The sequence below is a fragment of the Buteo buteo genome, chromosome 12, assembly GCF_964188355.1.
Source record: "Buteo buteo chromosome 12, bButBut1.hap1.1, whole genome shotgun sequence".
Taxonomy (NCBI): Eukaryota; Metazoa; Chordata; class Aves; order Accipitriformes; family Accipitridae; genus Buteo; species Buteo buteo.
Window position 1 is genome coordinate 42,844,499 of NC_134182.1, and position 243,918 is coordinate 43,088,416.

General features: G+C 45.4%; 6 protein-coding genes across 35 annotated transcripts; 2 read left to right on the forward strand and 4 right to left on the reverse strand.

The window, feature by feature from the left end:
* Positions 1-10,930: 10,930 nt before the first annotated feature.
* Positions 10,931-60,072, reverse strand: GFPT1 (glutamine--fructose-6-phosphate transaminase 1). 3 transcript variants are annotated; one of them, XM_075043701.1, is made up of 19 exons: positions 58,410-60,072; positions 44,637-44,744; positions 44,108-44,215; positions 42,612-42,737; positions 41,744-41,802; positions 38,788-38,922; positions 37,759-37,820; positions 36,894-36,973; positions 33,022-33,127; positions 31,591-31,754; positions 30,903-30,998; positions 30,492-30,589; positions 29,213-29,333; positions 27,117-27,274; positions 25,049-25,163; positions 24,628-24,755; positions 23,742-23,909; positions 23,260-23,421; positions 10,931-11,315 (listed from the first exon to the last, which is right to left on the reverse strand). In XM_075043701.1, the coding sequence occupies exons 1-19, from the start codon at positions 58,471-58,473 to the stop codon at positions 11,286-11,288; spliced, it is 2,088 nt and encodes a 695-aa protein (XP_074899802.1). In that variant the 5' UTR covers positions 58,474-60,072; the 3' UTR covers positions 10,931-11,285. The 3 variants fall into 3 exon arrangements, with proteins under 3 accessions (XP_074899802.1, XP_074899801.1, XP_074899803.1); XM_075043700.1 differs by lacking the exon at positions 10,931-11,315 and adding an exon at positions 18,315-22,625; XM_075043702.1 differs by lacking the exons at positions 10,931-11,315; positions 58,410-60,072 and adding exons at positions 18,315-22,625; positions 55,392-55,467.
* A 230-nt stretch (positions 60,073-60,302) lies between these two features.
* On the reverse strand, positions 60,303-74,535 carry NFU1 (NFU1 iron-sulfur cluster scaffold). Of its 2 annotated transcripts, XM_075043704.1 has the most exons (8): positions 74,437-74,535; positions 72,196-72,302; positions 68,636-68,771; positions 66,008-66,074; positions 65,039-65,153; positions 63,775-63,838; positions 61,288-61,462; positions 60,303-60,507 (listed from the first exon to the last, which is right to left on the reverse strand). In XM_075043704.1, exons 1-8 carry the CDS (start codon positions 74,481-74,483, stop codon positions 60,460-60,462), a joined length of 759 nt encoding a protein of 252 aa, XP_074899805.1. In that variant the 5' UTR covers positions 74,484-74,535; the 3' UTR covers positions 60,303-60,459. The 2 variants fall into 2 exon arrangements, with proteins under 2 accessions (XP_074899805.1, XP_074899806.1); XM_075043705.1 differs by lacking the exons at positions 68,636-68,771; positions 74,437-74,535 and having other exon boundaries at positions 72,196-72,289.
* A 1,332-nt stretch (positions 74,536-75,867) lies between these two features.
* AAK1 (AP2 associated kinase 1) lies at positions 75,868-162,729 on the reverse strand. Of its 16 annotated transcripts, XM_075043710.1 has the most exons (21): positions 162,474-162,728; positions 162,030-162,365; positions 135,407-135,525; positions 133,213-133,321; positions 130,841-130,983; positions 125,147-125,268; positions 123,588-123,669; positions 121,508-121,640; positions 120,372-120,475; positions 119,264-119,343; positions 117,597-117,751; positions 117,207-117,487; positions 116,186-116,404; positions 112,999-113,228; positions 112,181-112,338; positions 111,662-111,778; positions 109,751-109,849; positions 98,533-98,634; positions 96,786-96,887; positions 92,286-92,390; positions 84,483-90,699 (listed from the first exon to the last, which is right to left on the reverse strand). In XM_075043710.1, exons 2-21 carry the CDS (start codon positions 162,190-162,192, stop codon positions 90,605-90,607), a joined length of 2,718 nt encoding a protein of 905 aa, XP_074899811.1. In that variant the 5' UTR covers positions 162,193-162,365; positions 162,474-162,728; the 3' UTR covers positions 84,483-90,604. The 16 variants fall into 16 exon arrangements, 15 of the variants coding, with proteins under 15 accessions (XP_074899808.1, XP_074899807.1, XP_074899810.1 ...); XM_075043713.1 differs by lacking the exons at positions 92,286-92,390; positions 96,786-96,887; positions 98,533-98,634 and adding exons at positions 103,721-103,798; positions 109,605-109,670 and having other exon boundaries at positions 82,151-84,533; positions 162,474-162,726; XM_075043712.1 differs by lacking the exons at positions 92,286-92,390; positions 96,786-96,887; positions 98,533-98,634 and adding exons at positions 103,721-103,798; positions 109,605-109,670 and having other exon boundaries at positions 82,151-84,583; positions 162,474-162,726.
* An 8,480-nt stretch (positions 162,730-171,209) lies between these two features.
* ANXA4 (annexin A4) lies at positions 171,210-183,238 on the forward strand. 2 transcript variants are annotated; one of them, XM_075043724.1, is made up of 14 exons: positions 171,210-171,442; positions 171,545-171,640; positions 175,546-175,602; positions 176,539-176,614; positions 177,033-177,127; positions 177,395-177,508; positions 177,685-177,775; positions 178,885-178,964; positions 179,333-179,389; positions 179,851-179,944; positions 180,461-180,556; positions 181,004-181,062; positions 181,409-181,531; positions 181,799-183,238. In XM_075043724.1, the coding sequence occupies exons 3-14, from the start codon at positions 175,600-175,602 to the stop codon at positions 181,856-181,858; spliced, it is 948 nt and encodes a 315-aa protein (XP_074899825.1). In that variant the 5' UTR covers positions 171,210-171,442; positions 171,545-171,640; positions 175,546-175,599; the 3' UTR covers positions 181,859-183,238. The 2 variants fall into 2 exon arrangements, with proteins under 2 accessions (XP_074899825.1, XP_074899824.1); XM_075043723.1 differs by lacking the exons at positions 171,210-171,442; positions 171,545-171,640 and adding an exon at positions 171,794-172,154.
* A 726-nt stretch (positions 183,239-183,964) lies between these two features.
* GMCL1 (germ cell-less 1, spermatogenesis associated) lies at positions 183,965-204,708 on the forward strand. Of its 8 annotated transcripts, none has more exons than XM_075043759.1 (16): positions 183,965-184,288; positions 184,901-185,024; positions 187,876-187,972; positions 188,240-188,332; positions 188,801-188,898; positions 189,385-189,497; positions 190,219-190,284; positions 190,473-190,557; positions 190,789-190,879; positions 191,362-191,502; positions 193,460-193,564; positions 196,003-196,072; positions 200,804-200,879; positions 201,772-201,917; positions 202,129-202,216; positions 203,341-204,708. In XM_075043759.1, the coding sequence occupies exons 1-16, from the start codon at positions 184,107-184,109 to the stop codon at positions 203,467-203,469; spliced, it is 1,704 nt and encodes a 567-aa protein (XP_074899860.1). In that variant the 5' UTR covers positions 183,965-184,106; the 3' UTR covers positions 203,470-204,708. The 8 variants fall into 8 exon arrangements, 7 of the variants coding, with proteins under 7 accessions (XP_074899860.1, XP_074899861.1, XP_074899863.1 ...); XM_075043760.1 differs by having other exon boundaries at positions 193,463-193,564; XR_012652566.1 differs by lacking the exon at positions 203,341-204,708 and having other exon boundaries at positions 193,460-193,524; positions 202,129-202,214.
* A 5,211-nt stretch (positions 204,709-209,919) lies between these two features.
* On the reverse strand, positions 209,920-237,100 carry LOC142038357 (hexokinase-2). Of its 4 annotated transcripts, none has more exons than XM_075043755.1 (18): positions 236,924-237,100; positions 228,074-228,236; positions 220,814-220,962; positions 220,300-220,419; positions 218,752-218,847; positions 218,520-218,619; positions 218,090-218,273; positions 217,326-217,481; positions 216,921-217,154; positions 216,392-216,696; positions 215,720-215,868; positions 214,824-214,943; positions 214,370-214,465; positions 213,775-213,874; positions 213,433-213,616; positions 211,710-211,865; positions 210,980-211,213; positions 209,920-210,151 (listed from the first exon to the last, which is right to left on the reverse strand). In XM_075043755.1, exons 1-18 carry the CDS (start codon positions 237,083-237,085, stop codon positions 210,007-210,009), a joined length of 2,853 nt encoding a protein of 950 aa, XP_074899856.1. In that variant the 5' UTR covers positions 237,086-237,100; the 3' UTR covers positions 209,920-210,006. The 4 variants fall into 4 exon arrangements, with proteins under 4 accessions (XP_074899856.1, XP_074899859.1, XP_074899857.1 ...); XM_075043758.1 differs by lacking the exon at positions 236,924-237,100 and adding an exon at positions 229,952-229,970; XM_075043756.1 differs by lacking the exon at positions 236,924-237,100 and adding an exon at positions 229,392-229,886.
* Positions 237,101-243,918: the final 6,818 nt, after the last annotated feature.

Consider the following 243,918-nt stretch of genomic DNA (forward strand, 5'->3'; position numbering starts at 1 on the left):
TTGCAAGCCTAGGCTCAGTCTGGATTTTTCTTGGTGCGTTTTATTTAAACCCAACTTGTATCTAGTAAATGCAAAGAGGGAAGCCACAGTACTCAACAGGTCCTGCTCTCTTGCTCAGACAAAAGGTGCTTTTTAAATGGAGACTATCAAAGAAAATCATAGTTGCTCTTCTCAGAAGATGACAGTTGAAAAAAACCACAAGGAAAGTTAAACCTCAGCATAGCCCAAACTCAGAAGATATGATGCAAACCTGCCAAGCCTTGATGGTAGCTCTGGGTCTTTCAGGGCATGCATTTACACAGAAGTGGCTGCACAACTAGACTTTGCATAAAGTCCCATCACTACACTGAGGAGAAAACTGAGAAAACACGGTAGTGACACCCAGTCGGGCTTGTTTGTCCATTGAGTCAGCTGCTAGCCCCACTGCCTCAGGAAACTCTCAGCTCCCTGAGAGTGTTCCCTGCTCAGGGAACTGCATTGTGCTACCATCGTGGTAGACAACTTCGTGGTCTTCGTCGTCTTCTTCTTCACCATCATCACCACCACGCCGCACACACCCCCACCCCAGACAACATTTCCCCAGACAGAACGGGGGGGGGGGGGGGGGGGGGGGGAAGCAAAACTGCTCCAAAGCAAGAACATGTAGAGGCAAGGCTGCTAAATAGGCCTGAGCATGTGGCTACCCCCAATCTTGGGCTGGCTCCTAATTAGCCACCTGTCTCCCTCAACAAGCCTCACCTGTGAGCAGGTCTGGGCTCCAGAGCCTGGGCTGCTGAGGGAGGGAATGGGTGGCTTTGTGGCTGCATGAGGTGATCTTGGAGTGGTTGGTGATAGAGTGCCTTGGGAGCCAGCTTGTCTACAGAGTGGGGAAGTAAAGGAGGCCAGGATGGCACCTGCAGCAGCTGGAAGAAGCCAAAATGGTGAGTCCTAGCTGGGCCATTTCCAGCAATTTCTTTTACTTTTCTGTTGAGGCTGTAAGGGAGAGAGACTGCTTTCTCCTGGGCTTTGCAGCTCTGTCTAGAGGCTGTGTCGGCATAGACGGTGGTCAGCAATACCTGCCTTAGCACACAGGTACACAAGTGGGGTGCAGGGAGCAGCCCCTTTCCTGAACAGTGGTTGTGCTTGTGCGAGGGGTCTGCTCACAGGGCTCTCCTTGCAGATGAACCCTGCTTGTTCCTCCAAAGGCTCACCTGGCTTTGGGCAGCTGAGGAGTTCCTCGCTTGGCAGGGAAAGAAATTACTGTTTTCTCAAATTGTGGCAGAGAAAGTCCCTTCTGAATCATAGATAAGGCTTTTGTATGGGTGCTGATGGAAACACCAGTGAGACTCAAAGCGTAGTAGGATCCTCTTTTTGTTGTTAGTGTTGCTGGAGAGTGTAATGCACTTTTCTGAAGAAACAGCCATAAAATAACTTGGAAAAGTAACATGAGATACAGAATAAATCACATCAGACACATACAGAGGCTGAAAGTCTGTAGCACATTGCCAGAACAAACTTCTTAAGATTATTTAAATACCTTTTTAATATTTAAATGCTTTCAAAGGTCCTTTTTGCTAGCAGGGGAAGGCAAAGTATCTTTGAAAGGTCCAGAGCACCAGGGAAGGTGTTTTCTTATGTCACTAGGTCAGTGTGGATGTCGCCCAAATGTGTCCCTGATAGCGAAGGACTGTCCCCTCCACTGAGGAAATTTCCCGGCTCATGCTGGCTGTGGCCTGGCGCTGTAACCTGTGCTGTGCTGCCTTCAGCTGCGATCTCATATGATCTCACGAGCTAACCATGCTGCAGCCCAAATAAGAATTTTTCTAGTTCTTCACAGACATTAAATCGTGGGGCCTTTTCCAGAGCTGGAGGAATTAATAGGGATGGAGAAACTATAGCATGCAAAAATACCACAGAGAGTGGAAAACTGAACCTAGCAGATGAGGTAACTTTTACTTGCAAGAAAGCTGGGGATTTCCATATTCCACTTTCCATTCCCGTTTAAAATCCTTCCTGGCATATCCTTGAGGCCTGCTGCTCCGTGCCTCTGGGTGTGTATGTCTTTAGCTGCTTCTAGAAGATGCTTAGTGCTTATTTTTTCTTGCATATGAGATCTTGTCTCTGTACATCCAGGGCTCACTAGTAGATGACTGGGAATGGGGGTGTCAGGATCCTTTTTCTAAGTATTTCTTACTCAACGGAAAGTCTCTGTGAAAGTAAAAGCCAGGCAGAAATAGAGTATGTCTGCATTCCTTAAATCTGTTTTTGGTCATGGGTGATGTGAAATGTGAGCATCTTTGGCCTTAGAAAGGTTTGTCTGCCTGTCAGCATTGCCATGTAATATCCTATCTTGCCGTTACTGTGACCTGCGTAGGCAAACCTTGAACTGTTTTAAAGAAAAGCTGGAAAAAATCCTCTGGGAAAGTGAGATTTTTTTTTTTTTTGACTCATCTTGGCTCTGCAGTGCCTGAGTTCAGATAAACTCAAAATTTCTGTACATTGCAAATGGTCCAGACTGGACTGAAGTGGTATGGCTGAAGAGAATGCTGGTTTTGTTTCCCAGGCTTTAGTTAAGGTAGGGCTCACAAGTGCCCTGATGGGCTGCGATATTGTGATTTTCAAATGAAAATCAGGAATCAATGTTCCTTCCACTCAGTTGCTTGCATCCTAGTTTGGCCCCAATGTTCAAAAGTTTACCCATGCTGTTAGCATGGGGTGGGGATCAGAGCTGTGGGGCAGAGCTGGGGAGTCACCAGCAGCAGGGTCAGGGATCAAGGTATGCGTCAGCAAAGGGGTGTTTCTTGGGGACAGCAAAGGGGCAGTGGCTGCTGGTTTGGGAAGAGCCCCTGCAGCTAATGGAGCCTGATTCCAGGTTTGCCTCTGCTCCTGGGAAACCATAGCAAATCCTGCCTGTGCTCAGAGGAGCTGCTGGGAGTGTTTCACAGGGTGCATTTGATAGAGAGATTGTGCTTCTGGACGGTTCCTTCACCATTCATGGCTGTGCAGAGTGCCTCACTCTCCCTGTTCAGAATGGCATGGCAGGCTCTCTGGTAACTACAGCAACGACAGCTGTGGAAAAAATACTAGGAATGGATCAAAGGTATTTTTAGCTGTCTCTAATGCAGTGCAGCAGCAGGAAGCCAAGGCAGTCAGCATGGGATATATGGGCAGCATTTCCATTGACTGCCAGAAAAGAGCCCATAGGGCAGAACTTGGGAATTTCTTTTTTCATGTGATACAGTGTGAATTTGATGGTAGTTACTGGGGGGGGGGGGGGGGGGTAAGAGTAGTGCCTTGTGTGTTTGTGAGGTACAGTGTTGGCTTAAAGTAATAGTGATTACAGATGCCTACTTCACAGGCTGTCATGGAAACTGGAGAGATTTGCAGTTGCTAAAAATGTATTGAAATAACAGTAGTAGCATCAGACAGTTTTTGGTTTGTTTTTTTAACAGTCCAGCTCAGAAGGTCAGATTCTGAAGTCATTCTCCCTTGTCTGTCTCTGACTCTGTTCCTGTCTGGGTAGGGATGTGAATGGCTTAGTCCAGACTGCTCCCCCAGCCTGCTTGAGATAATCTGGTGAAAATAATTGGCTCAGAGTGGCTTGCAAAATAAAGATTGGGGGTTTTGTTAGAGAAGGATGTGGACATAAATAACGTGTCAAGGATGAAAGAGGTAGTTGTTGGCAGAGCTATTACTTGCATCCTAGGTGCTTAGATTCCTATGACAACAGCCTGTCCTCAAAACATGACAGCAAACTATTGTTTTCTTCTTTTCAGTTGTAGGAGATTTTATAAGCTGCTTTTTTAGGACACTGAGTCATTTGCATTGACCCAAATAATGCAGTGTGTTAGAAATGCGGTTTTAATTCTTGACCGTGACACTGGGTTAACTGAGAGTACACATGGCACTGTCAGTCTTCAGAGGCAACAAAACCAGACAAAGTCCTCAATTTTTTTTCCCAGTCCCTCTGGCTTTACAGAGCAATAGGGCTTCCCTGGCTGAGGTCACTGATGGTATAAAATCAGGTTCCTGTGCAGTTTCTTTCCCTGTGTACAAACCAGTCTGGAGGTGCGTCCGCAGCGAGAGAAACCATTTCTATCCAATGAGTGGTGAAGCCACCTGTTACGTGGACAGCAGCAATCTGTGTGACACCAAGGGGCAGCCCCACATGGATAGGAGCATCCCCTGGGTTTGGGAAAAGCCAGATTTAGAGGATATAGGGAGGAAGGTCCTGGAGCAGAGTTGCTGGTGGCACTCGTTGCTCCAGAAATAAAATTGGAGCTCAGGTGATGGGAATAACGGGTTACAATGAAAGCCTTGGTTTTTTTAATAGTTAAAGCCTGGCCATTTGCTACCTCACAAGCTGTTTCCAGCTGGTGTGCACATTCCTTCAGCATTTATGGTTAACGACTCAAACCAGGTGTTGCACATGTACACTCAAGTCATTTGTGCTTCTGACCCCAGGTCTGGTGCTGGCTTTGTGAAAGAGCCTGGTCATCCCTCATGGTGCTCATGTCCTTCAGCCTTACAGTAGTGCCATCCCCTATACCTTGATCTCAGTTCCGTTGCTGTTCTGTTAGGGCCAGCACAACTGCATAGTTTTGGGGGCTTTTTGAAAAAGAAACCCAGGATTAGTTCCTGTTAAGAGATTGCTGGTTCTTTAAATATCCAAACATTCTCTGTAGCAGGCAGGGGAAAGTTTAGGTAATGCTGCAAGTATGGAGGTAACTCTATCTAGTTATCTGACGCCAAATTGGCAAGGTTTTAAAGAGTGCCCATTATAAATGGAAGACATCAGAGATAGTGACTAAGAAAGCCCTGCTCTGGCTGCTAATCGTGACTGGATGCTATCAGTACCCCATCCCGTCTTGTTTCCATGCAAAGGCCAAGCAGACAAAGGAGTTCCCTGTGTGGGGCTGTTCTGTCTGACATGTGGGAATATATGAAAGGCAAATGTTAAAGGGGGGCAAGGGCTTGGGTTTTATTCCCAAAGCCAAAAGCTTTTCAGACATTCCTGAGAAGCATCTCGAAAATGAGAGGACTAGCACCAGTAACTGTATCCTATGATCTGAAGGTCCTCTGCAAACCATGAAAACTCCCCAAACTTCTTGTTAGTCTGAAACACAGTGTGAAGTGATGGTACAAACATATCTTGATGCATGCGCATGTAATGTAGCTAATTGAGTCTCATTTCACTGTACACCATTGCAGGCCACGGGCATGCTGTTTCCTGTGGCAGTGCAAGTAGGAGAGGCCACAGCAGCACTCGGAGCTTTGCAGAGGTGCTGTTTGTCCTCCAGGTAGCATAGATGTATGTTTGGGAGGTTGGTACAGTAGGACTTGGGCCAAGACAAGCACTCCAGGATTTAGACCTTGATCTATAGGAAGCCTTAGAAGGGAATCTGGCTCCCCTCGCAAAACAACTTTTGATTTTTTTCTCTTGGCAAGAGCTTCCCTTTGTCTCCAGATATATTGATCTCATGCCTGTTCCAGCTGTGACTCCATAGCCATGCTTAGAGCCTTCCAAGCCTGGCCTTCAATAACGAACTTCCTCATAAAACAGAAGGGCCTCATGTGTCATATATACCAGACAGCTGAGAGAAGCATGCGCGTGAATGCCAGAGAAATGCCACGTTTGCTTTGTGCTGTCCATCTTTTACAAAGGAGCTGCTACAAGCAGGTTATAAGCACCAACAGTGCAATTTTGTGCCTAGTGTTTCTCTCCTATGCTTGCAGCAATGGGTGGCTGTTGACCTCTGGAGTGAGAGGGTTTTCTCCCTGCTGTTTAGACAGTCAAAATGCACCAGGGAAATACAGAGGGGCTCCACCTGGCCTGTGCTATCACCCTGTTGGGAGATGTGTTTGCAGATCCCTCCTATCTGTTGTGGTGCAGTAGAATACAGTATCATCACACATATGTTCCTCTAGCCTATGGTATTAGGGCTAAGTACCCCTCAGTAGTTGGGTGGCATAAATCAGAGGGGTCCTGTGTCGTTGTCTGTGCCTTTCTCTAGCACAGATTTTCCTGTTTCCTTAATTTGTGCATCCCCACCTCTAGTTACGTGACTCCTGACTGTGGAGGTAGTTTGTCCCATGCTGACACAGGTGTCTGTGTTGCAGTGAGCTGGAGAAGGGTCTTGTGTCTGGAGAAAGCTGCCAGTGCCGTAAGTGCTGGGGCATCCTGCCCCTCACTGGTCTGCAGGGATTTTTGCCTGAATAAGGACTGTAGGATTTAGCATTTGCTTTATACCTCTTCAAAATGATTTCTTACTGAAACAATTTGGCTGAAACAGACACCAGCTGAGGCCAAGTGCTGGACCACCCAGGCCACTGGCCTAATCCACTGTGGCACATTTTTACATTCCCACAACATAAAATTAAATAAATAAGAAACAGACCAGAATGTGAGAAACAAAAAAGAAGGCACGAACTGCTGGAAACTTGCCAGAGAATCTATTGATTCAGTAGGATAAATGCAGATCTTGATTGGAACGGTAGGTAGGGATCCCATTAGCTTATGGGGTCCTTTAATACTTTGGTGTTAGCAGGCGAAGGTCATGAGAACATAATAATCTAGATTTAGAGAAAGAACCGTACTGTTGCAAATCCTGATGCCTCTGAGCATCAGCAGCAGAACAGCTCTGAAAGCAGGAAGAGGGGAAATCAGTTAAAACAAATTGCTGTCTAGGATTGCCAAGAAGGAAGCAAAACTTCCCTGTGGCTCCAAAGGTCAGCAGTGAGCTGGGGACCGTGCTCCCAGAGCAGAGCACGCGTGGGAGACGGGGCGGCAATTCTGCGGGGCACAAGGACATGAAGTGGAGCTGCAAAACCCGCTGGCGGCAACCACGGATATTTTGCAGGGTAGAGCCGTCTGCACAGAGGCAGGATTTTTTTTCTTGAACATCTTCTTTACTTGTCTGTGTTTACTGCAGTATTGAGGGGGGAGGGGAATGCTGATGAAAAGCCCAAGGGAAATGTTTTCATTTCCCTAAAAAGTAATTAAGATTTGAGCTTTAACAAGCGAGCTTTATTTGTTTTATTTGTTTTAAAACAACAAAACCAAATTATTTATCTGAAAAAGAATATTTACCGAAAACTGTGGTGTGGCCAAAAATGAAGAAGAAACCTCCCCCCCCCTTTTTTTTTCTCCCCCTCTTTTTACTAGGGGCCTTTTTTAAGGTTGAATGTATTTTTAACCTGACGAATGTTACTGTAGGCTCTAATGCACATCTAAAACATGTCAAACTTGGCAGAGCCAAGTAATTTTCATGCAGCCTGATCAATCCCTTCTCTAGAAGGCTCATCTGATGGGTGCTTGTGGCTGGTGGCTGTGGGATAGTTTCTCTGAGTGGTTCCCCCCACACACCAGTTAGGCCAGTGACAACTGGGGACAACTGTGTCACACAATGGTGTGCTCCTCCTGCAATGGAGATGGGAACTTTGCTGCCACCACGCGTGGTCCTGGTCCTTGAGTCATCCCTGCCTGAAAATGAAATCAGTTCAGGAACTAAGTAAATTTAGTGCAATCCTCTTAAATAATTCTGAGCTAAAACAAACACAGAATTGTTTTTAAGTTCATTTGGATTGTTTTAATCGCAGGAAGCATGTTCATGTGCAGAAGACCTTGCCTGTAAGAGGAAAGGCTATAGTGAATTATGTGGGGAGGTTCCTTTTCCTGCACTCCCAGCCTTGTTCCGAGGAACATGCACATGCCTGCAGAAATGCGATGTGGATTCAAGTAATGCCAACTCCTTCCGGGCTTGCAGCTCAGCTGAGCTTGCACAGACCTCGGTGAGAGAGGGATTTCATCACCATCAGGAGAGGAGTCTGTGGCAGTGGGGGACAGCGGCCCCCAGCTCCCAGCAGGTACCTGCCCCTGTGGCAATAAAGTCCTGCCCCAGACTGCTGTAGAAGGCAGAAGCTAGGCAGCAGAGAGCAGTAAACAGGTCACGTCTTTCACACTTGATATGCCACCCCTGTTTAATCCTTCCCCACCTCTTCCCACGTATTTCCTGTCCAAAACTTCCTGACTTCTTTTTTCTTCCCTTTCTGCCATTGTTGGAATATGATTTAATCACAGCTAACTCCACTGGGGAGACAGGCAGAACTCATTTGCAATGGTGATGTACGGCTGTCTGTTAGCAGCCAACTCGGTGATAAATAGCTTCACTGGATGCTCAGGATGTTGGTTTGGTTTTGGGGTTGTTGGTGGGGTTTTTTTCCCCCTTCCCCTCCATTTCTGTAGAAGAAAAGACATGAAAGAGATGAGCTGCGCTGAAAGCCATTTCCACGGTCACCCCTGCTCCTCTGAAGGGTTTGCAGCTGGGGGTGGGATACTCTTGTGTGCTGGTGAGTTCAAAATGCTGCAGTTTGCTAATGCATAAATACTGCAGGATTTCCCAGTTGCTTTCCATGCTCCAGGGCAGATGGGAACATATTCAGGCTGTTAGAGGCGTTCAGAGGATCTTTAGGCCATGAAAGAGGGGGGATGTTGTCTCAAGTAGCAATTTCTTGCACAGCTGCACAGGTTTGCAGCAGGAGTGGATCTGCTGGTTATGCTGTTCAGTGGCAGATGAACTGGAGTGGGAGGGACTCAAGCAGCCTTTGGACACACTTCTGCACAGTTGGGTCTTAAGTTTTGTGGGGAAGCATCGAGTTTTTTTCCAGCTTTGCCTTCTCAGTCTAATTTAGGCTGGAAACATTTTTGCTCTATATTAATTTTTTTAAATGTATTTCAATCAGAGGAGCTGATTTGTGCTAGATTTGGCCCATGGTGCCTGTGAACATCTTGCGCAACAGTGACCGATGCAAGTACGCAGAGTGCAGTTCAGCTTGGTTATTTAGGCCTGTGTGCAACGCTTTTGAAAACAGTGCAAGGAGGAGAGGACAAATTTGCTTTCACATGCACACAACTGTCCTTTGTTATTCTAAAATGTGGTTCTGGCAAACAGCAGCCACGCTCTTGTTCAGATGGCAGGAAAAGTGAGGATATTCCAGGGCTGACATGGAACAGTGCCCAAGCAGGAGCATACTGTCCTGGTTTAGGAGTAAGCATTTGACTTGAGGGTGGGATTAGGTGTCATGGTGATGCTGGGTTTAGAGGCATGAGATCTCTTCCAGTCCTGCATCTCCCCTGCACAGCCTGATCCAAAGCTTGCTGAAGCAACTGGAAAGATTTCCCCCTTACTGCAATGTCTTGCATCAGACCCTAAGCATCTGTGCTGCCACTGGGTGCCTGTGCAAATTAGCGTTATGAGTCAGGCAGAAAACTCATCCACTGTCTTCAGTAGATTTACCTCTGCAATGCTGCTGTAATTAATATTTCCTCCTGTTTGCAACAGGCTGCCCTTTGCTAAAGAATGAGCTTTGTCTGCATGTCTTTTATCATGTGCCCTTGATCTGGAGGCACAACTGCCTGTGCAGTTTCCTAGCCCAGGCCAGCTGAAATGGTTTGGGTTAGCTACAACATTAGAAGTTGTATTTTGGTGTGGTCATTTGTTGTATTTTAGGTGGGTGGTTTTTTTCCCACATTCTAGGTCATATTGACTGAATTGGGATAAGGACTGATTTATAACTTAAATGGACCATGTGCCAGGGGTTTTCCATACTCTCCAGAGAACTGGTGTTGCTGGACTTCACGTAGCTGAGCATGATGGGGGACTGATAGGCAGGCTGTGCGCTCCGTGCTTTGGTGCCCCGAGGAAAATGGGGACCCTGGTAAACCTGCTGTCAACAGATTGCAAGTGCTTTGGGGGTGGTGGCAGGTCCTGTGTAGGTGTGTGGACAGCCTTGGGCACAACCGTGCCACCCACCTCTCTCTCATGGCATTATCGCAAGTCTGTTAAAGCTTTGGTGCCTAGAGGTGTGTGACTGAGCATCTTGGGTTGTATTTAAAAATAGCAAAGCTTGATCTTTCACTCCAAAAAGATGCGAGCAGAGGGAGGCATATGAAGGCTCCCAAACTTACTGCCTTTGAAATCTTGTAGTTGTATAAGCCAGCCTTAACTATTGCCTTGTATCACACCAGCCTCCTTCACTTCCTTGCCAAGATCTGTGTTCTCAAAGCTCAAAGCACTTTGCAAGAGAGTATCAGTCCTGAACAGCACCCGTGTGAACACTGCATGTGCAAAATGCTGGTAATTGTCACAGCTAAATAGTCTGGGTGAATCCTGGTTGTTTCTGGGATAGTAACTACCAGATAGTGATGATCTCTGACCTGTGACCAGGGACCAAGTGGGATCTGGGTTTATTCAGGCTGGCTTGGTCCTTGATATCTTCAGGAATTCATAATCCGCTGGGTTTATAGCAGTGGGAGCTTTAGGCCTCTGCAAGTCAGACCCCTCGGCTCTTCCTAGCTGTGTCCTCAGCCTGTCTGTGACAATGGTCACTGTAAGCAATGTTCCCCACTGGGCCAAGAGGCATTTCTTGTCATCCCAGCCCCACAGTGTTAACACCAAGCTACCACTCCTCTGTGTTTCATACTGGTTTTGTAGTTTTCTAATCTAATCATATGGAAGGCGATGGTTTTTCTCCACTCCTGGGAGCTTGCCATAGACATTTCAGCAGGTTTTTGGGTCAGGGTTTTTTTTGGCTAGCTGTTCTCATCTGCATGGGACTGGTGGGTTATACAAAACGAGGTGCAGGACTATCCAGCCAGGCTCTTGACAAAACCATCACAAGGTCTAAAGGTCCAACCTTCACGTGCTGTCTGTATAAGACGCATCGTCACCATGCTAGCATGCAGGCTAGAAATTCAAGTCAAAGCAACGTAGGCTTAAGCCATCAAAACTGTCATTGAACAAGGAAAGGGGGAGCAGGGGGGAGTCATGAACTTGGTGTTGTTTCTTGGGCTGCAGAAGCCAAGAAGGGAAGAAACCATCCAAGAAAAGACAAACTGGCATCTCTAAAGCAGAACGCTCTGATTTTGGCATTTGCTTTAAAAATCAAGACATCTTTGGAGACTTTTATTGTTTAAAACCTAAAAACAAGGCAAGAACTGCAGTGCAAAATGCAACCAGCAAGTAATCTGTGACTGTCTGTCACTTATCTAGGGGGGTTTTTTATGCCTTAATCAGTGCAAAACACTCAAATCTGGGGCTGCCAGCCTGTGCTGCACAGAGCAGATGGGACCTGACTGATGCTCGTTGCTGCCACGGAGGGCCCTCAGGTGTGGGCAGAGAAGGTGGCAGCCCAGGCACGTTGTTTTGGCTGCCGGCAGCTCACCCCTCTTGCTTGTTCTCCTCGAGGCTCTCGGACAGCTGCATGGAAGGCGAGTTGCTCACACAACGGCGAAGCGGCAATGGTGTTCAATCTCTGGAGGCGGCAATGCGGTCCACCTGCAAAAAGGACAGGCAGCCATAAAAAGAACAGCCCTTTGAGCAGGGAGGTGCGGCCGTGCTTTGACACCAGCTGTGGTAAGGAGTGCTGATCTGGCACCCAGAAACGGGGGCACTGTTGTGGACAGCCGGTGGCTCAGCCCAGTCAACCACAGGAAAAGTAGCATGGGGTTTGAAAAACCCTGGAGATAAGGGTATCTGCTTTCTGTGGTGTTAATTCTGGGCTTAAACAAAGGAGGACTTTGTGCGTGCAGGATAACAATCCAGACAATGGGATTACTCACTGTAACTGAGATACTACAGGAAAAACTCAGCATGATGGGGGGGTTAATCCTTGCTCTCCAGGGACATGTGATGTAGCGTAGCTCCACTGCTTTTTCTTGCCTATCTGTTAACGACTACGGAGACTAGTGCTACCTCCTCTGCACTCTTGGGACCATGGTGGGAGCTTGCAAATAGCTGTGCAGCCCTAGGGGGGAGTCAGGTGTTTGTGAATTGGAGATGGTATTTTTGGGACACTGAGATACAGTTACTGTTGAAACATGCTGGGCAGGCTGGAAACCGGGTCATTTGCTCCAAGTCCAGCACTGAAACTGGCCTGGTCTTGGCTGCTGTTTCTCTGAGAAGCAACTTTGCAGTGCACCTCTGGTAGAGCTGTGGCTCTGAAGGGACCAAGACTCTGGGGCATGAACTCCCAAACTCATTGGGGGGAACGCAGATGTTGACAGTGTAATTAGCAGTGTCAGCTACAGGCTCTGTGCCAGGTTGGGTGCTGCTTTGAAACTACCTGGGGGTCACGCTGGACCTCTCGCTTTGGGCTTTTCTACCTGTTTCCATTCTGGGAAGCAGCATCCACCCAGGCTACGGGGTCTTAGGAGCAGCTGTAGTTCTTCCTCTATTTTTTCCAGCTATAGAATAATGGCAGATATTTCCCTTTGGAACGGGACTTTATATAGTGCTTTCCATAGTCACTGAAACAAGCAGAAAATGTCAAAGAACACAGCATTCCCAGGCTGGTGAGCCCTTGTCCCAGCTGAACGTTTCCCTGCTTGTTCCTACTGATGAGAAAAGTGTTTTCTAGCTGAAGTTTCCATGGTGTTAAAGCCCACGTCTTGCTGCAGTTCTCTTTTTTCCTATGCTAATAGCAACCACCCACATCTACTCAAGAACAGTTTTTCTCGGAGCTGTGACCAGTGTACCTCCAGTTATCCACAACCCCCTGGCTGCTGGCCTGCTACAAACCAGCTGGTTGCATCCAGCTGGTGCATTAAATTGAAGACAGCTACAAATAAATTACTTGCTTTATTGCTTTTCCATGTAGGCATTGGCCACAATGCCACTTGGACACGTGGTAACCCAAACGGGAGGGGTAAAGTGTTGAGATACAGAACGCTTCTTAGAGAGATGAGACAGATTTTAAGCTGCAATGGATTTAGGAGCAGGTTTGAGCTCTTGCTTTGTCTCACCTGCTGACCAGGAGCCATGCCTTCCTTTCAGTGGCACCTTACACTGCACAAAGTGGCATCTAGTGACTGAACAACAACCTTCAAATCTAGATTAGGAGGGGAAAGGACAGGTGTCCTTTTCTGGATCCAGCAGTGCCGGGAGGAGAGACGATTGCCCCCAGGCCTCTGCCTCCTTTCCCCTTCAGGGGGTACAGTCCTCCAGCCTCACCAAGGTGAGACGCAGCCTGCAGGCACTCCCTAAACCCATTCCTGCCCTCTCTCAGCTAGGCTAGCAAAGCCCAGGATGAAGCTTGGGACTGTGACAAGCCCTTGTTCCTGGCTGGCAGTGCCTGGAGGGGGATGAGGGGCAGATGGCTTCAGTCCCTGCTGATCCCTACCCCAACTCTTGTGTCCGGCAGCAAAAATTCCTTCCTAATCCCAGCTGCTCTGCTTGCAAGCAGGTGCCTTTCTGGGTTAGCTCATGTCGGCCTCAAGACCCACTTGGCCCCTGACTTACTTGGATGCGGTCCTGCAGGGACAGTCCTCGAAGCAATTAATTCATCCTACATTTTAAGCCCTGTCATGAGCCCTTCCTAAAGGCCATCTGCCAGTTATGCTAAGGGAGGTGATGTGGCTGTTCTGTAGGCTCCAGCCCGACCTGTAGAGAGGAAGGGGATGAGGACTACCGTTTTCCTTTAGCAACAGGATCAGCGAGGGTGTAATACACATTCACCAGGTCACAGAAACCTGTGACTCCTCACGGTGTGGCTCTGTGGGAGTTTTTCCTGTGTGCGTAATTCCCAGCTTTGTGCAACTCTGAAATGTGCCCTAAATTCCAACTGGCAATGGCTGGTGGCACAGGCTGGATGTTACATTACCAGGGAGGTCGCCCTCTGAATATGAATGTCCTGTCTTAGCATGGGGCATGTGTGTCTTGAGTTTTCCCAAGGAGGACCAGTTGGGACTGTTTGGTTAGAAGATAATTTTAATTTTCAGCAGTGTTTCTGGCTGGGCTTGGAAAAGCATGTCTTCTGGAGGATAGGAGATGCTGCAAAAAATGCAAGAAGGAATGTAAATCCCTGCCACAGTTTACAGCAGAGCGGTCCAGCTGGTGACTGCAGGGGCCATTCAGTCTGTTCTGGTAGTGCTCTTGCACCGGTCTCGTGGTGGGGCTGCAGGTGCTGGAGAGGATGTTTTGTAGCTCAGGCTGGGTTTTCCCAGTGCAGGTGTGCCAGTAGCCATATGCTGATAGCCCCGAAGGGTGGTTTTGGTTATGAAACCAACTTCCAGGCACATCCTCAGGGTTTGCCAATGCGACATGAGTCATCCTGTGCAGGCAGGCAGTGTCTTGCCCAGTACTGGGTGCTAGAAGGCACCTGCTTGTGAGCTTGAGGAAGGCTTGTTCAAGTGGCAACTGGCATCAGAAGGGAGGAGAGGCAGTGTCTCCTTCCTAGCGATGACTCACTGGTGCGTGTGGTACCACCAAAGTGGAGAGAGTGCTGGCACGTGCCATCCTCTGCAGCACTCTTGTGTCCCATGCCCTGCTCTGCTGGGGATGCAGAGATCTGTCAAGGCAGAGCTGGCACATCTGCTGCCAGCCTGCACCAGCTGGGAGGTTCCCACACATCCCCTGCCCCTGGACATGTGCTCTCATCTAGCGCAGATTAATTCTGGGCAGAGACAGAAATGAGAGGAGCGGGGAGGTTTTGCCTGCATCCCGTGCAGGTTTGCTGATTGTTCTGCTTAGCAGGAGCTAAGCATCACTTCAGTACAGCCAAGGTGCGGGGTTTGTCTGTGCAGGGTAATTTGATGCTTAATAAGGTCTTTGGGTGCCCTCCTACCGCTCAGGCTGAGCTGGCTGGGCCCGCCATGCTGCCGCCTGTCCTGCACATGGTCCGAATGTATCTCCCGATGCACAGGAGCCCTTGGGAGCCTAATTGGCTCTTAGCTCTGAGCTGTGGTGGTATTGTGAGCGTCTCCAGTGCGTCTGGGCTCACCGCTGCTTTTAGGATTCTGTGTTAAAGTAATGCTGCTACTCGCTGTCCAGACACAGGCTAGCAGTTTGTTTGTTTAAACTTGTTTCCATAGGAATTTGTAAGGACCATGGGAACATATTTTATTTGACCTAAACAATAAAGAATGAGACTGAGGAGGGGGGAAGGAGTCCCATCATGTCTGATTTGTGGGTCTGATTTTCCTCTTAGGCTGGGTAACCTCTTCAGCACTGAATGGACCATCTTGGCAAGTCGGCTTGCTTTTTTTCTTCTCCTTTGTTTTTTCAGATGCCTGCGATATATTCCAATCAGCTGATAAATGCATAGAAATAGGCCAGAAATAGCCTCTTTTTAAGCACACAGGCAGCTTTTGGGTCAGCTTGCAGTAGGTCAGAAACACTGCTTTCACGCCTGAGCTGGTGCTGAAGAAGCCAGATTGTCCAGGTGTGAGCATGGGCTGTGCCTCCGATAGTAGTGAATGATCTCAGCCCTCTGCAGTCTCTCTTTCTATGCGTTTGACTGTGCCACTAAAGCAGTACCTAAGGATTTGCTTTCTCGCTGCTTTGGAAAAGGACAGTGATGGTCTCCTATCTGATAAATGAAAAGCATAAGGCCACGCAGAGCAGTGTGGGCTCCTGGCATGCTGTTAGTCCTCTGATGGGAAGTTCAGGCGGCCTCAGGGGCAACGTGGGCAGAGACTGCACAGGGAGTTGTAGCAGAGATGGGAGATGAAGCTAAGCTGTTGCAACGTGTTGCTTGTTGGACCTTCCAAGCTGTAGGAGCTGGAAACGTGGCAAGCCACAAATAGCAGCAAGGAGGTGCTGGAAGAGCAGCCCAGCAAAGACGGTGTGTGGGCAAGGGGGAAGGCAACTACTCAACAGTGGAACTGGCCAGGATGCTCCCCTGAGATGAAGTTCCATCCCCACGCAGAGTTTTTTAATGTTTCCCAGGAAGTCCTGTCAGCTGTGACTAAAGCTAAGGCCCTTAAATCCTCCTTATTAGTGCTCTGAATGCCAAGAGTGTTGCTATGGCACTGCAGGGTGATGCTGTGGGGCTGGCGAAACCACCAGGAGCTCAGGACCCACAAGCTCAACAGTTCAGGCTGTCCACTTGGTAACGGTGTGCTGCCCTGAATGCTTTGTGCTCTCTGCTGCTGGTCTGTGAACAAAGCAGGGGTAGTTCGTTCACTCTATCTTCATGCCATTGTGATGAGTGTGTCTGTCTTCTAATTTTTTCCCCCTAAGAAAGCAAATAGCTTTTACTTCTTTCTGAGCTGGTGTAAAGAATGGTCGCTTTTCTCAAACTAAGAAGTGCAGTCTGTGAGCACCAGCCTGCCCTGGGCAGCAGATCAGGCTAATGCGTAAGAATGGCTCTGCTGCTAGTCAGTGTTTCTGTGAAATGGCACCCTGGTAACCGGGAGTCAATTTCACAGGCAAAACACCCCCTCCTCGTTCTGCAGACATCCAGCAAAAATGTTGCTGTGTACCATTTTCTTTCCAAACTTGTTAAGTGTCTAAAGGGGGTCTGGGGCAGGAATTCCTCATAGCATACCTATGGACTGCTGCTTCCCTATTGAGCATCTTACAGTGACCTGAGAGCAGGCTTTTTTTGTGGGGGCAGGTGGCATTTCTCTGATCCCAGGTGCCACATGGGTGTTTTCTGTGCAAGCAGTTATTGTACAGGTCTACAGGTGTGCTCTGCAGTGGTGAAAAACAGTTTAACAGAGAGCAAGAGAAGAATGTGTTGAATAAACACTGTTCCCAGGGTGTTGGCTACACACAGTACTCCTGCAAGCACGAGTGAGCACTGTTTTAGAGCAGAGTAGGTAAATATAGGTAAATTAAAGAAATTTGCATGAATGCATATAGTCACCAGCTTGAGGCTTAGCACTGAAGCTGTGCTGAAGGCCAACATGCTGTGGGAGCGTGTGAAGGGTAAATGTCAGGAAGCAGGTTGCCCTAGAGGGGCCTCGGAGGGCTTTGGAGCAGGCAATCCATTATAATTTATTCAAACCAAATGCTTATGCCCTTCTGTAAATCTCACTTAGCTTCTGGGAGCTTATTTATTTTCAAATACCATATTGTATAAAACGAACTCTATGTGGTATTGAAGAGTTTCTGTGCAAAGGGCCTGCAGGTCCTTTGCCCATTGTCTTACTGCTTTCAGCTACATCAGGATTTAAGGAAATGGCTTTCTTGCAACCAGAGCTCAGGACCGACTTGCTAAGGACACTGGATGTGTCCCTTTGCACGTCTTCTCACTGCCATTTTTATTAGCTCCAATTAAATGCGCTGTATAATGTGTGTGCTCAGATGGTCCGGATGGAGAAATGAGCAAATGAGAACCCTGTCTTGTAGTTACCTGTTAAGGATACAGCTCCCTTTCTTTTCCGAGTATAGTACTTGGAATGTATTAAAGAAATGGGGGTGCCCTGTCCCCTCCCCGGTGTGACTGGAAATGCAGCTGGCCCCGGACAGCAGCTGATGAGAATCTCAACTCTCTGCTTTGCGGTGCATAGCCTGAGAACGAGTGCCTTGTGCTAAATGAGGGACCAAGGGTGGTGCAGCAGCCCTCGAGTCACTTTGGGAAGATTCTGCACACAGCCAACTTTCCATGCAATATTTCCTGCTCCTTTAGTGTCCTGAGCAGATGTGACCTACAGCTATGACAATGAAAGCCTAAAGCTTTGAGCTGTTTGACCTGTTTTTGTTTATCACTGTAATACAAGCTAAATCTGCTGTTTATTTTTGCAGATCAGAGCAAGCAAAAGTGGACAGTCTTGCTCCCAACACCTGCATAGGCACCGACTTTTATTGTGATACTAAGGACATATGTGCATTGTTTCAAGGCAATAAGCCTTAAAAGTAGCCTTGTGCCCTTTTAATAGCGGTACTTGTATAGGAGAGGTATTTGTGAGAACAGCAGCTCCAAGCTGCTCACGTTATCTAGGAAAATAAACGATCATGTTTGATGTGCTTCCCCTGGGAGGTGAAGGTCCCTGAGGAAATTAATCCATGAACAGCTCTGACTGGAGGAGGGGTGGAATTTCAGACAGTCTTTTGTCATTGTGGGGTTTGCTTCTAGAGTTATCCAGGCATTTTTTAGACATGAACAATCTCTTAAGCCCCCAGCTGTTGTCTTACAAGAATGTGCACTTAATTGTACTATCTCAGCATCTGTGTCATAGTCCTCCACTCCTGGCTTTGCAAAGCAGCCTGTCTGTACGTTACTCAAATGGGTTTCTTACAAAAGAAAGCATAACTAATATTCGCTAAGCAGAAACAGAAAAGGAGTAGTTAAATGAGAATTAAGGTACAGAAGGTAATACTGACTGTTCTGCCTTAGGGGTATTTTATGGGCTTTCTTCTTTGTTCATGGCAAGATCATGGTTAGGAAAGGGCAGTTAGAATATATTCTATCTCAGACATGAAAAAAAGCCTGGCCGGTTAGGAGAGAGCTGAGTTAAGCCCTGTGTTTTTCTGCTTTGTACATATTGCCCTTAACTTTCATAGGGACTACCTATTCTTAAATGGATTTAACTGAAGACCAGTAATTCCGTTTGTTTAATGTAGGGCACTTGATTTTATTCAAAGGGTGAGATACAAAAAAATAAGCAAAAAGACAAAACCCAAATTATAAAACACTACAGACAGAAGTAAGACGTCTTCTGCGTACAGCACACAACAGGAAACAAGATACAGACTGGTCCCCACAAACCAAGCCAGCTGGATATGTACAAGCAGAGGCAAATAGATCTAGAAGGGAAGAAATGGTGGTATTTGCCACTTCAAATGTCTATTTACATAAACTGAATTGAAGGCAAATAAAAGTTTTCTTTCCTTTTATTCAAACCAAATACTTCTTTGTTTCTTCTTCTTCCTGTTTCTGATGTAGAGGAGGGACTCCATGCTTTGAGGCAAGTTTGGTACATTCAGGTAGGATCTAAAATTAGCCACAGCTAAACACTGATGTGCTACTTCAAGTGCTGAACTTCAGTCCCTCCCTCCATCTGACATGCTGCTGCCAGGCACCTACTTGTGGCGTTAAGGACTACTAGTGACGGCTAGAGAGGAGAAAAGCCTAATTTTGCACTAATGTGTTGGTCGTCTTTATGCCTTTACATGTTTCAATCTGCAGCTTAACCAAAACTAGCGTGTCTAGGCTAGTCTTAAGGCTCCTAACTGAGCATGATTACCTGTCCTGTCATGTCTATGAGCTCTCTCCCACTTGACTTGGAAATGGTCTGTGTGAAGCCTTCAGCTCTTTCAGTACAGAGGGGTTAAGACTTCACAAATACAGGTGTCAAGGTAGCTTTCTGGCTTGAAGGGCGTCCCCACATCAATGGTACGCAATTACCTTCCAGTCAGTAAGACCACGCTAAAAAGGAAATGGCATCTGCCGTGTCATTGTTGCACCTTACGCATGGACATGGCTACCCAAATACTGGTTTGGGTTCTTTATAAGAATATGCATGCAGACAGTACTTACTCATGTAAATTCAGGAATGAACTGTCTATAGCCTTTCTTCAGTAGAGCTAGGAGGGAAAACCTTTCTGACAGAAGTATATTCCAAGTACAACTTGATTTCCTATTGTGTGTGGAATAACCTTACTAGCAGTGTGGAATTTGTCTGAGTTCTGTTGGGCAGAAACATGTGCTGAGCCTGAAGTTCTCCGGTCTTTGGTCATTAAAAAACCCTAAGACCTATAGGCATGTGCTTTCCTTTAAGCCTCTGTAGACATAGATGAGGAAAACATTACCGAAACCAAAATAAATTCTGACAAAAGTACGCAGTAATAGGAAGCTGCTATTCCAAATGGCAAAGGCCTTTATCTGCATTTACCTGTGGCTCAATTTTAGTGACAGGGCTACTGAATTTTTAAACACCTCAATTAGGAAGGAGGGAATTTTACTGGCTCAGTAAGCAAAACATTCATTTTGGAGAGCAGAAGACTGACTGGCTGTTAATAAATATCACAAGACATTCTAAAAGTTTTCTAAGGAAAAGAGAAACATCATCTGTTCATCAAAATGCAACACATCTAGACAAAATGAGGTAAGGAAAGCTAAGAAGAGTCTTTTATACATTCTCACTTCACACAGGCATGGCAATTAACAACAATGAGATGCTTAACGGATTCCCTACCATGCTCATCAGAGAAATTCTTCATAGCAAGTGTGCTCCACAGCATTCTTTGATATTAAGCATTACAACATCCGACAGCCTAGTTGCAAGTAGCGACTAAACCTCTGTTTTGGCAGGCAGTTTTGTACACTTCAGGCAGTTTGCTGGCAACTTGCAGAATGCAGGGGGTGAATACTACCTTTACTTCTGACAATGAAGAATCTGTCATAAGTTTTAATGCCTTAAATCACAAAGAACACGTATTTGTCTATCACAGCATAAAACCAAATAGCTCAGCAATATCTGTACAGTTACACCCAACGTGAGAGTGTCAGACTTACATTTCTAACTTAGACTCCTGTTCTTTGGTCCTCTTTGTATACAAACTTACTTTCATAAATATTTAACAGCCTGCATTATCGAACTTTTACTGAATAGTAACTTGTAGTTTAAGAAGGATGTCTACCATCCTGTTTGCTAGGAGACTCGGTAAGCTAGCGGACAATCATCTGTACAAGGCTAGATAAAAGCAATGCGTGCTGCTTCTGAGCGGAATAGGAGAAAAAGATCTTAAAATAATTCTCTGGCAGGGCTCTTTCACATGAGATCCCATGCTAAGGAGAACACAGGATGTGATACTGCAAGTCCTTATGTCGTTGTGCTGGGGGGGGCACACAGGAGGGAAACCTGCCTTGGTTCGAGCCCTTCATGTGAAAGGTTTGCCCAGTTTCTCTTCTCTTAAGCAAGCTGAGTGGGAGGAAGAGGAAAAGAAACTGTCTTCAAATTGTTAGCGTTGAACACGCGTTGTTTTTTCCTTAAGGACAAGTATCTTCTTCAAATGAAGCAGGGAAGTCTACTGGTCATGTTTAGGCAGAGACACATAACTGTTATGAGTTAGTGCCTCGTAAGCAAATGCTGTATAAATAAAATGCAGTATTTACTACTTTGTTCTTAAACAGACACTGGCAGCACAATGTGTTCCTAAATTAATAGTCTGAATACTATGTATTAATAAACGTACATATATTGGTTTTGAGAAGCTGTTTCCAAGCAGGCAGCACTTCCTTCTCATAATAAAACTAAGCCTTGAGCTGACAGTGAATTGAAGTTAAATAGTTACTGCGGTTTTATATAAAGTAGAATTGCTACAGACATAGCCTTTGGAAACACCTCAGTTTGAGCAGTCATCTTCCATTGTATGAGTCAGCCTGGACTGCTGCTGCTTAGCAATAGTCATCCTGTGCAAGGAGAACTAGGTTTTAAAGGGCAGTGGACAGTCCCCAAGCACTGCATTTGCTAAAGCAATTCCTTGGGGGCACTAAGTGACCTGGAATATTTGCCAGCACTTAGCAAAAGCATTGCTTCACGCCTTGTAGCGGGTTTTTCTTTTTATGGTGTGTGTGCAAAGCTAATTCAAAACCCATCAAGCTGGTAGGAAATTCACCTTTTTGCATTTGGAAATACATAGCTAACTGCCCTTTAATGACTTTGAGGAAGTCACTGTTAAGTCTTGAAGGTGTATTTTCTGTGTAATTTCTGATTCTCTGCAAGCTTGTTATAAAACTATTACCAAGGTATGTATTTCTGTCGTGTCTATTAAGCCTTTTTTTATCCCCTCCAATTTTAAACCAGCTGAATTTGACACAAGTCACATACAAACTGCTCCTAAATAAACCAGGGACTTTGGCTAACGTAGTAAGCCTCAGAAAGGGAGCTTTAGTGCCATCTCTGCCAGAGAGATAAAAGGTAGAAACATTCTTCTACGCCTTCAGACTAGTAAGTGACCTGAATAAAGCTTAGGATGTGTTTATAGTGCCTCAGTGCTCAGTTCAAGGGGAAAAATCCTCAACACAGAAGACTTCTACTTGTTTAAAAAAAACCAAACCAACAGCAACAACAAAACACCAACACAAACTGAGCACTGTTCATATTCCTCTTTTCCCTCACTTTGGTAAGCATCTGTACTGAGTCAGCCACTGCTTCCATTTACACTTGAAGGCGTGAGTTCCACTGTCTTCATGGGCACAACTACAGGTATATGCTGGTGTTACACAGTGCGTTGTGGCCCACCGAGTCTACGAGATTGTCACTTGCTAGGTATTTGGCATAGATAAAATCCTTCTGAAGCAACGTTATTTTCTTAAAACATTTACCATGTGCCTAAAATTTAGGAGGTTGTGACAGGTCAGTTGAATTCCCTTTTGTACATGAGGCAGAAAAAGACCCCAGATGCTTGTTTACAGTTTTGTTCACTGTTAAAATATCTGCACAAGCATGACCAGTAACAGCTCTTGTTCCAGTTGTATATTCTGGTATCCTGCTTCGCTGCCTCAGAGCATGACAGGTAATTCATTCAATGGTTTCTCATCAACAATTGGAATGAGCCACACCGGATAAGAAACAACGACATTATCTTAAAGTAAAGTGGAGGGCCCCTTACCTAGAAGACTCAGTAATCTTTAAAGAAAACCATTTAAACATCTTTCATGGAAGTCTATTGTTCAAAAAAACCCAAAGCTATTGACATAGCATGTGGAATCAATTTGACAATCACTAATGTAATGGAATTACGGTGATCTTATACACAAACAGTGATTTACCAAAATAAGATTTACCTAGGGGACTTTAAAATCAAGTTATTTTGGTACCAAAAAAAGTCTTTCATTTAATTCCCCTTTGCCCCTATGATTCAGATGATCTTTCACTCTACAGTTACGGACTTGGCCAGATTTCTTGGAAAATCAACCTGCAGAGAGGGAGGAGAAAGAACATGCTTGTGAGTATTTACACACTTTCTTTGTGTATAACTTTGTCATGTGTGGAACGTTTGTTCTGCGTTTAAAATTGAAAACGATTGAACATATTTTCTTGTTGATTTAGGACTATCTGTGCAAAAAAAGTCCATAAACCTCAATTGTTAACAACTCCACTGTCAGGAACTAAGGAGTTAGTCCCTTTAGTCTATGTTGCTACAGTGCTCAAATGATAAAAGGTCACTGTGATAAGAGGTAGAGGCCAGTGTCTGTATTAAGATCAAACACCTAACACAAACAGACTCCATTTGTCACATATTCTTCTGTGGATTGTTACCTTCCTTTTATCTTCCTACCAGCCCTCTGGAAACTGTACGCTCATACCGGAAAACAGACACATGTCCAAACTCAAACTGCACAAGACTCAGCCAAGTGTACTAGACTGCCTTCAGGTTTTGTTCATGACAAGCTTCTGTAATTGCCAGGTTTACCATTTAACCTGGTCATTCCAGTAGCTCAAGCAATTATACAGACAACCCCCGCAGGCTTCCGACATCCCCCAAAGCATGTTTTCCAGATCTGCAGATAGCAAACACGAGTGCAGAAGGGAAGGAGTACTGTACTTACATCGTATCCTCTGAGAACTGCAAGATGGAAAGCCAGAAGCTGAAGGGGGATAACGCTCAGGATCCCCTGCAGACAGTCCACTGAATGGGGAACTTTGATTGTTCTCTTATTGTTCTTAATTGTCTCGATGTCTTCCTTATCACAAATCACGACAGGTCTCCCCTGCAACAAAGGGAAATGTTGAAGAAAAACAGGTCTGGAAGGTTCTTTTCTCACTTCTGTTCAGAGCACCAGTGGCAAGAACTTTTTACTTAATTTAGAACAAAACAGCTTAACACCCCATGGGCATCACTGTAGCATATTTTAAGGGGTAGACAAACCACACTTGGCTTCTGCAAAACTACTCTTGAGATGCCCAGAATATCTACTGAATTCACGTTTCAGGCAGTAACATTAAAGCAAATAGTTTGCACGCCCTGTAAACTGCTTTTATATTAAACCCAAACATTTCTGATGCACTGTGAACTTTTGCAGGTACTTACCTGCCGCGCAATGACCTGCTGGAGAGCGTTCTGGCACTTGGCATATGTATGGTCTCTCATGATGATCATGATGACAGGCATGAGTTTGTCCACCAGCGCGAGAGGGCCATGCTTCAGCTCACCTGCCAATATCCCTTCAGAGTGCATGTAGGTAATTTCTTTGATTTTCTAGATGGGGAAAAAAATAATTTGTAGAGCTTTGGGCAAACTTGTAATTTTTCTTAACCACCTCCACTTTATTTGTAACTTTGTAAAAATACGTTCTGGCTCTCCTCAGATCCAATAAGTTGACAAGCCAGCCTGAAAACCTAGATCAAAGTAGTACATCTGGGCTGAGCTGCTTGCAGGCCATCAACACTTACAGTTCTAACACCAAACCTACCACAGGCCTTATGGTTTACCATCAGCCAACATATCTATCATCACAGTCTTGAACTGGGCAGGCAAACGCAAAGAGGATGTGTTTGCACGTCAGTGGGTGACAGCACTTACAACAGGAATCTCCTCAAACATAAAAACTGCAATATACGGTTCTAGAAAGTACATGCTCAGTTTTGGATGCTGAGCATTCATGGAAATGCCACACCAACAGTTCAAAGAACTGATTTTATTAGGGTGCCCAGACTGTCACAGTAAAGCATTCCCAGTGTGAATGTGGAAAATACATCCTTTCAACCCACTATAACCTGTGACTTGGGTATCTTTAAGTGGCGGTCTCAGCAGTGTTAGGGTGAGTTTTAGCTATTTGAGCCAGTATGTCAGCCACCACACCATAGCTGTTAGCTGCTTTTAAAACAACTTGTAGCCATGCGTCGTTTCCTGTGCAGAAATCTGAAGCCCATAGCTAAGTGTGTTTGAACCAGCTTTAAATAAAGAAATCTCTTACCAAAGCTCCCTCAAGACATGTAGCGTAATGGTAGCCACGTCCCATGATGAGAACAGACTTCTGATGGTATAGCTCTGTGGCTAGCTTCTGGATCTCATCATCCATACTCAGCACTTCTTTAATTAAGTCTAGAAGGAAAGAGAAGAATTCAGGTTGTGTGTGCTTATATGCTTGTGCCTCTCAAACTATACATACTGTTTATACTTCATATACACAGATAGCACTAACTTCCATAAAAATTGGACTCAGTGTTTTAATAGTCCAATTTAGTGGTCTGAAGACGTTGGAGAGAACGTGGTTGCAAAAGTTATTGCCAATAGCCACGCTGCATGTATCTGATCCCCTTGGTCTTTCAAAGCAAAGTTCATCTGTGCTATTGAGTTTCGCTTGGTGAGATGCAATAAATGCAGCAGTTTCCTACCTGGCAGTCCCTTTAGACCACGCATGATTTCCTTGCGCCTTTCCTGCATAGAAATTCTGTCGTCACACATCATCAGAGCAAACATCACCAGAGACACAAACTGGCTGGTATAGGCCTAATAAGGGGCGGGGGGGGGCGGGGAAGAGAGAGAAAAAACATCATTACAACAGTAACCAAACGGTTGTCACCTACTACATAAAATCCTTAGACTAGTTATTGACTTTATTCTTAACATGATACTGAATGGCAGCTTTCATTCCAATTAAATAGCAAAGAAGAACATGAAATTCACAGGGCAAATCTCATTTGAGCAAATCTCAAATGGAGGCATACAATGGCACGATCTCCTTATACTCCAGGAGATTAAGATACAACAAGCAAAATGGAGTATTTCTAAGATTCCATGGCAACTATTAAATCTTGTTTTGTGACCATACCTGTATCCTTCTTTACTGCAAGTAAATGCTGAAAACACTGAAGACATGCAGATCTGTTAACTGGAGCTGTACAGTGGAAGCCCACCACTAACATCTGGCCATCACAACAGGTCAGCTAGCTGAAATTTTTCTGAACCACGTTCAAGGAACACAAAGGCAGCTGAAAAGGTAAGTGATTTCCCACTCCCCTTCTTTAAGAACAGAGTCTGAACTCTTCACCTTGGTAAGGTTCCATACTGTCTAAAAGACCATAGTGACTGCTATCACTGACTTTGCAGAAGAACAACTGCACAGGCAAGTGAAATTAGTGCTCAAGTCAGGGCAATTCTATTCACAAAAACATCTGAGGCACAGTATCAAGCAGCTATTGCAAAGTCTAGCCTCTGAAGTCCTTATAAGACAAATGTTATTAAATGGTCTGTGGGGCCAGCCTAGGATTGAAGTTGCTTAGAAATAAGATTAAGGTTCATAGTAGTTCTGTCCCTCCCTAAACAACGATCAAACAAACTTTCATTTTGTCATATTGGAGGAGATTTATATAGCTCTGAAGGAATCTAGAAAAGCTTCAGTTATGCTGGCTAGTAGAGTTTGATATGGAATGTGATCTACTTTGTTTTGGTGCAGTTGACTGTTATGGAAGTAGAGAGCACCAAGCAGTTGTGCTAACAATGCTTGGGTTGTTTATATTATGTTCTCAAAATGAAGTTCTGGGCAACCTTAGGGCAGAATCTTTTCAAGTTTGTATTTCATATATGCACAACTTTGGTAACTCCCCACATCACCAGAGAGAAAATGCCATTTTCAGTTATCTCCAAACTGTAATGTTGGCTACATGAAAACAACCCAGGGACAAACAACTCGTTCAAGAGTTTCTTGTAAGAGCCTCATGAATTTTCCATGATCAAATTCCCCAGTGAACTATTAAACTCAAATGTGGTTTTTGGCTGAATTTATGTAACAGATTGACATCATCTCGCCTCTAAATATAACTAAATCAAAGCAGATTTCACCATGCAGAAGCACTTCATCAAAATGAAATGCAGCAAAGCAAGTCATTGTATACTGTATCACACGTAGCCAGATGCATCAGCCACAGAATAATTCTGTTAGGTGGGCATAAATACTGGTTTTCTGTAAAAGACCATTCCCCCACTTGCTGAAAGTATAGTTTTAATATCACACTTTCTTTAGTAAAGCAGTGCCATTAAGGGCAGTTATATGTGGTCAAAGTTTCCATAATCTTGTCTTTTAATTTCTTTTTTTATCTTTAGACCTTAGTTTCAGCTGAGTCTGCCCCTCAAGACAAATGATGGCAAAGAGGAGCGAATTCTTGTCTCTTGGGGAGTTCTTTCCTCCGAGACCCCTTTGCTTTCAATGTTTAATATTGCTTCCGTCATAATATTTTGTTTACAAAAAAAAGAAAAAAAAAAGCCCTTTGCACAATACAAGAAAAAGAAAATGAAGAGTGTTGCTGGGCACATGGTCATTAACTACACAATTGTCAATAGCAACTGGTAAAAAGGGAACAGAAAGCATTTAACAGAGGACCCATGATATAGCCAACACCTTCAGGAGGAATTTCAGTAACAATAATCATCGTCATCAGTGAGGTCTATAAATTTATGACTCACCTTGGTACTGGCAACCCCAATCTCTGGTCCTGCATTGATATGGACTCCACAATCTGTCTCTCGTGATATAGAGCTGCCAACTGTGTTAGTTATTCCTACGGTTAAGGCTCCTCTCTCTTTGCAGTACCGAAGACCCATCAAAGTATCTGCCGTCTCACCTGAAAAAACAGGTATTGACAATGCTGCAGTTCAGTATCGGTTACTGCAGATGTAGAATTGCAGTGATTTCCCAAATAGAATCTCAAGAGGTTTGTATTTGCCTGCAAGTCAAAGGAGTTAGTAGTTATTCCATCCCTGGCACACTGTGGTTTAACCCTAGAACAGAGACTGTGAAATCCAGAAAACACAAAACCTAACAACAGTACTTGGTGTGAGGCAAAGTCAGTATTCTGCTATGGTTTAAAAAAAGGCAGTTCAAGTGTGTCTTCTTTAACACAACTTACTTTCTTCTCCTGGTTAATAAAAATTCACCTGGGGCAGAGCAGAGTGGGGGGAAAACATGTATTGGGGATATCTGGACATAACCCAGCTGAAGCATACAGTAGATGCAATGGCATTAAGTTACAGCTAGCCTTGGAGTCCACCCACCACCTTACTGCCACTGAAACTCATGGAATTGTTTGGCTGATGGTGCTTACCAACAACACAAGAGTTTGTAAAATCTGTTATCAAAGAGGTTATGTCTAAAACTAATTATCCCTATTCAAAGTTGTTTGCTCTATGCAAACACAAGCTGGCTTAGATCAAGATTTCACTTAAAGTTAAAAAAACACTAGATATAAAGGAAGCAGAAAAAGTTGGTTTAAATGAATATGGTAGCAGGGAGAAAACCTTGCACTGAAGATCCCAGCAGTGCTGCTTGCCAGCTGAGCTGCAGAGATGGGACTAGAAATAGAAGCTACTGTGTATTCCATCTAGTGTTACCAGTTTGCTTTTGTCCTAAAAGGACACACCTCTTTTGAGTACTCCTGCACATGTAAGGTGACAAGAGAGAACAAAAACTCCCAAGGTTAGTTCGGTACACCTCTCCTGCAGTACACCAATGCATAAAAACTGCTCTGCATACTGCACTGCTTAAGGCAAGTTGTGTAGGGTGGGAATCTAAGGCTGGAAAAACAGATTTATGGGTGGGGGGAACTGGGGTTATTTGAGCTCAGTATTTACTTTGGTTTTGTATTGCCTGATAACCAAGCTCAGGTTCCACGGAAATCTTTGTTAGCTTGCCACATCCAACACCTCAGGGGAAAGATGCATCCCCTAGTGTGTCCTCAGTCATGTTCCCTGTTAGACTGGGGCAGGAAAGTTTCTAAGGGGAAGAAGCAGCATCTGCACGTGTATTCAGAAAACCCAGGGAAAACTTGAACACGAGCCCCCTACAAAGAGAGGATATTCTGAATTACTTGATACTGAGAAGAAAAAATTGCTACCAAAAGAGTATTTTAACCTATGGAGAAAAAGTAATGAGTAGTTTTGGTATCAAAGCTGAAGATAAGTTACAAAAACCTACAGAGGTAAATGCAACTAAGAGGAAAAAAGATACTGCAGTTTCGCACTGCAGTTGTCCTTGAAAATATTTTGAATGCGATATACATCGCTGCTTTTTTTTTTTTATCCCTAAATGTGTCTTTTATCTGGTATTCCATTCCCAGGTTGTTATATTTTTTGATACTTGTGTGTAGTAGTTTCAATTCTTTTATAGACTCAATCTACCGTAGAGCTCAGTATTTGGTAGCGCTTTAACTAGAGACCTAAAACTCTTCAAAAGAAACTATCGAGTTGCCTTTACCCAGAGCTCAGTAACGTTTTTTTAGTCTGTTGATTGATGGAATATTTCCTCACAGAGAAAGGAAACAAAACTACTGTTACCATATGTAAGACTCAGCTGAACAAAATCCTGCCCCAGCACGCAGATGGACAGGAGGAGAGCCACTCTATTTTTTCCCCATTTCTAGTATGTGTATGCCAATTTCTTCTCTCACGCGTACCACGTGCAATCCTACAGGCAGGCACAAGAATTTGGCCCTGCTGCCTTTTCCCTCCCAAGCTAATATTTACAGGAAAGAAGGGAGCGAGTGGGTGGTAAAGCGCGACCATACCTGACTGGCTGAGGAAAAAGCAAACATCATCTCTGAAGACAGGGGTGTTTCTGTCCAAGAAGTCACTGGCTAGTTCAACCATAACTGGTAATTCAGTCAGTTCTTCCAGAACCTGACGGGTCTGGTAACAGGAGATGTCAGAAAGTTAACATGTTACATCGTGTTTAAAAACCCCAGCGTTTGGAGTATGAAAAAAACCTTCCAATTGCCATACACTGGAAAATATTACTATCAAAATACCATTTGAAAATTACTGCTAGATTATATTTTAATTACTCAGTATACCCACTCTCAAGTCACACAACTACCCCCGTGAAAAGCGACCCTGCTTTTGGCACCACAAAAAGCCTGAGGCCAACTCCTCCCTCACACACAGACTGTTCTTAAATAAGTCACACTTATTACATAATACTACATAGATATTATATAATACAGGGTGTCCTCCTATCATACCATAACTTGTATTACTGAAGAACTCAGAAAACACCACCTGCATCCAGGCCAAGCCAGAAACTTGTTTTGGCTAGTCGATGGATTACTGTTAACATTATCTTACAGAGCTGGCCAAGATGAACAAAAATTTTCTTTTCTGGTCCTTGTAAATCAGTGAACATAGCTGTGTTTTGCAGCATTTCTGAGAGAAGCTAAAGGATTCCTCTGTGAAGTTGTGGAATACTTTTAGTTGCAACATTATGGGCTGCCAAGCTACAATCTAGAAAGGCTTCATCTACAGCTATTGTGTCTTAAGCGACGATTACGTCAGGCCTTGATGAAACAAAAATCACACGCTGGCTGTACACACAGACAGTACTTCCGTAAGGAACAAAACGAAACCTCTTCACTGTACTGGGCAAGCACAGAGATGTCTCTAAGCAGGTGCCATCGCTGTCTGCGTACATAGCAAAGGAGGAAATCCTGTCTGGCTCACAGCAGTCCCTACCTTGCTGCAGCATTTGCATTCTGCTCTTGCGTTGTCTCTTCCCCTGCCAACTGTCCTTTATGACAGAGCAGGTTTTGTTTTTTAAAGCCTTCCGTAGCAATGACAGTCACAGGCAACATTCTCCTAAGTAATCAAGTTCTTCAGCTTTTATTTCCTACTGCTGTTGCTGGTGAATTGAAAGTCTGGTGTACGCAGCTGTCAGAAGGGTCTTCATTCATCAGTGTGCACTTGCTCAATCTTAACCTTAAATCAATCCTTAACCTGCTTGACACACGCAGTACTGTGCCCACTGTTCAGTTCAAGCTACAGTTCGCAAACAGACCAAGACTGACCACTTACTGCAACTCCAGCATGGTAACTTGTCCCACAAGCAATAAGGATTAAACGACGACACCTCTGAATCTCCTTAATGTGATCCTTCAACCCACCAAGATTTACTGTAAGCAAGATTCAGAGAAAAAAATTAGGCTGCCCAGGTAGCAGAAATTCTCAAGACTACTGGTGCTAGCACACATCGTGTTACAGTCTCCATCAACCACTTTGGAAAAAAAAAAAAAAAAAAAAATCACAAAAAGTAATCTTGCCACCAGCGCATGTAATTCTGGAAGCACTCCCTGTGAGACACACACATCGTCTTACACCACCATGTTTTAATCTCCCATGTCATCACCTACTTCCTCCTCTATAACTACTCTGAATAACTACTAGATACTGAGCTGTCAAAAATAAAGAAGGCTTAATCTTAATTACCAGTGTAGTCATCAAAGTTGACCCTTCCTCTCATCGTATTAACGACAGATTCTGGCTGCTCAAAAATTTCCTTCTGCATAAATGAGCTGAAGTTACCTACAAAAGAAAGGAAGAAACAAAAAAAATGAGAACACTTTAAATTACCTCCTGGTAATTTACATTTTCCCTATGTATATAGGGAAAAGCTTGGACCAGAGTCACTAACAGGCCAGTTACCAGTCAGAAATTATTATTTTTCTGCCAAAGCATCAGCTTATCATGAGAGCTCGATTCAAGTTACTAAAACATGTCAAGGAAGGGTCAGAGCTGGAACGGCAAGCCTGCTAGGGATCAATCTTGGGCAAAACAGATGCCCCCAAGCAGAAGGCAAAATCCTCAGCCCCACGGTTCTCCTCATTATGGTGTTAGCAGCTAGAGGGAAAGTCCCATTAGATAGATGTAAGGACTTTTTTCACCATGAGGGTAGTAAAACACTGAAACAGGTGCTCAGACAGGCTGTGGGATTTCTGGCCTTGGAGATACTCCAAACTCAACTAAACAAGGCCCGTTAACACTCTGATCTACTCGGCCCTGCTCTTAACATGGGGATTGGACTAGATGATCTCCAGAGGTCTTTTTCAACCTGACTTATTCTGTGAGTCCGAGGAGGACCCGTGCATCTACACAGGTGACATTCAGAAGATTTTACCCTTCATAATTTGCTGAAGCTCCATCTGCAGAGTTTGGACAGCACGTCCGGGGTGATCGCCTGCTGTGCGTTTAATCCGGTGGATGGAAAGACGGCCATCAACCACAGCTGCTACATCATCATCTTCAAGGAAAATCACTCTGTTGGTATGCTCAATGACAGCACTATAAAATAAACCATTTGCCATAAGACGTTATTCTTCAGAGGAAGATGAGGGCAACAGCCCTATTTATAATCCGACATACAGCTTTTGATTCAAGAAAGTTACTCATTTCAATGGAATTTCTTTTAAAATAAGAGGAGCACTGTAAAGTACATTTCCACACTGCCAATATAACTGGATTTTTTCCACCTACCTCATTATTAATTTCAGTGCCTGCTTTAAGACGAAACTATGAATTCCTCAAAGCTGCATGTGCAGCAATGTGATCTAACCATTAGGAGCTAGAGAGTGGAAGTCAGGAAGACAGTAATTTGCCCTAGCACACAGGGTGCTCAACTACAGGTGCAGATTCCTTTCTTGGTTTTTCCAGCGATAAGCCACTGCCCCTCCCTGCATCTCATTTTCCCCATCTGTAAAACTGGGGACAGCTTGGCCACCTGTTAAAGTACTCTGAGATCTGTTTAGAAGCACTCCAAGATTTAGGTACTATTGAATACCTTCCCTGCCTGCAGTTTACTTGGGGAACGTCAGTGTCGGAATTACCAGTGGGGTTTAAAATCTTTGGCCAGGTTTTAGTCTGTACTCTCTCTTAGTTGAACAAGGCAAGCTGTACTGAAATACCTCAGCTCCCTATTTTAGTAGCTTTTGTTCTGACCTTGGGCAAGTCACTGAAAAGCTCTCTAAAATCAGAACACATTGGGGTGTCCTAAGACTCTCCAAAATGCTCTGACGAGAAGAGCTGCAGAAGTCAACCACAGCAGTTTTTTTATGTTTCTGGAACGAGCATTCATTTCCCTAATACAGAGAAAACCCATAGCTCTGGTAAGGCTGCTGTCAAGTTGGTCTTTCCTCCCTCCACTGGGATTAAAGTAAGCCACCTTTGATGATAACGGAATTGCACGTGTGCAGAGATTCCTGGAGAATCAACACAATCCTCCTGATAATTAGCATCTGTCCTGTTAAATTTAGGTCAGTACTCTCTCAGGTTTCCTACCACTCACCTCAGAAATCTTATCAACAGATGGGCTTGAAGAAGGATAACACCACTATTCCAAAGCGAGTGTTCATTTCTTTAACAGGAACTCTCACCTAATCCACCTCCCTCTCAGAGCTGCATATGGTAACTAGTTAATGTTTGTAAAGTAATGGCCACATAGACATAATTTACTTTATTCATAAAGAAACCAGAGCCTCCCCACCTCTTGTTCAAGGCCTCAGCTTTAAACAGGATATTTTTATATACACTAGAAGATACTGAAAAACATTACCTAGCGTCAGAAGCAAAGTAGTACTCCACAGCTTTCTCCTCAACGGGGAAAAGGCAGGTGGTACTATCAACACGAGACAGGTTGCAACTTCCCTTCTTGTCTTTACCTGGAAGACACAAGGATTAGGTACCGCACCTACTGACAAATCTGGAATGCAGCTGCAATGTCAGTCCCCACCAGAAGTCCCAAGGCAAGTACCAACATGAAGCACTATTTTCATCACTGAGGGTGGTCACAGTAAAGTGAGCAGCGACAACGGAAGAGGGCAACATACTAGCACCTGTATTTTTGTGCCCTGTCTCAGTTTGCTTGCAAGGTTTTTACGTACTTTCAAATTAAGTCCGCAAGCGTAATGTAGCGCAGTTTTAAGTTTAGAGGAAAATACCAGTAAAAATTCAAATGAATATTTATGTGCGGCTCCACTAGGAGAAGCGAATTCAAGCTGCTTTATGAGCAGTCACATTTACCCACATTTTCCCAGTTGAATCTGCCCTGTTTACCATTTTAAGTTTCTCCCATACTCCTGTTTCACTAACTTTCCTGAGGCTTGGATATATCAAGCAGGATTGCTCTTTCTTTGTCAGTTATTATCAGCACTGGGGAAATTCTTTCAGAGCTGCCACCTGTGCAACCACACTGTTCCACTGAGCACCGGCAGATGTAACCCAAACCTATTTTTGTCTGGCTGAGCTCATGTGTTCAGGCACAGGTCAGGAAATCCATGATTAAGTACTCGGCGTTGTTCCTGAGCTATCAAATACAACCACCTCATTCTGATCCAAAAATTGTACAGCTGGTAAACTGCTGCAAGTCTTACGCTATTGCCAGGGAAGTATCTAGGTGTACTGAAGGACATAGAACTAAGAGTCAACTTCTGAAAAACTTGTACTAAGCCTTTAAAAAAGCTCAGTGTTTCACCAGGGATCCTTTCGGAGGTATTCTGGCAATTCCCAATACTCTCTAATCCTCCGCCTCCTCTTTAACTGCAGAAAATACTTCTCAGTCGCAAAGCACATCAGGAATGCAGATGAGGACCAAAACACCTACTGCTCAGCACTGACCTCGAACAAAATGATTTGCCAGTCATTGTGCACAGTATGGTAAGGGGTGGGGGAGGATTTATCAGCTTATCTAGCAAAATGTGATTATTGCTGAAGAACAACAACATTGAAGTTACTCTTAAATATTTATTCCATAAGCTCTAATGTTATTTCACCTACTGGATACCGATTTGGTTCAGTGATGTAAGTAGAGCTCATGATGTTTAGATTTATACTTCTGCAGATGAAAACATAAAGAAAAAATACTGCTTTCATGTTGATACTCAATAAGAAGGTTCCACTCAGCCAACAATTTAGAGCCCTCTGCTTCAGTTAAGTCAGTAAATGAGGAAAACAACTCCTTTGTTGTTGAGACAGGACAGACTGATTTGTTGTTCAGAAAGGACAGCGCAAAGGTGTTAGTGGCTTTTCTCCAGCAGAAACACCCATACTTGATCAAAACATGCAAATTTTGTTTCTCAAAATAGAACACTTCCCTGCATTGACTTTATTATGTTGCATTGCTTTCCTGTGGTACAGATTCTACACTGAGCTTATAACCAGAACGTGATCTTATTGTGCACATACACTTGCACTGTACGTCTATCTCATCAAGGAGTGGTTGGAAAGTTACTGTGAGTATTATCGGCCAACGATGGCTGTTACGTTATCTATGGATTTGCCCATAGATTGTCCGTTTATCTATAAAAAACCTGGATTGTTGCTCTACAGCACCCACCTCCCATTAACTAGAATTTAGAAGCAACACAGAAGTAATCTTTTAATCTCTTGCCTTCTAAATCAAAGAATGGAGACACCACAGACAATTAACACAGGTACAGTAAAATAGGCGGGGGGGTGTCAATTTTTCAGAAAAGCCCTAGTGCCTCTGACAGCTGAGGGACTTTGGTGTTTAAAGGCTAACCTTTAAGGAATTAAGGTTAACCTGACTTCAAAATTTTACTCTAAACACTTTACAATGACTTGAGAGAAACTTTTGGTAAAAAAAAAGCAAAACCTCACCTAATGTTTGGATTCAGGTAAACCAGCTCATGACAGAGAACAGACATAGTTCACCTTTCGACAAACAGGTTTGTTTCTCCTCCAGCAGCACTGATTTCACCCACTGAGCTGTCAGTGCCCAAAGCCACTGTCTGCTGAAGGTGGAATCACATTTATTTAGAGTAGCTAAGAATCAGAACCTTTCCTCTTAGAGAAAAGTGCTCTCCTGCTTCAGATGTGAACTTAGTTCATCACATGTGATGGGTTAGCCTTCAAAAAAAATTAAGTACTTAATGTGAATTAAAAATGGTTTACTCTGATAAATAAGCAAAGGGAAGTAAGTTCCAGCCTCAGGGTCAACCTTACTGCTTCTACCAGAAGCTGCAATTCAGATTCACACTATGATCAGGAGTGAGAATGTAGCTCTTTGACAATCTGAACTCCAGAAGGAATTTTGGAGAATGCTTTTATTAGGATTATTAGCAACCTCCTAACAGGGTTTCACTCTTGTTTTGTTTTGGGGTTTCTACAGTAACTTACTGTTTCCTTCTGTAATCAGAGCTGCAGGGAGCACTCTGCACAACCTGCACTAAGTCATCAATTTTGCAGATACACTGAGCATTATGTCAGAATATTTGAAATGGGATAGGTGCACTGATGGGTGGATTTTTCTGTGTGTTGCTCATGGTGTTTCTACCAAGAAGGAATTCTGATTATCCCACTTGTTTCACTACACTACACAGAAAGCAATAACCACATGTTAAAGAGACAATGCGTATGTCTTATTCATCATTCATTTCTAAAGGAACTAGATGATTTGTCTGAAATTTCAAGTATTAGATTTTCACTGGTAGGCACCTTCCTCCATTTTTATGGATATTCCATCAAAACAATGATCCATAGATTGTACAGCTGAAAGTGTTATGGGGAAAAAAACCAACAAACCAAATTTCAGATAATCGGGGGGGGGAAGCATTACATACATACATTCAGGATTACTACTAATTACCCAACATCAACCAAGAGTAAACACAGACAAAGCTTACTGGGACTGGTTCTTCACGTTACGTTGTAGCAAGCTATTGTTAGCAACACCATTAGGAAGTAGTATGACATACTGTGACAGTAAGTCCTTTTGATCACTGCAGTGCTTAGAGAACTAGTCCAGTGCCCAGTAACTGAATGGGTTCAGACTCCTCTGACAATGCTAAATTACGGGATAATTCTTAGCCACTTTTCATTTTCAAGGGTGCAACTATGTGTCTACGGTGGTAAAACACAGGTGTGAGAGAAAGATGGACAGACAACATAAATATAGATTGCCACACAAAGGCTAACAGCATTCTGCTTTTGAAAAATTATGTTGAGCGGATGGGGGAAAGGTTTGTGATAGTGAAGCACCTGTAGCCTTCAACACACAGTCAGTTTTGTTCTTGAAAGCAACCAAGTCCACGAATGCCAACACACCACACAGAAACTTAAGTAGCTAAGTTTAACTATACTGTTAACTTTACTATACTGAACTGTTCTGTTCTATTCTATTTTATTCTATTCTACTGCATTAAGATGTGTTTTCCTTGCAACCTCTGGACATTAAAGCTTTGATTATAAAACTAGAGACTAACTTGAGGTATATGATGGTATAGCATGAGGTTAAAAACTTACTTTAAAAAAATCTCTTTTTTGTAATGACTGAATCTATAGACGAAAGTTTAAAAGTGTCACGTGTATTCCAAAGCACGCAACTGTTTGCGAAACTCTGATGCTTGTACATTGGTCTGAGTGTGACTGGACCGTGGTTCCTCTGGGGAAGGGGGTGCTCACACTTACCTGTCCGGTAGAGTATCGGGATGTGGTCGGTGGAGAGCTTGTGCTCGCTGCGCACTCCTATTAGCAGGGGGCTGCCTCGCCTGCAAGAAGACATCGAGTTACAGCCCTCAGCACCTGAAGATTCATCACCTTGACACCAGACCTGAAGGGACTGTTATTCTCCAGCACAGCAACCGAACTGAACTAAAACAGAGTGAGCTCCTCCCAGATCAGTTGTTGGTGCTGCAAACATGGGAGGCCACAAGACAGAGCAAAAGAATCTCCAAATAAACACAATGCAAGGACACAAGGAATCAGTCTCAAATTTAGCCACAACTGTGCAAGAGTACTGCAATCCCACGGACACTGGAACCAGGAACACGCTGGCTATTGCTCACTGTACGTATCTACAAACGGCTATCAGCATTGAAATTCAAAACCTGTGCTAAGGCACGTGTATGGCTAAACCAACCCGACTGATGCTGATGTTTAGAAGTGGAGTAGAAAACCTGAACACCAGGCTGGCCCAACTTCAAGTCCAACAGAGGACTTGGCCAAATACTGCCACAACGGCAAACACAAAGTTAAAACCATCTCCTTTCAAGTCTCTCACAACCAGAGCCTACAAAAAAAAGAGCTGTTCCAGATGAGTTGTGATACAGGCGGTCACTAAGACATTTTCAAATAATTTTGGGGAATCTTCTGTTATGACAAATGGAAAACAAGAGAAAGAATGAGAAACAACAGCTAGCCTCACCCCAGCATATACAGTGTGACGAGAACAACAGCTACCCCGTTGTCTCCTAACTTGGGGGGAGCGGGACGGGACCGAAACAAGCAACATATAGGGTGCAACAAGAATGTTCTTTCCCACAGCAATACTCACCGGGTACCAACTGCTTGACCAGGATAATGAACACTTTTGAACACAAGGGCAAAAGCACCTTCCTGGAACAAGAGAAATACAAACTGGTTAATCCTTCCTTTGCGACCTGGGCCACCATTTCAGGACCGAGTTTCTCTGAACAAGAGATACTGAACAGAAGGCCTCGCAACCGTCTCCAGAACAACCAGAAGCTCCAGGCACCGCATTCTGGGATGGAGTCCCTCCCCTGAGCCTGGGTAGCTCCTCCTCAACCACTTAATGAGTCTTCCGAACTCCCTGACACTGCACTTGGACATCACTGGCTACCCGTGCAAGCGCCCCCGCGTTAGTTCAGAGTGCAGTGAGGCGATGTGCAAAGGCAAAGACCTGCTAAAAGAAGCGCCAAAGCTTTGGGGCGTTTGCTCAGGTGTGGTGGTGCCACCAAACGTACAGGTGAGCCACCACAGCCTGCCAGCAAAACGTGTTCTTGGTCTGTTGCTACTACAGCTCCTGCCAGGGAAAAATCACGGAAAAACTGTCTCCTGAACAAGGTGCTCTGGGACGAGAGGCAAGTTGCCAGTGGATCCTGTTCCTGCACACAGCTCGGCAAGAACCGACACGAGGAAGTGCAGGCTGTGCGGTGACGTTCCCACAAGGGGTCAGCATCTCTTCCAGACGGAGGGGTTCAGGCAAGATTGGAACAACGGACTTGTCTGCAAAGTCCCACACCAGCTCCTGCCCCTGCTGCGCTCCCCACCCAACACACCAGGGACTGTCTGCCTCGAGATGCTGTCACACCCCAAACCTAGCCGTTTTCCACAGGTATACTGACTAATGTTAAACAAATGTATGACCGAGACGAACGGTCGGAGGTAGGAAAAACAAAAGCACTCTTTAACACGTGCCGCAGAACGTCTGCTGGCAGACTCTGGCACAGACGTGGTGCTGCGCCAGCCAGGCTACCCTGCGCAATACTGGAGTACAGTTGTCGGGTTTTTTGTGCATGTGTGCGCGCGTCCCTCCCTGTCCCCACCCTGCTCCCAGCATTACCAGCTGCTGGATGACCCTCTCCACCAGGGTGGTGAAGCTGATGTCATCGCTGTCCCGGTTGTCGTACATGTACTTGACCAGCTTGGCGATGCTCTCCGTGTCCGTCTCCGACTCGAAGTCGTAGCCCTTGCTCTCCTGCAGCGACAGCACACGTCGGGCAACGGGCCCTCTGCCTTCCCTTCCCACCTTGCTTTTCCTTCCTTTCTCCTGCCTTTCCTTCTTTCCTGCCTTTCCTTTTACTCCTACCTTTCCTTTTTCCTACCTTCAACTTTTCCTTCCCTCTTTTTCTCATGCCTTTCCTTTTCTTAGCTCCTGCCTTCCTCCCCACCGTTCCTTTTCCTCGTCGCCTTTTTCTTTCCTGCCTTTCCTTGCTTTTATCCCTCCATACTCCATTTCTTTTTTCTTCTTTTTCCATCCTTCCCTCCTCCTTTTTCCTTCTTTCCTGCCTTTCCTTTTCCTTCCCTTTTTTCCTCTTCCTTCTTCACTTTTCCTCTCCCCTGACTTGCCCTCTTCTCCTTTCTTCCTTGTTTCATTTTTTCTTCCCTCTTTCCTGGCCTTCCTTTTTCTTCACCCATCCCTTCTTTGCTTCCTTTCCTCCTTCATTTTTGCTTTTCCTGCATATCCTCTCCTTTCTTCCTTCTTTCCTGCCTCTTCCTTTCTCTTCTTTTTTCCTTCCTTCCCTTTCCCTTGGGCTCCTTTTCATTCCTTTCCTTCCCTTCCTTTTCTTGCCTCCCATTTCCTTCCTTCTTCCCTTCCATTTTTCTCCTCCATCTGGATGTACCTACTTTTCCCTCTCCTTCCCTCCTGCCTTTCCACTCCATTAGTGCGAGGGAGGGGGAGAAGGTGTGAGAGGGCGAGTACAAGGTGAGTGTGAGCCACCGGGAGTGACGATTGGAGAGCAAGTGTGAGTGCACACACAGTGGTGCACGGGGGGGAGAGTGTGTGAGCGAGAGCGAGGTGAATGCGAGCGGGAGTGGGGACCGCATGCAGAGAGTGCGAGGATGAGTGTGAGCGCAAGTGGAGTGGGGAGGGTGCAAGAACGTACAAGTGGAAAAGCGAGCGTGATGTGCAAGAACGTGAGTGTGACTGGGGGAAGTCAGTTTAAGTGTGAGTGAGGAAGCGTGCGTGGAAGTGCTCGCTGGGGTGTGCAAGGGACTGCGAATGGGTGACTGAAAGAGTGGGGGTGTGAGTGCGGGGGGGTGTGAGTGGGGGAAAGCACAGGAGGGGAACAAGCAGCAGCGAGTGGGCGAGGGAGAGGGCAGGAGTGGGAGAACGGGGGACTGAGTGGAGGAGGGCGTATGAGCAGGGGAGGTGGGAGTGCGGGGGAGCGTGGGAGGAGCGAGTAAAGGAGCACGAGCAGGAGACTGTGAGCAACACGAGGGGCGGCATGTGAAAGAGTGGGAGGAGTGCGAGTGGAGTAGGGCGAGTGTGAGAATAGGAATGGGAGTGAAGAGGGGAGTGAAGAGGGGGAGGGGTGAGTGGGGGGAATGAGGAGCAAGTGTGAGGTGAGAAGGGAGTGTGAGTCCGGGGGTGTAAGCGGGAGAGTGAGTGTGAGAATGCGAGTGGGAATGAGCCAGGCAAGTCAAAGTGGGGAGTGGGGGGAGGAGTGGGAGTGAGTGTGAGAATGAGGAGGTTGAGTGTGAGCGGCGGATGGACGAGTGTGAGGCGAGGGGGGAGCGAGACTGAGTGTGAGAATGAGGGGGAATGAGGAGGGCGAGTCAGAGTGAGTAAGAGGAGTGGGGGGTGAGCGGGAGAGCATGAATGGGGAGTGTGAGTGAGCGGGGAGCGAGTAGGGAGTGAGGAGTGTTAGTGGGATGGCGAGTGGGAAGTGACAGTGGGGGGTGGGAGGGAGAGCGGTGGCATTTGAGTGGGGTGTGTGAGTAGTGAATCGAGTGTGAGTGGGGGAGTACGAGTGGGAGTGAGGAGGAGTGGGAGGGCGAGTTAGAGTGAGTGGGGAAGTGTGAGAATACGAGTGGGAGAGTAAGCGTGAGGGGGAGTGGGAGAGGAAGACCAAGTGGGCAATGGGGCAAGTGAGTGGGGGGAGTGAGGAGGAAGTAAGTGGGAGGGTGAGTGTGAGTGGTGGAATGAGTGGGAGAGTGAGGAGGGTGTGTGGGAAGGTGAGTGAGTGGGAGAATGTGAGTGGAGGAGAGTAATGAATGTGAGGCGAGTGGGGGGAGTGCTTGGGAGAGAGTCTGAGTGGGGGAGCAAGTGTGAGAACGGGAGCAGGGGGTGGACTATGAGTGAGGGAATGAGGAGCAAGGGGGGGAGAGAGGTGGGTGTGAGTGCAAGAGCGTGAGTGGGGGCATGAGTGAAGGGGGGGGAGAGAGTGGGGAGAGCGAGAGCACACGCAGGGGGGAGAGCACGCGGATGAGTGCAATAATGGTGTGCAAGTGGGGAGTGTGAATAGAGTGAGTGTGAACATGAGTGGGAAAGGAGTGGAGGGTGTGAGTGGGAAAGAGAGTGGGGGTGGAAGGAAGGGAGTTTAAGTGGGCGAGTGTAAGTGGGGGAGCATGAGTGGGAGTATGAGTAGGGGAGGGTGAACGGAGGAGAGTGAGTGTGAGGAGGGGTGTGAGGGATCGAGGGAGCATAGCTTGGGGTACGTGAGTAGGGAGTGAGTGTGAATGTGAGAATATGAGGGGGAACGTGGTGAGTGTGAGTGGGGGAGCGTGAGTGAAGTAGGGAGGGGATGGGGAGAACGTACTCACAGAGTAGGAGAGCTAGTGCAAGAGTGTAAGTGGAGGATTGTGAGTGTAAACATGAGTGGGAGAGTGAGCATGAGTGGAAATATGAGTGGGGGAACACACTCGGAGGAGAGCGAATGCGAGTGGGGGAGCGGGTGTGAGAGGCGGGAGGCGAGTGGAGGAGTGCGAGTGGGGGAGTGAGCGGGGAAGTATGTGAGAGCAGAAGTGAGTGGGAGAGCAGGAGTGAGCGTCACACACACACACAGGTCACTCACCAGGAACTTCCGCAGGTCTTTGTAGTTGGTAATGATGCCGTTGTGGATGACAATGAACTCTGGAGACAGAGGAAAGGCCCCGCTCAGCCCCGGCACCAGCCCCCGGCCTGGCAGCGGGCGCCCGCGGCCGCGTAACACAGACAGCAGAGACCACAAAGCTTTATTGTGAGAAGCCGCACTTGGCAGAACTAAGAGAAGAGTTTCACCTCCTGGTGCGACGTCCTCGCTCTGCCCCAGCGGGCATGGCTGGTAACAGCACAAGATAATCCCGACCCGGGTGGGACTCGGGCTACCGAGATCCTGCAAAGTTTCTGGAGGCGCTTAAGCGCTTGGCAGTTTCCAGCCTGCTGGAAGCAATTAACCGCTGCGCTCCTCCTGCCAGCCCGTGGGTGCTGCTCCTCCGGCAGCTGCACCCAACACTAACCAAGCTGCCGGCTGCAGCGGCACAGAGCAGAGCAACCCCCTTCCGTACAGTGGCGATTATGAAAGAAACATAAATAAATAGGGAAAAAAAGTACACAAAATTCCATTCCAAAGAACAGCCACGAAAATTCTTACCATCTGGTTTCATTCCGTGTTTACCTCCTCCTTGCACTGTGCCCATGCACTCACCGAACCTCCAGGCACTAATTCCAGTCCTTCCTGAGATCATCCATGGCAGCAAACGCACCCCATGCCCAGAAATCAAGTCCAGACCCCTCCGGCTTCACAGTAACTGGGCTCGGCATCGTGGCCCGCAATAAACCCACTGCCCTGGGTCCAGCCACCCCTCCCTGTGACGCGCCAGGCATCGCAGACGGCAGCAAGCTCTTCCAGACGCTCCGAGACCTGTCGAGGAGCGCGCGGTTCCTCAAGCAAACGCACTTACCGTTGTTTTTATCCGAGCGTTGTGGGTGGCTGTTGATCGGACTGGGCTCGCCGTGGGTAGCCCAGCGCGTGTGGGCGATTCCAAGGTGTACATCAAACTCAATGTCGAGGTCCATGTCCTGTTGCTCTGCAGCAGAAGTAGGAGAAGTTTTTAGTAGGCTGCCCCTACCCCAAAGTCAACATGGGAGTATCACCAGGCCTCCAGCGTCCCACGAGACAGCAATACTGACAGGGAAACAGGATCAGCAAATCCAACAAAACATCAAGCGTCTTTTCAGGGGATTCGGAATGCAGATGCACACAAGCGACCTCCCTGCATCCCTCACCCTGCCAGAATAAAAAACAACTTTTAAGAGAGAATCCATATCTCTCGGGGTGCACCCTGCCATCCTGTCACCTGCCATACGCTGGACCGAACCAGCCCAATTCACGGTTACATACCACTGTGGTTAGAATATTCATCACTAATCCTTGTCTCTAGAAAGCATACCATTAGCACTAATATTTCTCTGGAAAGAAACATTCCTTTTATTCCACAAGTGTATCCACAATCTCTTTAAAACTGTATATCCTGCAATTTTCTTGAGCAGGTAAACATTTTTCTCAGAAATATTTTGTCCATCTTCTATTTCCGTAACGCACATACCTCCTTGCCCGGCCTTTTCAGTTCCCAGTTTCCTCTACACTACGATTAGATCTGCCCACCTTCCTTTAGGATGAACAGCACTCTGCACCCTGAGGTTAACACTAGCATGGGTTAAAAACAGTTAATTTACAACAACACAATAGCTCCTGAACGCAAACTAGAGATCTTGACTCCTCTGAAAAGCATCTTCCCGTTCTCACACAGCTTACCCGTATTCCACACCCAACAACGCTGTGTTTCTTTGCGTCGTGCTTGGATTTAATGAACCTAATGTTTAAATCCAGGGAACACAAAGAGGTAGAAACAGATGCAGAAGACCTCACTCTCTGCGTCCTGATCAACTTGACAGTCACACACATACACTAGTGACTTCCTGAAGCCAATTGCTCAGCCCATCACTACTCGTATGGACAGCTTTAACTGGGACAAGCATTACACAGGAAAATTTAAAATTCAACCAGTGAAGTTATTAGAGCATTTATCTTTTTTCCCAAGCTCTAAATCTCTGATAATTATCTCCCAGTAATTCCCCTTTCCCCAGTTTAAGGAGTTTTTTTGTTTGGGGTTTTTTTTTTGGCCTTGTTTTCCAAAATGTATGCCAGGTCTATTTTGCTTTAACAGGATGTGATTCATTTGTCTTAAGAAATTAGGACTTCTCTGTAACTTCATGTCAACATCCCCAGGATCACTGGGTTCTTCACAGCAAATGCATGAGTGTTTACAACTCTGGCACACAAGTTATTTGGAAATAGTGTGTTTCTGGGTAAAACAGATGATATTCAAAATGCAAATGAGATGAGAGGACATTTCAGGGAAAGAGAGCAGGCAAAGAGCAAAAGGGAAATACATACTGTGAACCTCTTCATCCAGCGCTTTCACCTTCCCCTTCTGTTTGATAAGCTGGATTTTGCAAGCATTAGCTTCCCAGTCTTTGTCATTTCCGCCATCAACTCCCACACCTGAGCACCACCATGGAACATGAAGAGAGAGTGTCAAGTGCAGAAAGTATATTACAAGATTTTATGTAAACAAATACTGCCAATTTTTTAATTTTTTTTTTTTTTTTTACAGTGCCCTTTCTCCCCACAGCTGACCCTCCAAATAAAGGCAAGAAAACCCTTAGATTAGAAGTGAGTTTTCCCTTGTCATCTTGAAGGTATTTTTAAAGCCTTAGGTAACAGGCATCAAGAATATTTATAGAGATCTGTATACCAAAAGTTAATCCAAACTTCTGACCACATGATCACAGGCACATCCAATTTGTGTTTCAGCTTTCTTCAGAAGCAGATGACAGTCGAAACATTTCACAAGCGCACCACAAAAATCGTCATTTACAAGTGAAAATTTAAACAAGAACCACTGTTGCTCAGAGAGCGCTACCTGCAGAATCATAGCCTCTGTACTCCAGCCGCTGGAGCCCTTTGATAAGGGTCTCCAGGATCTCCCGTCTTGTCCGGGGAACATGGTAGTTCAGGTAAGCAAAGATGCCTGTATGGGGGAAAAGAGCATAATTTTAGAACAAAATCACAGCTGAGGAAACTCTGTATGTGCCATCCACTTAGTACGCACACTAAGTTAAAACTCAGACAGGCCTTTGTACCAAGAACCCCTGCAGGAAGGCACCACCGTGTTTGCAGCTTTTCCTTACCCCACCTGAGGTCCAACGGAGAAGATGTCACTAACACTGAAGAGATCAAAACTAACCACAAAATGCCAGCATCCTTCTCACAACACTGAAAGCAACTAACAGGACAAGCCTGGGCATGATGGGAGAAAGAATTTCCCCGGGAGCTGGACCTACACGACAGAATGAGCTGTCAGGAGACGATGCAGGGGACAGGAAACTCATCACTCCAGATGAAAAATTCAAGGTTTGCTAACCCTGAGGTTCACATGCTGAAGAACCACCTTCAAAAGGAATTCTTCCTTGAACAGCTTTCTCTTAAGTTCCTCCCACAGACTCACTAAGAAAAAAATCATTTCACTCATGCAAAAGAACACCCTCAAACTGATGGAGCTATTTTTTCTGTAGGTTGCAAAGGAAGATAAATTGTTGCTTCTATTTTTAAGCAGTGATGGGGACACACAAATTCCTAGATCTCTGGTGCTAACTATGGCTCTATTTCAGAAAGATTTCCTTTGGTGTCATCATGAAACAGTAGCATGAGAAGACATTTACTCTGTACTTGAAATCTACCAAATATTTCAGCCTGTCTAACATTTTAAAGGAGAAAAACATCTCCACAGAAAAAAAAGCAAGACAGGTTTCACACAAACAGCCATTATGTGAGTGACTGGTTATTCAAGGTTTGTAATTTGAGAAACTTTATCAAAACCTTTTGAGGAGAAGAGAGTTCAGTCGTGCACACACAAAAACAAAGTCCTTTTAAAGGCATCCCAAATCTTTGATTTTTTCCTGATAGTACTGCCATACAGCCTTGCCTCACAGTTCCCAAACTTATTCATGTGAAAAATTTTACTCCCAAGATGATTTTTGTAACATGTATCTTTATGTTTACCCACAGATTATTTTAAAGAACATTTGGAAAACTGCATTCTTAAGATGTTTGTGTTTTGGAATTAAACTAAATAATTCAAAGCCTTTTGATGTCTGAATCTATTTTATAAGTAGAAATACAGGCTACTTAGAGTTGATGGACGCACTGAATACCACATAGCAAAGTGCTGAAACATTGACAAGGGACTTCTTGGCCTGAGCAGGGACAACAAGGTCGCACGCAGCCATGTACCATTCTGACGCTCTCCTATTCCTTCTCCCTCTTCCACAGACTTCAGCTACAGGTCTCGGGACAAGTCTGTCATAAGCTTCACCTGCCCACTCCCAAAGCACCAGCACTAGAAGTTACATTTCCCTGCAGTTCTGCTGCAAAAAGAGCATACCACGTCTCACTTATTTTCTTCCATATCGCTAGAAAAAATTAGATGCATGTTCTATTGTTCCTCTTTCTTAAACCACCTAGTCAGATGAAGCAGGGCGAGGAAAGGAGATTTTTTTTGTTTCTTTAGCTTCTACCTTCATTTCCCTAAAACCCAATAACCACTTGCAAGACTATCAGGACCAAGTTTATAAAAATTTGCGGTTTCACTACCATTGCTCCTGACATCCCAAACCAATCACGCACACAGGCCTGCTGCTGCCGTCTCCTGATGGCATTTGTTCAGCTTGAATATTGGTTCCAGTAACTACACAGACAGGGTGAGGTTCCCCCACCACCACCTCACAATTCACAGCTAAAATCTCAACAGTTAAAATGCTGACAGCAGTTAACAACCTCTGCTGTATTCCAAAAGCTTCCTCTGAAGGATACTTCCCCCACACTCTCAATCTCCAAACCTTCCTCCCCACCCTTCTGGCAAAAAAAAAGTTTTCCAATTTGAGATACTTAGTTCACTCTGTTTCTAAAAACTGCATTCTTCAGGCAAACAGCAACCTCCCTGTTTACAAGTAAACTGACTCCAAATAGCTGTCATCCAGGCTGAAGGATGGCACATTTCAGCTACATCCTGGATGCCTAAAATCCTTTACATGACTTCCAGGTCTTACAACAGGAGTACAAAGCAGATTGCTTTATTAGCAGGCAGCTGGAAAAGCCCCTCTCTCCCTATTTACCAGAAACCTCCCAAACAGATGCCCAATGCAGCAGTAGCATTACACATAAAATAACAAGTGTATACCATAAAGCAGAGAAAACAAGCACACAAGACGTCTTTAAAAAGGCAGGCTGGGTTCCAGCAGTTCCTGACATTTCCCTTTACACCAAAGCCACCCACCATGGCATCCAAAGTAAAGCTACTTCAGAAGGCATAATTATAATCAGCACGAATAATTATGGAAACACGAACACTGCTTACATTTTTCCAAATTAGCTAACTAATTTCAGAGTTGAAACCTCTTTCCATGTTTTATGTTTATGCACCTTGGAAGCACATACTAAGGGTCCCATTCCCACCCAAACCCTGGAGCCTTAGACCTCTTTTTGATGGCGCCAGGCAGCCCCTCGCTCTGGCGTTAGCTGGGACCATCAAACCACTTTCCAGAAGCACCTACAACCTCTGTGTCCCCCTCGGTGGCATTTCAGCTATCTCGCTATGGCATAACCAGCCCCGCTCAGGCATACAGCTTCCTAGGAAGTTATTCCACTACCACGGCACAACACCAAAGGCCACTCAAGTGGGATACGCTCTTTTGAGCAAACAGGGACTGATGACAAGCGTTAAGGTGCTCTGGAGTTTGAACGACAGGCTGGCCACAGCGAGACAGTTCCTGGAAGTGCTTTCCAGCAAACAGCAGCAGTGCGAGAGGCGCAAGAGCCTCACTGATGGGAGCATTGAGGAGGCCTTCTTCAGTGGCAGGGCATCACGCTGGGTGACTGGGGAACAAAAACGGAACAGACTGTCAAGCTGGCACGCAAAGGGTGAAACAGAGCCACTGGGGAAGGAACTGCGTGCAAAAGGGACAATAGGTATGGGCACCTGCCAAGAAGGAAGAAGAAAAGAGGACTGTCGGAAAGATGGAGGGGAAGTAGTGTAGAACAGGACAGTAAGCTGATCGCAGGTAGTCTGCTCTGCCACCTTACATCCCACCACGGCTGCCCACCAGCACCTCCAGGCCTCTCCAAACAACAGCGTGCCAGAGGTGTGTGAAGGTAGTCGTCCCCCCACCCCGCGCCCAGGGGACAGCAGGCATCACCCGTGTAATGCTACCAGGCACCCAGCTACAAAAAAACGAACTTGTTTCCAGGCCTCAACATTGCATTTTTAATGAGAGTACTTTCCACTGAAGCAGACTGGGGGGGGGGGGCCCAATGCAGTCATCCCAGTGGCCCTGCAGAAAGCACAGAGCGTGCGTCCCCTCCTAAACACCACACATCTGGAACTGATAAAACAGACACAGCCCCAGCGGGCGGGGGGGCACCAAGGAAACACTACGGCGTCTCGCTCAGAGCCCCAGTGAAGATCACTTTGCACAGCACTTTCCAAACAGACGCTTGGTGCCCCAGCAAAGCCACTAAAATGAAGTCCTCCATGTGAAAAAAGAGTCTAACTCAGTAGATGGACACAATTATTAGGCAGAAACTCAGTTTCCTTTCATAAAATATTTTTGTAAATGTGAATTGATCATTTTAGTTTCCATCCTGCTTCTGGCACAAGGATCGCAACTTATTCTGAACCAGAAAAATGGCTTAAAACCAGAACGATTTCCCTCTAGGCAGGGCTGACTTTGGACATCTTTGTTAAATCTGAATCTAAATCAGACAGTGGCTTCAATAGTTATTTTCTCTGCCCATTTTAACAAGTTCAGTCACACCTCAACTGAAAAAAAAAAAAGATCAACCAACAACCCAAAACTTGATTCCTTGTCACAGATCACAACTGCTAGCAGTGTACAACAAAATGCCACGTACTGAATATGGGTACAAGGTAGAAACCGACTTCCTCCAGGAAGGGATGGCTTATCTGGAATGAGACTGAAAAACAGTAATGTTTATTTCTACTTGTACTGTAAACAAACAGAAAACATCTATCTAGAAAGGAGCCAACTTGGCATTTGTCTCAGGCATTGAAAAAAAATCTATCAATTACAGCACAATTATATTAAGATTATTCATGAGGACTGTGAAAAAAATCTGAATCTAAGACTAAGAATGCCACAAAAAAAAAAAAAAAAAAAAAAAAACAAAACCAAGGAATTCAGCGCTTCTTATCAGAGAACACAGAGACTATGAAAACCAAGCCAAGTAAAAGAAATGCAAATACAGTACTGACGCTGCAAAATATGCAGACACACTGTTCAAAAAAGATGACCACGTAAAGATTGGGAGATTCAGTTTTGATTCAGTTCAGCTTTTAGATCTTGACAGGAAAAGAGCTGGAGTGATAATGGAGACGTCACTATGAAAATAAAATGCTAAGAACTCACCTGTGATCGACACATTTTACAAACGAGAAGGCAAGTAAGATAAGCAGGTTTAAAACTCATCTTAGAGAAAACAGAAAAAAAAGGAAATAAAAATAAATAGAATACTATGTAAAAATTATGCACAATTAAAGTAAAAAATGGGACAATAAGGCTGCCAAAAATGAACATGAGTCTTCCTAAACGCATGACTTAACTAATCTGCAAGCATATTTGAAAGCTTATCACCCATTTATGACACTTGATCGTGATGAATTACTTGTAAACAACAGTTTCATTTACTGGAAATATTTTCAAATGCATTTCATCTTCCCCTTTTCAAACATCCCATAACGACGTGATTCTTCAGAGCTGGAGAAAGTTTCAATCCACATTTAGAAATCAGCATTTTTACTGGCTCTACCCTAACTATTGGGTTATTCAGGAATATATGAGCAATCACACCTTGTAATCACTTCCATTTGTAAGTACAATTCCACTACCCTCGACATAAGCACTGATGAGAAAAAAAAGACCCAAAGCATTAAATGCTTGTTATGCTTCACTGATCTAAGTGTATTTTTGAAAAAGGTTTATTTCTTCCAGCAGCCACCAATAGGGCTCTACAGGTAAAAATTTTGCTCTGGAGTTAGACCTCAAGCCTTTGGTCCCATCTGTGTAAAAGTACAGCAAGGAAGGCGGCTGTGCTGAGTCAAAGGGCATTCAGGTGATACTCACGTCCCAGCATGATGCAAAGCCCTGGCCGTTCAAGAAAAGAACCTCTTTTTACTCAAAAGCTGAACAAAGGATCGCTTCATCCAGTTACAAAATGTAGCCTTCTCTTGACGTGCAACGTGGCACACAACAACTCTTAGCCTTGCAGTTTATACTATAAAAGACCTTTCTACCACACAGCAGAGACAGTTTTTTTTTTCAAATCACAATGCCTTGTTGAAGCCTTGCTCTCTCCCTCCCTGTGCTTATATTCAAATCAATCTAGACAATTCAAAAGATGAAAAGATATCAACTGCACCGATCTTTACAGCTGCTTGAAGGCTTCCGTGAGGAGCGCTCTGTCACAAAGCGCCAATTTTTCTGTCAAAGTGACAATTCATTTAAATCACAACAGTCAATGGAAACATGTTGGTTTTGATAAAATTCCAACGCAAATCGAGCAAATTTCCATCAGGGTCCCATCTGGTGCACCACCAGCTTATCCCCCTTGCCAGCCTAGATGCCAGGTGCTGAAACTGTAGAAATCTTGGAAGTCCAAACAGAACGTTCCTGAAACCAAGCCACCGTGAATTTCAGGTCCCTAGCAGACTTGAAAAGAGGAGTTTCAGTTTCAGCTCAACTTACGCATTTAGACACTATTTAACACAAGTGTTTCTCAGTAATAACACCGCATCTGCCCTCTCTAACTTGCGCTCTGGAACAAGCCAGAAAGAGGAAGTATTACAGAAAACCAGTGAATGGCATTTAATTATGCTATCTTGACAAGCCTGGAGTTGGCATTATTCAAGGTAAAATACATGCTATGCGACAAAAAAAACACCACCACCCTGTGAACTTCATCCTAGTCCAGCATTGTTTATAATTGTGAATTCCCAGCTAAAATAAGACAGCGGCAAGCATACTACAGGAATTTAGATCTGACAGGCTCAGAAAACACAATACCCCTGGTCTGGAATACACTAATATACTTCAGGACTTGACACTAATATACTTCAGGATTAGAACAGTAGTCACGCTTTACAACATAATAAAACATTTCAACTAGTAACTTGACACAGGACTTTGTACACACGGACTGAAAAGACTTGTTCAAAGCATGTCAGCTTATCATACAATTCTTGAATCACACTAAAGACCTGCCGTAGTAAGAAGTCCTGTATGTATTTCTCCTAAGTGAAGTATCTTGAACAATATAATTTAGAACATAAAACACTTCCTTTCTTGCAAGTTTGTCTTAAAAACCTTATCTGGTGAACCACCAGCAGAACAGGTATTCAGCTGCTTGTGAAACTCAACTCTCTTCGAACCAATTTTTAATGTTCAAACACAAAACCTAGGCCTTCTTAATGACAGCTACAGAAAGAATTCCCTATAACAGGTGACAGATTTTTAACAGAATAGCATGTTTACCAAACAGACGTTCATTATTTCTATTGTTGACACTCACTGAAATACTTTTTCTGAGACCTTCATTTTCCCATGACCTTTTTGGGGCTCACGTTCCTTTATTTCATGGTAAGTTCACAGGCAAATGAAATGAATCACCGCTTCCAGGTAAGAATAAATGATCTCCTTTAGTGTCTTGAATACGTGAAGTTACACAGGAATAGCTTCTCCTAATCCTTTTCCCACAAAAGCCTTCAGGCTAGGTTTACTGTTGGAATTACAAATTCCTTTATACCATACCATATACTGTTTAAAACCATTTCAACAGACGATGTTATCAGTACATCCACTTGGCAGTTCCAAAGAATCCTTTATCCTGGCGATGATTATTAGGCCTCAAGTCTTCAACAAATTAGTCGCAGGCTACTAAATATCACTGACTTAATATACATTACAGACTGGGAAAACTGATAGAAGTATTTTTCTTCAAACTACAGCAGGGGAGACACCAGGCAGTAACAGGAAGTTCTAACACAGATATTAACCGTAGCACAGAAAAAAGTCCCCAAACCGATGCTCAAAACCTGCTGGAGCGGGCTCCTATTATTTGCTGTGGGCTCCTATTACTTGCTGCCTGGCAGTTCGGTGAGGTAGAATGCTGTGCCAACCCCTGCGTACCAAAATGATGCTAATTCTGCACAGTCTGAATGAGCGCAAGGTCAGAAAAAAGCAGGCTATCGTCATTACGTCTGCTAGCTGTATATGGGAGAGTTCACGTTCAATTTATTGAGTCTGCGCTGGGAAAAAAGCAAAGCAGAAAAACATCCACTCCATGGAGGACCACATTTGTCCACTGGATGCTTCTTTTACCACCCACATGCACCACTCCAGCTCAAAAGGGCAGGATTTCTCCTGTCTACAGTAAACAACCAGCGCATCAATTCTAAGGACTCATTCTGGCCAAGAGCTGCTACTCTGTGCTTCACAGGAAGGCATACACCTAGGTGTACAAATGGTACTTGGGCAGGTGGGAGGGCAGTCCCCACTGATGAACCTGCAAAACCCTAAAACCTGAAACTCTAGTCTCTCTTAAGCCCGATTTTGTCTTCAGTAGTCACTAGTAACACAAGACCTAGGTTCAACAGTCCCTTTTTGTCCTTAAAAACAGTCACGGCATACAAGAGGTTTACTTATTTACAGAACAGTCTATGGAGCCTGACTACCTTGAAAAACCTGTTTTCCAAATTTCATAGATGCCATTGAACTGGTTTGGTGCATTCAGACCAAAGCACACCAAATTTATACCTGGCTAGGTCTTCAAACTGCAAGTTTGTAATACCCACCAAGAACAAAACCTACTTTTCACTAATGCTATTAAAAACGAAAACCCAGCACATCTACACAGCAGGCCTGTCGTTTGTGCCAGGCATCAAGAAACTGAACTTTGAGGCTACTTTCCTTTACCTGTCAAGCAGTATGAGCACATCGGTTCACATGACTTCATAAGGGCACACACACGTAAACCTGAACATCGGATTATCAGTACGTTGAAAACATTGTGTTGGTAATTCCAGCCTTGAAGCTGTCATAGGGAGAACTCAGATAACAACAGCAGCATTACCAAGTTTTTTAAAAAAAATTTGTCTTGATAACTACCTTTCCATCTGAGATGAACTGGATAAAAATCTGAACATGGACCACGTACCCACCAGGTAGCATGGCAAGACAAAGCAACTGACTTACAATTCTATTACAGAAATGTTGTCTGAGGGTTCGTACAAACAACCAGGCTTGCACAGCTGTCACCACACTGCGTGACACAGCTACTCAGACCTTGCGGAGGCCACAGCATGAGAAATCAGAGCCCTCTACTCCACAACGTAGACTCCTGTGACTTGAGTTAGGAGAGACAATTAAGTCTTGTTAATGTAAGCGCTCAGGCTACCTACAAGCCAGCTCTGCCTATTTATGACGCTTGCAGGGCCATCTGAGAGGGCAACGCCTCAATTTCTTCACCTTGTTCCTTTGCTGGAGTCTACTGCTACTGTATGGAAAAAATCCCAAACTGCCACTGCAATTAACGTTTCCTAATGTGAGCAGAGACCACCGGCAATTTTGTCTTGCGCTTACCAGCCAGACCACAAACAGCAGCAGCAGAGACTGTATTCCTTAGTTTCTGCGCTTAACCGCAAGTCACAAGAGTTCATGTGGTAGCACCCTCAGACTCCAAACACTTCTCCTCCTGTTCCCTACAAAAACCTTAACTGTCTTCAGCCGCGCACTTCCTGCATTCAGAAGCTCCACCATTTCCAAGGCCTATTTTTCTGTATTAATGTGCTCAGTTAATGCTCTCCTCTTCTCGTTTGTCACTATAGGATATATCTCCGGCTCCAAGAGCAAGACTCAACAAGGGAGACAATAATCCTTAATGCTTTTCTTACTGCTCCATAAAATGTTTCAATATCCAAGAAGAACTTTGCTTATATTGAAAAGGGGAGAAACACATTAAATCTTGAATGCAACTAAGTAACTACCCACAGCATTTTCAGGGCTTATTGCCCTTAAAAAGACAAAGAGCAGAATGTTAATATTGCACATTTCGAAGGCTGGACCTCAAATAAGGCAAGCACAAGGCACCAAAACCATCCCTATTCTTGCAGCAAGCTATTTATAATTATCCTTTCTATTCTTAGCTTTGCTCCACTTTGTACTTTTAACGCGAATTAACACAGTGTTAAATGTAAGCTGAAGTACGAATTCCTGATTGCCTCTTCGTAGCGATCCACAGACTTGACGGTTTGAAGGCGATACCAGTTCAATCTCACAAAAACAATGAAAGAAATGGCAACTTGCATGTTAAGTATAAAACCCATAGTCTTACTTAGCGCATCATTTTAATTTTGCGTATAAAAATACAGAAAAAAAAAACCAAAAAAGGAAATGCGGAAAGACAAATAAGAAGAGCCCACAGGTCACTGCTGCTTAAACTTCCATGGAAAAAACACAAAGCTGATGTGATAGAAAAAAAGAGGAAGAGAAAGGATAAATTATATTCCTGTGTCCAAAAGATGAGGTAGAGCAACTGAACTAATATGGCAAACGGGAGTGGAAAGTACCTAAGTGATTTTGGAGACCAAGCCTCACTAGCTCACGCTCCAGTTCGCTTAAGGCATGTGTTCAACACAGGGAAGCTCCGCCGGGCCGTGAACAGACTGGGATGAGCTGGTGCACAATCCTGCAACGGACACTCCTAAGACACGGTGAAACCCATTTACCTGTCTGCCTCACAACCTACGCGGAGTAAACTTGAAGCAATGTACGAGTATCCACATCAGAAGTTGTAACGCCTAAAAAAATAACAATAAACACCACTTTTCACCTAAAAGTGGGAGTGGTTATTCTGATATGGCCAGAGCCACGTCTAGAAACGCTACCGGTGAAACCTGTCTCCCTTTCCAATAACGTAGATGTTACTGACGTTCACTGGGGCTTCGGCTCCCAGGTCGCCTCGTTGCTTTTTGAGAACCACAACCTCTGACCCCACCCGACGCGGCACGGGAGCGTCAAACCCCACCAACATCCCCGAGTGCCCTGAAGGCTCCTGCACCGAGAAAACCTGCATATTTTTAGTACTGTCGGGTCTCAGGCGGACCGAGGGCGCTGGCCTTCCGTACGCTCCGGCCACATTCGCAATTTCGGGAGAATTTGTCCTTTCAAGTTTTTAATACGTTGGAAGACGCCTCCCCCGGAGAAGCGTACGCGGAGGGCGGACGAGGCGATGACATTTTCAGATAACGGCGACGGGGGGGGGACGACGACGACCCTTCTCGCTATAACCGATGCAACGCAGAAGCGGCCCGGCTTCCTCTTTTTTTTTTTTTTTTTTCCGCCCAAATTACCGGGGGGGTGCGTGCCCCCAGGGGTCGGGCTGTTCCACCGCCGCACGCCTTCACCTCGGCACCGGCCGGCCTAGCGCTGCTCCTCCGGCGGCGGGGGAAGCGGCGGCAGGGACCCTGCCCGCGCCGCCCGGGACCCCCCCCAGCTCCCAGCTCCCGCAGCAGGCGCTACCCGCCCCCCCGGCCCTGCCCTCCCCTTACCGCACATGGTGCGCTCCCCTCCGCGGCCGCGCTGCCTCTGCGCGCCGGGGCCGCGCCGCCCGCCCCCCGCGGCGGGGAGGGGAGCGCAGGGCGCAGGCGCGCCGCCCGCCCCGCCATTGGTGCCCCGCCGAACGCCCCGCCCGGTCCCCCCCCCCCCGGGACGTGGCAGCCGGATCCGCGTCCGCCGGCGGGGCGGTGCCCGCGGCCCCGCGCCGGGACCGGGACCGGGGGGACACACACGGACAAAAGCCTTGCCGCGCCCCCCCCTCCGTGTACCGTGCGGGAGGGCCGGAGCACCGGGCGCTCGGGGAGAACCGAGTGCCGAATGCTGAACATCCCCCCCCCCCCCGGGGCTTTTCCGAGCTCCGGCGGTGGAGAGGCGGCCGCGCCAGGCTCCGCTCCCCCCGCCGCGACACGGGGGACATCCTCCCCCCCCCCCGTCCACGTGGCCCGTCTTCCCCAGTCCCACGGTCACCGCCCCATGATGGCACCTGGGCAGGAGCAGAGGGAACCGAACCATCGAGAGGAACCTGCAAAGCAAACCGGGACCGGCGCGACCATCCGTTCGTACAGCCGGCTGGCCCCGTTACGCCGTCAACACGTAACTACCGCCATCACATACTGTTTGGATAACTTATTAAAAGCCTGAGGCTGCAAAAAGATAGCACAATCCCTTCTCAAGAACAACGCTGTTTGCTGATCTTGATACTAGAAAGTCCATAAAGAAAGATTTCCTTGAAAAGCCTACAAAACAACCAACAACGTTAGCATACATAAAAAACACCAGGACCGGGGTGGATTTTGCGTTTGGTTCTAGAAGAACCTGTCTGAACAAACACCAGCAGGAAGGTCACCGATCAAAGAAACACGGAAAGTTCGCAGCCAGCGCACCCGGCCGCACCGCTGATTTTGCTCAGCGGCGAGGCTGTCACAGGGGCAGTTCGTCCCAGTTCCTACCGCTGGCTGGTGCAGAGCGGCCACCTGGAACCAAACCGCTCGGTGCTTCATCTCCCCTTTGTCAGTTGTGAAAGTGGAAGAGGGCTGACCTCAAACTCTGCTCTCCCACCACCACCTTTAATTAGGAAGCTGAACGCCTCGTGGCAGTGGAAGTTCATTTCCCAGAGGAGAAGGGGACTACAAACCCGCCGTAATAGCGCAAACCAAAAGGTGACCAACAGAAATACTGCTCTGGCCACTGTTCGAACCCATCTCCTAGGCACACCTGATTCATCTGCTGGTTTATTTCTGTATTGTGGGCTTCTTTGCTGCCCTGCAGTAGCTCCCAGTTCATGACTTCTTACCGCTCGTGGAATTTCTTAAGGTATTCGCGACAAACCTAAAATAATCGATCGCCTTGTCTGAAGACAAATGAAAAGATACGACCCTACTTATAACGAGGGATGCCCCAGACCTGAAGGAGCATGGACAGGCCTGACAAACACTCCCAAAATACATAGTTCACATCAGCAGCACACCAAATACCAAACTTCACAATTTAAACCTATACCCATACTCGATGTTATAAAAATGCATCCCTCAGATTGAAGCTAACTCATCCAGCCGTATGTACTAATCGGGTGCAAATTGCTCAGAATTTTACGCATACAGAAATATAGCTCCATGTGTTTGGCTATTTAGCCACCCCCCACCCCAAGCCAGTATTTATCCCCTACATAACCTGCTACTTTATTCTGAGGCTTGCTGTACATATGGCACATGGGTTTACTACCACATATAGTTAGCGCGGACGTGGATGTGCAACTTACTACCAAACGAAGAAACGTGAAAGCAGTTGCCCAAACCGAGCCTTTTATAAAATTAACAGAAAGGGGTCATGGTTGGGAAAACAATACCTGCTTCCTTCTCCTCTAAGCAAAACACGCTTCACTTGAAATAGAAGTTTTGGCTGAAGTCCCGCCTTTTAGATAGACTGCAAACTATCACCCCCTGGAAAAGAGCATGTTTTGTGTTCCCTGACATAATGCATTCTGAATATTAACATGAGGTAACGGGAGCTATTTCCTCCTACTACTACATTGAAAGTACCTGCTCCAAAAATGCTGTCAGCGAACGCTGTGGCTGTCGATTGCTTCGCACCATACACTACAGTGCTATCGGAAGACTGCCTTATAGACAAACAGGCTAATTTCTCCTAGAAGCATGGAATGAGTCACATCCTGACAAAAAGCACATGTCCACCTGTGAACAGTTTCAAGATGAAAAGAGTTTAGATAGCTGTAATCAACTTTTCCTGTAAAAGAGTGCTAGAACAGTGCTTAGGAAACATTAATGGATTGTGTGTTTTCTCTGTCCAACACGGGGGAAAACAAAAATGGCTGAATGGCAGACTGTAACTTTGCACTTATCTATGGCACAGCAAAAATAACAAAGTACTTTTCTCCTGTAAAAAATACCAGAATAATTTCAAGCAGTCATTACTATTTTAAAAGGAATGACTAACTGCAATTTATAGAAAAAACTCACAGTCAAAAAAACCTTGCTGACCTGAGCATTACAGTTCAGCCCAACTTCCCACCCCCTAACTGAAGAGCCCTCTTTTTAAAGAGCTGCAAGAACATCACATTACATACCACAGTGCCACAGAGGACGCTGGCCACCTCATCAACTCCCAAGCTAAACGTTTAACAGTCATTACTATATTCCCCTGTTTGCCTCAGTGTCCGTGAATGGGAAAGGTTTTTTGGGTGAGCAGAGGAGACGGGACACCTCTCGCTAACAGGGATTCTTTCCATGAACTAAGCTGTTCCAGACAGACCTTGAAAAGTTCACGCAGAAACTCCTAATGATTTGGGCCGACGATTTTACCACATTGGGCTATCATAGTATTAGAGTTTATGGTTATTGTTAATGCTGCAAAAACAGTTGGGTTTTGTTTTGTTCCCCCAGTGAGAACTGGCACTGAACCCTCTCCCTCTGCTTTTGTTTATCCAGAGCTGGAGAGCCCCCTCCCCATTGCCTTATGCTGTAGAAAGGCAACCACTGCCCTAAAGAGCTTACTTTGTAGTGGGACAGAACAGATAAAAAAGGATGGGATGCGAGCGTTAGACGCTTCTCTCTCCATGACAGAGCTTGAGGAACTTGAAGACACACAGGATACACGCTGGACATGGAATCTCTTCAGTCTCGAGATCACAAGATGCTTAATCTTCAGCCTCAGTACACACGGGCTTAATTTGGTCCTATTCGTACAAATCAAAACCCCATTAAAAACAAGACTGGAAATACAAAGAAAGACAGCAGCAGAACTGGATTCTTACTGTACCTGGAAGAGATCAGTACTGCTCAATTGAAGAATAAAGACCACATCTTTAAGAGGCACCTTTTATTTAACACACAAAACGGCTACTTTGCTGTTTAAGTTTTGGCTTATATAGTACATTAAATTGACAAATTAGGCCTAAAAAGCTCTATTTTTGAGAAACCAGAAACATTACTCGCCATTCTATGGTTTGCTGACAAAGAAGAACATGGTGATAATGTTTGCACAAGCTCTCTTTTGGATAGTCTGAGCCTACCTCGAGGGGAATTTTGTCATCAGTACACTTGTAAGATCAGGCACCGCGTACTTCATAACAGGGTAAAGAAAACATGGTAATTTCAAACCAATTTCCAAATCCTGAGTGGGTAATTTAAATGACTGTAGGTTATTACTCTCCATGAAAGCTGAAGAAATATTTTGCAAAAATATTTATTTTCAAATTTCTAACAAGTAATACAAAGTTTATGGCTACCATATGCTGATCTGCATGCTATATAAAAGATTCTCCACTGACTTAATTGATCCTGTTTAGGGACTCAGTGGAATTACACTGGCGAGGAGTGGAAGAGGGGAACATACCGGAGGCTGTCAAATCCTTGCACGCAGGGAATATGATTATAACCGTAAGCCAAATAATGACCACAAACTCAGCTCAATTGTGGCAGCACAAAGAAGAAATAGTATTTCCATTAGCAAAGCCGTCTGCTAAAGCTAGGCACCAGGAAGAAATTAAGTCCTACATGGACAAGTAAACAGAAGTACTTGCGAAGCCTGATTTACGTATTTCAATTTCAGACTAATAAATATTTCTCTTCCCATAGTCTTTAAAACTGGGACGTGTTCTGCTCTGCCACGTCTTCCCTCGCTCAGCCAGGGCAGCCAAGTTATAACGCTGTGCCCTTTGGCACTGCAGAAGGAGCAAACAGGATATGGCATGGGTAAACACATTAATTTTCTTTGCTACCCTACGAATGTAATTTATGCCCTTAAGCACTGCACATTCATCTTGATGTTGGAGTATTACGTTGAGAAATCATCTTTCGCAAGTTTAAACAGACCGCTAATGGTGGCTGAACAATTTTACTTCTAAATAAGCTAATTAGTCTCCCTACTTACTAAAGCTGATAAGGATCATCTTCTAACATTTATTTTAAAAGATACAATTTTTATAACAAACAACTCACGTTTTTTCTTTCTGTTGCTATTGTTTGCACAGTGGTAGTGAGCAAGTAGGTAACTTTCCACAAGTGATGGCAATATTACATCCTCTAAAAGGAACAGCTGAAGTTATACGTTATTTTTCACACAAAAAATTGATATGAATCAAAAGCTTTTTAACAAGACTTGATAAATTAACATTCCCAAATTTCCCAGCTATAGAGCAAGGGCAGATAGACCTGCAAGCCCCATAAGGAGGTTTGGGGGAATAAACATTTAATATTTCTATTGCACAAAAAACAGTCAAGAAACTTTACTTCTGCCTTCTGGGGTTTTTTTCCCCACTCTTAAATTTTTTGTACGAAAGAACAATGGAGAGATGCACCACCATTTTTAAAGCCCACCATTTCCTTCTTAAGAAATAGTACAAAGTAAAGCAAAAGGAGTCTTTTTTGAATGCAGGGCATTTAATAAATTAGTGGACAAACTGCTTAAACTGATGATACATTTTCACAGATACAAGTGCAACTATTTTTCTGAAAAGAAAGGCAAATTTGGTTGTTCCTCAGCACAAAGATAGTTTACATACACCAAGAGGTAAATACTTATTTGGCCACAGATGATGCTAGCTCAGGTAGAATTTGCTTCTTTCTCCAGGTCATCATCATCGTCAACAACCTGAAAGTAAATCCACAAGTAACTTAGGTCAACACTTTAAACTCTCAGTCCCGTAGGATTGCATAGAGAATTTATTACATTAAATCCTTGCTGGACCCAAGAAGAACAGCAGTTATTCTACACCACTGAATGACAATGGTCACATAAGGAAGGTAAGAAAAACCTGCAATCAAAAATGCCAGGAGGTAACGTGGCCGAAATAATAGGAGCTGGTGAAGTTATTACAAAGGCCACTAGAACAATCACTACAGCATATCAGATTTTCAATAAGAAAGCAAAAGAATCTGCATTTTAGGGGACAAAAGCTTGTCCCTTATTATCACGCAAAGTCACCAAAGCACAAAGGTAACAATCACTGGCAAACACAGCATGTCCAATCCTGGGCTCCTCAGTAGAGGAGGGACGTGGACATATTGGAGAGAGTCCAACGAGGGATAACCTCCCTCAACCTGCTGGCAACACTCTCCTTAATACAGCACGGGAGATCGTCAGCCACCTTTGCCATAAAGGCACATCACTGGCTCAAGTTCAACTTGGCATCCACCAGGACCCCAGGTCCTTTTCTGCAAAGCTGCTTTCCAGACAGGCAGTCTCCAGCACATTTTGGCACAAGGGGGTTGTACAGGACTCTGCAGAGTTCTGCATCTTTTGCTAAAATACAGCTTCTGACTTGGAAAAACTGCATCTATACATCCTGTACTTTTGCTTACATTGCCAGCCTGTCCATGCTGGAAAGGAACAAAGACCTTCTTTGCCATTTAAAAGAAAACACCAACCCACCTGTTCCACGCCTTCTACTTCAGGGATGTAGAACTGGAGCATGTTCTGTATACCGTTCTTCAAGGTGATGATGGAACTGGGACAGCTGGTGCATGAACCCTGCAACTTCAGCTGCACAATCCCATCCTCAAAGCCTTTATAAATAACATCACCACCATCTTCTTGCACTGTCGGCCTGATGGAACACGATACTCAATTTAAAGCAAGTATAGCTGAAATATGTTTCCTTCCAGAAATCTTTAGTAAAGCTCAAATTTAATACACACAAAGAACTGTCAAGACGGTAACTAAAGCCCTCTTTCTCTACAACCACCTGGTCCAACTTTCCAACCACTCATACTTTGCTGGACTCTCTCACATTGACGGCTACTGTTTTTCCGTAGGAAAATTAAGCAAAACACATTTGCAATGGATGCAGCAGCATACGAAGGAATCGCTGAAATTCTAGGGGCGAGGGTAAGCACCTCAGAGTAGAGCTTGAGTCAGCCTGCAAAGGCATACTGGTTTGCCTTGAGGCCCTCCCCGCATGTAACAATAATTGCCTCAGTTATGTGCCAAATATAACAGGCGTGTGTCCTACTATATGATGCATGTGCATCTGTTACCTGACTAGGGACAGTGATAAGAAGTCCGTAAGTGCTTCCATAAATAAATACGCAGTTCACCATAGTTTACACAAGACAGAAAAAAGCTCCAACTATAAAAGCTTAATCCTGCTAATGGGGGAAGAAACCAGCATCTGATAAGATCCCCGTACTATTAGCATTTCTGCAGCCTGGTCCCCTCTTGCAAGCAACAAATGCCCAGCATTGTAACTGTATCCCCATAGCAACATTTTTCCAGACCAAGCTAAAACCATCAAGTTACTCTAACAGAAGCTCTTTATACTGACTTCCAAAATAACTCTCCGAGAACTACACTCCTAAGAGAATAATCTATGAATCTGACACATTTATTAACAGCTCACCATAGCAAATTATCTCCATTCCAGAAAGCCAAAGAACATGACTAAAAATCCCATTTTTCTTCTTTGAAATTAACTTTTTTGACACACTACAAGATCTTTCAGATCTACATTCCCTCCATCCTGCACCTTCTGACAACTTCTCTGCACATATTTTTGATCGACTAAACAATAAATGCTCTGTATGTACCACTGGTTTATATATAGCTTCTGTAAACTATCCTGCTATAAAATGAAGTAAGATACACTACTGCTAATATTCTCATCAATGGCTTCTTGATCCACTGAGGGGTACAGGGGGAAGGAAATGAAAGACAGAAATAGGTGGGGAAAACCAGAAAATTGGGTAGAAATTCTGCAACCGTTACAAAAGGCCACTGGGAAATCAAGGACTAACACACCAGAGGGAGCTTCCATGACCACAAACCCAGCAAGAGCAGGGCCTCCTTAATATTAATTTCTATCGTGGCTTTGTACAACAGTGTAACTGGGTTACACGTTTCAACACTTCGTACATATGCTTGGGAAAAATGTTCCAGCTTATTTCTGCTTTTCTCCCTCTTTCCTTTCAGGAAAATTAACCAGTAGCATGTGTCAGCTGTGAGATAACCAAAATGGTATTTTTAAATATCACTTTTAAAATGCAGCATCTAAAAAAAAAAAAAAAAAAAAAAAGAAATAAAAAAGCCAAAGTTTGTCATAGCTTCTGGAAAAATTAAACTGAATTCCATGATTTTGACCCACACACACATTTCTGGTTCCTGCAATTTGCAAGCTGGGGAAGATGCTGCCATCAGATATCACAGCTTCAGAAACACATCAGACATTTTCCCCTGCATCTAAAATGTCAAGTTGCTTATTCCTTTCAGTTCACTTTGGAAGGCAATTAACGAGCATAAAAATATACTTCAGGTAAACAACACGATCCATAGCCACTCTTGAGACTTCATTAGTTACCACCAGTTTCTAAATTCAAGCTGTGTCAAAATACCGATAAAATTGCAACAGAATGCAAGGACAAAATCCATTGAAGCCTAGACAGCAAGGGAAACCCACGAGTAAATTTTCCTTTGGTGTATAATAGAAGAGTATAAACTACTTTGGAATACTTGGAAGAGAAGGACAAGTACAAATACAACAGAGACGAATACAACAGAGGAAAAAAAGAGTTACCGTAAAGGCAAAGATTGTGTTGTTTTCCCTGTTTAAAAATACCCAGGTTAAGCCCAATGGACCTGTTTAAATGCATTATGGAGGAGGGTAAGACTAATACACTGATCTAAAATCACTCAGCAATACAGACTCCGTTCAGCACATAGCTTGCTTAAACAGGAAAACTTGGTGGAAAGTTTTCAATTAGAGGAAACAGCATTCTCAGCTCTGGCCAATTTTGCACTTCAAACCCCCACACTAGATATGGAATCACGAAATCGCACATACTGAAAGAAAAATGCGCTGTTCCCCAAATAAACTCAAAACCCAAGACTAACTCACTGCACCTAGCAGTAATGTTCCCGGTCTACCTGATTCTTGTATCCAGCAGTTCTTTAATCATCAGTACAACTTCATCATCTTCTTCTGATGCAGCTTGGGAAAAGAAAAATGTGCACATCAGAACTTGGAGAGAATTCCGATATGATTATTAACACTGTATATCCATAATGGCAGAATGAAATAGCATAAAAACATTGCTGAGATGACTGAAACCAAAAGGCAGAAGTCTTAATTCAGAGTAAGTATCTTTTTCTGCATTATCCTTGTTTACGTCCCAGGCTTTTGCCAACAAAAACCAGTATTGGATCAGAGTTGTTCTCAACAGGCAAAGGCCTTAACAGACAATAGTAAGGCCACCTTTTAAAGGAAGCAACAACTAACATTCAATAAGGATGCATGAAAGGAAGCAAGAACTAACATTCAATAAGGATGCATGGGTTAAGGCAGGGTCCTCAGAAGGAAAGTTTTAGCAATTTAAAAAATTCAGCAGGAGAAGAATTATAAACATGTCGGAGTTTAGCAGCTCTGGATGCAATTTTAAGCTCAGTGTTAGTCTCACAGAAGCATTTTTAAAGACAACTTTTTCAAATAAAACAAAGTCTATGTTAATATTGAAATTAAATCCAGATGTAACAGAGCAAAGAGGAATTCAACAGTCATCATCCTCCTTAAAACACTGGAAAAATTGTTTAAGTCAGTAAGTTGCAAATGAGAAAATTAAAGGCAAAATACTGCCCTTGAGTTAAATTATAAGTTAGTCTCAGTTACTTTGTTACAGTTTGGAAAAGACTTCTTACTATATCTTGATCGTTTAAGACCATAAACCTATCATTAAGACATGGACATTAACCCTGAGCACTCTTTTTTGATTTAAGGATGGAAATAACACCCTTTGTAGGTGCCCATACAAAAAGGACATGCAGCAACACCCCACAGCTTTCTAAAGACAGCCTCAGTTCTTGCAAAAATATTTCACACACACAAAGTATAACAGAATATGGTCCACGCTGCCAAAACACATAGTTCAGCACAGCTCCTGTGAAGATCTACTCTTCATATTACAGCAGATGAGAACGAAGCTTTATATTCATGGGTAAGCATCTCTTTTAGACAGTGCAGCACTGCTTCTGCTAGAACATACACGTTCTACAAATCTCTCCTGTGTTGGTTTTAGCAGTTTTCACTTTAAATTCTCCTGCATGCTATTCTGAGGGCCAAGTGGAGGCTCTTCTGTATGTCAAAAAACTAAACTCAAGGGCAGATACTGGCCTCTTCCTGAAGAGTTTGATTTACCTGTATCTGTCCTAGGTGCCTCGTCAGTAACTACAGGTAGGCCAGACGCAAAGAAATCCATTATAGTTGCATAAATATCTGGTTTCAGTAAATTCCAATCCAGGTCTTCACTCTCCTATGAGAATCAGAAGGGGGGGGGGGGAGGAAATGAAAACAGAGTATCTGCCTCCTAACGATAAGTTAGGCAGAGATTCTTATGTTAAAATTATCATAATGGCCTCTCACATGCGATGCATGAATTTTATTTCATAGTTTTGTCAAGTCCAGCTTTGCCAAAAAAGTTCAGTAAGACTCAATTTATAATAGTCAACAGAAAGGTTTCCTTGTTTGCAAGCCAAGTGCTATTAAAATATTACCTAAGAAGAGGTGAAAAAGACAGACTCCTAAATACATTATTTGACATATATTTTTACCAAGTTGTTTCAGAGACTCAAGATTCTTTGATTCCATTTAATTTCGAGCCAAATTATCATTCATTGAATTGCCCTCTGCTCTTCACATGTAAGAGCGTAACTGCACAGTTACTACGCAACACCTTACCTCTGCTGACGAGCTCCACACCTTGGGTAAACACAACACTGCCTACAACACACTCCATCCTGGTCATACAATCATCTCCTTTGGAAGCATTCTCTGGAGGTCGTCTAGTCCTGCCTCCTGTTTGACGCAGAGCCAACTTCCATGTTGACCACATTGCACAGGGCCTCATCTAGCCCAACATCAACCACTTCCAAGATTAAAGATCTACAGCTTCCCTGGACAACCTATTGCAGTGCTCACCCATGCATTGTGATTTTTTTTTTTTTCTTTTATATTTAAGTCAATTTCCTTTATGCCACTTGTGAACATTGCCTCTGGTACTTTCGCTACACATGTCCAGGAGTCTGACTAGCTCTTCTCTATGGCCGTCTATTAGACAGCTGAGTCTCAGCTCACCTTTTAGTATATTTGAATCTCTGTTCTGCTCACCTTGGTGATTGTGATGAAGTCTGGTCCAAAGAAAATACTTTTAACTCCTTCAATTTTGAATAACTGCCTGTTAGGAAAACAAACAAAAAAAAATCCAAAAATGCACATACATTTCAGGCAAATGTCACAGAAATAAACTTCTAGAATACACTTCTAGACAAAAATAAGCACTAAAACCAGAGCCATTACCAGGAACTTGGAGTTACTTCACCTACAGCTTAGTAAGAGCCAGGAGATCCTGCTGTGAAGCAGTGTACATCGTAAAACTGAACACATCTTACAGGACTTTTCCACAAGATGTGTGAAAGAGTTACTCTCTCTCCAGTTCTTCTTTGAGAGGCAAAATTATATTCTGTATATAAAAAGGTATTTGTTCAGCAACAAAACCAGTAGATATCTATTGTTTCAGGTAGGGCTAGTGTAAACACAAGGAATGTTCCTTAGATTAAAGCAAGTTATTTAAAGTAATTCAGCTCTATAAAAACTGCCTTCAACTCTGTTGCCAAATAAAAGGTTTAGTGCCAAGCAGTCCACAAGGCTTTAACACACCAATTCACTTTGTGAGCAATCTTCAGTATTTTTAGTCATTTGCATGGCACATGAAAAATTTGAAGATTTAGTAAAGGCTCAAGATTCATAATAAATTGCTTGAGATGGCCCATACAGCACCAACAGCACCAAACAACCAGGTGGTAAATTAGAACACATTCAAAGCAAAACAAGAACTTAGATGATAGGAAAGAGCATGTTTTTGACAATATTTTAAGTATAAAAAGCAGAATGAGAATGTAAACACCAATTTCCACAAATGGTTAAATAAAACCCAACAAATTAATCTACAGAATAAATAAATGAATCTACTCCTGAAGAGTTAAAAAAAAAAAATCATTAAAAGTAGGAAGCACCTGGCATTAAATAGAGCATAAGGCTCTGAGAGCATTTTTGTAATTAAGGCAGGGGGAAAGATATTCTCCTGAAAGACTGGAAAACATCAAAAATGCCATGAATGCAGGAACTGGAAATCTTATCATAAAGGTATGCATGATGAAAGGTGACAGAAGAGATTTCACAATACCCGTTTGAAAGAATTTCCACGCATAAAACAGTTACACATGTATTGGGCTTTTATATCACTAAACCAACTGTATTTTCAAGTTACTTAAACAATGGAATTACGCAAGTGCCCCAAATCATCCTAGATCTATTAAATAATTCTCCCCTCCGCTTTATGAAGCTTTTATTACTTCTTTGGAAAATGAATATTCCCTTTTAAAAGAAAAGAGTATTCCATTTACAAAAAACATAATCTGGGGTTTAACAATATATAGTAGACAATTTTTTCCCATTAACCTGCACAACACGCACAATCAAGCTGTTTTGCCGTAGTACATATTCTAGCACATATATCTTCGATGAAAACGTCTATTTGCAGATGTATGACAACAAAAAGCCACTTTCTGACAGTCGATTTCATTCTGCAACCTGATGCACTTTGGCATAATCATATCTCACAGCTTCAGCATTCCGCTGACACGTTTTGATGTCCTCAAAAACCTTCCATGTTGTATTTATTACTTTAAGTCTCAGAACTTTGCTTCTAAAGATCCTGTTTGCTCTCCAACAACTCTGCAAGAGACCTTTGGAAATGTCAGAGCTGCATGTTTGATAACCCTGCAGTTCCTGGAGAGACTGTCACATGAAACAGGTTCTACTTTTGCAAGTAATTCTTCCAATATGCACAAAGACGTCTTAAACTGGGATCTCTGGAGGTAACCTACTGCAGCATTTCTGGATCTCACCCTCAAACTGAAGCCCTTCCACCCATGTAACAGCTAAAGTTTCTTTTCACATGCTAATGTGAAAGCAATGACAAACATGCAAAACGGATGCTTCCAAATATTCCCAGAGAGGCTTGTGATGGTGCTCCAAACCCCTTCTATACCAAGATGATATGAATTGATTATCCGCTCAGCAATTCTTACTCCAGATTATGCATTTTGGTATTGAAAGCTGCAACTCCCAAGACCTGTTACAGATCCAGGCCGAAAGAGTGGACCAAAACTGGCCTTCCTTTGACTGAAACTTTACAAATCTTCTGTGAAAGAAAAATCCATTGGCTTTGATGTTCAGGTTGGCACCAACATCTGCTAAAGCAAGCAAGCTACTACATTTAATTTGTAGTATCTGGGGACTATTTACTTCCTTATGCCATCTATTTCCCAATTCTGAAAAGTTGCATGCTTTCCAAGTAACTACGTGAATTAAGTGTATTCTGATGGGAATGATTTTGCAAAATCAGGCCCAGAGGTCCCGCCCGTGATGCAGCAACTGTTCAAGAATACTGGTTTATATACCACTCAATCCAGTTGCATAAACTAGACAGTGATGCATTCTGCTGTGATATAGCTGTGGGGAGTACAGACACACAGAAAGACTACTTTAGTAATGACAATCTTCCCAGCTTTAATTTTATGCAGAAGTAAAGCAGCATTAAAAACTTAAACCCAACCAACCTGCTCCTGAGTATAAGGAGGAGCAGAATGATCAGAAGCTGTGCTTAAAACCATCAGTTGTAGACATGCAGCCCATACTGGCCCCCCAAACAAATTATGACATGTTTAGTAATACCTTGCTAAAGGTGAGCAAAATGCTGCAGCTGGTGTGGAAAACTCCATAGTCCTTGACTCCAGCACTTCCTTCCCTGGAATAAACTTCAAACTATTTGGATTTGGTGTGTCCTGAGTTTGAATAAACATGCCTCTTACTGGAAATTAAAAATAAAATTATGTAATCAAACCTAAGTAGCTTAAAAGAAAGACAAAGACCAGGGTGATGACTGTGCTATAGCAAACAGCAGCCTGTGCAGCAATGATACTTTAAAAACACAATGCAATGGGTTCCATGAAAGCCTCCAGACTGACACAAAGACTGATAAACCCAGGCATGTTATCTCACATGGAACAAGATGATAAATGGAACCTTGTTGTCCTGGTTTCGGCTGGGATAGAGTTAATTTTCTTCCTAGTAGCTGGTACAGCGTGGTTTGGATTTAGTATGAGAATAATGTTGGTAACACACTGATTTTTTTTGGCTGTTGCTAAGTAGGGCTTATCCAAAGTTAATGATTTTTCAGTTTCCCATGGTCTGCCAGCAAGCAGTGGTACAAGAAGCTGGGAGGGAGCATGGCCAGGACAGCTGACCCGAACTAGGCAAAGGGATATCCCATACCATAGAACACTGTCCTCAGTATATAAACTCTGGGGAGTTGGCTGGGAGGCGTGGATTGCTGCTCAGGCACTGGTCACAGGGTGGTGAGCAATTGCATTGTGCATCACATGCCTTTTCTTGGGTCTAATTTCTGTCTTTTTGAATATATTCCTTTTCATTACAATTCTTATTACTGTTTTTTTGGGGGGGGGGTTAATTTTAGTTATTAAACTGTTCTTATCTCAACCCACGAGTTTTACTTTCCCCCAATTCTCCTCCCCATCCTCCTGGGAGGGGAGAGGAGTGAGCGAGTATCTCAACCCACGAGTTTTACTTCCCCCCCCCAATTCTCCTCCCCATCCTCCTGGGAGGGAAGAGGAGTGAGCAAGTGGCTGTGTGGTGCTTAGCTGTCTTTGCTTCTTTTACTAATTTTCATTTACTAAAAAGCATGCTACTGCAACAGCATCAAACTGCATGAGGCCAGTACCATCCTCGCCTTCTACTGAAGGCCAAGAGATCCAACCTTCATTTCTCTGTTGCATTTAGGTTTTTTATTTTATGATCTTCAAATGCTGTGAAGTCCCTTCTCCAGCATTATCACTTACTGTTCAAAGCATAATCAGTTTTACTAACCCTCTCGAAGATACACAATTTAGAGGGGTTTTTATTTCATTTTTCAGCACTCTAAAAAAAGAAAAACAAGCATAGCAATAGTTACAGTGAACCACGCCCTGCTTATATTTTTCAGAGTGAAAAATTACTGCAAACTGTCAGTTAACTTCCAGAAACTGAACTGACCAAACAATTAAAAATAACATTATTAACAATTCACTAGTAAAGATGTTTAAAAGATAAATTTTAAATGAAGTTCCTTTTGCAGCGCAGGTCTGTCTCACTAGAAGAGTGTAAAAAACCTGATCTTGACTAAAATTTAATACTCTACATTTAATGGTGTGCATTTAATAGCGTATTTTCCTGTAGACATGTCCACACGGCATATGCCTGACGTCCCACTGAAGCTGAACATCAGCTAGGGACAGTCTCACATCTTCTAATTCTCTTTCTAGTTCTCCTTCTTCCTAACTCTTCCTGCACATCAAATAACAAAGTGATAAATGAGCATTCAGGAAAGAAAAAAATGCATTTTAAAACCAAAAATCTCTAGGAACTAATATTTATAGATAAATTATACTTGAGAAACAAGCTCACATAACTTCAAAAAAACATGCAATAGAGGAATTTAAAGTAGCAAAAAGAGCTGACATTTTAATTTTCGTAAACTGCCATTTTGCTCATGACTCCCTAGTATTAGATGACAAATCACGCTATTTATATATTGCCAAATTGTTACTGCATGTGCCTGTCATGGTAACAATCCATTTGACTTGAACATACACAATGGGAAAGTACGCACAGGCTACATTTTCTTTTCTTTTTTTTTTTTTTTAAAGGAAAAAAAAGACTTTGCACAGAAGCATTTAGTTTCAACATGAAAAGAATAATCCTGACAGAGCAAGCAACTAGTCAGCTTTATCTATGGGTATGGAAGAACTACTCATCTTCCAGATACAGCTGGCATTCAAAAATCACATCCAGCGTAACAGTGTAGTTAACAAATAAGCAACAACGGGTATTTGGATGGTGTAAATGGAGTACTCTCCGCCCGTTTTTTGAAAGCAGCGAATCACCAACAGCTATCGTACGTTGTTCATCTAGCATTTCTAACATCCTAAAACACAAATGGCTGTATCAGCTCTCAGAAAAGGTGTCCACAGGGGTAGGCTCTGTATTTTAAAAGTGTCTTCTGCAGTTGAAGATCTGCAGATCTGAAGACCAGGTTTTCCAATCGTCAATCAACCTGGAGAGTTCTTTGTGCAGCTGTGAATAACTCGTTTGGAATTTGTTATTCAGTCATTGGTAACGGGCTGTATTTATATCTGGCATCTATACCATTTCTTTCAACCCTCTGCGGAACACTGCGTATACCTGCTTGTTATTCTGTTCTGCCATCTGCTCAAGATACCAAAGAGAGGCTGACTTTAGTAGGACACTTGCAGAAACAGGTAAAATACTAAGTCTACTTATCAGAGTCTGCCTGTTGATTAGAACTGAAATACAAAAAATGGTGCTGGACCAGACAAGATTGGACTTCTCTGAAATCAAAATTAAAAAGAAACTTCTGCCTGAGCAGACTCATTTAAATAAGATTTCCATTTGTGACTAATTCCATGCAACAGCACCTGCAGAATTTTTTTGTCTTCCACTCTTTTTGCTACAGCATTGGAGAGCAGTTAAATCCCTCAGGCAGGTACAAAAGCACAATGTTTTTCTGCGGTGCAAATTTCACAATTTTTTTTTTTTTTTTTTTTTTTCTTTTCTGAGCATTACCGTCCTACCAAAGAAAACGTTAGGTACAACAAGCTCAATCTTAAACATTGCTTTTTCAGGGTAATACCAAGTTGCAGATAATATTAATGGAGAACGTCATTAATGCACCATACATGGATGCATGTTCAAGAGGGGGAAAATTAAAAAAAGAAAATATTGCAGCTATAAAAACGAAAGGCTTTGTTTTCATCCTTGCTAGGTTCTATCTGGATGGCCAGCAATTTTATCTGGCAGAGCTCAGCAGCTGAAGCAGGACAGAAAGCAACACAGTCTTTCACAACGGATACATTTACACTAAGACAGAAATTAAATTAAGTGCAGCAAAGCCAAAAAAATATTTTGCATTAACAGAGCCCCTTATAAGTCCTGGCAGCTGAATGATACCGAAAAAAACATGTATAATCAAGCACATTGTGAGCCATCCACATCATCTCCCCCGGCTCCAAATGTCCAAATGCACTAACACTTCATTAAAAACCACCTAGGAAATGTTATCACACTCAGATTTCAGAAAGAATAGTAGGCTTTCGTTATTACCACAAGACACAAAAACTTACAATGGACTCATCTATTCATTTTTAACTAGTATTTACCTGCATTATGCCATAGAGCAGATGGAAGAAATGGTTTCTTTTGTGCAAGTTGGTGGAAAGACCGTTGAGTTGTCAAATTATGATCTTTTAACATCGTACGACAGAACCTAGAGAAAAATAATTTTACTAACAATTTCTAAATTGCAAGTTTACACTACTAAACTACAAGGTTACACAGAAAGAGCGTTTCACTTGCTTCTAGCAACCCCAGAACTCAGCAAGCCACTCACCTGCCTTAAACCTCTCAGATAATGTAGCAAGCTCGCAGGCTAGATCACAAAACGTCCCTTACTTTTCTCCTCTTTTCAGTGCTCCCTCTCTCTTGTAACAAACTAAGACATAACTCTCTAATTTTAGCCACCTGAAAAATTAACCTAGACTCCTTCACAGTCACTAAAGACAGGCAAATCACCTCACTTACCTATAACAGAAGAGGATAAATCACCCTAAGAAAGCCTTTTGTCTTCCTTTCCACAGACAGTAGCGAGCACCTGAACATCTAGCTTGGGCTAAATACCTAATTTTCAGAAGATTAAAGACAGCTGAGCTGAATCCAACCCCAAGCACCTGAGGCTAAATCAAGGCCAGAATTTACTCCTATACTCTGTGGGTTTAACTGGTCAAACATAAGGCTTTTCTGTAAGACTCTTAGAAGATACGAGACAGGCTAAAAAGGTAATGCAATAGCTACTCTTATACAAACAATTCTGCTAAGAAAAAAATACCAGGACAACATTTGGATAAAAGATAAAAACTCCATTAGCTACACATACCAAGCCATACGTCACCCCTCTCCATCTCTATGTATTTCTTCCCTTTGGGGAATAAAGAAGTTCAGTATATTCTCGCTCAAGTACTGTTCCAGAATTAAACCAGACCAGTTAAAAAGAGGCCCTGCTCCATACTGGCCACATAACTCACACTAGCAGTCAAAACAGGGGTGGTGTCATCTGCTCAGATGAAGCTAAAAAGGGGGAGAGCATGGGGGGGGGAGAAAAAAAATGTGAAGACAAAAAGCAAAAAGTAACAGGCCTCTTTCAAAAGCGTAAATACTTGCTGGCACATCTGATTTCTGTAAATGTATGCATAACCAACAGCGTCCGTGTATGTCAGAGCAAAGTGAAAAATGAGAAAACGTAACCAAAAGCCACCTTGTGTCACACATAGCGCAGATAAATATTACATACAAAGGATTAATTATTATCTGGTTTCTCTCCTCCTTAGCAGGTAAACTAAATAAATTGTATCTGCACGGACTGTTACTAACAGAGGAGGCTGCTTCTCTCAGGGAGTCGTAAAACAGAACACAAGCACTACACCTAGGCCCAGATTCCTCAAACACAGTAACAGGAGTAAAGTTCTGTCTCATGAAATGGACCTCTCCGCCGTGAGTGAGGGAGACATGAATACAGAAAAGGTCTAAATCACATCATTTGCTTACTTTTGTGATCTTGATAACAGGTACAAAGACCACAACAGGACGTGCAAGGAAGGTCCCCCAAGAGAAAAGTTCTCCTTTCTCACTTTAGCTTTGGGGAATAAACATTATAGTCCATTTTACAGTCCACAACACAGGGCAGGAGAGGTGCTCATCACCACACAGTCCTTTGAATTTCCCCTTACTGCAGTCTTTAGCAACTGGGGGGTGGCGGGGGGGGGGGGAGGAATTTCCCCTTATTGCTTGGCCCTAAGGATACAAATGCGGGAGAGTTAACTGCCCCTCATTGCATAATGCTGTGCACAGGAGGGGAGAGGGAATTACTCCTAGTTGCACTGTACTGAGCACAGGTGGGGGGAATTACTCCTCGTTGCACAGTCCAGAGTACATGTGAGGGGAATCCCCCCTCATCACTCACACGGTGCGGAGGGGGGTGAGCAGTCCCTCAGGGGAAGGCCCTCAGCACCTGACAGTCGGGGGGAATTAACGCCTCGCCGTTGTAATGGGGTCGGGGGAAGAGCCAGCCTCTCGCTGCCCGTCTGTAACGACGAGACGGAAGAAGTAACTTCACCCTCGTCCGCCCTGCTGCAGCGAGGAAGGAAAGGGGAAGACCGAGGAGAGGCCGGCGCGGTGCCGCTCACTGCGACATGGCCGTCGTCGTCCCCCCCACACCACCACCCCCCAGGGGAAAAGGCGAGAGGGGACCCCTCCGGCAAAAAAAAAAAGAAAAAAAAAAACCAAAAACGGGCTCCCTCCTCCGAGCCGGGGCAACGAGGAGCCGAGGGAGCCCCGCGGTCACCTACCGGCCGCCCAACCCCGCAGCCGCGCCGAGCCACCGCGCGGCCGCCATCTTGGCGCTTCCTCAGGGCCGGCGGTCGCTGCCGCCCCGCCCCTTTCTCCCGCCCCGCCCCTTTCTCCCGCGGCGCGGCGGCCCCTGGCGGGAAAGGCTCGCGCCGGCCGCCTCGGCGCGCGGAGCTGATTTTGCCCCTGCGCCCCCGCCCGGAGCAAGGCCTGGGCGCCCAGGGGACATTTCCTACAGCCGGCATGTTTGCTAAGAATATAGAAATGCTTCGCCCCTGCCCCTAAAACCAAAGCACCACCCCCAAAGACAACACTTGTTTGGTTGTTGTTTTTTTCTTTAAAAACAGGTACTTTCTTCTTACCCTTGCAGCACCAACGAGGCCCTAATGGCTGTGTCGAGCTGCTGGTATCGCTTTGTCCCCCCCTGGAAGGAGCAGCATGGGTTACCACACCTAGCGCTTAGAAACAGCCCCCTCCAGACCAGGTTTCACCACCCAGTAATGCACAAAAAGCCTCCCCCCCTCTCCCCCCAACTCTCACAAGCCATCAAGAAATTGCAAATTTAGCCCAGTGACCTTCCAGAGGTGGGGACTGCAGAAAACGTTAGAGGTAATGCGTTTGTTTTGATCAAAATATATTTGAGGTGGAAGTTCTCGATGTTGCAGATGGCGGCCGCTGTCGACGTTCAGGGCTGTTGCACAAGAAACAAGAGGAGGAAGAGTCTCCCTCGGGAGGAAGGACACACATTTGCAATTTCAGCACGATGAAGAGGTTCCACTTTGCGTCTGGGCCCTGGCTGCCTATCCTCCCTTTGGTGTGATTATAGTCCTGCCGATTTTGGACCAGAAAGTCACTTACGTTAAGCCGATCATAGCTGCTTATTCTCTTACAATTAACTAATACAACCTAAAAATCCAACAAAGTTCTTCAAACAAACTTTAAGCCCTTCATTTCAGTCATTCCTTGCTGGATTCGCTGTACCTTGGCACACAGCTGTGCTCACAGAAAGCACGTTTTCCCTGGGCTTTGCCAAAACCTATTCTTGGATATCCCCCCAGCCCCCCCGGCACGCGTCCGCCGCTCAGCGCGGTCAGCACGGCACGGAGCGTTTCACTCACGTATGGCGGATCCTCTCCGGGGATGGGTTCATTCTGCACCTCCTCTCTTGCAGCAGCTCCTGGGTTCACAGGGAGGGCTCGACAGCTCTGCGCTGTCTGGCAGCATTGCCCTGGACATGAAGGTTTCTCTCCAGCAAACTGGAATATCCACTGCTGAAAGCAGTAAGATCAGTCTGACTTTCCGACTGCCAGGTAAAATAGTAGGGACAGAGTTCAGTACCTCGCTAGGAAGAACTCATTAAAAACCAGATTCTTTGTATCCAGCAAAAATATTTTACGCGGGGAGGGCAGAAGGAATGCACAGCGGACAAGATGTATTGTAATCAGATACAGTTTTAATAAAATGTACATAAGTTTACAACTCAACATTTCTTCATAACGATTACCAGAAACACAGATGATCACACCTGGAGTGCAAAACCTGACTCCATCAAATCTGCAAGTCAGAGGTACTTCCAAGACCGCTAAGAATTACCATAATAACAGCGCGGTGCAAACGAAACACTGCTCCTAGGACACGAGTCACAGATTGTTTGTCACAGTTAGCGGAGACCACGGACGCTTCCCGCTCCACGCAGAAACAAGGGATTTTCTTTCGCTGCCGGACTCGGCGTGTAGGGATGCTCTACCAGCTGCATCCTACCTCGGAGCTCGCGGCACGGATGGAGCACCCTGCCCTCCCCACCCCTGCGAGCAGTATCGTCTCCCTTTGGAAGGGGGGGATCAGGGAACAGCGGATCATCGTTATCCCTCTAACTTCACAGCGGAGTATTTCTAGGCGTGTGTGAGGGTAGTTACCCTGCCTACAATGGAAACTACAGGCCGTGGCTTATTTTTAGAAACACTAAAAGAGCTGATCAGGTTTTAGGAATGTGTTTCAGAACTGGAACAGCATTTCACTGTCAAGACACTACTGTAAAAATGCTTTGGAGTCTTTCGGTGTACTGAAAGGCCTTGATTTAACACCATGAGAAGGAAAAAAAAAAAAACCCACAAAAATTCAACTCCCCAACACGAGTCTTTGGTGGAAGCTGAGTTAAAGTAACCGATTACCACTTTGGAGTGATTGAGAGTTCAGCAATTAAACAGATCTCGCTCAGCCTTGCTTAAGTCCCGCTGAACACATGATTCAGGCGCTGTGTGTCATGATTGCTTACACGGGTTTGCCGTTACGAGCTTACTAACACCTATGTGCTCCATGCATAGGGTGCATTACAGATTGAGTGTGCGCTAGCTTCAAGAGACTAAGATTGTAAACTTAACACCATGTACGGCTAGTGCTGAGCTGGCTGCAAGAGGAGATGTGGGGAAGGTCCCCCAAAAATACTGCAGCAAGCTGCGGAAAGTGCAGGTTACCACCACGGCGGCTGGTCCCGTGACGTGCGCTGTACAAACATCAGGGCAGTGAGGCACAGACAGCCAAGCCAACTGCTTTTTTTTTTTTTTTTTTTTTTTTTTTGCATGCAGAAACTGATTAATCACTCTGAAGAGAGACTTTAAGTGCATTCAAGCTGAAGTTGGCAATGGGTAAGAACCAGTCCCTTTCCCAGCATGAATCTAAGATTGTCGCAGGACTGCAGCGGTAACTGCGGCCCTCTGGCTGTGCACGAGGACCCAGGGCAGTTAACAGAATTTACTACAGCTTTAAAAAAAGATGAAACCAGTGGTTCTGTTCAGAAAACCGACCTCAGAATGCAGCATTGAGGCCATACCGCTCTTATTTCATTAAGATCACCAGTTGTGTGGCAAAGAAAACAATTAGCATTATTCTTCCACATTCATTAAAAACAGTAAGCTTCAGAGACTACGGAAATGAAATTTCCGCTTACAATTCATCACACTGAAGCTGCAGTACTGACAGTGCAGGATTAGAAGGAATACAGGCTGGAAATGAGAAGGACGTCAGACTAACAGGCATTGAAATTCAGTTTTCTGACCATAACCAGAAGTCCCATTACTTTATAGGTCACATGCAGAGATACAAACAAGCTGCCTCCACCCCCCAAAAGGAGATTTAAAAACATTTAAGCACTGGATGTATGCTGGCAGGATCATTAGCTTCTGGGGCACGGTTAGATTGTTCTTTGTGTAAAGTGCTTGAAGAACATAAAAGCTGCCAAAATGCTAGCTGGAAATTCAGCCTGACCCGACCTGAATCAGGGCTGTAAACAAGCCCGCGCACCTCACTGCGCCTTGGTGCGTTTTCCCTTTCTCCCTTGGCTGGCAGTGCAGGATAGCAAGGTCTGAACGACAGGCAGCTCATCTCCACCTCGCCGACACCAACACACACGCAAGGGACAAGGGGCCCCGGTCCGAGCATGAAGGGGAACAGGCTCATGCTGCTCCAGCATTGGCTAAATGAGACCTGGACGTGGCATTGAAAGAAGTTTCACAGAATTATCCCAAAGCAATTTTTCAAGTAAAAATGAAGGAAAAGGAAGGAGAACCTGAATCCAGTTAGCAGAGGTAATACCTTGAACCCACATCTTCTTTGTACACGGTATCTGCTCACTCCAGCGAAGCATCTGCCTGTTCCACAGATTCATCCCTGCACCGCCAAGGCTTGACCTCCCTTCCAACAGCTTCCCGAGCGAATTTAACAGCTCGAGGCCGAATTCAGCCTCCTGGCCGCATGCACGGCCATGACACAGGTTGCATGTTGAAACAAATCTGGGTCCTCGAGCTCAGACTCCTTGGTATCCCTTGAATTCACAGTTTGCTATCGCAGTCATTCTCGGCATCTCTCACTGATCCAATCCAGCAACAACTGACTTGGGGGTTATATATTTAAAACAAAATCAACAACCGCCTTTCGAGTACATATTTAAACAGAAAATGACAACAAAACACAATAAACAACAGCCTCAGCTTCGCTGAAGAAACATCTCGAGGGAAACCCCGAAATTTCTTTACAGTACTTCTGTTTTCAAAAGGTGGTGATGGAGGACAGAAAAAACCCTAAACCACCAGTATGCACCAATATTCCTTCGAGCGCAGGAGAGCAGGGCAGAAGGTTCCCAGCTCCACACAACCCGACCCGACCTGGGCTCGACAAGTCACTATTTGCCAGCAACTGGGCTGCGCAAGCCAATGTAGCCTCCCTGCTTTCAAGTATTCTCCCTCCCCACCCCAGGGCTTTAAGACCTCAGTCCAAGCTTCTCCTTCTCCCTTCCAGGCAATGCCCACGCCGAGCACATCCAGCAGAACATTTGGCTCATGTCTTGCGAATGGAGATATTTTGGAGGGGAACTGAACTCGGGGAGGGGAAAGGAAACATGGAGCAGTCAGTAACTCCCATTTGCAGATGCTTTGCTAGTCAGCTCCTGGCCTTCAGGGTTTTTCCATCCATCCTCCCCTTATATTGCTGGGCTTAAAAGTCAGCAGCGAGTCAGCCCTGGACTGTGCGATGTTCTGGTTTGTTTAAGCAGCCTTCATGTGCATCTTTAATACACCTGCTGCATTCCTTTAACGCTTATTATTTGGACATCAAAGATACGTATGGGAGGTGGTGTCAGGTTTTTTCCCCCCTGCAAAACCAGACTGAGGTCTATTTTTGGCTGCAGAAGCTCTCCCGCGTGTGACTCCAGTGAGTTAGGGGGACCTACGGCTGTTCCTTCCCTCTCTCAGCGTGACAGTACTCACAGTACTTTCTCTCTGAATAAAAACACATCAGAAAGCCAGCAGGGCAGGAACCTCTGTTCTACATACGCCCGGTCCTGATCTCAACAACCTACCCATTGCTCCAACAATTCCCCTGAAAACACCCAAAGACCTCAAAGCCACTCGCGGGAGACCCCCAAACGCAAAATATGTCCTTTACCCTCAGCACAAGGCTCCAGCTCACATGATAATGAACCAACTCCCTTGGGAAATGGCCACCGCAAGGCTTTTAAGAGACCTGGCCACATGCTACTGGAGTCAATGGGGATTTTCTCCATAGATATCAGGTCCTTAAAAATAAAACCACCAAGATTTTTTCTTGGGAGACATTCTACAGCACCTGTTAGGGGGAAGGATTACTGCACCGCAAAGATTCATCAGTGACTGGGAGCCCAAAGAGTCCCTATAATTCCATATTTTGAAAGCCAGTCCACGCTTACAGGTAGCTTTTGCAGGCCAGAAATAGCAGATCCAAGACAACTTACGCAACCAGGCATTAGGCATTTTACAAAATAAAGATGAGAGGTTTCACTCCTATCTCTGTCTATATTAAGTGAAAAGAAAGGGGAGCAAAGTCTGCTTTGTTTCTGCCCAGCTACCAGCCTGGGCAATTTTCCCTCCAAACACTATATTGGGACTCACTACATCAATGACTGAACAAGCAGAAGTTGTCTTTCTCTTTGGGAATACGGTAGAAAGCACAGTATTTCAGAAGTAGAGCAAACGTTACCAAAGGACCGTGAATGGATTTTGTTTAGGTTCATCCTTAATCAACAGGAAAACAAAAGGCAGAATTTACAAATATAGAGTCAAGTTCTCTGCTATTAAAAATCACTCTAACTGGATCGCAGCCGATGCTGAATTAGACCAAATGAGATATGTAGATCAGGACATCTATTGAATTGTTTGCATAATAAATTTTTCCATAAGGCGTATTTTTAATACTGTAAAAATGCACAGCTCTCTCCTTCACAACACCATAAGCAAATTTCTGGGTCCTACACTTTGGCATTAACCAGACAGGAAATATGCATGGAAAACTGAAAGCTTTGCCTGATCGTTCAATTTTCCAAACAACAGCAACGGTAACAGCCCGACAGATTGCTTTGCTGAAGTTCATGCATCCGAGAGTTTGCAAGACAAGCGACTGAAGGCACTGCGAGTCCTTCCACCGACTCCTCCGGGCTCCGGCACAGGCCCCTGGGCAAAAGCACTTGCAGGTGCTCCACGCCACAGCGAGCCAAGAAGAGCTGCCCGCGCGATGCCACGGCTCTGCTCACACCAGCACCGCACAAACCTGGGACCAGACATCGCCTGCGCGGCTCCCACTCGGAGTGCGCGTAACCTACAAACACACACGACAGAATCGCTCTGGAGCCACGGCTGCCAGGTTTGCCGTCACTGCCAAGCAGCAGGAATATACAACTTTGCTGTCTTCCACAAGCCCCCCCGATAGGAAAGAAGTCACAATAACCCTTTAACCTGTGAAATCGCTTCCTTTCCAGAGCACTAGCAAGTCCCGCTTGACTTGCTCTGTAATTAATAAACCTTTTCATTCATCTTATAATGCATTTCCCCAGCCAGGACCAGAAAAAACGGAATATTACTGGTTTGGAAAAGCAACTAAAAAATAAATGGGGGAAGAAGACAGTGAGAGGAGGAAGGTAAAAAGCAACTGAAAAGGATATGAAGATCCTGAGAGCCAGGCGTTCAGACTAACTAACATAACTTAAAATGGTTCAACTATATATCACTGCAAATAGAGTTCTGACCAAAAAATAATAATTATTTTTAATATATATATATATTGCTATGTCATTCATTTCAACTAAGAGGTTCAAGGTCCTGTGAGAGGTGGTCCTACGGGAAGCACACCTCCCAGCTCACAGCAGATTAAGGCTTTTGCTTTCCAGCTTTGGAAGGAAAGGGTGCTGAAGCGAAGGGATCCCCGCCGGGCAGCTCTGTAGTCCTGGAAGACAGAGGGGCAACAGAGACAGATCCTGCTATCACCTGCCTGTTGGTCTGAGAAACCACTTTGTAAGCAGCTATGGGCTTGACTTCAAGACCCTGCCCATCTTCTGGACTGTAGTGACGGGAATATTTTGATAAGGATTGCGGACGGAAAGGCTTGTTAACCATGGAGCCCAGCACGGCTTCCTGGGGCAGCGCGTGTCCTCCTTGGTTTCTCTCACTGGCAGTGCCACCCTGCTCTTGCAGCATGCCTTTAGAAGGGATGTTTTCCTGGGACTCCATGGCTCTTACAGAAGAGGGATGAAGATTGCTTGGCTGAGTAAACCCAGCAGAAGGATACTGAGATCTTGCCGAGGCCGTGGACCCACCCATTGCTGAATCCAGGCTTGGGAACATCAGGTTAGCTCTGTGTTGGATATCGCCTCCTTGACTTAGGAAAACAGCTGGTATGAATGGTTCCTTACACATACTATGGGAAGTCAACTCTTCCATGCTTTTCTTTTTAGTGAAAGGGGCTCTCAGAAATACATCTGCTTCTTCTGGATGTCTAAGTGCCACGTTGCCCTTGGAGATAAAAGGAGCTTTGGTAAAGACATCCACTTCATCAGGCACTTTTCTGGAGCTTCGGAAAGGAGCCGTGGCAAAAACATCTGGTTCGTTAAAAACTTCCCCAGCGTGCGACTGGAAGGCAGGGAAGAGTGTCGCCCCTGCTCTAGTCTGGGAAGACTGGGAGCGGGGATCTTCTTTGGAGGCCTCATGTCTTTCCCTGGGCGCAGACTGCAGGAACCCTGTGCATAACTTGCAGGTTTCCTCCTCCTCTTCCGAATCCATCAGCAACGGCCTGGACCCACTGCAATCCAAGATATCGCCTTCATGGTCTGTCCCCTCTCCTTCGCTGCTGTAGAAGGAGCTGTTGCTTGAAGGACCATCTCTTGTTAAGTAGTCCGACTCCGAGTTGTGCTGCACTTTTGCCTCCAGTATCTCAGACTGACCTTTGTACAAAGCAAGTCCGTCACTGCCAGAAGGTCCTTTACAGAGTTCAAGAGCTACAACTGGGAACAGGGCCGGATCCCTCTGCAGACCTAAAAATGCAAGAGAAGAGTGTTACTCAACCAGCTCCATCTCTTTAGTCATAAGTAAGAATGAAAGGTACTTATTACACAAGAAATGTCATGCCGTTCAGATTTAAACCACCATCACGCATGGAAAATGGGAAGGAGAGGGAGGGCAAATAAAAGAAAAAAAAATGCCAGGGGAGGTATTTACGACACACGAACTGACACACAACTCGGCGCTGCCTCACAGCTTGGGGACACCACAAGTACCAGTTTTCTGAAAGAGATGGAAGATGTTTGACACACGAATGGGCACACCCAGCACTCTCTCAGCACCATTCCACAAAGATTTCTCTGCCACCCACGACGATGACCACCATTGGAGAGGTTTTCACTTCATAACACTGCTTCCTGGAGTGAAGCTCCAGTAAATGGACAAGTTTTGTCATTTCATTCTGCACTGTTGCTTACTGACTGCCCTACAAGCAGATATATATAACTTGGCATAGCCTCTGTTTCTGTGAGCCATCCCACAGACATGTGGAATTACACTCGGGCGTGTAAAACACACAGAGATGCCCTACAATCTGCTAAAATAACATACACGTTTCAAAGAATGAAGGTCAGCCTATAGATTTTAATGAATCCTAGTAACTATAGCAGCATTATTTTAAACCACTGCAAGAGAAATGATTTTAAACACTCCATACCATGACTTCAAATCAAGTATCTCACATAACGATCTGACTTGCTTCTGTGTTAGTGTAACAAAACAGTGCAGGGAGAGGCTTGCTGTTCTGCTCTTACCCAGTTACAAGAGCCCAAGATGAGGTTGGCTTTGCCTTACGACTCACACAGACAGAACAGAAGATATCTTACCTTCAAAGAACTATTGGCAGGTTAGGAGTATGTCATTGGACTCATGTTAGCAAGAGGATAGGAAAAAGGCATATGAAAACTAAGCAGTATGAATCGCAGAAAGAATGAGGAGGATAAGAAGGTTATTTGGTACCCACTGACTGATGGACGAGGTACTAGCCAACCCACCCTCCTGTGACAAAATAACATTATTGCCCAGGTTAATAGTCTGCCCATGTTAATCATTCATGTTTGCACACCCATTGCAGCCCGCAAGGCATCATTTCTTGATCAAGTCCATAGACGTATGCAAGTTAACCCGTTCTCAGTCACTTCTCACCATTAAAGACACAGTAGTCGTTCATTAGGCATCAAAATCGGTATTTATTGGGAAACTATTCACTTAGATACATTACACTGCTAAATAAATCAGTGTAGATATGTGAACATTGTATAAGTTACTCTACAAAAATACTATCTATCTTTCCTGAAGCCTGTGTTGTCAGCAATGGTTTAACCTTAGATGCTAATCTCAGGTGACAGGAACAGTGTGTTTATGGTGGTGTTTTCTTCCAGGAGGCTGGTTATATATTTACCAGGTATTATTGTGAGATTTTGAGAATACAGGCTGAAGCAGAGCAAGACCAGTTGCCACATCACGCAAATGCCTCTGAATTACCCAGTCCTCACTGAAATACAGCATACAGGAAAACAAGGAAAGGAAAAAGGCATTTATCATAGTGAACATTATGCCAATGCAAACCGATGACCCACTTTTCACAAGAACAGCACAAACAAGTCATTTGATCAGAATTTTCTTTTTAAAGAGTTACTTGCATTAGTAGGTGTCTATGTTCACGTAAGTGACGACATCTAGGACAGAGGAAGAAAAAGGCTGACAGGATATAAGCCCACTTGCTTAGGACAGGAGCAGCAAGCGTCTCTGAACTTGGAAGCACTGTATGATAGGCAGAATGCTCTATTTTTGGAAAAATGACTTTTTCCGATGCTTTCTTGCTCTCTCTGCCCATCATAAGTGATAAGGACACCGAATGCTTGGAAGCAGTTTTCTCCCTTGCTAAGGTCAGTACAGGAGTTGTGAATTACTCTGGGAGGAAAAAATGAAGCGATGCTTCGGTAGGAACTCGTTCCACCCTTCAGTTAAGAGCTGGTTTCACTCAAAACTGCTAGGCAATACAGCAAGAAGGGAAGAGCCCTGATAATTTAAAAACAAAAATGGGCACAGCAATAGTAAAACACAGTGGGTTACCTGAGAAATTTGGGGATTTACTGACAAGAGAGGAGCACCATCTATGCTCCCATGTTCTATTTTTCTGATGTTGAAGGAGGAAGAGCTGGCTTCCAGACATCATCCCACAGTAACGGATCTCAGACACCTTTTCTCTCCCACGTTCTTGGATTCCCTCAGCTTGTCTCCTTTGGCAGAAAACAAAGGGACAGTTCCAGAAGGAGCTATGGCAGCATCACTACAACAAGGAAGACAACATCATACCAGCATTTTACTTTAGCTAACATCCAAGTCCATGTCTAACTAGACAGCGGCTTAGACATCTCCTCTCACAGTTGTTAATCACGTATGTTAAAAAAGCTCCGAGCTATGCTTAGACACCAAACTGTGCAATCAAACCAAAAAAACCCAAACCCCTTTGTGTAAAGGTCAGGTTAGAGCTAACGAGACAAGGTCAGTGCATTCCCATAAGCAGCCATAGCTACAGGCTTTGCAGACAAATGTTTCAGAGGCACATGCTGCATAACTTTTAGGACGACTGAGAATTCAAGTTAGCCAGTGCCAACGGATGCTTCATCAGGTCCAAGATCAGAGACCAGCGAGACTGAAGCATTCAAGGGATGGTTTCACATGAAGAGGCATAGCAGTTTTGTTCTGTGTTACAGTAAAGGAGAGAAAGGGTCACTCCATGAGCTGGTAACAGCATGAGGGGAAAGGACAAATCTCCCGAAACTCAAACAGTGCCTTTTTGTTTGAAGCCCTGCCCCTTCTCTGTGATGACTCGGCTCCCATTCATACCAAGGGCACACTGTGCAAGGGGCCTGAAAAGATACAGGCAGATGGTTGGCTTGAATGAACACACAAAGCACCCACAACCCCTCATGCAAAAAGAGATGCCTCTTTTGCAGAGGCAGCATTTCCTAACATCTGCCTATGCCAAGATGGACACTGTCAAGGGGCAGCTGCCTCTTTTGTCCCCTCCTCCTCCGGACTCGCGAGATCTGTGTGTTACTTCATGGGGAAGCGTCCCTTACGTTTTCAATTAATGCTCAGGTTTTAATGCATGTATACACTCCTAACAGCTGCAAGCTTTACAGCATAAACATCTTTACAGAAGCTTAAGTTTATAGATGAGGTTTCTCCTTACCCTTGTACAACATCCATGTATAATTTTTTTTATTGCAGGGTCAAATATACATACTAAAGAAACAATTCCTGAACTACGCTCAGGCTCCTTTTCTGCAGGGAGAACCTTAGTAATAAAAACACTTATCACTTGGTACCCCAGGAATACACCCTGCATGTATTCAGATAGCAACCTGAAGAAAATACCATTTACCCTAAGTTAGAGCACTGATGCATGGGATTCCCCCATCTTTTACAAAAAACGGTGCACCGAAGTGGCAAAGTACTGAAATAACTGACAGGAAAGCTATAAAAGATTCATTCTCCCTATTACAAGGGGCCGCAAGGAGGCAGAGCAGTCACCGAGGAGATTATCTCATTTCTGGAGCCCCAAACAAGAAAGTTAGGGGAAACAGAGGCATTCCTAGAGTCTAAAGCTACACTTCCACCAAATAACTCTCCTGATTTCATCAAGCCAAAGGCAAGAAGGTCTCAACATATGGTAACAGGTAGCTAAAAATCAGCACAATTACTAGTATGCAAGATTACTAGTTTAGCATTTGAAAAGGGTCAAAAGACTTCTCATTCCTTTGTTCTTGAAACGGTGGAGTTTTTCCTTGGATTCCGATTCCTAGAAACAATATCATTAAACAACAGTACAGAAGTACCCCCACACTGTGCTTTCAGTGAGGAGGTATCAAAGCAGAACACCACAGGTCAGCATCACCATTACTACGTCACTAGACAACAATTTGGACAGCAGAATCAAGCACTTCTGCCCAAAGTCACTGCACAGTGACTGATACGGGAGCAGATCTAGGGTTCTTCGGTTCCAGAAGATAAGGAATTTAATGTTCTGGTTTTGGCACGCTTGTACAGTCATTTGCACCACGCAAAGTGAGACAGGGCGGGTGTTAAACACACCAACCCCACACACCACATTCCAGCAGTTCATGAACAAGACTGACCAACTGGAGACTAACAGCATCGTTTGGTTTTCCCCTCGTTTGTCCTGTGCATAAGCGAAGTGTTATGTATGCAAGTAATTTTTAAGATGCAGTCTGTGACTGTCTAAGAAAAACATAAGGCGAGTTTCTAGGGGCTAAACTCCCTCCTGTGGAGTGTAGGAGCACAAGTCTCACACATCAGTAATGTCCTTAAAACAACCCCAGCCAAGCAGCAACCCACCCTTCCTCCCAAGGAACAATGAGATCTGCTGCCATGCATGGAGTCCGCACTCCTGTACATAGGCACGGCTGTCCCCAGAGCACTGCTTCTTTCAGTTACAGAAATCACACAGGAACAAAAACAAATACAAAGAAAATCTCTCCCCCGCCCCCCCCATCTATGTTTCCTGCTAGAGTGATGCAGTTTTAATGTGCAGTGCCCACACACCGGGGGGGGGGGGGAAGTCACATGAACTAGTCTCACCCAACTCTTGGTAACTAAGTTGACTGATAAGCCTCATTCATCAGAGCACTCCCCCACGTCACATTCACGCTTCCCCCACGTCCATCCCAGCTACTCCCCAACTCTGACTGATTCCCATGAGAGTTCCTGAACTAGAAAATGCATTGGCTAAAAAGAAAATATCTTACTCCATACAGACATGCACACACTTCAGATGCTAGTGCAGCACGCTATGTGCTTGATGGCATTTTCCATAGTCAGAGGCCCACATGCTCCACATTTTACGTTTGCTTGGATAGCCCAAAACTTGCTGAACTCCGTTTTTGGTCTCAATCACATCTGAACTTTCATTTTAATAACAAATGGGGTTTTTTATCTATTTTTAAATAAGGTCGTTTTGGAAAGTCACTGGAGGCAATATCCTGCGAGCTTTCAGGCTGAACAACGCCACCATCATTCATTTACTCACAAAAAGCCCCCTCCAAAAATAATTTTGCTCTACACAGAGATTCACTCAAGCTGCCATTCGCTTCTGGTAAGTGGGCTGTTAGAGGATGGAGAAGGTCTGCCACAAAGCCACCAGTGCTAAGATTCTTCTACCCATCTCAGACTTCTCCAGCAGGTTGCACAGTGCCTGCAGCCCTGGCCAAGTCCTTCATCCTTGGCCAAGTCCCAAGGAACCCTGTGAAGACTTGGACAGCCAGAATTCAGGAAGCTGCAGCACCTTCTGGTTTGGGGACAGATGCTCCTAACGCAGTGGATATTGTCAGATACAATACAAATTTGCTGATTTCTGAATTGTGGGTGCGACACTTGTGCTCATCCGGTTAAAAGATGAACTGGGGAGATTTCCAAAGGCAGGGGCAGCACAAAGCCCAAGCCCCCTCCAGAGTAAGTGCGAACCAACATCTAAGTTTCAACTATTCATTTGAACATCTTGCCACCCCAAAACCAGAATTTATTCTTGCATCCAAAGCACAACCTTGACTCAAAAGGAAATTGTTCTGTGTACTGTGGTTGCATTTGTAGTATCCTATCAGGAGGATCCACCAAAATAGTTAATTTTTTTTAATAAAACACTACTACAAGTTCCAGCCTGTTAGGACAGAAAGGCTCCTCCGTCATACCGACATGAATGACCAGCACATACTGGGCAGAGAGGAGAATCACTCCGCTGTGATTTTGCTGACTGTAGGTTTCTATTATGTTACTTAACCACACCTGACCCTACGACCCTTAAAAAGGGGACAGAAACATCTCTCATGGCTTCAAACAAGGCTCCAACCATAGCTATGAGAGAGAATCATTCTTACACCACTTTTGGGAATGCTGGGTACCAAATGTCTCCCATGCAGACACTGGATGAAGGTTCAATTTGTTCCTTCACAGCGGCAGCTTTCACACAAACTCCTCGACTTTTGAGCGGCGCACCAACACTAACCTAATGGCTGTAGGACAGTCGCATTTTTTGGAGAGCTTAAAATTAATCCCCAATATCCACCCATTTCAACTCTCTTGCATTTTCCATTCATTCTGCAAATAAGTGGCAAGTATTTTCTGATGAAGGAGGTCTAGATAATAGACATGTCTAAAAATATATGCTTCCATTGTATTGTATTTCCCACCCAGATCCATAAATAGCTACTTGAAAAAGCAATAAAATAAACATTCACATCTGCTTATTTAATAGCATTATTAACAACCCAGTGCATTTATAATTTTTTCCAGAACCCTTGAACAAGTGCCATTAGATTTAAAATCTTAAACATTCTTTAAAAGTACTTTAATTCACAGAAATCTTTTTTTCTAATATACAGTAGATGGTTACTTTTTAAAATCCATTCTCTTTTCATATAATCTCAGTATCTGACTATACAATAACTTTCTATCTATAGCGTCTTCATGTTTTCCAGTCCAGCTTGCCTGTGCTTTAGGAATATAAAACAAAAAAATAATAAAGTTCTATCCACAATTTTACTAAGGTCATTTCCATAGTTCTCATGTAAAGCTTCTCTTGGAAAGTGCAGTATACACATGTAATGATACAACACACTTAAGCAATACTTTTATTATTAAGTGTAGGTTTTAAAAGAAGAGTAATGTAGAGCAGACACAATTGATGGTAGTTCTATTTACAGAATTTGTTAAACTAAGTGTTGGGGTGGGGGAATAGCGGAGAGACTGGAGATAGGAAAGGAGTAGTCACGAACTTTGATTCCTCTCCTTCTTAGCGAGAGGTCAGTACATACATATTTCAGTCGTTCATACTTTCGCACATGGGAAACTGCACTTTTACTAATACAGCTACATACACATACACAAGGTTAGCAGTAAGCTATTAATTATTCCACTACAGAGGAAGAGTCCTTCTGTTCAGAAAGAGCTTTCAAATACAAGATAGAAATTCCGGACTTCATGACCATAAGCCAATGAAAACAAGTTTAGCGTATCCAGCTAGTTGACAAACTAAGCATGTGAAGGGAAAAAGAAAAGGTAAAACCCATCAAGTTGTAGCAGCACTTATTTCAAACCACCTGAACCAAGTGCATGCTTATTCCACAAAGACTTAAGAGTGGAATAAAGTCCACAGTCATCTTTGTCTACTGAAACAAATGGTTCCATACTTAACTGGTTTGCACTATAGGCAGTTACAAGAAAAAACGGGGAACTCAGAACAGATACCAGATGCTTGACTAAAACCAGGATTAAAAATAGACAAACAACCGTAGGACAATTTGTTTCATACACAATTTACAGTAGGTTGGGGGGATTTTCTTTTTTTCCAGTCAAACACAGAAAAGTAGTCACAGAAAATACATCTGCTGCTGCCACAATGCCCTTTTCATCCAAAAAAGGTCAACAAAATGCTAGTCACAGCCATACTTACATGTATTTGGTTCAAAACCTTGTTATAGTTCACTTAGGGTCATTTCTGCAGCTTTAACAATCGGGTTTGTTTTTTTCTTTTTTCTTTTTTTTTCCCCTCCCCCAAGGAAGCGCAGTGCATTCACAAGCAGGATTGTTAAACAGCAAACCATTAGCCGGGGGCAGTCCGGAAAACTCTCTTCATAGGCACCCATCACCAGAGGTACTAGGCAAGACTACTTCAGAGGAATTGGGTGCTTTCTCCTCCTCTGAAGCATATACTGGCAATTTAGAAACATCAGCTCTCCTAACATGTATTCTGCAGGAGAGGGACGTCCCTACTTATTTCACCTGTCCCCTTCCTCCTGCCCACTCATCAGAAAGCAGGAACAAAACAAAAACCAAACCCAAAAACACAAACGCAAAGATTGAAACACAGTTGTTCACACACTACTCTAAGGAAAAAGGAGTCTGTTGTACGCAGGGATCATACATCAGCTACAATTATCTAATTCATTTACAGTTAGGCTTTCCATGGTGCTATGTGTACATCTCAGCAGGGTGGCTAAGGACAGTGCTCCCTTTAGGCATAGGCTATTAAAGACAGGTGCAGAAGGAACCACAACAGGTTTTTACCAGCATTAGAGAGGACTACTTGGAGAACTGAGACAGAATCTTTCCCAGGGCATGGGAAGACAGGGAGAAAGGAGGGTGACTGTCTCCTGTTGGTAGATTTGTTTTTCTTTTAATTAAAGAAAAAAAAAAAGCCCCCAAGAACCACAACTGAAGGTAACTCTTCTGAAAATGAAAACGGAGGATTAGGTACGTTACAGAAACTGCGTCTGCTACTGTGTCACTGCTACAGGTCTATGAGCTGATCCACCAGCAGTAAAGACCTGGCTATGTTGGGAAGACTGGACTCAGAGCTTCCACTGTTGTTTCTAGAATGCCCACCTGAAAGTGTGAGAGATAGGAATTCAGTATTGAACAGGACACACACACACGACAGTTTCAGATGTTCAAGATCAAGCAAGAAAGAAAAAAGTCAAAGCAAAACAGAAAAATTGCTCAAGTTCTTCTCATTATTTGCATCACGATAGCAACAACATTCCCCTGCTTGGTCTTCCACCCTTTCCCCACCCCCCAAACCTAGCTCACTAGACTTGCGTGGAAAAACATCACAGCAGCCAACAAGTCTCTACAAACCATTTCTTTTTCCCAAGATTTACATCCAAGCTGCAGAATTCTGTCCTTACTAAAGGATCTACAAAGCAATTATGAGAACTCCCATAACCTATAGAAAGGACTGTTCAAAGTTTTAAATCTTGAAAGTTAGTTGCTGTTTTAAGAGCATCTTTGAGTTACCAGCTACCTCAAGGAGAGTTGAGCTATCATGTGGCTTTCTATAACTGGTACTTTTATACTGAAGGAAAGATGCTCCCCTTTATTCAAGGTACCCTATCTTTGCCCAACTTTGGTAGAAATCTTCTCTGACTTTCAACAGGAGCAGGGTTTCTAAAGTCTGAGAACTTTTTCTAATGTGTGCCAGTCTTTGAAAGCTAGCATTAGATGCAGAACAGGTGTACAGCACATTCGTGCTGTAAACAAAAATGGGAGTTAGGGAAGTCAAAGTTCTACAATCAAACAAAAAAATGAACAAAAACCCACACCAAAAAAAGGGAGCCCTGGAGTATGTCTTTAAACCTATGCTAGCATATCAAAAGCTGTAATCAAAACTATTCCATGGTGTGACTGCAGAGAGAAGTCCTATTTGACTGACCAGACTGCAAAATGCTGCCTACTTCTGACCCTGCAAGAGCTACAAAATGCAGCACTATTATTTCTTTTAAGGAAGGAGTACTGCTTCTTACACTTAACCCTACATAAGGCTGGAACTGTTTGCAAAGATCACATTAATGTGATCTAGGTGACAGGAATGCTATAAAATGAGAAACTTTCCAGTCTCTGTCCTAAGGTCTCTGCTCAGAGCTCTTCAAGGGAGGTGGGTACCATCTACCAAACTTCTCACACTCAGTTCCCACAAGGTCCTTTGAAAGGCATCAGTCAGAAGTGACAACAACTCACTTCCAGCAGGAGTTTCAGAGTTATAAAGGATTACCATCATCTTCCTTTCTTGCGCCTCATGCCAAGTTAACTTAAAAGTCAAAGGGCCTCCTTTCCTTGGCTTGAACAGTAAATAAGAACACTGGAGAATCTAGTTCTCCATTGCACTTTAGTCACAGAGGTATTTGTGTACCCTGCCTGGCAGACTGGTAGAAATTACTTCATGGGATCTAAAGATGCTTGCACATCTATTATCTTTTTGGACATGCAATCTTGTCACAAACAGAGAATCTAGAGAAATTTCAAGCCCAATGTAAATCAGAGAAAGACTAAGCTCACTAAATACTACAATGATAGTATCTTACAGTTTACAATTTGATCTACTTCACACGTGATGCAGCACCACTGCCCCCGAACTAATTTATGTTCATTGTTTCCTTTTTTCCTTCCCTTTTCATCCCCACATCCTGGCTTACCTTGTGAGTTTTTGGATATCAACACTGGAATTGGGTCAAACTCATCTTCTGTCACTTTTTCAGAGCCCTCAGGAGCATCAAAGCCTGATATCAGGTTAGTATCTTCTGCAGCATAAAGGAGAAACAGAGGTAAAGAAGCAAAGATAGCAGAGAAGGCTGGTTAGAATTGCTACAAAGTGTTAGAACACGTTTATGTTTTCAGAGACAGGATTTAGAAGCAGGCGTTTCATTTAAAATGTGAAATAAAGTTGGTAAGTCTTTGGTAAAGAAGGTAAGAAGTAAGAGAGCCAATTAAATACAAAAGTGGAGGTGAAAAAAAACAAAACAAAAAGCAAGCCAAGTCATGAAAACCAAAATAGAATTTGGCCAATCTGAAGGCTTAACAATTAGCATAGTTCAAAGCTGGGGTAAAAGCCTGGGGCTTAAGCTCCCATGGATTGAACATATTCTTTATCATCATCCAGTGGCTGTCAGATATTAGTACAGTTTGAGAGCGCTATCTGGCTCTCCAGCTACCAGCTCTCATGCACAGGGAAAAGAAAAGGGATGGAGAAAAAAAAAAAAAAACCACACACAGAAGAAATTCCAGTCATCTACGAGAAACAAAACTCCTAAGCTTTCACCTACAGTGATAAAACAAGTGCAATATGAAGTCAGATTTCCAAGGAGTTTAAATGCCTGAAGACGTAACTAGACACAGAGAGATTTTTTTAAAGGCCCCTAGAGCAGTTCTGGCACATAATTCCATTGATTTCAAACCACGTCAACTGCAGTTAGACACTTGGTGGGAGGCACTTTCAACAGTCTCCACAGTAGATGAGACATTTATCTGCCTTATCAGGCAATTACATACCTTTAAGGACTTTCACACTCTCACTGTGCATCACTATTTGTTACACTTTAGACACCTAAAATACCTTCCAAATTCTGGTCCTCAATTACCACATGAAGTATTTCTGAAAGCCTAGCAAGGACATGTACAAGTCGATGGTTTCCAAGGAACGGGAACATTCCTGTTTGACTCCTATCAAGAATAAGCTTTTTACCTAAAGCTGACAAATATGCTAACAGGTTTGGGGGGTGAGATGATGCAAGAAACCACTTGTAGAAATACAATGTCCTCTGGAGGATCAGACTCAGGAAAAAAACCCACAATTTTATTGGGGACTAGCGTGTAAAGTGTCAGAAACACAAAGACATATCATCTTAACAGAAAGTCTCATCTTGTCATCCCTCTGTCTCTGAAGGTATGTATTTGTGGCTCTTCTCAAGATACCTGGGAGCCTTTGCAAGCATCCTATTTCTGCTTCGTTTTATTTATACATACAATTGCTCATAGCTCTGGTGTTTGCTGTACAAGAAGCTACTGAAGGAGCACTGCTCAATTGTGGACTATCTTTCCTAAGGAGAGGGAAAGGCTGGCAAGTGTCCCTATGTGGGCAAAACTCCTTCAGAAGTGTTTGAGCTCACCTCAGTGATTGTACACCAACATAAGTAGAAAAATTCTCCCCTCTCACATACAGGCAGCTTAGTACTGTATTCAGAAAATGCAAATTAAGGAATCCTGAAGGCTGAACAAAATTCAGAGGCCAGAAAACAGCCTAGTAAAGGACGAAGGAAAGGATGCTATGGCACAATTGGAGCATCAATCCATGCCCAGACCATGGCTGCTTTTTCAAGTCCTCCTGGACCCACTGATAACTTGCAGCATTGCAGTTCCACAGGCTGATTACACCCATGGACAGCAGCATCTGCCCCATAGGTGATTTACATGACCAAAGCCAGGATTTGATAAACAAAGCAAACAAACAAAAAAAGATTGACACAGATGTACGGTTAATGACCACACCCAGAGCTATAAAAGCAGTGTTTGAAAACAAGCCACAAATGAGTTTTGGAAGATTTTAATATTTTGCCCCCCACCCTGCTAATAGAAGTCTCACTTTCCTTGTCAAATGTGAGCCTTTCTCATCCCAGAAGGAACAGCAGGGCAGCCTGGGAGAAGTCACACAGGAGTCTGTTAATTCATTTTCTCATTAAGTCACACCGACAATGTTTTGGCTTTGGTATGTTCCAGACATGGAGTAATAACTGCTCGACATACATTTCGAGACATTTACTCAAAACAAAGTGGCATGGAAGTGTATTATAGCAATGAGCAATTAGAACAACTGCTTGTTTAAACCCAAAAGCTCTATGAAAAACACAAACTCATTTTGAAGTGCCATCAAGTGTAAAAATTGATTACAGACTGTTTTTACAGCGATTCCTCTGAGGACAGATCATTTTCTGTTGCTATAGGGATACTTACCAAATGAGCTAAGCAAAGCCTGTCGTCAAGGGACACTCAGTAACTAGCACTCAGTGTGCTCCGTGCCTCTCTTTTCAAGGCTATAAATAGCACAGAAGTCCTGGTCTTCCCTCTCTCCCAGGTGGATGCGTACTACACAGTATTCACTACAAGCTTGGCTTATGTGAGAGTCATCTGCTAACATCTGGCATTGTCCCCAAGGGACACATGCACTGCTCACAACTGCTTTAGCCCATAACAGGGTTGTGCCAGAACGGAGCAGGAAAAGTTCGCCACACAAGTCACACTTCAGCTGATAGCTCTTCAAACTATTCCAGTGCCACTGTTCCAGCCACACTGCATGAAGAGGGCCCAGATTTCAGCTGGATACTCTGCAGCTTGGAAAAAATAAAAGCCATCTGAGTCAGGACCCAGCTTCCCAGGGTCCTCTATTCTTGCTTGTTAGTGGAAAGAGAACAGAACTCTGATCACTGCACAGTATTTCCACAGTTCCACTCAAGCTCAAATACTGATGTACTGCAAGGGCTGATCTGCAGCTCTTAGAAATTACCACACATGGTCTGCTTCTCTTCTTCAGCTCTGTTTTTTTTGTCACTATGAAACTGTTCCATTTTTCAGTTGGATATTGCACTTAGACTTTCATTCATGTTTGCTGTGACACTGCAGTTTGACTCAAGAACCTCCTCCTGATAACCTCTGAAAAGGAAAACATTCTCTAGATCTGAAAGAGCTCAGTCACGTGCCTTGGACGCTAACTCTGATAAACCAAAAAAAACATTCCTTTTGTTTCAAAAACCTGTGACACCAGTATAGACGATTATCAGGCTCCCTTCCAGAATTATTAATGCAGCATAAAAGCAGGTCTTAAACCCCATGTGTGAAAAGCAAAACCAGACTGCCTTCACTTACAAATCTGAAGAAGGGTTGCATACAAAATCCTACCCTTTAAGCCTACTGTATCCCTTCTGCTGTATCCCTGTTTCATGAAAGATGCCACCTGTCTTGACAAACCTTGTCTTTACAGTCAAGCTGAATACTTTTATCTATTATTTTTCCCTTAGTACTTCAACGTACATTCCAAGTTTCACCAGCTTGGGAAGAAAACAAAACAACGGCTTGGGGAAAAAACAAACAAACAAACCAAACCAAAACCAAAAAACCACACATCACTAGAACATGGGTCAGAGCATCTGCTTGTGTAAACCGGTATCAGCTTCACTTCACAACAGCTAAAGACCACATCCCAGGACTGATTAGGTGTTAGAGACAAAGGGACAGTTTACCTTTGTGAGGTTGAGCTGCGAAAGCTACAGGAGCAAACTCATCCAAGAGGTCAGCAGCAGGGTTAGAAAGCAGAGAACAGTCAAGCAGAGAGTCTTCCCCAGTGAGAGAGTCTGAATCCAAGTTAGCATCCAAAGGCCGCAAGGTAGCATTAAACAGGACACAAACACTGTTAAGCTCATATTCTCACATTCCTGTTCCCATCCACTTAGTGTACAAACAGAGCTTTGATGCAAAACCAGCACAAAAGCTAACATTTTTTGTGATGAAAAACATTTCTTACCGCTCTGCAGTGAGAGCAAAGGGATTCCCAACACCTTTAGGAACATATAACACATTCTCTGGGGTTAACCGCCCTCTAAAGCTGAGTATAGAACAATGAAATCCCGCACAAGTGACAGGTTAAAGTAGGGGCAGTGAAGGGGAGCATGGGAGGGAAGAGAGTTGCAGGGACTCTCTGGTAAAACAAAGTGCACTGCATATTTCACAAGAGACCTCTGAGAAGAGGTCGAGTCCATCTGCTGCAAAAGTGGCCAGATAAGGCCTTCACAGTGAGAAAGGGACAAAAATTGCTTACTACCACACGCCAATGGAACAGATTAAAAAAAAAAAAAAAAATCAGTGACTGCTCCAGTTTTCAAAAGCACTTAATTGGAACAATACTCTGGCACCTATAGATCTGTAACAGTTGGAAAGAACACTGTAGCATTCTTCACAAGGAGACAAGTAACATTGACCTTCAAGGAGCCATGCAGAATCCACTTACAAGACACACAAACAAGCCCAGTTTACACTGGTGGGAAAAGCAGCAGAGATGCTTATGTTTAAGCGGACAGTGCTTTCTGATTTACACAGCCCACACCAGTACGATGCATCCCTACCCCCCAACACCCTTCTGCCTCACCAACCTGTTCTGTTGGAGGCAACTGACTCCGTCTGTGACACAAGGCGTTGGGGCAATGGAGCCTCGAGGCCTGGTATGAGACTCTCAACAGCTACGTCAGGTTTTCCTTTCCAAATGTGCAAAATACCAGAGCAGAGAAGAAGCCAGAGGTTAGTTTGCAAGACACAGCATAAGAACGAACTAAGGCGGCAGTTGTCTGAATCCTTTAGTGACCCTTTAATACGTGTCAGCTATACTGGCAGCAACAAGAGGCTGAAGTTAGACTGATATGAATTTAATCACGAGGAAAGACTGTAACACATTAGTGTTTGTTGGGTTTTTCTGTGTTTTATTTATTTATTTTAAGTTGTGCAAGCCCAATGTGAAACATCCAGAGGGTGGAATGGCCTGCCCTGCAGCTAAGCAGAAGGCCAGAGGCTGGGCAAATAACTATAAGCTTTCGCAAGATTCTATTCCAGCAAAAGGAAAACACTGACCTTGAAGGAGTCCCCTTGCATTAGAAGTAACAGATCATTAAAATACCTACTGTGGAGCCCTTAGCATATTCCCAGTTAGGCTTGTAAAAAGCCAAGTTGTAGGATCTTTTTTTCATTTTGAGTGCCCAGTGGAGCAAAGATTGCAGACCCTACAGAGAGGTGATAAAGTTTTAGAACTCAACATCTTACTAAAAAGACCAGCTCTCAGTATCATCTAATGTTGATGTCCATGAAGTGGATACAAAAGGAGATGTTTACAAAGGCTGGATAGAAAGATTTGGTTTTATAGAAACCATAAATGGAAGGGGGAGAGACATGGAGGGTAACCGTCATAGTCATACCAGCCAGGTATAATGCTTATCTGTGTCTCTTTCTCAAGGGCCAACATCAAGGTAATAACCAAGAAGTTAAAGAACAAGGATGCACTCAAATGCTAGGACCAGAAATGGTCTAGTCAATCAACTTAAGAGAGATTAATGAATATTTTTGTTTGCATAGCAGTGTGTGTGATTTGCAGGATCATTATCTAAGAGTACTCAGACAACTGCCAGAAATTGTGAAAGGCAGAAAAAGTCTTATTATTTAAGGTGACTCATTTCCTACCTTTCTATTCAAAGCTACAAGGTTGCAACCAGCTAGCCAGGGGACCCTGGCTGGTACCCAAAACCACAAAAGCAGCTGATTGCAACTAACAGCAGCCTGCAGTTATTAGTCTTTAGTACATTTGGCAAGTAGATCAAAATACGATTCTGCAACACTCCGAAATCTTTATACTGCCTGGAGCCTGTTGCATCTGGGCTCATGGCAGCCTAGCACATTTATTCTCAGCATATGCCCCAGGTCTAAGGCAATGCTGTCCTCATCCTGCTGAGGGTCGATGGAGACACAGACAGGCTCAGTGCCTGGGCCATGGTTACACACGAAGTTCTTCAGTTCATTTCAGCAGAAATGGGGGGATCTTTTGCATCTTTTCCTTCAGTCAACAATTAACTTTCTTCTACCAAGACCAGAAGAACACATAAGGTACAAGTTATTGAGCCAAATCAGTAAGCCTAGATTTTAAATGCAAATACCAAGTCTTCGCTGTTCAGAGGCTAGTCTTATGGAGAAAAGGCAGATTGTCTCAGCATAATCTGTAACTTCCTATCACATTGCATTTCACCAACATCAGCAGCTGTTTTGAGAGCCCGGTGGGGGTAAACACGCAGAGTTATCATGCAGGACCAGACATGCCATGTAAGACAGAGGAGAGGAGGTGCCCTGAGTTATTTTTACCATTCACAGCGTCTGATGTGCTACCGAAGGGGTCAGCGAGAGGCAGGATATCAGGGAGCAGAAGCGCAGTCTCAGGAGATTTGAGTCCCTCAATGAGTTTTTCTGGGTTAAGCGGGAAAAGGAGGAAGGCAGGCAACAGAGAAAAAAAGAAAAAACAAAAACAATAAAACAAAAAACAACAAAAAACCAAGAAAAGACAACATTAATCAGGTGCCCAATTCAGTGGCTCATAGTCCAGTGTGTCAGCCTCAGAAGAGCATCTGCACAATTTTGCGTGCAAATAACACTATCACTTAGATATATGAGGGCAGCTGTTCACCAGCTGGCCATGGTCACCTAAGACAACTGAGAACATCCTCACCCACTATGCACTGCTCTCCCTAAGGAGCCGCTGTAAAATAGCATGGAGTTCTTTCACTCCTAGCCAAAGCACAAAAGCTTAACATGACCCACTGAAAATCAAATTAAAAAAACCCAAACAAACAAAAACAAACCTGCAAATTTTTCCCCTCTCACCTTCCTACGCTGGGGAAGTCTTTGTATAATGAGAAGAAATGGAAGAGATGATCAGAAGTCCAAGATGCTAGAGCTAGGTATACAATGCCTATTAATTTGCTCAAGAATGGAATACTTACAGCCCTTAAGACCTTGAGCAAAACCAGAAAACATTGAGACACTACAGTGCCAGACATCAGAACTTGTCCTTCGGTTAAACAGCTGCCTAGTTAATTATTTCAAACATCACATTTCAAATCAGACACGTCATTCTCAGCAGTACAACTCCTGTGGTTCCCATCATCCTTCCCACAAACAAATCCAGATAGCCTGGGCAAAAAGTTAGTCTCAATTATTAATCTGGTGGATGAGTGATTTTGCAATCATACTAACCAGGTTTATCAATAATGAGCTTAATTATTTACCTTTCACAGAACAAGATGAAGAACATTTTCAGGATTTGCTAGAAGTAATCGCCTTCAGTAGAACAGCACTGATAAAATTTGCTCTACACAGACAAATCTGGCCATTTCAACTTGTTGAAATGACTGCATTTATAATCTAACATTAGAATGAGCTGTGGCCCTGCCACAGCTATACCTTTACAAAATTTTTACATCTATATTTTATGTTTTGAGTTCAAAGGCTGGTGTTATTATTTATTATCCAAAGAAAACGTGCTCACAACTGCACAAAAGCACAGGCTCTGGAATACTGCTGTATAAAAGACTTACCATGCTGAGAAAGCCAAAGAAAAGCTTTAGTTGCACTGTTACATACACGGTAATAATATAAATCTTTTTTATTGCCCTATATAAATAATAAAATAGCCTAGCAGCTTTAGAACTATTTATTCAAAGCAGGACAAATTGTACTCCCCACAAAAAACTTCAGAAGTCAACACACTAACGCAACCAGGAGGGCAAGGAAACCTAAAAAGCAACCCAAGAGGCAGCTGTTACACCATTAAAGGCCTGAAGAAGGTCAACCGAAAGGAAAATCCCGACGGGAACAGCAGCTTTGAATGTACTTGAAACCTTCCCACCTCTATGAGGAATACTCAATTTTAAAGGCTGGATTTGCCAAAGAAAATGCACCCCAGCTGCAGAGGTATCATCCTTGGCTTCTCAGCTGTACAAAGAGGGGCTTTTTCCTCGCACGAACGGAGAGGCTGGGAGCAGGGGCCTGGCAACAGAAAGAGGTGTTGATGCTATCAAAAGGGGGCTAAGAAGCATGGAACTGATTACAGCGTGTTGGGAAAACATAACACAACACAGGAGAGAGACATGGGGACAAGATGACAGGGAACGTGCTCAATTCCTTTTCCCGGAAAGGAAGCAGTAAAATAACAGGTATCCACCCAGGGTACAGCTGACTTAAACAGCATTTTAAATCAATTAATCCATATAGCAACGCACAGCACATAACTGTGAGAGAAATTATGGATTGTCTCAGAGTTGGGCACTTTCAAATTGGTTTTGACTCCTACTCTGAAATGAAGTTTTTAACCTATGAAGTGACATGTATGTACATTGTGAATGTATTCACATTTTAGTGATTCAGGCCTAAAATACTCCTTTAAAGGCAGACTCAGAAGGCCTGTCTGCCAATGCCCAGCTCTTCCCAAGGTGCTTGCATCAACCTGTATCTTCAAACCCATATATACAGTATATATCATTCCTTTTATGATCCCAAGTGTCTTGCTCCCTGAAGTCTCCCTCCTTCAGCCTTACTTTTCCAAAGTTTCCTCCTTTTTCATTACTGCAGACTTTCCATTTAACACAGTAGAACTGCCTCTTGGTCAGGTACTAGAAAGATGCCTACTGAGCTCACTCACACTTTTTAAACATGCAGAAATTATGAGAATAAACATGGTGTTGTTCTCTCTACATGTTAGTTTTCCCTCCCGCCCCCTGGGCTCAACTGGTTTTATGCAAAGCTTTAGACTGTCAGTGGTTCTTTGTCTTATTTTGTTACTTGTCTCACAAGATCTCCCTTCTCATTTCCTTCATTGTTGGTGCTAATACGCCAACGCTGTTACAGATAGCCACTGCATCTCTTAGGGCATGATTAAAAGGAACTTTATACCTTCTGAGTGAGGCTGAGGAGGTCCACAAATACAAGAAGGTGTCAGGATGAATGAGAAAGGAGATAACAAAGGTAACAAAAATCAAGATGCCTCATTCAATTTTGAGGCCTAGCAGTTCATTTCCCTGGTTTCTGTTTTGTGTTACATCTTGTACTAACCAGTAGGAATAAGAGATAAAGGAACAGCAGTTGCTTTAAGTGGTGGGAAATTCACGTTCAACTAGGAGCAAAGGAACAGTTAGTGGAGGCCCAGCGCAACCCATGGTTCTGCATTAGTCAGCAGGAATACCTTCTCTACAAGAGTTAGGTTTGTTCTTTTTAGCGTGACATGCTACAAAAACACTAAAGGAAGTTTTTCTGAATCCACATCAGACACTCAAGTCCAAGAACACTACATACCTTCGCTGTGGCAAATAAACCCAGCTCTTAAGCCTCTGCTTCACCATAGCTCCAATGATCAAAGCAGTAACTCAAAGAGGGTATCTTCTACACACTAGACTGTTTCCCTGTGCATGAACGTTAGGCAGCTGCAGTTTAACTATATGCAGACCTAGAAAGAAAAAACAGGCTCTTCTCATGATACCAAAATGCATTTTGGGTCCTGTTACCAAGGGAATTCTCTAGCAGAAGTTTAATTTTGATTTCCAAGAGAAAAGCTGCTTCACCTGCAAGTGAAGCCATGGTTGAGATGGTGAGAAGCCAGCAATACCAAATAATTTGACTGAGTAAGAAACACAGCAGTGCAAGAAAAGGAAGAGCTGGGATAACTAGCCTCATTTTTGGGAATCTGTACAAACGCAACAGTTCCAAGTCACACATATACAAAGTGATCATCAATTGCCGAAGGGGCTCCACCAGTAAAGCAAACAGCATGCAGCTTGTATCTGCCATTTGCAGAAAGAGATGAAGGCTACAGCCTCAGGTATGGACTTCTCTACAACACCGTCTCACATATGCCAACCCCTTAGCAAAGATCTTCTACTGGAGGAAAACCAGAGAGATGTTTTACCACTACAGTACCAGTTTCTTGTGACTCTCTGGGCATGTGGGCACACAATTACAAGCTGCATTTTAGAAGTGGTCATGATGGCAAAGAAGATCAGTTATGCAGCAAACAGCAATGGAACAAGAAATAAACAAATAAAAACTTCTGCTATGCTGCAGTTTCAGGCCCCATTGCAATTAATTTTGTGCTTGTATAGAGCTCAGACTGGAGCATGACAGGACAAAACACATCCTGTATCAATCAACATGCAGTTAAATTCGGTATTTTATAGTATCATGCCTCAAATCCAATAGACATATCCAGATTATTCATATGTAGAGATATGAACAAGCATGAGGATAAACAAGGTTAAGAAAATGTAACCCAATACAATAATATTTTATATCATACAGCTCCTGCAGGGCTGTCAAGAAGGGCTTTTATCAAACTCTAGCTGGGAAACATGTGCTTTAATTGATAACTGTGCTCCCACATGAGGAGGCATCCTCTTCCCAAGACAGCCTACAGAAAATCTGCCAGATGCTTTCCAGGTCACAGGGAAAGTAAGGTTGATTCAGATTCAGGATTGATCTGACCATTGGTATTTCATTTTCTGTCGGGTTTTCTACTTAGCCCATTTTCAGTCCTGACAGGAGGGCAGCAAGTTTGCTATGGCTTTGCATCAGCTAGTAGAGACACTGGTGGAGTAGGCAAGATTCATTAGCAAGTCTTAAGAAGGTGTCTAAGCTTAAAAGCATGCAGGGGGGATTAAAAAGTGCCCTATCAACCCCTTCCAGAGCTAAAGCCCAGCCACATACTGCAGCCTTTAGACAAATGCTTCACATTCTTCCTAAGTTCCCGGTTCCTTACAATAAGAAATTACTGATGGTTTCCCATCATAGTCAGAGTAAGCAAAACACACTGCAGAAAAAGTAAAGCAAGAGCCTACAGCTAGCAGCTCTGAGAGGCATCCCCAAATGGTAGATGTTGGTAGCTTCAGAGACTGGAAAACCAAATCACTTCCTCTGGGAATAAAAGCAAGAGCCTTTCCTCTGATTTGCACCAACCTAAGAAGGAAGTAATGCCATACAGAATTAGCAGAATTAATTATCCATTTCTATCATGGGACAAGAAGGCAAGTTCAAACCCCACGCATTGGTTGAGCAGCACAGCTTTGGACAATCCAGTGAGAAAATTTTGACCTTTTTCTTCAGATCCCTTCTAACACACGCACACATCTGATTTTTGAGATTTACAATTAGTCAATTTGCACAGATTTTGCATCTGCAACACCACCACTGCCAAAGACTGTAAGTTAGCATGCTGCATTTATACTTGGCGATATACCTGTTAAGCAACAAAGTATATGCAGAAAGCATTTTGAGAAGGACTAGAGTTATGAAAAAAATATAAATCAAGAGACAAGGGAAGCAAATGGGTTTTTAGTTAGAGCAGGCTATTAGAAAAAATAAAGATTCCTGAGAAACTTGCAAGTTAAAAAGAGAACGGAGGGCAAAAATCCGTCATAAGTTGGTAACACACTGAACGATCAAGATGCAACATCTCAAAGCCAAAGAAGTCCACCAGCCAGGCACTGCATACAGTAAGAATGTTACTCACTCATGTACTGTGGAGGAATAGCAAAAAGAAAGACAATTCAATAGAGCACACAGCAGAGTTCTTTTCTTCGGATGTCAACTGAGAAAGAAAGACAAGGTTGTAAAAATCCTGCCAAGTCAACTGTGCTGCAAGTGGGAGGGCAAATTACCAAGGTAGGTATAGATTAGTCACTCCGGGATTTCTGCCTATTGATTAATCAAGTATTAAAGATTAAAGGAAGCTCTGCACATTATTCAGCAACAGAGGACTTTGACTAATCAAGGGAAGGCATTGGACTTTAATCTTTAATTTTCCTAATGGAGTTTCTGTGAAATTGAATTGTTTCTTATATAGCACAAATAGAAAGAGAAGGAAAAAACCAGCGATTGGCATGCTTTAAATACACATGCACGTGACTTGGTAAAAACCACAGAGAACAGTAGGACAACATTTAACAGTGGCTCCTTAAAAGATCAAAATCAAAAAACTTTAGTTTAACTTTCAGGATCTCAAATATTTGTAAAATAATATCCCTTTGGATGAAACTCAAAACCCAGACAGAAACAACACGAGATACTATTTACACTCATTTAGTTGGGAATCGAGTGGTCTGTCAGCTTTGCTGCTCCTAATCATCAAGACACTATATTATACTCTCAGTTAATAATATGGCAATTAATTCATCAAGTTACTAGATGAGTAGCTCCCCTTCTGCATTTTTCCAACTCAAGATGTAAACTCAAATCGTTAGTACACATCAATATGTGTTTGTGCATGTCTGCAATTACTTTATCTCAATAGGTCACCTTGGAACAAATATAAGTTCTCATTAGAAATATAGTTTTTCTTTTACAGTTGTTATAAACACCCTGACATAGGTGAGCATACAGTTATCTTCTCAGAATTGATGGGCCTGGGGTAGAGAGAGTTATGCTGATGAAAAACATGTCACCAAGTATTTTGTGCCAAAAAAAAAAAAAAAAATAAAAGAGCCCTCCTACATTAGTAATAGTGGCCCTGTTAAAGCAGCTCAACTTGTGTGTTTTGACAAGAATGTCAATGGTTTGAGTCCTAGCTCACGTTTCCAGGTGCTAGAAACTGCCAGCTTCAGCAATTTGATCTCAACACTTCATGATTCTTTCCCATTTCCAGTTCTTCAGACATTGCAATAGGTTGAAACTCACCTCCAGCTCACAATCCTGCTTTAGCACCCTGCAGAGAAAGCTTGGAAACCCAGTTCCTGAAGGCCACACATTAGAACACAATCAGAAAAATCCAGTTTTGTTTAAAACTCCTACTTTTGGAGCTAATTATGTTTTGAGCAGGAATGGTTATCAGGGCCACACGTTTTTGATAGCTAGCTCTAGAAACAGGCCAAAGGTGTGGACGCATTTTGTTTTGAAATTGCGCTGCAAGACACCTACTTCCTTAGCCCTGATAAGCATCCTCTCAGGCTAATGTAAAATCACACAAGTCCATGAGTATTTGAAGGAAATAAAAAGGCAAAAATAATCTGTAAAGTGCTATTTAAAAGCTTTGGAGAGCTCCAACATGACAATGACTCTTTAATAAGCAATGCTGTTTGCCTTTTCATCAAAAATGAGAATTCAGTGTGTGCCCAGATGGCACAGGCATGCTTTCTTGGCCTGTGTTTCCTTCCCCAGCTATGTCTGCATGTTTACTTAGCTGTGCCGGACATGGAATTTCTCTTATCTCACTTTCTGTTACGGGCAAGACAATGTCACAGAGGCCGCTTGATGTTGCTGTTCTTCAAACAACTAACTACACTAAAGACGCATTTGTGCCAGCTGCAGCCAAGATGCTGAATTATTGCAGGGAGTAAATGGTTGTGTAAATTCACAAAGAATGATCCATTCTCTTGTGAAAAGGGGTAACAAAGACTGACTCATTGTGCAAAGACAGTATTGTACTCGGTACTGATGTGCAGAGGCCACCAGTACCACCACCCTGCACACACATGGACTTGGCTCGCACATGAATCAGTGCGGTGCGATCTGCAGCACGGGGGAGTTTGTCCTCCATCCAGTAACAGGGAGGAGCAGAGCTTCTTTTTCTCAGCTCTCACACCTCAGTGCTGCTGCTCAACAACAGCTCTTTGCTTGCTCTGCTGCCAACCCACCACCTCATCTCTCTCCTCTTTCTGCAGAGAGGAGAGAATAAGCCAGGACTGCTGATAGCACAGGCCACCTGGGAGAACAACATTTATCTGGAACTAGAGCAAGAAGGAGACACACACACACACACCCCCAACAAACCAACCAACCCTGAAACAATTGGAAAAGAGTATTTTTGGCAGTATCTCAGAGGGCATTGCACTGGATCCACCCTTCACTTACTCAAAAACTTGTTTATCTGAGCAGATGTTTCTAGAGTAAAGAGGATATATCTAAAACCTTTCCTGACACTAATGGATGTCTGAAGAGTGCGGGTAACTACATCAAGACAGCGCTTAAGCATTTTAGTTTCAGTGGTTAATAAGGGACATGGGCTAAAGCAGAAGTATTCACATGCTCTGGGTGAAACCTCTCATTAAATACTTCTGCAAAGCAGGTTTTCAGGATTGAGCCCAAAGTTCATTCATGCCAATAGAAATTAAGTCAAAAGAAACAAATCCTGCTGTACGTAACAGGCGTAAAAACTTCAGACTTGGGACTATTCACGGAGCGAAGCCTCAATGACAAAGGAAAAGATCTGCCTTGAAGATTCATAAGTCCATTTAATTTCAGGTCTCCAGAATACCTTGTGCAAAATTTAGCCTCCCACGCCCACATGAGCTAAATTCATACTGATAGACATTAAGTAGCCACATGTAGCAGAAAAATTACCATTCTGATCAAATACTCTATTATGATTAACCAGCAGTGAAGCCTGCAATAAGCTTATTAAGAAGAACTTGGCTCACTTTCCTACACATGCACAAGGAAAAATGTTTTCAGCATGAATATTTAATTCTCCCTTATTTTAACAGATGTTTTGCCATATTTTTACATCCCTCTTGCCAGCATCTCTTACTAGTTACAATTCCATTAAGAATTGCAGCCATTACACATTGGAGAAGGAGGAATATACTGAAAACCATCCTACTTCCACTTGATTGCTGTCCAGAGCTGGTATTTCTGCCTTCTATAGGGTACTACATTACCTGTTCTCTGGACGCACTTACTGCAAAGCTTGTCACCCACAACAAATGAAAAAACAACCTCCTCTAGAATATTATGCATTTCCAGCGCCATGATCCACATAAACAGGATAGTCTGCTAGAACCTGCTGTCCAAGGTTTGTCCTTGCTGTACACATTTAACTGACTACACAGAACCAAAAGTGTGATCTTGCTAAACCTACAAGCAAGCAGTCATACTTAAAGCCGTATCTGTTGGCTGTAGCTCCATGGCAGTACGCTCCTCCATTTGAACATATTTAGGCTGTCTGAGGATGCACCCTATGGCTATTTGTCATGTGTTAAGCATCATTTACTTGTTTCTCAGGAATCTGTGATAGAAGGGCTCATCTGTCCTTCCAAGCATACAGAGGAAAGGTGGGAAAGCTCAAGGAAGTCTCTGGCCAACATTCAAGTGATGCCACCTGCACCCTCAGGTGCCAGCAAAGGGAGCAAGTTTGTGGCTTAAGCAAAAAAAGAAGCTGAGCTCTCAGCCAGACCCTCAGCTGTCGCAAGTTTAGAGCACAGAAAGCCAACAAAACTGGCTCTGTATGACAAATAGGGAAAATACCAAATCAAAGCCTCACTTATGCCTGTACTAAAAGCCTTCCTGAACAACACTGCTCTTGTAACCAAGGGGTAAAGACTCACGCTTTTACTTCTGAAAGGGCTATGCATGCTCCCAGTCCATAAAGAGACAGACGTAAAATGTTTTCAAAGCAATGAGATTCACTATCAAGGTCTTCTCAGAAATAAAAATGTTCCAAACAGAACGCAAATATTTAGCGAGCATTCAAAAATTCAGCTGCTTCTGCACAAAACTAAGACAGCTCGGAGATGTGCAACTGGAGATGCTGATATACTAAGAGACTAAAGTCAATCCCAGCTCTACTGACCCGAGGGGCACACCTAAAAGAATGCCTTTCACATGCAAGTCAGCACATCCCTCTCATCCAAGACCTCTCTGCTTGCTCTGGGGATGTTTCTGCACAGGTAACGCAGACACAGAAGAACAAAGACGACTCTGTTCTGCATGATAAGACACATAGATTGAAAACCTAAGCCCAAATCCAGGATTTTTATCTTTTCTGTTGAATTTACAAGCACAGATAACCCCTCTCAGTTTTCAAAGCTAAGGATAAGTCTGTAGCTCTGGTCCTTGAAAACATTCATGAGCTCATGGCCTCAACATTTATGTTAAAAATAAAAAAATAAAAAATAAAAAAAATCAAGAGATGTCTTTGCAGAAACCTGCAGGAAGCCAGCACAGCCAGATCTCCTGCATGCCCTTGACCAGCGCTTTGCCCCCATGGAAGGAGATCCACTGAACTCAGTAGGACCAGACACATGCAGGCAGAGAGATTAGCAAAAGAAGGTTTAGCACCTGCCTGCAAAGATACACAACTGGTCAGGGACAGATTTGTGGGACAAGCAACCTGGCACCACAAAAACTGCAGACAAGTACTGCTCTGATTATTTGCACCCACGGGCAGGGTTGAAAGGCAATTGCTCTGCAGTGGCTTCTGTACTATAAAGAATTTCAGAGCTCCCACTGCTAAGGCTGCAACTGCTGCTTCGTATGGTTGTGCTGTATCAAAATGCAGAAGGCAATAAGGAAAACAACAGTCTTGGTGTGCAACTGTATGCATTGAGCATGCTGGCAGAGGATTAAATAGTAGTCTGGGCCAACAGACTTCAAGTCAGGAAAACCAATGCTTCCAATAGCATTGGGGGATGGGGCGGGGGGGGGGGCAGAGAAAAACGTGCAGTCATCTGCCTTGTGTAGGTTCTTTTCAAATTATACCTGGGCAGGTCAGCTCCTGGCAAGCGCTCACAGAGGAGAGACAGTTCTGCTTTTCTCGAACTGCAGCATCTATGAATAAAACCCTTTTGAACCAAAACACATTTCTCATGCTCTTTGAGCATCAACCAAAAGGAAGCAAGTTCCACAGAGTTATGGAAAAAAATAGAAATTTTTTTTTTTTTTTTCCCCCAAATTGCTTAACTTTCCGTGGAGAGATGCCATCTTTACAAGCATGTCGTTTTGAAGCTTGGGTCCTCTACTGTCAAACGACCAATGATCCATAGCTTGAGCTAAGGACAAGGGTGAGAGCTGTAACAAGCATTTGTCCTCTGGGGCTAGCTGACAAGAAGGGACCTGTCACACACATTCACCAGAGGGCTTAGAGAAACTCCAATATAAAAACATTCCCATATTCCAAATCCCACTGATTTGCAAATAAGCTCCTAAGCACTTACATAATCTTGTGCTAAAAAGTGTTGGCTGCTGCAGTCAGAAATGTGCACACAGGAAAGACTTTAGTACTGCAAAGTAAATGGAAATAGCTACCAACTGCACTAGAAAATTTTGCCAATTCAGAAAAGGTTACATCTTAACTTGTGCTTCACATGAAGCACGCATTTGCAATAGACCTTGGAAGCCAAAGAAACACTGACTCTTACAGGAAAGAAAGATTCACAATAATAAAAACTACAATTTCAAAGTTGGAGACCAATTTGAAAATGGCTTAGGTCAGAACAGGTAATTACCCAGTGACTATTTTTGGCTTTGAATACTGAACCTTTAGAGACACCAACATTGTTGTCATTAGAAAAAAATATGATAACCCTAGGGTCTGCCATGAAAACTAAGGGCTCTTGTGCTCAGCACCGCTCCCACCAACACACAGCTATTCAATGGCAGAAAGCACTACACATCATTACTACCATTGAGTTCAGCAGAGCTTATCAGTACCCAGCACCATTGACTGAGGCCCAGGATTTCAGGTGTGCCTAGAAATAGAACCGAAAGATTAAGAGTACAAAACAAACAACAAGAATCTGCCCCCCTCCATAAACTCAGTTCTGGTTACCTGGCGTGTCGGATAACGGGAGAGGAATGAAAGGATCAGGCACAGTCAGAAGAGGAGGGCTAGTGTCCAAACTCAGAATGTCTTTCGTTTTTTCAGCTGCTAACCAGGAAGACAAAAGGCAGAATGAAACAGAGAAGAGAGAAAAGCAGAAAGCATCGAGCAAAATCTCAGCACAGGCAGAGCTCAATATTACAGAGTCCAAGCTACAGCCTGACAAGAACGACACACACATCCATGCTCAGAACAAGTTTATGTTGCTAGTGAAAAGAAAAAAAAAAATCCAAAACCAAACAACCATTACCATGTAGCTCTCCAACACAATTTAACCCACAGATCTCAAAACATTCCTTGAAAGGGAAGTACTATTATCTCGCTTTACAGCGGCACAAAAGGTGAAATGCCTTAACAAAGGACACACAGCAGGCCAGCCCCCATGTTGGGCCTCTTTGTCTGAAATAAAAGATACAGCATCTTGCATCAGACAGGCTCCTATCTATGAGGAAAGAAAAAGAAAAGGACTAGAAATGCCCAGCCCAGTGCCAGCACCAAAAGAATTTCCAAGACACCTTCCTATGCCAAACTGCAGGACAGGAAAGTTAAGGGGCACATTTTAAAGACAACTACTAAAAGAATTGAATGTTACAGCATCCAGAAAGCCCAGAATGTGCAGATATTTCTCAGGCTTTGCAGAAGGTACATTACAGCTGAATCTGGAGCTGCGGCTACTCAACATCACTCCACAAAGACTGATGGAACATCATAAACTGTTCACAGGGAACTGAACAGCTGGACAAACTCAGAAAGCAACCCCCTAGAGCACTCTTGCGTCATGGACTTCAACTTCTTAATTCTCAGGTAAGAGTCAACAATACCAAGCTCAGTTATAAGCTCCTCTAAATCTCTCTTTATAAATAGAAATAAGCGTAAATGGATTTGTCACTTCTTGCCCCACAAAGGATTCTTCAGTCTCTTTCCAGGACTCCTCTCACCAAGGGTTGGTGCGCTTACATGAGGAAGCATCAAACAGTTGCATTTGTCACCAGTAACAAAGGCTACAGAAGACAGGGGGGAGGATTACTTGCATTTAGGGCTCCTGAAAGCAGTTTTCCAATACTGTGCTTGGCAGGTCTTTGCTGCATTCAGTGAGAATTGATGCTGAAGAAATAGAAACAAGAAGCAGCACTCACAGAGTTTTTTCGGCACAGAAGGGGCTTCTCATGGCGAAACCTTGGTACCCAAAGTACCAAAGGAGGCACCAGACAAGGTCACACATGCAGAGGCCCCTGCCGAAAGGCTCCTTAGACCAGCCAAGGACTCCTGGCCCCTGGACCCAGACAGCACAGCCAGTGCAAAACTTCTTGCCTTCACCATTTAACATGTCAATTATGAGACTAACCATGCTCTCCTCTGAGGATTTTCCCTGCGCACTCCTGTGTCTGCTATTCTCCTCATTCTGCAGCAGAGACGTTATTATCCCTGCTCCCCTGCTTCATACAGCCTAACAACTGCAGGCAAGGAATATCCTCCAGCACGTCTGACCGATGTCTCTGACTCCAATTCCCTTATTGCACACTCTATATTTTACTTCTAATTATGAACTGCATGGAACTTTAACATGTTAAGAAGCTTTCTTGCAAACTTAAGAGGCTCACTTAGTTTCTTCCCTCACCAAAAGCCTCACCTTTGCCTATAGACGGTGCCTCCTGTCTCTGCTACCCAACTGTGACAAGTACGTGAGCCATTCCTACCTTCCCTTCTTTACTGAAGTGCCAATCCTATCCTGCAGTTCTCAGTGCCAAGGCCCAGCTCAATTTATATCAGTTTTACCTTCCTTTCAAAATGACAAAGAGTTGCCATTTTTCTGCAGTGCTGTCCAAGGTATTGTCCTATAGGACATGTTCACAAACTCACCTGATCCAGCAGTGAAGGAAGAGCCACCAAATGCATCTGCCTGGGTTGCAGATGAAGCCGGCTGGAAACCTGGAATCAAGTTCTCTGTGGAACTGCCCATCTTTTCCGGAGCTTTCCCTGAAATGCCAGATGCAGTTTTAGGGGAAAAACTTCAATTCCAAAGGTAGGTTGCTTACCTAGATTTTTTAGGACACTATTCCAGCATGTGACTTAAGCCCCTTCCTGCAAATCATACCTTGCAGGTGAAGCAGAGTTTAAACTGTAGCTTCTACAACCAAGTGATCAAGGCCACTTTAAAAGCAGTTAGTACCTCTACCTTTGAGGATCATACTCATTTAATTGTAATTGCTCAAAGAGGACAGGGACTGAGAAGGGAAATTGGAAGGATTTAGCTCTAACAGGCACAGAGGACCATGATAATATGGGAGCACCCCAGCAGCATCTGACCAAAAGCATCATCTTTCCATGCCATCTTCCATTTTGAGAGTAGCTGGCATTAAACCACCTCCATGAACCTACCATCACCTAGCTTTGCAAAGTCCTTGTTCAGCAGCTCCTCAGCTGTGAGTTTGGAGAAGTTATCATCGTCAAACGGATTCCACGTGGAGACATCAGGCGGGTTATAGACATTCTGCTGTGAGGTCCTTGGGGAACCCGAGGGTGTGGTGGAAGCAGATCTGGATGTGATCATCCCAACCAAACAACAGTCATTAATAACCCATCTGAAATCCTCTGGCCAGCACTACGAGCTGGTCCAAGCTACTGCATTATAATTACTTCCTACTTAAAACACTCGGCACAAGTTATTGTACTTGCATACCCAGAAACCTGGGACCAATTAACCTTATCTACTCTTAATCTGGTTGAGCATCCTGGTGTCAGGGATTAAAACAAGCATCATAAGCATCCCATTTGAAACAATTTTCTGCATTGCCCACATGGAGGCTTCCTGCCTGTAGGCACTATAAAAGTGAGCTAGCAAATACTCCTGGAGAAGCGCTGATGCTAAGCAGCAAGCGTGAAGCATGCACCAGGGCTACTGGTGGAACAGCTGAAACAACACCAGCTTTTGTAATCCAGAGGAACACACTGCTTGCTTAGCTTTTGGGGAGCACAGAAGCACTAGAGAGGACCTCTACCCTTGGGGAATTTTTTCAGCAACTTTCTACCAAGCCCTAAACTGTTGTCTTGGGAAGGCAAAGACTAACTTAAACCTCAGAGTTTGCTGCCTACCTTCACCTCAGAGCTTGATTTCCTAGCTACCTAGGAAATCTCTGAAGAGCCTCATCTACCCCCTCCCCTCCATACCCTTTGACACCAACTGACCAGCCACCTACTTGGACTTATTGAGACTGGCTTCAGCAGCAGCTGCCTGAAGAAGCTGGGTAGACTTGCTGGCTGGAACCCCAAAAACCGCACTGTGGGTCACATCGCTCAGAATCCTCCTGTGTCCCGCACGCTGCGTCTTGGGAGAGGACGGAGGGGTGAGAGAGCCCAGCTTCTGACCTTGCACTGCTGTGGGGGGCGTGGTTTGAGGTTTTTGCTGTTGCCTCATTTGTGCCTGCATCTAGGAGAAAAAGTAAAATGGTACGTCCTTGTTCAGGAACAACAGCCGTGATGAAAAAATGGCTATATGCTGGAGGATCTGACCTTCAAGTGATGGATTGGGGATAGTCTGGAGGGGAAAAAACAAACCAACAAAAGAATCGGGGGCAGGATGTAATTCATAGATTTATAGTGTTTCAGGATTACTACAATTGCACAAGCAGAGACTTTCTCCCCCTTTCTATGGTGTAACTCTGGAGGCAAAGCCTCTATTAGTGCTTGTCATTAAAGGCTAGCTGGTCTCAAACTTGCTCATGGGTAAAGAGGCTGAGATCCACGACAGAGGTAAAAAAAAGAAATCAAGATCTTAGCGTGCAGGAGTCTTGTCACAGGGACACAAGGAGCGGGGTAAGGTGAGGAGCAGCGCTTCTTCCAGCAGATAATGTGTGATTGGGGTCAAATCCCTAAAGGAATAGTGTGTGATTGGGGTCAAATCCCTAAAGGAATACAGGTCTCCTGCAGAAATCTTGTGCAAGAATCTTTCTTAGATTTCTCTTAGGAGGAAAGGAGAAAAAAAAAAAAAAAAGCAAGGACCACAGGAGCAACATTTATCATTAAAATCTGGAGGAGAAAAACAGGCACGTTTGGTTTAGGTGTAAGCCAAGATAGCCCAGCCACAAACCCTCTAGAAAGTTCAAGGGGTTTCCTCAGACTGATCTTATTTTTCCATTACCTCACTCTTGTGTTAAACTCGCAAACCCATAAATACTTGAAATACTGTTTTGTAGTGATAAACAACAGCATTACTTCCGATTATGTGATTTTTCAAAATTTGTCTGTCAGTGAAGTATAATGGCTGGATTTAAAGCAGGAAAACTAGAATGCAAAGAGCAGAAAGCTGCGAACATCACCTTCACTGCCTGGGCCCTAGCTCCCTGTTCCCCACCCCATATCATCCCAGGCCATTTTTGACCAAGGAAGACAGATGAAAGACTTGGAAAGACCTAAGAGGGCAATGAGGAAAAAGAGTTATGTCCCCAGTGTGGTGCTTAACTACAGTGGAGCAAGGCAAAAAAGTAGTTAGCTGTCTTGCTTTTCATCTGGCATTTTCAGGCAGACTAATTCACTGCAGCTGAGAAGCAAACTGACCTGACTGCTTCTGATGCACCCACCTTACATCTTGCTATATAGGTCACTGCAGAACAGTACATTTGGTGCTGAGAAATAAAAAAGCAGTGCCGAAATCGCCACAGAAATGAATTCAGAGCTTATTAAGCTGAAGTCTCACAACGTGAAAAGGTTTTGATGGGTCCTGGCTTGGTATCTTCTGCTCAGTGACTGCTCTGTAGAGACCATGTATCACTATCGTTTTTTAAATGAGCCAACCACTGCTTTTTCCCGCCTGACTGCTGCAGGAGTGGAGGTGTCCAGATGCGTCCATTCTGATCAGCCTTCCAGGGCGATAAGGCTAATTTTCAATCTAGCTGATTTAATAAAATTAAGACTGTTTCCGTGCTAGTGAATCACAGCAAAGTTCTTTAAGAGATACACTTCAATACTCTGTTTCAGGCATTTCTCCTCTAAAAGGAATAGGGTAATAATGGGCACCATTCAAAACCTGTCTGCATGCACTGAAAATCTCCCACCAATTTCAATAAACTGACTTGCCCCAGGTCGTTCAGCAAAAGAACAACAAGGCCAGGAAAACAACAGCTCCAAGCTTGTCACCTACCCTAACAATCAGCTTAGTGCTGAAAATTAATATAAAAGAAAAGGGGGTGAATATGACAGAGTGTTAAGACACACCAGAGAGCAAAACAAACAATGCATCCCCAGCATTGCTCAGGTCACTGGCTTATGGAGTTTATTAGTCAAATTAATTCTTGATGTCACTTTAAAGGAAGCATGCTCAAGAGATTAATTAGGTCCTGAATAACTGGCAATTCATGAACAAGCAAGCACAAATTGCCCTTAGTTTAGACTCAAACATCATGTACCTGAAGTGGTTTGTTATCAGATACTGTTTGCTTTGCACACGTGCAACCTCGTACAGCAAAATACCAGGCAGCTTCCCCTTGTCTGGTGCCTGCACATGCTTTCTTTCCAACACTCAACTAGAGTTAGGGACATCCCTTTGCACTCCCAAAAACAAGCAAGAGTGGAGGGAATTGCACAGGAATGAAAGCAAAAGGCACAGCTTCATCCCACAGGTACTGCAGAGACACTTTGGCAATGGGGATCCTGCCCTCTGGCACAGCTCCCCTGCCTTTAACACTGCGGACAGCTGGCTATTTCCCTGTTGCAGACAGCCATATTTTCCATTAAGTAAAGACCATTTATTTTGGACACATGTTCAGATGATTGGTAAAGTGGCTGATTTATTTATTTATTTTTAGATACAGTGCTTTGAAAAGTCTCCTTTCCATAGTATTCATTAAAGGAAAAAGTTATCCTAATGCCAAAAACAACCAGGAAGGCTGCTTGCACCTTTCTTTGCATCACAGCCCTGAATACAAGATGGAAGTTTTCCAAACAAGCAGCAACATAAAGTAGTTCTGTTGCCCGGTGCCCATCCTGATGCGTTGAGTACAAATAATTTTTCAAAGAGTTTATCGCATCTTCTAGGACAATGTGACAGGGGAAGGATAGAGAAAATATCTTCTCATCTGCTTTCTACTCATCATTTACTCATCTTCTTTCTATGGACCCAGAGCACAACTCCAGAGTCCATCATCCCATTGGAAAGAGCAATCCAAACAACCACACGTGTGTCTGAGGCAGCAAGGTTAGTGCCGACATGTGCGACTCAGCAATAATGCACTAGGGGCCAGCAGGCCCTAGAGCACCGTTTACCTGGGCTCTGTGGGTCTGAAAAGCCAGCCACCCTGCTGGGGTGTTCCCGGCATATAGGACCTGGCAGGAGAACACTTGCCAGTCCTCCAAATCCTGCTGCCCCACTCCTTCCCGCAAGGCTCTTACCACTTGCTCCTGTGGCTGCACTGGCTGGGCTGCACTTTGCTGGGCCTGGGGCTGCGGTGGCGCTGGGGCTTGTTGCTTTTGCTGAACTGCTGTTACTGCTGTCTTCTGTTGCATTGCTGCCTGCTGGGCCATCATCTGCTGCTGCTGCTGCTGCTGCTGCTGGTAATAGTTCTGCATCAGCTGCTGCTGTGCTGGCGCTCCTTGCTGCATCACTGGGAACTGGGAAACAACCAGTTGTTGAGCCACTTGTTGCACAGCTGGGAACAGGGGTACCCACCACCAGAACTCAGGGTCAGTCACAGGAACAGTTACAGCCACTGCAAGTGGCAAAGCAGTAATAGGCTGCAATGGTTTGGAGACCATCTGCAAAGGAGTGGTGGAAAACGGCCTTCTGGTCTAACGTTAGATCCTTTCTGTGTTATACCTGCCTGTATGGGGGTCCCATGGCACAGACTGTCCTGTGGTCTCAAACTCCTTTCTCCATTTTTATCAATTCCAAACCTTTCCACAAGATAGGAAGATTTACTGTCCCTTTGCTTCCACTGTTAAATATGCTTTAGCAGAGATCTATGCTGCTATAAAGACCTCAGCTAAGCACGCAAGTCTGTCATCTAGACACATCCCGTCTAACTCCTCATGCATTCACAGACCTGAATCTTACCGTTGAAAAGGCATGCCAGGCTTCTTGTACCACAAAGAGAGCAGAAGAGAAATTGTACCCCTCTGCTCATCAGTTGAGCATTGACCTCAAGACCCTAAAACACTTGGAGCTGTAAAAACTTAACCAGTATTGCTTATTTTATGTTTGTACATGACAAAACTATGCCAAGGCCTTCCACGCTGACAGTTAAAAATGCCAGCCTTGCGTAGCAAAAAAATCTCACTAGACACATTGGAAAATGCCCAAAAACTGCATGTATCCCCCCCCAAAAAAACAGGGCACTTGCCATAAATGCAAAGATACAGCCTTGCAGACCTCTAGCACTGTAAGTATGCAACAAACACGGCCATGCACACCTACCTGCTGAGCTTGCATCATCTGCTGCTGCTGGTAATAGGCAGCCTGCTGCTGCTGCTGCTGCTGTTGCAGAAGCTGCTGCTTCAAGAAAAGCTGCTGTTGATGCTGAGGTGTGGCTTGTGGCTGAGTAGAAGGGACCTGGGGCTGTGCCTGCGAGGCCTGCTGCGGAGCTGGTGCCTGCTTGGCTTGTGGCTGTGCTGGAGCCTGTTGAGGTGCTGCTTTTTGCTGGGGGACACTTGCAGGTAGCGAAGGCTGACCACTGCCCAGGGTAGCAGGTCCTGCAACTAGTAAGGGCAGGGGGGGGAAAGACAGATCCATTAGAACAACATGCACCACAGCTCTGCAGTATGCAGTGCCCGGCAGGAAAGCACCACACGAGGATCATGGTTTCACCTTGTGCCTGAATGGCTGCTTGAGCCGTGGGTCTCTTCCTAGGCGTCAAGGCTGGCTGAATGGGTAAAATTCCAGGGTTGGGTTGTGTCTGTCCTGCTTTAGGTCTCTGGCGAGGTGCTATGGAAGTTTCTGTCGTAGGGATGGGATCTGTCAGCCTACAAAATAAGGAAAGGAATAAAAGGAAGAGCACAGTCTTTGTTTGCCTGACAGTTGGTGCATGGAAGACACAGTAGGGGTTTAAAAACTCATCCATACTTTAGCAGTATGTGACTAATAAAGGTGAAGCATTTGTGCGCATCCAGACACACACATCGACCCTTTCCAGAAAGCTGCAAGCTTAGTAAAACTTAACGGATGCATCCACAACAATTAACCTGACACTATCGTTTTGACAATTTTGCCAATTGTGGCATCTTCTCCTGCTGGACAGCTGGAACTTGTCAAAATCACTCAACTCATTCGAATATTTGCTACAAATATTGTTTAAATCCACTTAGAGCTCTGGATGAGCAGATGAAGGACATAAATTAGCTTAAGAGCAGCTGGTACCTTTGGGCAGAGTTGTCTAAATTGCCATCTTTAGACATAACTTAACTTTAGTACATCTACTACAGAATCAGGTCATTGGACCTCTTCTTATCTTTGCTTGATATTTACTGAGCTCCAAAAATTCACAGCAACAGAGCCAAGCAGGCAGACACCACTCTGCTCTTCTGTGGATACATCTGCTTGTTAGATATCAAGTTGTTCTACTAACGTGAGAGTAGCTGCACTCAATTATAAAAAAAAACAAAGCAGACTCCTGGGACTGACAGACAGGAGGAAAGACGCCCTATTTCAGAGTCTGAAGAAAACTGCTGGTTTTAGAGTGCCCACTGCTGTACTGCTCACTTTGCAGTAAAATAAGGTACAGGTTTTGTCCAACAGAATTTACAACTCTCAATTACAGTATCATAAGCAGAGCAAGCAGCAGCAGGAGAGGAGAAAACCACAGCAGTACAGTGGTTTCCCCACTAATTGGGCTCTTCAGATGGAGACTGGTTGGGCTTTTGTGTGTCGTCCCGCTCCCCACCCCCGTGTCGTCGTCATCCCCTGCCCCGAAGAAATTATAGGACTCTTGCAGAAATCACAGCAATTTCATACAGTAATTACTGGGTCAGGTTATCATCTGCCGAGGGTCAAACTCGAACAGCAATAGTCCCCAGTGCAGTTTCTCAGCAGACTCATGTTCTCCGGGCCAATTGCAGGCCCACTGCAGGCCAGCTGCAGTCTTTCTCCTGACTTTGCTCTCAGGTACTCCGGGTACTGCCTCCAGATGGATGACACACTAGATTCATCTAAGTGCATGAACTTCAAGTGCTGCCATCAAGCAATGTCTTCAGTACAAAAAGCCTAGGTGTTGAGTCATGCTGAGCATCGCCAAAGTCCCACCTCCACCATGCAGAAAAATTTCCCCTAATATCTGCATTTTCTGCCTTTCAGATCAATTAGATCAATGGTTATTTATGTCACTGAAGCAAAAGCCTCAGGACTGCAATGTTTGTCTCCATGTGTAAATGTAAGCCCACAAGGAAGCAGCTAAATATACCAAGCATCCTTCCTAATAAACAGCAGAAAGACAACAGACGATAAAAAGAGAGAGGGCTGAGCATAATAGAGGTGTTTACCTGGCCTTTGGTTGACTCTTCTTTGCAGCAGCTTCACTTGCTTTAACCGGGTCTGGGAGTTTAGCGGGGATCGGAGAGTTCTGCAGATCCCAAAAACACCGAATTTTGTATTTTGAGGGCAGAAAACAGAGTCAGAAAAAATTTGCAAAAGCATCACAATGAAACGGGGATATTGGGGGATCCCCAAAGCAATTATTCCTCATGCTGGACACAGGACAATTCCCTCAATGTTAATGTCATGAGAAGACAGTAGTTTGGGAGAGTCTTTACAAGGGAAAAATACGGTTCAGCTTTTTGACCATTTACTACACATGGAATCCGAACACAAAGCTTCATAGCACAACCCGGGTATTTTTAAAAGACAACCTGGGGACAATAGCAGCAATACTTATTAATACTGCTATAAAAAAAAAATACAGGCACAATAGTACTAAAACCATGTCTTATTCAGAAAGACCATAAATAACCACCTGAATTGGGGGGGGGGGGGGGGGGGGAAGGTTTCTTCTTACCTGGAAACAACAAAATAAAATGTCATGTCACAGATGTCCCTAACACCATAAGAAAATACTTGTCAACTCTATTTTTTCAACTGAAGTCTATAAAGATACACTAAGAAGGGGCAGGTGATTGTGTAAGGTCTGATGTGGTTCAAATGCAAGTCGGCTAGTCCCAGCCAGACAGCAGACAAAACTGCTATGTTTAAAACCAATTGCAGCACAAATTATGCATGCTATAATAAGTGTGCCTGAACATCAAATCGGTTTCACAAGCATGGCCTAATTCTCCATGTTCAAGTGCACAAGATCTCTTGGTTGGCCTCATGCTGGTAACTGGGTGAGGAGGTAAATCAGGGACAAACAGAAATAAACAACATATGAAACAAAACCCCGATTCCTGCCCCCATCCCCCAAAACCCAACCCCAAACAGTACTGCTAGTTATGGGGAAAAAAAAAAAAAAAGAAAGAAAAAAAAGAAGAAAGACCCTTCTAATTACAGGACTGGAGAACAACCAACAGAATACAGCAGAATACTCACTATTCACCAATTGCCACCCCTGGTCTCCTCCCACAAAGCCCTGTATCAGTCCACTCCTTTGCTACTCACCTGGACATTCTGGACTGGGCATTCCTTCTTTGCCAGTTTGAATGCAAAGTAGGAGACCTGATAAATATCAGGTCTCTTATCTGGGTCTGGCTCAAGCATATACCCTTTAAAAGACAGAGATGCTACTATCAGCAATAGAACAGACAGATTCACATGACCCATTTGTGGCAGAGCTACATTTGGTATAACCGGATGCAAACAGGGTGCCCTGTGTCTTTCAAAGCACCTGGTTGGTGATCAGTGGGGCTGAGCTGATCATCAGGGTCAGAGAGAAAGGGGCAAGACAGACAGTCAGGATGGACTAGGAGATTTTTTTCAATACAGCTGTGAACAATTTGTAGCTGCTATCGAAGGCTCTAGGGCAAGGAGGGGAAATGCAGCCTGCCTGGTCAGGGAATAGCATTGGTTTCAACTTCTGCATTTCCAAGTGAACCCGAAGTAAAAGAGTTTGATCCAACCCCAGTGTGTCGGGGGGAGGAAGACAGGCCAGCCACATATATGACCACACAAGCAAAGAAAATACCAGGCTGCTCTGCAAACACATTCAACTCTCTGTTAGTCAACACCGTGGCTAGGGAATAGGGAAAAGAAAAAAAAAAAAAAAAAATCAAATGCTGTGCTGAAAACAAGGGAGCTGCCCCAGCTTTGCCAGTAGTACATTGTACCCTTAATTACACATTCACTCTAGTAAGTGGGTTATTTATAAATCATTTCAGTTCTGTTTCTCAATTCATAGAAGATGAATTCTTATCACTAGTCTAAGTCACTGTGGTTCTTTTCAGTTCCTTATCCAAATAGATTTATTACTGGAGAAATACGTTTCTGCATAAATAGGCTCATTGTGCAAGTTTCTGTAGGACTCTTAAACCAAATGGCTGCCTGTTTTCCTGCCTTTCCAGAGAGTTCACTACAGCCTAGCCAAACAGAAATCTCTTTTCGTCATAATTTCTTTCGAAGAGTGATCTCCCAAGCTACTAAAAGATCACTTTATCCACCCCTGTGGATAAAGCAAGTCTCTTAAAAGAAGAGAAACACCAGCTGTTTTACTGTAGGAGTAGGGAATATAGGAACAAAACACCTCTGCTATTTTTTTTAATTCTGCAGAAGTGGATTATGCCACTGTCAGAGACACTTACGGATGAGGCAGTGCATGTCTTGCGAGTGCCGAGAATTATCTGGAATGGTGAAATTGCCATCACAGATTGCCACCTGACTCTCCCCAAATGGCAAGGTGAAGTAACACAGCTTGTACAGTAAACAGCCAAGGGCCTGAAGAGAGAGAACAGAGCAAAGGATTTAAACTGAAGCAAACCAGGCAATGGTACAATTCAAATACCACTGTAAATAACAGGGAAAGTGCTCTAGCTTGTTCTACTATAGGGGTCCTGCATGATGTCAGGCCTACATTTTAACATCCCTGCGATCGACTTGAAAACAAGCATAGCTTTATGGGAAGATAAATACATGAAGAGCTCTCCCTCGCCAGGCTGAGATCCTGTAATCTGGGGGATTGTGTGAGTATCATCACACACACCCCACAGTTCCACATAGTGTAACTCCTCACGTCATTAAACAGGCAAAGCCTGTTTCCGCCACATACTGGAAGGGAAAAGCAAAGTAATAGCAAAAATAAATTATAACCATCATCCTTAATACATTTATTCTGACAAAGAAAAAACCAAACTGTTTCCAAGCTTGAGTTCAAACAACCTTTCAACCGTTATAAATATATACCAGGGAGAGATATACAGATAAGTCTGCAGGCTGCTAGGTTATATCACCCTTCCATCTACTTCCATGCTGCTTTTGACAGCAAGAACCGCCACCTATTTCAAAAGAAAATACAAGTTTTGCACAAAGGGCTAATTATGAAACACTCCCACCATCTCAGAGGGGAGAGAGGGAAACATTTCCTAATCCTAAGCAACTCATCATCAGCTTATATCTTGTCATAGGATTTCACAATTAAATTGCACTCTAGTTTAAAATAACCTCGATGAGGTTTGAGGAAAGGGAGGTTTCCAGCAGGACAAGTGCTGCAACAGGCCTTGAAGTTGAGGCCCCAGTGCGCACACCACCACACGCTCGTTTGGAAACACTCCATGGGTCACCAGAACAGAATTCCTTCCATGCCAGGAAGAGGTGAGCTATTTGACAGCCTTTGGGTCTCCACCTCTCCACATTATCACAGGAAGGAGCACAAATCCTAGGTTCTCCTCTGGCTGCCTTTGAGGCCCTGACAATCTTTTCATGCTGTTACAGGTGTAACCTTCCCTCTCTGGGTCTCTAACACCAAGGCGAGTGACCCGGCACTGGTACAGGGCCCAGTTCTACAAACCTCCTGCTGAACTCAGCGGTGCAAGAGCCCCACAGGAGCTGCTGCATTCCTGAGTCCAAGCTGAGCTCACAGAGAAGACAGAGGACTCTTCCCAGCAGATGTCACGCCAGCAATTTTCCCTCTTGTATATGCAGATGCAGAGCTATTGAGGATACATTAAAACTCTCCTTCTACTGCTTCTGCCTTGTTACTTCCTAGCTCAGGGCTTCAGAAACCATACAAACATGCACTGAATTAGCATTTTAAACACCTCCCATTTGCTGAATTGCCACTACAAACAGCACAGACTTTTTTTCATCTCCATCCCAACTAAAGGGAAGCTTTCTATCCTTGATCAGGTTAGCCAGTAATGGATTACACCACAGTTGCATTTTGCTCTCAAGATGAAAAGCATGGCAAGATTGCACTGATCATTAGAAACAGCAGTGCAAAAGCTTGGTCTTTGGCCAGGTTTGACAACTCAGACCTGTATTACACTGTCCAGGATTGCTCCTGGGGCAAGGTCTATTTTTGCAGTTTTCTACTAAAGGCTGACCGGTAACTTTGATTTCACATGCTTGCAACCCAACCCGGGCACAAGAAGTCACAATACTCTGAATTTTCTGGTTTAACTCTTAAGATATGAAATCAGGTTTGCACTGCTCTAAATTAAAACCACATGGGAGGTAGCATGCAAAGAAGCATGCAGGTTTTATCCACAAACCACCCTGCTCAGCAGTAACTCATCAGGAATGTCAAGCAGAGGAACTCTTTATTCAGAAACTGTCCAGTCTCTTATGGAAACTAGGTTAGCCCCAGCCAGACAGTTACCCTGTCATTACAGTAATGAAAGCAAGCTGCAGGCCAGTTGTATGATGTTAAGCAGTTTTTATACATACCCATATGTCTGCTTTTGTAGTAATAAGTTTGCCACTATACAGGTTGACCATTTCTGGTGCTCTATAGGATAACGTAGTGTACCTGTAGCAGAAAGATCTATCAGTGAGTTCAAAGTGGATATCAGATGCATTTTCACTGTGCCATATTTCCAAATAATTCATAATTCACTCTTTCCCTATTCATTTTAGTGAAAGGGATACTAAAGATGACAATCTATTGGAAAAATCTTTTAACAGCAGCATCTGCTATATACCTTTAACAATAAAATACTAACCACTGCAAACTGCCCTGTGAAACCAAAGCAGTAACCAAGATCCTTTCCAGAGCAAGCAATTTACTCACAAAACAGTACATTTTAAGAACTAGAACAGAAATATTCAAGGATTCAGAGTATTAACAGGGTCAGTAGTCAAATGTCCTCTGCAATGTCCTCACCGCTGGGGCTTTGGCCAACTGTATTAAAAAGACTGTAACCAGATACGTGGCTCCTGATAAATAGACTTCCATACCAAGACTCCTGCTCAGAGTCATTGTAAACAGGAGAAAGGTTATTTCCTTTCTCAAACTATTGCTAGAATTTGCCTCACTTTAAAAAATTACTACAAATAGAAAAGCTGGAAACTGTGCCACAGTTTAAGAGACTCTTATGATAAGATTTCCTATCAGTAGGTCTATAATTTCTGCTATGGCACCTTGCATGCTATTTACCTTGATCACAAGAAAGCACTGCAAAAGGCAAAGGTTTTGCAGGCTTGTTAATAAGTGTACAAATAGGGTATTCCAAAGGGACTGCAAAGTCAGACTAGGAGAGCTCTAAAAACTTCAGTCAAACAATCTAGGAAATCCATGCAGGTGTAATTGAATCCTAACAAAAAGGAGGCATTTGCACACATTTCTAACATGCTGTTTTCTAGCCAGAATATTGTATTAAGAGAACTCTAAAGTTTGCAGCAGTGATGTTGTTAAAACTAAAGCAAGACCAAGGACCTCGAGTCTGCTCCATTCTTGATCTAGGTCCTACTGAACAGCCAAGTTCCCTTTTTAAAGGCATCAGGGTGCACCTAGTTGCTAGCACTATAGCTGGTCGTGCATGGGGAGAAGAGAAGGAGCCAGATAAAACACCTCAAGGTCCTTACATTTTCTATGAAGAGCTGAGAAGTTAGGCCATGCGTTCCCTTAGTCACTGCAAGGATTTATGAAGAGTGGCTCACGGAGGACAGGGATTTTGTCATCTGCTGTACTGCAGTTCAAAGAAGCCAAGACAGATGAGGGACAGAGATAGACTGACCCCATACATAACAGAGCATGTCACTACTTTGTCAAGGTGGGCAACTTCTCTGCATTAGTACGCTCAGTCTTTCAGGTCCAAAGCAATTACATCAAGCTCAATTTATTGTTTCACCTTCCCCCAGGCACTTATTTACCTGCAGCAGACACTTCTGTGCAGCAGCATCCAATCTGCTGCAACAGGCCTGAGTAACATTTAGTCCCAGTACAAGAAAAAAATTACCCTTCAAATACAAACTATGTCTGAGTTGAAAAGAAAAAGCGTGCTTACTTTTTGATCTCCTCCTCTACCGCATTCACCCCTTCTGTTTGAGGATTCTGGAATTTGTTAGTAGCACTTCCAAAGTCACACAGGACATAGTGCCCGCGATCGTGCAGAAGGATGTTTTCAACCTGAAAGCATCACAGACAAATACAGAATCACTCAGAGGAAAAAAAAAAAAACAAAACAAAACATTTGTTTTCTTTAGATAAGCAGGATTTTTGGTGCCTGAAGACATATCAGACACATCTGACATAAAAGTATAACATGACAGCAAAGAAAATATGCATCAAAACTCTGTCACATCTCGTAAAATAGAAGTCAAATCGTGGAAGCATAGTTGTAACACTGCGTTCCATCCTGCCACCCCTCCTTTCTCCTTTTGCAAGCACATCACCTTGCCTCTAAGACTACTATGTGCTTCAGGACTAGAACTGTGTCCCAGTGTCTTTAGTGCTCAACTTCCCTGAGCTACTATGACCCACAGTCTGGCATCTGAATTTGGGACAGCTAATACAAGCTGTCCACAGCTTTATAAAGGGCTGTAACTCCTCGCTGCCTAGTGGGACGGAGAGGAGGCAAATTGATGACAGCACACACACTTCTATGCTTTCTGAAATTATAATACATCTCCAGTTCTTTGCCTGCATTTCACCTGTCACTTTGGGTCTCATTCAAAACAAACCTCTGCTTATGCTCACACTTTAGTTGCTTATTATCAGAATGTGTTGGGTACCCTATACTCCCTAGACAGTGGTTGTATCAGCAGAGGTTCCTCCAGGCTGCTGAGAAGATGACTCCTTTCTTTTAAATATTATTTGGTACCTTGAATCAGACAACTGAAACAAATGCTGAAACAAACACCTGGGATAGCTGAAAAATAAATAAATAAAATCAGCAGAGTCACTGCCTTTCCCCCAAATACTCACACTTAATCATGCATTAACAAAAGTCTAGCTTGCATCCACTTAAGAAAGCTGTCTAAACGTTTCGACACTGATATAAGATGTGGAAAAACCTGGGTTCAGTTCCTTGCTTTGGCAGAGCATCCCTGCGTTCCAATTCCTCATCTGTACGGTGGCATTAACAGTGTGTTCTCTCAAGAGAACACACACAATTTTTAACATATTTATCTTCAATCAATGTCAAATGCTCAGATACAAGATAAAACACACTGCTCATATATTTCAAAAAAATCACTACATAAGTTGTTCACTAACAAAATCTTTTGTATGTAGAGCTCCTCATCAAGGATGATCTTTACAAGAAGGAAAGAAAAAGTAGTAGTCAGCATTTTAAGCATCAGAAAATGCAGCCAAATTAGAGCAGCTGAGGGGGGAAATGCTGGCTTGAAACCAAGGGTTAAACAACACCCCTTCCCCCTCTCTGCTATCCATCTGCTTTGAATAAAGCATTGCACACAGATGTTCTCCCCAGCAGATCAACACTGACAGCATTAGTCCCTATTCCCTGCAAATACTCAAATGTTTCCAGAAGAATCCTTCCACTTTATCTGGCTGAGAAGTCTGACATGACTTCTCACCAAAACATCCTCCAAGTATTATTAAACATCAGCATTGGACTATCCAGCAACTAGGCTTGTTCAGTAACTTCCAGGAAAAAAACAAACTAACAACACAACAAAAAAAAAAACCACAGCAGCAAAACAAAGTACCTGAATTACTGCTACTGACTGCCAGGCCAGAGAAAACTGTCTTTTTTAAAAGAGTATGGAGGTGCCTTCTTCCAGTCAAACACTCAGAAAGCCATAATCCAGTTTTCAGCACTGCTGAGCGCTTACAACTCTGGCTGCAGTCTCTGACATGCCCAACACTGACAAAGTCAGATTTAGATGCCAAACAAAAATCTTCAAGGGAAACTATGAGTTGCCTGAAGTTTTGTTAGTTACAGAATGTAGCTAGCTTCTGTCTTTGCTCTCTGAAACAAACACCTTTCTTTAGTAAAACACTGCACAGACACAGAGTGGCAAGGGATAAGGGATAAGACTTTAACTAGCAAAATCAAGACGCATTATCCTCTCATGAAACCAACGGCTTCCAAGGCCGGTATTTTTAAGTTCAGGTAGCAATTTGGGAGGGATGCATGATAAAGGTACACTTTCCGACTGCTTTTCAGTGCCTTCAGGTCTCTTTAGAGATGTTTCAACTTCCCTTCCTCCCCTGGCACCATTCACTATTTATTCACTATTTACTTCTGAAAGCTTATTTAGTATTTCATAGCAAAGAAATGAATGCAATGTGGCATCTCAGAGCACTAACTGATTTTGGCACAGGCATATTCTTAAACACAGTTGATACAAATGTTTACCATTAGAGGACTGAACAATTTTACATATCACACTCTCAACACAGATCCACTCAAACAAATTCCAGGCAAAGGCTTGTTGGTGGCATCAGGGCAAGACTTGGCATTACAAAGAAGGTTGACGGAAGAAAGCACAGAGATAATAGCAGCACTGCGTGACTATCTTATCACACCACAAAGTGCAACACTGGGAGGCCTCCTGCTAAAATGAAAGCAGAAGAAACTAAATCCTTAACATGAGAGCACGACCTTCTGGTTAATTCAGAAATTAGGGAAAGGAAAAGAGAAAGATATTTTGATCAACGGCATCCTCCAGGTTGACTGACACAGTATTTTGCTGCATCCTGCTGTGTCTACTACAAGACAAATCAGCCACTCATCTGCAAGCCAGTCATCTACTCCTGCAACCAGATGGGTTCAGACTAGCAGAAGCATCATAGGTAGAAGTGGGAGACCTCTCACTGCAGAAAGCTCTGAGCTGTAGAAATCAAAGTTGACTCTAAGCTGGTGCTTTGAGCAATATGCATTATAGGATGCAAGACTGGGAAGACAAGGTTAAATATAAGTTATGCAAACAACTGCCACTAGGCATAGGATAGCTGCGTAAATTGTTATCATCAGTCCTACATAGATTTTTCCCCTCCCTCCACCTCACTAAATACTCCTCTGGGGTCTGACAATTACAGTTTCTCTGCAGTGATTCCAACTTCAAAGCAGAGACTTCACAACCAGGGTAATATAACAGCCAGAAGAAGGTTTGGCCATTTGTTTTTCGCTGTTAAAAGGCCTAACCTAAAGATATAGGAAGTGTTCTTACTCCAGAGAGAGACAAACAAAATAAACTTTTTAGGGATTGCCCTGCAGCAGCAATGGCTATGAACCCTGAGGGTGAGGAAAACATCTGCAAGAACAAGCAAAGGTAACCACGCAAGGCAAGCCTACTGCCAATAACCTTACACTGCCTCTACAGGGGTCCCAACTAGGGCAGAGGCAGCACATGAGGGGCTTCCTAGTTTTTAGGAAAAAGCAGCGTCAATACACGGCCTGTGGCAGTCAATCAAAGCACATCAAACTAAACATCACACCCTGTACGGGCACATCATGCCATAAGCACAAAGGGAGAGACTGACACAGCACCTGACAGTTAACCATCAGATCAGGAAAGAAAACCTTAAGTACACACAGAGATAGCATACTACCTTTTTCCTGGCCTTTATTTGCAGCGAGATGTCCACTTTTGCCTATAGGCATGCTGCTTAAAGGTACTGCTGTCCCCAGCTGTTGGTCACTTCATAGACTCGTATCACAGAATGGTTTGGGTTGGAAGGGACCTTAAAGATCATCTAGTTCCAAGCCCCTTGCCATGGAGCAGGGACACCTTCCACTAGACCAGGTTGCTCAACCCCATCCAACCTGACTTTGAACACAATGATGGGGCATCCACAACTTCTCTGGGCAACCTGTCCCAGTGCCTCACTATCCTCATAGTGAAGAATTTCTTCCTTATATCTAATCTAAATCTACCCTCTTTCAGTTTAAAGCCAACTTCCCATCAGCTGGAGACTGTGCCAACAGGAGTTGTTCTGCTTCAGGCAAAGCCTGTTGGGTTAATTCAAAATCACAGCCACAGGCCACTGAAACTAATCCAGCTGTGTTTGTCTGAAAGGGCTTAAAGACTATTCACACGATTCTTTCTGCTGGCAGAGCTCTCTGGGCAGGAACCTCCAGTATTAGACCAACATCAAAGAGCTGGAAGGCAAAAAGAGCCTCCAATCCCCACACAGATGTCTGCAAAGTCAACATCTACCCACTCTTCAGCAGGGTTATGTTCACCCCAACAAAACACCTAGCCAACAGATATCTTCCTTTACACTCAGAACTTATGCAAAACTTCTCTGGCCCTTGATCTCTCTTGGAATTGCAGGTCCCCCTTGGCATTATTAAATTTGAACTCAAATAAAGTCAAAACATATCTAAATCATTACTTCTGTGTTAGTACTTAGATTCCCAATTGCGACTAGAGCTCCAGAGGTCATCTTGACAGAAATAACACGAATATTCAACTGGGAAACATGTCTCAAAGCAGAGAAGAGCCAACTCTCTGACCTTGGGCACAGGTTACCAAGAGGCAGGCCTTGCAAAAACTTTACTGATCTAAGCACACAGTAGTGGGCTGGACATCAGACTGTAACAGTCCGTTTCAACTGCAACTCGGTGTAGAAAGTAATGCTCAAGATCAACTCACTAATCCATCACAGATGTGCCAGAATTTATTCACATGCCACACAATGAGTTTGTTCTTTATGAAAAAAACCCAGGGATTCACCAAAAAGGTAACAGCAGGGGTTAATATCAACTGGAGAGGTCCCTATTCCTAAGCCTCATCCTCTCACCCCAGTTTTCCTTGCCTATACAAACTCCTGCAAGATGCCCACAGACCTTAACAGCTTTAAATCCAGGCCTCAAATTTATAAGACTCCACCTGTTTCATTCTAGAAAAACAGATGTCAGACTTGTTTCATATACTCAAACTGACCGAGCCGTAGGGTCACAATCATTTGAAACATGCTAAAGTATACCCTGAAGATTTTTTTCCCCTGCGCTACCTGGCTCTCATTGGCGCACGTGGCGTCTTTTGCTCCTATAAAACAATGGCCAACAGCACAAAACAAACATCTGTTGAGGGCTCTGAAAAGAAGAACCTGACCCTCAAAGCACATCTGAATTTCAAATGTACACAGGAGCCTCCTTCTTGGCTGAATATATTATTCAGGCATTTTACGAGCTAGTTGAGAGGAAAGGGAACATCTTTTTGTTTGTTTGATTATAGGCATGGGATTTTTCAAAAGCTCTCCCCGCTGGCCTAGCTCTGTTCCCAGCTAAGCACACAGAGTTTTACAATGCACTTTCATGGTCAACAGAGAGCTAGAGGCCAGTTTCAAAAGCTTCTTATGACTCCTGCCTCAAGGCCAACATCTCCGGAAGGATCCTTTTAATGTGGGTCCAGGAAACAAATTTACAACATGCTTTTTGTGAACTACCTTATAACATCAGTAGTGTTTCAGGTGGTAGAAAGTCACCGTGAATAATTCATCAGATACATTCTGGCACATCTCCTGTGCAAAACAGAACTATTCACAAACATTTGTGTTTTTTAAGTAGATCTATAGATGGTAAACATATGGTAAGCAGCAATGAGAGGCTCATTCCTTTTTTTATCTTCCAATAGAGAGAGGTATTTATGTTCACTTTTCCTCATTACTAACAACAGAAACACAGTACTGGTATTCAAAGCCTGTCTGCCATGGCATAGGCAGCAGACACACACGTTAAGGAGGATGCACACTCCCTGCTGTATTACTGGAGTCCACAACTCACCTTCAAATCCCTGTGGATTATTGGAGTTTTACACTGATGCAACCTGGCTACAGCTTCACAGGTGTCGCAGAAGATCTGCAGGACTTCATTCTCCGTGAACCCTGTCTGCAGGCGTTGGTTCATGAGGTTCACCACTTGACCTCCTGAGGAGAAACAGACACCAAGAATCAGAGCAGGTATGCAAAATGAGGTCTGGCCCGGTCTAAGCCCAAATCCTACCAGAGATAACTTGTCTTAGTCTGCTCCCCATCAAACTGTGGCTGTACAGTCAGCACACAAGTAGTTCATGAGTTCAAATTCAAAATTCGCACCAAGCCTTCCCCAGAGGCTTTTTGCAATCTGCTTACTCATCTTGTTTCATTCTCATTTCCTCGCCTAAATCCCAGGGGGTTTTCCCTATCTGCCGGCAGGCATTACATCTCATCTCATCTTTGAACAGTGCTTCAAGAGCAACAAGTTAGCTTCTAAGGCCCACATTCACCTGGCTGTGTTAAGACTCAAATGTAATTTTGCCTAAGCTGCATTTTTTTCTTTCTTCTTCAAAATAAGATGTTTTTGTCAGACTAAAGAAATAAAAGGCTGAATTTGGGGCACCCACAGTCCACAAAATAGTTTGCCACATGTAAGCAAGAGGAAGGAGGAAGGGATACACTCAAAAAACCCATACACTACTAAGTGGCTTGGCTAAAGTCACAGACTGGCAAAAAAACCTAAAAATCCATCTATAATAAGGGAAACTCCAGACAAACAAAAGCAAGTTTTCATGAATGAGTCCTGAATTTGCCTCAACTTTGAGGTTTTGTTGCTGTCAAAGCCTTTCCAAAACAATCCACACAGAGGATTCTTCCCCCCTCAAAACACCCCATATACAGAGAAAAAAAAAAAACTCCTTTCCGAACCTTTGGCAAAACAAAACTGTATCATTTCACATCACAAGTATCAGAAAACTTTATTTCCATGGTACAAAAGAAAAGCTCAGCTTAAAAAATAGTACAGCTGTGAACATTCCGCACTCAAAATGAGTGGAGTTCTGCACACAAAGACACACTGATTTGGTCTGGAAACTGTTTGACACAACAGGAAAGTAACAAGGGAAAATCCAACGTATAACAGTAACTCCTGTGCTTCAGTCTGAATGCTGGAGACAGACAGGTGTATGCCAAGTAGAGCATCTGGCAAAAGAAAGCTACGTGAAAAATACCACCTTACAGCTCTCCTCCTTTCAGATGGAAGGAAAGGCCTTAGAAAGATGGATTTTACTTCATCAGCCCAAAGTCTGGCACAGAGGGGAGGCTAATGCAGCTGGAGGGAGTGCATTCTGAATTGCTATAGTTTGCACTTCACTCCACAGTGTGGTCCACAACATGGAGCTGAGTATGTATTTACTAGCACTGTCAGGCCTATTTCTTACAACAAGCCTTGTGATCTTTAGGTTTAAGCTTACAGGGAGCTTACGTAATGATTCCTTCAGCAAAACTACAAGTAAGGTTCTTCCTTTTACCAGCAAGCAAACCCAGTGCAAGTTAGTGAAGATTCCTGCATCAAAACGAAGCAGCAAAGAAGGCATGGCAGAACAGAAAGCTGTACCATACATGTTTAAAGGCATTTTAGCATCTAGTTGTTCTTGCTACAATGCACCTGGCTTCAGTTAAAAGCCGAACATACCCAAGAATACCTGTTTCCATCAGCTGCCATCATCCAAAACAGACACAGACTTCTGAAGTCACCTGGCCAAAACATTATTTTTGCTTAACACTATTCCTGCGAGAGGCATTTGAGCACAGCACATGCGTCATTTTCCAAACACCACATCCTAGCCACAAGAGATCAAAGCTTTGGGACAGCTGGAAAAGACTGGAAGAGCCTGTCTGGCTAGAGACAGCCAAGCAAAAAGGTCAGAGGTAAAAGGAGTACTTTTCAGCTTCACATTATCCATTTCATGCTTCTTCCAGAACAATCCTAAGTCAGGCTGAAGTGGAAAAAAGCTTGCAATATGACAAAAAAGTGAAGAAGAATTTCATTCCACAGCCTGGCAGCTTTAGAAGAGCCACTTCTTGTGCAGACCAGCCTACGGAAAACAGCAATATATATTTAAGGGTTCCCCTTCACAACAGAAAGGATCTAGGGCCACCCTGAGCAGGGACAAAGGTGGTACCAATCCCATTAACAGAGTCAGCATAGCTTCACATATCATCCACTTCCCCGCACCTAGTTTTGGCTTTGGTTTGTTCAGAATGGTTCCTTGGTAGCCAAGGAAGGGCTAGGCCTAGGAACAGTTCTGGGTTTTTTTAAAGGAAGATGTTGTGCAAGTTTCCTGTAAGCACTGAAAAGGGAAAATCTACCAATGAGTAATATGTTGAGCCCACACTCACCTCGACAGTAATCCATTAGTATCAGCACTTCCCATACATCACCACTGCTTACTGAGTTTATACTGGAATCAATGTACCCAACAATGTTCTTGTGGCCAGATAGATCCCGCTGTAAGATAAATAAATTCAAAGCATAAACCAGCCATACAGAGTGAGCAATATTTTAATCCGGTTCCTCTACACTGCACAGCTTTCCTAGCTCTTCTCCTGTGTAGGTGCAAGCTTCTGTCACTTTGGATTAATCGTCACGCAAAAGTCGAACAAACCTGAGGTCTCTCTTTACCTGCTCTCCTTCCAGAAGGATTTGAGACAAACAGCAGAGAAACAGCCAACCTGACGAACTAACTTGTTCAGTGATCAGTCCACATTTTTGCATGTTCCCTCAGATGGCCCAGGCCAAGCCACCTGGAGCTGCTCCTCCTTTATGGGGAGGGGAAAACAAGGCAGATGTTTTATGGTGGCCATCCACTTTACATGTTGTGCTTACTGTTCTCATCTCCTTCCACTCTTCGGCTGGCAAAGAGTATCTCAAATCTTCTCATGCTCAAAAAAACCCACTAAGGTAATAAAATAAATTTTAACCTTGCTTTTAGAAGTACCTTATTTTAAGTAACTCGGTGGATTAAAGCACAAGTTCTCGTATCAATGACTTATCCATGACACATGCTAAACCTGCAGGGAAAAGTCATTCCTTTGGGACTGCCAGCTTCACACACACTCCCAGGTGTGATAGCCAGTCCAGTTCAATGTTCAGCTTCACCAGTAAAAGAAATCAAGATTCTGCTGGCCACATTCTGCTGTAATGCTGTAGGGTTGCAAAAAGTGCAGTTAAGTTTAAAATACTTATTTATTGCACAAAAGCCAGGAAAGAAGAAAATATGTCCTTTTAGTGACATACTGGTTCTTCAGGGCAAATATTAGTGCTTATGATAAGATTCAGTACAGGAGCAAGTGGACCTGCCAAGTAAGAAGGATACTTCTCACCCTGAATTTCCAGGTTAGCCACACATTTCAAAGAGGCACCAAAGACACGGAGACAGTGGAAAACACCGGCAAATAAAATCCCAGTAAACAAGCTTTGTGAGCACAGCTAAAACCTTTGATGTAAGATCTAATCTCAAATTTTCCCATGTAGCTTTAGCTATGGCAATGACAAAGCCCAAAAGCTTCAGTGCACTATCACACAAACTCCAGTAGTTAACTTCAAAGGTATTAGCCTAGGTAAAAGCTACTTCAAAAAAACACATCCAGAATTGCCACAGGTAAAAGCTTCTGATATGAAGATCACCTACCCCAAACCTACAACTCAAGTTGTAAATTAGCAGAATAAGGATTGTCTATTTCCTTCCCCACCTCACAGTTGCTCTAAATGTTCATCAATATCTTTGAATACAACTTCAAAAGTGGCACTTTCCATGTTTACTAGGCTCCAAACAAGACTAAGAAAATTTATTTGGATCATCTCAATTTTTTTCTTTGTTTAGAGACACTAAGTTTAAAACACCTCTCTAAAAAAGCTATCCTATCATCTAACTCCTTGTACCCAATAATCTAGAGAAACATCCCAGTGCTTATTATAAATACTTCCCTGTTTCAAAAGCCCAGGCAGTAACTACCCCACAAATACTGTTTTAATCTATCAACCTCTCCAATACAGAGACAGCTCTTTGTCCCAACCTAAAAGATAAGAAGCTGTTGTGATACAAATTCATCTCAGAATGGAGGTCTTCCATTCATGCACTGATTTAAGTTCAAGGACAGTTACATCAGAATCATCAGCCTTTTCTGATGAAGTCTAAAAGGCTGAAGACTTTAGCCCTGAACTGAAGATTCTTAGACTTTGAAGTCTAACACACCCAACCATGCTCAGCTCTTCAGCTCTTCCTCTTCCCATTAAGTTGTGGGGTTGACTCAGGAGTTTTTTTCCTCCCCGCATTTTCCTGAAGTTCCCTCTGCTTTTTCAGCTACCATGTTTTTCTTGTCCACTGAAACTATTTACATTTTAAATAATTCAACACAAGATTTTCACATAGTCACATAATTCCAGCAGTTAGGACTTTCCTAAGAGAGACAGTTTTGCTAAGAAAACCCACAGTTTGTGACACGGCGCTACACAGATCACAGGCAAAAGGTGAGCAGGCTCTCACACCATTCCATTCCCAGTCTGGGGCCCCAGTACGAAGTGGTGACTTACCATGATTTGGATTTCTCTTTTGCAGACTTGCAAGTCGTACTCATTATTGACATACATCCGCTTCAGGGCACATTTCATTCCATTGTTAGTCCTCACAAGAAACACTATAGCAAATCCTCCTGCAGAAGACATAAAATCATCCTATTCATTAACAAAGAAACCTCTTGGTCCTTGCTTCCAACCTTGTCCCTGCCGCCATCTCCCTTCAGAGTACAGTCAGAAGGGGGAGGGCACTCGGCAGCTACCAACAGAGCTGTGGTGGGAGCACCCCTTACATGTGCTTAGCTCCAGAGCTTCCAACTCTGCCTAGACAGTTATTTCTGGGAACTAAAAGGAATCCAAGGGGGCGATTAATGGAAGCAAAGTTAACGTTTAACATCTCCATAAAAACAAGCAATTACACCAGTTACTTGTCCTGCCAGACAGTCCTTCATTGCTCCATTAATTTCCATTATGAAGAAGAAAGCCGAAATATAAACAGCAACGTTGCCTTGGACAGAAATCAGAGCTACAGATCACCCACTGAACTACTAAAGGCCTAAACTTAAAAGGCTTCCCAACTTTTGAAACATCTAAGTTACATTACAAAGCTGATTTGTGCAAGAAGCAGAAGAAACCCATCTTCCACACATGGTTTGATGTTAGTGCTTTTAAAAAAGGACAGAAGAACAAGGAAAAAAGAGAAACTAACTCAATTCATTTTGTGGTCATTGCTATTAGTAAAGTCAGGACTCCCACGATATACTTGACTTGTTTAGGATGAAAGCCTTTCATCTCTGTTAGCAACGCATCAAAATATATGAGTTTTACATTTGTAGTCCTGGACAGAAATAGGAAACTGATTGAGGATGCAGGTATATAGGCATCAAAGTTTTGCACCTGGCTCCCAGAGATCAGAATGAATCAGAACAAAAAAGTCGCACGTATCCCAGTAGCCAAGAAGTGCTGCACAATGGTAAAAAGAGAAGCATGACGACATTGTCAATGCTACAACCTGACAGCACTTCATTTGCTCTCCGTTACCTTACAGCACATATTCCTTTTATGCTTAAGGATTTCTAAAGAATCAGCTCAATAGTAAGTTATGATTCAGTGCTGCTGTAGCATTCAGAAGTCCCACGACACCAAGAACTGTAGTCACATGCCGTAAAAAGCTAGTCACATCCCAAAGATTTCTCATTTTAAAAGTTTGAGCCCTTTGGTGAATCCCATTCTTTACAAGCTGCCACAAACCATCAGATCAACAAGACTTATATAGTTACATTTGACATGTTTGTACATAATTACTACTAGCACTTAATTTAGCACTTAAATGAGTTCCTCCCCATCATGTAAAATGTGACAAGCAAGAAAGCCGTATTTCAGTAAAATTTACTCTTAAAATGGGCTGCATTTGACAGCTGCAGTCTTGCAACAACTGGTGCTTACAAGCTGTTAACCAATCAAACACCACAGCCAAAAGGCCCACTGAAGCTTTTACTAAAACCAGCATTTATTTTTACTAAGAAAAGATTGAAAAAGAGCAAATGACCAGACGGCGTTGCTGCGTTCAAAGTATAACCCTCCCCATTTGTTATCAGACAGCTTTTATGGCACCCATTACAGCCCATCTTCCAAAACAGCCACAGAAGTTACACATGTAAATAACATGCCTCTCAGCATCAGAGCTGTTAGACAAAAATCTCTCTTAGCATGCAAAAACCTTAGTTTTACACATCATAGTTTGTCATAGGAACTAGACCAGGTTTTCCAAGGAAGCCCCATCAACCTTTAGAAGCAGAACTAACTGGAAACAGCCTGTCCTGGTTTTGGCTGGGATAGAGTTAATTTTCTTTCTAGTAGCTGGTATACTGTTGTGGTTTGGGTTCAGTATGAGAATAATGCTGATAACACGCTGATGTTTTCGGTTGTTGCTAAGTGGTGTTTATACTAAATCAAGGATTTTTCAGCTTCTCACACCCAGCCAGCAAGAAGGCTGGAGGGGCACAAGAAGTTGGGTGGGGACACAGCCAGGAGAGCTGACCCAAACTGGCCAAAGGGGTATTCCACACCATGTGACATCACAACCCGTATATAAACTGGGGGGAGTTCACCTTGGGGGTGCAGATCGCTGCTCGGGAACTAACTGGGCATCAGTCTGCAAGTGGTGAGCAATTGCATTGTGCATCACTTTTGTATATTCCAATCTTTTATTATTATTCTTGTCATTTTATTGTTATCATTGTTATTTTATTCCTTTCTGTCCTGTTAAACTGTTCTTATCTCAACCCACAAGTTTTACTTTTTTTATTTCCTGATTCTCTCCCCCATCCCACTGTGTGGGGGGAAGTGAGCAAGCGGCTGCGTGGTGCTTAGTTGCTGGCTGGGGTTAAACCATGACACAGCCCCAGAGAAGCTGCAAAAAGATGCAACAGAAGGAAGAAAAAAAGCAAAAAAGAAGAAAAAAAAGAAGAGTGTCGGGACTTTAATTAAAGGTCTTAAAAAAACTATAACCAGGCTGCAAAATGGATATTCAAATCCAGAAAAATGGGACATGGCTCTGCGATACAGGAAGCCATACAGATGCTGCTCACTCCTGCCAGAGAGGGTTTTAAAACCCTTGTAACTCTGGAGGGCCTCATTTCTTTATAGTGCTCAAATTCAGACACAAAAATAACCCCGACTCTCTCCCTTAAGCTGCTTCAACTTGAGGATCTCAAATTACAAGTCATTTTTAAGAACTCCTAAACCCGCAGCAGTAGCCTTATTGTTCTACCCTAGCCACATTTGTCTCATTTCTGGAGAACAAATCTGCACATCCCGCTGTGCTATCTTTAGCTTGAAGGATGTCTATGTTGAAAAAAGCAAAACAGCACTCTACTGCTTCCCCCTACCCCTCTTATAACCCACAATGGAGCCAGCAAGAAATAAGGGACCCAAAACCAGCACCACTTCCTCAATCCCTACTTTCTTAACACATTATGCTTTTTTAAATCATTGGAGAGATCAGGTTTGGACTTATTTTTTTAATTTCTGCACAATATTGCCATGGACCACAGATAAAATCCAGAGAAAACATTAAACCAACAAAAAAAATTGTCTTTTTTTTTATTACAGAGCCTCAGTCATCATCAAAACTTTTTGGGAATCACAGACTTTTTTTTTTTTTCTTCTCCCAAATGAGAAAGTCAGAAGTCATCCATCCTCTCCAGGAGTTCAGTTCCCTTCCCACAACTCCTCCTGCCAGGCCTGGAGGCCAGCAGGATACTGTGTCTCTGTTTACAGTGCCACTCTCAGCAGAAAGAAACATGAGCTGAGCAGCAAATATAGATGAATTAAAATTTTTAAAAAAGAAAAGCAGATCCATTAAATTCAAGGACCTTCATCTTCTAAATCTTTGCTTCAGCTGAAGTGGGACTGGTACTTCTTCAGACCAACTGCTCATGTCTCATTAGCAAAGTTTTGGGCAAGGTACCCTTCCTCTAGTTTGGATCCTGCGCTAATTAACAAAGTCACTCTTAGAGCACCCTCGCTAGAATATGTACATCAGGCTATTTTGCTTATATGCAACCAGGGCCAAGTGGCAAAGAAAACTGCAGTCTATGCAACAGAGAACATAGCTAAACCATCCTGAAAGCTCCAAGGAAAGAGAAACTTAGAATCTAAAATAAATAAATACAAATTAAGTAAGTTAATGCTTTCTGATACAGAACTGCAACATCAACACATCCGGACCTGACAGAAACATGGCCTGGAGCATCTTCCAGATGGAGCAGCGAGAGACGAATACGTCAGGTTGAGCCGCATCCAAGGAAGAGGAAGCCTGCAACATTTGCAGAGTTGTCACAGTACTTACACAAGTCATAGGAAAACTACATCCTCATGTCCTTCTCTCCCTTACCTTTAACTCCTGCAAACTTCAGTTGACGACACCACACATGGAAGCTGTGCAAAATCATTTAACTTACTTTGTCTGCAAATACACCTACCAATTTGGTTACTTTATTATTAAACTCCCACTAACTGCAGATTAAAGCATGACAATTTTGCTACTAATAAAAGCAGCATGCTTCTCTCCAGAGAAAACAAGTATTGATTTAATCAGGGTACATACAGCAATTTTTGCACAGCAATCTACAGTAAGCAATGCTGCCATCGGAGAAGCAAAATTTGATGATCCACATCCATTCAAGAGAGGGTGCAGGTTTTACTCTAAACAACTAATACATCATCTGGTCCGATCGCCTCGGTTAAAACAGACCACAATATTCCTTCCAAACTACAGTTTACCAAGCCCAGGTTCTGACCGTATCCAGGATTTAGTCCAGAAAGGCACAACATAATCAAGAATGTCTAACTTCTCTCAGGTAGTCATTCCACATTTAAATCAGAAAAGGTGTGAAAAATACCACCCTAATTTGAATTTCTCTGCATTTATTACACCTTCCACTGCTAATTGGCTTTAGTACTGCCAGTTTTGCATGCAGAGAATGGGACTGCGAAACACTCAGTAAAACAGCAGGAAGATGAGGGAAGCAGAAAGGGATAGAAAAAGAGCACAAAGAACAGTGGCTTCTTGCCACGCTCCTCATAAAAAAATGGCTCTAGAAATACAAGATAGCAGGACTTACGGGCCAATTTTAAGAATACCAAGAACCTACACCTGCAAACTGGCTTCCAAAGGACATGGCAGCAGGTGCACAGGCAGGGCAAAGAAATCAGGCCACAAGCTTTCATGCATTGCACACATATTTACAGAAACAGGGCTTGATCACATCCATGCACCAGAGCGAATCAGGAATCCAGCTCCTTCCAGGAGTGTTTCAGCCTGCAGGTCTTCCCAGGCCAAGGTCAGAACTACAGGTTTATCTGCTTATAGGTTTCTCATGCAACAACCACTGTATATCTGAATGCCTGGAAATGGCAGGGATGCCCTTAGTGGTCTGTACCTAGACCTAGAGAGATTTCCTTTTAAGTTTCTTGTGCACAAGAGAAGATTTTGGAGCTTTGGACCTCCCAAGTCCCTCACACTTTTATTACTGACTGCTCACAAACTGCACATCCTGCTAAAGAAAACAGCACTTGCCAGAAACTGTTGCATTGCATAAAAGGTTAACAGTAACACCACATCACCATTTTAAGGTTAGGGGTTAAGGTGCATAAGTAGGTTACCAGCTAATACACCTGAAGCATATTGGAGCACTTGAAACCTTTCTATTGGCAACTGTGGCCAATACTTCAGATTCATGCTAAAAGAAGAGTTCCAGAAGGACCTGTACTCCCACAGCTACCTCAAAAGCAGCAACTTTGTTGATAAGCAGCAGACAGAAAAGGCAGATCACATTTTTCAGAAAGGTATGACAGAGAAGAGGGCGAGGAGGACCCAATAGATGGCTGAAATTTTCACTTGGCAGCATTAGACAGCCCAGAACAGCGATGCCGTTCAGCACAGCCCAGGAAGAGACCAAGCTATCAAGCACCTGGACTGGAGCCAACACTGCCTAATGAAGGCTTTCTAATGGCTTTAAGAGTTTTCTTTCACCTACCATGCAGCATTACGCCGAAGAGGGACCTGTTCACAGAAGCTGATGGGTGTCTTCTCCTACGGGTTGCAGCAGTAAGGACAGGTGCTGCCCAGCTCTTGCTGTCTGCTTGGTCACCACTGCACTGAACAAGCAGGTTTTGCTTAGACAAGCCACCCAGCACTCATCTGAACTCTGACGGTTTTTCATAGCATCATGCTGAAATTAATACACTTACTTTAGCTTCTAACTATCTCACTAACAGCTGCTCCCCCTGGTTAACCATTCCTCCTTGCACACTACATATCTACAACATTACCACCTCGTCAGCCTCAAGGACTACTTTCAGCTTCCAGAGCCTCAGACCACAACCAACTTCTCCTTCCTTATGCCAGTCCAACCCCCAACTTTGCTAAATCTGGGAAAAGTTGAAAGGAAATAGATCAAAGGCAAATTGACAAGCAATTATTATGAAGCACTGCCAGATGCACATTACAGGACCATTTACTTCTATTTCCAGTGAACGGCAAGCAATGTAACCCTCCCAACGGCCAGAAGTTGCCAGCTCTACTGCACTATGCCAGCTCCAATACAATAGACAGACGTGCCAGGATTTGTGTAACTCCAAGCCAACCAAGGTCAGCTCAAGAGCCTGCACTGCCTCAAGTGAAGTTAGATAGCTACGCCACACGTGGCCGGGGAGGGTGGGTCACATACAAGGCAGAGCTTGGAAGCAAAGCCATCCAGGCACTAGGAACATCAGCACGTCTTTGCTAGTAGAGCCTTTTTTCCAGTACACGTATGGAAAGCAAAAGGCACTAGACCAGTCCGGGCTTCAGATGAAACAGAGCAAATAAACCCAGAGACTTTGCAAGCACCAGAAGGGAGAAAAGCACTGAGCCTGAGAGTCAGCTCAGAGGACAGTCCTCCCTTGCATTCATAAACAAGTGCCTGTGATTTAAAGTTCTGAAGGAAATTCAACTCTTTTCCCATGCAAGCCAGCAGAAGCTAAAATACCACTCTCATTCTAAGACATAAAAAGTTATTTATATACTCATCCGTAAGACATATTAACTGTTGAACAGGTAGCACGCAGTCAGTATTGCGATCACCATCAGCTTAGAGCCAGCAACAGCCATAGGTCTCTTGGGAAACCATCACTGTCTTTTGCACTTCAGCCTGCATCTGCCTCTACAACAGCATGGGAACACAGCTATCTTGCTACAGGCTTCTGGCCTGACTGTTGTTCTCGCTAACTGGTTTTAGGATAAGCTGGGGAGAAAAAAAAAAAAAAAGGGGGGGGGGAAGTTCCAATTATCTCCAGTCAATACAGATGCCAGAGCAATTTTCCATGCAGGTTTGTGTCAGTGTACTGGCCAGTTTCTAGCGCTGGTAGTTATATTTTCAGCTCTTCTGTAATTTCAGCAGGATGCAGAACTCTTCACAGCCAGACAAGCACTTCTAAACCAGGTAAAACCAGCCACAGAAAGCTGCATGCGATACCCTCTCAGCTCCTCGCAAGGTAAGAAGATAGCACTCTGCTGCATTTAAGTGATTCACATGTATTGCAAGCCTGGAATCCTCTTGCAACTAGAAGTCACAGGCAGCCAGCAATGCCGATCTGCAAACAAGCACAAGAAGCTGCTTCCAAGCAAGTTGCACTAATGTTATTGTCAGGAAGTTTACAGAGAAATGGGTTGCTCCTCCCATCACCCTTTTGTGATACGCACTTCCAGAGCTGCCTTTCACTGGTGAACATATAAATTAGCCAAGCTCAGCAAGTGCTGCTATGGCAGACAAACTGTACGCTGAACACTGCACACTTTACCCTCGATGGACACAACTGCCCTCTGGCATGCTCTAGGTCTCCTGGAACAACAGATCCACCTTGTCCTCCTGGGACAGCACCACTGGTGGTGGTAGGGAAACCATCAGAAATAGCTTGTCCCGAGAACCCCCTTCCTACCAGCACGATTACTGTATCTTCACGCACAATCACTCACTCAGCTGTTTGAGCTGCATTGAAGTTCTGCTCCAGATCTTCAAACATATCCTATCAGATAACTATTTAAACAGCAAAGAAGAAAACAAGGTATTACTGCAGGCAGGTTTTTGTGCCTGCCAGACAATGGGTCCCCACAGAAAGCCTGTTTTGCTCATGCAGAGCCAAAATAAAGCAAGTTCAACCATAGCCAGACTGTTTGAAGCACCAACTCAACAGACCACTTCACCTGAGTTAATCATAGTCCAGAAGAGGACTGGCTGGCCTCTGCCCTGTACACACAAAGTAAAGCAGGTTAGATTTCACACGATCTGCAGGACCAAAGGCCTTTTCACAAGCCATTAGTGTTCCCAAAACACACTGCATTTTCTGCGTTACCCTGCTATGCTAATCCACCACCCTCTGCAAGAGACAGCAGGTACGCCTACAAAATAGAAATAGCTTCATGAAAACACAATTAGGCAGAACACCTCCTTTTAAAATCCACTCTAAAAGTACCTCCCAGAGACATTAAGTGCTGTTTGCACAGGAGCAAACGAGACATGTAGTGTGATGACCTCCCAGCTGCATGTTTGAGCTCTGCAATAACAGCTACAAAAACATCTCCACTGCATGGATGTGTCTTCCCTCTGCAAACATATTCAAGTTTTGTCTTCGATCACATCCCTCATTTTTTTCCAAGGTTATGTTGGATAACTTGAGGAGGAGGAATCACTCCTCTTTTCAGTTAAGGTAGTCAAATCTCTGGGCTTGAAAGAGCCAACTATCAAGTCACTAATTCAACTTTAAAAATAATCACTGCTTCATTTTGGATTTTCTCCATCACTGTTCTACAAACAAATTAACAATATCTGGAATTACTGTAGTTCCTGATAAACGTTCTGGATGCCACTAAAAACTTTATTCTTCAGGGGTGAAATTCTTTTCTGAGCTGGACAAACAATGCATGTGGTTTTCCACTGAATTGTTTCCAGCTTTCTGTGTTTTAGCTTTATCTCATCCACCTCAAAGCTCTGCGTGCCAGACAGCCCACCATGTTTCAGTACTGAGGGGACAAGCTGAGGGGACAACCAAGTGCTTTTCAGATGTCCCCAACAACTGCTGTAGGAATATTTAGCCTCCAGGGACAGCCAGCAAGGCATTTTAAGCTCCGGTTGTGCTAGCAGGCACTTAATTTTAAGTGCTTTGCTGAACCAGGCACGAAGCCACTCCTTTGCACAATCCAAATACTTACCGATTCTTATCCATCAAGAATTATGTCATATTTTGCCTTATCTCATAAGCCAGAAGAACTTCCTTGGCATTTACTTTCCTAAGTACAAGGGGCAGGCTCACTCAATTTTTTTATTCCCCACGCCTGCCAACCCCCAAGTCAGGATGCTGTGATCCAGTTACGGGAAAATCATATCAACTCCCTTGCACAGGGTGTTTGCAGCTCACCATTCCCAAAGCATTACTAAAACGTAGTTCCCAGCACTTACTTTTCCCCACAGTCGTAGCCACAACCAGCTGACACACAGACACTGCACATTACCCATCACTGGACATCATCACTTGGCAACACCAGAACCATTTTCTCTCTGCTGCTGTACCAAGAAAGCCATCCTGCACCTCTGACACCTCTCTCTAGCTGGCATAACATGCAGTCATTTAACAAAAAAAAAATAAAATTTCCCTAGTTGTGTATACACAATAGTCATTCCTTCCAACCCAAACTATTCTATGATATGATCCTTGATCATAAAGCACCAAACTTTTGGGGCATCTTTTCCAGGGACAGAGATGGCTTCAGCAAACCTCAACTTTGAAGTCACTTACCCTTTACCATAAAGAAAAAAGGCCAAGGAAAACACTTTGGGCAGAGTTAAGCAATACAATCATCCATAATTATTTTAGACAATGGCCAAGTTCAGCTAACATTAGCATCAAGCTTGGCAAACACATCAGGGAAAAGCACTCAGATGTGCCAGTGCTTCTCTCCTACAGCTCTTAATGCCAGCTTTCAACAAAGGTGAAAGAATAACCCAGTCTTGGTTCTCCCCACCTATAAACCAGGGATGAAGATGGACAAGTGGCTCATCTGTAAGTCAGGGAAAAAACACCAAGGTGCCCTGGGATTCTCTCCTCAGACCACACTGGGTCTGCTGAGCAGCAGAGACCTTCAGAAAAACTTCCCATTACTGCTAGAAAGCATTACTGTGCGTCACAACGTGAGTCTCGCTTTCAAGACGAGACTCGCCTGGCAGCTCCTATAAAAAGCAGCACACTTGGTCCCAAGAGCACAGCAATAATGGGAAGGAAAGCAAAGGGCAGCAGTCCCTTACTGATCATGTCTCATGTGTGATGATCTTGTGTTACCCTCCACACAGACAAATATTTGCTGGTTAATTTTTATATGGGCTTTTTATTTTAATTATAGCTCCACTACTCAACTATGATGGGCATTAGGATTATAGTGCTATTTTTGTCAGTATTAATCTGCACTAACATATTCTTTCAGCTATCTTTTATTCCACTCTTCCATTGCCTAGCACGAGGGTATTACTGCAGCATACCTGCTAAAAAAGGTACAATTTTAAATTCCATTTTAGCCCTTTTGATACAACTTCTCCATCATTTACAAGCTCTTTGTTTCCAGGAGAGGAAATTTCACCCCAAAATAAGTTTTCTGTTCCAATATTAACCCTTTTTATTACCAAATGTGCCCACAAACTGGGATCAGTACTGTGAAGTGTTCTGCTTTGATACATAACAAGGAATTGGAATGGTCAGGATCACTGTACGTTGTTTTTTCTGCTTTATGAAGCATCTACACCACCTTTAAAGTTAGGCAGATGTCAGCATTAGCACCTTTAAAGAAAAATACAACTCCCTCAAGATTTGTTTTTAAAGTGGTTTGAGGTTTAATTAAGATGCCACAGTAATGAGGCCGACTTTGCATTAGGGCTGTAACATCCAAGATCACAGCTATATCAAAGAAAGCAAAGACGACACTGATATGAGCTATGATTTCCTGAGTTCAACCTGGAACGTTATCTCTGCTCCCACTTCCTTGAGATGGAGATTGTCAGAAACACAAGCAATTTGCAAAGAAATCCTCTGTTCTTTAAGTCATGGTCTTAAAAAGGATGTCACTAGGGTAGGAGAGCCTGTGATTCACAAAAAAGGCAAAAAATTAAGAAACTGACCAAAGAACACACGGGTCAGTGTGACAACATACTACTCATAGCAGCAGTATGAAGCAAAGGCCCTGCTTACACAGCTCACGCCCCTGAGCTCTGCTTTGCAGACATGAGCTCTGCAGGCCATCTCCAAAAAGCAAATTTGTGCTGGAAGGACACCTGAATGTGTCCAACCAGGGAAAGACCAGAAAAGACCCCTCAAATTGCAGCACCTCATAGTAAGAGATAGTACCAAGTCATCCTAACAGGATAGGGCTGAAGCTTCACCCAGAAACCCTTCACATTACATTTTGGATATGGCACAACACGCTACCAACATGAAGAAACATTTTTAGAGGTTTCCCAGTACTGCCAGGTATCAAAGGGCCCTGCCTATCGCCAAGAATCCAGTCTTGAAAGCGAGCATTAGATCTGTTACTCGCAAGCTTGCTTCAGTCTGGTGAAAGATTAATCACTGATACAGTCAAACAGCATTTCCTACACCCTCTGCTTTTTTAGAAAGCAGTAGGAGGTAGTCTGCTACTACAAAGCCTGCAGGCAAAGGGGCACTTCAGTTTTCCCTGAGCAAAGACGCCAGACTCACTGCAGCTAAAGAGATAACTACAGGATCACTAGCATGGCCTCCAGTATTTTCTTCCTTTTTCATGGTCATCTCCACCTAAGCAGCATCCCAAAAGGTGAGCATGTTGGGCCTTCAGACGTTTCTCTCTCTCTCTCCAGTGGTTTTATAGCTTTATGACTAACATACAAAATCTGCATAAACAAAGAGGATTTTATTCTTGCCCCAGTGGAGTCAAATGGAGGTAGGTCTAGGATAACAAGATTAACAGACAGAGGGAGGCTTTCTCTAGCCTCATTTCACCCTCTCCAAATTGCAGCAGGATGCTGGTAAGCAACACAGAACTGTCTCACTGAAAAAGCATGGCCCTGTGTCACTGCGTCACCGTCTGGCACAGGATTTCACCTGACTCAGCCTCTCACTTACAGGCAGGACTGACATTGCCCACAGTCACTCCTGACACGTCTGTCTAACCTGTTCTTTAGCTACTCTACTTACACATTCTCCACATGCTCTTGAACAGTTTATTCCTGGGGTGTTGTTACCCTTACCGTCAGGAAGTCTCACCAAACTCTCTACTGACTTGATTTTAACCCCAGATTCTTACGCTACACACAACAGATATCAACAAGATACTGCCAGCCTTTTCTCCACAAACTCCTGCACAGCTGGAGTATGCTATACAGAGTGACTTTTCCACATTACCTAGCACGAAAAGACTAAAAAGACTTGAAACAGTGGTGGTTGTAATAATGTTCTCCTTTGTGTTTCTATTTTGCTGTTTTATTACTACATGTTGGAGTGTTCATCATGACACTTGGGGTTTGGGATTTAATTAATGCTTATGACTCACTCTCCCACCCAATTCCATAATCCTCTGGTTACAGTAGGGTATTTACATGTTATTTTATATCCATATAAGCAAAGATTATTCACCCTCAAGTTGCATGCACAGAAAACACATAGCCTATCCTAGAGGCACAGGCTTGCATCATGTCTCAGGAGTACCTGGACATAATTGGTATTTTTTTCCCACAATCCAGGCTACAAAATTAGGATGCTCTTTACCTAGGCTAAGCCATGTCAACAGCTTGCAAGCTCAAGCACAAAGTAGTAACAGGGTGTGCTTAGCCACCAGATGAAACAGAACAGGCTCATACACAGAAACCCACAGCTCTAAGTGCTACTTGAATGACTTTCTGAAGGTGGCAATGAGAACAGAGGGGTGAAAAGCAGGACATGCTGCACAGACAACAGAACAAGCAGTAGTCTCTGTGGAACCAGGAAGGCCTGAACACGGATCTCCTGGTCTTACTACACCCAAGTTCCTCTAACTCCAACCAGGGCGCACATTTGTGTGTGTACATGTGTGTTATAAACTAAGGAGTACAGTTCTGAACAAGAACAAAACAAAAACCCTTATCCCCTGCCAACAGACTCTCCAGCTGAGAAAAGCAGATAATAATGCTAAACTAAACAGGTCTACTCTCAGCCGAGGTTTTCTACCTCAAAGGAAATAACAAGCTTTACTTAGTTGTTTTTTGGGTTTTTTTTAAGTCACTTGACTTATGCTAAAGCATAACAGTGCCAAGTTTAAGGGACTACTTCAATCTAAAATGCCTGCCCCAGCACCTCCTAGAGTAGTATTTAGAGCAACCTATTAAGACGAACTCTATGTATCAGGAATACAAACCACTGGTCTCTGCAGGGTAGAAAGTAGGGTCTCTGTACAGTACTGCAGGTGTTCTCCTTCAGCTCAAGGGCTCTAAAACACAAAGATATGAGTCCTTATAGTCCATGCAGGCCTAATAGCTATGAGGCAAATGAGACCACAGAAAACAAAGTACCATGCTTCCTTTCACGCACGGCAGCAGTCCCTGGGAAGCTCCCCATGCTCATTTCCAAGAGGAAAGATACAGCTCTCAGTGGCTTACCTCCCCATATTCACCTGTACAGGGAGTGAAACACCATTAAAATAAAACAAAAATCAGTATAGATTCTGGTTGGTTTACTGAGCTTTCAGTTGTGGGTTAGTCTGTTCCTTTGAGCTGCTTCCATTGCCCCTAAACAGCACTTTAAAAGGCTTCACACTGGAGTGGAGATAGAACTGCTCTGGGAAACTTATCAAATCAGATCTTGAAACATCAACCGCCAATTAAATAGTTTGAACATTTAAGAGTTATCTGGAGGGCAAAGAATAAAAAGCAAACCACTAACTCCAGCTGAAAGAGCTTCATCCGTGTAAGCAGCAATGGTCACAATCACTCAAATTTCGACCATTTTCTGACCATTTTAAGTGGCTGTAGGAGTGAATCAGAGCTTCAGAACTGCGGGGAAAGTAGATAGCACCTAGATAAAACATAAAGGACACCTAATATTTCAAGACAGGAAATCTGAAATAGGCACAAATATCAGGAGAACTAGATGAAACCTGCATCTCCCCAGATGAGATACCAAGTAGATGGAAAATTAGTGAAGCAGATATATTTGCAACAAGATCAGGAATTGAAGAGAGATCATATGCAAAAGAAGATTATAACAGTGACACAACTGTAAAAAGTCGAGAGAACCCTGAGTTAAACTGAACTTACAGGAAATGCAGCTTTTCACTTCATAAATATTTCTATTGATACTTTAGCTAAAGAAACTATACAAGGAACATGGACACAGGTTGTGTGTCAAGCTATCCAAGGACTGCATCCTCCTGGCATAAGACGAACTCTTGAAGAATATTCAAACTTTGCTCAGCAGCAGCCCCATAAAATCACCAACTCGCCTTCCCTTCTTGCAAAGCAGGCATGTACACAACTTGCTTCCTCCTAGCAGAGGCTGGGGCTTCACAGGTTTGGTCCTACTGCCAGAGGAAAGCAGTGTTGGGAAATCAAGGTAGATTCTGTGTTCACCTGGTTCATATTCACATCAACACCAGTTCTGAGCAGAGCAAGTTATAAACTCACATTCAATCCTCCATTTCACACAGACAGCCTGTGGCAGATAATTACACATGCAACCCTACAGCTCCAGAGGTCACAAGGTTTAGGCGTGAGGCTCTGCACTCTTCCACCAGTGATAACTGTTTTAAGCAGCAAGAAATTCTCCATGCAGCTCACATTTGAGCTGGAAAGAATTTGGTCTCCACAAAGTAAATTTGCACATATGAGCAATATAGTTTCCATGTTCTATTGGCTTAAAAGAAGAGGAGCCTCCATTGCTGGCCAGCAACAATCTGTTAGGCAGCTTCATGCTGAGCAAGTTCGCTGGGCACAGAAAGCCCAGCATCTGCGTCAGCTTTGTGCCGGATACAAAATGCAACTGCTGCACAACTGATTTAGTGGAAAGGGGGAAAGAAAAAAAGGAAAGAAAAAAAAACAGCTACAAAGATATCTCCAGAGTCATGTGCATCCATTAGACAGCACACACCATCAAGGCAAAGGCCTGCATCCAACACTGGAAAAAAGCCCAAGGTGTGCAGGCAAAGCCCTGCTTTTTAGAACTCCTCTCACTACCAGCCTAAGAAAGCAGTAGCTCTCACAGCTCCAGCGGCAGCACTGCTTAAGCTCTAGTCTTTAAATACCACCAGACAAACTTTAATAGAACAGCTAGCATATCTAACAGAGCAAAGGACTTCTCCCCAGGTAAAAGAAAGGCTCAAGCTCACGTAGAGCTCGTGGGTCAGATTCTCAGCAAGAGTAAAGCAGGGACATAGTTAGCCCTACACAGATTTACCATAGCTGAGAATCCTAATGTGATTATCCAATATTACCAACATAATTACAGGGCCCTTGCTTAGTGTCATTGCTGCAATATCTAGGCCATGACAAGACAGATTTAGATTTACAGGCTCCACCCTCTTCTGGGCTCTTTTTAAATAGGCAGTACATCACAGTTAATGTTAGCGTGGCAGTCATGGCCACAAGTGCCTAAATTGTGCAAAATAATACAACCAGAAACATCACCCAATACAGAATAGAAGCAAAGTCTTTACCTCTCCTACTTTTAGGATAGCAAGACTGGTTGGTTAGGGATTGTTGTGGTTTTGGGGGGGTGAATATTTAGTTTATTAACTATAACATTCACAATTGCAAACAGCCACAAAATATTTATATAGTCACAGACATTTTCACTGCATTGATGACACGGAAAAAGCTTAACTGCCTCTTCCTCACTTCTCTGGGTTTTATTTTGATAGGTCTGATTTAGAGCTGTTCAGCTTCATTTCTTTGCATTTTTCAGGACCCTGTCTCATTACAGGGCCCTGTCTCAGATCTTTAAGAGCCACTCCTCTGCCCTAGACGATACTCCTTCAATTCCCAGCCAGTTCCATGGAGAAAGTAAAAAAAGGAAGCTGTAAATTACAATATAGCAGAGAAAAGGAGAAAGAAAAAAAAAAGGGGGGGCAGGGGGAAGGAAATTAATCTCTGCCATGCAACAACGTATTAGAAGCCTAAAATAATCAGTGGGCAAGATTCATCCTGTGCATTAACTTTGCATTCCCTTTTCAAAAGCTCTAGTCCAAGGGCAGGAATAACTTGTCACACTACCCATCCTCTAAGGACACAGTCAGAACACAGCCTGGACACCTTAATTTAGGGGTATTAAAGTCTCACAATATTTGTGACAGCAATTTCATAACAAATAACAGCTCACTAAAGGCTATGGAACTGTACTGGCCTTCACAGCAGGAAGCACGTTTAGATGTTCACGTGGGTAGATTTGCTAGGCATGTGCTCTGCTTTACAGTCTTGTGCATCCACTCAATTCCTCCCTGACAGGCAGACTTGGAAACCCAAAGCTGATGGAGCAGTGTTTTATTACTGTGCAGCAAGATACACTGCCTCCAAGTAGATTACTTGGCAAAGCAGACTCAGTCTCTCTCTATTGTGACAATTTTAGTCCTTGAACTTCCACTATAAGACTGAAAAAAAAAAAATAATGGGTCGTGAATAACTCACGGCTTAAAAAAAAAAAAAAAATCATTTATTTAGTTATCAATCAGCCCTCTAAAAAGCACATTTCAGCTGCTATTATTCCAAGCAGCTGCTAATAGCATCTGAGACCTCCTTCATCTCCAAGTGAAATTAGCAATGGCATAAACATGCTGCAGAGCATGACTGTTTTGAATGAACACGACTGGAACTGCAAAGCCAGCAAGAACCTGCAGCAACTGCATGCAGCTGAAAACCTTTACTGGAAAGGCAAGGAAGCAGTGAATCATGTTGACTGGATAGGAGAGAAAAAAATGAAACTAGTTGAGCAGAGAGCAGGTTGTAGCTGGAGGTGTAGAGGAAGGAGAAAGCAAGACTCAGCTGGCCAGGCCTGGGACTGGTTTTTAACTGGACTTGCTTGCAAGGGTCAGCCAGAGTGGGCTTACTGGAAACCTTAAGTACTATGGTAACAGCAAACTCCATTTGGGAAGCAATTATGCAAGGATCCAAAGAGAGCTCATGGCAACAGACAAGTCAGACATTTAGGAATTTTGATTACTATGGTAGCACCCAGACATCCCTGAGCAAAGCAGCATGAAAAACACAAGAGAAACCCTAATACATATACATTCTAGGAGGAGGTCAAGCTCACAGCTAACATGATACTCTAAGAGCTTCACAACAGCATATAGGAGGTTTGTTTCAAACAAGTTTCTTCTGCCCAAACACAAGAATCCAGATTTCAACCTTTCCAGGTCTCCCATATAACCACAGATATACTCTTGAGCCACAGAAGTGCCATCTCACTGAGTAACAGGAAAACACAACTTAAGGACTGCATAATATTCCCCTAGAAGCGTACATGCTAATCAAACCCTGAAGACAGCAATGAACTTTTCAACTCCTCAGTACATGCCAAGCATGGTGAAAGGTATCTACTATCCCACCAGCCAGCTCTCAGGGAATTCAAACCACTAGGTACAGTCAGGAGCACACAGTATCCATCATTCAGCACAGGGCCAGCGGAGGGTGGCAGAAATCAGCCCTACACAAAGCACAGCTTTGAGTTTTTCTACATATACACAGGTGAGGAAGGAGATATGAATAGACACACGCCTGCCTGTTCATTTATCAGACATTCAGAAACAGGAAAGGGTTGCAGGGGTCCAGAACCTGTAGTCTTGTGACTGTTACTCACAAGCCCCATAATTATTAGGGATTTAATTTATCAGCTCAAATTAACTTACATAAGTGCTTGAGAACCCCAACTTACACAAAATATATCAACATATGCATTTCTAGCCTGCTCGGTAGCAGGAAAAGAAAGGTACAGCCTATATGATTCTTATGTTGTTAAGTTTAAAACAAAAGCAAAAGGTAGAATACCACCATCTGTCCCACTCCAAAAATAGCATCATTTTAAATTTTAAAAAATCCAATACATGTTTAATCCTGTCACATGTTCTGTTGAATGCTGTGTGAGCAAGGTTGAGTTTGTGTGTTTCCTGTGGTCTCTCAATAACATCAGATCTTTAGAAGATACTGTGTTAATTATCATGTCATGATCAGCTGTAAGATTACAGCTGCTTGCGCCTACTGATGTGTCTTTCTGAATATGTCTCCTAAGGCGGCAGCACACGAGCATATTTTGGTACCAAACGCAAATGTTGAGCCTCAGCAGGCACAGGCGAGGGCAGGCAGGCACCTCCCAGGAGCATGGGCAGTCTTTGTTCTGCGTTTGCATTATGTGACACAGGGCCCTAGTCCATGATAAAAGTTCCTCAATACTATGGTGACATGAATATTAATGACACTGTGGTTAAAACACCAGACAAGGAGTTACATTTGCATTTAATACAAGGCTTCATCACTGCTTTCCTACATAGCCCTTATCAAATCGCTACATCTTCACGTGCTTCAGTTTCTCATTTGTAAAATAATTTGATAAGCCTTTCTTCCACCATCTGTTTGTCTACTTTGCAGAGAGCAGAAGGGGAACAACCACGCATAGAACCACAAGTTGTATGACACCTAGTACACAGGGGTCTTTGTGGTCGCTGAAGGGTAGCGACAGCACAACAGTTCAAACTACAACTGGTAATCAGGTATAGAAACAGAAGGGAAAACTCATATTCACACAGCTAAGTACATCTTCTAACTCAAAAGCAACAGGTAAAGACCAAAAGACAGGCTCTGACTTTCAGCAGAATTTTTCTTGCCAGAAATATTCACTCAAGTCACCCCAGGACAGTCTGACCCAAGTCTGTACTGCCCCTTCCCTTTCTCTCTGCCATACTGTCCCTCCTTCACCCTTTGCCACCCCACAATCCAAATATCAGTGCTCTGCAACGCACTTATTTCCTCACAAACATAATCAATAAAAAAAAAAAAGAACATAAGAACCAGCAGGATCTTACCAGTTGACAGCTGGGGCTGGCTTCTTGTGTCATCTTACATTTGCTGACTTGTGAAAGGACTGTAATGAATATGCAGCTACCAAAGAGCTTAAGTCAGAACACACTCAACATTGCAAGCAGCGCTTGCTGAAATTCCCAGGGAATACTCAGTGCACATCAGCTAGCAACCCCATCACCTGCTCCCAAACAGTCACGAGCATCCTGCTGACAATACCTGCACTGCAAGGGGGAAATAAGGCAGAGAGACATGGGATGAGTTTAGCAGGTACCTCTTCCGTAAGTCGCCTAACAGGACATTTGCAGAACTCTACTCAAAGCAACAGGGATCCTTCAAAGAGAAAACCTTTCCATTCCAGCCACTGAGCCATCCTAACGTATTTATCTCTGCTTAACTCCTGTCCTTACCTCAGCTCTCTCCCCAAAGAGACATGGCACTGCCTCTTCCCTCCAGCCAATGTACTCCTGCCTATTTGTGTTGAATCCCAGAGGGATGGTTATTCCGTGTTATACATCTACACACCATACGTATGCCTGCCTAACGAGAGGTGCTACTGTATCTGGGTAAAAAAAGAAAGGCAGGTGTGTCAGTGCACAAGTATATGCATGCACACAGGTGCTTTCACAGATCTTTCTCCCAACTTAAAGGATTATTTTCTTTAAGAATTTCACCGTATCTTTCATGCCACCAATCATTTGCATAGCCCCTGGTATTATACACTTCTTGCCAAAGGTCCTGAAGAGAGTTATTAGACCAGAGCCCAAGGATCAACAGCAGCCACAAATATCTTCATGTGAACGCACTGCAGTCATAAGGCAAGGATTTCCTATCGATCCAGCTCACTCCTCCAAAGCAGCAGCTAAACGCTGGAGAGAAGGTCTTTATTTCTGAAGCATTTCCCAAGTCAGAAGCAAGTAATCCTTCAGAGGCTCATGACAGGTAACTAAAGTATCACTGACTTAGCAGGTAGGTCATGCAGGCAAGGCACATAAAGCAATAGGACTGCACTTCTGTGCTCCTCTCACATCAGCCCTGATTATTTGTGTTCATTTTAAGTATTTTAAAACACTTTGAAAGTCTGTGTTTTATATCACACTCCTGCAGCATCTGAATAGCTTCCATGTATAATCCAAGACAGCAGTAACGTCACAAAAACAGGTAAACCACATGAAACCAAGGGTTCCTCTTGCTTGCTATGGTGCTTTGAATAGAAAGTGATGTTCAGGGAAAGACCACACGAACCACGCCACACCGTGCTTCTCATGAAGCATTCTGCACTTCTTTAAGAGACAAGCTCCAAGTTTATTTTACTGCTGTCATTAGAGTTGTGCACCAAAAGCATGTCAAGCTTGCAAGCATCATTTAGCTTACAGAAGTAAAGGAGATACAAGCTAAGATACCATCTGAATAACAGCTGTGCACTTACATAGTTTCAGAAGACCATGTATTTTACTATCACACCCTCAAGAACAGCATGCCAGACTGCTTTTTAAGTTCACACAGGCACATTTTGGGGTCACCTCCCTATTACAGCCCTACGAACACCAAATACAAAGTAAAACCAGCATGTTCCTAACAGTGAATGAATGAAGATCAGATCTACCTGTCCTCATCACAGCACCAGCCAACTTCCAGCTCAACTGCAGGGTGAATGTACGTGCACACATGCATCTTTGCTTGGGGAACTCGGCTGCTGATGGCTTTTTTTATTTTTCATCTATGAGATCACCCGTCACTGGTACGTAATTTGTTTCTGCAAAATCATGAAGCAAACCAGATGCTGTGAGTATCTTCTTCCAAAAAAGTCTTTAATCCAATTCTGTGACACATGGCCCGCAGTCCTGATGTCAGCATGGGTTCTGCCACAGAGCAAGCGTAAATTTATGCCCAAATCACATGTGCACCAAGAGCACACCCATTTAAAACACACAGAGGCAGCATTTGAGAAAAAACACAGACTGCAATTAAAGCACTCAATCTGGAAGGCCAGAGATCAATTCCTGACTTGGCCACACATACTCTGCATTGCTTCACCTTCATATCTCAGTATATTATTTCCCAGCAGCCCTAAAAGGAACGGAAGGACATCTTCGTAGGCAGTGCCAGGGCTCAGATACTCTGGCAACAGGGCAGTGAGAGCTCCTCACGTTAGAGGAGCTGCAGCAGCTCTCCTCTACTTTCATTCTACTGCATCATACTGTAGGCAGTTAACAATAACCTTCATTTCATTTAGTGGCAATTCCCGTACCTCCTACAAAAGGAGAAAAGGAAAGTTTCCATAATGATAAAAAGCCACAAATGAGAGAGAATTACCTGGCAACTGTGTTTCACTCAAGCCTTTCCAAATCTTTTCCTTGTGCTTGTAAATCACTGTCAGTATTATTCCTACATTCAAAAAAAGTACAGCAGCCAGTATCTGATTTAAGGAGGTATGTTTCCAATACAATACCACTACAAGGACATCCTGCGCTTCCCCCCCATCCAAGAAGGCAAGCATCCTTTCCTGGGAAACTTATTTATTCAGTTACCTCTCATTATCAGGGGAGAACTCCTCTGTAAACTGGGTTTGCTTATGGCATGTTTCTCCTCAGACACTTCCTGTCTCCTTCCACATGTGAAACACTAGTTAACACTCACTTAGTACAAATGAAGGCAAATTGGTTGTGACTTTCCAGAAAAGCAGCAGCAAGTCCTGCAGCTGGCAAGGTGCTGTTCCAACAGGCACAGCCTCAGTCTGCCCAAATCACTATTTTCACTGAAAAAAGTCACCTTCAGAGGAAACAGCTTCCAGTCTCAATGCAAGTGTGCAGCACCTAGTCAGTTCTGACCCCTTATTAGCCATGATTGATGCAGGTGGGCGAGCTTGGAAGACAGCAAGTGCTAAACCCAAAGGGGATTCCAGCTTGTCTTCAGCACATTTATAAGTTACCACCTGCTCTCTTCAACTGCTGACAAGCTCCTTTACAAAGGGGAGAAGGCCCATGACACAGTAACATTATGGTTGTTCCCTTAGATCCAAAACATCATTGCTGGTGTTGCAACCAGAGGTTAGTTACCTGTTCACACATAACTACTAGAACACTTCTGCAAGACCTGAGCTGGATAGTTAAACCCTGTATTTTCCTCAGCCAGAATCCCAAAACTAAGCTTTCTTATACTAAGTAACTGACAACTTCGTAAGCCTGTTGCAGGACTGCTTGAATTAGAAACTACTTTGTTTTAACATGGAAGGCTCTTTCCTAGGAAGATGACTGCAGAAAACTTTTCCTTTCATGACCGCACTGGACTAACACTGCCATTAAATATGCTTTTAGGTCATATAGCTGTTACGTAAGAAACTAGCCACCCCCATGTACAATCCCAGACTCATTCTCTGACATGTTGCGTAAAGCTTACAAGTGAGGCTAGATGACAAGAGTCTCTGGGCTATACAACTTCTTACACAGTTAAATCCACTAACACCTTCTTTTCCTTCCTGATTACATCTAGGGACATGGCACACACTCTGCCCCAGCAAAATCTGTGCTGCTAAAAGCACCAAAGCACTTGGGATACCTCAACATTTTCCAGATAACACTCACTTGGTATTCTTCACCAGTTTGCCTGGCTTGTACACTCAAAAAAACCAGACTACTAAAACAGAGAGGAGCCAATATCCTACCTAGCAGTGCAGAGCGCACTGTACATGCCCTGCCTCACAAGGTACACGGGAAAAGCAAGGGGGGGGGGGGGGAAATCACATGTCCCATTCAAAGAGGAGAAATAGTTTAACTCCTAATCCAAATGTCACTGGTCAGCTGATTACCAGCTGGCACTTGGCAGAAGCTAGAAGGCAATAACTAACAAAATACACTTCGAAGCGGTGTCTTGAACCCAACCACACTGGAATTGGGTTGAGGATCATGTAAATCTGCAAAATTTACCTCAGATGGGGTTTGTTTTAATGTGAAGTTATTTCAGAAGAAGCTCACGTGTAAGTTTAGGGACTTCAGGTTATGGTGCTGCACACTCTAGGGAAAGAAAGCGCTGAGGGTAAGCCAGGCAGGGGTCGGCAGAAGTCCTCTGCAATTAGCCCAGCCACACATTTAGGCAGCTCAGGGGACCACCTTCCCCCACTGGGCACAGGTTGTGCATTCACAGCCTTACCAAGCTCTTCATGCATGCGTTGGCCTGCAGGTCTGCTAAAGAAAATCACGATGAAACCTTCCTGCAACTTCCGTCTTTTCAAAATGGAGTAAAAAACATAGCTGGCCAATTTAAGCTGATTTTGCATTGGTTTATAATGTCTACCATTAAATAGTTTGAAATATACATTAGCTAGCAGCACACACAGAGGCATGTATCTGAAAAAAATTTCAATGAAATATCTGACAATTATTAAACCTGAATCCCCCAACTTACACATTTTAAGGCGAAAAGACTACAAGTAGCACCTTCAGAAAAATACTACTAATGGAAAAAGTACCTGAAGAAAAAGACCTGAAGAAACACAGCCTGTATCTTTTGCTAGAAATAGACCAAGACAAGCAAAATCCTAGCTCAAACATGCACCCCATCAACACTGATGTACCTTGGATCAATTCAGCACTCTCTTACAATATTGCAAGTACACAGAGTAACACAAAACATAGCCCCCTGAAAACTGGACACTGGGGCAATCCCCACCTTGTCAGTTTTAGCTCAGAGGAGCACATGTGGCTTGTAGTACTTTGCCACACTGGCACATCCCACAAACTCCTTAGCAAATTTCTGCTTCCTGGCAACATCCTTCTCAATGTTTCTGCTGCTCTGGTCCTCATCAGAGGGACACTGTCCTTCTTATAGCTCCAGCGTGAGGTTTTGGGGTGGGGTTTTTTGTTTTGTTTTTTTTTTCCCTACACACAGGCAGAAACAAAAAGCAGCATCCAATCTGATCACACCGTTTTGGTTTCTTTCCATAAACAAAACAGTAAGATAGTAGCCTGACTCACCCACACACTCAAACGCCTCCTGGGCATTCACCTCAGCTCCCGGAAACACCAGTCACCTTAAAGTCAGTAATGACCCCCACTCAGCCCATACTGGAACACTACAATGATGCCACCGACTTTAACCCTGGCCTTGCAGAACTCCAAGGCCAGCAGTGCTGACCTCCCACAGCAGTTAATCCTCATGCAAACTTTGCGGGGAATTTTTCAAGAGATTATTCGTGCTATTATATGGATTAGAGCAAGATGACTACAAAGACCCAACTAAGAATCAATCACCTATTGCCATATACTGTTTGGGAAGAAAAAAACAAAACAAAAAACCCACCTGATTCACTGGTATTATAACACCATGGACAAACAACCATTTAAGTTCCTTCTATATTATTCCCATCTACTTCCTTCCTAAAGGAAGACATGTTCCTCTTCACCCAGGAAAGCAAGTATCCAGACACAACTATTTTTAAGGGGGTGGAGGGCGTACCTAACCGCAGCAGATATTTTGGGGGATCTACGCAAGAGACTGTGAGCACGTGGAGACATCTGCCATCCGGCATACTTCACAGAGCCTGCATTAAGGACTCCCATCCTGGGCCAGGGAGCAGTCATCTTCAGCAGGGTTGCTCAGCAGAATTGAGAGTGACCAGTCACGGCTTTGACAAACAGAGGTAAATCCCAACACTTTAATTCAAAAACTTCTGCTTCAACCAGTTCCTCAGGCTTGCAACTCAAGTATCCCCCACACCATCCATCATCATTTCAGAGACTCTTTCTTTTAAACCACTCTCACATCTCCTTTATTTTTCTAGGCTTCACATGCTGCACCAAAACACAGGCCTCTCCTCTCCCTTCTAAAGCAACGGGGACGAGAGTTGTTTCTTTCCCAGACAGGATACTCCTCCTCCTCCTACAAAGCGCTTCCCAGGGGACTTTTCCTTTTAGCAGAAATAGCCAAGACTTCACAAGTTGCCTTTTCAACACTGCTGAACCACCAAAATTCACTGCAGATACAAAAAAGTTTTCCAGCTGAAGACTCAGATGTCAGTAGTGCAGGGACCAGGTTGCTAGAGAGCTCCCCAGGTTTCCAGTCAAGTCAGTGCAAAAATGCTGTTTACCAGCACTTGGGGAGTACACACAGCTACACCAAAAGGCCACAGGTATGCAAAGCTACAGTGCTTCTGACCCACATTGACACCCCAGATGACCGACCCTTCCTATAAAAGAAATGGCATTTTTCAACCCTCTGTTCCCCTCAAAAGGCGACAACCTGCAAACCTACAAGCCACCTTGCCCTTGTCCCTTTGGAGACTTCACTCACCACGCAGAGGGATTTCGGACTGCCCACACCAGGAGATTAACTGCAAGGAAAACACCTGCATAGCACATTTCACCAAAAGAACTTCCTTTGCCTTATAGCGTGGGCAGGAAGAGAACACAGCACCCATTTTACAGGCCTCCTGCACCTCACTTGGCCTGTGCGTGCCGATCTAAGAGTTGTAGCCAACCCTAGGCAATGCTCCATCCCAGAGGCCAGCCAAGAAACCAGGAGTCACCGGCAAAAGCCCCCACAAGCAGCAGATCCTCCAGGACAGCAAGGTGCGAAGGGGAAGCACTTCTGCACAATCTGTGCTACCACCTCCCACCTTTGGTCGCTGCAGCTTAGGCCTGCCAAGCAGGAGAGAGCCCAGTGACACACAGGCTCACTTCCTGGTGCTGTCAGCACCGGGGCAGAACCTGCCAACAGATTATTCATCAGCAAAAAAAGCCTCTGTTTTCCCATGTTACCAGGATGAGGCCAACCTGCATTAAAAAAAGACTGTGACAGCTTCTCACGTTTAGTTCATACAGTTCCTAAGCTTCTAGGGCCAAAAGGGCCTCGGAAATATCAGCCAAGGCAAACCTATATTGCAAATTTCAAGTCAGGAAAAAAAAATCACTATAGTGACTAGCTGAAGGACTGTTTTCGGTGTTCCTCTCAGCTCAGCATGCAGCAGAACATATCAGAAACTATGTCTGAAAGATGGTCACAGATCTGTTTTCTTGTACACTGTGGTGACTTTTTACAAACCTGAATGCACACAGCGTACAGAGTCCCTTTGCCATTTTAGGGTTCTTTCTGTAGAAGCCAACACAGGTCCTCCCACTCGGCTTTCATACAGCAGCTACCCTCTCCTTCGCAATTACAAGATCAAAACAAAACACTGTTTTGACTGAAATTGCAAAGGACACTGCAAAGGAGAGGGACCAGGAGCAGGTCTAAGGAGGCCAACACCTCTCTGAAGGTCGAGGGTAAGGTTACCAGCCAGAGCCATTCATAAGGTTCCTTATAGCCCAAACAAATGAAATGTAAAATGATAGTTAAAGCAGCAGTACTGGTTACAATTAAAAAAAATACCACCAGCAGCTTGCTGCACTGCAAGGACTGTACACGTAAAGAGTTTTATAATCTCTACTGTTCATTTTTAGTTCTTTTAACTCTTTTATTTTGAAAAAATGCAATTGGGATTACTGCTTCCCTTGCAAAGCCAGAAATCCCTCATCCCAGATCACAGCTTGCTCTACTCAGGCTACCTATGTGCATGACATATCTACAAGGAGTTTATTCCAGCGTTTTATTCCTCTCTGCTTAGTGCAGGAAAGGAGGCAACCAGCTGAAGAAAGTTAAGAGTGAAGGCCACTGCCTTCTTTATTTACAGCACCTTGCTCTGCAGCCAAACATTTGACAATTTTGGTTTTGTTTTACTTTTTTTAAAATTCCCAGTTTAGGGAAGGTGGGAAACAATTACCTTTTGAAATCCCGTCAATTTGTAAAACCTTTAAAAAAAAAGCCACCAAACCCAAACCAAATCCAGCAAACCTACACTACCTTTACACACGGGAAGACCAGAAATGTCAGCTTGCAGATGCCACCGGACTGCAAGTCCGTCAAGGACAATGAAATATTGGGGGAGCTAGGGATAGAGGGGGAGGGCAGGGGAAAGGCCAAAGCCTCCCTTTCCAGTTTTGTGAGGGAAAGGGGGAGGAAAAGAAGCAAAGGCAGAGCGCTCCGCAAAAGGGACTGGGGGGTCTTACCTTCCGCCAGCACCTCGTCCACCGTCACCTGGTACCGGCCGATGCTGAACACCCTGCCGATGTACCCGCTGCCCGGGCCACCGCTGCCACCGCCACCGCCGCTGGTGCCCGATCCGGGGCCAGAGCCACCCTGCTCCCGACGCGAGTCGAAAAACTTCTTCATTTCTCAGGAGACAGCAGCTGCCTGGTTCTGGGGGCGACGCTATTTTTAAGGTCCCGAGCCCCTCTCCTTGTTCCTCCTGCAGCCCGGCCGAGGCCGGCGAGGGGGGGACCCGGGGCCGCTCGCCTTGTGGGGGCCAAGCAGAGCAGGCGCGCTGTCCTCCGGGGGATTCACACCTGCAAAACCACAGGGGAGGGGAAAGGCGGTTACCCCCACGGCACGGCCTGGGCCACCGCAGCCCCCTCAGGGGAAGCCCTGACTGACAAGGGCCCCCCGCCCGGTACCTCTCTGCGGGCGGGGGGTGCCTCCATGCACCCCGCAGAGGCGCCCAGGGCCGGCCGGCCTGCCTGCCGCAGCCCCTCCGGCTGCCCCGCGGCGGGTCACGGCGGAGACCGCCTGCCGGCAGGGCTCGGGACCCGCATCGCTGCCTGGCGGAGCTCCCGGCGGCCACCGAGCCCGTCAGGGACCGACCCCGCCGCCGCTGCCGCCGCCCCCCGCCGGCCCCATCCGACCAGGAAATGGGCTGTCACAGGAAGTCCCGGCTGCCGGCGGGAGCACCGCCTCCGCCAGCACGGAGGGCTCGGCTCGGCCCCCGCCCCCCCCGGGATGGCCCCCGGCCCCCCCCACCGGCGGAACAACCCGGGAGGGCGGCCGGTCACCCCGCAGCGCGGCGGAGGGGCGAATGCCCTTTTGCGGGACGGGGGACGGAGGGGGGTAGGCGGAATGGCGGCAGCCGGCTCCGCCGCGCAGCACCCTGGGAGCGGTAGTTCCCAGTCGCCGAGCGGTAGCGATAGCGGGGGGGGGGGGGGGGCCGCGCCGCCGCGGCGGGGACTACAACTCCCGGCATGCAGCGCGGCTCCGCCAAGGCGGGAGGGGGGGAGGCGAGGAGGGGGCGCGGGCGGGGGGCGACGTTTTGGCGGGCCCGTGAGGGGGCTGAGGAGGGGCACCCTGAGGCGGAGGTTGCCCTCAGCCCGGCCGGCGGAGATGGGGTCCTCGGCGGGTCGAGGGAGAGCGGAGGGTGCCCGGGGGCCATTTCTTCCCCCCGCCGAGAGGGATGGGCGCAGAAATCCTGTCAGCGTGGAGCCGCGGCCCGCGCTGGCGCCTCGTGACGGCTATTTGCGTTTATTTTCGAAATAGTGCGCTTAAACTTGATATTTTCGTGTCGTAATAATAAAAGCCGCCTGTTGTAACATCTTGGGTTTGACCTGAAGTACAAGGCTTGTCTTCACGCAGGCCCTGCTAGCGCCCAGTTCGAGAGCCTCAAAACTAAAAATAAACTGGAGATATCCCCAGCCCTCAAAACTCGTTGAGTGCTTCAAACCTAGCAGCTGGCTTTGTAAAGCCTGTACCTTAGATTTACTGTTAAATTACATCTTTCTCCTCCTCCCCACCGCAGTCCCTCACGCGGCTTGCAGCGAGATGCTCGTAAGCAGCGGCGCGACTCATCCGAAGAGCCCAAAGCCCTTGGGTCAGGCTTCGGAGAGGTTTAGTTTAGGTTGAATCTCGTTAATTTCCTTTAGATGCACTTTGGGTTCTTGTCAGCCTTTTTTCTCAGAAATAGGGAGATTTTTCCAGCCTACGGTATCCGCAGCAGCTGGCTCCTTTCCTTTCCACATGCGTTCACAGGGAAGGCCAGAGCTGGGATTTCAAACAGCAGAGGGAAACATTAAAATGGCAAAAATTGGTTTTCCCAGCCTGTGACCCAGAATACAAAACCCCGAGGAGCGTGTGGCTGCCAGAGGAATGCCTCCATGACAGCAGCGCTCTCTTTCCTCCCCTCTGACTGGGGCAGAAGAGGAAACCAGAGCACGCTCGCTTTTTCCCAATGACTATTATTTCCTGTATTATGGTAATAACTACAGCCATCCTGCTGACAAGCTCCTGTCCCAAGTGGTTAGGCTAGGCAGGCCCTGGTTACTGTGGGATGGCAAAAATGCTTTCCCTTTGCACAGCCCTTTTTCTTTTTCCTGCATCACTTTTGGGCATGGGCTTCCAGCAATGCCAACAAGACTGGATCAGCATGTTGTAAACAGACCTAATTGTCCGTCCGTCCGTCCCCCCCCCCATGTTTGAAGACTTTTAAGATGCATATGGCTCTCAGAATAGGCAAGTAAAATTGCTGGTGATAATATTTCACATGTAGGGTATACTGATCTAAAAGTGCATCCCTGTACAGTTGCTTTTCTGCTGCATTACAATTAATACTATGCCTCTTCCATCATCCTTGTTCTTAGGAGTTCTTGTAAGTAATAAGGGTCTACAAGCCCACCCTGCAGACCTCAAAGTCCTCCTTGACCACCCTCATTCACCCATAATTTGTAGGGTGCTGCAGAGTGGCTCCTATCTGCACCTCATTTCCAAGTGTCATGTACAAGACACCCTAAGTCCACACAGCCGGAACTGCAGTCATTTCAGCCAGACAGCTAACACAAGTGTGAAAGCAGTCCCTTTTCATTTGACAGGCTTTAATCTTCATTAAACCTTGCTCGGCTGTGGTTTGGGGCTATATGATGGGTTGCCAGTGGTCAATAAAGAAGGTTCACTTGCCCTTCAGATTAAATATGAACGGGGTAAAGTCTCAGTTGCTTCTATCCATTTTTTATTTTTTAATTACTCTAATGGGTGAAGGATCCCCAGGCTTCTATTAAGACTGAAGTAAAACACTGAGTGCAAAAAGAGAGTCCAATAATCAGTGATTTCTGGGGACTCTGCAGAACTGAACAATTTCCAAGGAAATTGGGCATCTCTGTACAGTACAGGGAAATGACTCATTTCCAACTAAAGAAGATAAAGCTTACTGCCGTGCAGAGAGCTTGCAGATGCACTGCTGAACATCCTAACTAGGCACTGAGAGGTACTTTTTTTAAATGTACCTGGGAGTGCTGAGGTATAACGCAGGCGAGTGTCACACCCACGTACAACTATAGGGCCCTGATGTTCTGGCCACAGGCACACAAACTCTGTCAGTGACCATTTCGGGGAGCAAAAGCACAGCAGAAGCCGATCCTTGGTTGCAGACGCTGGTGATATTCTTTATTCCAGAAGGCACGAGGCTCGGCTGCACTGCTGCAATCCCAGTGACCTTCATAGGGATCAGAGAGAACTGAGCCTGAAAGCTTTAAGTGAAAAAGCTAATCAGTGATTGCCAGCAGAGACATTGTCTAGTACTTCTCCTGTGTTAGCCTGGAGCAACTCCAGGGTGCTCACAGATTTGTCCCACTGCAGAGAGAAACTTCAGTCTGACTAATACTGTCAAGCCTAAACACCAAATTTTAGCTGTTAAAATCCCATGACGCTAGGTTTAAAATATTCGATGATGATGTGGTCAGCAGAGCTGTTTGCCTGCATATTGTCTCCCGGATCCCTGGTTCCCCTATACTGCTAAGAAAATGCATTCAAATCCCCAGGAAGAAGCACATTAATACAGCTGCATCCCTCTTGATCAAACTTTCCAGACAGCTCAGCATTTTCTAAATAAAAACATACGTTTGGAAAGGTTTCAGGCAAGTAACCTAAAAGCGAGGGCACACTGACCTCTTCTGGACATTTCCAGAAGTGGCAACAAGGTAGAAAAGAGCCTGCACAGCTTTCTGTGCTTGGTTATACGTAACTATCCAGGGGCGACAAAGTAATGGTCATATTTTCCTGTATTCAGTGCGTAATAGTTAAGTCTTCTCCAGTTATTTTTATCTTGATAAGGATGTTCCCTTAACCACACACATTTACTGCAAAAATTTCTGTCAAGCTTCTCACCAGCTGAAGAGCATTAGAGCTACTATTCTATCCATCTCTATTTCTGCCCATTTCTTTCTGGAATCCAAGGATTTCTTTTAAGTGCATAGCAGTGGCCCACAAACACTACTAGCATGACCAGAAAAGCCATCACTTTTCTTTACCACCCCCAAGAAAAGGTCAACTCTCAAGCATACTATCATGTAGCTAATTTGCCTAGGTTCAGAGTTCTGCAGAGGAGCAAAAAGACTCCAGAACTCCTATCTGTATTTTACCTGTTTAAAAACTAAAAGTTTCCACCTCTTATGTGCTCCTGTTTGCCCTTGTAAGACGTACTCACTAGCTCCAGCAATAGCAATCCTTTCTACAGCTAGAAGCCAACACCTTCCATCAATAGTAATGGCACTCAGGGCCTATATATATATAGTGGGCAGACATGGAAATAGTTGAGCTGATTGAGATCTGTAGGCTCATGCATGTTTGATGCAATACTATGCATAGCCTGGATTGATACTGCGTACATCAGAAGGATTGACCACCAAGTCAAAAAGAGCCACGTTTCTCAAGGAGCATGACTTTGCACTACAAATACATGCTGTTGTTTAAAGCAGGTATTGTTACATTAAGAGAAATTTGCAGATTGGGTTCTCACTGAGAAGGGATTTATCAGCTGTGTTTCAAGTGCCGGGGTCCTGAGTGTACCCTCAGGGTTTCCTTGCCACAAGAAGTCTCACCTGGACCTCTAGCCAGCCCCCTTTGCTCATCGACTGTGACTTCCATTTAAGCACAGGCCCAGGAGACTCGGCCTTTCTTTGAGGCAATTGTAGGATAGTCCTGGCTGTAGTTCTGTCTTTTGACTTTGCTGGGTAAGCTCTGGACTTGTGAGTAGTGGTGTTTCTTAGTGTTTCTAACTTGGTTTCCTGGGTAGGCTGTGCACTTGCTGCCTTTCTTTGCCTCATCATCACTGGGTGGTTGATGAAGTTGGTTGCTGCCCGACTGTCTTTAGGCATAGTAGGACTGGGTCCTATTTGCAGGCTTATCCACAGTGCTATCAGCATCCTTTGCTCCTAGCTTGTTTTCGCTTGTGCAGCAGCTCCGCTCGTGTTGCTTTTTAGCACTAGATACATTATGTTAAGATGCTTAACGCGTTCCCCCCACTCCAAGCACTACATCAGCCAGTGAGTTTCTATCATATTTCCATGAAAGAACAAATACCTCTGTGCCTTAGAAGTCCCCCTTAGCTGGGCAGTCATAGCTCTGTTTCCAATCCATCTGTAATTATAGCCAAATTACACAGCAGCTAAGTAAGATAAAGCTAGATAGAGGCAGATATTAATTAAGAAGAAAAAAATGAAAGCTACTCATTTCCTCTTCAGAACTATATGTATGCTAATTGAAGTAAACATTCATTAAGCCCATTAAATGAAATTTAGTTTTGATAATGCATTTAAGGCTGCTGGAAGCAATGGTATAGCAGTTCATAGCCTGCAGCTTTGGGGAAGGAAGGTTTAGGTTGTACCACAAATGATATGTAGCTTCCACAAGGGCATTGGAAGTTCCCCTGACTATCTCTCCATGGAGCTGGCAAATGCCCTAACGCCTGGGGATTAAATTATATTAATTAGTCTTGATAGTGGGGGGTTGCTCAAGACAAAGTTATTATATTTGTACAAACTGAATGCAATTATAGTGCTCTAGCCCATCTCTTGTCCTTAATGTAAATGGGTTATACCATGACGAGCATTGTAATTCTGACTGCCACGTGTCCACACTAGGTGATGTCTTCCCAGCAAGTAATGGGAATGGCTTATCAAGGCCAGGCCAGCCTAGATCACCTGAAGACTCCTGTGTGTCTTCTGCCACAGCCTGCATCTTAAGCTCTGCTGGGGACGTTAAAGCAGACCTGTTTTCCCCAGTTCAGTTTAAACAGTGGAAGATGAGACAACACAACTAGGATCAAGAGCAAGCGACAACTTGTATGACTGCAAAGGGCTCTTTTGAAGGTAAAAGCGTCACCCCACAAGTACCTAACCATCTTCACAACCCCACTATAGAGGTGCTTGCTGACTCCAGTCCCCCTTTGGATGGCATTCATTAACACAGGCAGACGACGAAGCTGTCAACCAACCAATGACCCAGGACTGTTTGCCTTCCCTGCTGTTTATAGCTTTAATTAATAAAGAAAACAGTAGACTGGGCTCATGGCCAAGTGCAGCCTTAAGTTTCTCTGTAAGAGAAAGGCAGAGTGTGTGGGTATTTCTGAGACAGTGTCAACACAGCATATGCTGTGGGACAGCAGCGTGGAAAGCACTGAGTGCAGTAGCACCCAAGACACTGTTATAGTTGTCACTGTTATAAATTGTAATAGCATCCAGGATATCCTTTTATGTGCCTGCCTGTAGAACATGCAAGGATCCCTGTATTAAAAATCTTGTAATTGAAGCACACTTGAAATGGGGACTTTGACTTCTGGCTTTTTCACACAGCTGCTCGTTGCTGTCTCCCCTTATAGCTTATTTTCTAAGGCGTGTAGACCACCATGTCTAAGCAGTGTGTTGTTTTAAAGGCACTTTAGGTTAGAGGGATTTTCTCAAATCAGTCCTGCTTCCCTGTTCCTTCTTGGCCTTATGTGACATGTATGTTTATGTAATCAACCCAGGTCTATCCAGGGAGCCCTTGACTTGCATAGCAGTACTGGTATGCTGTGCTCAGGGCTTTGTAAAGTCCTGTCTGAATTGCTAGGAGGTGGAATGCTGCACATTCCCCTGGTAATACTGACTCTGTAAAAACAGTGTTTCCAGTGGTTATGGTAAGTAATGAAGAGCTAAGAACACTTCCATTTCTTACGTGAATTGGAATAGTTCAGTCTTCCCACCTCAAATAAACACCGCTTACCTATTTCTGGGAGCGTGTCACCTTCCTTCCTCTCTTTGTGTTAAGAGGGCTTCGCCCAAATAATAGAACGAAAGCTTCAGGCTGGCTCTTCCTAGGGTCTTCCCAAAGCACCACTGTTTGTACACCAAGGATACCTCTGACTTGTGGAAATGGATGTTTCATCTTACACAGTGCTGAACTGGAGGTCAGGAGACATCCTTGCTCTAAGTGTCAAACGTACCCCTACATCTCTGCAGTGAGTCCTAATATCTGCAGTTAACTTTGTGATTAATCTGATATTAATATGCAGAATGTAAGAATTCTTCACCCTCTTACAAGCAAACGAAAATCAGTGCTTTAGAAAAGCAAGCACTAGTTTCCAGCCTCCACCCTAACCTCAGCTACCCGCTGCTATGGAGACAGTAGTCTAACTGAGCTACTGCATTCCAACACAGCTCCACAGCACTTGTGCAACAGTTGAATAACCCCATTTTCAGGGGCTGCGGATTGCAAACTGCTGGTGCTCAGGTAAAAAAATGAGCATTCCCTTATGAACTTCCTAAAAACACCTGCATAATCCCCAAAGGCCCAAATTCTGGCCCCCACTTAAATCTGTAGGAGATTGGCTAATGGCTTCGTTAGTGCCAGGATTTGGACCTCAGTGAATGAGGTGATGCTGTTTCTCTGGAGCTAAAGGCACGTACCTACTAATCAAATGGCACACTGAAATCTCTCCTTCCAGCACCAGGCTCCTCTACTCTTTGAGGTGCAAATTTAAAAGGCTAGGTCCTTGGGGCAAAAACACAAATGCTGCCATTTTCCTAGAGGTTCAGCTCTGTTCTCATTGTGGGACCTAGAATAAATACATCCTTCCTAACAGGCTGGCTGCTTAAGCTCAATTTATTTACTTAATGCACACTGCCCTGTCTTTCTGTGACCTTTAATTTTTATTATATCTTTTGTAGATGGAGTGGGATGGAGTGGGAATACAGAGCAGGTATGCAACTGAGTAAAGTCTGGGGTTTTGGAGAGCTTTATAACAAGGGGGTTTAAAATCATCAACAGGACAAACAGGAAATACCAGTGAAAAGAAAAGCAATGTGCTTTGTCACTTACTACACTGATAGGAACTGTGGGCTTGTCCATTACTGTCCCTCTTTTGATGTGAAGACAGGAAAGCTATGCTAGACAGTGCTTCAGGCTGGAGATATTTAAGGAAAGCCATAGCCTTTCCATCTTTTAACAAGTGAAGACAAGATGCTGAAGGCTGAGCAGACCCTAGACGAAGGGCTCCTGGAGAGACAAAGCTTTGTCTCCTGAACCTTATATAGGAAATTTCTCCTACAGCAACAACCCCTCACTTTCCTGAAGGGAGCAGCTCCTGTCGCAAGGTACAACAGGCTGCAGACAACCATTGCCCTAAATCCCCTGTCCTTCCATCCACCTTCCAGAGCAGCTTGGCTAACTCTCAGCATGGTCAGAAGCTTTTGTACTTTGTATTTTTTTTTCCTTTCTGGTCCAAATAATGGTGATTGTCTGAATCGGATGGCTATGGAGCAAGCATCCATAACCAGCCAATATTATAGGGAACTCAGCTGTGTGTTGGGTCAGGATCTGGCTTCCGAACGCACTACACTTACGTGAGTAATTCTGGATGGCCAAAAACATCCACACAAACACTTTTCGTCTTCAAGTATTCCTCCCTACTTGGAGCCTCTCCCAGGGAGAAAGAAAAGGTTAAATTATGCAAATCATGAATGGCAGGGTTGGTGCAATATTTAAAGGATAAATAACTTCCAAAGAAGATGAATACCTTATGGTCTTAAATAATTACTGTTCCATATACGATTGACTGCAGTGTCAGAGCCACCCAGTCCTTGGGGTTGAAGAGGCTGGAAAGTAAACAGAAGAATGAAGCTTTTGAAAATACACAAGCTAAAAAAAAATTAAGAGGCAACATAAGATGGAGGAACACAGCAGTTCTCCTGCTGGTAGATTAAAATGAGAGGATATAGGCCCAGAGCAGGAGACAGCTGACGTGAAAGGAAGGGATGAGAATGGAAACTTTAACAGATGTAGGAAAGAGAAGAGTTTCTCCTTAGTGACTGTTGATAATAGGCACTAGTCCACACAGAATCCTGGTTGGGGTAAAGTGCCAGATTTTGCAAGGAAAGCGACTCTGCAATGGAAAAGGAGAGTGCGGCTTGAACCTTGTTTTTCTGTTACCCTCTGTTCAAAGTCCCCCTGCATCAGCAGAGACTGAGTAGATGCTGGCTGGCTGGCTGGCCTCTGAGGGGTTGTTTTTGGGAGACTGAGCTGCCGTGGGAGCTATAATAAGCCATCTGCACAGACATGCTCACTGGAGCACAGCTTGCATTCATCCGAGCTGCTAAATTTAGGTCTCTTCCAGCAAAAGAGCATGTGCAAAGAGGCACAGGGATGAGATATAACTCTCATATGAGCTGGAAAAAAAGAACCTGAGAGGGTCAATTTACCCATTGTAATAACTGTACTTTTGGCATCACAGGAGACCAAAGTCCCTGAGGAGAAACACAGTGAAGACAAGACATGTATTATTGCAAGGTTGATTTCCCTCCGTCAGCCTCATGATTTTGTCCAAGGCTGACCTTGGCAGTGTCACATCAGGGTAAAACTGAAGTCCCTTTGCCCGAAGTGCTTTGACTTGAGGGCAGTGCCATTTATTGGGGCAAAAAATAGTAATCCTTTATGAAAATAATCATTCTTACAGAAATCATGGCTGTTTGTGACGCAAAGTTCTTAGACAAGGGGGAATGATGCTGAAGACCTGGAGAGGTGCTGTGGGAGCAAAGGAGACACAATACAGGTAAGAAATCCCCACCGATAACACGGGGGGAGGAACAGATCTTCCTGCTCCAGGCTGTTGCTGCCTGTGTGCTCCACACCGTCGTCCCCCTCGCTCCCCCCTTGGGTATACCCTTTTACAGACAACATAAAGTGAGACATCAGAGGCTGGCTGTGCGCTTAGGCTGCAGTCAGAGACCCCCTCTGTTCCCGGAGATTTTTACAGGCAGTGCTGGGGAGGGTGGCAGCCATCCGAGCCTTCCAGTCCACCTTTACTTGCAAGGGCCTCCATGTAACGCCAAATGTGCGTTTCCTAAATGTGCGTGAGGCTCCTTGGGGAATCTCTCCCTGCTCTGGATTACAACCAACTGTTTACGGAAGGGCAGAGGAGGGGAGCCAGGCTGGATTGCCTTCCCATTAGGCGTGCAAGAAAAGCTGCTTTGTCCCACCCAGCTCCAGGGCGGGGACTTTGCCATCCAGAGCAAGCCAAGCAAAGCTCTTCCCATCCCTGCCAAGGCACCCGCTTGGGACAGCAGGTGAGCGCCAAACTAACCGGGGGATCCCCTTTGGCATGGGGAAGGGGTCGCGTGGCTAGAGGGGCCTGGGAAGGTGCCAAGCACCGTCCCTGCTTGCCAGACCGCAGCGGTAGGTAGTGCAGATGTGCGGGACCGGGACAGCCCTTGGCTGGGCGGATACCCTGTCGAGGACACGATGCCAAGGCATTAGGGCATTGGGGCAGCCCTGGAGGGCACAGGCCTGGGGTGAGGAAGGACGGGGAGGTGGGTTGTGGGAAGGAGGAAGATGGCTGACTCTTTCCAGGCACAGGGAGCGCAGGTTTTGCTTCCTAGTTCTGCCGTGCCCGAGCTGGCAAGTCGTTCCCACTGGATGCTGGAGTGCGGAGGGCATGGCAGGGGGCTTGTGAAGGAGCTTTGCACGGGTGGACAGGCTGAAGTGAGGAGTACAAGGCTCTGCTAACTCAGTATTATATTTTTATTCCTTTTGAGGGCAGTGGCCAGGCAAAGGTCATTGTGTGGGAGGTGCTGGGATATTTCAGCTGGCTCAGGGCTTGCCAGCAGAAGGGAGATCCTGTCCTGAGCTGCAAATTGGGCTGGGATCAGTGTCAGTCACCCCGCTATGAGCCCCAGAACTACCCCAGGGCACTCTGCCTCCCTGAAGCACAGTCAGCTCTGGCGGGCGAAGGCTGTATCCAGCACACTGGAAACAGCTGGCGGTGGCAGAGCCATGGAAAAGCTGATCTGGCGCAGGGTGTGGGTTTGTATTCAAGTAAATGTGCACCAAATGAAAGAACTCGTCAAACGAGTCCAGTGTTCACCTTGCAAGGGGATGGGTCGCGAAACGGTGGTTTTCTACTCCAGATCCTAGGTGTAGGACTGGCAACATGTCTATGAGCTCAGACTTGGGGTGGGGGGAAAAACCCCTGTGTTTATATCCTTTTAAGCTGTTGGGAGCTTTGCTTGCTGGGAGTTCTGTGTGTTCTGTGTACAGCCAGGAAAACTTGATTCAGAGCATGCCTAGGTTTCAATTGGCCAGCACACATGAAAGTTTCAGCTGTTTCCTGATAAATGAAATTTATTCTGGATTCAGCTTTTAGAGGACATTGATGTGGACTTATAACTGCCTGATTAGCTGATAAAGTCTGCCAGGAAAAGGTCATCCATGGAAAAAAATTGAATAATTTGAGAGATGCCTCATACACTTTCACTCTGTCATCTGGCCGCAGTGTTTTAAGCCTGTTCTAAGCCAGGTTTACTGTATCAGCTAGCTCAGGCCTTTACTCTGGGATGAAGCAAATAACATCAGTACAGGGATTAGCCAGGGTACCTTAGTACTTGCTAGCTGACTCTTTGCTTGCATAGTTTAATTCTTCAAAACACGGAGTTAAGTGTTTTTCCTATCCTGAAGCTGTTTTTCCCTGTTTGAGCTGCAGGCCAGGAATTGTGTTAAGCTGCAGACCGCTGGCAAATCTGCCTGCACAATTCCTTTCTCTCTCTAGTAGCAAAAGGGGTGGATAGAAGAGTTTTATTTGTCTAATGCCCCAGCCTGAGCAGTTCATGGAGATGCCTTCATCTGTGAAAGGGAGAAAGAGGGTTACAGGGGCAGGGACCATTGCTGTAGAACCTGGCTGAACCGCGGAAAACTTCCACCTGTAACTTCAGTGGCTCATTTCTTGTGGCACCACACACAGAAATATACTGGGTACAAAACAGCATTTGCAGATTGCGCAGTGGGGTTAGCACCGCTGCCTTTTTGCAGTGCTCTACTCTCTATTCCCAGTGATGTTTAAGCTGGATGAAGAAGTCGGAATATTACAGTCAATATTCAATGTGACATTTCTGTTGTAATTTGATATTGCAGGAACATTTGCCCTGAATCCAGTACATGCATCCTTTCTTCATGTTTTGGTTTCTTTCTGCCAGCTCATCTGCACTCAGAATTTTTCAGCCTCCCACCCCCTTTTCCTTGTTTATTGGCCTTTCTTTTGCCCTCTAATCGACTTGCTAAACCAGCCTGTCTAATATTCCTGCTTTTGTGTGCAAACCAACTGAAGGGTAAAACTGCATCAGAAAAACATGTGTGAAATTCAAAGCCATTATTTAGTGTCTGGCTAAAGCAAAAAAAGCTGGCTTTCAATTTCTGTAAAAGATTAGAGAAGTGCAAAGATTACTTTTCTGAGGTCTGGGTCATAATCTGACCACTGAAATCTATAATCAAATGAAAGAAAGCAAGTTCAACACTAATAATTTTCCATATGTTGCCTGATTGCACAGGATGTAATAACATACAGACGACCTGGACAGCACTTGGGAGTGCCTGTGCGTAACACATCTATGGCAAATGTCATACTGAGAGTTAACTTGCCTGAACAGCACCCTCCAATAGTATTCTGGATTTGTAAGAGTCATGTGAAGCATGAGCAAAGACACTGCTGTTCTTGCACAACCATCCGGGTTCATTGATAGCAGCTATTAAGCACCATGAGCAGGATTAAGGAGAGATGTCATCAGCCACTGGCATCACTGCTTCTACTTAGAGGCTTTAATGCAAGAACCTCAGCTCATGCTGTGTTGAACTTGAGTTGCAGGGAAGTGAACCTTGTCCTAGTACTTGACATTCTGTCAACTGACCAGGGATATGGGAAAATACTTTGGGTGTGTTCATGTGTAGGCCCTATGCAAGAAAATAAAATTATGAGCAGAAAAAATAACCCTGGGGAGATGGCAAGTAAGCTATGTATATTATTTTTTTTTGAGGGCTTTAACAGTTGGTTAAAACTGAAGTCCTACAAGGAATTACACATTGCACCAAACTGAGGAGATGTTGAATACAGCAGATTTTAAGAGGGAAAATAATTCTCCTGTCCCAGTCCTCAAGTGAGGTTATCCTTTGCATGCTCATCTACACCTTGATGTTGTCTCTGCCTCCCAGGGAGTATCTGTGAAGGCTGTTAGGACTGTGCAGGCACCCTCGCCCTAATTCATCCTCAGGCTCTCACCTGGCAAGGTCAAAGCCACATGTTTTGAAGGGCATGGGAATCAAGTCTATTTTCTTTGCTCCCAGGGCAACATTGTCTGCTTCTCCTTGTCGCCTCAGCCAGGCTGTCACAATAGCAATAGAAAAGACATTTCTCAAATTACTAGCGCTAATCATCTGCTTGTGCAACACATCCTTCTTTCAGACAGGGCAAACGCCCTGGCCCTACGCTGTTGCAAGCCAGCCTTTGTTCATTCTGTACAAAGCAGGACTGGAAACTCAGGGATACTGCGTTCAGTAGGGCTGTTCAAATGTTGCTTTTAGTCCTCAGAGAAATTAGATGGTTACTTAACCAGCCCCATTAACTGGCAAGGGTAGGTACAGTCTATTAATTATTTGCTAGAAAACTGACACTCCCTTTGTTTTTTATTACAGTTGTCTAACGGCCTGGGGACTTGAACAATAACAGATTGACCAAATACAAGAGGGATGGTAAGCATGCGTGTTTGCTGTGCCAGCTGTTGCTCTGATAAGATAAAAGTGGGGAGAGTAGCTCAGATAAGGACACATCAGGAAGAGCAATGTCACAATCTGTCCCTTTATGGGGGGTGAGTTTATCGCTTCTCTTTGCTTCCTCATACTAGAGGAGAATGACCCACACATACAGGCTTTTCCATTTTGGGAGTTAATGAAAAATCCAATCAGATAGTAGATCAAAGAGCATTAATTTCTCCAGATAAACTTCCTGGGCATATTATTCTTTCCAGGTTCAACCTGCACGGTATCCATCTATATGGTAGTTATCCCTGTGCCTGTTTCAGAAAGCCTAACCTACATGAATATTAAGCAGTGTTTTGCTGATGATTTTCATGGGAACATGGAGACCTTTGTAAGAGACAGTGTAGACCCGCAGAAATGGCACTGGACAGGAGGCAGGAGAAACCTGTTTGTGAATCACTGTTTTGAGTAGAACACTGCACTTCCTGGTGCATTATTTTACAGAATGATGGTCCTTGGCGGCTCTTAGAGAAGACAGGAATAGGGCTTTGATGGGAACAACTTCTTCTATGATTTACATGGAAAACTGCTGGGAAGAAGCCCCAGCTGGACTGAACAGAGATGTCAGGCTGCTTGCCATTGTTTAATTGGAAGCCAGATACTCCATGGCCAGCTATATGAAGATATTTTCTCCTTTTAGTTGTGTCCCTGTGGCTTATTTCTTGTGTGGCTGGGAAGTCCCTCTAGAATAAACTGTTTCTCTTTAGGGAAGGATGGAAGCCTGCTATAAAATCACTCATGTTTGGTGGGTGGACTTTACGTGCTGTCACTGTGTTTGCATCTTTTTAATTTTTAATTTTTTTTAAGTTCAGCTCTAATGTATGTATCACTTTGAGTCTGCCTTTCATAACTCCTCTCCTGTGGGTTTAGGCAACAATCAAGGGGGTCTCGAGTTTCAGTGCTGAGCAAGAAGCACAAGCACTAAGGAAGGCTATGAAGGGATTTGGTAAGTTGGTCTCCCTCCACTGTTAAACCCTCTTTTTTTTCCCCGAGCTTTGGGAATGTTTTGTCTGGTGGTTTGTTAGAGGGGAATTCTAGCCATTTGCATTGCCCCACTGCCATATGAGGGCACCAAAAGGAATCGAGCAACTTGATCAGGCTGAGACTTGAACCCAACTGGAAATCCAAGTCTTCACCACAAAAGCATCCTTATTCAGGCTCTTGTCTTGTCTCTCCTGCAGTGTGGTACTGCCATGCTGCTGGCTGGGTTGAGGCACTTCTGTAACTGACCTAGTCCCCAGTGCTGTTGAGAACCAGGTTGTGTAAGGAACAGAAGATGGCTAATGGCACACTCTGGACAAGACCAGAGCATGCATCTTGTTCTTGTGCAAGCAGCTTGACTGGTTTCCATTGGTTTCTTCCAGGCACAGATGAAGACGCCATCATTGAGATCTTGACCAAACTAAACACTTCCCAACGTCAGCAAGTTCTGATCACCTATAAAAGCAGTATTGGCAGGGTAGGTGGTCTTCAGAGATTAGTGCCTCTGGCTTTAACTGGGAGATGCAGACATTTTTAGGGTTATATCACTTGGGTGAAATGTGAACAACATCCTAGTCTCCACGACAGTAAGGTTATCACAAGTTTTCCTGGCCAAGTTTATTTTGGTCAGAGCAACTGTTCATCCAAGGATGGTTGGAGCATGAAGAAAAGTGCTGAATGAGTTCTTTCTATTCTTGAAGGCTGTATCTTCTCCCAACTCCTTTCTCCTCTCTCCGTCTTCTAGGATTTGATTGATGACTTGAAGTCTGAGCTGAGTGGGAATTTTGAAAGGGTTATCGTTGGTATGATGACTCCTACCACCATGTATGATGTGCATGAACTGAGGAGGGCTATGAAGGTTTGGAAATCTTCCTTTTATGTGGCTTAAGTTCTGGTCAATTTAGTATAATATGCATAATTATACATTTATTATTAATTTATTATTAACTTATATATAATTTTTTTAAAAAATCCTAGTTGCATATCAAAACAGTTGTCATAATAATCTTGGATCTTGTCTTTGCAATTCCCTAGGGTGCAGGAACAGATGAAGGTTGCCTGATTGAAATTTTGGCTTCTCGCACAAACGAAGAGATTCGGCGCATTAATGAGAACTACAAACTTCGTATGTAGTGCAAACTGCAAGCCGTTATCATACTGACTGAAGTCACTTGTGTGTATGCATGGACATGTGAAGAGGAAGAAGGGCCTGTTAGCCTTTAAGTGTGACAAATCAGCCAATACAACTATTGCCATTTGTCCAGAGAGAACCTCTGAGTTAAACAGGTGTCAACAGCAGGCCTGTTAACAGCCTCAAGGATTAGAATTTCACCCAGAAATTGAATCTGTGGAAATAAAATGGGGTGGCATGGTTATGTCTATCAGTTGGATGTCTGTCCATGTGTGGATCTATTGCCAGTTTTATACTGGCTGTGCTTCTTAATCTTGCCCTGTAGCACTAAATGTGACGGCTGGACTGCTATGATGATAGCCAAGAAGGCCAATAGCATCCTGGCTTGTATCAGAAATTGTGTGGCCAGTGGGACTAGGGAAGCAATCATCCCCCAGTACTCGGCACTGGTGAGGCTGCACCTCGAGTCTTGTGTTCAGTTTTGGGCACCTCACTACAGGAAAGACGTGGAGGTGCTGGAGCGTGTCCAGAGAAGGGCAACCAAGCTGGTGAGGGGCCTGGAGCACAAGTCTTACAAGGAGCGGCTGAGGGAACTGGGGTTGTTTAGTCTGGAGAAAAGGCGGCTTATGGGAGACCTTATCGCTCTCTGCAACTACCTGAAAGGAGGGTGTAGCGAGGTGGGGGTCAGTCTCTTTTCCCAAGTAACAAGCGATAGGATAAGAGGAAATGGCCTCAAGTTGCGCCAGGGGAGGTTTAGATTGGATATTTGGAAAAATTTCTTCACTGAAATGATTGTCAAGCACTGGAACAGGCTGCCCAGGGAAGTGGTAGAGTCACCGTCCCTGGAGGTGTTTAAAAGATGTGTAGACATGGCACGTAGGGACGTGGGTTAGTGGTGGACTTGGCAGTGTTAGGTTAACAGTTGGACCGATGATTTTAAAGGTCCTTTCCAACCTAAACGAATCTATGATTCTATGATGTTTAGAGCCCTGAGCACAGTTATATATTTATCTAGCTTATGGCTGGCAAATGTTGTGGACAAACAGTGTCCAGGTGGTGGACCTGTTGTTAACAGATGTCATATGTGTGTGTGCTCTTGCTAGAATATGGCCGTACCCTCGAGGAGGACATTGTCTCTGACACATCTTCCATGTTTCGAAGAGTCCTCGTGTCCCTCTCGACGGTAAGTCCAGGCTAAGGGAAATGGGGGTGAATCTTCCTGTTGCTGATGGACATGCCTCTCACTTTAGTAATGAGGTGTTTCAGGCTGGCTTTTATTTCACTTATCTTGCATTTCACCTTGCCTGCATTTCACACCCAGCTTCTGCAGGGAGAGGAGTCTGACTGTGGGTATGCATTAATGCTATGTGCTCTTTCTAAAATGGCCCAGTTAAAGTAGATTGCTGCTCATTTCAAAAGGAAGTACAAATCACATCTGAGCTATATTTTGCTGTATTTTTAAGCTACTATTCAACCTTAAGGGGAACTTGCAGGACTTGCTTCCATCAGTTGCTCTGGTGAAATGAGTTTTTCATCCTTGTATCTCTGCAGGGAAACAGAGATGAGGGAACGTATGTGGATGATGCCCTTGCTCAGCAAGATGCTCAGGTGTGTAGCAATTTGCTTCCTTGCAACAACTGTCTGTTCTTGTACATGTGATGCATGGTGACTCCCTGCTTTTTCTAGACCTCATTTTTTTCAAGGTAGAACAGTAAGCCTGAACATACGCTAGACAGCAGTACCCTAGGTGGAGACCTGGGCTCTATTCTCAGTTTTGACCTTGAGGGGAGCCTCTTCACTGTTGTGACTCAGCCGGCGAAATGGCGATAATGGTTCTAGCCTCCTTTGCAACTCTGGTGAGAGGTCTCTAGACAGGCTGGGTATCTGGGAGGGGAGACGACACTTCAGTTGAGAGTTGCTGTGCTTGGTTAGTATTTGTTGGAAAATACCTGTGATCTAGAAAAGCCACAGGCCAGCAGTGCTCAAGCACCAAGGAAGTAAAAATGTCATGTTATATACACCTGGTCTTCTCAATTAGCCTTACTTTGTCTATTCATAATGTCTTCAAGTGCCTGTATGAAGCTGGGGAGAAGAAATGGGGAACAGATGAGGTACAATTTATGGCCATCCTCTGTACACGGAACAGATGCCACCTACTAAGAGGTAGGACCCTCTGCGGTGTCCTGGATTTTTTAACTTGTTTGAGCATGACACTTTTGTAGGAGCTTTGTATTTGTTCATTAACTGCTTGTGAACTCTTCCTGAGACAGCAGGTATCCTAGAGCCCAGTCACATTCAATTCTTTAAGACCATTTTATTCCCTCCTGAGACAAAAAGGGACTTGAGAAAAACATCAGTACAACTTGCTCCAGCCTGTAAATTGGAGACAATGAAGTGTGACTCCCATGGGGGCAGAGCTAAGCATTTAAACTGCCGTCACTAACTGGCAGGTCTTGAAAATGCTAGCAGCAGTGGTAGGCCAATTAGCAAGACAGTTGATAATTAAAATGAATTATTTCTGTGGGACAGCCCTGATTTAGCTTACAATGTCACAATAATGGTACAATGTTCATATGGAGTATGAGGAGCTTGATCTTGCAAAGTGATCCTTGGGGGTTTACACACTGTATGCCCTGAAGCATCTCACTGGCTCTTTTTATCACTGACTCTTCCTCCTAGTTTTTGATGCATACAGAGGGATTGCTAATAAGGACATAACAGACAGCATTAAATCTGAGATGTCAGGAGACCTCGAAGATGCTTTGTTAGCTGTGGGTGAGTTCCCTGCTCTTAAACGTTGTCTACAAAGTAATTAAATAATTAGAGATACTGTATCTTGCCCTGGCTGGCTGCTTACATAGCTTCAGGAGGCAGATACTGTTTGTCTTTTTTGCAAGCCACAGTGTTTTACTCTTTGCAGACACAATCTGGTGAGAAAGTTCTGTGCTTTATGATATTGTTTGCTTTCCCAAGTGATGCTTTGGTAGCTGACATTTGCTGTCAGGAAGCATTAAAGCCTTAAAGAAAATATTACTGTGCACTGGGCATGGAGACATCAATTTACAGCAGGTCACTGACTGAATTGTACTTGCTGTTTGTTGGCCCTGAAATCACATCTTTACAGAATAAACACCTTCACTGAGAAAGTGCTGTAAAGGTTTGGAAGACCTTCTCCTTCAGTTTTTATTGGCCTTAATTCTCCTGTTCTTGTTTCCCTTACAGTAAAGTGCGTGCGAAATAAACCTGCATATTTTGCTGAAAGATTGTATAAATCCATGAAGGTAAAGAGCTTTTGGTATGAGATTGCTATTTTTGTGGTTCTTTTTTTTTCCCCTTGCCTTTCCATGCTCAAATCAGTAGCATGACAGCAATCATTAGATAAAGAGAAACTCTGCCATTAACTGGGGAAAAAAAAAAGTCTGAGCTTTTCTATGGACCTCTTTTCCCTCAGGAAGCTCAGAGAGATTTGCTTACTTGGCAGCAAGCTGCTAGTTGATCACTCTATTAACGCAAAAATGCTCTAATTAGGAACAGATTCCGCAGAAGACCAAGTGATAAAACCTTTGTATCTGTCACTGGGTTGTCCAAAATGCTTTGTAGTTGTAGATGGTTGGTTTATTTCTTTAGGGATTGGGAACAGATGACAACACGCTGATCCGAGTGATGGTGTCCCGCTCTGAAATAGATATGCTGGATATCAGAAGGGAATTCTTGACCATGTATGGGAAATCACTCTACTCCTTCATTAAGGTAAGCTTTTTAGTGTTAGAAACAAAGAGCTGGATTTCCTAAGCAGCTTAAAGGAGACAGGTCCCCACTTGACATCTATTGGGTATTTTAGAGGAGGTGGAATTAAGGAGACTTTACACTTATGTACTGAAAATGTTCATTAATGTTCTTAGTTCTTAAATTGTCGAAGAAGGTGCAAACCCTACAACAAATCGTATGTGCTGCAAAGAATCCAGCCTTGTGTGGAGCTGTAAACCTAATTGCATTCCTTTTTTCTTTTCTCTCTAGGGAGACTGCTCAGGAGACTATAGGAAAGTTCTGCTCAGACTCTGTGGTGGGGAGGATTAAAGGATGTCTGGTGTACTGCCTGGGTGATGGGAAGCAGTTGATCATAAGGATTTCTTTCTTTTTAATTTTTCCCAAATATCTTATTAATTGCTAAGAGCATTGACTTAGGTTAGTTAATGCTCTGGTTAGATAATGGCCATTCCGATTAACCCTTTTGATATGCTTTTACGCTTGGAACACCCATTTGTCTAGTAACTGGGCTAGTAAAGCCCATCTTAAACAGAGTGCTGTAACCAAATACATAAAAGCTAAATTGTTTCCTGACAAGCTGTCCCTTTGCTGTTGCATTCACCAGCAAAACTTACCAGCTGAAGCAAACTTAGATGCAGAATGTGAGAGGCTGCACAGGGAAAAATTAATACATGGAGAATGCAGAATGCAGGCTTGCTTCAGTTTTTGCAAGATAATTAAACCAAAAAGAAATCAATCCTCTAAAATATAAGCATGTTTAGATCTTAACTTCCCCTCTGTTAGTGTGGAGCATTGTGCCTTGCTGCAGTTTATGTATGTGTTGCCTGTAGATCTGTAGGTAGGGAAGATGTCACTGGTGACATCAGAAAAAACTCTTGCTGCCCTGGTTGCAGGGCAGCCCCGTATTCTTGGTCTGTCTTCCTTGACTTGTGGGATTATAAATCATCAGGGTTATACTACAAACCCTTCCTCTGGATAAAGTGATGTCATTAGAAAGGTGCCTTTTAAGGAATGACCTGTCCCCAAAAACGCATCTCATCAGCACTACCTGATGCCTTAAACTGGGATGCCTTGTACTGGGGTAGCTCACCAAATCTCACCAGCACTGGCTGGTTGGAGCCCTGTGTAACACTACCATTAGCAGGTCCAGTTTTTGTGCCTCAGCCTGACTTGGACTTCCACACCCTCTGGAAGAGACTTTTCCCCCAGACCTTAGACAAACTGCCTGTTAAGCTGAGAGTTGTTTTCACTACATAAACGTGGTTCTTGTTTGGTGTAGCAATTTGGGTTTTTTTAGCTGTTGGTATGTAATTCTGTTTTGAAGGCATCAGACTAGGGTTAGAATTTGAAGGCACAAATACCAATATGGCCTACACCCAATTCTGTCACTCATTTTCTTCTAAATTAGGCTACTGTTGGCTTGAATAGGAGATACTTCTGTGGCCTCAAATAAAATAATTTTCATTCTTGCTCTCTGTGCTGTAATTAGAGACACATTCCTTAGTTTTGGTGGGAGAGGAGGCAGAGCTTTTTCCACTTCTACTGAAGCCTTCTGCTCAGTGAAAGAAAAATTGTCTTACCCAGTACAACAGGCAAACAGATGCACTCAGGCTTGGTTTTGTGTTTAAATGCCTCGTGTTATGTTGCTGACTTTTTAAAAATGAATAAACAATTCATTTCCATACCTTCTCCCATGGTTGTGTATTCTGGGAGAGGTAATGGTGAAATAACCGTGTCCTTGTTTTTCCAACAACTTCTGTGCTCCACAGGTGCTTTTTCTCCCAAGCGTGGACCTCCACACGCCAGTTGAGTGTGGAGAGCCCGCAGGGAGATGTCTTTGGGCGCTTCAGCCTCAGAGCGGGGTGCCCAGGGCCCCGTCCCGTCGGGTAGAACGTCGCGACGGGGGGAGAGGAGATGACTGCGGCTCCTTACGAAGAGGCGAATCCATCGCCCCCATCTCCGTGGGCCCAATCCCACGGGGACGCTGCGAACCCCACTCCAGCAGCGCTTCGAGAAATGGCTTATAAAATCCCATACCCATGCTGTGTCTGGGGGAAATCACCGGGGAGGGGGTTGTGTGGGGGGCAGATTTGGGGGTGCAGGCCTGCACCGCCCCCCCCCAACCGCTGCAGTTGCATTGCTGTTGCTGGTCCCGCTTGCAGCTCAGTAACCCGAACAGTTCCTCTCGGTCATCCACCGCCAAGCAAGAGCCGTGATGACGCTGAGGCAGGGCATTAGGTCGCGTTATTGCTTTTATTCCCTACGGCGCCCGAGGAAACCGCGGGGACCCCCCACTCCTCCACCCCAAAGCCCACCCGGAGCTCCCGCCCGCCCCAGGTGGCGCATGCGCAGAGCGTAGCCGCTGCCGCGCATGCGCCCTCGCCGCCCCCTCCGCGCAGGCGCAGAGGCGCGGCGGCAATGGCCGCCACCGGCGGTTGCTGAGGCGCCGCCGTCGCCTACGGCGCCGTCCCCGCTCCGGCCCCGCTCCGCTCCGCTCCGGGCGGCCTCATGAGGAGGAGGAGGAGGAGAAGGAGGCGGAGGCGACGGCGGAGCGGCGATGGGCTCGCTGAGCAGCCGGGTGTTGAGGCGGCGGGTGGGCCTCCCGCGCGGAGATGGAGCGGCCGGAGACGGCGGTGGCCGGGGCGGCAAGAGGAAGCGCGGTGGGGCCGAGGGGCCCGGTGACAGCGACAGCGACGGCGAGGCCGAGCGGGAGGAGCGGCTCCTCAACACCCCCCGCAGGTCCGGGCGGCACGGCGGCTGAGGGGGCCAGCTGAGGGAGGGAGGGAGGGAGGGGGGGGGGGGGCTGGTGGTCGTCGCCTCTGAGGGGGCTGCGGGCCTCAGTCGCGGCCGTGGGTCTGTCAGGGGGCGGGTGGCGGGAAGGGGCTGCAGGGCCGGCGGCCGTCGCGGTGGGCCTGGGGTGGCGAGGCAAGAAGAAGGGGCTGCGAGGGGCTGAGGGGCCTGGCGAGGTCGGAGGCGGGTGGCAGGTTATGGGGGCAGGGGTTGGGGCGCTCGAGGGCCGAGCCCGGTCTGCGGGGGCTTGTGGTGCAGGAAGGAGGTGGGGGGCAGATGGGGGGGGGGGAAAGGTTTTTGGTGCGGGGTTGTTTGGCCGTGGGCCTGGGGCAGGCGTTAGTTTCTCGTTTGTTTTGGAAAGGTCCTAGCAGCAGCCGCAGTAAACAAGAGAGGGGAAGTGAAGCGGGGAAGTCGTGCGAGGACGTGGGGGGCAACGGCGGCAGGGGGGTGGGCAGCCCGTTGTGGGGAGAGAAAAAACCCTGTCGAGTACTTTATACGTAGTGTTGCTTCTGTAACAGGAAAAACTTGAGGGAGCGTATCTCTGTTTGCCTTTTTCTGTAGGAAAAAATTGAAAAGCACTTCTAAGTATATTTATCAAACTCTGTTTTTGAATGGGGAGAACAGTGACATCAAAATTTGTGCTCTGGGAGAGGAGTGGAACTTGCATAAGATATATTTGTGTCAGGTAAGTGGCTGCTTTCTTACTCATGATAGAAACTGTATTTTTAATAAAAGAATATCTGGTAAATGTTAAGTGTGACTTCTTTTTTCTTTTCTTTTTTTTTTTCTCCTTATATTTCAGACTCATTACTTTTTTAGTGGACACAAACAGTTAAACAACTTGTGTTGTGCTTTCGATAGTAATGTTAGGAAATGTAGCTGTAGATTCCTGTTTGAAAAGTTTCTTCTTCAGTTCCGTCTCTTGCTATTTAATTTTCTTAATCTACTCATCTTAACCTTGGTGCATCCTTTGTGAAAACAGTCCTAAAAATTGTCTTTTGATGTCCTGAGAACATGTTCTTGTTTGCTAAACAAATGGCTGAGAGTCTTCTGCGATGTTAGTATTATTGCAGGGCAAACAAAGCACTTCCAGAATGGATTTGTAAAGCACACCCTAATTCAGTTCAATTTTACTGTTCATTGGGACTCAACTATAGGAACCTGAAGTGAAATTGCTGGAGCTGGGTCTCTGTACTTGTTATGCAGCCTTCATCCTTGGATGAAGGCTTTCTTGCTGCTCCACGAGGAGGGTATGCACAGAAGCTTAAAAAAGGACTAAACCTTAGTGCGTACCTACAAAAAAAGGTGCTGTTTCTACCAGCATTTTGTTTTGGGCTTGTATTAGGGTGAAGTTCTTTGTGTTACTTTTTGTGGTTTTGGAGTGAAGAGGTACTGTTATCTTTACTGTCTGTTCTCTTTATTACTTTTCCTGTGACAGAAGTGGGGAGAAACCATGACTTTGTCTTGAAATGTCTAATTCAGTTGTGCCGTTAACTTTAAAGTGGGAGTCTAACCTTGGAAGCAATTTATTTGAAACGAGAAGAGAAAGTAACGTCAGGTACTATACCTGAAAACATGTGCACTTCTTTGTTAGCTGTAGTCAAACACAAAGCAGTTTTATGTGTTACAAGATGAAGATGTCACTGTGAGATGTTCAGCAGGTTGCATGCAGTTTCTCTGGTGTAACAGGTGATGGTAGAGGCAAATTCTTGATTTTTTTCTTGTTGTGTTAATGCCGTGATTCGCTGCAGGTACAGCAATTACTTGCATTTGCCGCAGCAAGGGAAATTTCATTGCTTTCTTGTAGGAAAAAGCCTTTTATTTTACATGCGTCAAAATGTTTTAAAGAGCATAAAATGAGGGCAGGAAAGTAATTTTTGTATAGGCCAAGATTGACCAGTGGCAGCCATCTCTGGATAGAAGAGTGGATGTGTTTGACCAAGGAGGGCAGCTGGCAGACACAGCTTTAATTGTCCACTCACTTTGGACTCTATATAACAAAGGGAGGATATAAGTGGGTTGGACAGTCAGACTTACGTTGTGCAGCATAAACAGGTTAGGCACATTGCCGGTTCATCCTCAGACTGTTGTTGGCGACGGTGTTTTTAATCGTTGTTGTGATTCTGTTGTTGCTATGTCTCCAGTTCGTGAAGCTACTACTTAAAACTTACTGTGGGTTGATGACTAAAATTGAATATTAAATCACTTCTGTGGATGCTTTTTAACAGACTTTGAAAATTGCGATTTTGTTCTGTAGAGGCCTTGTCCAACTGATATTCCTGCGAGATGAAATTTTGTGGTTAAGTTAACTGTTCTCGTAAGTCAGGTTTCTATTTCAATTCATGCTCTGTCGTTGGAATTATGTTACTATAGGTAAAATATTTTTGGAGGTTAAAAATAACTCTCCTTGTAAATTACTCTTAATGAAGTGACGACTCCTCCTCTGCCTTGTTGAGCAGACTACCTCAGTCTGATGTTTCTGTTTCTCTAGTCTCTCAAGTTACTGCATTTAGTTTGTTAAATGACAGTAAGGTGCTGCTCTGCCAGTGAATGGCAGATCTGAGAAATGGAGGATTTCTTTTTTCTGATGCTGTTTACTAAAATTATAAATCCTCATGAAATTGAGGAGTTGGTCTACGTGGCAAAGCTAAGGTAGCTTCATGAGGATTGGTAAGATAAGGTCCTGGTTTTGAGAGTAGTGTGTTGTATGTCATCATAGTTAGAGGATATGCTGAAGGTATAGAAATATTTACATGATCAAATAAAATCAAAATTGGATTTTATGTTGTTTGCTGCCCTGAGTTGAAATGCTGAGTTAAGAGGTCAGGGAATATGGTGCTGTACAAATAGACTTTATTTTTTTGATCTCTCAGGTAAACTTCAGTGAGTGATAGCATCTCATAATGGGCACATCTCCTGCTGAGAAGGAAAATCATGAATCCTAGTAGAGCAGTATATTTCACTTCATTTGGATGGAAACCTATCAAATTCTAGTTTTATATGCCTTACACTTTATAATAAAAGGTATATTTACATAAATGGTGTATGTGTATGTGTCCTTGGTATGAGACTACAACTTTGTACATTAACTTGTATGTCTTGCATGCTTTTTTTTTTTCAATTTTTTTTTCTCCAATACCCAAACTGGCATTTCCTAATGCCTGCAGGATATGTTGTCCGTCGGTAACATTAAGGACTTAGTTCTTGGACTAATTATATCCCCATTGGTGGTGTGGTTTGTAGGAAAAGAGCTTATGTGGCTTTGCTGGCCTTTTAAAGCTCTTTACTTACTCTGATTACAGACATGTAGTCCAAATTTTCTATAGGCATTTTCACTTTCAGAAATAGAACAAATACAATTAGCCTTTTCTCAAGTATATCAGAATGTTTTAGCTTGTGAAAAGTTCCCTTAATACATTTTGTTCTGCATAAAGGTAAATATTATTGCTTTTTTGTTCCATGTGCTGCTTTTGACAGTTTTAATTTGAATGAAATCTTTTACTTGAGTTCTTTTTCTCTCCTCTTCCGTCATATAGTCAGGCTACTTTTCCAGTATGTTCAGTGGATCTTGGAAAGAATCTAGCATGAACGTCATAGAGTTGGAGATTCCCGACCAAAATATTGATATAGAAGGTAAGTAGGAACCTTTTATTTTAACATAAACTCTGAAGGTGGAGGTTAAGTTCAACCTGACAGAAAAAAGCTGAAAATATGTTTGTTAGGGGTTTTTTTTAAGAATAATTTTCAAACTAGTAAATAAGAAACTTGAGAGAATGAGTTCTGTGCCCATTGATTTTTAAGCTTAACTCAGGTCACCAGTAGAGTTGAATTAATTTTTGTACCTCTGAGTTGGGAAGCAAGGCTGAAAAGCAACCACTTGTCCTGTTGTTTCGGTATCAGAGCTCTTGAGATCAATGCGTGCAACTCTTGTGGAGACCCAAGTGTTAGAGTGTGAATCACATCTTCATCTGTCTGGTCTTGCAAAGCTACCGAGTGAGTGCTTGCAGGGGACCGATGTGAGTCAACGGAATGTTTCGCTATGGTTCCAAGCACCGCGGAGTGAGAAAGTAGTGTTTCTCAGAAGAATTGCAGAGAAACTTGTAACATCGTAGTAATACCTCAACATTATGCTAGTGATCAATTGCAGCGAAGGATCATGAGGTTTAACTTCCTTTTATCTAGTTTTACTGTTCTCCACATTGCTCCATGGCATGACTTGGTGGCTGTTTTAAGATGAATATTTTGTTTAAATGCTGAAAAGGACTGTATTTTATTGGTTAATGCCATGCTTTGTGTTTTCTGTTTTTTTGTGCGCTTGGGCAGGTAAATACTAACTTTCTATCCAGAGCAAATAAGATTGTAGAGAATGCGTGCACTGAAGTGGTTTGATTATATTTAAGGATTCTTTTAGTTATCCATGCTCAATGCCCTATCTTTGTTTGACACTTGTATTCCTTTCAGCTCTGCAGGTGGCTTTTGGCTCGCTGTATAGAGATGATGTGTTAATAAAACCCAGTCGAGTAGTTGCACTTTTAGCAGCAGCCTGCATGCTGCAGCTTGTAAGTAATAAATATGCAATATTTTATGCTTTCTTTTCAGATAAAGATAACAGTCCAGATATTCACACACGTGTACTGTTTCACCCAGGGAAATGAATCATCTTTTCAGACTAAGTGGGGAAAAAACCCAAACGTAATGCAGTGGTTTTATTTAAAAATGCTATGACTAAGATTCCATTGTAATACTAGGTGCCGCTTTGAGAATCATATCTACAAGTAGATTAAAGTATGTTTTAACAGCTCATTTGTTCTACCCTGAAGGTATTCATTAAGCTTTTCTTTCATGTGATATATTCTTAAGAAAAAATCTATTTTTCTGAGGAAAGTTGGTTTAAAAATTCTGGGTAGTGTAGCATAGGTCACTGTAGCGCTTGTGACTTTGGTAACTGTTCAGGCATGAAAATTTGTATGAACTGCACAATCTTTGACACTTCCTGTTGGGAAATTAAAACTTTGAATATTTGTGGGTTTTTTTCCTCCCCACAGGATGGCTTAATCCAGCAATGTGGTGAAACAATGAAGGAAACTATTAATGCAAAAACTGTGTGTGGTTATTATAATTCAGCGGGGACATACGGGTTAGACTCTGTGAAGAAAAAGTAAGAATTACTTTCTCTAAGCTGCTTTGTACATTGCTAATTAAACGTGTGAATTTACAGACAGTAAAATAATGCCCAAGTTAATTTTTTATTTTTTAAATCTATCTAACCTGGACTCTGCTTGTCCTACTTAGTTTTTGAGTTTCTACTATGATCAATTACCTTAAAATTGGTGTAGATTATGGTAGATTGATTGGCCTGTGCTGTGAATGAATGAATTAGTGAAGTATATTAGTAAAGACAGTATGTTTGGTCTTCAGTGGGAAAATGAAATAATACTTGTGGTCATTGACTGTTTTATCACAAAACTGCTTTAATGTTCAGAAATTAAGCTTAACCTTATCTTAATTAGGAGGGATAATGACACATTTGGGAGCAGAATGCTGAGGTTAATGCTAACTGCTTCCTTCTGCTGTGAATTTGTGTGTTCTCAGAAGTTTTTGTGGCATTAATAGTACTTTGAATTTAGTTTTCACTGTAGCCTGAGAGAAACTAAGTGCAACTTTAAGAGTTTTTAGAAAATTTTGGAAGATTTTATGGTAAACATCATGTTTTTTAAATAACTCTTTTTCATATTTTTATGCATTCATGTCTTGGGTTAAAGCAGTATTTCAAAATCACATGATACATAATCAGGCTTTGTCACCCTGAGCAACTGTTGCTGGAATGTTGACATATATAAGAAAAAAATGAAGGTACTAATTCCTTGCTTTTAATCTAGGTGCCTTGAATGGCTCTTGAATAACCTGATGACTCACCAGAGTGTTGAACTCTTCAAAGAACTCAGGTATTCAGACTTCAGTTAACTTTCAGTGTTGAAGTACAATTTCTTCCAAAATATATAGCTTACTACAAATTACTTTCTAGGCTATTGATGGTTGCTTGTTACCTAGCTTGTTTTCTTGATTTTGTGTATATTGTCTCGGAACTCATATGACTCTTTTTTTCTTTTTTTTCTTTTTTTTTTTTTTTTAGCATAAACCTCATGAAACAGCTTATTAGCTCTTCTAACCTGTTTGTAATGCAAGTGGAAATGGACGTGTATACTGCTCTCAAAAAGGTACTTGGCAAAGGGGCTGGCTGAGGCTTCACAAAGTTGAACTCCTGTGTAGTAGTTGATTTGTAACGTGATGAGATTTTTAGCCTTTTTGGTATTTACTGAAAGTATTTAATAGAGTATCAGAATCTTTGTAGGAATTGATGCATTGTGAAAAGATTCCTTTAATAATGCATCTATGACTTGTTTGAAAACTTCTTCAATTACTCACTAGAGTTTGTTTATTTTACCTAGTGGATGTTCCTTCAGCTAGTGCCTTCTTGGAATGGGTCTTTGAAACAACTCTTAACTGAAGCTGATGCCTGGTTTGCCAAGCGTAGGAAAGGTAAGACTAATTGGCATGGCCTTGGATTGGGGAAGGCGTAGGTTAAAGGTAAAATATGATAGTCTTCCTCCACTTCTGAACTTCCTCCCATTTTCTCTGGGAAAGCTTGCCTCTGCCAGCAGTCCCCGGCATCAGATTCTCAACAGTGGTAGCTTTTTCACTGTTTTGTCCACGTGTTTTCAAGTGAGCAGACATGGTCACTATTTTTGCTTTGTTGCTTTTGCTATTGTTCAGTTAGGGTAAGCTTTTGTGGCCTTCTCACTAGAAGGCACTGGTGTATTTCAAAAGAGGAAAAGTTTGGTCTAACATTTCTGCTGAAAGGTTTTGAATGTAAGTAATTTCTTAATTTTAACTGCAAATCGTGATTTGCCTGTCCATAATACCTTTCTCTGATCAATAAGTTAAAACTCAATTTCAAATATAAATAGGGTCTGGAAAATATTTAGGAAAATAAATTGTAATACAGGTGCTCTGTCTTGCAGATTTTGAGGATGACATTGCGTTCCTGGAATCAGAACAGGGGAATGCATTCCTGTCGGTATTCACACACTTGAGATTACAGTATATCATCAGTGACTTGGCATCAGCCAGAATTATTGAGAGAGATTCCCTAATACCCTCAGGTGAGTGAGTACTCTTCTGATCAAGTTCTGTGTGTCTTTCCTAGCCTGTCCTACCCTAGAGTAATTGGGAAGATCTAGGTGCATTTACTGGTCTTACTGCTCACATGTTTATCTCCAACATCTGAATTGTGGCTGAAGATTCAGCAGAAGTTGAATATTAAATTTACATGTGTAAAAGTCTTAAAAGGCACTACATGTAGGTGTGCTAAGCATTTTGTTGATCAGTCAGTTTATCCAAATACTCTATAATCAATACATAGTACAATATCAGTGTTTAAATGACCCCAGAGCCCCAGACATGCAAAAAAACTTTTAAGAGAGCAAAACTTGCTGGGACTCAAGTGTCTTCTAGCCATTATCTTTCTAAAAAGAGCTGGATAGATTTTCATAGAATTTGGAATAATACCTGAAAATGAAAAGCAAAAGTACAAGATGCTGTGAACTCTTCTCCAATCTTCAAAGACAAGTGTTACTTGCTAACAGATATTTAGGATGTTTTTGGAGGAGATAGGATATTTAAGTATTGCTCTCTTGTCCTTTTATTTGCATTTTTGTTTGTATAAAATACATCCTCATTCTAGGTCCTGGTGCTTTTTGAAGCCCATAGAGTGAAATGCCATTTAATGTTACTATAGATTACTGCGATTAACATTACATCATCACTGAAAAATAAAAAGCCCCATTCTCATCTTGCTGCTCATGTCCGAATTCACAGATAGGCTTTGTTCTTTGCTTGGAAAAGTGTAAACCTGGATAGATGAGTAAGACTGGAAATGAGTTATCAAGTTGGGCTCTCACTTGAAAATGTATTTCCACTATCATTTGTATCTTTTATCTTGTGGAACACCTGCCCCTCCTTCTTTTTCCCTTTATTTTTTTCTCCTCCACCCCCCCACCCCACCCCCCACCCCCGAGTTAGTTGTGCTCCTTATAACAGTGTTTGGACTTCTCATGCTCTGCCTTTGAATTTGGCTCCTGGTATTCTTGCTCCACATTTCACTCTATTCAGGGTTCCCTTATCATAGTTGAATCTTAGCATTGAATTTTGCATCTTAACTCTGACAGGTGTTTTTTTTTCCTAGCTTATGTACACAGCTTTGATATTATTTTTTTATACCTGTCCACGTGATAACTATCCATTCATCTGTGTGTCTGTGATGTCTATTTATAGGTATAATTGCCAAATGTCAATTAAGACTGCTTTTATTGAGCTGCTTATCGCTCTTATTTGTAACTTCTTAGCATCTGTGTTCTTGTCATCTGTCCATGCTTGTAGCCTTGGGGGTTGCTTTGGACTCTTGCCATATGTAAATATTTCACCTGTCTTTGAGTTACACTGATGTCTTCCTGCAAAATTAAAATTTTTTTTTCATCTCATATTGGCTTTTTCCTTCGTGCTGCCATAGATGTCAACACAATGATGATATAATGCCAAAACAGACTTGTTGGGTTATTTCTTTTGAAGCCTGCTAGCCTGATCAAATTGTTAGATGTTTTTAAAAACACTTTCCTTGCCATTAAGGTGATGTAGTGAGCGTCGCTTTACTCAGTTTGCCTTTTTTGTACTGCTGTATCCTGTCTCTGCCTGAAATAATGGCTTAGTTGCTCTTTGTAGCTGAACGTCTGAATAACCTCGAGCACCTCTTTCTCATGCTTTGAAACGTTCAAAAAATGTGGCTATCAAAAGCTGAATTATGGCTCCCTATGATAGGGGGTACCTGTGGGGAAGAGGGTAGGGTCCTTTCCTTGCTTGAAATCTGTCAATCTCTTGAGTGAAAGTGGACAATTACTATTGCTTAAAAGTACTGGCTTTCCCTACTCCTAATTCTGGTTTAAGTTAATACCTTAACAGATGGAGAAGAGACTGTCTTCTGCACTAGTTCTGACAAAGTAAAATTCAAAGGAACTCGGGTTATCCTGTGCTCAAAACGTCTATTTAAAAGTGTTCTCTGAACAGCAGGTGGAGGCAGTGCATTCCAGAGAACTGCGTCCAGCCGAGGTGCAGTTTGGGTGAATGATCTGGTCGGTTACCTCCAGCAGATGGGGCAGTTTTTGACCTCACGCAAGTGATAACATTTTATATTACATGTAAAAATCTCAGAACAGATCTGATCTTTGATATGTGATAGTTTATATGCTTAAATGATGTATAAAGTAGATATAATCCATCTTACTTAAGACTGATATTGGTACAGATTTTAATCAAAGTGCAAAGGCATCTTCATTCTGTAATAAAAAATAAGGCAACTTTGGGTGAATGATCCTTTAGATCTTTAATGAAGGAGACAGGAGAACTGTGAATTATTTCCTTGTGAAGTGGCTTTGTCAGCATGTGAGTAAGATGTTGCAAACCAGAAATTTGCCAGTAGGACACTTGATTTCCTTCTCTTAATGTTGCTGTTGTTATCACTTGCCAGAACTGTGATGGGCAGCCTTTTCTTAGTGTTCTTCAGGGGATAAATTTTGTGTCTATACTCAAACCCAGAAACCTATCTATGTATGTCAGAGGAAGAATGTTTCTTAAATTGTTACAAGAGTAATTGCAACTTTGAGGCTGATTTGCTTGTGCTTAGCAAAAAAGAATGTAATTTTCACATAGTTCACGAGGTATTAGACAGCAAAATGCTTACTCCTGTATTTAAACAGTTCATAAGCTGTGATAAATGCTGAAATAGGCTTGGTCGCTTTGTAGTTGTGTGGTGGGAAAGGTAGTGTGATGACAATGAGTGTGTGGTTAGTGCAGGAAGAGTATCTGGTGTTTACACTGAACCACTGATTAATTAAAAAAAAAAAAAAAAAAAAAAAGCTTGAATCCTGAGAGAACTGGGAGAGCGGGGAGGGAAGAAGAGCATAATGTGGAGACCTCTGTGTGTAATGAAGTGCTGTCGGAGCTTAATACTTGATAGCCGTTGTAATCCATTGATATCAGTTCATAGCCAAAAGCTATGTTGAGATCAGGAGCTCTTGCTTGTCATTTAAAAGGAGGCTTAGCTAAATATTGGTGGTGCACTTTCGAACAGGTTATTGGCTGCCAGCATCCAGTATTTGAGGTGATTGCATGGCACCTGAGAGAATCTACGAATGTGGAAATTGCTGGGTAGTTTGCATTGTAGCACAAGCCTTTTAGATTATTCTAGATGAAATTGTTCTCAAGGAGGTAAAGAAGGAAATCGTGTTGAACAGTTGAAAGAAATGGTGTAATTTTTTTTTTTTAAATACCCTGTATGTGCATAGGACCTGCAGGAGAAAACTGAAATACTGTATTAGGAGTTCACAACAGAGTCTGTTCTTGTTTGCATAGAAAAGATGCAAGAGACAGAAATACATAATGTGTCTGTCTGTAAGCGAAGTGTTCATTGTTCTGTTTTACTTGGTAACTTCTGAACATTTCCTAATCAGCGTTTTCCCTCTTAATGTTTACAAATTAACAGATTAACTACAGGTGAAATACAAGATCTGAAGTAGATACATACATACACAAAAATAGAGAAGGTGCTCTATCTCTTTTTTTTTCCCTTCTAGCACATCCATTCTCTGTTCCTTACCTGTGTGGTTTTCCTTGATTCATTTTTATGCTTTCTGTTGTACTTTGGTTAATTCCCATTTTGATCTGAATCTTAACTCTAGAGTAATTAGGGCAAGGGCTGGTTTTAATTTTTGCATCTGGGACTTCTAAGGCAATCTCAGCACTATGATCTCACTTTTTCTCTCTTCTATCATCTTCATCAACTACCTGTTTTGTTTTTGTGGTAACAGTGGTTCTCAGCGTTCGATCATCCCAGTCCGTTCCTCCATAGAGTTTGTTCTTGTACATGACCTTGCATACTTGTCCCGTTTATCTTGACTAAGAAGAATTTATATACTGTGCTTTTGGGTGCCTGCGATCCCTTTTGTGTAACCGACTTGCAAGCTAGTAGTTTTTGTTCTGTTTTATATCTTGGTTGCAACTGTTAAATTAATACAGCCGATAAAATCTGTATGGTGCTCTTGGAGGAAGACATGATTTATGTTTATTCCTGGTAGGGGACAATTTCTGTTTGTTTTTACCATATCCATGACAAGTCACTGTTTCTTTTATCCTTTGATTCTGTTTTCTTCTTGTTTAACTTCTGTAGAATTCTGTTGGGGATTCAGAAAACAGCATCTTCTCCCAAGAGCTTGTTAACAAGCTCCTTGGCTTAACAAAAGTTTGCATGCCGAGAAAATGTGTTGAGTTGCATCACTTCTGGCAATTGTGAATGCTTGATAAGATGAATATAGTCCTGAGTTACTTAGTGTTAGATGTTGATTTTTATCTGTACTGCTTCTTCTGTCGATGAGGCCTAGAGATGAGTAACACAAGTGCGTTATCAGGTGGTGGGTTTGCATAGGCCATCCAGTTAATAAGTGTAACCTTATTATTTCAATGTAATTTTATTTCTATATTTCAAATGTTTATGAACATCCCCATTCCCAGCTCCAAAGACAACACCAAGCTTATTTATTTTTTTTTAATTTTAGAATGGCTGTCCTCTGTTTACAAACAGCAGTGGTTTGCCATGCTCAGAGCAGAACAAGACAATGATATTGGGTAGGTATATTACAGGCTTTCTTTTATTTCTTAAATTAGAAACCTTCCTTTCATATAAATTCTGACATGATTAACTTTCGGAGTTTACATTAAGAAGAGCGGGGGGGGAGCATACTTCAGTGGTTTTAAACTCTGTTGTTCTCTGTGGAGCCGTCTGTTCCCTTGGGCTGGCCAATCTCCTATCCTTTAAACAGTAGAACTCTAGCAAACTTGTATAATGCAGCCAGAGGTAAATGCTGGGGAGGGATGTTTTGTATTTTCTTTTATGTTGGTTAATGCTTCTCACTGGTACTTTGCCTTGAAATATGTGTTGAGGCTGTGAAAGTAACTTCTTAGCCTTGCATTTTAAGGATGACTTTAGGAAAAGTACTGCAGATGGAGAAGAAGCCTTTTCTTCTGTCCTGCTTCCTTCCTCTGTGGCCTCGGTGGGCAAGAGGTTGCAGAGCAATGTAACTAACTGAATTGGTGTAGAAGACAATTTGTCATTTTTTTGTTTATGCAGGGATAACTCCACGCTAACCTTTGTTCCCGCCTCTACCATCCTAGCTTCCCAGACAGCGAGCGAGGGCCCAGCACCCAGCAGGGCTTGGCATCCTGTTTGCCTCATTCCTTTCTAATTTCACAGCCTTTCCCCCCCTCAGTGTTTACGTTTGATAGCGCTCTCTACTGCAAGCGCCTCCAGCTTTTCCCAGGCAGTGCATCCTTCTCCACTGCTAAGACCCTGTTCTCTCCGTAATCCTCCTATTTTATATCCTATCTTTTCTCCTTCCTAGACCCTGTGCTGTACTGTGGTGGCATTGCATTGCCATTGAGGAAGTTCCATGACAACTGCTGTGTTTCTGTGCCCTTTCCAAGATCTGCATGTAGCTGTACTTTGTATAACACCCTGACTGGTGTCTGTGTGTGTAATGGGTAGTTGGGTTTCTTGAGCCTGTGCCTAACAAGGGTTGTCAGTGGTGGTGGCTTGGGCAGCGAGGCATGTTGATTTAATGTATGTCACATATAGGTGTGTGATCACAAACTGTTTCCCTTCCTTCTGCTTGCTTTTTGCCACATTGCATTGAGCCAGGTCCCTTAATCTCCAAAATGCAATTGGGGGAATAGTTCCTGCCTCTGTCTTCTCTCCTGGTTCTTGGTGTGCTTTGTGGAGAACAAATGTCAGGTCTGGAAGCTGCAAAATGTTTGTTACCCTTCAAAAACCAATAAACCAAATTATTTGTTTTCTTCCATCAGTTCCATTAGCACGGCATTTGCCGTTCTGAAGGTGAGCATGTTCAATTGCAGTGGTAGGCTTCACTTATTAATTGCAGTCTGAAAAGCATAAGAACCGCTGTCCTGATTTGAACCAAAGGCCATGCAGTCTGTGACAGCGTTCAGCAGTAGAGAGGTACAAATCTCCCATCTTCCTTTAAAGTGAAGAGTGAGTGTTGTCTTGATGTACTTCTCTGGCAGTGAGTCGTTGAGGATTTTCCAGATGGAGGTTTTGGCTGGATTGTTACTGAACAACCAACCACCGATAGACTTGTTCTTAAATAGGTGCAGTTCTGTTTTGAAACAGCTTATGCTTTAGCCCCCAATACCCTGTGGCAGTGGCTTCCATGGCTTAATTGCGTATTATATAGGAAATATTCCCTTAATTACTTCCTTTTGATGTTAACATGTAATAGTGTAAAAAAAAATCCCCAAAACTCTGACTTTGGTCTTAAGAATAGTCAAGATTTTTAAGAAGTGGTTCTCTTTGTCAGTAGCAGCGCTTCAGAAAACAGTATAGTACGCAATCGTGAATCTTATCGTTTCAGCTCCTAAAGATTAATGTCGGGTGGTCATTGCTTGTTTTCTGATGCTATTGTTTTCTTGGGAAGACTTTTCTTGTAATGCTGGCATTGATGTATCTAACAGTAGACGATTGTACATTGAGTGTTACCTTCTAGCTTGTATGGGAACCACAGTTAATATGAAAGTGAGTATTAACATAGTCATCAAAATTCTGACACAAGATAAGACTGGGTATTTGCTTATTTTTTATGTCTTTTGGTAGTTTACTGTGATACACTGAGAGTATTTTAATTGTCAGCCATCAGATATACATGCTTCTGAAAAAGTAAGCTCATACAAAACTGAAGTGGTGATGATGGGGATCATAGCAGCTTTAAAATGAGCAACTTTCATGTTCAACTACAGTGCTGATGATTTCAGTGACTCTTGGAACGAGCAGAGTGTTTTTCCACGTTTTTCTTGCTTGTCTAGTTTTCTCTTTTGCAGTATGGGATTTTTTCTTTTTTTTTTTTTCTTTTTTTAAAAACGGCTAAAACTGACTATCTCGGGCAGAGAAAGTTTTGCTTAACGGTAGACATCTGTTTGCCCGAATGTCTTATTCTGGCATTTGTTGCCAAGGTCTTTCATTAATGTCAGTGGTAAGAAGTGGGTGAAATGTAGTGTTTCTTCTCAATATGTCTTAGCTTCTGGCTTTGGTAGTTTACAAACTTAGTGGTTCAAGGTGGCATCCAGGTTACTGTTTGTTTAATAGTCAATACTGGACTAATAGTTTTTGAACGTGGTGTTCTCTGGAGTCGTGTGGGAGGGAGATGGGGGGGAGGGTCGCGCGCACACGCGTGTGTGGAGTGCTTCCCTGTAGTTATTTGCAGCTCACTTGTAATGTTGCTAGTCTATAGCATGCAATCTCTGAGAAGATAAACGTTATTTGAAGTCCTGAGATCACTTCTCTGTCTTCTACTGGCAAGCTGTAGTGCCACCCTGCAGCGAGATGCCTGTGGTTCGTAACTCGTGTCTTAGAAGGGAAGACATGCAACTGTTCCTTTGTATTAAAGCAAATATTTTGGACATTCAGCCAACCTGGAGCTGAAAGAAAAGAATTAAGGTTTTATTAGACCATCCTTTTATCCAGCTCTGCTGCCTTTCCTCTCACACTTTCTGGCTGTATCAGTATCTTAACATGGTTTTTTCCCCTTAGAGATAAAGATGCAAACTTAGTAAGCTGAACAAAATGTGAAGTCTGACTCCCAGTGAGCTGAAGTAAGGCTCTATTTTCATATCCCACCTGGTGCATAGCATAATTGCACCTGCTTATTTTAAGACTGCCAACATGGAAATGATATTGCTTTGAAATGTGTAATGTGGTTTGCTCTTTTGATAACTTTAGAGAAGGAAATGTTTTTCTTGTACTTCATATAGTTTGCATTTAAAAGGACTAAACATTTTATTCACTCTTCAGAATTTAAGAATTTTTTAGTGTAATACTGGAGTTTGTGACTTTGAACTGTAGCTGCTCGAGGTTTACTTGGGCTAAAGTGGATCTCTTTTTTTTTTTTTTTTTTTTATTTTAATTAAACATTTGTTCTGTGGCAGATGCAAGACAGACCTTTTGAGTCCATGACTGGAATCGTTTTTACTCTAATCGTCTCTTTGGCAGTGTTTAAGAACGGAATAGAATAACTTGACTGTTCACTAAGCATATGGTAGGCTAGTGTAAGTGGTTAAAGCTGGAAGTTTTGCATCTTCTGAGGCTGCTCAAGGAATTGAGGGGAATGCTAATGTCTGTCTGAACATTATGTACTAATGTTTGTGAAATTTGTCACTAATTAAACAGAAATAAATCTTTTATCACCATTACTGAATTTAGGTCAGCTACATAACCAGTTCAGCTAGAAGATGTGGAAAAAGCACACAGGAGGTTCTTGGATGAATTTGGTTAGCATGATTAGCTTATTTGCTTAACTTACTCATAAAATACTTAATCTTCCAGGATTGGTTTTTACAGAAACAGGGGGCGAAAAGACCACAGGCTGAGTTTGTTCGTAAAAGCTATAGCCGCAAGTTCTTGTGGTGTGTGTACAATAGGAAGAGAACATATGCTGTGTTTCTTCTTGCTTATATAGCTTGAAGTATATTGTTTAATATTGCGGGTTTATAATTTAACTTGCGGGGGGCAGGGCAGTTCCCTTTCATTGTGATTTATAATACTCACTTTAAGCGTTTGTTCTCAGTGTAACTTGAAGACTTTCTGGCAATGGTTGCTTATTTGATTAATGATGTAATCGTGTCTAAAGTTAAGTGAGTAACATACTTCTGGAAAACTGGGACTGATTTTACTTATGCTGTCTCTGCAAGATTTTTTCTACATGTTGAAGCGCCAGTGGAAATTACTGGGTGAAACAAGTTCATGTTGGTATAGGATTACAGAATTAAGAGGCTTGTGGCACTTCATGATCACTGTGGGTAAACTTTTTTTAGACAGGTTGCATAACCAGCCACTTGAGAAATCTTTTCACAATGTCTCTGTGGGTGCTTCTTCATAGCACTGCTATTCTGCAGAGTCCTGCAGCTGTTCCTTAACAGTAGCACTCATTTATGTTTGTGCCTCGTAAGTCGGACTACTGCATTTAAAAAGGACTTAAGTTTTTTTAGGAGGATTGGAGAATGTATTTCATTGCAACAGCTATTATTTTCTTATCTGGAAAGGTTCTTCTGTAAAAAGTCCTACCTAAATGAGGTGTCACAACCTGGTTTATGTTGCAGTTTTCTAGAGTAGTTGGATGTTCATGGGACAGTTCGGGTTGGAAGGGATCCTGGGAGGTCATCTAGTCTTAACTTCTGCTCAAAGAAGGGTCACTTGTGTGGTCAGACCAGTTTACTCAGGTCTGTTCATCTTACCCATGTTAAAGTACAATACAAAGCTGTTTAAGTGTCCTTAAAGATGCAGTTTTTTTGTAGGCCTCAAGAAATAAATAAAGAGGAACTGGAAGGTAACAGCATGAGGTGTGGTCGAAAACTTGCAAAGGATGGTGATGTAAGTACGGCATGTGGCTAAGTCTGTGCATAGCTGACATGTCTCAGACATGTTAGGTATTTTCAAAACATGCAGGTCTTAATTGTCAAACTGCATCAAAAAGATGTAATGGAGATGGTACGTTAAATTATTTTGTTCTCCCTAGAAGGATGAAAACGCTTGCCATCTTTGCGATGAATAAGGGATTAGTGTTTTAATTGTGCTCTTACACTGCAGGCAAGCCCATGTTTGGAAGAACTTTAGTGTGTGAAAGGAGGGAACGTAGCCATGACTTATCATTTGAGACTTGTAAAATACATGAAGTTAAAATATAGCTCTGATTAATGATGTCTTTTTAATTGGAAAAGGAAGCTTTGTAGATAAAATGTGTAATAGTCACAGCCAGAACCCCTGTGTGTTCCATATACATATGTATATATGTCTTCAGATAACAGGTCTTGTGAAAAAAACAGGAAACATGAATTTTTTTCCTATTGAAGTCTCTTAACCTAAGGATGTTGTACTCCAAGGAGTGCTTTAAGCATGAATGGGATCCTGTAGTTAAGTGTTACTCAGAAATACAGCACCAGTTACCAGAATGCAGAAGTATTTTAGATCCACTTGTGTTAAATGTATTTTTGGATGTTTGGAAGGCAGCTGATACTAAGCTTGTCTCGTGTAGTCATCTGTCTGCAAGGGTTGGCTGCTGAAGTGAGTGGTTGCCTACCAAGATGTCTTATGTTTCAAAGAGGTGTTGGCAAGGATCCTTGACTCCACCATACAACTCTGTAGCTGAGAATCCCATTCCCAAGTTTGATTTGTTGGAGAGGTGGCACTTATCGTTGGTGTTGTGTAGCCAATACTCAGACTGGTTTGTTTGGTGTTTGTTTTTTTTTTTGCTTACGTTCTTCAGTACTGCTGGCGGTGGACTGGATTCAACTTTGGCTTTGACCTTCTTGTTACATATACAAATCGTTACATCATTTTCAAACGGAATACGCTGAATCAGCCATGCAGCGGATCAGTCAGTCTGCAGCCTCGGAGAAACATAGCCTTCAGGTAAACAGTAACCAAAAAGGCAGACCCTGTGGTGTATGCTAAAATGTCTTACCATAACTAAGTCTTTCCATGTATGCTTGCATTAAACTTTGTTGCCACCAAGTTAGTTACATTTGGAAATGTTATTCTGTCTCCTTGGGAGAAACTCTTTGTGCTGGAAAAACTTAAGTTATGGGAGACTTAAGTAATTTAACTGTTGTTATATCCCTAGGTTACGTCTAGCCTCTTTTGATAGCAGTGGGAAAATTATTTGCAGTAGAACGACAGGATATCAGATCCTAACCCTTGAGAAGGACCAGGTATGTTTGTGGATTTTTGAGCTGTTGAACTTGAATTGTGTAGTCCAAGGCATGAAAAAAATGCTGAGAAGTCAAAAATGCTTTTGAAGAGGAGTTGTTCTTCTTGTTGTCATTGCTTATGTGGAATTTCAAGCGTTCCTTTTATAGGCAGTGGAAGATCAAGCTAATTTGTGGAGTGTAACTAGAGTAGGGTAGTGTGGATTTCATTACTGTTGATAATAGTGAAATTAGTTCCCATGGTGCTGCTGAAGCTATTTGCTCTTAGTGTAGTGTTCTGCTGGACGACTGCTTGCTTTCCCAGACTTCCAGCGCTGGGGAGATTACCCGTCTGAATAATATGTCCATCAGACTCCTGCTTATTTAGAGGCAAATTTGGATTTTGTTTGAAGACATTTATATTGTAAGCTGAAAAGTTAAAAGAATGCATGTTGTTCAAGGATGGTATTCATTACTCTATTAAAAAAAATAAATAAAAGCTTCAGAGAGGAGTGGAGGTTTCTTAAGAGAATGTGCCCATTTCTGCCCATCTGTGACAGCAGAATGTAGTAAGGAATACGAAAGTCTTGATCATCAACTTTCTCAAATCCTAATCAGCAGTGATATGTAGATGGTGAGTACATAGAAAACTTTTCCTTCTAAATGCCATCCTTACTGTAGGATGAAGTTTCACTTTTGCTACCCAAAAAACAGTTCCTAGAGTAAAACTGAAAAATTCCTACCAACAAACTGTAATTTGCTTTGAAATATAGACTATTATAGATGGCCTGGTTGGTTAAATCTCCTGAAACTGGTAGTGGCAGAAAAGTCTCCCTTTCTCTCCAGTGTGCTTGAAGGTGATGTTTGCTCAGCCATTTCTTACGGTTCTGTTATCTTTGATGCAGAAGGGTTGGCAGCACTGCATCAAAGGGTTGTAAGCGTTTTGAGAATATCTCATCAGTGTTAATATTATAAAACGTCTGCTTAAGGTGAATTACTATCTTGGGGTTTTTTTATCTTCTGCTTTTTAATACCTAGTAGTTAAAATTTATAGAATGACAGTTAGTATCAATCTTGTGTGCTTTTTGATGTACTTCCCTCTAATGGCATCACTTGCTGTGCAAATGTCCACTGTGTTTGCTTCACAGGAGCAGGTAGTAATGAATTTGGACAGTCGACTCCTGATCTTCCCACTCTATATCTGCTGTAACTTCTTGTACACATCGCCAGAGAAGAAGGCTGACAGTGAGGCACTGCTAGATAATTTGGAAACCTGAGACCTCTTCAGTGGAATATAGTAGCACTTCTATAACTCTGTATGCCTGCTTTAAGTTAAATGCCCTGCTGACGCACAGAGCTTTGACAACAAAAAAGGCCTTACACTGTAGCAAATATATATGGCCTTAGTATACTCCTATGCATATCTGAAGAGAAGATCAGAAATTATATAGGCCAAAACTAGTTATCCCATATTTTTGTTTTATTTCTGTTCTGCACCTTCAGACAGTAGCCATTCCATATTTGAGAAATGTTACATTTTTATTTTTCTGGGCGAAAACTGAGCCAAATTGGAAATAGGGAATTTTCATGAATGACATCTTATGAACTTACCTGTCAGATTCTGAGCACACATGGTAGGACGTGTGTTTTTTGTTAGTGTGGTTTTGGGGTTTTTTTTTAATAACTGATCTGTGAATACCAGATCTGCATTCTGCTTACTTTTGTGGTCCCTTTCCATTAGGGCCAAATACATCTATGTAAATGTTGCCTGTCAACTTTCATTCGTTATTGAACTGTACAGACTTTCAAACCTGCTTGTTTTTAAGCCTTTATTGCATCTCATATACGTACATTTCTTTCTTGTTCTTGGGCTTTTTTTTAAACATTGCAGCAAATATGTATCTTTTTTCAGCACGTGAATTTGCTAATAAGGATGCTTGTAAGTTGTTTATTTTTTTCCATGGACTGAAAATACTCATTAATGTACTCACCATCATTTTGAGTCTATTATACAGCAGCAGCTTTCAGCTAGGATTCTACTGAATGCTTACTATACTCACATGAACCAAATACCAGTTTTTAAACATTGTTTTTTGTGACTTGTTTTAACTGTTACATTGGGAATATATCCCATTTTAGCTCAGGAACTTGTGACCTTTGAGTGCCTTTTGAGTTGTATGTGTTAACACAAACTTCACATCAGTTAAGCAAGGTCACAGGATCCAAAGTAAGAGCTGGGAACAATGGATTCCTTTTCAGTTGGTTTGACGAATGGTCAAGTGTAAGAGACACTGTTCGTTCTTTGTATGTGTTGGGTTTTATGTTTGTCTATTGCAATTTTGAATTCTTACAGCAGGATTTTTTGATTCAAAGTGGGAATTTTGCCTCTTTAGCCTATTTTTTTAATGTTGTCAGACGAGTATTAAAACCATTTGTACTTTAAAACAAGGATAAAAATGTGTTAGGCAAGATGGAAAAACATGGCAACTTGTCAATAAATTATTTCAAGTGGAATACTCACCGGTTCTATCCTTTTCTGCCATGAATAGCTTTTTCTGTTGGCTTCAGCCTGTGGATTCACCTCTGTATAACCTTGTGTTGTGTCACACTTCTTTGGAAGAAGGCAGAAGCATTTTAAGGCGTTCATCTGCTACAGCATTGAACTTGGTATTTAGATACTTAAGTAAGCAGTTTTTCTTTTTTTAACTAGAAGTACCAAGTCTTTAAAATGTGTCATTGATTCAGTGGAAAGAAATACGGGCTGCTTGTTAATGGCAGAAGAGAACAGGTACATAAAACCCATTTTTTTATTTAATGCCAGGGTTGAAATCTTAAGCTTTGTTGGTGGGTTGGGCTGCCACAGGGCTCCTGCTTTGTGCTGAGGGCTTAGCACCTCCCATTCAGGTCCAGATCCTGCTCTGCCCTTGCACCCCGCTGGCTCCCAGGGCCACCCGCTGCCCCTGCTCGCCCTGGCAAAGCCATTGCTGCGTGCAAACGCAGCCCTGGCCTGCGCACCCCCATGCACGTCTGCCCTTGCTGCTGGGGAACCGCCACCCTGCAGCATGGTGAGGATGTGGGCTATGGAGTAAGAGCTTACATGAGCCTTATCTTGATATTTTTCTTCCAGGCATGAACAACTCCTTCCCTTGCTTTCTGGATGGTCTGGTGCTACCTGTGCCCTCCCTTGCCCTCCTGGTTGTGGAGGGACTGTCAGTGCAAAGAAACAAATCCCTTCCCAGCTTTGGTCCTTCTTCCCAGTGGACAGGATGAGGGATTTGGGATAGGGTGGTGGGGCAGGTGTCCTTCCTAAGGGGTTGTGAAGGAGTCAGAGGAGCACAGAAACCCAAACACATCACAACTTACCCCAGAAAATGGGTGGTTGGTTTTTTGTTTTGTTTTGGTTTTTTTTCTCTCTTTTATTTGTCACTGACTAGGAGCAGCAATCGTGGCAAAGGGGAGCTGAGAAGTACAACACCACACTCAGGAAAATGGTATGAAAAGTACAAAAATAAGGAAGCCTATGTATAATATAATTGCAGTCAATTACTAAAAATAAATATTGTAATCACAAAATAACAACATCAGGTGAATCTACAGTCACTCATTTCTGCTAGCAGCTGAACAGTCTTTGGCTTTATTTAACTCCCCCTGCCCCACACGGAGCCAATGCCCACATTAAGATGCATTTTCTTTGCTTCAGGCCAGAAAGACTCCAGACTTGTCAGGGATGTCACAAGGCAAATAATTTGACTCTTTCTCATTCCAAGTTACCTTGTGACCAGGAATTGCCTCTTTGGCCTTCAATGACCACTTTTCTACCAGAGCAAGCAAAATGATCTGTCAAAAGAAGGTATTTTCCTCTCTTTATCTGCTGGAGGGGAGGAGATTATGGTGAGGTAGGGGACCAAGGCTCCCCCCATTCCAGTTTATTTTGCTGCTGTCCTGTGCCTCGCCACCTATTGCATGGGGATTTGTGGGTTTTGTCACTGTTTTACACCTGTCCCCACTCCCCTCCCACGCACTGGACCTTTTCACCCTCTTATCTCTGTCAGATAGCCTGGACACATTTGAATTGCCTGATAAAAAACTGCAGCACAGAAGCACCAAGTTATCTCAGGTCAAACTACCTCTGAGCTGCTTCCAGGCCAGAGATCTGTGCGTCTCGGGTATTCCTCAGACTGGGTGACTGAATATGATGATGTTCCCTACACAACCTTTGCCTCTAAGAAAGGAAGAGGCAAATTCCTGTTGCAAGGCTTAGTAATTTGCTGCTTATTAGATATATTTAAAAAAAAAAACAAACAGTAACAATAAAATCCTGTCCAAAGTACCAATGAGGAGAGAATTGCCAGAGAGGAAAGGTCAGTGTCTCCAGTGTAGCAGACCTGTTCTCCTGCTGCCAGCGTGGCCAGAGAATGTGCCAGCACAACAGCAGGAGTGCAAAGAAAATGCATCCTAATGGGAACAACCAAGCGAAACAAAAGCCATCCTAAATCCACAAAGCAGCGTTTCTTACTGCAGGAAAGAGACAGACTGGGCAAGTCAAGTTGATCAGTCTGTCCATCTCTCCCTACATATAATAGATTTGATCTTCCCTTCATATCAATAGTTACGATTCAATCTTCCCTTCTTCATTTTAAACACATTCACATAACATCCCACGGCAACATTTTGGTGTGAGGTTACAGTCCCACTGAAGTTACAATCAGACTGTACAGCAAACATCTCTGGTGCTCATCCCCTTTGAGACAAAAAGGAGCACAAACTTCTCAAAGTGTTTAATAAAAACCTTTCTTACAGCCAAGGGTATATCTGCAATCACAGGTTAACACGGGTGTTTTGTAACGCTTCAAGTATCACTTTTTAACTGGGAACATTTCAACACTGCTTTATTCTGAGTCAAAGCAAAGGGGAAGCAAAAGCTTTCAAGCTTTACAGGAGCCTCGTGGATATCCAGGTGGGTATCCATCCAAAAATCCTCCCTGACCTCACAGAAAGTTTAGATCCATATCCTCGAGCTTCAGCACGTGGCTCCCTTGCTTTGTCAGCCCCACGGTGCTGCTGCTACCGCTACCCCCCAGACCAGATACTGCAGGACAGACCAAAAGCAGCTGTAGCTCCAGGTAACTTGTACTGTCTTTACTTCCTCTGTTCCAGGAGAAAAGAAAGTGCTCAGCAATTCACCACCATCATGTGAGCTTGGGGCTAATCCTTCCTGCCGCTGTAAATCACAGCCCGTCCTTTGCTGCAAAGAAAGGCAAGGCGAGCAAGGTTGCCCTGCTCCGCCTGTCCTTGCTAACCAGGTACTTAACTACCCACGTTTTCTTCTCACCCTTTTAGTCACCCACTCCACAATTTGCTGAACTGGAGCCTGAATCAGCTACAAAACCAGGGCTGCCCCATAGTCCCTATCTTTCCTACTCTCCCACCAAAACTACAGTTGTATACAACTTAGCTCACTAACCGATGAAAACACTACCTATTTCAAAAGGGGTACAGCTAGATAAAAGTTAAAAAACACAGCCACTAATGCAACCTTCTGCACGGTGCAGCAGGTAAAAACATTTCTGTTTCAATTTTTCAGTAAGCAAAATGCTGGTCTTCTCAGGAAAGAATCACACACAACTGCTTGGTACCATATTAGAGGATTTCTGTATAATCTTTCAAAAATTTATTCAACATCATCTAAAACTTCCACTAAACTTGGTTTCTTACATCATTTCTATACACAGTCAGATTTTATTTGTTATAATTGTCTTGAGGCTTATAAAAAAATAAGCATTTAAAATGCCCAAAGAGTAATTTTGCTTTAAAATTGTGCTACTGAACTTGACCCCCAACATAGAAGAGATACTTTTGGTAACGAGGTTATCCCAAGCAGTATAAAAATATACATAAAAATAGACAAAAACTCTATCCTCCAAACTGAAGGTCTGTTTGTGGGAATTACTATTATTTTTTGTACATCACTGGAATTTCATTATCTTCTGCTAAATATTTACAGAAACATACCCACCCCCATCTGTATGCCTCTGCCCACTCAGGCAGAAACTGCAGCATTTAGTTCATCTGCAGGCTTTTCTGTTGGCAAAAATTAATCGCTGCTTTTCACCATGGCACACAAAGTGATGCTACGGGCACGTTCGTCCCCGGGAACGTTCGCCGACAGCCCTGAGGATGCCAAATGGAAATGAGGTGACACCAATTATTGCCGCTAACTTCATCGAGCGAGTTGAGATTGCCTTTGCCAGTGCCTCGCCGCAAGCCCATGCGCGCCGTCAGCACTCGGGCCGAGTGTTTGTTGGACCGGGACAGTGGCGTGAGGGATACGGGCTCAGACAGGGGTCCCTGCAGGGCCCTGGGTTATTTCACCACAGGCTGCAATAGGAAGTGATGTGACCTTCCAGAGCAAAGCAGGCTGGGGAGGGTAGGGGGACAAAATAAAACCTCTCCTTGGGTTAAAACCAGCCTAATCCTCAAAGCTTCACTGCAGGGCCCCACTGCTCCTGTGCATCGCATCCCTGGCTTTCTGATTTCCCTTTTGTTCTGGTGATAAATTCAGAATGCCCAAACCTCTTGTACAACTGTCCTCAGGAATTTGGGTTTCTTTCTCCAGTCTACCCCAAGAAAATTTTAAATTAAAAAAATAACACAAGAAAAAAAGAAAATAAGTACTCTGTAGCATTCTTAAATGACATTAAAAGGTGAAGTCAATTCTAAGCAATATAACCCCCCCAGACTATGTACATAAAAAGACTTAAGATCTCTTGAAACATAAATATACAGTGTATAAATCCAGGTGTCACCTAAAAGGCTGAAGACGCAGAACTATTTCACAGACAAAAAGCAAACCAAACTCACCGCGCCAAGTGTAGACACACGGCCACGACATTTGAGTGTGTGTGTATTTGCAGGGAAGACACCGACCCATCTTGGTGGTGGTTCCTTGTATCTGCACACGGACCAGGGAAGGGTGCTAGTGGTTTCCAGGGAACGTAACACAACCGTACATACATGCCACATTCCTACACTCTATTTAGGGTGCGGGTGAGAGGTCAGGAAATGGGATTAGACCCTGAGTCCCCAATTATTTCCAGGCACGTGCTCTGCTGGAGCAGTTAAAGGAGCACCTCTAACTTGGATCCAGCAGGTTCTTTAATATTGCTCACCAACAGAGATACTTGGTATCTCTCAGTGCAGACCCAGAACACACCGGCTGAAATTCTGCACCCTGTGCTTTAAGAGTTACCATGACTTTCATGGAAATAATACAGCCTTGATCAGGGTAAAAGACTAATGGAGGTCTTTAGCCCAATCTTAAAGAGGTTTGCTTTCTACAGCACGGACACACTACGACTCTGACATACATAAATAGGTACTAGTTACTGTAAAGTGACAATGCAGTGTCTTAATTGTTCTAGCATTATCCTTTCTGCTGTTAGGGAAGATATGAGAGCGGTTAGGAGATGTGGGGAGGAGAGCTGGTGTTTGACGGAGGCTGCAAGTGGAACAGGTCCAGCTCTAACTGGAAATATAGGTAGACAGCCAAAAGACACTTTTAGCTTTACTTGATACGCAGTTTTATGGCATGCAATAAAACTCCTAAGACAACACTTGATACAAAGCACACAGCATCTCCAGTCCCACTGGTGGTATCTCAAGAGAACAAGTAAAGCTAAGAGTCTGCTTGCGAGGGGAGGCCACGTGTGTGTGTGTGTGTGTGTGTATGTGTGTATGGAGGGAGGGAGGGAGGGACCGGGCAGGGAAACGTCCTGTTTTGCTGAAACCAAGCTCTTCGGCAAACCTCCTTCCTTCTATCGCTGGCCAGCCTCCCGGATCCGGCAGGCCACCGCCGTGATGAGCGCTGCGCCCTTGCCGCTGCCGTCTTCCGACTGGAGGAAGGTCACTTCACACTTTGGAGACAACTGCTTCACTGTTTCGTGCATGACGGTGGAGAAGCTGGGGGAGGCAAGGAAGAGATGCTGATTTAACTTGCCTCGGGCTGAAGGTGCCAGCCCCACAAGGAACAAACCACTTCACATCTATCATCACAGCTGCCTTCAACAGAGTCTCAAACAGTGCTACAGGCACAGAGGAGAAAGATGGATGGAGAGAGAGCTGCTGGGTAGGAGGCACTGGAAAGCATAAGTCTCCATGCTTCAGCCCAAGTCCACAGTTAACACAACATAATCCTGCTCTCCCTCCACTTAGGACTAAATCTGACCCCTTCTCTAGTCCCACCAAGCCCCGAGAGCGCTAATAAACCTTAATAGCCCTGACCAGCCGCACCTGGGGGGATCTTCAGAGCCCTCCCTCTACTCATGGGCCCTGAGCCCTATTTAAGCTCACCCCTGTGCCTTTAGTCCTTGTCTGAGCAATGCTGTTCTAGGAGTACCAGCCTTCAGCTCAGGCATTGCCCTGTTTTTGCTTGGCTGTGGGCCTTCTTCATCCAGATCATAGACTGACTTATTGGTTTACACCTGCTTCATCCATGTGATTTTGCCTGATGATCTGGACTCCTGGTTGAACCTGGTCACCATCTTTGGGTCAGCCTGACCTTAGGTACTGGGGGACTGGGTCCTGGTGCCCCATCCTTTAGGGAGCAGCTGGCTCCTGCTGTGCCTTGACAGTTTAGATCACTCTAAAGAGTGAGACCTTAAAATAACTCCTCTCCCCTCCAACTACCCCTTGAAGCTTTTCACACTGGCTCTTACTTAGCAACCCATCTGCCCAAGATGGGCAGGTGCACCAGCTTGGAAGACAACCGCGGACCACCGAGCAACTCACTGAGGGTGCAGCTTGTAGAGGGTCCCATCCACACCGACCGTGACCTTGAGGAAGTCCAGCCCGCGGTTCTCCCGGATCTTGTCCACCACGGCTGCCATGCCAGCCCCGCAGAGCTGAGCTGCCCGCCGGGCCACCACCGTGCACACCTCCTTCACGATGATGCTGTCGTCGCATGTGGTCTCCAGGCCGAGGTGCTGGAGGATGGAGCGGACTTGGAGCAGGGCCAGGCAGTCGCTGGGGAGGACACGAGGGCCAGGCAGCGTTAGGAGATGGAGCAACTTGGATGTGTGGCTTCCGCTTTCTTATCTACATCCTGCAGAACCCAGGGACTTGCAGCTTGGGTGCTACTGACTGGAGGGGCTCTGCAGCTCCCCTCTAATCTCAGCTTCCAGACCTGGATGTGGCTCTGGTGTCACATCCTCATCAGTGAGGTTATTTCAGGACAAAGCAAGGCAGCTATTTAACCTGTGGCCCCTCTCTGTCCAGGGCAGAGGATAGGAGGCGTCTGTGTTGCCAACCCCAGACAGTTTCCTTGTCTCTCAACACGGGCGCTGTCAGAACCACATGGATTTTGCTGACTTATCAGCATTGTACTACCCTGTGTCATCCTGGCTCCAGACTGAGTGCTTGGCACTTCTCCCACAAGCCCTGGGAATGCTCTCCCCAAAGTACATCTCTGCTCTGATCTGCAGCTGTAAGACCAGTCCTCACCCCGCCTGTTGGACCTCACCTTTCTATCTGGGACAGGAACTTGGTCTCAAAGATCCCTCTGGTCTTCAGCCTCTCTGAGATCCGTCCCCGGAAGAGCAGCCCTCGCTTGGTGAAATCCATCAGGATGTTTCGGACGATCTCCCCCAGGTACATCCCGCTGATCATCTTCTCAAACCTGGGAAGGAGAGGGCAAGGCTGGACATCAGGATGAGAAGGGACACTGGGTCTGGATGGGGATCCCAGCTCTGCCAGATGCCTTTGACGCAAACCCCTGGCCTGACACCCTGGAGCAAGTCCAGCGGCACGGTCCCCACGCTGCAGGCAGGGGACAAGGGACACATCGGCGTGTTGCAAAACCAGACTCTGCCCTGCTCATCATCCCCTGATGCTCCATCAAGAGGCTGGTGGGGCACCACTGAACTGTTCCTGGACACCCAGCCCCATGGATGGTCCCTTCCCAGCCCCCCCAAAGCCACCACGCGTGGTGGTGCCTTTCTTTCGCCCTCTCCAGGCTGACTTATGAACTCGGGAAGGCTCGCTAAGCCTTCGGATAAGTGTAATGAGTCGGGCAGTGAAGCGACCCTTGGCTGTGCCAGGAACAATTACCCAGCTAAGACAGGGAGATACACCGTGCGTCTCAAGGACTCCTGCTTGCCGGGCAAAGGCGGAGGTACGGGAGTAGGGATAGCCAGTTCTCATAACAACCTGCAGGCAGTTCTCTGTCGTAACAACCATGAGACATTACAGTCCTCCCCTGACAATCTTGGAGCACCCCAAATCTATGTTTTGAGTTATTCTCCAACGGTCTCAGAATTTTCCAGCACAGCTGGGATTCTAGCAATTTGTTAATGATGAAAGTCAATCATCTCCCAAACCTATAAACAGCGGTGCTGAGTGAGGCCCCTTGAGCTCTCCTGGGCCGCAGCAGGCTGCAACCAGCATCTCCCCCCAAGCGGGATGCCTCTCAGAGCTTGCAGACTTTCTGGTTTGAGAAAATCAGAGGTCTGTCGCAGAAAACCGACACAACCTGGGCTGATTCTCTCCGCTCCTTGAGGCTCGACCCTTCGCCCGTTGAGACAAATGCCGAAGCGTTCAATGTGAATATTTTCACTGACCTCGAGGAGAATTTTTAACAGGTATGCCTGTTTCTACTCTCTTTTTACTCTCTTACATGTATTTCTTTTAGTGTCTTTATGCATGCATGTGTACTAATGTGAATAGTCCATAGTTAGTAAGTTAGAGCAAATATATTATAAGATATAAGTTAATACTTTCAAATTTATACTTAATTTACTGTCATGATTTTTATTCAACTGTGAATGAATTTTAGGCTGCTATTATACTCATAATCCCTTTAGACATAAACCATTGCTCAAGTCTGGGACTAGGAGTTGATCCAGCTGCACCTAGACTCCGACAGGAGTTTAGAAAGTAAGGGGGTCTTCTCTGGACCTCGTGACTCAACAGGAGGGTCTTAATTACTCTTTCCCACATTCCCTTTTACCCTATTACGTTTTCGGTCCCTATATACCTAAGTTTAGTTTGATTCTGATTTAATTTTCCTGTGTGCATTTTATCCATCTACTAAGTAATAGAGTGAACCTTGCTAACGAATTCCGTGAAGTCGCACTTTTACACAAATTTCTATTAAATCATTTTTCTATTGCTAATACAATTGGAGGTCATTCTTTAAGCAATCTGAACCCCTCTCTTATTTGTAATTCCCCCACAACACCACGCACCTTTGCTTCCCAGGGTTGAGAGACAGCTCATCCACTGCCACGTCAAACTCCGTCCGTATGTCATCCAAGCACCCGTTGTCACCAAACGCCCCCCATTCCATGTTGACACACATCCTGCCCTCCTCCCCTTCCACCAGCTCCACGTTCCTCATCTCCTCCATGTAACAGGCATTGCTGCCTGTGCCTGCGGATAAAGAAGCATCTTTCAATGGGGCTGTTGGAGAAGTGGGGCGCAGAGGCAAGATAAAAGCCCTCAGACAGCTTCTGCAGCCAGGAGCACCCCACAGGGACAGGTTTGGGACTGCGGGCAGAGGAACTCCATAAGAAAGCTTCAGTCCTCACCGACTATCAGCCCAACTTCGCAATACGGGTCTTCATACCCACAGGTCATCATGGTGCCAACTGTGTCATTTACCACCGCGACCACGTCCAGGTCGAATTCCTGCAGAGGGATGGGATTGCATGGGTATTCCTGAAGGACACAGCTTGCTACATCTGCTCCTACAATTGGGAAAGGACCTGTCTGCTGAGCATGGGAGTCCTCCTGGCACCCACAGACTTCTTGCAGCCCCACACGTCTGCAGGTGGACGCTCAAACCTCAAGACACAACTGCAGAGGAGCTGGCACCCAGGGATGGCCCTGCCAGAAACAGCCCCCAGGGCAGGAGCTTCGGGTGGTCTGCACTGGGGAGACGGACATGGTGTCCTCCTAACTCAGAGAGACAAGTCTGCTCCAGCCCTGGCCAGAAGCCAGCTCTTAGCTCTGGGGTCTGAAAATCCAACCTCTAGCGATGACTAAGGGTGGCTGTTAAAATTCAGACACTCATTAGCCCTGGGCTCAGCCCATTAATTTGCTTTACAGGCCAATTAAAGATGCCAAAGACAGCCAGGATGTGGGAGCAAGCAGCCAGCTTCTCACAGCTACGTGGATACTCACCTCTCTCCTGTGAATTGCCTCCTTCAGCAGGTTCACCACATCTTCTCCTTCACAGCCAGTTGCCTTGAAACCTTTTGTCCACTTCAGGAGAATCCCCTGTTGTGGAAATACCCCACAGTAAATCACCCAGGTTGCTGGGTGGGAGGGACAGCAACCCCACGTCCACCGGCTCTCGGTGGGCACTGCCCAGCACGTGGAGGTCAGATCCTCGCGCGCAGAGGATGCCTCAGCTGGGCTGTCTCCAGCGCTCAAGGGATCTGCATGTGCTTTGATGCAGCAAGGGGGCTTTTCAGAAGCACCGCCAGCCCTGAGCTCCTGCCTTCCCCCTCTCTTGGGTCTCTGTCTGACCTGCCAGGTGGTCAGTGATGCTGGTACATAAAGTTTCCAGCGTGCTTTGGCTTTTCAGCCAGCCCTGGGTACTGGACGTGTACGCTACCACATGGGTTGGGGTTACCTCATCCAGGTTGTTCTGCTGGCAAGGGAAGGAGAATGTGAATCCAAGCGGGAGCGATACGCCCTTCATTCCCATGTATTCCAGGAAGTCGGAGATGCAGTGGACGATGTGGTCGAAGAGCTGGGTGCGCAAAGCGAAAAGGAGAAGTTACCATCGCAGAAAGAAACTCAGCTGGATGCCAGCCCGCCTGACCTACTGGAGATGTTGATCCATTCCCAAGCCAACAGGGCTTTGAACAGACCAGGGTGCTGTTCAGCTGCGCTGTGTGAGGTGAGCAAGCCCAAAACAGCTCCTTTTTCATCCTCTTCCCCACAAACAGTGTGGTCATATCACTGTGATACCTCCACCTTGCAGGTCCCGTACTGCGCCCAGAAGGGAAGGAGGGGCTAGCGGGGAGGTGAGCAGCTTCCCAGGGGTGACACAGGAATCCGGTCACTCTGCAAGGTATCCCCAGAGACCGTCTGCTAGAAATACTCCCCAGTCCCTGAGCACTGCCTGGAGTGGTTTGCAAAACTCTTTCCATCTGCAAATAAGACTCTGGAGACGTCTCTCACCGCTTGTGTTGTGGTTTCTCTAGCTGGGAAACAGGGATGATGCTTATCTGCCCTTGCGGAGTGTGTGGGATTCGGGGAGGTTCAGTGATGTCTGAGACTAATGCAATTTCTAACTTAAAAACCAGTCTCAAGCTTCCTAAAGCACATTTCAAACTCCTAAGCCTTGGGCAGAACTCACTGCTCTAAAGGCAGGAGAGCCCCAGCCTTCTCCAGTCCTGGTTTTGCACCCTGGAAAGCAGAGCAAGGCAAAAACAGTTCCCGTGGTCAGCCAGCACTACTGCCTGCCACTTCTGCTGCCAGGGAAGATGCCCCAGTTTTCCACCTCCAGCTGCCCATCCTCACCTCCTCTCCCGTCCCCTGCATGATCTCCACTGGGATGGAGTAGATCTTGTTGTGCATCTCGACACCACGCCTCATCCCGTTCCTGACGCGCACCAGCAGCACACGGAAATTGGTACCTCCCAGGTCCAGGGCGAGGAAATCTCCTTTTTCTGAAACCCAAGAGAGAATGGTTAGGAGAGAGATCCCAACAAGGGACATCCCGAATGTGGCACGAAGCTGATCCAAATATGCCCTCTTCCTGGGAGAAGACCAGGAACCAAGACATGGCTGGGAATGGAGAACAGCAGGTACACGTAGGAACGTGATGGCGAGGTTTGCTCCAGACTTGGGGAGATCACAGGGCTTCAAGCCAAGGGGCAGGCACACACCCAAGCCACTGACAGAACTGGGAGCACAACCCAGGACAATGGTGGTGAGAAACCTGGGGCAGTGAAAACCACAGTGAAAGCCAGGCTTTGTGTTAAGTCAAGCGCAGAACATCCTGGAGGCTCAGCCACTTTTCCCAGTATCATACTGGAGGGTAAAAAGCTTTGCGCCACTCCCACCACGAAGAGGGAACTGGCCATGGCAAAGGTCCCATCCCTTCCCAAAGCGGTGCAGATGTCGGGAGTAGCGATGCTGGCTCTTTGCCTTACACAGGACATACGTGGGCTTATACATAGGGTACATCACCTGTCCCATCTGGAGTTGAGCACACGTAGGTGGGAAGCATTTTCACCGCTGCCTCTGCGTGCGTCTCCTTGCCCAGCCCCTTCTCCATCTCTACCCTCATCCTTTGCTTCACCTCCAGGAGCTGCTCGTGGCTCAGCTTGAGCGCCTCCAAAATCTTCTGCCGTGCTTTGTGCTGGGCGGCCAGTCTGTAGGCCACCGCCGTCACCATGGCTGCCCCTTTGCCACTTCCATCTTCTGACCGCACAAAACGGATCTCGCAGTCCGGTAGCAGCTTCCGCACTGTCTTATGGAGGCGCCGGGCAAAGCTACGGAGGAGGAAAGAGGACCTGAGTATGCCACCGCAGGTGATGTGACCCTCTGGGGTTGTAAACGACCGGGGCCCCTTTGGGATCCAAATAGAGGTGCCCGGGGGAATATTTGGAGATGCTCTGCTTGTGCCAAGCTTTATCCGCTGCCAGCAGGAACAGATTTGTGCTCTCTCACCCTCTCTCTCTCTCCCCACCAGCCTTGCCTATCTTCATGGACTCACTGAGGATGCTTCTTGTAGACGGAGCCATCCACGCCGACCGTGGACCGCAGCCGGTCCACCCCCTTGTTCTCCTTGATGCGTCGCAGCACAGCTGCCAGGGTGGCCCCGCACAGGTTGGCCGAGCGGGTAGAGACGATCTGGCAGATGCGGTGGGTGGCCACACAGTCTTCATGAGATGGCTCCAGGCCCAGCTTGGTGAGGATCTCATGGGCTTTCTGCAGTCCTTCTTTCTCCCTGCACATCAAAGAACAAAAAAGGATTCATGCCTGGAAATCCAACTTTTGCCACCTGAAGTGTCCTGGTTTGCTCAGTCGCTGGATAGCCCTGTAATGGGTCCTCTTTTCCCCCAGCACAGATGTCAGGAGATGGGCTGGGACCCCAGGAAACCATCCGGATCCTACTTACTTCTCAATAGCAGAGACATATCTGGTCTCAAAGTGGCCAGTAGTGAGCAGATCTGGTGTGAGCCTTCCTCCAAACAAGAGCCCTTCCTTGGCCATCTTCACCAGGATGAGTCTGACCAGCTCTCCCATGTACATCCCACTGATCATCTTCTCAAACCTGCCAACAGGGAAGCACAAGATGCATTTGTTTGGCTGCATGTGCCGTGAGGTGGCCACAGGTTGACCCCTAAAAACACTTGGCAGCCTTCCAGGCCCAAATGCAATCTGGGTAATCTCTTTCCAGAGTCGTTTATCCCATCACTGAGAAAATAAAGCCATGTTGACATAACCATCCTTCTGCAAGAAGAACTTATGGCTACATGGAGGGTGTCTGTCAGTTTGCAGAGACCCCCCCCCCCCCAAATCCCACCCACGCTGCCAGAAGCCATTTGGGGAATGGGAGATCTGTAGGACTTGGATGTGGACATTAGGTGGTGGTGTTTGCCTTGGCTGGCAGATAACTTCATTGGCGGGAGAAAGAAACAGAAATCAACACATTCAAGTGAAAGGCTCACGAGGGAAGCAAGTGTTGAGTGGTTCAGTTGGGTGTACCAACCCAAACTTGTGATACAGTCCCTATTTGCATTGGTGGAGCTGGCACGGCGGAGGACGTGGTGACCTAGTTAACTAGGACGACCTCTTCGGTCCCACTAACGCCAGCGCAATGGGAGGACGGACAATGCAAAGCAAACCCCGAGCCTGAGCCGAAGCCAAGAATCTGCTTACAATTGTTTGCCAGGGTTGAGCGAGCCCATGTCTATCTCGCGGTCGAACTCTGTCCGGATGTCGTTGAGCACACCGTCGTCACCAAAGGCCCCCCACTCCATGTTGATGCACATCCGACCTTCGTCCCCTTCCACCAGGTCAATGTGCCTCATCTCCTCCATGTAACAGGCGTTGGTACCGGTACCTGAACCAAGCAGCGTGACACGGTCAGACAGGATGCTGCCTTTCCCTTATTCCCCATAATTACCAACAGCCAAATGCACCATAGAAAGCAAAGATGGAAGAAGGCGAACATTGGGCAATGCTGGTTTTCTAACATCACTATACCCTTTCTTTTTCCCCCAAAAGACCCTGAAACCTGCAAGAAATGTGATCTCCTGGAGTTCATGCAGAGGTGGACCCCAATTCTCCCCCCCTTGCTGCAGCTCACCAACAATGAGGCCAACTTCACAGTTATGATCATCATAGCCACAGGTCATCATGGTCCCAACGGTGTCGTTCACCACAGCCACGATGTCAATGTCAAAGTCCTGAGATGGTGGAGAGGAGAGAGATTGAGTCAGCGTGGCCAAACCAGACCAAAACATCTCTGCTGTCACGGTGGAGCCTTAAGTATCCTGTCCCACCTGCCCAGGAGGTGACAGGCCTGCCCAACCTCTTACCCCTCTTTTCTTGATGGACTTGCGCAGCATCGACACCACGTCTTTCCCCTCCACGCTGCTGCATTTGAATCCCTTCGTCCAAGTAACGAGGATGCTCTACGGAGAAACAGCAAGAAGGAATGCTCGGAGGACAGACCCACCAAGCCACGTGTCTCAAGGGCTCCCTGGTGCAAGGGAAGGTCTGGATGGACACACAGGTCAGTCCTTCCCTATTATCAGCTTGCAAGCTGCAGTATCAGCAATAGTTTCCGCGTCTCTGCGCAGATAAAGTTTATGGCCACGAAATAGCACACGAGTTGCTCGTTGCTCCTGCCGGCAGGAGGGAACGTGATTCCAGTGACTGGGTTTTATGGAGCCCTGGAGCAAAACCTGTTCCCAAGCCTATGGAGAGCTCCTTGACCCATCCCTGCGGGATGGGGGTCTCACCATCCCCTGTGGCTGGAGGCATCAGGTGTGTCCCCACCCAGCAGAGCCATTGCAGTCACCTGGCCGGAGGCTGAGCTGAGCCTTGGGGGAAAGGAAAGGACTCAGTTGCATCCAAAATCTCCAGCCCTAGAACCCCAGATGCCTTAGTGAGGCAAACACCCGCCCTGCCTGACAGATGGGGAAACTGAGGCACAGAGAGAAGCAAAGCAGACGAGGTCACCGGGGACAGATACTTCCTCTCTCGGCTTCTTTTTTTTTTTTTTTTTTTTCTCTTTTTTACAGCCCCTGCTTCTACCACGAGGAAAGCATTAATCTTCTTCCTCATTACTTTTGCTGAATCGCTCAGGCACAGGAGCATGACTTGCCCCATCCCTGGTACAAAATGTCGCTGCGTTCCCCACCCAGGGAGGACGTGCTGGATCGCCAGCACGCCATGGAGCCGCCCTCCTTTCCGATCCTGCCTGGGAAGCCGGGTGAGATAAGGGCAAGGAAAGCATCGCCGCCCCCCCCCCCCCCCCCAAGAGCAAGAGCCAGGCAGAGGCCGTGGGTGGCAGGCGAGGGGCCACGTGCCTCAGCTGGGCTCTGCTTGCCGAGATGTTTAGTCTCCCAGCAAGGTCACCGGCTCCCGGCGGAGAGCCGGTGCAGCTGAGCGGAGCTGACAGCCATCGATTCCCGGCTGCCCGGAGTACGGCGAGCAGCCGGGGCAGGTGACACCCCCTCCCTCCCTCTCCCTGCGCTGGCTGCGTGATGGGGAATGTGATGCTCGGCACGTCTGGGCTGCCTTTGGCTGCAGGCGGCTGGAGCCGCTCTCGCCCGCCACAGCCGCTCTTCTTGAGCTCTGTCTGCAGAGGGGAAAAAGCTGCATTCCGCGGAGGCATCCATGCACAGCGGAGCTACCGGCACATTAAACATCACCTCCCGGACCCCTGCAAGCCCCGGAATGCATCTTTTGCTCCCATCAGCACCAAGACCTGACACGCTACCCAAACCCAACGAGCCTAATTAAAAGCACAAGCTAAATTGGTGTGGGACAACTATTGCTCCCAGCGAGAGCTCGCCCCCATCCCACTCCATCCCAGGCTCAGCCACAACCCTCGGCAAGGAGGCAAGACCTTCACTCACCTCATCCAGCTTGGTCTGGTGACACGGGAAGGAGAAGGTGAACCCAAGGGGGAGTTTCTTGTCTTTGATTTTCAGCTTGTCCATGAAGTTGGCCAAGCACTCAGCAATGTGGTCAAAGAGCTGAAATGAAGGCAAAGAGTGAGCCCTTGCCCTGCTGTCCCGACTAAGACGATGCACCGGAACAGTGCCGGCATCCCTGCCTGCTTGAGGGACCAGTGGTCTGTCACCCACATGACACCTCCGTGGTCCTCACCCATCGTGGTTACTCGGTGTCAGGAATTAATAGTTCCGGGCAAAGGAAGGCAAGGATCTACCCGGATCCTGCCGGGCAAGGCAGCAATAGGGTGCTGCTCCAACCCCATTACACAGCTCCGGGTTTTGGGGTGACACCAGCCCTCCCTTCAGGCAGGAGAACTGCCCCAAAATGGGTGGTTGCCCCCATAGCAAGGGAAGCCCTGGAGTTGGGGGGCTGCCCAGGAGAGCAGGGATGGAGGGGGAGAGGGGTTGAACCCACCTGCACCCCGCTGCCTCGCATGAGTTCCTCAGGGATGGCGTAGATCTGATTCTCCATTTCAACCTTCTGCAGGCCGTTGTCGGACACCTTCACTCTCAGCACACGGAAATTGGTGCCACCGAGGTCCAGTGCCAAGAAGTCCCCATCCTCTGCGGGAACCCAGACAAGAACAACCATTTAACTCGGCGGGTCCCTTTCAGCAGTATCAGTGCCTGCGCCAGACAGCCCCAGAGCAGGTGAGGAAGTAACCGGCCACTTCACAAATAGGAGGGTAAGGTATGACTTTTTAAAATTATTTTTTCATTATTTTATTATTATATTTGGTAGGTTTTTGTATTTTATCAGAGCTGTGGCTGTGTTTCCTGCCCTTCCTCTGCACCCCTGGCACCCCCATAGCTGATGGGAGTTCAAAGCAACATCTTTGAGATGTATCCTGATGCCCTGGGTAGGGCATGCAGAGGCAGTGGCTGAGCTGGGAGCACGTCGGCTGGCAGGAGGACAGATCCCACCGGCTCCATCCAGACAAGCCCATGCCCAAACCGACAGCGCTCCCAGGGGAGGAGAGCTCCAGCCCCGGGCTCCATAAGGAAGAAGGCGGCAGAGACATTCCTGGCCCTATTGATGTAGGATGCTCATGAAAGCTCCTAAATCTCTAGCCCAAGCAGTTAAAACCCTGCTAGCCAGCTGTTGAAACACTAGAGTTTGGCTAAAAATTTGATACATGGAAAAAAAACCTCATGTTCAGGCTTGGCTGCCGCAGTCCAGGACAACCTTCCCCTGCCTTGCCCCAGGAATCCCATGCACTCCTGGCATGTGGCTTCTCGCCGAAGGCAAGATTGAAAGGTGTAAGCAGGAAACCAGGGAGGAAAAAAAATCCAAAAGACCTTCAGGGCCTCATTGCTGTCTTTCCCGGGCAGACGTGGGAAGCAATTTCTCCATTGGTGTTGGCCAAGAGGAGACCCGGGTCCTGCTGCCTCCAAGACCCAAGGGCTGAGCCCAGCAGGTCTCACCTCCTATTTTGTTTTTATTGTACCAGGCACCAAGGCAGCTCACTGAATTTTGGACCAACTGAGACCTGGGATGTGGGAAAAGTGCCAAGCTGGCTGTTTTAAATACCTAGCAGTGTGGGGAGAGGGATGGGGGAAAGCCCTCTATCAGCACTGTTTGATTTCTGAATGCATTAAATGTGCTGTGCTGGCTCCCCCGGGCAGATTACAGCGCCCAGGGGCCGCATTGTGCCCGCCGATGCTTTTACAAAGGGGCTACAGTTGAAACAAAAAGTGTGGTTTATTAGTATTCAAATGACACCAGGCCAGCCAGCATCTCCAGTGACTCCAGCTGAAAAGGCAGCTCGCTGTCCAAGCCTGCGGGGCGTCCATCTGTCCTGGCGTCTTTCCTGGGGCTGACCCTCCGAGGACTCGGGGCGAGGGAACCGGGGACGGCGACGGACTCTGAGCCTGGGCTGAGAGCAGCTTTATAAAGTCCCTCTGCGGCTGAAAAGGTCTATTAAAAGCAGTCCTCGTGCTCCGAGGAAATGAGATGAGGAGTAAGAGGGGCTCAGAGGTCTTGAGCAGCATTCAACAGCCTTGCCACTCGGGATTGGAGAACAGGGGGAGCACTGGGGGGGGGTCGGTACGTCACCCCAGGGGTGATGCAGGGCAGGTCGGGTCCCGGCTCTCGGTGGTACCAGCCCATGCCAAGCCCCGCTGTGCAGGCTGCGATGCCCTGGCTGCAGTCCCGTCGATTAAGGTTACACCCCGAGATCAACCAGACGGCGGGACGAGGAGATGCCGAGGCAGTTACACCATTATTTTAACAAAAGCTGAAGTTCAGCCGAGTCCCTGTACGGGCTCTGGCCAACCCTTGCATCATCTCTGGAGCAACACGCACACCCCCTGCAGGAGCCGTTAACCCGGAACCATGGAGCACTCCAAACCTGGACCCCATCAAAGCTTTGCAACTCATCCCTCCTCGAGTAACACCCTCGGCATAGCTCTGAGTGAGGCAGCGTAGCCAAGGGCCGTCCCGTTCAGCGCTTACGGGGTCTTACAGGGTCGGAGAACAGCACGGGAGCTGGCGGAGCACCAAAAGTTGGGGCCGTCAAACCCTGAATATTCATTTCTCCTCCTTGCCTTGCACCCACGTTGACCCTTTGCGGGGATGAGGTTTAAACCAGTTTGGCAGCTCGTTTTGCAGACTGTCTGCCAGCCACAGGGCATGCCTTGGCCCTGTCTCTTTACACAGGATGCTGAAAAATGCACCAGGAAAACCCTCAGCGAAACTCCTCGCTGTCCTGATGTCACCGGTAAGCCCACTGTGCGGATCTAGTCTCGGCCACGGATGGGCAGAGCTGGACGCGATGCCTGGCTGGGCGCAGCTGGCACCAAGTTCTGCCCCAAACACGGGTCGAGCCATACTCCTGCTTCCCTTGCTGTCGACACAGATGCCGTTCTGCTTGCTAGCGGAGAATGAAAACTACTTCAGGAGGCTGACAAATATGCCAGGGCTAAGGATGCTTGAGCCAAGACGGTCACAGGTTGCTCAGCTCCTTGGAGGTAACGTGGGGAACCCAGGAGCATCCCAAAAACAAAAAGGCCAAGGAGCCACGGATGGGGCTGTCCTCTTATCCTGCCCAGCCTTCCGCATACCCAATATTTTGGCCAAACCACCCGTGAGGCTCGTTGCCCACAGAGCTGTATCAAACCAGCTTTCCTTTGACCTGCCGCCCGCCGACCCTTACCACGAAGCAGCAGCAGGACCCAACGTAACAACCAAAAATCCCCCTTACAAGCTGCTCAGCAGTCACGGGGAGAGGTACAAGTGGTTCGAGTGGTGACTGCTGAAGTCAAGGGGTGGATTTCCAGGCAGATCAGCTTTGCAGGTGGAAAAAGGCAGCAAAATCTCCCTTGGAAATTTCCCAGGCTGAAGCAGGACAGCCGCATGATGGCCTCCGCTGGCTGATACCACATCTGGGTCCTCCCTCTGATTAGGGCTCCCTCGTTACGTGATAAGATAGAGGCTGCGATGCTGAGCTCACAAACCAAACAGCAAGGGTAAGTGTGGAGCTCTGATTCTAAGGGTCTGTTTGCTCTCAGCAAACCACCTAAAAGTGACTGTTTAGTGCCTTTAAAAATGCCTGCGCTCCCTGGAAAAAGCATGGGGCAAAGCGGGCAGAGGAGCTCTGCCATCCTTAGAAATGCAGCCGGGGCCAGGGGACCGGAGCATCGTATGCCAGAACATGCCCCAGCGTCTCGGAGGTCGGTCACTCCAGCCCTCCCACCTCAAACCTCAAGGCTTCCAACCTGACTGCAATCCCATTTTGTAGGAATCTTTGGTCAAATTGGCTTAATAAAAAAAATAAGAGGAAGAGAAAAAGCTGGAGCAGGTCCAGGCTCTGCCCCCCAGGGAGATGCAGGAGAAGGTGGAGGGTCAGACCCCGGCATTTCCCACGGCGAGCCCTGCCTGCGGACGCCCTTGCCAGCCCTACCCTGCCTCCTTTCAGCAAGTTGACAGGCTTTGAGCAGAAGAAAGAATACAAAAGCCCCGGTGCTCGCATCAGCATCTCCACCGAATTAGCGCTGGAGAGCAGCAAAGGGGCTTATGATGTACTGGGCATGAAATACTGGGGTTGCAGCAACAAAAGATCTGGGTTTAACCTGGTGGTTTGTTTTGGACAGAATTGGGTCCAGCAAAGAGCAACTCACACTGACTACAGCAAGAGTCATCTGGCAGTGATTCCCCAACGCGATTCCTTGCTGGGGACTGCAGTAAATCGCCCTGCAAGGGGCTCTGGGCATGAAAAAAGCATTTTCTTTAAAGCCTTTCAAGACCATGGGCCATGCGAGCTGGTTTTGTTGCAGAAGCAGCTGGTTATTGGCAGGAACTGTGCCCACTGGCCAAGGGAAGGGTGTTGCGAAGAACCATCCTTTGAATTTCCAGGGGTTTGACCACCAAAGTCCTGCAACATCCTCCTGAAAACTCCAGACCAGGGATATCAGCTGCTGGGGCTTAATGGAGGATGCACCAGCAGATCCTCGTGTCAACATCAGCATGGAGGAGGAAACACGGTGACACTTGCAAAGCCTGGAAAAAACGGGAAAGGAGCAGGGAGGAAGGTGGTGTTTGCACTAAGCAATGACAGCCCTCGCTCAGAGTCCCTGGGGCTCCAAGAACAAGTTTATTTGGGGTCTGTTTTCCCCCACCAGCCTGCGGTATGATGCACACTACCGCACTGCAAGCACGACACAGCGGGCTTTTTGGTTGGAGCTGAAGCCAAGCAAAGCAAGGAATGTTGCTTTTAGGAGAGATCCCGCTTCAGAAGCAGAAAGTCCCCCCCGTCTTATCACGTTGCATCAGGAACGGCGAAGCCACCGAGAGCCAAACCCACGCGGCACTGAGGAGAGTGGAGTGGTCGGGAGCCTGGTCTGTGTTTTGACTTAATCTCGCAGATGTGACCTTGTATTTCTATAAGCACCTCTCATCCGCCTGGATCCCAGGGAGCTGCCGGCTGTGCATTAAACGGGGCATAATCCGAAAGCAGAGACGGCTCATGCTATAGCGAGGAGGGGAAGGAAGGGCAGGGATGCTTTGCAGGAGGAAGGTGTGGAGCCCCTGAAGCCAGCGTGGCACCGGCATCGGGGCAGAGCTGGCGTGGCCACAAGCAGGGCTGGAGCAGAGGAATAACCTGTCTTTCAGGTGAGAGGCAGCTGCTGATACCTGAAGTGGGTGGGAGCAGGACTTTGTGCCCAGCCGAAGACAGACTTTGCCCAGAAGCTTCAAAAAAAAGCGGAAGAAGGAAGGGCGCACCCCTGGATGTTGAGCTCTTCCTGAGCTGTTGTCATGCCGTCTCGTCACAAAGCCAATGTGCCAGGGGAGCTGGCACCGAGCCCCCACCTTGGGCTGGCCTCAGCTTGCCCCCACGTGCCACCTTCCAGGCCCCCCCCCGCCTCCAAAACCCAACAGCAGAGACACCAACGCCGCTCACGGCCTGGATCCAGCTGGAGCCATACAGGGAATCCCAGCTCTTGGCTCCCCAGGGACTTGCTTGAAAACCTGCCGCTTTCCAGTTCCTGGGCAGCTGCAGCCCCGTGCCTGCCCCAGCATCCCATTCCCGTAACATTTTCCGTGCTGCCATGGCCCTTTCCCCGCTGTGCTGAGCTTGCTTTGGGTGAGAAATGCCAGCTGGGACACTGGAGAAGCTGCAAATCGGGAGGATATGGTGAAGGAAGCCAAGGCTCATTCTTTTAAGGGCAAGGAGAGGGATTGCACCTTCTCCCTAATATGGGTCAGGGTGCTGAGAGCTTTGCTGCTGCCTCTTGGGAGCTCTGACACACGCTCCGCCAGCACCCAGCACCTTTGGCTGCAATAGTTCCCGTGCCCAGGGGCGGAATTCTGGCTATCCCTATAATTAAAAATATTCTTAAACATTTAAATAGATTGAAATCTCGATCCTGGGGCAGGCAGCCAGGTCCAGCTTTTGGGTGTACGTGCACCGGGGGGGGCCGAGCACACAGGATGCAGCAGGCAGGATGGCTCTGGGTGCAGGGATGCTTCAATGCTTAAAGGGGGCTTATAAGAAAGATGGGGAATGACTTTTTAGCAGGGCCTGTAGCAATAGGACAAGGAGTAATGGTTTTAAACTAAAAAAGGGCAGATTCAGACTAGATATAAGGAAGAAATTTTTACAATGAGGGTGGTGAAGCAGTGGCACAGGTTGCCCAGAGAGGTGGTCACTGCCCCATCCCTGGGAACATTCCAGATCAGGTTGGACGGGGCTCTGAGCAACCTGATCTAGCTGAAGATGTCCCTGCTCATGGCAGGGGGGTTGGACTAGATGACCTTTAAAGGTCCCTTCCAACCCAAACTATTCTATGATGCCTGTGACTCCCCAGGGACCTGTCTCCTCAGACCTCACCAAGATGTTCCCAGCAAACACCCACCCAGAGCTGGCTGGTGACTCAGACCTTCAGCTCATCACCTTGGTCTTTGCCTCGAGACAGCGGACAGCCAGCAGCAATGGGGTTTTTTTGGCCGTTTGAGCACGGCTACCTCTCGGGTACGCCCTATTTAACACCATCACCCAACCAGCAGGCTCACACCGGCTCGGCATGCTTCTCAGGAGAGGAAACTCCAGTCTGCCCAGTCGCTGCCCGCCGAGGCCAGGTCGCTCGAGACTCCAGCCACAGCATCTGCTGGGACCCGCTCACCCCGCAGAAGCCAGGTATGAAAATACAGTGGTGGCAAAACAGCTGGGGATGGCGAGGGAAGGGCAGATGGGTCTTTCCGTCAGCTCCCTTCCTCTTTTTCCACCTTTCCTGCTGGCTATCAGCAGTCTCTGTCGCTGAGGTTTTGCAAGGACCTCCGTGAAGGTGCCGATGCTGGAGCAACCCCAGCTCTGAGCAACACCAGCCAACGGGACCGACTGGCCCAGGGACTTTCCTTGGGGCTGCTGCCAGCCCAGATTGTGGAGCTAAGGGCAGCTCCGGCTGCTCGGGGCTCTCTGTCCCTCCCTGCCCTTCAGCAGCCAGGACCGCTTCACCGGCTTCGAGCACCGGGAGACTCAGCAGGTCCTGGGTGGCATCTGCATCCCACTGCGTGCCGGCGGGCAAGGGGCAACGCTGCAGGGACCGCGACAAAGCTCCTTCCCGAAAGACCAAGCTAGGAGAGGGAAGGACAAGGAAATTTCCCATGGATGCTCAAGGAAGCAGTTTTTTGGGTTGAGAGGAGCAAACCAGAGCCTGAAACAGGGCTGCAGCCAGCTGGGAGTGTGCTGCAGGCAGGCCAGCTCCTGCCAGCGCGGGAAGCGGGCAGAAAGGCCGTATTGTGAGAAGCCGAGTCTGGAGAGCCCTCCTCCTCCCGTGGCCCTCGTGGCATTCAGACAGTGGCTGGCACCGGTGCCCGCTTCAGTGCTAATGAAATCTGATGAGCCGGACCCGTGACTGTCTCCGTCCTGCCAGGAAGGGCACGCGAGGGCTGGTTCCCACCCTCCCTCCCACCAGCGGGAACTGGGAGCCCCCCCAGTCCCAGCACAGAGGGGGAGGATGAGACCTGTCCCCATGCTAAGCCTTGCTCAGCAGAAGCAGGGTGAAGCCCCAAGGACCAGGAGTGAAGGTGGCCGTGGGTGCTATCCCTGCTTCGGCAGTGCTGTGAGGATGGGTGGCCCAGGCTCTCCCTCCTGGCATGTGTCGGCAGCTACTGAGACCTCCCCACCGTGCTCTCCCTCTGCTCTGCCGGGAGGGAGCATCTCCCGTCTCACGGTACCTGTCCCATCCGGGGTGGATCTCACGAAAGTGGGCAGCATCTTCACCGAGGCGGTGGGGTTGGTGTCTGCTCCCAGCCCTTTCTCCATCTCCTTCCCGAAACGCTGGGATACCTCCTGGAGGGTCTCCTCGGAGAGCCGCATGTGGTAGAGGTACTTGTCGATCTGAAAGGTGGAGATAAAGCAAAAAAGTCAGCTGGAGGGTTGGGGACATGGGCACAACCCCCGTGACACATTCAGGACAGTGTTCAGCCCCTCTCATGTCTGCTGGGGCTGATGCAAGAAGCAGGAGCAGGTCATGACCCACCCCGAAGGGCAGGACACGGCTGCGCCAGCACATTGCCGACACGGCACCGCCAGCAGTGCCGCAACAGCTTATCTCCAGGCATGCCAGTAACGCCCGCTGCCATTCTTGCACCTCTTCCCAAGCATCCGGGGCCGCTCTCCAAAGAGCTCACCAAATGCCACCCCGCACCTCCTCGGCAGCATCCCCTTGCCCAGACGGGTGCCAACTTGGGAACACCAAACACCTCCCGATGCTCCGCAGCATCTTCTCCGCTCATTCACCTACGGGCACCCAAACAGGTTGCGACAGAAGTAAGACCCAAACTCGACAACCTTCCCTGCCCAGGCTGTGAGTCAGGAGGTCGGTGCCGGAGGTTTTCCAGCTGCGGAGCCCTTCCTACGCCACGGCAGCAACGTGCCTCAACCTTGACCCCCCAGGGCCTCTTCCTACGTGAAGGATGCTCGGCAGGAATCCACTGCCCATTCATTTCTTTGCTGCTGAGATCACCTCTACAAAGGGTTACGGTGCTGAGAGCTACTCAACCCCCTTGAGCAAACAAGGCTGTGTGACACAAGTGGGTGCAGTGGCCGGAAAGGGAAGAAATCCACCCCCCTCTGCTCCTGGCAATTGTTTATACCCTTACGCTGAGGCTACGAAGATGGCCAGCTCCTATAAACAGCATCAAAGCATCTCATCTTCCCTGGGAAAGGCATGGAAAAACTCCTCCCCGACCCATCCATTAGCACCATGCATGCCTCTGCAGCCTGGCCGGAGCAGGGAAGGGAAATGGAGCGGCGGACAGACTGCCAGCTCCCAAACTATGCCCTGTTTCAATTAACTTCACTTAAAATTAATTAAAGGGCAGCTGCAAGCCCTGCGAAGTCAAGAGGAAAACTCCACCCAGTTAGCTCACCTGTCTGTAGGCACGTAACATAAGGTCATCAGAAATCAAGCATGAAATTTTTTTTTATAGGGCTACGCTATAGGAAATGGGCATTTTGTGGGCAAGTAATAGCCATCCACCCCAGCGTGACCTTGCTCACAGATGCAGCTGCTCGGACCCTGGGCTGAACAAAACAGCTCTGCTGTGGTTTTGGCTGCCTGCGTTTCAGGCTTGGGATGCTCCGGCGTATCCTCCCCCGCTCCATCCCACCAGCTCTGCTGGAAATTTGGAAGCTGAGTCCCCAGTTGCTCCGCTTGCTGCAGCAAGGTCAGAGGATGGAGGGAAGCCCAGCTGAGCACTCTCCAGGAGAGATGCTTTATTCCCGGGGAGTGGCATCCTTCCTGATGTGATGGGTAAAACCTCCTCCTGATTTCTCTCGGTGCTTTCCGCTCCTTCCCCCTAATCTGGAGCGGAGAACGAGCGCCTGCCAGCTGGGAGACCAGGAAGGCATGAGGGAAAGGATAAGGATAAGGAAAACTCGAGGTTTCCCGGTGCTGGCTGTTTACCAGCCCCTCCTTATCCACCCCAGCAGCAGGAAGTCAAGCACTCTCCTCCTTCCACTCCTATTTGCTTTCGCCTGCTGAAAATTGCCACCCGTGTACAGAGGCTCTGGTCCCTGGCACAGGGAAGGTGGCCGCTGCCCCAGCCCACCTCCACCTTCTCCTTCCTCTTCCAGCTTCAAGAGGGGCCCTGGATCGGGAGCCCACCTCCACCCCAGCCTCAGGGTAGGAAATCTCCTGTTTATGGTTATCAGTCAACGCTATCAACCCAGGACAGATGGCCCAACCCCATTTCTTAGCTGTAAGCCAGAGAAGATAGTGTTATCTTGGCTCGCAGAGGCCTTTTGCAACCTCCTCGGGAGGCACTGACCTGCCCCTTGGCACAGGGAGGACCTCAGCCAGACTCTGTGTCCTCTCTGGCAGCATCTGACCTGGAGTGTGGGTGATAATTAAGAGACAAACCCAGCTAAGACTGGGTGCTCTGCCACCCAGCAGCCTCTCGCCTCCATGAGACCTTCCTTCACTGGGCTTCTTTGGCAGCCTACGGTGGTCAGGGGGTCCTGGTGAGACCATCGTGAGTGGGGATGGGGTCCCAGTGAGGTGTCCCCATCCCAGCAGTGGGGTACCACACCAGGAGGGCTTGGGGCAGAGCTTCACCCTTGCACAAACAAAAAAAATGTTTCTCTCCTGTCCGCCGCCCTGACTTTGCTTGCGTTTCCTCCTAGACTGGCAAGATACTGCTAGGAGAAGATCTCATCCCAGAGAAGGTGGGTGCTTTGGAAGCTCAGATGCAAAAGAAGCCATCATTGTTTGGTCCTTGACCCCTGCCCAAGGCACAGGGCAGCGAAGGTGCTGCACGCACAACCTGCCAGCCCCTAAAATCACATCACGGGGAAACGACGCGGAGGTTTCACCTCCTTTCTCCAGGACAGGCACCACTCAGCACGTTCCCCATGTCCTCCAGGCTCCACCGTACCAGGAATAATCAGCAGCTTGAGAAACAGTGACCTTCTTCTAATCTCCAAAGCCATTTAAAACCTGGATCATCTTCTCCTACGGATGTAGACGTTGTCCCACTTGGCAGCTAAGGCAGGTCAGGACGTCCCACAGAACGGCTCCAAGGCAACAGCAGCTCAGATCCTTCCCAAGCGAGACCACCTCGGTGTGGACCTGACCCCCACCAAGAAAGGGCCATGGCCACCGTCATGCCCAAGGCTTCCCTGCCCCACGGCTCGGTTCGTTACTCCAATTACCCCTCCTGCACACAAGCACATCTCAAATTGTAGCAAAGATCGGGTAAGACAGGGGAATTTAGTCTGCAGCGCCGAAGCACAAGCATCTTTGAAGACAAACAACCTTCTCGGTTGTTTAACCTTTTGTAAGATCCTTGCCAATTCCAAATAAATAAAGTCACTAGGTTAGGATCCGGAACGGGGCAATTTAATTTCTGGAAAGCTTCCATCATAAATAATAGTGTTTCCCTGAGGAAGTCTAAATAAACTGAATGGAGGAGGAACAGATTTAAGCTGGGAAGTGCTGGGCATGCTCACAGCCGAGGACAGTTGCAGGACATTTTGTTAAAGAACCAGCTCATTAGACCCGCTGCAGGTGAAACGTGTTTGATGCAATTTTTTGGAAGTAAAACCGAGCAAATCCCCGTCTCCTAGCTCAGGGCTGTCTCCAAAGGCTCAGCTAATTTCTACGCCAAGCATCCGCCGCCAGGTGCTGGGGAAGCGTCCAGCGTTGCCCTTCCCAGCTGCAAGGCCACCGTTGGGCAAGGTCCATCCGCCCCAAGGCTGAAGAAACCTCACATTGCCCAATTTTTGCCGCCAGCTGGAAGTGGAGTGAGCTGTGCCATGCTTAAAATACCCCAAAAGCCAGGTTTGCCTTTGCAATGATGGTAGTAACTCACGGCACCAGTACCAGCACTACAGCTGGATGATGATGTTCTTTTGCCTGAAGACGCCTCTTAATCCTGCCATCGGGGCTGGACCCTAAGGGCTCAGTTCTGCAGTGTATTAGCCTGCGAATAACTTCATTCCAATTCAATGCCACTATCCACGGAGAAAAAAAATAATTCCTCAGCTTATATGTTTGCAAGATGGTCCTGTCGACGCAGCGACTTGCAAGAGTGGAAAAACCCTCCCCGACAGATCTATCCCGCGTCGCTGTCCCCCCTCAGTGGGGGGATGCACGGCCGGTGGTTCTGCTCGAGAGGTCCGAAGCAGGGAGGATGAAGGATGCTTTTCCCCTCGCAGTGGTAGTGGGGACCCTGTTCCCCATCGCTCAGCGGGGTCGTGGGGCAGGATGGCTGGCAGTGACAGCAATTACAGCGTGACAGAGGCTTCCGGCAAAGCGCAACCGTTTCCTGCCCAGCAAATGGCAGCGGGGAAGGGGAAGGGGAAGGACTGGGGGTGGTTTATTCTCGTGCAATAAGGTTTCAGCCACATCTTCCCCATTAATGATCCCAAGGTTCTGGGAAGGAAAAGCTGCTCTTTTTTAGTTTTAGTTTTGCTTCGGGTCTTTCTCGAAAGCCACGTGTCTGGCAAGAAGCGGACTGGGATCGAATGTTTCCAGACGCCCAGTATCTGCTCGCTGTAGTTTCCAGCTGGTTGTGCATCATTTCAGCAGCGTTTGGGGGAAAAAGCAGAACACTGGAAGAGGTTAGCTGGTTTCTGGGCTGAACTCTTCCTTTTTGGCAACAGAAAGTAAAATACTTCTTGTGTATGAGAACAACAGAGAGATGTTCAAGTTTGGGGAAAGGCTTGAGCACTCCTAACCCACAAGTGTGCACAGTCAATCCTCTCTCCAGGGTAATCTCTGCCTGAAATTATTTTTTCTTCAAATTACTTCCCTCCCTCTCCCAGTTTTTAACTTAAAACATGCTGCTTTTTTAAAAATCACTGAAGTTTTTCAGATATACCGATTCTCTCCTTGCTTCTTTCAGAGAGAGATGCTGTGCGAGCACCCAGCAGTTACCAAGGCAAGCTGGCAGCCGTGCTCCCATCCCACCAGATCTGCAGCAGGACGTGACAGATTTGGGGAAACCGAGGCAGAGGGAGAGGCAGCAATTCACCGAGGTCGCAGTGTGAAGCCGGGAAAGCATCCAGCACGGAGAGTGTTTTATTTCCTGGCTCGGGACTGTAACCTGGCACATACTTTGCAACTTTTATTGTCGGATCAGGGACGGGCACCGCAGCCCGGGACAGACACCGTGCCACATCCTCAGCCCCTGCATACTGAAAACCAGCGCTCCCCATCCCCATGTCACTGCGCCGTTACCCAGCCTGGCTTGACTCAGTGCCGGGAACCGGCTCGTCCCCTTCCACGACCTCCCCACCTTCGGTGACACAGGGCTGATGCTAGGCTGCACCCACCGTCCTCCAGCCCTGACCCCAGCAGCACCCACGTCCTTGGCTGCTATTGAGGGCTCCGTGCTGAATTAAACCCCACGTGCCCTCTCTGCCGCAGCCAAGCCTCTGATGACACATGCCCGGAGTCATCTTGAACCCAAGTGAGTCAGATGGTTTCCTGCTCGGCTGGTTCCTCCCCATCTTCACCCCCCTTCCCCAGGATGGCAGCTGAACCCTGTGCTGGAGGTGGAGCCGGGCACCTATGGCAAGGAAATCACGCCGCAGAGCATCAGTGGAGGCTGGGGACCCATCTTTGGGTGACCCCGCTGCTCCACAGCCCCACCAAAAGCCCAAGTGAACTGGGAAAACGTTCTGGTTTCCAGTTCAGGGGTCAGAGACGTCAAACTGCTCCCAGCTCCCACCGGTGCCAAGCAGCCCCAGCCGGCCTTTGAGATGCCTCCCTGACCGTGAATCCTCTTTCTCTCCCATTTTTAACCCAGAAGGTCTCTGGAGCAGATATAAGAGGCAGCATCCCCCTCGGATGCTGCTGGATTGGAAAGCCTCGCTAGTGCCAAGACCTCCCTCTCAAATGCTGGGAGCATGCCACCGCAGTTGGGGAAACTGAGGCTGCACCCTCGCCGGGCTCCCCACAGCAGCTCAAATGACAAGCTGAGAAGCAAGGGGACATGCAATGGCTCCCCCGAAGGTGCCAAAGATGGGAAAGGCCGTCTTGCAGCTGACCCTGGCGGGCTTAAGAGAAGCTGTTAAGTTGGTTTCCAGGAATATGCAATCAGGCGTCCCTCCCACAGCCGCCGAGGAGCCTGCGAGAGGCAGCCAGGGAGACGTCAGCTAGATAAAACTAAGCCCCGTAGCAAAGGAAAAAAGAAAAAAAAAAAACAGAGGAAAACCTGCCCCTGCCTGGGAACAGCCACAATTGTAGGGAAATTAACTCCATTGCCAGTTTTTCCTTCTTTCGAAGGAGTGATGGGGAAGAAGAGCCGCCAGCCCAGTTATTTAGCTCATTCGCCTCCCGCTCCTCCCGTCACATGACGAGGCTGAGGTTCGGGGACCAGGAAACTCAGCATGAGCCGGCACATCCGAAGGGAACATGGATCATCCGCGGCAAACTTTCAAGCTGAGATCTCAAAGGACGCTGCTGAGGTTAATTAAAGTTTGCACAATCCCTTGGGGGTTAGATAAGTTAGTACTGCAATCCACTTTCCAACTGGGCAAAGCGAAGGGCAGGAGGAGTTTGAGGATGTACGTGACATCCCCCAGGTGGGCAGCAGAGCAGGTAAAGCTGCTCCTTGTCAAGAATTGGGAGAAAGATCCTATTTGGGGGCTATTTTTAAGGCCCTGATGTGGACACAAACCACAGCTGTTGGAAAGGGCACTTTCTTCCCACGGCCAAGGCCCTTTTCTGCCCGATCCAAAGCAAAAAGACGCACGACTCAAACACACCTCAGGCTACTGCCCTAAAATGTTTTCCCAAACGTAGTCTCAAATTCTGGTTAAAGCCTTTGGGTTTGATAAAAAATTAAATCACAGCTTTCTAAGAATTTCAGCCCCTACATCTCCCTGGGCTGGGGACGCCCCCCACTCCTTGCCTGGGAAGATTTATAAGCCAATAATAATTTTTGCATCCATGGTGGAAGCATCCAGCTCGGAAATCCAGCTGCTTGCCCCCTTTCTCCCCCCCTTCCCCTGCAGCGAAGCCAAGCTCCGTGCTCTCGCCGGAGGCTGCGCTGACCCCGGCTTTGCCTTACCAGGAGGATTCACAGGAATTTGTTTAAAAATAACCCAGAGAAATCCAGTTGTGGAGGCAGCTGTTTGGGGCCGGGAGGGCAGAGCCATCTCCCACAGCAGCCAGAGCCCCAGCCAACGGCTCCTGGATATCCCCCCCACACACACAATCTCAGCAACCTTTTTTGTTCAAGCTTTGGAGCCGGGAGGAAAACGAAGCCGGTTCCCGAGGCTTTGCACACCCTTTTCCCGGTGGGTAACGAAGCCGAATACCTTAAACCAAAACCTTCCCTCTCTATTATTTCCAGGTCCCGATAAGGAACTCGTAAGGTGCCTGGAGCCCGAGAGGCAGAAGTCGGGCTGTGCCGCTGGCCTATTTCTGCCGTCGGGTTACACAACCCCTTCCCGTGGATTTGGCTGTTGCACAACCCTGGGACACTTGCGAGCGGAGGGAGAAGCCGAGCCCGTATTTCCTTACAGATCGCTTTGCGTTGGGAAGGTATTTCTATGTACTTTGTTTGGTTGTTGGTTTTTTTTTTTAATGTTCTCTCTTGTTTTACTTCCTATTTAATGCAGGCGAAGGACCAACGTGGCAAGTTTTGTTTCTCTATCGGCGTCCCCAGCATTACCCGATGGAGCGAGCCAGGGCTCTCTGCAGCCATGCATTTTGCATTTTGCTTTTTTTTTAAGGGGGCATTCGCAAACCCTGACCCCCCCACGCCCAGGCACTGTAACCCTGACGATAGAAACCACTGCGCGACCTCAGAACTCGGAGCCGAAACCCTCTCTGACATATCCTTAGATGCACCAAATGCTGGCAGAGGGCTGGGAGGAAAGCCTGAGCCTTCACGCACAGTCTCCCAAGCCAGCATTATTTTCCAGGAATCATTTATTTAACAATTGCTGTTTAAAGCCTAAGCGCTGCCCTGGCCAAACAAAAGCCGGCTGCTTTCCACCAGCCACAGGAGAGCAGAACCACTTGCATTTTTCAAGTGCCTGAACTCCTGAATTACTGGTGACAAACGCTCCGTGCATCCCAACGGGACGCTTCGACTTGCGTTTGCGGTCCAGGAACAGGCTCGGGTCGTTCAGGCCCCATAAATTAAGGGAGGGAGAAGGCAAGATGTTTTCCATCGTAGGCAGTGCAGGAGATGAAGCTGGGGGAGAGGGGTCCCAGCCCGGGGAAGGGGAGCCCGAGGTGCTGCATTTGCCTCCGAGGTGGGAGCGAACCCCTCCGGCATCCTCCGGCCGTGCCCCGGGCTCACCCGGCCGCGGGGGGCTTCGGCTCGTCGCCCCCCGGGGCGGGGAAGGGGGGGTGGTTGTCCCGCCTCCGGGGGATGCTCCGCGATCCGCGGATGCTCCGCGCCGGCGGCAGGAAGCCGCGACACGTGCTGCAGGGGGGGGCGGCCCGGGGGTCCCGAATCCCGCGGGGGCGGCCGGCGAGGGGAACGGAGCAGGGACACCGTCGCGCACACACCCGCCCCGCCACCCCCCTGCCTTCCTCCTCCTCCTCCTCCTCCTCCTCCTCCTCCTGCTCCGCGCCGCCGGCCCGCGGGGGGCGCCCGGCCACGCGGGGTCCCGCAGCCGCCCGCCGCGGCACGTACCGCACGGCGGCCCCGCCGGGGCAGCGCCCGGGCCCGCGAGGGGACAACGGCGCCTCCCGCCCGGGCCCCCCCTCCGCTGGCCCCCGGTTCCCCTTTTTTCCTGGTTTGGGTTTTTTTTTCCCTTTTTCCTCCCCCCCCCTTTTTTTTGTGTCTTTCCTTTTCTCCTCCTTTGCTTTTTTCTTTTTTTCCTTTTTATACTTTTGTTCCCTCGCCTTGCTTTCCTTTTTTCTTTTTCTCTTTTCTCCTTTTTTCCCTTTTCTCCTTTTTCTCCTTTTTTCCTTTCTCCTTTTTCCTTTTTTTCTTACTTTTCCCCCTTCTCCTTTTTTCCCTCCTTTTTTTTTCTTCTTCCTTTCTCCCCCCCCCCAATTTCTCCTCGCCGGCCCCCTTTATGCCCCCCTTCCCCCCCCCGCGCCCCCCCCTCACCTTCTGCGCCTGGTCATGGTTGAGCTCGGTGAAGAAGTACGCGAGCAGGTGAGAGGCGATCATCTTGCGCGGCGGGGTGCGGAGCGGAGCGGTGCGGAGCGGAGCGGAGTCGGCCCCGGAGCAGCGCGCGCCGCGGTACTCGCCCGCGACAATGTGGCTCATTGAGGAGGTTCCCCCGGCCCACGAGTGACGCGCCGCCGCGGCCGTTTCTCATTGGCCGAGCCGCGAGGGTGTGTGCCCGGCGCGGGGCTGGCGCCCGCCGCTAGGAGGCGCCGCAGGGAGGGGGTGAATGAATGGGGGGGGTCAACGGGGGTGAGCGAATGGGGAGGCGAATGGGGGTGAATGGAGCGGGGGCGTCAACGGAGGGGGTGAATCAATGGGGGGGGAATGGGAAGGAGAATGAATAGCGGGGCGAATGGGGAGGGTGAATGAACGGGGGATGAATGGGTGACACCAGGGGGGCGATGGATGTGGGGGGTGAACAGGATCTCGGGTGGGCATCGGGGGAGTGCAGGGGAGATGAGTGTGGGTGAACTGGGTGGGGGCTGTGGGTGCACTGGGGGAGTGTTGGGGGTGTACTGGGGGTGTGTGCTTGCGTTGGGGGTGTACTGGGGGTGTGCGTGAACTGGGGGGGGGGGCGTGTGTGCATGGGTCAGTGCACGGGGGGGTGGGTTGCATGGTCTAGGAGGGGTGCAGTGGGGGGGAGGGATGCGGGCACTGCTGTCTGTGCGTGCACACTGGCATATGTGCACCCCCGGAGCGAGGGAGGGGGGCGTACAGCAGCAGGTGTGTGCGTGCGTGTGCACGCGCAGCCCAGCTTACGCGCGTTGGCATGTGTCCGTGCACGCACCCGTCGTGGTCATCAGCGTCTGCGTGTGCCTCGGTGTGTCCCTGCAGATGCACGGGTGTGCGTGCACCGTACTGCATGTGTGTGTGAGATCACATGTACATTAACGTGCGCATCCCTGTGCATCCGTCAGTGTGCATCCATCAGCCCGCAGGCCGTGGCGGTTCTTACGCCTGCACGCATGTGTACCGCTCCCCATGCACAGGGAAGGGCTGAAAGGGGGTTCTCGGTGACCCCAAAGCTTTAGGAAGCCTCCGCCCGCGTTATCCCAGGGAAGGGCCGGAATCTGCCTCCACCATCCCTCCTTCCCCCTTGTCTCCATCCCGGCTCCCTTCTCCTGGCTCCATCTGGGAATTCGAGGGCCGAAGCCATGCAAAGACCCGCAGCTGGGCGTTGCAAGGAGCCCTACGAGGGCCGTGGCACGTCCTACGCCCGCCTGGCCCTCCAGAACAGCTCCTGCTGCCCGGATCCTGGCTCCCAGAAGAGCCGGTCTTAGCAGCCCTGGGGCAGGAGTTACCCAACCCGTCTGCCTGCTCCCTGCCGCGCTTTCCCAACCAGTTCTGAGCAGCTCAAACTCTTCCTGGCTTTACCTTGTAATATTTCTTTCTAAGTGGTCATTTACATCATTTTTCCAAGGAATTGAAACTCCATTTCAAAGGGAAGAGAGAGGGGGAGAAGCAACCAAAATAGAGGGAGAGAAACAGAGCCGAGACAACCCCGCTGCCAGACTCCTTTTCCTGGGCGATCCAGTCCTGCCGGACCCTGCCCATCGAGCCCGAGTTTGTCCAGGGTTTCGGTTAAAGCTCCGTATCGGCAGCTGATGCTTTTTAATCTTTTTCGGTGTGCCTGCGTTTCAATTCACCCTCTCATCCAGCTTTTTTTGCTAAATACCCAAATTCTCAGTGGTTAAGATGAAATTAAAGCAGCGCTTAGCCTAAAAATAGCTGGGCACATCTGTCCACCTTCCCCGTCTGCTGCCTGCCCAGCTGGATGAAGGAAGTGACTGTATGTGCAAAATGAAGGGTCTGTCTCATCATTCTGTCCCACTCAGGAGCTCAGTTCACCTCTGCAAAATCAGTTTATTCAGGGAGGCATATTCCTCAACACTCAATTTATTTGCTGGATAATACCCTAGTCAAGAAAGGCAGGAGGAGCAGGTCTCTGATCCATGCATTCCTCTAAATAGCACTTGCTTTTAAAGTGATTTTTTATTTAAAATTAGTTTTTCTAACACGTTTTGTAATTCCTTTCACGTAATAAACCTCAAAATCTAAATCTTTTCAAGCCGTCCCTCCCAGCTGCTTCCTGGCTTCGTATGGGCTTGTAATAATCTATGGGCATTTAATGCTGCGTTCCTTAGCAAAAGGAAATGGGCTGATTGCAGGGATTGAAGTTACAACCGGCTCTAATTTCTCTAATGCGATTCTTTAAAGACGAATGACTGCGGTAATGACATCGTCGGAGCTTGAAAGGAAGGGCTGTGCCCAGCGGCCGGAGCAGGGATGGAGCATCCCAGAGTCCTGGGACCGCCTCTGGATGCTAGCCCATGCAAGCGGGACCAACCTGACCTATAGCATAGGGCAAAGCCCCCCGAACCGCTGCTGCCCGGGGGGGGTTGGCAACCCCCAAGAGAGAGTGTTGCAAACCTGGCGAGAGTAATATCCCTCTTTTATAATGGGGAAACTGAGGCATGGATCAGGATGGGGATAGAGGAATTGGGAACCAGACCCGGCGCATCCGATTTTTCGAGGCTGCTGTGCAGCATGGAGCAGCCAGGATGATCTCGGAGCTGGAGCTGCTCCAGCAGAGGCGTTAATTCATCTTAGATCACCTGCCCTGTGATTCATTGCTCCATCGGTGCTCTACATAGTTTCCAACAATGTTTCATTTGACACACACACACACACACATCCCAAACGAACCCATCGACAGAAGAATGACACCGGTGACCATTTATTTACTTTGTCTGGTCACCCAACGCACCGGAAACCTTGAACTCGGCCGGACCCAACCCTTTCACGGGGCTGGGAATAGAAAACCGGTCCGAGAACTTTTCTTTCTTCGGCAGCTGTGGGATGGAGCGCGTGACCTTGGGGCTGAGCTGGGCGAAACAGCCTTTCCCCAGCTCTGTGGCGAGGGACGAGGTTCGCCCATCCCAAACCGCTCCGCAAAGGTGGAAGGAGAGGGGAGGATTGTCTTCTGTCTGTGCTGGGGGGGCTGGGGGGGAATCTGTCCGTCCTGTCCTACTGCTGCTCCTCTGCAGATGCTCATAACCCCGGAGCTGACTTCCAACACACCCATCCTAAAACATCCAGCTGCATCCAAAGGCCATCCTTCCCTGAGCAGCCAGCCGTCCCCAAAACAGCCGGAGGGATTCGCTGTGGGTCAGGTGGGGACTGGGAAATGGGGTGCCCTCAGGCTGGGGGCAGCCTGCCTTCTGCAGCCCAGCCTTCCCACCCCGCACAACCAGGCTAATCTGTGTTACACAGATGGAAAAGGGGAGATTAAATTAGATTAGATGTAGCCACCTAATTTTAGCTTCCTCACGTGTTACAGGCGCCCTGTTCTGGCTCTTGCCTTGCTCTCCTCAGACCCTTCACTCCCCCCACCAAAGCCACAGGGCCACCAGCCAGGACAGGAGGAAACCGAATGGGGTTTGGCCGGGAAGTGTTACCCAGCGGCGGGTACAAGCGTGTGATGTGCGAGTGGGCTCTGGAGGTCGCTGGACCTCTGCCGCGAGGGGACCTGTGGTGATGGCCATCCTCCACTGGTGATGGCCATCTTCCACTGGTGACAGCCGTTCTCTGCTGGTGATGGCCATCCTCAAACCTTGGGAGCATCTCCATGCCCGGGAGTATTTTTCTAGTGAGACCCTCAGCAGGGGCAAATCCAGTTTGCCCCATCCACACCAAGCTTCTGCTGCTGCCTCTCCCTCTGCCTCCTGCTGAATTACTGGGACACGAGGTTGACGTTTGCTTTCCACTGCCTGCCCTGACCTCCCTTGCAGCAGCGCTGGCCATAAGCTCTCAGCTTATCCAGCTGCCAGGGAGTCTGCCAGCTCCATTGAACATCTCCTGATCCAAGGGGACATCGGATCTCCCACGGGACCAGCCCAGAGTCCCCCAGGATCAGCCCCCATGATGCAATGGGGAGAGGAGACATCTGAGCCCCTTGCATTTCCATGAGCAATTTCCATCATCCTCAAAGACCCCAAAGCAAGGTCCCCAAACCCCAGAGGGGATGTTGGAGCTGGCAGGAGCCCTGGCAGGATGGATGGTGTCCCCAAAAGCCGGCATGGCTAAACTCAGGGAGAGCTGGGGTGGGTCCCAGGGCTGGCAAGGGCTGTGTTGGGCACCGTGCGAGCCTGGCACACCTCTGAGGTCAAAAGTCCCAGCCAGGACACAGGACCTTGAGTCACGCCGCCCTGGGATGAATAACTCCCGCGTGTGGCACTTTCTCAATCACAGCGGAAAGAGGAGGTTTCTCCAGCATCCCCCAGGCGCTTTCCCGGCTTCCAGCAGCGGCAGAGCTGGGTCACCGCCGCGTCCCACGGCATGGGGCAAGCGCACGTCCCCGGTGCCACCAGACTGGAGCTGGGGCACAAGCAGGGTGAGCAGCAGCAGGCAGGCTGCTGTGAGAGCAGGCAGCAACAGGCAGGGGGATGCTCGGTGCCCTCGCCTCCTCTGTGGGACCCCCTGTGCTTCCTCCCAGAGCTCTGGGTGGGAGCAAGCCCAAGGGATTTGCAGCCCATGCTAAGCATGTGGATGCCATTTCTATTTCCGATCCAAAGAGTCTGGATGCTCAGAAGGTCCCCTGGTTTTTCCCTCACTACACCAGGCTCCCAGAGCTGGGTCTCAGGGGTCCCATCCTGGAGCGTGCCGGCAGTGGGATAACCCTGCCATCACCCTGAGATGCCCCTGTGCCACAGCCACATCCAGCCCAGGCTGGGCGCAGGGTCAGTCCTTGAGCCCCAGCTGGCAGAAGCTGGGAGCGTGCGGGAAGTCTCTGGCTCTGCCGGGAAGCTGGAGGGAAGGGCCGCTGAGGCGGCAGTCTGGCAGCAGCTGGAGGTGAAGCAGCAAGCTGAAGGCTTGGGGGAAGCCCAGGGACTGAGCTGGGGTCAAATCCCAAATGCAAACCCCGCCCTGGGATCTCCGCCTGTGTTGATTCCTGCGAAATCCTTCCCACCCAGCACTGATGATCGGAGGAAATAACCTGAAACTCAGTGTCGGGTGCACGGCTACGGCAGGATCCCAGCCCTTAGCCCTGCCGGGAAAGCCATCGCACAGGCAGGGACCAGCGTCCACGTCACCACGGCAAAGCCATGCGCGGATGGATGCACCTTTCAACCCATCCTCGGTGTTTGGGTGAGGTGCTGGCAGAGCCGGCAAGGGAGCGAGGAGTTGGGCAGCCTCTTAAAACCTGGAGCACAAGGGGGGACCCCCATCCCACAGCCGAGGGGCTCCTGCTCTCCCAGCCTTGCCCACTGCTCAGGTGAAATGGGGAGAGGTTGGAAATGAAATGTAGTGCTTTCTTTTTTTTTTGCATTTTCCAGCAAAGATGGTTTTGAAACAGCAAACAGCTGCTGAGGCACAGGGGAAAACAGTTTTTCCAGAGAAACTTCCTAAACTCTGTATGCAGAGAAATTGCCGGGCAGTCCCATGCTGAGCACAGATGCCCAGCACCCTACTAGGGAAATGCTGATGCTCCCTCAGCCACTTCTGGGGCGAGAAAAGCAATCCCTAACCCCATCCTGTATCCTGGCCAGCTCTCCCCAGGATGCAGGACCAGAGCCGGGCTCTCCCCTGGACCCTTGCTTACCCACAAGCAGCATCTCACATCTCTCCTCTGCAGGGAGGACCATGTCTCAAAGCCCCGCTCATGTATTTTTTCTTCAATTCACTCCGCCAGGCAGAAAAACACCCCGAACATAACATCCTGCCTTGCTTCCACATCACCCTGCTTGGCTTGGGGCCAGAGGTTTGGGAAACAGCTCTCCCACACCATTCCATTAATTATTTCACCGGCATCCATCCCGTGATCCCCTGCCACCCACAGTTACTCCCTTTCTGACAAGCAGCAGCTGGATGGATTGGCCCCGCATCCCTTCGCACTGGGGCCATCGCAGTTCCTTAGCCAGGCACAAGGAGAAAAAGAAACCCCAAATCCCAAATCCCGGGAGAAAATCCCCTTACCTGGGTGAAGGCCTTGCCGTCCATCCTGTCTGCCGCGTGCTCGGATGTCATCCTTAGAGCAGCCGAGGTGGTTTGCTGGGATTGGGACCTTGTGCCCTGTGGCGAGGCAGGACCGGGAGAGCTTTATCATCTCTGATCCCCGCGGAGGAAGGTCCTGCGCATCAGCTCCGAGGTCATTGGCTGGGCACTGCAGAGATAAATACGGGATTTTAGGGGCACTGGTGTAATCCTGGAGCTGTGGGATGAGCATGACGGAGCTGTCTGGGATGTGATGCTTAATGCGTGGTGCTGGTGGGTTTGGGTTCCTCCTGTCCCACACCACACAACATCACCCTCGCTGACCCCCCCAGCAGAGCAACCCTCCATGCCGTACCCCTTTGCACAGCAATAAATAACAGCCAGATCCTGGACCAGCCCATGGGTGACCCCCATGATGCCCCGTCCCCGTTGAGGGGGTGACTTGGCTTCCTTGTCCCCAGCCCAAATTTCGGTGCAGACAGTTTTACTGAAAAATCCTCTCTCCTTTTTCCTGGGGGAGAAAAATCAAATGGGAAAATTAATGCCGGGGCGGGATGGATGTGTTTGCAAGAGGGCATTTGCAGGGGCTGGAAGCTCCAAACTGTGCCAGGTCTGTATGGCCCCAATCCTGGTAACACCCGCGGACACCAGATATCGTGCGTGCGCATGTGTGCATCTTGCATGTGCGTGTGCACGTGGGGCAGGGACATGTGGCTGCCCACATGGCTCTTACCCGGCAAAGTGCTTAATCGGGATCTGCGGGCATCTGGCACAGCAGCGGTGGCTCTCCTGCTTATGCAGAGCTTTGGGGGCCCTGGAGAACCCCCAGAAAACCCAGACAGGGGGTAGAAAGAGGGGGGGAAGAGCTGCTGCTGTGGCCTGGCAGCCTCCCTGGACTTGTGGCTCGGTGGCTCTGTCCCTACGTGACCGTGGGCGCA

Excerpts from the sequence above, each read along its gene's own strand:
- GMCL1 (XM_075043759.1), top strand. The coding sequence starts at position 184,107 with ATGGGCTCGCTGAGCAGCCGGGTGTTGAGGCGGCGGGTGGGCCTCCCG. Across the intron at positions 191,503-193,459 it reads AGATTCCCTAATACCCTCAG|CAGGTGGAGGCAGTGCATTC; the intron begins GTGAGTGAGTAC and ends TTCTCTGAACAG. Across the intron at positions 200,880-201,771 it reads AACTTGCAAAGGATGGTGAT|TACTGCTGGCGGTGGACTGG; the intron begins GTAAGTACGGCA and ends TACGTTCTTCAG.
- LOC142038357 (XM_075043755.1), bottom strand. The coding sequence starts at position 237,085 with ATGAGCCACATTGTCGCGGGCGAGTACCGCGGCGCGCGCTGCTCCGGG. Across the intron at positions 218,848-220,299 it reads ACCAGACCAAGCTGGATGAG|AGCATCCTCGTTACTTGGAC; the intron begins GTGAGTGAAGGT and ends GTTTCTCCGTAG. Across the intron at positions 216,697-216,920 it reads GTCTACAAGAAGCATCCTCA|CTTTGCCCGGCGCCTCCATA; the intron begins GTGAGTCCATGA and ends CCTCCTCCGTAG.
- GFPT1 (XM_075043700.1), bottom strand. The coding sequence starts at position 58,473 with ATGGAGAGAGAAGCGTCTAACGCTCGCATCCCATCCTTTTTTATCTGT. Across the intron at positions 42,738-44,107 it reads GCTGGATGAAGAGGTTCACA|AGCAACAGGACATGGACCTC; the intron begins GTATGTATTTCC and ends CTTCTGCTGCAG. Across the intron at positions 24,756-25,048 it reads TGGTCTAAAGGGACTGCCAG|ACTTAATTAAAGAAGTGCTG; the intron begins GTAGGAAACTGC and ends CTTTCCTTCTAG.
- AAK1 (XM_075043706.1), bottom strand. The coding sequence starts at position 162,192 with ATGAAGAAGTTTTTCGACTCGCGTCGGGAGCAGGGTGGCTCTGGCCCC. Across the intron at positions 120,476-121,507 it reads AGACATGCACTGCCTCATCC|GGTATATGCTTGAGCCAGAC; the intron begins GTAAGTGTCTCT and ends TGTCTTTTAAAG. Across the intron at positions 113,229-116,185 it reads TGCAGCCACAGGAGCAAGTG|ATGCAGGCACAAATGAGGCA; the intron begins GTAAGAGCCTTG and ends TTTTTCTCCTAG.
- NFU1 (XM_075043704.1), bottom strand. The coding sequence starts at position 74,483 with ATGGCGGCCGCGCGGTGGCTCGGCGCGGCTGCGGGGTTGGGCGGCCG. Across the intron at positions 65,154-66,007 it reads ACTTCATCACAATCACCAAG|GAGAGTGAAGACCTGGATTG; the intron begins GTGAGCAGAACA and ends TGATTCTCATAG. Across the intron at positions 63,839-65,038 it reads GGCACCTAGGACAGATACAG|CTGCATCAGAAGAAGATGAT; the intron begins GTAAATCAAACT and ends TCTTTTCCCAAG.
- ANXA4 (XM_075043724.1), top strand. Across the intron at positions 178,965-179,332 it reads TCCTCGTGTCCCTCTCGACG|GGAAACAGAGATGAGGGAAC; the intron begins GTAAGTCCAGGC and ends GTATCTCTGCAG. Across the intron at positions 181,063-181,408 it reads GATTGTATAAATCCATGAAG|GGATTGGGAACAGATGACAA; the intron begins GTAAAGAGCTTT and ends TTATTTCTTTAG.